Source organism: Phaenicophaeus curvirostris, chromosome 19, assembly GCF_032191515.1.
Source record: "Phaenicophaeus curvirostris isolate KB17595 chromosome 19, BPBGC_Pcur_1.0, whole genome shotgun sequence".
Lineage (NCBI taxonomy): Eukaryota > Metazoa > Chordata > Aves > Cuculiformes > Cuculidae > Phaenicophaeus > Phaenicophaeus curvirostris.
Window position 1 is genome coordinate 13846054 of NC_091410.1, and position 272408 is coordinate 14118461.

The 272408-nt window shown below is 50.7% G+C and overlaps 7 protein-coding genes across 34 annotated transcripts; 2 read left to right on the top strand and 5 right to left on the bottom strand.

Annotated features, from left to right (window-relative positions):
• The first annotated feature begins 7165 nt into the window (after positions 1-7165).
• On the top strand, positions 7166-13881 carry LOC138728940 (ankyrin repeat domain-containing protein 40-like). 2 transcript variants are annotated; one of them, XM_069872691.1, is made up of 5 exons: positions 7166-7289; positions 8486-8634; positions 10138-10578; positions 11041-11216; positions 11915-13881. In XM_069872691.1, exons 1-5 carry the CDS (start codon positions 7171-7173, stop codon positions 12056-12058), a joined length of 1029 nt encoding a protein of 342 aa, XP_069728792.1. In that variant the 5' UTR covers positions 7166-7170; the 3' UTR covers positions 12059-13881. The 2 variants fall into 2 exon arrangements, with proteins under 2 accessions (XP_069728792.1, XP_069728791.1); XM_069872690.1 differs by having other exon boundaries at positions 10135-10578; positions 11915-13879.
• A 384-nt stretch (positions 13882-14265) lies between these two features.
• LUC7L3 (LUC7 like 3 pre-mRNA splicing factor) lies at positions 14266-32395 on the bottom strand. Of its 6 annotated transcripts, XM_069872675.1 has the most exons (12): positions 32181-32395; positions 26105-26171; positions 25067-25106; positions 24698-24842; positions 23979-24053; positions 23784-23888; positions 22722-22883; positions 21973-22256; positions 21242-21402; positions 16259-16399; positions 16048-16153; positions 14266-14714 (listed from the first exon to the last, which is right to left on the bottom strand). In XM_069872675.1, the coding sequence occupies exons 1-12, from the start codon at positions 32277-32279 to the stop codon at positions 14702-14704; spliced, it is 1398 nt and encodes a 465-aa protein (XP_069728776.1). In that variant the 5' UTR covers positions 32280-32395; the 3' UTR covers positions 14266-14701. The 6 variants fall into 6 exon arrangements, 5 of the variants coding, with proteins under 5 accessions (XP_069728776.1, XP_069728775.1, XP_069728778.1 ...); XR_011338795.1 differs by having other exon boundaries at positions 16048-16399; positions 32181-32392; XM_069872674.1 differs by having other exon boundaries at positions 14266-16153; positions 32181-32394.
• A 1673-nt stretch (positions 32396-34068) lies between these two features.
• Positions 34069-41060, top strand: ANKRD40 (ankyrin repeat domain 40). Its single transcript, XM_069872688.1, has 5 exons — positions 34069-34233; positions 35797-35945; positions 37206-37679; positions 38522-38703; positions 39933-41060. The coding sequence occupies exons 1-5, from the start codon at positions 34076-34078 to the stop codon at positions 40071-40073; spliced, it is 1104 nt and encodes a 367-aa protein (XP_069728789.1). The 5' UTR covers positions 34069-34075; the 3' UTR covers positions 40074-41060.
• Positions 41061-41354: 294 nt separating this feature from the next.
• ABCC3 (ATP binding cassette subfamily C member 3) lies at positions 41355-86369 on the bottom strand. The gene is made up of 31 exons (XM_069872708.1): positions 86298-86369; positions 73659-73835; positions 73384-73509; positions 72431-72568; positions 70616-70741; positions 69659-69720; positions 68380-68511; positions 64953-65171; positions 62121-62298; positions 61698-61859; positions 60517-60609; positions 58992-59195; positions 57668-57811; positions 56910-56997; positions 55915-55981; positions 54152-54278; positions 53650-53826; positions 52061-52228; positions 50812-50995; positions 50119-50224; positions 49115-49268; positions 47585-47792; positions 46249-46559; positions 45599-45798; positions 45373-45499; positions 44939-45040; positions 44362-44508; positions 43311-43469; positions 42776-42942; positions 42302-42496; positions 41355-41786 (listed from the first exon to the last, which is right to left on the bottom strand). Exons 1-31 carry the CDS (start codon positions 86325-86327, stop codon positions 41678-41680), a joined length of 4587 nt encoding a protein of 1528 aa, XP_069728809.1. The 5' UTR covers positions 86328-86369; the 3' UTR covers positions 41355-41677.
• Positions 86370-97432: 11063 nt separating this feature from the next.
• CACNA1G (calcium voltage-gated channel subunit alpha1 G) lies at positions 97433-233324 on the bottom strand. Of its 21 annotated transcripts, none has more exons than XM_069872794.1 (41): positions 233078-233324; positions 191430-191541; positions 190804-190937; positions 182676-182773; positions 181236-181395; positions 179607-179898; positions 179007-179099; positions 176607-177417; positions 176474-176518; positions 174510-174874; positions 159375-159526; positions 158648-158833; positions 157448-157562; positions 156570-156725; positions 152216-152284; positions 151356-151382; positions 149414-149507; positions 148676-148860; positions 148081-148527; positions 142334-142434; positions 140746-140869; positions 137861-137929; positions 136827-137011; positions 132439-132565; positions 129067-129192; positions 128363-128452; positions 127454-127667; positions 124985-125035; positions 119327-119478; positions 118218-118327; positions 116771-116904; positions 115508-115578; positions 115150-115228; positions 114951-115072; positions 114444-114788; positions 112070-112210; positions 108713-108847; positions 105505-105694; positions 102701-102870; positions 98998-99048; positions 97433-98841 (listed from the first exon to the last, which is right to left on the bottom strand). In XM_069872794.1, the coding sequence occupies exons 1-41, from the start codon at positions 233317-233319 to the stop codon at positions 98194-98196; spliced, it is 7218 nt and encodes a 2405-aa protein (XP_069728895.1). In that variant the 5' UTR covers positions 233320-233324; the 3' UTR covers positions 97433-98193. The 21 variants fall into 21 exon arrangements, with proteins under 21 accessions (XP_069728895.1, XP_069728894.1, XP_069728880.1 ...); XM_069872793.1 differs by having other exon boundaries at positions 97433-98844; XM_069872779.1 differs by having other exon boundaries at positions 97433-99048; positions 127475-127667.
• Positions 233325-248768: 15444 nt separating this feature from the next.
• SPATA20 (spermatogenesis associated 20) lies at positions 248769-259396 on the bottom strand. The gene is made up of 16 exons (XM_069872647.1): positions 259335-259396; positions 257838-257975; positions 257569-257633; positions 257044-257198; positions 256419-256562; positions 255968-256169; positions 255758-255888; positions 255571-255675; positions 255052-255126; positions 254638-254850; positions 254264-254456; positions 253251-253419; positions 252644-252852; positions 252335-252534; positions 252138-252218; positions 248769-249035 (listed from the first exon to the last, which is right to left on the bottom strand). The coding sequence occupies exons 1-16, from the start codon at positions 259364-259366 to the stop codon at positions 248865-248867; spliced, it is 2283 nt and encodes a 760-aa protein (XP_069728748.1). The 5' UTR covers positions 259367-259396; the 3' UTR covers positions 248769-248864.
• An 885-nt stretch (positions 259397-260281) lies between these two features.
• On the bottom strand, positions 260282-270103 carry EPN3 (epsin 3). Of its 2 annotated transcripts, XM_069872657.1 has the most exons (10): positions 270091-270103; positions 267058-267713; positions 266567-266685; positions 264887-264970; positions 264502-264609; positions 264339-264423; positions 263141-263449; positions 262254-262358; positions 261640-261861; positions 260282-260755 (listed from the first exon to the last, which is right to left on the bottom strand). In XM_069872657.1, the coding sequence occupies exons 2-10, from the start codon at positions 267626-267628 to the stop codon at positions 260445-260447; spliced, it is 1914 nt and encodes a 637-aa protein (XP_069728758.1). In that variant the 5' UTR covers positions 267629-267713; positions 270091-270103; the 3' UTR covers positions 260282-260444. The 2 variants fall into 2 exon arrangements, with proteins under 2 accessions (XP_069728758.1, XP_069728759.1); XM_069872658.1 differs by lacking the exon at positions 264887-264970.
• Positions 270104-272408: the final 2305 nt, after the last annotated feature.

Sequence of the window (272408 nt, forward strand, 5' to 3'; positions counted from 1 at the left end):
AGAGATTCACGTGGTTTAATCGTTACAATTTTCCTGTGCCTCCAGGGCCCACACATTGGGCTCATTGAGTTATCTAACCAATTGCTAGGATTGTGGTTTAATGACAGACGCAGCAGGCTGCCTTTGAGCAGGGAGGTACAAAGGAACTGGAGCATCGTTAGAGCCGAGTGTTTCAAACACGCTCAGTAATGGCCTGATTTTTCTGCAATTGAAGTCGATGGTAAATATTCTCTGACTTCAAAGGGGAGCGGGGTGAGGTTACAGCCAAATACTCTTGGAAATCCCACCCAGCGCTTGATTTTTCTTGACCTGAAGGCCAGTTCAGTCAGCTCTGCTTCCACAAAGGAGCTTTCAGGAGTTCTGTAAAAGCCAACAGAGTGATTTTAGCCCTGGGTTCACATGGTAGCAGCATGTGAATTGCAGCAGACGTAGAGGACAGTTCAGCTCTCCCAGGTTCTGATCTCTCTTCTGCAGATGTCCGGCTGGCATCGCTCTTGCTCTCTCCTCACTGACTGTGGGAAAGTTGAAGGCAATGGGATGTTCTTCCCTAATTAGGTACAGTTTGGTGGGTGAATTCCTGCAGTGGGCCAGGAGGATTTGGGGTACCCTCACAAAACATTCGGCTTTGCTGTGCGTCAGCTGTGAGAACGAGGTGTTCTGTGGGCCTGGAAATGCTTTACATCATCTCTGCAACCCATGGCATGAGCTGTGACTTTTTCTCTTCCCATCACAGAGAAAATGGCTTTGAATTCCTTTCTCTTTTGTGTTTCTTCTTTTGTAATTTTATAGACTTTTTTTGTGTTTCCATAACACTGTAGTTACAAAGCTCTGCAGGGTGGGAAATCAGACATTTCCATACATTTCCATGAAGAAATTCCCTTTTAAAATTAATTAGATTTGTCGATATGGAATTGCTCTCTACTCGTTATCTAATTGTTCCTGTCTCTGTCACTGACTTATTCCATGAACCTGGGCTTCCTCTGTGCCACAGCTTCCACCTCTCTGAAGGGGAACACAAAGCTCACAACTGGGTCAAGTGACATCAGTTTGTCTTTTCAATCCCTACTTCTTGCTGTTGCCACAGAAGTGATGTGTGAGCGTGAGGTGTGATTTGCTGCAACCCCAAAACTGCCTGAAAGAAAACGAATGCAAAATTTGCACCTACAACTATTTCTTTGCGTGTGTAATGCTGCAGCTTAATCACAACCCTTCCTCGCTGACGCACACTCATACACGGTTTTTTTACCTTTGCCATGGCTAGAAACCCAACGCTGTCACTTTCAGAACACACTTGGTTTGTACTTTCTCAGCTCCTTCCCAGTTTCTTTGAGGAATCTGGCATACCAACACAGCCATAGAAAACCAGGTTAGTGCACAGTAGAGGCTTTCATGGCCACTAATCTTGATGACAAATTTATCTGAACAAGCACTTCTTGTGTCACCAATATATATTATGTAAAACCTTGTGACTTTGATTATGCGTCTATAATACAGATTAGTCTGTTTGGGTGTTTGGTGCTGACCTCCAATAAGCTCCTAAAGTATTAGCAAGAATTCGCAAGTGACAGGCAGGCAGAGGTGCTGTTCTGCCTAATCCCATTCTCAAAACTCTTGACTATATGTGTGAACAGTTTCTGTTGCTTTCCTTAAGGCACCAGGTTATTTCTTTCTCTGCCCCCTCCCAACTGCCTTTGTCCTTCTCTCTGCTGCTTTGATGTACCAAAAATGTTGAAAGATTAAGCTAACCTTATGGATTAGAGCCAGGAAGACAGCAAGAACAAATTTAGAATAGGAGGCAGAGAATGTACCAGCTGGGAGGTGATGCTGTCAATCTCCATGGAGACCTCTTACAGCTTTGCTAATGACTCTGTTGAATTGTATAGTGTCTGCTTGAAAGCTCATCCAAGTCAACAGAGAGTTTGTAATTGACTGGCCATGTCTCAGGGCCATGAAAAGTGCACAGTGCACAGTCCCTCAGCGTAACCACATATGATTTGCATTTGTGGCTTTCTCCTCGATCATAGAATCTGAGGATGGTTTCAGCTGGAAAAAACCTTTAGGATCATTGAGTCCAACCATCAATCCAGATGTGCTAAGTCTCGTACTAGACCATGTCCCCAAGTACAGCTTCTACTCGTCTTTCAAACCCCTCCAGGGATGAGGCCTCAGCCACCTCCCTAGGCAGCCCCTGCGAGTGCTTGACAACCCTTTCAGTAAAGAAATGCCTCCTGATATCCAACCTAAATCTCCCCTGGTGCATCTTGAGGACATTTCCTTTCATCCTGTCACTGGCTACCAGAGACCAATCCCCACCTCACTACAACCTCCTTTTAGGTAGTTGTAGAGATGAGGTCTCCCCTCAGTCTCTTTTTTTGAAGGCCAAAACACAGCCTAAGGACAATCCAGCCACCTTGATCTGGTCTCCTGCATGGGGCCAGCTTCTTCTAAAGAAAACAGTACTGTTGCAGAAGCAAACGTAGACCTTGTCTTAGCAAAGCAGTTTTTATCTTAGGAATGCAGGTGAACCATCTCTGTCATCTTGTTAACAGCACGAGCACGTTCCACACGAGTCAGCTTCTGCAGGAGATGAACTGGGACAAGACCCACAAAAGCCTTTTGGCTCTGAGTGCCTAGATAGGACATGGTCCTACGCAGGAGTCAGATGACTGCATACATTTGCTCCATGTGTCCCAGATAAGCTTGTTTCATGGCTTGGGAGAGCAAAGAGAGGGAGTACAGACATGGGAAGAGAGGAACGTAGCCAGAGGTCTGGAGAAAAAGCAAAGGTGTCTCCTTGGCTGCTCAGGTTTTTGGGTTAGGACATCTCTTAGCTCAGAGGGGACTGGGCTCATGCCTGGGGACCTCCCCACAACCACAACATAAGGAACAACACCCTCACGGGGAGAAGTTTGGCTCCACAGCACTGCAGCTCAGGCTTGCCGTTGCTTGAAGCCAAACTGGCTTTAGGCACTAATCCACTGAACAATTTCCAGTTGTTATCAAAATCTATTGGACTTCTTAATCAGTCCCTGAGCTGATGCACCACCCCCTTCACGTTCAAGTTCTCTGACTTGTTTGTTCAGAAGTTATTTACTTGTCCTACAAATAGGAACAATGTTAAATTAACAAATGAAAAAAAACTGGCTGTGCACCATGCCTGATTTCTAAAGGGATTTGGCTGCCTGAGCAGTTCCTCCCCCTGCAGACAGCCATTCCCTCACATATCCATGCCATTTTCCAACCCCCCCAATACCAAATTTCACTCTGTGCTGCAGCCGTGTGCATGTGTGTGTGTGGTGCCACCTGAAAAATCTCTTTCTTAGGCATCCAGCTTCCCCTTGAACCCTGTGGGATGCTGGGCAGGGCTGAGAAGTCCACGGGAAAACTGGTTGCACTGCGATTCAGAGATGCTCCAGATGACTAAGATCCATCCTAAATCCCAGCCCTCTGTTGTTGCTCAGCAATTTGGTGAAAAAAGCCATGATTTAAGGTCAAAAGAAAGGTGATAGGTGAGTTCCCGGCAACTTTGCAATTCATGGGAAGGATTTCTGTATCTTCAGAAGCTGAAGGAAGGGCCCCAGCCACTTTGCCTCAGGAGCTCATCTTCCTGACAGCAGAGGGTTGCAAATTATTGGGTTCAAAGCTGATTCGCTTTGGCTCCTTTGACAGTAAGCAGAACACAATAGGCAGCTCCAGAGGCTGATTTATCCATGCTATTCTTAGGCACCTGCCCTGGGATGAGATTAATCAGCCTCTGGGCTGCATGTGCTCTTCCCACGGGCACGAAGCGAGCGTTGGGTGCCGCAGCTTCAGGCTTGATAACATGGAGCTTTGAATTTAACCTCATTCACCTACAAACTCGCACAGGGACTTCCGTGGGGCCAGCACAAAAACTGGTGTGACAGAAACTGCTTCTTCTGTGTGACTTTGACTTCTCCCTCTCAAACCATCTTCTCTGCATGCAAGCACTCAAAGTCCCAGAGTAAGCAGCGTGAATTATTTTCAGTCTGGGTGAATATTTGGCTTGACTTTTAATTCATTCCAGCTTTACTTTCCACCACTCCTACCATTTCCCTGAACCTCAACACCGTATTGGCTTTAAATCTCTCTCTTTCTGTGTACACACGTTAAGTATAATGCTTAAGGTTTCCCTTAATCTTATTCCCAAATCTTATTCCTAATACCCTTAAAACAGAGTGCAGGGTTGGTTGAAATTGCCAGAAACATTATTTTGGTGGGCTGGATAGGGACAGGGTGTTTCATATATGAACTGTATCACTATGTAACTGGGAATTAAGCCTTTAAAAAGATGTTTAATAATAACTTTAAAGGACTGAGAACTCAGTTAAAGGAGTCGGGGAATAAAACCTGAAGTGCAAAGGGAGTGAAAAATTCATCAGCCTTAAAAAAAAAAAGGAACAAAGACTAGACTGGCCACGGTTTCTCCAAAAAAGGAGAAAAGAACCAATTCAGGGGTTCAGTCACAGTTGGAAACTTGCAGAATGACAGATTATTAAAACTAAACCAATAAAATCTGGGAAACTTGCTCTGAGGACAAAGAATGGCCCAACTCTCCCTTGTGGTTACTCCAAGCAGCAGCAGGATGTCCAGGCATGTAACAGCTGAGAGATGGCTCTGTGCTGCCAGTAGTGCTCCCATCGAAGAGAAGAGGGTGGCCAGGAAGGCAAGGGAGGTTGTCCTCCTCCCACTCTGCTCTGACCTAGGGAGGCCCCATCTGGAATCCTGTGTCTAGTTCTGGGCTCCCCAGCTCAGGAAAGACAAGGAACGACTAGAGAGAGTCCAGTAGAGGCCACAGAGATGATGAAAGGACAGGAGCATCCCTCTTAGGAGCAAAACCTGAGAGACCTGGCTCTGTTCAGCCCAAAGAAGAGAAGGCTGAGAGAGGATCCCATTAATATCTGATGGGCAGGAGGGAGGTGGGGGCCAGGTGCTGCGCAGTGGTGCCCAGGGACAGGACAAGGGGCATCAGGCACAAATTGGAGCATGGGAAGTTCCACCTGAACATGAGGAAAACTTTCCTGTACAGCTGCCCAGGGAGGTGTGGAGTCTCCTTCTCTGGAGAGATCCAACCCTGCCTGGACGTGCTCCTGTGCAACCAGCCAGAGGTGACTTTTCTTTAGCAGAGGGTTGGACTGGATGAGCTCCAGAGGGTCTTGCCAACCCCCACCATGCTGGGGTTCTGGGTGTCAATAAACGGGGAGGGAGGCAATGAGTGAGAGGGGTCTGAGGCTCCACAGAGCAGGGAGGTCATGGAGGCAGCAGGGAGTTTTGAGTCAGGGGAACTTGCTGTTAATCCTCTTCTACACATTCTTTCTTGTGGGAGGAAATCTTAAGGACTCTGGGGAGAAGTACGTTGTGTAACCAAGCAATGGTGAGGCCGAGCTGCATTTAACGGGGCTTGGCACAGACGCCACAGAGTAGGCTACTCATCACGAGAGAGCGTGAGAGAGACCATCTCAGTGCATCGCCTGCCGCCTCCGAGTCCTTAAAAGCCCCGGCGTGGCCTTGGGAGAGGAGCTCAAAGAGAGGGGGGAAAAGGGAGAAAAAAGAAAAAAAAAGCTCCACAACTCTAAAGAAATGAGCTCCCTTTGCGGGGCTCCCCTGTGGTTGTCGTTGAAACATTGCATAATGTCCCTTTGCAGAGCTTTGGAATCCGCAGGATCAAAGCCATATGGAGACACTATGGATGTGCCCAGACAAATTTAAAGGCATTTTGCAATTCTAGCAAGACGTGCAAAGCCACACTTGGGGCTCCTCTTGCTGTTCCAGCGTGACATCTAGTGGCACAGAGCAGCTTTTCCGAGGACCAAGGGCTTGTGCTGCTGTTTGTAGGACTGCTCCTGCGCTCCTTTTCCCCATCGTCTGAGACAGGCCCCGTACAGCTTTGGAAATGTCCCATCCCTGGAGGGGCTCAAGGCCCCCTGATCCAGTGGGAGGTGTCCCTGCCCATGGCAGGGGTGGGACTGAGTGGCCTTCGACCCAAACCATTCCACGATTCTATGATTTTCCAATTTAGCCTGTGGGATTTTTACAGAATTAGTATGTTGTGTTTTATTAGTATGTTGTGTTTTAAAGTTTTCACTGTGTGGAAGGGAGCGTTCTGCTTCCTGGAGCCTATCACCACATCTCCACATTTGTGTGCCTTGTCTTTGTTTTACAATTTCCTGCCATGGATGATGAAAATAGCTAAAAGGGGTCATGGGTTAAAAACTGTGATCATTTAAGACAGAGGTGGGTTCAAGCAAAAAGCTTCAGGTGACAGCAGCTGAAGACCTTCAAGGTCTCTTAGGTCTGAATTTGCAGTTGTCGCTGATTGTGATTAGAAGAATTAAAGATAAATGTTGTTTTCACTGTTCTGAAGTTCATAATAACATTATGAGTCCTTGAAAAGTAATAGAATATGCATAAGATTTCTGATAAAGTTTATACGCATGCACGTAAGTAGGAAATATCTTCAGTCCCAGCTCTTGTCTCGCTGCACCTGATTGATGGAGATCATTGCCTCGCGTTGCCCAGGACTGATCAAGGATGCTCACTTTCCAAGACTCCAAACTAAGTCTTAGAGAGTTTATTTGCTGGCATTTTCAGTGTCACTCCGACAGCACATTTTCTTTCAAACAGCATTTTCTATCTCCTGTCCCAGCTCTCCTCTCCACGCACATCACGGATGGAGGTCGCTCCCTGGTGCTTTCACCATTTTCAGTGTCAGTCTGATCCGTGCCGAGCAGAGGTCTTTTCTATATTCACCTGTTCGCCGCCATTCCCCACCTCAAATGCAAGGTGAGGCGGAGCCGGAGCCAGCTCCAAATTAGCAGGAGATTTGTCTGTTGGGGAGTTCAGGAGAGCACTGCAGCCAGTCCTGGGAAATTAACAGAACATGCTTAATTGGGGGGAATGCATTTTGTGTGGCCGCCCATCACCGCCGGCGAGCGCTCCCTGGCGTTGCCCAGGCTCCATTAAAGGCTGCTCGCTCGCCAAGACTCCAAATCGCGTATTACAGAGTTTATTTTCCCTCATTTTCCGTGTTTCCCAGCCGCTTCTCCCCCGCCGCCCCGCTCTGAGGCGGCCGCGCCCCCGCACCCCCCACAAGATGGCGGCGGAGCTCTCGGAGCGGCTGCGCGCGCGCCCGCCTCCCTCCCCCCCTCCAAGATGGCGGCGGAGCTGGCGGAGCGGCTGCGGGAGGCGGCGGCGCTGGGCGATGGGCGCGAGGTGCGGCGGCTGCTGCGGGACGGAGCCGGCGTCAACGCCCGCAACGAGATCGACGGGTGGTGAGAGGGGAGGGGAGGGGAGAGGAGAGCAGGGGGCGGCGGGGGCCGCGGGGGAGGGCGCTTCCCACCCAGCCCGAGCGCGGGGCTGCGGCGGCTCCGGGGAGGGAAGCGTGAACTGGGGGCTCGAACCGCCTTAATGCAAAGCGTTTTCATTCAAAAGGTTTTCATTCGAAGCGTTTCGCGGGGGCCTCGGGCGGCCTGAGGCAGTGGGAGGTGTCGGGGTGGGACTGGAGGGGCTTGGAGCTCCCTCAGACCCCTCAGACCTCAGAGCAAACCCGTGTGTCATTCTGTGATGGTACCAGAGGGCTGGGGAGGGGCTCTTGATGAGGGAGAGCAGGGGTGGGATGAGAGGAATGGTTCTCAGCTGAAAGAGGGAAGATGAAGGTGAGTTCTTAGGCAGGAATGTTCTTGTCTGAGGCGGGGAGAGGCACCAGGCTGCCCAGAGCAGGGGTGGCTGCCCCTTCCCTGGTGTTCAAGGGAGGTTGGATGGAGCTTGGAGCCCCCAGTCCGTGGGAGGTGTCCCTGCCCGTGGCAGGGGTGGCACTGGATGGGCTCTGAGGTCCCTCCTAACCCAACCATTCCACGGTTCTATGGGGCGTCTGCCCAGGGAAGCTGCTCTGGGACTGCAGCTCACCAGCTTCTTTGCTTTCCTGGTGACAAAAAAGGAAATGTTGATCCCAGGAGGCTTTGAGATTTGCGGCTAAAGAGGATCACAACAAAGGCTGCCATCCTCCATCCGCCTGTCACGGTTTGCGCAAGGAGCTCTTCCAAAGTTCCTCCTGTGCTCTTAGGGGAGTCTGGTCCCGCTGTGGCAAGGCAGAGGAGGTCCTGTCCCCACAGAACTTCTGTAATGTAGATTGAGATGAGCTCATGGGAAGAAATGTTTTGCTGTGAGGATGGGGAGGCCCTGGCCCAGGTTGTGCAGAGAAGTCAGGGCTGCCCCATCCCTATGGGGGTTCAAGGCCAGGCTGGATGGGGCTGGGAGCCCCTGATCCATGGGAGGGGTCCCTGCCTGTGGCAGGAGTGGGACTGGATGGGCTGTGAGGTCCCTTCCAACCCAACCCAATCCGTGATTCTGTGATAACTTTAAAGAAGGAAAGTTTATTCCCAGTAATTGTCATTCTCAATGCGAAGTAGGACGGGCGCATGTGGGCAATGGCTCTGACAGCTCAACCTCTCTGCTTCCCTCCCCACAGGACCTCTCTGCACTGGGCCTGTAAGCGGAACCATGCTGGAGTGGTGGCCTGCCTGCTGGAGGCCGGGGCAGATAAGCACATCCTCACTGCTAAGGGAGAGCTGGCTGCGCAGTTAACTTCAAAACCAGACATCCGGAAGATCTTGGGAGGTACCGTTCCCGTCTTAGAAGTCATCTAGAATTCTTGGTCGAAAGACTAAAGCATTTTAGTGCTTTGATCTGAGGCAGTAGGTGGGCAAAGTTTTGGCTAGGATGATTGTTTCTTGTTAGAGAGCTCCAATTTATAACTGTAATTCATACTTGGGCTGAGACTTGGGGGTTTCAGGAAGGAAGGCCTTTTATTTTTGGGTCATAAGGAAATTGAAGAGCTGTGCACTGTGGGAAATGTGCTGCTGCAGGTCTGTGTGCTCTCACTGAGCGGGAGCTGGTGTGCAGGCTGCAAGAGGAGGCTGTCACAATTTGTACCATTTGACTTGTCTGACCACAAGAAACCTTCTAAGTGCACTCAGAACAACTGCAGCATTTCAGAAGTTAAGCTTCGTGAGCATTTTGTTACGCTGTCACTTGCAGCATGATGAATTTCTGCCCCATAATTCTGTTTTACACTTTTCGTAAGCACAACAAACCTTATTAGGTGTATGCAGCACCCCTAGAACGCTGCCTGTGCCTCTTTCCATCACACCCGGGTACTGTGCTGCGGATGAAAATGCCAAGTGCTTCACCTTTGGAAATGTTCTGTTCTATCTTCCCCTAATTGCACTTGAATTGCTCTCTGCAGTGCTATTGCACTTACATTAAGAGAGCACTGTTTTCTTAAAGGGAGTTGCAGTTAAATCGCGGTTACAGGTCGCAGCTGAAGGAGTGGCAGGTTCTTTGCATGAGCATTTCTGTTTTCTTCTGGGCAGGGTTCTGACCTCTCAGCCTTCATTCATGGCAAATGCCTTGTGTTCTGTTTTTAACACCTAAACTGCCAAGTGTGCATGAATGAACTCTGTTCACAGCTGCCTTATTTTTCTATCTGTTAAGCTTTCATGTGTTTCCTGGGAAATAAACACCTGTCGCTTATATTCTCCTAAAGGGTTTTACTGCGGGAGCGCAGAGCTATTGAGCAGATCCTTCTGAACAGCTTTGACACTAGCATTAATGTCCTGTAATCCTCAGTCAGGTGGGAACGGCATTTACTGCAGTACTTTGAAGCAAGAGAAGAGCTGGCTTGGCTATTAGTTACCTACCTGAAGAAATACTCAGTTTGATTTGTTGACATGGGTCATAATAAAGTATTTACAGCCATGTTATTAAAAAGCATTATAAAACGAGATTTAGCGAAGAACTATTGGTCATACAGCTCCTTCCAAAGCGCTGGGACAACACTGCAAGGACTGATCTGTCTTTCAGCAGTTCTTTCTTTCCCACTTTGCTTGTGAAAAACACAATATGCTGTACAAATCTGTAGCTTTTTCTTCCATTTGACAGCTATTTGCCTTTCAGGGGTTACATGTTTACAATACGTTTATTGCCATCCTTTGATTGCCTTAGAATGTGATTAAGATACAGCAGGAAAACTGTATTCAAAATGAGGAGGATCTATCCAATAACATGGTGGGGTTTTTCTCTCTCCATCCCCTGCCCCCAATTTCTGAACTTCATTAGTAGAGGAAGAAACTGAATGTCAAGGAGTGAAGGATTTAAACTTGCCAGTTGTTGGGAGCTACTCTGAAGAAAGCGTTCCGGACAGCTTGGCAGAGTCCCAGCATGAAAGTGCTTCCACCTCTTCTTCCCAGGGTGAAAATAGCCCTTGTTCATCGACCCCTCCGGCTGAGAGCACCCGCACCCCCCCGTCGGGCAGCAGCAAAGAGGATTTGCCTGCACCAGAGGCTGCGGAGCTGCCACCCGCCCCGGCCGTCACTGTCCCAGGAGGCACCGAGCCTGCAGCGCAGAACGGCCCCGCGGTGCAGCCGCCCTGGCCTCCCCGCAGAGCTCGCTCCTCGCCGGTTGTGCCCAGACAGCCCGTACCTCTGCGACTGGACGGCCCCGCGCCCGCCCCAGCCTTCCAGCCCTTCTTCCTTACGGGAACTTTCCCATGTAACATGCAAGGTAATGGAATGCGGTTTCTCACCCTTCTCTCCATCCCGCCTTCAGGCTCACGTGGAGTTGAGGCAGAGGCGTTGAATTCTTTGGCCCAAAGCTTCCCAAAAGAACTAGTTTTTTTCTGCTCTAAGTAAACCAAGTGTCGTGCTGTATTTTAAACACAGCGATGCTTTGCTGCTCCAAGCACCATCAATATTCAAGTTATGCCGTGTTTTATGCGGTACCAAACATATCTCTGGGAGATACAGCTTGACTTTGTGCCTGGATTAATATTTTTACAGTGTAATGATGGCTCCCTGTGTATTTCTGTTCCAACGGAGCTTCATTAACCACATAGCTAATAGATATTGTATTATAAAACCCGCGTTCAAAAGATAATGGTACATACTTCCGTGCTAGGTTTTGCTTGGGGTTTTTGGAAAAAAACCAACCCCAACCAACCTATTTTAATCCTTTTTTTCCACTCAGAACTTGTGCTCAAGGTGAGAGTCCAGAACCTGAGAGACACCGACTTCATCGAAATTGAGCTGGACAGACAGGAACTGACCTACCAAGACCTGCTCAGAGTGAGCTGCTGTGAACTGGGCGTCAATCCAGAGCAAGTGGAGAAGATCAGAAAATTACCCAATACCCTTGTAAGAAAGGTAAGAACTGAAACCAGGGATTCATTTAATTGACTTTGCAGGCAGCAGAAGTGTTTTTATAAAAAGGTCAGCAAAACACGGCCTTGTGTTTAAAAATCAAAACTTAGTTAAGCTCACAAATTCAAAAGGATTTGGGGCTTTTCTTAGACTTTCATCCTAACTCATCCTATTCCTGTTAAAATAGGCTGCATATTTCAGCTCCTGAAGTGCGTGGAGCTGTTACAGCTTGGCTTTAACTGCACCAGAGTGCACCAGTGTGCTCTGAACACACCTGCTGGGTGCTGCTTCGCTGTCTGCTTGCCTAGAACAAAGGGTGAGGGGAAAACCCACCAACTGGCCTGTGAATAATTTCAAGCTGTGCCGATAGCAACTGAATGTGCTCTCCTGATACAAAAATACCTGCAGAGGGAATGCATTTGGTCATAACTCTGAGTTCAGTGACGTGCACACGCAGTCAAATCATAAGGAGGTTCAGGGAGCCAAAAAGTATGGTTCAAAGAGACAAAAAACCCAAATGTGCTTTCAAAGAGAATGGGAGAAAGAGCTAGTGGGACTTTTGTGTCTGTGTTTATTCCTGTGCTTGGGTGCGACCTCTCTGGAATTTTAGTTTTTCCTTCCTGCAGCCATCATTATGGATATTTACAAGAAAGACCAGGTATCTTTATATCTAACACGTAGTTTGGTCTGCTCTTTGAAAGGACAAGGATGTCGCTAGGCTTCAGGACTTCCAGGAGCTGGAGTTAGTGCTTGTGAGAAGCGACAGCTCCCCCTTCAGAAGCGCCGCAGCGACGGGGACCGACAGGCCGTGCTACAACAGCAGAGCAGCAAAACTGACCTACTGACTGCTCACACCTTGGGTATGAAAGCTGCAGGCTGCTGCTGCCTTTGCAGGCAGCGAATTCAGTTTGTGTAAAACCTTAAGTTATTGTTAGGGTTACTATTTTAACTAATAGCTTATCTTTTATATTTAATATCCCCTTTCCTTTTATTTTTTTACTCGATACTGTATTCAGATAAGGGATACCTCATTTGTCTACTAAAATCACAGGGCTTCCAGGGTGTTCCAGTGAAGTTTGTTGGTAGCGTTAGAGAGCAGGAAAGACTTAATTGAAACATATGTTGAGTCTTCCCACTCTTTTACCAATTAAGGCTCATGGAAAAGACAGGAAATTGTGTGTGCGCGTATATGTATTTTTTTAATTTCCTAATTAAGTTAAACGTCAGGGTATTTGGCTGCTCTCTAAAACATCAAACTTGCACATCCTCAATCACAGAATGGTTTGGGTTGAAGGGACCTTCACAGCCCATCCCGCTGGATCAGGGGCTCCAAGCCCCAACCTCCCTTGAACCCCTCCAGGGATGGAGCAGCCACCCCTGCTCTGGGCAACCTGGGCTGGTGCCTCCCTGCCCTCAAAGGAGAAAACATTTCTCCCTAAGATCTCATCTAAACCTCTCCTCTCTCAGTTTTTAATCTCTTTCCTCTTCACAAAGGCTTCCCAAGATGCCTTTTTTGCCTCCTGGTGATAGAAATATTTAATGCTTTAAGTGACAGAATTTTCCCCAGGCTGAAAACAAGCAGAGTAAGAGCATCCACGTTTCAATGTGTGTTTGTTTCCCATAGGAGAATATATTGCTCCTCCTCCATAAAAAAATATGACAGCCTCGCTTAATTAGGGAGTGTCTGAGTCACAAAGCAAGTTAAGTGTCCTTCCAAAAGCAAGCTCATGTGTTTCAGGAGCTTGGGCAGGGGACCACAAACACAGTCCATGGTTTTATTTATTAATTTTCCCAGGGATGTGTTTAGGCTTAAAATTCTTGCTGAGTGCATTCAGTCATTCTCCTTCCTCCCTTTCTCTATCTTGTCACTCCCAACTCTGCCAGCTCCCTGTTCCCCGTCCTGGCCCCTCTTTCTCCGTGAGCTGGGTGACGCCAAAGCTCAGTTCAGCTCCTGGTAAGCTCAAGGCTAAGACACACTATGAAGTAAGATTTCCAAACTGTGGCTCCCACTTTGATTTTCTTGCAGGACAGGAAAGGAGCTTCTGTTTTAACAGTTATGTGTTTATCATTCCAGCATAGCTCAGATTACGTGCAATTACTGTTTGAAAGACAGTAGCAGCTAAATGGCTCTAAATTACAAGTACCTAACTACTCAGTCCCTTTGTGTAGGAGACTGGTGTGCAGGCTGCCTCCACCAGCCCCTGAGCAGCCACCTAGAGGAGCAGCAGATTTAAAAAGCTTTATTTGCTCTAGTTTCCACAGAGTAACTGACTAAAGACTAAAACTTTAATCGTAGTAACTGACTCTATGCATTCAGAGAACTATTTTTGTATGTATGTTCTATGCAGTTTGATAAACTAAGGCACAGCAGTTCTGTTAACAGGGTCTGTTGGGGTCTTTCCCTCTGAAGGATAACCTGTTGCTAAGACAACTAAAACAAAGTTTACAAAACTTACTGTTCTTCCAAGGACAATTTTTGTTTGCACTAAACTTGTACTGGACTGACATTGCTACTCCTCAATATTAAAGTATCAGTTGTTTCAGGTACCTTTGCTGTCTTTCTTTCCCAGGGGGCGGGGGGCATGCGTGGCACACCAGAGCGTGCAGTTCCAACACAACCCAGAGAAACTGTAAGGGGCCAGAGCTTTTTTAACACCTAATAAAAGACCACGAGGCTGCTACAACCAGTACAGAGAAAGCACAGAGGAGGTGCTTACTTAAATGAGCTGCTTGCTTTTTGCATTCCTAGAAAATCTGATGGCATTTCTCTTGGGCCTGATGGGCCATCTCAGCAGTGGCGTCTTTATAACGCTGTAAAAGTCCAGCTGCTTTATAAAGGCCACATCATTATTGTGATATTTCTGCACTTTCTTAGCCAGCTGCTGGAAAAGCGATCTGGAAATGAAATGCTAACTGCTGGCACCAAAGAGAACCAACCCACAAACACCACAGAATAACTAAGCACCCAAATTAATGGGCATGAAGACATGAGTAGATTTATTAGGAAAGAAACTTATTTAATATTAAACGTTCAAGGACAGAGACAATCAAATTTGTAACAGAAATTCAAAGATACTTTATTTCCATTTCTCGTATATCAAGAAGCTAGGAATAGCTTAGTTGTAAAAATGGGATTTGTTTTAGTTCGATTCACACAAATACTAAACATTTATCTTGTGTTTTAAAGTCCAAGAATGAAAACTTGCAATTAAACACTGAGCAAGCCATGTGTTCAGGTTATGTTGGTTTCTTATCTTAAAAAGTCTTAAAAGAAAAAAAGGATACAGGACTTATATTTTCAGTAGCATATGTGCTATTATCAACACATCTCTGAACTCTGGGAGGAAACACCAGTCCTGAATTAAATTTTATAAAAAAAAAATTTTCTAACTCAACTTTATATTTTTCTACGCCACTACAGCTTTCTTTCACCTCATTTTAAAGCAGATCTTCAGGTTAAGCTGTCTTCCGCGGTCTTCGCAGACTCTTCAGGTAGGAGTCCTATAATGCAAAATGTTGGGAAAGCAGACAGTTAGCCAGCAGTACGAGCACTGCGTTCACCACTCCTACACCTCGGCCCAGTTGTTAGCTGTCATCTTAACTCTACAAACCATTCACATTGAACACGACTGGCTTTAGAAGCAATAACGTAGCATTAACGGTTTAATAACCAACATTTAGAGTTCCTATCATAGATAATGGAACTGCAATAACAATTTCTGTTGCAAGCAGCTCATTTATCAGCTGTCCTCTCCACTCACTGTTAGTTCCTTATTTCAGGTAAACAACTAAAGACCTTCTGTGAGAATAAGAGAGCTACGTCAAGAATGGCGGAAAACCTCAAGTTTTCCTTTTAACACAGTATTTCTACTTCCGATTGTTTAGCTCTTTCATTGCCAACAAACAGCTTTTCAGCAAACATTCCCGCCATGAGCACTGCAATCGTTTGGTGGCATCTGTGCATTCACATTTGCCTTAGGGCTGCTCTCAGCCATTCCATTTCTCTGTACTCTGGCTGGCTGCAAATTCTCCTACGCAGTAGGAAATATTAAACACATACCTCTTAAAGACTCGCATTGCATTGAAAGTAACAAGGCGGTTATTATGTAGTGTTTATTGCATTTTAAACGCTTTAAAGATATCTAATTCTGGGCAGCACTGCATCCCTACACACAGTTGAAAGAAAATTCCATTCTGTTAACATCAGATTAACAGTAGTCACACAATACACAAAAAAGTCCTTTTCACTATCTCGAAAATCAAAAACACAACAGTAAGCTTAAAGATTACAGGCAACAGCATTCAAACATGGATGTGGGTAGAGAAAGGAGTACCTGGCATGAGTACCTGCTTAGTTTGACTGAATCCTTGATTTTTAATTTGGCTTTTCATGGGCCGCTCACAACACCAACGCTGTGTGAGGTATGGTAGTCAGCTGCAATAATTCATAAACCCTACACTTCCATCAATCCAATGCTACTGGCTCTCGAGTTACAGAACAAACTGCATTAGAATGCAAGGCAATAAAGCAAAAAAACTAGAAACATCCTTGACAAAGAAATACTAGCAGTTTATATAAAAACAAAATAGTCCAACATGTGCCTCAAATATTAAATATTAAAGCAAAAGTTTCTGCTGTACCAACACAATCTGGACTTAAATACAAAAACAGTGCAACTTTTTTTTTTTTTTTTTAAAAAACGATAACAAAATCCCTAAAAATAAAAAAGGATCATTCATTTGTCTATGGTGGCTATATTACAAATAGGTCCCAAAGAGGCACACTAATGGGGGCACGAGTCTGCTACAAAAGAGCTGAGACAAAACAATGTACCTCAAAATGTTTTGCAGGACTACACTGTCCTTTCCTTCAGAAGGTGCTTTAGTATGTCTTCTTACTTGGCTTAGCTCCATCTTCATCTGTGCATACTTACGCTGCACTGTTAAACAGTAACAAAAAGCCCTAATCAAAGTTTGAAATAATGCACTTACCTCTGTCTGATCTGAGGTCATATCAGATCAGTTTTAATTGGACTGAGTGTCACCTTCAGATTTAATGTCTTCACTGGTCCCATTGACCTCATTCTTAGTATCACTCTCCTTCGAGTCTGTATTTGTGTCTTCACTCTGTTTTTCTCGACTACTGGACTTCACACTACTTTTTTTATCATCAGATCCCCTCTTTTCTGCCATGAAAGAAGACATTGACCATGGATTTCAAAGTAAAAACAAACATTGCACATGTGAGATACATACTGCATACAAAACAGGACAGTTACTTTCTGTGGCAATAACAGTAACACTTGGTTATCAAATTAAGCTGGAACAGAGAGGGAACAAAAGGGGTCAGAGGGGACAGCAGAGGGCGGGAAGAGAGAAGAGACAGAGCTCCTAACAGAGGCAGCTGCTCAGTTCTCTGCCAAAATACACAGGCTGGGGCTAACGAGGCAGTCAAGAAGTTAGGCCAATGTGTAATTTCAATGTACGGCTTCCTTACTTATCAGGGACTCCGTCCCAAAGGTTTAATTCACGATGTGTGGGGCCACCTATGGTTCACAATTCTTATTAAATATTGTCATTGAAAACAGACTCCAGAAAGAGCGATGGGATAACACGTTGCTGCGGTTATCAAACACATCAATGCTTGCAATTAAAAAACCAGCAACCCCAAACAAGCAAACACTTGGGGAAACCAAGAAGATTAAGCACTGCTGGCTCTGAGGGTGGGGGCCACAGTGACAATCAAATTACTGTACGGAATGTCACCAAAGCTGCATGCTCGGCAGAATTGTCAATCCTCGATTTTACACAACCAGCAGTCATTTATAATCCACTCCTTCAAAAAGCCTGGGGAGACAACGTGGAAGATAAAAAGCAGCAAAGGGACAGCAAGGTGGGAAGGACCCTCCACTCCTCACGAGTTGGAAAGGTGACTGGAGTTTGCTGACAAACTCATCTTTTCCCTCAGTAAATCTTAAATGAAGGAAGGAAGCCAGAAATAAAAATATTTCCATGGGAAGAAAACCATTCCCCGTCAGAGCTGCATGCCTCATCCATAAATTCAGTATTTACAAATTTAACAAAAATATCAATTCTTTCTGTATTATTTCACACCAGATCATTCAACCTTTGATCAGTAAGGACACTTTGGAGAGCAAAAAAGAAATAATCCAAAAAACCAACCTCTCTGATGTCATCACACAGAACAACATTCACGCTCTTTTTTCTGATTATTCCCTGCTATCCGGGCAATTAAATAAATAATATAAATATGTACATATATCCCCAAGACAGGAGCAAACAGATCCAATACCCTGAAAAAGCTATTTTAAACAATGTTATCATCTAGACTGGCACAACACACTTCTGTATTCCACAAGACAAAGCAGAAATTATGCTTTAAAGAGAAGCAACATCCCAACTTCTTTGTTTTAAAACAGGCCACCAAAGGGAGGGGTAGAGCCCCACACAGAAACGAGGGCAACTGCCTAATGAATGCTACCCCTGAGGTTTCGTCTGCAGCAGCACATCCAGCGCACGGTGCCTGGGGAAAGCACGCAGCGATGTCAAAGCTAACTTCAGGACTAACCATTTGGTACCTGTCTGCCCTCGGTTTGGCAACTCCGCAGGTAGATTGCACTCTAACTAACCTTGTTAAAAAGTCTTCTTTTTGAGTCTTAAAGGTATCTCCGATGCACCCGTAGATCCACTGAGGAATAGTAGTCTTGTTTCCCCGCAGAGGACTAGTAGTCAGCCCAATAATCTTATCTTCTGTCCTATGTAGATATGGTAGATCTTAATAGCCCTATGGATGTGCAGTGTGCAGGGGGGTGATCTGGCTTGTTTCTTTCTTGGATTTGGTCAGGAAAAGTAATTTTCTTTAAGATTAAAATTTGCTATTAAACTGTGTTAGGAAAGATGAGACTCTTCTAAAAACTTTAAAAACAAGACAGTTTTACCATAGCAAACCTTCAGTTTGCCAGGCAGAACCGAGAAAGTGTATTCAACAAATAGCGCAACAACTGAACTTCTTTCTGCTCCAGGAGTACCTGCAAGTGGTTACGTTCCTCCACTGCATTTCCAATCAGTAAAGTTTCTTTCATTAAAAGCACACACAATTAGCTTGCTGTTGCAACTCTGTATATCATTCCAGCTGTGATCGATTAGGTACAATCACACATTGACTTTGCTTCCCAATTTGACACATGCACATTTTTCTGACTGAGTTCATTGTGCAACCGAGATGAATTTTGTGAGAATTCTTACCAAGGTAACGTGAACGGTTTTAGTGTTCAGAGAATGCAAAAATCAGTCAAACACAATACCCAGTATTACTGAGGATGTGGGTGTTCTGACATTTACTGAGGTTTAATCACTAACACCAAAACACAATCACAGGTATTAGTATTTTGATACAAATAGATGAATCCCAGTTAAGTAAGTTAAGGTGCTCTGGAGGCCCATCCCAGAATTAACACTACCCCCCCCGCCTCGTAAAATTAAGCTACTGGCACAACAGGTCTCTGCCTTTTCTGAAATAAAACTCAAAACACTTATCTCCTCTATTCTGCAGTTGGTTTACATGAACAGCGGTTGTGTCCAGCTAAGCCTTAGCTCAAGAGAACCCAGCAGGTGTTTATGGCTGGCAGGCTCCCTCCTTTAGCAAATGCATCCCTGCTCCTGAAACTTGAGTTAGAAGTTAAGGGTCTCCATTTCTACATATACTATTTTTCCTCACAGTCTTGAAAGGTCACTGTATTCCACAGTATTTCAGTGAATAAGAAACCAGGAGTTCTGAATTTCTGAAGTACGGTGCTAATATGAAGTGTAAAGGTAGGCAAGCCTTGGGCCACTGTGCCTGGCTTCTTCCCTGTGACGATTCATGTTTATAAAGCAGTTTGAGATTTCAGGACAAAAGGCACTACTGTGAGGAGTTACAGCCAGGCTTTTGCTGCTTGTTTTTATAATGATGGACACAATCGAATTCTGAGGCAAATACTCCCAATGGAGCAGCATAAGTTAAGACTTAACTTCTACCTGACTACTTTTTGTGCAAGCAGCAGAGCAGACTGCCAGCCACATGCTTCAGTACGTGACGCCCAAAGCTGCCTGCTCAGCCCGTGCCACACTGCAAACGTGAGGCTGTAATGCTGTTTACAGCTTCATCATACAAATCCAATGCTAGTTTGTTCAATACTACAGGTTTGGGGGTTTCCCCTTCTTTTTTTATTAAGCATTTTCCCAAAGAAGGGAACACAAACATCTCCAGCATTACAGTCCTGCTCTAAGGCCTACTGGTGTTTCTATAAATGTTATGATTACATAGGCAAAAAAAGTAAATTATTTTCCCAGGTGGAATTTTCATCACAGCTCATAGCATCACCTCACTGTTCTCACTGCTGGAGGAAGAAAGCAGCAAGCAGCAAATGAAACAGCCAGCAAGGAAATCAGTCAAGTTAAAACTAAAAACATCGAGGTGCTGCAGGAAGTTCATTAGCTCCTCTGTTTATGGAAGGATTGAGGAAAGAGCCGAAAAGCCACTGAGCTCAAAACCAGACCAAATTTGAAAGAATAAGAACACATTTATATGCATTGTTACACACAGAACACTAAATGAGACATTCTTGACTTAGTATCAGAAATCTGTTCATTAAGGAGGAAAAAAATGCACAGTATCAGGTAGGAATAAAGTAATAAAAGGACAGATAGAGGCTGCAGTACTGAACAAGTTGAAACACTGTGTGCCAGTCCCCCTGCCAAAGAGCGAGCAGCAAAACCTCGCTTGTTTATAGGGGGTAAGGCAAAAAGAGAGGAGAATCAATACTGGAGATGTACCACAGTATAAACCAGAAAAATTCAAATGGGCCAAGGAAGTCGGGCAAGAAAAATATACGAAGCATTACCAGCAATTCGGGAACTAATCTGCTGGATAAATAGGGAGAAGACAAGGTAGAACAAAGAGGCCTATGCAATCCAGGAACATGCACGTAGCACCCTGCATTCCGGAGAACCTCAGAGGTACCTTAGGAACACAACACTGTTGTGTCCATTACTGGCAGTCAGCTCTAACTATGGAGCGGCTGTTCCAGACGGGACATGAGTCAGCACCCCAGAGCCAGCAGGTTAAGCCAGGAGTCAGTATTACATTCCTCCAGAAGTGCCAAGACTTTTAAAGGGGAAAATTTAACACTAACAGCCAGTTAATACCGTTTCAGAAAATGTGGATATGTGTAGTGTTCTCTCCGTAACTCTTTTGAATCCTAAAGGCAAAGCTTCCGAACAGCAGCCTTTGACAAAGCAGTGAGTCACCATGTACATGGCAGGTACTGCTATAAAAGCATTCCAAGGACTCACACAGCATTCCCTTGAGACTCACCTGAACACTGACAGAGCAAATCTCTCTTCATTTAAATCACACCATCACCACCACCAAAATCAATAGGGGAAAGGGAGGAGGGAAGAGCATGAGACTAGGGAGAGGGCGTGAAGCTGTAATTTAAAGCCTTACAGAAATCCTGCGAGACTGATCTTGGATTGCATTCATAGATAAGAAAAAAACTTAAAGCACAGTTAAAGGAAAATAAAGGAAATAGGATTGCATAGAGAAGTGATAGATGGTACAGGTGAAAAAGCAGCTACTGATGTCCCACAGAACTGTACTGGCAAAGGGCAACTGCAGTAGGTAGGAACAGAAGATATTCACTCATGTTTTTTTAAAGGTAAACAGGTCTTAAAATACATCAAAATCCTCCCATACTTAATTTACAGACAAAGTAGTAAGCTTTTAATAACTACTGTAACAGAAGAGGTGGACCTTGGGGTGTACGTATGCACACACGTGTATTAACAGTAAATGGAACCAACAAAATGCTTTAAATCTGTTAACAGCAACATCTACAGATTATAAACCAGCTCTGATGGGATGCTAGGAACTTCCAGTCACTCTCTGAAAGATTTAAGACCTCTGAGGCTTTAAGGAAAGGTTGCTTTCAGAATTTGATGCAAACTCGGTCTTCACACAAACGTACCTTTTTCTTTCGACTTCCTGTCTTGTTCTCTCTCTCTGCTTTTGCTTCTGTGCTTGTAGGATTTCCGATCCCGGCTTTTTGATCGTCTCCTGTCCCTACTGCGAGACCTATGTTTCCTTTCTGATCTGTCGTGACTCCTGCTTCTTCTTCGGTCACGACTCCTTAACATTCAGAGAAAATGACAAAAATGTACATGTCAGCCAGTATTTTGCTGCTTCAATACACTGAATATTTCCAGAAGACAGACATTTAAAACAAGCCTTAGCATAGTGTATATAAATATTTCTAAATATATAATATATAAATATTTATAAATATATAAATAATATATAAATATGAGACCTGGCCTCACGTTGCCTTCTTCAGTTACTCAAACATTCAACCACGGAGCTTAAAAATATCCACTACTATGAATTAAAAAGCAATTTATGGAATAAACAAAACAAGACCCTGTTCTTTGTGAGCATCTGTCTACTCAAAGCTCCCTCCTAAGACCACTTCCACCACAATGGTGTCATCTGCTTCCCAAAATGGAGAGAAAACAGTGCACATGCAGCAAAATTTGTTTATCCTCAGAACCAGCGAAGCATGACTTCACTTAGGAACAAGAACAGCGATGCTAACAAATCAGTGATAGGACCCAGGCTGACAGATCGAGATTTTTATGTTTTGAAAAGTATTTTACATGAAAACACACACACGGACACGGGCAGAGGTGCACACCCACCAACCTGCTTCGCCTTCTTTCTCTGCTTCTTGACCTTTTGTGGTCTCGCGAACGGCTGCACCTTCTGTCAGATGTTCTGCTCGAGTGTCTGCTCCGTGAACGACTCCTTTTACGTCTCTCTCTATCACGAGCCCTCTCTTTTTCCTTTTCTTCTTCTTCACGTCGTCTCTTCCTTTCCCGCTCCTCTCTTTCCCGCTCCCTCTCTTTCTCTCTCTCTTCTCGTTCTTGTTTCTCTTTTTTTAACCTCTCATCACGGTCAGGTTCTTCTGTTCTTTTTCGTAACTTTTCCTTCAAAAGAAGTTCGCTAGATTAAATGAAAGCTCCTCAAGACAAATCATTCCATCTAACTGAGTTCATACATTCTGAGAATGCAGAAGCTTAAGCTTTTCAAATATTTCAGGGCTTTTTTCCCCACAGGATGGCTGACATAGAAACCCTTTCTAAAACTCCAGAAATGGAAATCCTTTGTCTTGCAGAACTTTTCTGCTCGTCATTCTCACAAGAACAGAGGTCACACGACATTCTTTTACAAAGGCCATACAAAATCCCCACCTGAATTTACATCTTTGCTTACATCTGGTGTAACTACGTATGACAAAGAATGCCAGTGCAAGTACAGCACTAAACACGCAGCGGAATTAATTTTTATACACCATCTTCAGAGTATATGACCCCCTGGAGAAACTGGACAGCCTTTTGTTTACCACAGGAAGCCTCCAAGCACTTTGTTACGTTAACTGGAGAGATGCTTACTTTTAAATCTTCTACAGTAGCTTTTATTTTGGCATAACCCATGTGCTGCTTTCCCATCAAGTGGTCATCTACCCTGGACTGTGCATCTCCTACAATTAAAAATGCTCCACAAACTTCACAAACTTCCATTTGCTTTTCTTGGGCTGCGAAGCTCTCAATAGTCTGCAAAAGAAAAATATTCAGTAAAGCAAAAGATGATTTTTATCCAGAAACCAGTGCAGTGAAGAGGTTTAGAATAACCATGACATAAGGTTCAAGGAATGACAAGGCTAAAACTTTCCACGAAGAAACACAAAGAAGGAATGCTGGGCTTCTATATAATAGGATGGTGGTGAATTTAATTCGCTGTTGCATACAAGAAATACACTGGAATTTCAACATAAAACAGATAATTGCTGTGCAATGTTCATGCATTCACGTTCATCCATACTATGGATACAAACAATATTGCCTCCAACACGCATGAACTTCTAGAAATAAAACAGGGATGACGCTTTTGAGAGTATTATTAAACACTGCAATAGAATGCTTAAACACAATCTCCTTTTTGATGAGAGCAACTTGCTACTTGACATATTACCTCTGGCTTCTGTAGCTTTCAGAGCTAGGTGCCTGTCTCTGGTCACAGCCCTAACACAAGGGCTTTTTTGTGACACAGACTCAGTGAAATAATAACTAAGCCCTGACTACAGTAGGATGCAAGCTCTCCTCCAAGAGTGCTGTGTAAATATGCTCACCATTTGTGCACATGAAACCCACTCCCAAACTACAAAGAATCACATAATGGTTTGGGTTGGAAGGGACCTCACGGCCAATCCAGTTCCAACACCTCCAGCCAGATCGGATTCTCAAGGCTCCATCCAACCTGGCCTTGAACACCTCCAGGGTAAACAACACACATGCTAAATAACACACTGGGTTAACACACTGACATGTGATGTTATCGTCTAAGGATTCTGCGCAGAGCTCACATGCCTTCAGCGCTAGGACGAGGTTATTAAGAATGCACGGTTGCACCCAAGTTTGAAGTAAATCTGACAGAACTACAGCCACATTACTTACTGAAGTAGTAGATCTCAGCAATTCTCTCTCTTCCTTTAACTGTTCAACAAGTTTCATCATTCCTTGCGCCTCTTCCACCTTTCCCTCTGAACCCAGTTCTTCAATCTAAAGGACAATTTAAAAATTCTACTGTAATTTTTGATCAAGTAGCAGAAGCAAGAGCTCTCTCCTACTGAGGGTAAAAAAAAACCTCACCTGCTGTAGAAGTACATCAATTTTGTCAGTTAACACCTGAATCTTCTCTTCGTTTTTGCCAGTAGGTCCCGCTCCCTGCCAAAGAGTGCAAGTGGATTGTTTGGTTTTACTTAAAAATAACACAAATGTCTGTCTTCTCATATTCCAGAGACACTTCAGGAATAACCTCCTCCTGCTCCTCTCCCATGAAGACCTACTAACAACAGCCTACTCTAACATAAAACCCTCCTCAACACAGCTCACTCCACTCCTGCTGAGCGAAGCAAGTTCTAGTCACGCTAATTCCTCCTAAACCAACAAAAACGTTCAAGGCCCTGGCCCATAAAAACTAAGACATCTGAACTCAAAGTTCTAAATTTAAACTCTGGAACTGAAAGGCAGCTATTACATATCTTTGTAGACACCCAAATTTGACTTCAAATTTGTTACTTTTCAGTAACAGCTGCCTAGTACACAGCTTGGAACTGAGAAAGAAAGACAACACTTGGCAGGATCGGCGTTCCAGGGTGGAGAACAGATACTGATTCTGAGGAAACAGAGACGGGGAGAACAGTGAGGGACTCTTGAGCAGCCACTCACCTTGTCCCTTACAGCTAGATGCGACCTACAGGCTAACAGGTGAAGAGACTTATCTAATGGGATTCCTCTGGAGAACAACATATTTTACCCAAAGAGACAAGGTAAAGAGAACATGCCCAAAATGATCCTTCCAGACTTACCCCAGAAGACTGTTGGTTCTGTGACAGCGCCAAACGAGCATGGCCTCTTCGAATCCTGCGCTCTACCTCTGCAAGTAAGCTCTGTAAGTAGCGCAAGAAGTCTCTTTCATAGCCTACTTTCATAAACCGAGAGCTCTTCTCATACCTGGGAAAATATTTTAAGAATGAAAGCTTACGTCACCCCATAATACATGAAAAATAAATAAGCCTGCAGTGGTATAAGTTCTTGCTCAAGGTAAGAGAATATCATACATGTAAATGTTGTGTAAATCAAAAAGCAATTAGTTTTTCATGGTTGGGTTGCTTTTAAAAAACATCAAGCACACTATAAATACTGTTTGCATTTAACAGATCAACCAACATACTTACTGTTTACGTAGATTTTCATCATGAATTTTTTCACAAGGACCTAAAAAGACCACAGAAAAAGTAAAAGTTTGCGGTCTTGAAAGCTGTATTCACCCTCCATCAGCATTTTTTTGTGCACCGTGATAGAATAGGGCTATGAGCACTTCTCAGGGACTTTTGTGCCTGCTTTTCTGCTTTCCTTACTTGGAGTTTTACAGACATAGTAAAGAAGAGCACTGACACTGTTTAGTAATTATAAAGCCAAAGAAGATTCTGAATGACACAGCCTTCATATAGAACAGAATTTCCAGATCAAGTTCTATGTATGTAAAACTACACGATCAAAATAATACCTTAAACACCTGGGGTCTTAAACAAAAACAAAACTACAACCTCCAAACAAACCAAACAGGAAAAATTACGTATGAAAGATAATTTCAGCAAGCACTTTCTAAGCTCCAGGCAGCATTCTTTGCAGTGAAGAACTGGCTACTAAAACCGGTTGATCTTACAGAGTAAAATGAGGACGTGTGGCCTGAGTCCATGAAGACAGTTACATTGAAAGGCCCAGCCTGTCACATTTTCAATGGACCTGGAAAGTAATGCAAGACCAGCAGCCTGTTTTTCCTAGTTACCATCCCTAAACTACATGTCGTCCCCACACCGTTGCTGGAAAGCTACTGGTTATACAGAGAGGGCCTTCAGCAATGCCTGTTACAGTAAATGAGACTCTACAGGAAAGAAGCTCAAAAACACACACTCACACAAAATCAAGTTAAAACCCTGCTGAGGCAGAGTAAGTCAAATTAGCAGCCAACAATTCAGGGGAAAACCCCTTCCCACCCAATCAATTTAGCTTACACTGTAAGAGAAAAAAATATAAAAAAATAAAGTTTTTTCACTTATAGAAGTAGGATATGGAATAAATATTGCTTTTAACATATTATACCACTTAAAAAGCGTTCTGACCAAGCATTAAATGATTAAAATGTAGTTTGCAAACCAAAGTTCAATTGTAATTACATAGAAGTGAATAAAAATTACAAGGCTTAGACTTACCTAAATCAGAACGGGTATTTGTAAATAATTCAGCGGGGCAAAAGCCACAAAGGTAGTATTTACAAACCTGGCAGAGGAGAAAGAAGAAACAGGCATAATTTTTTCCTCGTGAACTGGCAATTTTAGGTATACGCTCCTATTTCCTAAAATACAGTGTAAAAACCCCTTTGCACACTGAAAAAATTCTGTGTATTTTACACACACATTCCCACTATCCTTGTGCTACCTGGCAGCAGAAAGTGCTGCAAGGTGCATCTTAATGACAAAACACCCAAACCCTGACAGTAACCACGGCAATGATGGGATCTCTTAATTTTACTGCTAGATATTCAAGAGTGCAGGAAAAGGGTCACCTATTTGTAAATACGATGCAGTATTTGATAGTTATAAAGGAATTAAATCAGACTGGACTAATAAAAGCTACTGCCAAATTCCTGAACCGTGAAAACCTATGAGGGTGTGGATGTCTGCAACGGAACCATGGAAGCAAATTCCTTTTAGCTTGTCTGTAATAGCTTTGTGTTCAGCCTCCATCTCTTCAGTGCTCCTGGCTCAGAGAACAGAGGCCATCAGCGTTCTAAGCTCAGATACTGCCTCAAGGATTCTGATCTCCATTCAAAGACTTAAGAACACACATGGTAACTATCCCAAAGCTTCCCCATTCCAATGCTTTTGAAAATCCCCACTTTCAGAACAACATGCAGAGACACTGTGCATCTTTTAAGGCAGACACAGACGGCATTCATTCTAACCTGGCTTCCTGCCAACTAAAAAAGGGTTTGTTTTGTTTTGATGTAGCCTATTTTTACATTAGCAAGTCAGGTTCTTTTTGATAACAGAAAAATACCATCAGGAAGTTAGGAAAAAGCCAATCCAATAGCCAAGCCCGTAAATACTTAAGATACGACAAGATAAAACCAGCTTTTGTTAGAAAGACTATTCACCTGTACCCACGAGCGTGGGCTTAGCTGGTCAAGTTGGTCAGTTCTCGAAGTTCATACACAGAAATATCTCCCATCTGTCCATCACAACAGCCAAAAAGATACAATCAGAAATACTTGCACCCGTAATTTCATAAGCAATCTTAAGTAATTAATTCTTCAACGGATCTTTCCCCTTCACATGACTAGCACTAACTGAAGTGTCAATCCAAAACTAGCCTGGATGTTCCTCTAATATCACCTTTGTGTTACATCAGTTTCTAATATTCAGCAAATCTAATAACTGCTACTGCGTGTTACAGGCTAGGTCTGATCTCTCACACACGAAGACTTGTGAAATGTTATTACCTAAGATGCATTGTGAAGTATGTTAACAAGTTGAGGTGAGGAGAAAGACCTCAAAGCTACCTCAGACCAACACCTCCCTAAAAGTCTGTGACATCAGTTGATCAAATTAGATCAGTCTGACTTATCATTCCATGCTAACAGCCAGACTACAAATCAGACTATCGGAGTTACATGTTGGCCTGACTGCTTTGCAGATCACACAGAAAAACAACCAAGCTTTCCACTAACAAGCCACTGACAGGAAAAACACGCACACAAAATTATGTAACTCTAATACTTCTCCCAGGACTGAGGCTAGGACACTATGGCACTGATCTGAAGACACTTATCAAGAACAGTGAAGAAAACACCACTCGAAATCATAAACATTCTTCTTCTCAGGAAGCAAGGAGAAAGTTATTAGACAAAATTTGTTTTCAGAATCTGTTCTCTTCCCTTAAAGCAGCAATACCCCTTGTTTTGATTTCAAGCTGTTTCAAGGGAGCAGTTTCTGGGATAAACTCCCGTACAGGTCAATAGAAATGTAATTTCTCTCTACCTTCTCTTTCACATTCTCATCCTCACATCCAAGTTCTAGGGTCAGTGAAAAGGCACGTCCAGCGAAGTTTCAGGGATGGATTAGACAACTTCCTACCACACAGCACACTAAGAGTGGTCTGACTGGATTACACTATAAAAAGAATTGTAGAAACTCTTCTAACACTTAAAAAACTATACAAACTGGCCTGTAACAGTTCTGAAACAACTGTCAACAAAAGGAGCAAGAGAAAAGTTTTTAGAGGCAGAAGAATGATGAAGGAAAAGGAAAACAACACAACACCACAAATTATTAAAGTGATTTTATAAAGCAGCAATGCTAGGGAAAAAGTCTCCTCTTACAAGCCGATGGTTACAGCCAAAAACTGTAGCGACCAGTATTAAAATAAGCAGTTTAAACATGCGTCACAGGTTGTACTAATTATTTATATATTAAAAAACCCAACAACAAACCCCACATTGAAAAGCTGCCGTACGTTTCTCCTAACTAGCTCTGGATGCTGTGGTACCTAGTTAATTCCTTAACATTCTCTCCTAAGAGGCAGCCTGCAGAGAAACACTGAGTGGTTCAGACTCGTGTGTCTGCAGCAATTTTCTCGCTCTCTCATACCTAGTTCATTATGATCTTCAACTGATTTTGCTTCAACAGAAAAACTACTTAAGCAAATCTTGCAGCTGCCCCAAAAGGTATCGCTCTGGCTCAGCATCACGGTGTGGCACACACGCCTCGACAGGCTGGAGGTGCCAATCACCTACCTGCACTCACCGTGATCCATGATGAATTAGAACAGAAAGGGCCAAGAAATGGCTGAGGCATCACAGAGCCATTAAAGGACTGAACGGAGGTGATTTGCTTCAAATGGCACTAACTCCTCCACAGTTTATCCAAGCACTGCACTCAGCACAGTCAGGAGCTACAGGGAAATGCATTCGCTAGTCGCAAAAATGGAGCTACAAGCAATTCAGTACAGATATTTACCTATGCAGGTAACAAGCACTTGCTCCTTACTGCCAAATTACTCCAATGGCTCTGCTACCAAGAAGGTGGAACAGAAAGGAATATTACTGTCAATCTATTACAGCAAGATTAGCAGCTAAAACACTACAACAAATACAGACAAATACTTGGAACATCTCACTTCTTCATCTCAAGTTCACTAATCCCTGAAATCTCTTGAAGGTGGGAAAGCAGTATCCTTCGCCACAGAGCTGACAGGAATGGCCACCTCTTCTGGAGCCTGTGAAGCAAGTCAAAGCTTTTCTAAACAAACTATTGACAGCTCTGTATCATTCTTGCAAACCAATTTACGTCTCTGCCATGAAAAAACAATGTAACACATCATAAATAGCCAATATCATCAAATCATATTTTAAATACAAAACCTGCATTTTGAGAAACTGCATTCTAATCAGAGAACTGCTCACTGCCATTTGTCCATCACAGCTCTCCACCCCTTCACACCATCTGAACACACTTGCAGGAACTGTCACAATCTCAAAGCGCTTCATGAAGCGCAGGCAGTCAGTGCTGGGCTTGCTTGTGCTACAGAACAGGCTCAAAACTCTTGTGCAATTACTTCCACATGAACTTGTTCTGTATGAGTAGAATATTAGAGCGAGAACATGTGAATCAATGAAGTTATTGTTCCAGATATATACTCTGTCTATGGATGTGACAGTGAGCAGAAAAACTAAAATATACGATACTAATAATCTCCTCCACAAAACCCAGAAAGCCTTTATGGCAGAACTAGAACTGATCATCTAAGGAAACACCACAGTACAGAATATACAGCAAGCGGGATGCCAGTCCTTTGAGATTAAAGCCTTTAGTCATGTCCAAGAACCTGAGCTCTATAAAAGGCCTTACAATACACAATCAACGTGTTCCATTAGAACTGCAAGCTCCCAGCTATCACACACTCTGCTCCCGCACCTTCAGAACGAGCTACTTCTATGCTGTACTTCACTGCATCTTCCAAATATTTTTTTACATCCTCTGGATGCAAGCTACAACTCAAAAGAAAAATAGAGATGAGCTTATTTTGATAATCTCCCAAATCTAAACCTGCTGAACCACGACACAAAATTCTAAACTTCGGTAACAGTACAACATGCTTACACTGAAAAGCTACGTATTCACCTATATCTAATTTTAGAAGAGGTGACATTAGCATATATACTTCATCTAAAAAGCAACCCAGCAGCCACACAGACGAATTAATGTTACTGTTTGAACTTATCTGCACTTCCTGTCTTTTAAAACAAATCAGCATTGCAAATTTAATCTTTACGTGGCGCAATAAGTTTAACTGAAACATTGTATTTGTTTTACGAACTCATCAGCAGACTACAGTAATCTATGAAAACATTCTTTTCGGAGAGGCTGCATTTAATTACAGTCCCATAAACTTAATAAACAAAAGCAGGAGCAGCTCCTGCAAGACTGAAGGCTCAACCCTAAGCCTGTGTATTTCCCACTGCCCTCAGGAACAGGGCTGCTCTCCGCTTCCTCAATTGTCGAAGGGGGACCAGGAAGAAGAGACAAGGCCCTGAGACCCAAAACTGAACAACAACTCAGAGACAGATGCGGTCAATCTCTTTGGCCCAAAACTGAAAAAAATCCTTTTTGAAGATGAAGAAAGTTCACTGAATGTGATTAAAGAGAATGAATCACCTCCCAACCTTTCTCACCTTAAGAAATAAACAAAAGCAATCCCATTATCTGTTTGCTCTGCACAAACCATTTGCTCTGCATCAAGCCATTTACTTTCTACTTCAGAAAACTAACAACTCCAACTTCGAGTTGGGAAGCAGCAGAAAAGAAGTAATGAATACCTAACTGAGTAATGGTTTTTGATTAATAAGAGAAACATAGAAAGATATTAAGAAGGACTTGAAAACTTCCTCAACTCACTAATTCTCCCTGACATGCACAGCCTATAAGCAGTACTTTTCAAGAGGGAGGAAAGTTCCTTGTACTTCTAGAGTCTAAGACAAGACAAGTATTTGTCCTTATCTCACGCAAGGAGATAAGCCAAAACATGCATCAGCCGTCTTTAAAATAACATAACTCTTGCTTGAAAACGTTAAATTCCCACCTCTATGATTCAGATGCAATGTAGGACAGTAAGTGTTTCTTCCTCCTCCCAATTTAACAACATCCCAAAAAATGCTAAGGAAGGGAGGGAGGAATTAAATGTGTTTTGGAGCTTAAACCACAAAAATCCCTGTCACACAGGTAATAAATGAACTATTGTAACTGTAGCACTTTTTTAAACATATACTGCAATTAAGAAAATGTATCGTAAATGAAGAAAAAAGTTATTTCAGGGGTGTTCATCTCTCCCAAAGAAGCAGCTACAGAACTTTGTAACTACCGCTGATCTTTTGTGAAACAACTTACAACTACAACGGATGCCACTAAAAGCCATCAATCATTAATTCTACTGGGACACGACCCTGCCCACTGCAGGGCAGTTGAAACTGGATAATCTTTAAGGTCCCTTCCAACCCAAACTATTCTATGATTCTATGATTAGAGCTCAACCGTAGCTAGAAAAAAACTCCAATCCATAATAACAACAATGATCTTGTTCGAGCTACTTATTGCAGAAAATTAGTGAACCGCCACAGTAACAAAATATAGAAGCACTACAAAACACCGCCACCGTTTACGTTACACGCCCCCCCTCGAAGCTGCAGAACTCCTTTGAATTAGAAAGCAAAGGAAGAATCGAACTTTTCTTAGCAAAATCCTCAGTTTCTAAAGTCTTACAGCTCTTCCTTGTGCTGCAGCCTCCTAAGCCAGTGCCTGCACACTCCTGTTCCCTTCCCCAACGCCACACTCGGGAACAGATCCAGGGACACTTGTTTTCCAAACTACTAACATCTGTCTCGGCTGCCTCCGCACAAGCCAGCGGGCTTCTATTCAGTAAAGCAGGATGACACACACACGCGCGTGCTGTGATTCCTTCTCCCCACGGGAGGGCTCGGCCACCACAGCCCCTGCTCCCCTTTATGGACTCTGCGTGGACACCACCGCCGGAACCCAAACACTCTCAGCTCCCAGCTCGCAAAACGCCTCGCAGAGCCTGGTTACGGCGAATCCTCCTCCCTCCCCGCCGGTTCCGGGGTGGCCCGGGCCCAGCCCCGCCGCTGTGGGCCCTTTGCCGCCACGGCCAAAACCCGGCCCTGCCAGGGGAGAGGGAGGGAAGGAGGGAGGGGAGAGGCGGCCCCGCCGCACTCACGCTCTCATGGTCCCACCGCACGTTGCTGCGCTTCTCATCCGGGGCCAGGTTTCTATCCCGGCCCATGAGCTCATCGAGGAGCTGGGCGGCCGATATCATCGTGTCCTCTGTGGCCGGGTGCCCCCCGCCTCCCCTCGCCGAACGCCGCCGCTTTCTCCTCCCCAACCACCCGCGCCGCCGGGACTGACAGAGACAAAATGGCGGCGCGGGCTCGCGCCTGCCCACAATGCCCCGCGCGCGCGGGGCTCGCCCCTACCCGCCATGCACCGCGGCCGCCGCCGCAGGGACTGGCAGAGGGGAAAACGCGGCGCGGCTCGCGCTGCCCACAATGCACCGCGCGCGCCTCGCCGCCGCCGGGGTTGGGCGCAGACAAAATGGCGGCGGCCGCGCCCCTTGCTCTGAGAGAGGGGAGCCCGCACCCTCCGCCCCGCCCGCGGGGAAAGGAATCCGCGCAAAAATCATAAAAGCGCAAGAAGCAGACCCTCCCCCCAGTTCGCTGTGGAGAAAGGAGACCCTTCTCCCCGTTCATTACGGGAAAAGCAGGTGCTTTTCGCCCCTATTTGTTATGGGGAAAAGCAGGTGCTTTACTCAGTTTGTTGTGGGGGAAAAAAAGAAAGACACTTTTCCCCAAAAAATTTGTTATAGAAAAGCAGCCCCTTTCCTCAATTTGTTATGGTAAAAGCAGACAATTTGCCCCCCAGTTTGTTACAGAAAAAGGAAAGACCTTCCCTGATTTGTTAGGAAATGGGAGATGCTCGCTATTTTTTTAGGGAAAAGAACACACTTTCCTCGATTTGTACAGAAAAAGGAGATGCTTTCCAAAATTTGCTAGGAAAAAAGGTGACACAAAGGAAGGAATAAATCATTACGTTAAGTGAATGGATTAGCTTAAGTGATAATAACAGGGATAATAAGAATCAAATCTTGGCTGGCGTTGATTATTGAGTTTGGCTTTTTCACAGCATCACTTTTGTCAGTTTGTTTGGAAAAAGGAGACATTTCAACAATTTGTTATAGAAAAAGGAGACACTTTCCCCTGTAATTTTTTGAAGAAGACAACATCATGTGTTCAGTATGATCCGTCTCTGCTGCCATCACCTGTTCGTGGTCTTTTCCTGTCTCAAATGCGAGCTCCAGCAGAAAACTGGAGCCAAGAGATCTGACTGTTGTGGACTTCATATTAACATTAAAATCAGTCATTGGATAGTAATAGAATATGCATAAGATTTCTGGGAAAATTTATAAGCAAGTAAGTGGGAAATACGTCCCAGCTCCTGTCTCATTACACATAATTGATGAAGATCACTACCTTGTGTTGCCCAGGCTGGATTAAAGGATGCTTGCTTTCTAAAACTCAAAATTAGTCTTACAGGGTTTATTTCACAGAATCACAGAATAACCGGGTTGGAAGAGACCCACCGGATCATCGAGTCCAACCATTCCCATCAAACACTAACCCATGTCCCTTAGCACCTCGTCCACCCGTCCCTTAAACCCCTCCAGGGAAGGGGACTCAACCCCCTCCCTGGGCAGCCTGTTCCAGTGCCCAATGACCCTTTCTGTGAAGAATTTTTTCCTAATGTCCAGCCTGACCCTCCCCTGGTGGAGCTTGAGGCCATTCCCTCTCGTCCTGTCCCTGTCCTACTTGCTGGCATATGGTTGGACTCGATGACCCAGCGGGTCTTTTCCAACCTAGCGATTCTACGATTCTATGATTTTCGGTATCCATCTCAAATGCAAGGTCAGGCAGAGAGCTGGGGCCAGCTCCAAATTAGCAAGAATTTTTGACTTTTGATTTCCCGGCTTCGAGGGTTTCGAGCGGGTTTCGCTGAGGACTCGGGAGCGGCCCCGAGCGCGCCCGGAACGCGAAGCGCGGGCCCGCGTTGTCACCGCGAATGGCGTCCCCCGCGGCGGGCGGGATGGTGGCGGCGCGCGCGGAGCGGGAGCGGCAGGAGCGGCTGCGGGAGGCGGCGGCGCGGGGCGACGCGGAGGAGGTGCGGCGGCTGGCGGAGCGCGGCGTCAGCCTCAACGCCCGCAACGACGTCAACGGCTGGTGAGGAGCGGGCCGCCCCGCTAAGGGGCCCGCTGTTCGCTCCTGCGGCGGTCCCAGTGTTTGCTCCTGCTGGGATCCCAGTGTTCGCTCCTGCTGGGATCCCAGTGTTCGCTCCTGCTGGGATCCCAGTGTTTGCTCCTGCTGGGATCCTATGTTTGCTCTGGCTCAGTTCCTATGTTTGCTCCTGCTGCAACCCCAATGTTCAGTCCTGCTGGGATCCCAGTGTTTTCTCCCGCTGTGATCCTATGTTTGCTCCTGCTGGGATCCCAGTCTTCGCTTCTGCTGGGATCCCAGTCTTCGCTCCTGCTGGGATCCCAGTCTTCACTCCTGCTGGGATCCCAGTGTTTGCTCCTGCTGTGATCCTATGTTTGCTCCTGCTGGGATCCCAGTGTTTGCTCCTGCTGGGATCCTATGTTTGCTCCTGCTGGGATCCCAGTGTTTGCTCCTGCTGGGATCCTATGTTTGCTCCTGCTGGGATCCCAGTGTTTGCTCCCGCTGTAATACCCACGTTTGCTTCTGTGGGGATGTCCCTGTTTGCTCCTGTTGCAATCCAAATGTTTGCTCCTGCTGCTATCTCCCTCTTTGCTTCCATTGGGATGTATCTGTTTACTCCTGTTGTGATCCCCAAACTTTACTTCTTGCTGGGATCCTGTGTTTGCTCCTGCTGGGATCCCATATTTGCTTCTGTGCGGACATCCCTGTGTGCTCCTGTTGCAATCTCCAAAGTTTGCTCCTGCTGCAAATCCCATCTTTGCTCCTGCTGCAATATCTGTGTTGCTTCTGTGAGGATGTCCCTGTTTGCTCCTGCTGGGAATCCGTAGTGTTTGCTCTTGCTGCGCTCTCCCTGTTGGCTCCTGCTGGGATCCCAGTGTTTGCTCTTGCCGCAGGGGCAGACACTACACTCCTGCTGGGATCCTGGGGGGTTGCTCCAGCTCCGGGTCGCTGCACTGTTGCTTTATGGAGCTGCTGTTTTGGGGAGGGGGATGCTGGCAGCCAGAGACAGCAGGGGCGGTCTGACCACAAACCTCCGCTTGCCAGCACTGGTTCTGTCAGGGAAAAGAACTCTGCTTGAAAAAGCTGTGCTGACAGTATTTTAAACTTCATTTACTTTCCAAACAGTGCAAGTCGTGATGCCGACAGCATTAATGAATGAGTGAAAATAGCATCATAGGGATGTATCCCTGTTAGCTCACATTTACAGACATATTTTAAGTACAAATTATTCTTTCGAAAATTAAAATAGCATACACAAGCCTTCTTTCTATATGTATTTTTCCAGAAAAGTTAGCAGCCTAATAAAGGACAAATGGAAAAGATCTTGAACTTTAACAAAACTGCTGCGGTAACCCGGTGTGGAGAGCATGATAGTCAGGGGAAGCTCCATCACCAGGTGTCACTGCAGGCTCCAAAACCAGTGTAAACTTCCAAGGAGGACTGCAATTAAAACCTCTTTTATTTTAGACACGCATTAGCTCTTCTTCCTCTCATAGGCAGCAAGAATGAGTGGAAATTAGTCTGCTGTAATTTAGTATTTCAAACAGCATTAACATTTTTCTTACACAGGACTTGTTTGCACTGGGCGTGTAAGCGGAACCATGCGCCCGTGGTGGCTTACCTGCTGCGCGCCGGCGCTGACAAGGACATCCTCACGAAGAAGGGAGAAAGCCCAGCTCAGTTAACGTCAAAGAGAGAGATAAGGAAGATGTTGGGAGGTAAAGCTGCCGCCTCTGTGGTTGGGTTGTCAAAGACTCTGTTCTGATTGTTATTTTGCATCTGAATATACCGTGTTCGGATTTTAGGCATACCTATGACTTGATTTCTAGAGTGTTTGCTTGGTAAGAAATCAAAGTTGAAAAAAGAGGATTGCCAATGAATTCTATACCCAGCCAGCCAAAGTGTTTTTCTAAACACCAAAATATTAGAAAACCTGTATTTTGAAGCATGTGACAGTTGTGAGGGGCTCATGATCAGGGAGTACAGGGATAGGACAAGGGGCAGCGGTTTTCGGCTGAAAGAATGGAGATTGAGATATCAGAAAGAAATGTTTCCCTGGAGGGGTTCGAGGCCAGGTTGGATGTGGTTTGAACATCCCTGATCCATGGGAGGTGTCCCTGCCCGTGGCAGGGGTGGGACTGGATGGGCTTTGAGACCCCTTTCAACCCAAACCATTCCCTGATTCTATGCCACGAGTAAATCCGTGCCAAGTAGACGCAGCTTCCGATTTTCAAAATGGCAGCAGGAGAATAATCTCTCAGATATGTCTGAAACCCTTACGTGAGCAACACCTGCTTTTGCCAATGGAGCTCAGACACTGCTGAATAAATCACAAATTACCCACCCAGAGGACATTAAAGGGCAGGGGTAGAGCATTTTTATTGTGTTTTGTCACTGTTGGAACAGTCAGCTTCCTTGCTAGAGGTGATAAGTAGTCTGAAATGTGGTCGATGGACAACCTCTTTCCTGCCCTTTGTATTCCCTGGTCTGTTTTGGTTTTCATTCTTGTCTCCCAGCTGTTGCATTGGTAACGTTTCAGCTCTCCCAGCACGGCATGTTCTTTTCTCTTTATCCTCTGCCTTAGTATGGAACAACACCTTACCCTTTGTCATCGCCTTTTCCATTATGGAGACGATAGTGTTACACCACAGGGACCATGTCATAACGTGCTGGCTGTGGATTAAAACAAACCAAACCAAAGCAGAAGTGTCGCAGTGCTTAGAAGGAAATAGCACCCCTAGAATTACCGGAATCAGACTCTGCTTTTGTGTTTACAACATCTGAGCACGGTTCTGTTTGCCGTAGGAAAAAAAGTGTAGTGCTTCTTGATTCAGCTTTTATCCTGTGATATTTGATCTTTTAACCCTCAACTCCCCTCAAGGAACAGCAAGAAAAAAAAAAATCCTGCAGTGAAATAGCAAAAGTTTCTTTTTTTCTGTCAAATCAATCTGGAGGATGTTGCTTTGTTTGTTTTACAGTGGAAGATGATGAACTCCCAGAGTTAAAGACAGATTCAGATCTGCCAATCATCCCTAACTACCTGGCTAACCCGCCTTTCCCTTATATCTACAACACCGCGAGTGACAGTATTGCAGAGCCCTCCCTGAACGGGAGCATCCCACACTTGGAGCCACAAGATCCCGACTCTTCACGCGTACCTGAGGTGGAGCCTCACGCACGGACGCTGTTCCAGGATGCGAGCGCTGCTCCGGAGGCGGCAGCTAGCGGGGACACGCTGCCCCAGCCCCGAGGCTGCACGGCCCCAGCACGCTCCCAACCCGCGCTTCCGAGAGCTCCGCTGTACCAGGGGCCTGTGTCGTGGAGCACCAGCCCCTCCTCGCCAGCTGGATCCACTCCGGCCGTACCTCAGCCGGAGAACGGCCCCCGTGTGGGGCCTGTGCCAGCCTTTCAGCCGGTTTTCTTCACTGGAGCTTTTCCGATTAATATGCAAGGTAACAGTAAAGTCTCTGCTCTCTCTGTCCTAGAACGCCTGTCGCCTTGGATGGTGCAAACAGCCATCGGGGTTACGCGTTCACCACACTCACTGAGATCCTTCAAGTTCCATGCTTGGGTGTTCAGGAAACATTTGAAGGGATTGAGAGGCAGATCCTCTGCTTCTGCTGGAGCTGCTGTTCGAGCAGCGGTGAAAACATTCTCTCTTTGTCTCAAATGTGATAAAAGCAAAGAGACACCAGGGCAATCTAATGCTCTAAATGGCACAGATAAACAGTGTGAGTACACCGTCTGTGAGCTCAAGAGGAAGCCTCGTGAGGCAGACCCGAGCCTTGAGGTGAACTCTTTTACGATCAGCCTTTTCTGCAGGTAAATACTGCCAGCCCAAAGAGGAAAATAGGGAATTTCAGTGTCAGTTCAGAGTTTAATTCTCAAAATTAAAGCTGTTCTGATGCCACCAGTTAACAAGGAGAAGTTAACTGATAGCCAGAGGAATCAAAACGCAATAAAAGCCATTTTGAATTCCTCAGGACACTGATGACCAGTACAGTTGTCTGCTTTTAAGCCAGCTGTAACCCAGTAAGATGAGTATTCGTGCAAGTCCATGCACACACACACTGCATTAGATTTCTAATGATCTTTTCACATAGGTTGATGAAAATCAATTAATGAAAATTGTGGTCATACAAGTCACGTTGTTTGCTTTCTGAGGATTCTTGGGTTGTTAAAAGTGATAAAACAATGTTAATAGAACATAGAAATATTTAGAAGTTAGTATAGAAAGATTCTTGCCAGTTCCTTTATACATATGCCTATTAATGTACCTTTTTATTTCTAATAGAACTGGTGCTTAAAGTTAGAATACAAAACCCTAATCTGAGAGAAAATGACTTCATTGAAATCGAGCTGGACAGACAAGAGCTGACCTATAAGGAGCTGCTCCGGGTGAGCTGCCGGGAGCTGGGGGTGAACCCTGAGCACGTCCAGAAAATCAGAAAATTACCAAACACGATGTTAAGAAAGGTAAGAATTTTGAAGTGCTGTAACTTCTAAAAAAGATCATTGTGTTACCATTAGAAAGGGATCAGTTGGTGGTCACCTGCATAGCCCTTCTTGCAGAAATACTCCAACAACCCCTCCCAAAACCAGAAAACCTCCCTCCAAATTCCAGCACTCAGCACTTGTTTGGTTTGTTCAGTAAAAAGGTTCCCGAGTTTCTTGATCATTTCGTTTCATAAAAATTTGGTGTTGAGACCAATTAATACCTGCTCTCTCTACTCCATTCCTACGTTCTGTGCAGTAGCACACGCTGTGACCTGTCACTGGTGCTCAGGAGGGCTCAGTAAGGACTGGATGTGGTCCTTTCAGGAAGCAGGAAGGCGTTTCAGAATTATTTGCAGTGCAGGTCTCTGAACGTCATTGTCTTTCCACTTCATTGGGATTTACCTGCACGGTGACAGCAAACGGACCCACTGACCTGCTTCACTGATTCCCTGCTGACCTTTCTTTCACTCCCAAATCCATTGTTGGCCCCAGTCACGGAGCTGAGCTGATTAACAGCAGATTAACAGCATCACTGCAGTGCATCTCCACTGACCGGGAGATGCTGTTTGTTAGATATAAAATGAAAAACAAGAACATGAACCATTCTGCCCCTTGCCAGCTTTAGTGGTTGTCGACAGGACAGTTTTTGTCCCCAGCTCTCATCGCCTCAGGCTCTCTGGTGGGACTGCGGGACACTTACTGCTCTGTGAGGTGACATAAAGCTCGTGTGGGCTGATGCTGTTCAGCAGAGCGTGGGTGCAGAGGGGATCTCCACTCAAGCCCTGTGGGAGGGAACCTTTCCTGGGCCTGGGGAGCCTGGGTGAGCCAGCCCCGCTGGAGCTGGGCTGCTGCAGCCACAGGCAGCGCCTCCTTGGGCAGAGGCGGCAATCAATTCACGAGCTTCTAAGAATTCACGGGGGTAAAGAGTGGGGGTGGCGTGCAGAAGCTCCTTACAGGTGTCATTCACTAATCCCTCACACGCACTGTCAGTGCTGCCTTCCTTCTAAAAACAGACTCGGTGAGCAGCTCAACAAGATCCCAGAATAAGTATAGGATGTAACAGGACGTCTGCGTCCCAGTTTGCTGTACAATTGTCACATCTAGGATGAATACCTACCTTGTGTCAGCATGAGCCCGTTATTGTAACTTACCTCTGCGAAACCGAGCAGACGGTTTGTCACCTAACAACTTCTTGTGTTTATTTAAAGGACAAAGATGTTGCAAGGCTGCAAGATTTCCAAGAACTGGAGCTTGTTCTAGCAGTAAGCGACAAAAACTCCCTGTTCAGAGTCCCGGCACTTTCTGAACAGAGCGGTTATAACAAGAAGGCATCAGAACTGACGTACTAATCGTTTAAACAAAAGATTGATATCTCTTATTTAAAATTACATTTGAAATGCAGTATCTACAAGGGCTAAGGATGGTCATCTATTTTGTTAACCTTGAGATAGACTAAGGCTGTTATGCACAGTTAGAGCCTCTGGTTAATCGAAGAGTAACGAATCTGATATGGAAGTGGCTCAATGCCAAGGAATTATCAGTAGAACTGTTAATGCCACACTTCTCCTTACGAAAATCATGAAATACTGTAGAGTCATCAGCTCTCAGGGAAAGACTTACCTTAAACTGTTGCAATCATTTGTTTGCTGTAACATAGCAGAGGTACTGAAGCTAAAGAACCTGCCTCGAAACGCAGTTAATATTTGTACCGAGTTCTGTACCATTAACGCTTACTTTTTAGATTGTGTATTTTAAGTCGTGTCTTATGTAAAAGGAAGAAAACCAGAAGGGTTTAAATCTGTGGAAGAAGCACAAAAATGTCTAGTTTAAATACTACCAAGTGACTTACTCCCTGTGATTTCATAATCCCTGTTTACACTTTTTCCCTATTTCTCAGGTTGAAAATGAAGTGATAGTACTGATCCAAATCATAAACATGCTCTCAACCAAAATCCCTTTGATTGTCGTCTGTCGCTACGATGTACTGACGTGTGCAATCTAAAATACTATTTTTGTTACTGTATTGATAACAAATTGCTCCAATGCTGCTTTAATTTCCCGTTGTAAAGCACAAAAATTGTAATTTTTATTTCCTTTTATCTCTACATTCCTGAGAAAAATCGCGTCTTGAAACTTCATAGTTGCCTGTGTAAAAAGAAACCAGTGAAACACCCAGGGTTTTCTGGGCCGATATTCAATCAGGAGGTTCCTATGCAATGTATCTGCTCTTTTTTTTTTTGCAATGACCTGTGTTTACTCATGTTGCTTCCAGAAAAATAGCTTTTTCTGTTCCTGTTACTTAAAATTCAGAATTAAGACTACTTTGCTATGAAATTCTGAAATAAATAAATTGAAAAGTACTTAAGAGCTGGGTTTTATCTCATTCTTTAGGATTTTAGTATTTACTCATCATCTGCATTTGAGGAAGAGTTCGGTGCTGGTAGCCAGGCTGTAACCACGAGAGATGCAAGAGGGAAACAGAGCTCACAAACTGAAATTCTGTTGGAACCACTTGGAGATGACACATTAATAGTCTCTTTTTCAGCTGAGTCACTGCCTAACTGGGCCCGTCTCCACTTCAAAAGCAATGACTCCTTATGCAGGAAACACAGAACAGGTGTATTTTGTACCATTTGTATAATTTACTAATTGTAAACCCCAATACAGTACACGTTGCCCTGTGATACATACATTTCCTTGGCAGAATGTTTGGCATTCTTTGGTGGGGGAATTAAAAAGCACATAATAAAATATTTCATGTGTATAGAAAATATTTAAAAATATAAAATTCACTTTCTGGTCCTTGTAATTGTAAAATCCTTTGCTCATGTATCACAAGTTCAGTCTACTACAAAGACTACTCTGTAAATTCCAGTACATTCACAGGTCACTTCTGTGGCAAGTCAGTAATATTTAAAAAAACAACCCAAGCTAAAACCCCAGGGGGTTCTTTTCATGCCAGTCCGGCGTCTTTGGCCATGCTGTAGAAAATGCCCTTTGCTGCTATAAGGCTGGCAGGTGTGTCGAACTCAGCTATGGTTCCGCTGTCCAGAACAAGAATCCTGTGCAAAACAAAAGGTTGGGGAAGGATTTGTCAGAGAATTCCCCACAAGAGCTGGGATATCCCTGTGGATCGCAAAGCAAATCCCACTCTCATCTTTTCCTTGCCTTTTTTGCTCAATACTTTTCACACGCTGAGCACAACAGATGATAAACCATCTCCCCGAGCTGATGTTTGATTTAAAAAGGAACAGGACAGTCGCTCCCTCCCAGGGGGAACCGGGAAAATGAAGCGAACTGTCACACTGGGAGTTCTGGAATTGAAAATACAGGCTCACAAAGCCAAGGGGACCTTGGAGCAGCTTCCAGTGCTGAAAGGGGCTCCAGGAAAGAGCCAAAAGAAGCAGAGCTGGGTCTGGATATTCGAGGATTATAAGGCTTCAACCTTGCCTCTTTCATACTACCTGATAAGAGCATCATTAACTACCCAGGGACAAACCAGACCCTTCGAGGCGCTGCTCCCCATTCCCAGGAAACCGGCAAGCCCTCCCTCCACGCACCCGTAGGAGACTTTTACCTCGTGTAGTCCATGATGGTGTTCAGCCTGTGTGCTATGGTCAGCACCGTGCAGCCTTCAAACTGCGTCCTGATTGTCATCTGGATGAGATCGTCTGTCTCGAGATCAATCGCTGCCGTCGCTTCGTCGAGGATCAGGATTCTCGTCTTGCGGAGCAGAGCCCTCGCCAGGCAGACGAGTTGCCTTTGGCCGACGCTGCAAGCAGAGACGGGGCTTTCACAAACGAGGCTGCATATTCCTAACACCCTGTCATCCTGGGGCTTCCTTCTTTACTGGTGAGATGGGATTTTGGTTTGGGAGACATTCTTCCCAGTAGCAAAGAACCAGAACAAATATTTTAGCTTTAGCGGTTTCCTTGAAGCAGGACGAGGTGGCTCAATCCTTTCAGACCCTGCAGCGTCAGCCCGTGCTCAGGCGTTACCGTTACAGCTGAATGAAAATTCAGCCTGTTTTTCAGGTTCAAACATTCCTTACCTGAGGTTTTCTCCACCTTCCGAGCACTCGTAGTCCAGCATGGACGGCTGACTGCTGACAAACCTCTTCAGATGCGACAGCTCAAGAGCCTTCCATATTTCCTCATCAGAATACTTATTAAATGGATCCAGGTTCATCCTCAGCGTTCCAGAAAAGAGAACAGGATCCTGGATATAAAAGCAATTTCCATTAGGTAAGTGCTTTAGCTGATATAAGGCAAAAGTTACTGCTTTGAAGTCTCCTTGCACTACAAGCAGGGCCACCTCCCTGCCCCATGCACTCTGAAAATACACTACATTACAGACACTTAAAACTCAGGTTCTGGCTGTTAAGATGGTGTATCCGAAATCCTGTTTTATCACCCAGCATCACCTGATAAGGTGGCAGGAGAAGGCCACTTAAAGTATAAATAGTTTGCTTTTCCAAAGCAATTTTCTGAGTGTAACAAAGCATTTTCCTCTGTGAATAAACCATTATTTACGGTTTGCCAAGCTGTCAGAGCTCCTCCCTGCATGGTGACACACAAAACCAGTACCTGAGGAATAATTGTTAGCCTCGATCGAAGGTCATGGAGACCAATCTCTGCAATGTTCACACCATCAATTTTAATTTCTCCTTTTACAGCTTCCAGGATCCTAAAGAGACAGAGCGTCATGGAGGACTTTCCCGCTCCGGTTCTGCCAACAATTCCAATCTACAATAAATCGCAGGTTTAACAACAAAGCACACGGTTAAAACCAAAGCAAAACCCAACGAGAAACCCAAGCAAACCTCCAAGATTCCTCTTAGAGGTTTGACACCAGATTTTAATCTAAGGATGAATGCAACCACCCTTCCAAGAAACCCCGTGTCACACACTGCGATGTACGGATCCCCATCCCCATGACTGGGATGATGCTGCATATAAACACGCAGGCCACCCCGCAAAACTTTGGAGGAGCAGCTGAAGTACCCACGCTAGGAATCAAATTGCTCAAGGGAAGGAATAAAGGCTTTTCAGAGGGCAATTCGGCACATGTATCTCCATCCCAAAGGTGGTTGGCATCCCTGTGCTTCACGTAAGGATAACTCTTCTCCTTTAAGAGCAGCCTGTTAAGCAGAGGACTTTCCCATGCTGACTGTCCTGCCACCAGCATCCAAACCCCAGCACTTTCAATCGAAGCATGAAGAAGTGAATCTCCCAGAACAAAGACAATTTCCCAGTTAAGGAAGCAAAGAACATCATTTCCTCCCATGCCAAAAATTTCCTAGGGAAAGCCAGAGGGTGGAGAAAGCTGGGATTCCTTCTCCCATCTGCAGTGCTTCAGGAGAGCGGTCCTGTCACTGAATTCTCGCCACTTGTACTGCTGCCTCCTCCCTGGTGGCTTGGAAAGTCCAGACTTTTGGACTGGAAAAGTCCACGCGACCAGTCCGACTGCTCCCAGCCCGAAGGACGCAGGCACACCAGCAGCTGGCTCCTGCAATCCCAGCTGGAGTTGGTCTCCACCACCACGGCAAATGTCTTTGTGTCCCCCGACCACGACTCCGTGGTTGTCAGCGGAGCCCCAGAGCAAAGCTCTAGCACAGACACACAGCTGGAGTCTCACCTTCTCTCCGCCGTGCACTTGGAGGTTTAGACCCTTCAGCACCAGATCCAGGCCCTTCCTGTACCTCACCGAGTAATCCACAAACTCCAGCTCACCCTGGGACGGCCAGTCTTCTGGAGGACTCTTGCCCTCAATGGTCCAGGGAGCCTAAGGAAAACAGGAGGCAGAAATGTAAGAAAAATATAATCCAAACTCAGATACAAACGTTAACATTTGTGAGTTACTAGAAATACATCTGCAAAATCAAATCTCCGCTATCAAATACATTTACAATAACAGGAGGAAAAGCACAGGTTCCTAAGCATCTGCTCAGTTTGGTCTCTCCTCGCTCTGCTGTACTAAAGCCACTCACAGTGGCAGAAAATGAGATATTAAGCACAGATTGCATGATGGCAGCAACAACTTGGAGCTGCGATAGCATAAATTACAGTTCAGAGTGTGACGTTTGTTCAGGTTAAGCGGTGACACTCTCCGAGCAGGAACTGTCTCTCCAGAGCCTCAAGAAAGACCATGTAAATGTGGGCATTAAAATTTCGCCACGGCTGTTAGCGAGCACCCTTGACGCTTGGCGGCTGACCTCTGTTTCGGTTTCTGAATACTCCTTTATTCTCTCTACAGCCACGATGTTAGTTTCAAGTTCAGAAGTCATTCGGACCATCCAATTCAGAGACAAGGTCACCTTGGAGCAGACAGGGAACAAAATATCACCCGCAGAGGAACACAAGATTTCATAACAACAACAAAACCAGGCACTGCTATTAAGACATCGATTCACATTAATATTATAAGTGAAATAATTACCTTTGCAGTGACATTAACACAGTTACTGGGACAAGAAGTCTACAGATAATCAGGTGCTCATGTGAAGAAGCACATGCCCAACAAACACGCCCCATTGCTCATTTTTATTATTGCTTTATTAACTTCAGCTTTACCGAGCACTTAAATTATTGCCGATACATCCACACCATCTACAAAAAAATGCAATAAACGGAAAGCTCTGATACAAACCTGTAACGCATACAATACTGACAGTCCCACCGAGCCAGGATTCAGGCTGTTTCTACCAATCACGGCAAACAGGGCAGCAAAAAGGACGATGCAGTTCCCCACAAACTCAACGCGAATGCCCAGCCACCTGGCAACAAGGCAGATGGAAGCAGAGCGGTGAGGGGGTCGCCCAGACCAGTTCTGCAAACAGAGGATGTGGAAACAACAAGATATGTCCCCTTTTTACCTGTTTGATACTATGTTCGGATAGTAACTCTTCTGGTTTTCATCCGTTTTCAGATCACTCATGTCCACGAAGGCCTTCACCCTTCTATAAGCCCTGATGACGCTGGCTCCTGACACCGTTTCTGAGAAGTGGGAGTAGATGGGAGATCTGCTCACGGACTCCAGGCGCTTCAGCTGCCGGGAGGTGGCTACGTAGAACCGCTGCCGGTTTGTGGAGAAAACAGAAGGGTTCATGAAATCCTCTATCTTTTAATTAGTGCTGAAGAAATTTCAAGATTAAGGGTTTAAAGGAGATGCTACTGATGCGCTTCAACCCTTTAAACTATTCCCTAGAATTAAGAATTTCACGGAAGTTATCTTTGCTTCATCCCACAGCACAGTATTATTTAGAGGGGCTCCAGGATATATATGTCAAACAAATACACGCTTCAACACATCAGAGTGCACGGCAGCTCCATTGCTTGCAGTTGGCTTGTTTGTTAATGCTTAAAAATAAAAAAGGTTACGCCTATTTATTTCATGCCCACATCTCACACGTAGTTACTTCAGATATTTAATTTTCCCACCAAATTCACATTGTTTTTCCTAAAAGGAAACATGGACTGTGGAATGGGAGTCATCACAATGGTAGGCAGATATTTTTCCAGTTACCTGAACGAAGAAGTACAGAATTGCAAGTGGAATGATAACCACAGTGAAGAGCGGAGTGCTGGCGATAATTACGATCATTGTCGATAAAGAGGTGAAGAACGTTCCGAGGAACATCAAGATGGTGGATGGGAGGACTTCATCGATCGCATAGATGTCCTTTGAGAAGCGGTTGATGATGCGGCCGGTGGGAGTGGTGTCGTAGAAGGACTGCGGGCTGTGGAATTTGTTCTCCAGCAGAGCAGCGTGGAGCGTCCGGGCTGCACTGATGCCTCCCATGGCCAAGGTGAAGGAGGAGATGAGCACTATGAGGCCTGATAGGGGAAGAGACGAGGTTAGCCAGTGAACACGATGGTCCCAATTTGCAGCTCTTTGACCCCCAGCAGTCTCTGTTGTGCTAGAGGCCTTTTTTCTTCTCCTGTATTCCCTGCCCATCCTTCTCTTGCTGTGCACATCAGCACTACGGCACTGCGGTCACTGCGGCCCAGGGCACGGGAACATGTCCTGCACGATTACACCATGCTGTCCACAGCAGACAGATGCACATGGAATCATGGAATTATTAAGGGTGGAAAAGATCTCTAAGTTCATTCAGTCCAACCATCAGCCCAACACCACTGGTCCTATTAAAATGTGTCCCAAAGTGCCTCATCTACACAGTCTGGCAGACTGCCCCGCTGCCCTGGGCAACCTCTGCCAGGGCTTCACCGCGCTGTCAGTATGGAATTTTTCCTAACATCCAATCTAAACTTCCCCTGACGCAACTTGAGTCCATTTCCTCTTGTCCCATCACTTGTTACTCGGGAGAAAAGACTGACCCCCAACCTCTCCACAACCTCCTTTCTGTGGACAAGCAATAAGGTCTCCCCTCAGTCTCCTCTCCTCCAGACTAAACAGACCCAGGGCCCTCAGCTGCTCCCAGAACCCCTGGTCTCCAGACCCTTTCCCAGCTCTGTTGCCCTTCTCTGGACAAGCTCCACACCCTCAACATCCTACTTGTACAACCAGCCTCCCTCTGCTTTCCGCAAGTCTCCACGAAATCCAAATGCTACGTCTCCCCAACACTTCGGGCTCTTCTGCACCTCAGTTCCCACACTTTCTCCCCATCTTACCTCTCTCAAGGTTCCACATCTCCTGTCCAACCCTCTCCAAGGGCTTCACAACAAAATTAAAAGTGTTGGGCTGAGCTCAGACTTCACAGCTCTAGGTTACGTTCCATCCCTTGTTTGGGATAAGATTTCGGAGAGCAATTTTGAGGCACCAGCAAGTGTTGCCATGGCTTTCCCACCTAATTCCTCTTTCCTAACCATTGAGACATGATGGTTTTATCTGCTCTCACCTTGCAAGAAGCCCAAGGCAGCGTAGACTCCGATGCGCATGGCCGTGTTGTGCTGAGTCCCATTCACCACCGGGTCGTTGGTCCAGTCGCTGAGCCACACGTTGGCCCCGATAGCAGCGGCGTTTTGGCAGCAGTAGAGGAAACAGATCACTAAAGAAACGGCAGGGCCGACAGCCTTCATGTACTGCCAGAACACCGACAGCTTCACCTGCAAAAAGCACACACCAAAGCTGGTCTCTACAGCTTCCACTACGGGCGCAGACAGAAGAAGATAAAGGATGAGAAAAGAAGATAAAGCAGAGGAACTAGTAAATTCAAAACTGCCCTGGCTCAAACACACCACAGAAAACAGCCCAGCTGCCCCAGCTCCAGGCTGAAGTGATGACTCTCAAAACAAGTTTGAAAATTCTCTTTTCCTCCAATCTGTGGAATCATGTTTTATTAGTTTTGTGGGTTCTTAGTTTTTAAGAGCACGCTAGAGGGGGGAAGAAAAGCTGATCAAATAGCAGCAAAGGATGCGGAAGAAGAACAGGAGCCAAAACTTTCAAGCAAAAGCAGCAACTTGGCAGGCATATCCAGCTCCAGACTACTTTAAATCGAATATGCTTCCATTTAGGTGTCTTTTCAGCAGCTCAAATGAAGTACCAAACACCAGTGAGCTACTGCACCCCTACAGGGCCGTCAGCAGATGATGCTTCTGGGGAAAAGCCACGATGTTACCTCTAGGGTAGCACAAAAAGGCAGGAAGCAGAGAAACAGAGACTCAGGACAAAACTCAGTCAAAAAAAGCATAAGAAGGAACAAGTGTTGTTGATTAGGGACTCTGAAAGCTGAAGTAATCCACAGAAGCAGTTAATTACATCTGCGCCATGGACTGCATACATCAGACTAAACAGGACACATGGAACCTTCAGAAGTGACGGGAAGGGGCTTCATTTAACAAAATCTCTCTGCTCCTATTCAATTCGCTGCTCCTTTCTTTTACTTTTGTATTCTCATCTGCTCTTTTTCTCTCTCTCTCTCCTCTTTTTCCCTGATCCCTTTCCACTCCCTGGCTCTGCTCAGGGCGAGTACAGCTCCTTTTGTCCCTCTCACCATAAAGCCCCCTCGAAGACAGGGTGTCACGTATCCCTTGGCATGGATCCGCTGGCACGCAGCGGCCAGCTGGCTCGCCCAGCCTGTGCTGTGCTCCAGCAAACAGCCAGCGCTGCAGCTGGACTTGAACGCAGCCAAACAGCTCAAAGACCGACAGTGCTGAAAGCTCCGCAGCGCAAAGCCAGGGCAGACGGAGTGCAGGGCTGCGCAGGATCAGGTGACTCTGGCAGGAGCTGGAAGGGATTTCTAGTTTTCTTTTCTCCCCTAAGCACGCAGCCCTTGCCAGGTGCAGAAACCTCTGCCAAAACCCCCCATCACAACGATCAGTGGCCACCCGATTAGTGCTGAAAGCCGTGATTTACACAACACGTTGAACAGAGCTGGATCAAATGTAGAAACAAAAGTTCTTTTTTCAAAGAGAAAATCAAACCATACCGTTCCCGTTTCAGCGGTTTCAGCCTGAATAAGTTTCTCGTTTGGGTTTTTTCTTGGCAGAGGAGGCTCTGCTGGCTTCTTTTCACAGACTCTTCGCTTCGTTGACATTTTGTTGGGACATTCTCCTCCCTCAGAAGATATGACACTGAGTTGCCTAGTCAAAACACAAGAGTCATTAGGAGGAGCAGGGCATATTGTGGCAGTGCTGAGGCAAGGGATGCAGTAGGTTGGACTTAATCCCAGCTTTTCCGCTGAGTTCCCATGCCAGCCTTGCTCACAGCTATGGGTGATTGTTCCACTCCTCTGAATGTTCAGTGATGCCAGAAATAGAGCTAACAAAGGCCGTGGAAGGCCTTCAGAGGCTTCACGGCCAGACAGGTATTTCCAAGATAACCCCTGAGCTGCTCTGTTTTTACATCCACAGTAACTGGACAGCATCTATGGGTATTATTATGAAAACTCCTACAATTTCCGAGATTCCCAGTGGGAAGGTGCAATGCAAAGGGTTTATTTATCCTGCGGCTGGTACCAGGTCAGTGTTGTCGGGGTGAACGCACGCAGTGGTGTTACCCGAGGACCAGAGCACAGCTTTAAGGAATTGGCTCAGTTCCCATAAAAAGGAGGATTGCAGAAAGGAATGTTTGATCTTCTCTGCGTGATCTTTCACATTTATTTCCAAAAGGACACTAAATGTAATCAGAGGAAATGTTTTGCTGTGAGGGTGGGGAGACCCTGGCCCAGCCTGCCCGGAGCAGGAGTGGCTGCCCCATCCCTGGAGGGGTTCAAGGCCAGGCTGGATGGGGCTTGGAGCCCCTGATCCAGTGGAAGGTGTCCCTGCCCATGGCAGGGGTGGAACTGGGTGATCTTTAAAGTCCCTTCCAACCCAAACTATTCTACAATTCTATAAGAGGAAATTAAGGGAGCTAAAGCCCAGACTGAGAGGCAGGGTGTGATTAACATTTTTCAGATGCGTTTCTGTAAACACAAGAGGACCTCACATTTACCTAAGAAACTGCTTGCGGACCTCGCTGGTCACTGGTTCATTATCTGCCAAATCAGTGTGGATGCTGAGGGTGTCTTCAGCTAGCAGGACTTCTTCCTCCTCCAGCACTGCAAGACAAGATCACATCTCAGATTTTCTGCCAAATCAAGTAGAAAGCACAGAAAAATGCAGCTATGTAAGCAAGAGTCATGAAAAGCAAAACCACAGCAGGAAAACCATAGGGCGTGAACTCCTCCAATCCCTCCCTGTATAATTTACCCAAACACTTTAATCTGGTATCATTTTATCAGTATCAAACCAGGCTGAAAAGTAACCCAAGATTCGCACTCCGCTATATATAAAACCCAACATAAAAAGAGAGAGAAATCCAACTCAGGGTAGCCCTTTTGATAACAAGCCCGGTTGTTCCTGGCTATTCCATTTCCCTCCTGAGCTCGACCTTGCTAGTCGTAACATAAATTCCCAACTTTAAAACAATTTTTAACAGGAAAATTGCTTTTTTCTAGGACAAAGCACATGAAGTGCTGAAAGACATCTGTGAACACATTTCTCAATAATGCAGACCTGGCTACAGACAACAGTTAGTGCAGAAAGGCAAGCGCCCGGCTGTCTCAAAGCAGCAGGGATCACTTCATACAAAGAAAATATCTGGCTGACAGAAAAAGACACATTTTAGGAACATGCAATACTGTACTTGTTAGTTCATCCTCTTCAATATCTTCATCCAGGGCGTAGTTTCGCAGGAATTCAGCAAAGGCCTTGTTCTGTTTCAGAAGCTCTTGGTAAGATCCCATTTCGGAGATTTTGCCGTCTACCAGGACCACAATACGATCCACCTGAGGCAGGAAGCTGATGCCGTGGGTCACCAGGATTCGGGTCTGGGGAGGGAAACAGAGACAAAACCTACGTCTCTCAGTTGTCACTGTGGGGCTGACACTACTCAGTGAGCCAAATACTACCACGTTTTTGGGACAGGGAGCAAGTTATCACACCAAGGTGAAGCAAACTGCACTTGCTGGCCAAATTAGCTTGGAGATATATACAGGAACTTACTATGATAGAAACATGGAATGGGTTGGAAGAAACCTCTCAGAATCACTCAGATTCAAGCCCCTGCCATGGGCAGGGACACCTCCCACTGGATCAGGTTGCTCAAAGCGCCATCCAACCTTTCCTTGAACCCCTCCAGGGATGGGGCATCCACCACTGCTCTGGGCAACCTGGGCCAGGGCCTCCCCACCCTCATTGTGAGGAATTTCTTCCCAATGTCCCATCTAAACCTTCCCTCTTACAATTTAAAGCCATTCCCACTTGTCCTATCACTCCATGCCCTTGTAAAAATCCCCTCCCCAGCTGCCCTGTAGCCCCTTTAAGTACTGAAAGGTCACTATAAGGTCTCTGCAGAGCCTCCTGCACACTGATAAAACCACAGAGGGAAGTAAACCAACTGAATTCTCATCCCCCAGTTCCTTTCCGCTGATTATCTTTGCAACCCTTCCCTTTTGAGCTCTGAGACAGTCTGAGAAGATCATACCAGGAACAGAAGGAGAAGGAAAGATACTGCAATTTGGCTGCAGGCTGCCAAAGACCTCTGTAAAATCAGAAAGCTGCTACAACTTCCTCATGCGCTGCCTTCGAGTAACAACAAGCAATGCTAAGCTGACAACCTTTACAAGTTTCTGCAAACATGTTTTTGGAGATCTCCTAATAAGGATTTTAAAAGACAGCCCAGGTTTCTGCCTTTACATGTTCTGACTACAACACATCACTCCTGGGCACGTCTAAACCACAGCAGAGCCTGTGCTGTGGGGAAAAGGTGTCCACGCTGCCAACTAAACCCAGAAATCCAGGAATGATTCAGCACTCAGGCCTCCGAGCTGAAACAGCTTTGCTGTTACCCTGAGTTTGTGTGCATTTTTAAGCGGATCTAAATGCCAGCTTACTTTTCCTTTGAGGATCCCATCTGGACCAATGACTTTGTCAAAGATGTGCTTCGCAACGTGTGAGTCCACGGCCGAGAGAGGATCATCCAACAGGTAAATGTCGGAGTTGCTGTACACCGCACGAGCCAGGCTCACTCGCTGCCTCTGGCCACCTGAGAGGTTGATGCCCTGAGGGGAGAGAGGAGAGAACAAAACATGTCACACAACTCCGTTCAAACAACAGCTTTGACTTTTTATGGCTCTCACCCAGTCAGACACATGGATGCTAAATTGAAACATGAGCTGCTCAACAGAATAACTCACTCCAAGTCAGAGATGGGAACAGAACGCCTCTAAATCTGTTTGTTCACTGCCAAACTTCCACTCACCCAGCAATCTGGAGACAGAATTAAGCCTCTTGCCTAATAAGCTTCTAAAGGGAGCTGTTATAACACAAAACTATAAAAAGGAAGATCATCAACCAGGATGTAAAATGCAAATATTCAAAGCGGGGCTGCGGCACCTGGAACATATTCCACACCTCTCATCTTACATACAAATCCACATCTCCACCCTGCTCCATGATATCCATCTCAAATTCAGTGGCCTATGAAAAAAAGTCCTTTGTTGGTAATCACAGATGTAGAAGTTTCTCATTAAAATGCGGTGTTAAGGGATGATCATATCACGTTTTCACTTGACACACACCATATGCTCCCTCCCTTTTCATCCCTATAGGAAAAGGAAGGACTCTAAGTATTGTGAACAGAGACACCTTTACCATTGGACGATGAACGGAGGATGTTTTGTCCTTCTAGGGGGACACGTACAGTTACTCATCACAGTACAAACACATGCTTGAAGTTAGGAACCAGTTTAAGTCCAGCTGCCTTCCAGAGAACCACCCCGCACATTTCAGTGTTGATTCAGCCAACTGTATCCTGGGATGCATCAAAAGCAGTGTGGCCAGCAGGTCAAGAGAGGTGATTCTTCCTCTCTATTCCTTTCTCATGAGACCCCACCTACAGTATAGCGTCCAGTTCTGGAATCCTCAACTTGGAATGAGTCCAGAGGAGGCTACAAAGATAATGAAAGGGCTGGACAACCTCTGCTACGAGGACAGGCTGAGAGTGTTTGGGTTGTTCAGTGTGGGGAAGAGAAGGCTCTAGGGAAATCTTAGAGCAGCTTCCAGTATCTGAAGGAGGCTACAAGAAAGCTGCACAGGGACTTTTCACAAGGGTATGGAGTGATAGGACGAAGGGGAAGCATTTTAAATTGGAAGAGAAAAGATTTAGATTAGACATTGGGAAGAAATTCTTCACGATAAGGGTGGAGAAGCCCTGGCCCAGGTTGCCCAGAGAAGTCACGGGTGACCCCATCCCTGGAGGCCTTCAAGGCAGGTTGGACGGGGCCTTGAGCAACCTGATCCATGGCAGGGGGTTGGAACTGGATGGGCTCTGAGGTCCCTTCCAACCCAACCCATTCTATGATCGTAGGAGGGATGCTATTGTAAAGATGAAACCAAGCTAACTGCTGACTTTACAGCAGCCTCTCTTTCTCAGAACAGGAATTGCCAATCAGGTCTAACTCGGGGGGAAAAAGAAAAATACCTTCTCTCCGATCTCAGTCTGATCTCCTCCTGGCAGCACTTCCAGGTCAGTCTTTAAAGCACAGGCCTCCAGGACATTTTGGTATTTTTGTTCATTAGGAGCTTGGCCAAATAAAACGTTATCTTTCAGCGTGGCATTCTGGATCCAGGCTTGTTGAGGCACATACGCGACAGAACCCTTGAACAAGGAGGGAGAAAGGAAACCTCTGACTCGTAACCAGCAGCAATTCACACTTAGCTCTGATTAACTCTTGCAGCACACAGATACAGTCACATTATACATATATGTGTGCTAATGTTGATGTAGAATTGATAGGATCAAGAGAGTGCTTTTAAGTAAAACACAACTGAACAGGTATGGCCAAAACTCACATGAACACGCAGAGCAGCTGGCACAGGAGCAAAGAGAAGTCCCTCTCCACCCTGACATATGTTATAAGCAACTACAGGCACAAGCAGCACATTTCCTACCATCGTTAAAGGGCATCATAAATGATACTAACCTTCACCGCCACTTCTCCTTCCAGCTTCTCCATCTCACCCAGGAGAGCAGACACCAGAGAAGACTTCCCACAGCCAACATGGCCAACAATGGCAACCAAAGCACCGCTGGGGACCAACAGATTTATACTGTGGAGGAAACAGGCTGGAAATTAATTAAACATTAGTTTACTAAAGACCTTACGGGTCTTTAAACCAGGGCTGAAACACACAGTGACAAACCAGCCTGACCTCAGCTTGACTGGATATAGAAAGCATAACTTGGTCACTGGTCTTCTTCTCCCTTTCTTGTGTACAATCAACTGTAACCAAAACTGTAGAAGTAAATGGAAACCCAGCATTAATCTATCTTGTTGGCTGTTAAACCAGTAGGATTGACATTAAGCCTCCTAGGACCCTCTGCTGTGTGGTATCAGTCCATCAGCAAGGCAAAACAGGGTTAATAAGAGTTGTGAAAGCCGGTGATCTTCCACAAGGCTTTTGGTTTCTGATTTAAAACCAAAAGCAATTGTACGGCAGTAGTGAGTGAACATATCCCAGCTAAAGATGTTCAAACCACTCTACTACCATATTCCAGCACTAGTAAATAGGGTTCACAACAACACAAGACAAACAACACTTTCCCAATTAAAATCCTTTCCTGTTTTCCCCACAATGTCCTTAAAGGCGCTGCTTTAGGGGCTGCCTTCGGAGATGAACTGATTTGGAAATGACTAATGGACACGAGTCTCTCTGCCATCAAATTAAAGTGCCTTTCACTAATGAAACTTCTGTTTGCACTGATCTCCATGCAGAACTAGGCTCTATTTCTCATGCAGATTCCAACCAAACAGGCAGCTGATGTTTTGAACACTGCGGAGGGTTTGTTGTTTGTTTTCAAAGCAGGAAAACTCAAAAGCACTCCTTTTTTTTTAAGTTATTCTTTCCCTCCAGCTGAGTTTCGCCTTGCTGCTATTTTAGGAAGCTGCTGGGTAATTTTTCGGCCCAGGCTGCTGGCAATTTGAGCTGGAGATAGCTGTTTCTTTCAAAATAAACCCCAGAACACTGAAGTCAACCTGACTGCAGATTTGTTTTGTCTGAAACGGACTGGCTGCTTTGCACTCTAAGCCTCTCGCTCACAGGTTACCCATGATAACCTGTTAACGTGCTCCACTAGCGCAGCAGCACGAGCTCCTTGGGCTGCAGTTTCTAAGAATACTTAGCAGGTTTCTGTGATTTTGATCTGACAACAAGGTGTAACGTCAGGAAGTACATGCTTCCAGGCCAATTTGTTTGTATCCATTCAAACCAGCTAAAGAGCAAAACATGCACCCCCACAGCCCAGGAACGGCTCATCTGAAGCCACAGGGACAAGTTGGCCACGAGGCTCTCAAAAGAGCAGAGCACTGTTGGCATGTCCAAGCCCAGACATCTCCAACGTCCTCATAATCCATCAGATCAATGTGACCTGTCCAATGCTTCAGTTAAAAGAAGTCTATTTAAGAACTCTACGTAGCCTTTCTGTCCTGTAACAGGTAACTATTTTATGCGAGTTGCTGTGGAGTAAAAGCCTGACAGCACTCATCTGTAAAGCCTAAATACTACAAGGCATGAAGATTAGCCTGATGCATTAAAGGCAGAAGAGATGTGCATATGGGATATGTGGAAACCCCCTTTTCCAGAGCAAGCCCTCAGGTGTTATTAGCCATCTTTCCAACAGAGCTCCCAGGAGCCAGACCCAGGCAGCAGGTAAATGCTGTATTGCAACCGCGTAGAGAGATCTTACTCTTTCAAAGTCGGCTTCAGCTCCTTTCCCCAGCTGAACGTTGCGTTTCTGACACTGATGGCGTTGCCTGCATGACAGAAACACAATAGAGAGGCAGGAAATGTTACACAGAACAGTATGGCCGAGAGAGTGACAGATAGAGGAGTCTTTATTTATGGTGTTTCACTTACACCATAGTTCCCTTTTCTACTGGCATGGAAGCACAGTCTCATGACTGTGGGTCACATGATGGGCTTTTTCAGAATGAAAATAATTGTTTGGAGCTCAAACTCCGTGAGCTCACAGCCCTGTGGATACGCAACGCTGCCCTGTTTCACCTGCAGGGCCCAGCATGTGCTGCTCAGAATCCCCAGGCAACTCTTAGCACAACTTGAGTGGAGAAACCATTTTCAAGTTAGCAGGAGACCACTTCATGCTGCTGACTCTGATGTATCAGATTAAACTTGCCTCTGTGCAGCTTTCTGCTTGCCACACTAACAAGTTACAGATCCAACAGTGAGGGATGAGGGCCACACAGCCATCCCTCCTCCTCCTCTGCCTGCGGGGTCACACACAAGAGAAGTTTCACACCACAGTATCGCCAAAGCGCAACACATGAGAAAACGCAGCTTTTGAGACCACCTGGCTTGCTTGTTTGTTTCGGGACACTGTTTCCAAAAGAAGAAATCAAACGTGTTTGTAGTGTTCCTGGACATTTGGGCAGTGTGAAAGCTTTGAGCTGTCCCTGGGCGGTGGGTGCAATCATCACCCAGTGCTGTCAGCACCCAACGCATCGCAGATGTAAACTGAGGCCCTAGAACTCAGCTCAAATATAGCCAGAAGCTTTTGTAATTCCCACACAGCCTGAACAACACACACACTCTTTTCAAAGCACCAGCTTCTCTATTTTATAAAACTAAGATTATTGTTTTCTTTTTTCATAACTCAACCAGTCCAGAACAAATACAAGGCATTTACTGCATTAGCATAGTTTAAAAAGCCACTGATGTCTTTACCTGGTGCAAGTGCTTTCGTTTCCACGCAATTTGGATCAAGTTCATCGTGGCTCAGGAACTGCTGGATTCTCTTCAGTGAAACACTTGTCTAAGAAAAGAGAGTGGCGTTATTTTATCATTCTTTCAATGAAGACTTAATGCTCTTACTACTGAAAGAAAAAGCACACAGAATGGCTTAAGCTTTCACCCTATGGGCTTCCCGAGCAGTGACTCATTCCTTCCCTGCCTTCAGTCTGATGCTGAAATTCAAGCTTTTAAATGTGATATTTCTCAGCTCAAGCTAAGTTTATGTGAGTGAAGCACAATCCACACAGAAAAGCTCCCCCAGAAGATGCCAGGCTTCCCAATACAGAGCAGCGGTAGAGAAAGTCTATCAGAAAGCAAACCAGCTCACAGGCAGATGTGAAAAGTCTCTACGTTCCAGAAATAGGGACACGTAGTGATAGGATGACAGGGAATGGCTTTAAATTGGAAGGGGGAAGATTTAGATCAGACATTAGGAAGAAATTCTTCATGACAAGGGTGGGGAGGCCCTGGCCCAGGCTGCCCAGAGCAGGGGTGGCTGCCCCATCCCTGGAGGGGTTCAAGGCCAGGCTGGATGGGGCTTGGAGCCCCTGATCCAGGGGAGGTGTCCCTGCTCATGACAGGGGTGGGACTGGATGGGCTTTGAGGTCCCTTCCAGCCTGAACCATTCTATGATTCTATGACATCTGGAGTTCTTTTTATTCAAAACACCTTACACACCAGATCCTCCTTACCTGTGCAATGTTGCTAATGACTTGTGGGAGCATATTGAGGGGAAACTTCAAGATATTAAACAAGGAGAGGGAGACAAAAGCCTTTTCTGCATCTAGGATATTCCTCTCGTCCGAGACATACACAGCAAACGTTGTCAATGCCACCTGAAAGCCACAGAGCAAGTTTAGTGCGAGATGTATGGAGCAGTTTGACATTTTGAACAGCAGTCAAGCCTGGTAGGCATCTTTGAAATAAAAGCATCAACAACAAAACTGGGCAAATTCTCTGCTTCTGACCTTATCAACATTCTTCAGGAATGACAAGTTATACAAACCAGTTGATACAAAAAAGGGCACATGGAATAAAATAGCTTTCAGATTACTAACTGCTGTGGTTAGTTGAACTAGGAGATGCAAGAGGTGAACTACAGAACCAGGGTAAATAGAAACGAGAAGCTGTTATCTGGCTGTGGTTCAGCTGCATTTCCAACTCCACCCAACCAGATTTTCCCTTTGCAAACAGCAGGCTAAGCCTCACAGACCCACAGGAAAGGGAGGAAAACCCAAGTTATTTGCTGGTTCACTCTGTGTCAGGGACCATCCTATGCAGTAAAGTAACGGTGAGCAGAAACGGAAACGTGTATTTAAGAGTGCATTAACTTTAAGGGAACATGGAAAAGGCAGGATCTTGAGGTGGCTCAGCAGGGCTGGGCCTTTGATCTCCACAACCGTTGGCAAGAAGTAGTCTTGACAAAGCACTTATCTGAATGTCTTTATTCACCAAAACCAAACCCCTTTCTGCAGAAGGGATCACAGAGCAATGAGGTGGAAAACACAAGGAAAAAGAAAATTGAGGAAAAGAATTTCAGGAATGATGATGTATCATTTGGGCTTTATTGTTTATATTAAACCAATCCTTTTTACGTTGTAGTATAACTTAACAGCTTGCTCTCCCATCAGAGCAGGCAGAGCACTGTGACACAAAAGGGAGGGACGAGACATTCAGGAATACATTGTCCTGATTGACTCAATTAAAATTTTTTTTGCTATTCAACAACATTGCTGAGATTTCAAATTCCAGTTTAAATTTGTTACAGGGACTACTTTGAAGTGGGTGGAAATTCTCCCAAGACAGCTTCCACTAGTGGGCTTTATCAAGAAATACTTTAATACCGATTAACCAAAAGGCTCTAGAGAACAGGGAACTTTGCTCCAAAGAATGTGAGTACTTTTTCTACAAGTATTTACATTTTATCCCTATGTACACCTAGCGAGCAGGGAACCTCATACTTATCCTTCAAGGATGTATTTCTACAGCTTAGAAAGTAATGCAAATTTCACTTGCCAGGAACGGTGCGCTGATCCACGTAAAGGTGGACAAAGAATGGAGATAAGCAGATTTCTTCAAAACTTGCAGCTCATTCTTCCGTATCTCCAACACTTTGTCTGAAAACGACGGTTCCCACGCGTACAGCTTCAGCACCTTTATGCCTCCCAGAATCTCGTTCATTAATTTAATGCGGGCATCTTTATGTCGCATTTGTTCCACCTAGATTGTGAGTAAACACAAGAGACAGCATCACAGGCATGACTAGAAGAGAACGTCCAACATGTTGTCTCACAGCTGTGAGGTCCCGGGGCTACTGCTGAAGAGGATGCAAGAGGCAATTAGAGAAAGCCAGACTGCTATCAGTGAGCGCCCCGTGCAAGGCTCTACTTCCAAAGAGACCAGAAATCAAATAAACGGCTGAAAAGCAGCATATAAAAGCTTTCCGCTCATCTTCACTGTTAGGGGTTACATTTTCAAAATCACCTTAAAGAAAGATTCAAGCACTTCACAAAAAATACTGCCCTGCTTCTTCCTTTGATTTCCTCAGGTTTCTGTCCTGATATGCACAGCTGTGTGGCTCAGGGCATCCCTTGAGAACTGTGGTTACTCTTAGTTTATTTTTTCTCCTGTACACTGGAATACAGTGCTTCATTCAGTTACTTTAAAAAAAACAAATGCCAAACCTTGCTCAGCTGTACTCACAGCATGAAAAACTGCCTTCACACCCCCTCAAAGTCGAGCATCTTATGGGCAAGGGAGCAAAGGAATGTTAATACCGATATGTCAGCATCCAAGAGATTGAATGGGAAGTCTGGATGTTTCTTTAAGGCACGTCCTAATACCACTCTGTTCCTAAGGCTGCGCTTAAATGTCATAATTTATATTTGTTTTCCAACTCTTACCTTTTTTACAGTAACAGCTTGATTTTTTTTCACACCTGCCAAACATCCCCTGATCGGCTGCACAGCACAAGCCACCGGCTAGATTCTTCTAGCACAAAGCCAGAGGGCACTATGATATTGTTTTTTCAGCTTGCCTTAACTAGAGATGACTTACACTACAAAGAAAGGAATAAAGGATCCTTTTACCTAAGGACAATAATTCAAATTTAGCCCAGCTCAGTAGCAGTGCAAGTCAACACTGTTAGCATAAAACCCAAGCTGTCAGATCTTAGTTCCCATCTCTGAAAGCAGCCATTCCCAGCTTAAAGAACATAATTTGCTTGCCCTTTCTCGAGACACTCCAAGAAGAAGCTACCAGGCCAAAGGATACGGAGTCAAAGAACCTTCTTGCTAATCCCAGAAGCTGCTCCAGCAGCATAAATAGCTCAACACCACATCTTACCCTTAAAAAGCATTCAATTCACAATGGAAAAGCTATCTGAGAGGATACACTTATTAAATAGATCAAGACAATCCTACTCGTAAGCAAATTAGTGCAAATGGCAGCTCAGTAATGGCCAAGGCAACCACTGATGCCTTCACTTCTCGCAGCACAGCTGCCAATTCAGATACCGTCCCGTTCTCTGCTGGCTCCTTACCTGCAATGCTCTGGTTTTTATTGCTATCGCAGCGTTCAGTGGGATAAGTAAAACCATCACGGCAAGTCCTGCCAGTACGGAAGGCCCTAAAGTCTTGATAGAAAGAGAAAAGGTGAGTTGTTGTTGTATTCAAGTACACACAAAACCAACAGTAGGAGACAGAAACAGAAATGAATGTTTTACATAGAGAAGTGGAACTCCTCTCAGTGAAATGTTCCAATTCCATAGAATAACTATGAGGAGAAGACAGAAAAATATGGCAGCATCCACCTCGAATTATTATTACAGTGGCACTGGCGATAGCAGAGCTCGCTGAGATTTACCTGTTATGGTTCCCAGTGGGAGGGGGAGGCAAGTTCAAACTCAGGCAAACACAGCGCTACTGAGCCAAGGCAGAAAGGGAACAAACAAGCCCCACAGAAAGAGTCATCCCATTGACTTCTCACTGATCTAGGGAACTGTAACTACTGAATTAATGCAGTTCCCTCAATCTGATACAAAGCGCACAAACTGCCAGCTACCAGAGCTCAGCTCACCAGTGAGCAGTAACTCACAGAGCTGCTGCAACCCACTGGCTTTCATGTCTAAGCCAACGCGGTTATGTTGGTGCTACTGTTTTATGCAGTAAAACAGATTAATTGCACAGAAACATTTTAGGAATGAAAGGCAGTGCTCAAAGTGAACCTGGAGTAAATCAGAAACAACCTCACTACAGCAAGGAAAAACTATAGTTATTTCAGGTGAGATTTGTTTCATGTTAACTTGCACAAAACTTCTTTATATGGCAAGATATAATCTTTAGTCTTGACTTAGATATCCAATGACCAGGTTTTTTGGGGTTTTTGTTTGGTTTGGTTTTTAAGCCATTTCTCTCAAGCTCTCATTTGTATCAACTGCTGGGAACACAGATGAGTCCACGACTGATGCTGTCAAAGCATGGAAAGGACAGAGGAGACATAAAGGCTCTCTTTTGCTTCAAACACCTTATCTTGCCTATCAGATGAACAAAATAATTAAGAGACTAATTGATTGTATACTTCGGTATAAACTATTTTACAACAAGACAGAATAGCAAGTTTCTAAAAAGCCATGGTGAGTCAAATCAACAAAAGAATAAAAGAAGTTTGTACATCATTGAGACGAACTCTGGAAAAAAAAATAAAATGTGACAATGTCCGTACCTCCCAGAGAAAGTACAAAGCCAGAAATATCTGGAGTGGTGCTGACCACAGCATGTTCAGGAAAGTCATCAGGTCCATGAGACGCTGGGCATCCACTGACATCAAGTTGACAATTTCTCCAAGAGTAGAAGAGCGTTTTGCCGAGTTTGTGATGACCAAAGACTGAGAAACCAGAGAGATTCAGTGGATTCACAATCTTGATATGTCCGATAACCTCCCAGTACACCCACATTAAGCTGCTCATTGCTAGAAACTCCATAAAGCATGATAGAGGTACTGCTAAAAACTCCCCAAAACACCAATCTCTTCTACTCCAGGAGGCTGTCCTTCTCCCATGACTGCTCTTCCCTGAGTATCTGAGAACTGAGGCCTTTGCTTAGCTACACAATGGTTTTCCAGCCCATAAAATGCTTCCAGTCTTACCTTTCGGTATATCACTCCAGTGATCCCAGTTCTCAGCCTCATCCCAGTAACAAAGCAGTACTGGAAATGCTGGTGGAGCATGAGCGTCTGTAGCATGGCACAGATAAACATCAAAGCTGCAATCAAAAACCCCCACCAGGCTGGGGCATCTTTGTTCTTAATGAAGCCAATTAATACACTGTTTTTCAGAAGATTAGGGAAGGAAAAGGAAAAGAAACAAAAATAAAAACCATGCAGCAAGTTTAATGGGACACAACGCGGCCTCTCTCAGCTACGGCATCCGGCCACATCCTCCCACTAACCGCAAAAAGCAAACAGCTCTCCAGGACGCAAGCTGAGTTAGGGCTTCAGTCAAACCACACTGCAAAGATACAAGAGCAGAACCTTGGGCTTTGCCAGTGAAGAAGCCCATGTGAAAATAGGAGCCTGTGGAAAATGAAATATGAGGAGAAACTCTAGGTTTCCCCCGGGCCCCAGCATTTAAACACATGGCTCCCTGTCTGACCTCTCCGAGGCAGCCCCCAGGGCAGGAGGTGAATGATGGGATGCAGCAGAGCAGCGCAGGAAAGCAGGCAGAACCGGCTCCTTACCCAAATCCTTTCCAGGCAGCCCAAGTGCTTCTGCCTGGGGTGTTTTCCCACAAAAAAAAAAAAAAAAAAGATGCTAAGACATCCTTCCGGATGGATGCATAAAAAGTTCTTCACTCCTACTCGCTCAGTCAAACAGTACCAACAAACTGGCCAGATCATCTTTTATTAATAACCCATTTCTCACCACGCGCGGCTGCTCTCCCTACGCTGTCACACAGCAAACACACAGAACAACATATGGTGAAGTCCAGGGTTCTCAAAACCCACATCTCTGATCAGCTACTGACCTACAGGAAAGCTGGGAGAGGCTCTGGATCAGCGAGTGCAGGGATAGGATAAGAGGGAACAGTTCTCAGCTGGGAGAGGGGAGATTGGGATGAGATGTTGGGAAGAAATGTTTTGCAGGGAGGGTGGGGAGACCCTGGCCCAGAGCAGGGGTGGCTGCCCCATCCCTGGAGGGGTTCAAGGCCAGGCTGGATGGGGCTGGGAGCCCCTGATCCAGGGGAGGTGTCCCTGCCCATGGCAGGGGTGGAACTGGATGGGCTGTGAGGTCCCTTCCAGCCTGAACCATTCCATGATTCTATGACCAGAGTATGGAATTGTCAAAATACGGGAAGAACAGAGATTTGACTCCACAGTTCAAATAACCAGCAGGGGGAAAATACCCCTAGAAACTAAAAATCAGGCCCCAAAGCTTTGCACCAGAAGCATGAGGTTGCTACATCTTTTTTCTTCCAGTCCAGAGAGATCTCCCTTCTACACTGCACCAGCTGCCCATGCTGTAGGTGGACAGCTTCAGGAAAACCTCCTCCTCGTATTCCCAGAATGGGATTCAGCAATCTTTTTAGAGACATCAGACTATCTTGCAAGCCAGCTGCCAGTCAGCCATGGCTTTTTCATCTTCTCTTACCACTAGCAGTGCATTTTCCAAGACTGCAGGAATTTAGACTTGAGAAGAAATTCCCAATTGCTGCGTTGAGATCACCGACAACTTTCTCCAGGAATTTATGCAAATTTGAGCCATTCCCAGAATAGACTATACTTAATGTGTTCTCAGCAGGAAGCCAGCTGCCTCCTCTTCCAGGGATTCTGGAGAAAGACAGGCTGCAAGCTATTAAATGCCACTGTACTGGGCTGGACCTTCTTTTTAGCAAATTTCTGGGTATGTCACAAACCACCCACAGAACAACGTGATCTCAGACTGAAGCTGCACCCTGGTGTTATTTTAAGACCCCTACAAGAGCAGAGGCCTCTCCTCCCCTTCCCCACAGCCATCTGTGGCCCCCATCGACACTCCATTCCTCTCTCATGTATTAACAGGACTGGTATTCCCACTGCTACTTCTTCTTAATTAATGATTATCTGGTGTAATTCTCACTCTAAGAATAATACTAACAGAGAAAAAAATGCGGGGATCGTGCCAATTCCTTTATAGATCAGCCTGAGCAACTGGTGCCCCTGGAGATGGGAGGTACAGGTGTTCCTCGTGCAGAGAGTCTGAGCACACCCCACTTCGGTCAAGATCATAGAATCGTGGAATCAGGGAGTAGTTTGGGCTGGAAGGGACCTCACAGCCCATCCAGCTCCACCTCCTGCCATCAGCAGGGACACCTCCCCCTGGATCCAGTTGCTCAAAGCCCCATCCAACCTGGCCCACTCTCTCTTTACTTTTCTTTGGTGGAACCATAGGTTTCTTTCACATAGAGATATACTGCAACTGTGCCTCACACACATTGCTGTGCACAGCCGAGAACACAAGAAACGGCCCCAAATCTTTCCCAGGTGACAGCAGTATGGCCAAAGCACCACATACTTGAGCATCACACTCCGTTTGTGTATCAGCCATGCTACAGCTGTGGCCACCAACACACCTGGGGATCAGCCGTGCAGAGACTGCTGGATCCAGCGAGCAGCGCTTCGCTTTGATTTCACAAATAATCCTTTCGAAACAGGGCGGAATTGCTTTTGACGGCTGCACGGAGCAGCGGGTAATTTGTAATTCCAAGCTGTCTATTGGTGATGGGCAATTAATGAATCTTGGATTTCAGTGAAGCTTGCCCAATTTCTAGCATAGTCCGCAATAAAGAACTCCTGTCTTGTGGCATTTCAGTGGGAAGGTGGGGAGCACACACACACGCAGCACCATGACAGGAACTAGCTATGAGCTGCAAAAACAAATACTCCGTGCCAAAGCCTCCTCCATAGGGATCACACGTAAAAACCACTCACACGGTAAACCAACCTTAACAGCTTAGGGTTGACAAAAGAAAGGAGGTCTTGTATCAGCTTGAAGAAGGAGCCAATTAAGAAGTACGGCCCAAAGGTCCTCAACAAAGCTTTGAGAAAGGAAGGCTTCCTGATGGGCTTTTTGTCTCTGATCAGAACTTCTGCCTCCTCTGGACCATCACCAACGTGATTCAGCATGTGGTTAGATTTCTTCATGTATGTCACATCTTCCTTCCTAGGGGAAGGAAACAAGCCATTAGAGACAATGAGAATGTCATTGCCCTATGTGTACAGCATTTTACTCAGATGACAATTTAAGCATTTAAACCCCATGCGGCTGTATCTCTTTCTTAATTTGTCGCTCTCTTCACCTGCAAAACAAGCCAAGGAAAGTGACCTCTTCACAAAGCTCTTCAAGACTGACTGATGCAAACAGACCCACTCACTTTGTGTTGCTCTCTGGGGCCCTGGGTGGGTTTTCTAGGCATCTCCGGGGTTTAGGTGCCTGAATTCCGTTGCCCATCAATACAGACCAGCTACTTCGGGAAATTATTTCCTCCATGATTTTTTCTCAAAGAACAGCCTGGCAGCTTTTCCACCAGCAAATACCAAATTGCCGCTGTTTCTTGGGGGCTATGGGACTGAGAGAACAATTTCCTGACTGTCTGCCAGGAAGGTTAACTCCAGGTGGAGCAGGGAGGAGGAAATTAGTCTGGGCCACATAAGCTTTGTGAGAAGGGATAGATGGAGGAGAGACTATACAAACAGTGAAGACTTAGAAGGAGGCATTTGAAAAACAACTTGTAAGTGCGACCAAGTGAGGTTGGATTTATGGTTCTTCATAAAGAGCGTGCAGATTTTTTGGAGCCGGCTGGCTGCAGAGTCAAATAATTCCGACAGCCTGTGAGAGTTCAAACTGATCGCTGTGGTTAACAGAAACCCGCTCACATCCTTCCAAACAAAGGCATGTGCAAAGCCCAGTTTCTTTGCAATAAAGTCTGGGGGCAGGGGGAGAACCTAAAACCAGACAATTTGGGTTTTTCTTCCCCAGACAGAACAAACAGTGTTGTCTTTGTCCCTTCAGATCAAATCTGGGGATTTTATGAGCAAAGGCTTGTTTTTCTGGCAACCAGGCTGTTAAACTCATCGAAGGATTTGAAGAAACAAGACTACTTGCCTCTGGCTTTGTGCTATTAAAAATGTTTATTACAGTGAGCTAACAGCAGCAAAATGGTTCTCTCACAGCAAAGAGTCCCAAAGGGACAACATGCACTTCCAGTGTTTACACCGGGGAGCCAGGTGAGGCCAGGTTCTCAGCAGCGTCTGGGACTGCTCACACCCAGGGTTTCATCCAGACAAAAAGCATGAGCCTGGTTTCCTTTTCTTACAGCAGGGCAGGTGATAGATGCTGACTGTCCCGTGGGAAATCACAGAGCTTTCTCAGCCAGGAGGACAAGGCCCTGCATCTTCAATTTGTCCTCACAAGCACTGTCTCTAAAATAAGAAGCTAACTACATGTGAGGCAAAACACTCTTCTCTTTCTCAGATAGCAGCTAAGCAAGTAGAGACTTTAGCCACGCAAGCAAAGAAAAGAAAGGAAAAATACTCTTCACGTGCTTGATTATCTATCACAACTCAAATCCACCCTCATGTCTCCTGTAACTCATTAGTAGCACGTGAATTATTAGCAATTATTTAACAATAATTCACAAGACAGCTGTGAAGCAAAACGTAAAGGAGGTCTTGTAGGTTTAGGAACAATAGAAATTTGATAATCATTACCATAAAATAAGTTTAAAGCTTTAGCTATGCCAGAGTTGCAACTGATTACATTCCTTAAATAAAATTACTACCCCATATACTGCAAATATTTTCGATGCTTTCAACACATGTAAAACTAGACAGAGCATTTTTAACGGCATAAAAGCTTGCTTGAAGCAGATTTAATGGGAAAAGTTAAAGGAAAAAGAAGTATTCATAAGGCTCCCAAGCAACTACCACCGATGTTGTTTGGCATTAAGCAATTAAGAATACCCACTTAGAATTGAAGAATAAGCAGAGCCACAAAACTTTTAGAGTTATGTGATACCCAGCGATCTGGAGCACAGCGATATGCTTTGGTTTTGCTCTTTTCACCATCTTAGAACCATTAATACAAGTGCCACAGAGTTTTACCTGAGCTAAAAGCAAGCCAGAATTAAAGGTTAAATTCATTGCCAAGTGGCCTCAGTCTGTACGAATCATTTCCAAATTGCAATGAATCCCTTGACAAAACTCCAGGCACAGTTTCTGGTTTCCTAGCAAAAGCTTTCCTGGACCCTCAGCACAATGGCTGTGCTCTTACTCTAGAAAAGCCTCAGGGAGTAAGATTTATGTCTGTGCAAAAAAGATCAGAACCCAGACAACGCACATTATTCCACGCCATAAAAGCAGAGACATTGAGAAAACAGAAAAGCCCCAAAGTAAAAGCAGAGAGCCTGTGCGCACAGTGCTGGTGAGCACTGGAAACCTGACCAGTCTCAGCCCTGGAGTCACCACATCATATTCAGCCCTGCCAAGGGCCTTGCAACTCACTCCTAATGTTATCACGTAATAGGGTCTTTCCAACTTGGCAAGGATACGCACAGAACAGAGGAAAGGGAGGAAAGCCTCCACATGGAGAAGAAATCTCTACAATGAAAGGAAACTGAAGTGCAGGCCTCCTCCTGATGGATAGTTTTCATCTGAAATGCACTATTATCATATCTATTTGTTTGGAAACATTTTGGACACTAACCAGCAGCCGAAGGAAATACAGTCACACAATAGATAATGTCTTCAGATTAGAGTAGGCCAGAACACGCAACAAGGAGGATATCCTCTCCAGCATGGATGTAACAGCATGCAAAGTATGACCTGCATCCCAGTTCCACTAGAGACAACGAGAATTTTGCTGTGGACTTTTCGGCAAGAGGAATAGGGGCTCAGCTCTTGAAGTGGGATCTCTCTGCCCCTTCTGCCTTTCACATGTTTTTAGTTTCATACCTTTACTGCTAGGAGGTGAAGAGCTGCTCATTGCTACGAGCTCAAACATAGCCTCAGGCCAAAAAAAATTCATGATGGGGATGGCAAGGAATTCCTTTTCGTGCCTAGAAGTTGCGCTCTAACACAGCTAGGAGGGTTGCAGTTATAGGGTAGACATCTAACAGTGAAGAAAACTGTTAATTTTCTACAATTCAATCAACTCAATCCCTTCTGCTTACACATCTCCAGCCCCTCTCCACGTGGGAAATGGCACTGTCTGTCCAGCGAGGGTTTGGGCACCTAGCAAAAAAGCAGTGGTGGTACACAAACCCCAGAGGGCTCCTGATTGCCTCTGCCTAGACATTTTCAGGGGTGAGCAGCTTATTAACGTGAAAAGAACTCAGATCAATCTCTGCTTGCAGACTGGTTTGTATACTTACTGTTTGCACTCTGCTTTTTCTTTGTCCCACTCTTTACTTAGCTGCTGTACAATTTTTTTTGAAGTATCATCTTCATTCAGTGACCACAAATCCTTCTCTTCGAGGGGCCTTTTGTAGCCAAGGATTGCCATGCTGCGAAAAACAATCCAACTCAGTTTGGCTAGAAGTATTTAAAGCAGTGCTGGTAACTCTGGGAGTATTGGGCTGAAAGCAAGAAGATCCCTCTCTGCAGAAAGGGTAATAACTACACCTTCATCTTCCTTTGCTCCCGATATTAATGTTTGTAATTAAGGGAAGGACACTATGGAGTTTTGATTACATGGTGCTTTATTGAAAACATCACTTCAAAATAAAGGACAATAAAACCCAACTACCAGAATCACCTCAATGAAACTGTGGCGTTAAATGCAAACGGGGAAGCTTTAGAAGTGAAAATAACCAAATCTGTCTGGAATAAGCATCAGAGGTGCACACAGCGCAAAGGTGACACTCACTGAAGTTAAAGGAAAATCAGCTTTTTCTGAAAACTCAACTGGGAGAGGAATTTAGTCAAGACATACAAACACCAGGTTGCCAAGAATCTCGATGGGGAAGCTGAACAATCAAAACACTGAAGTTTGGAAAGATCTCACCCTCTTGCTAAAAAATTTCACAGGGCTGTTGCCAGGGCAATAAAGACACATGGCTGGAAGAACGAAGGCCTCCACACCTTCAATCTCTATGGAAAATCTGGCTCCTAACCTGACTTTTGACAGCTGTTCTACTTTTTTATCACGGAGCAGTAGAGAGTTCAATCTCACATTTAGACCGTTAACACATGCCTTTTGACACAGTATCAACTGCCGATAATCACTCGTACACAGAACCCAGTTTACTTTCCCTCTTGCACGGACAATCTCCTTATAAAAAAGCATTCACCCATGAACCTCAAGAGGAAACAAAATGCATCCTCAGATGGGTGAAAGGCTGCCACAACTGATCCTGTCTTACATCTCAGCTGAGGTTATAGTCCAGCGTGTGGCAAGCACAGCCAGGTTGTACCCCTGGTTCCTCACACCACAATCATTGCCACAGCTCTTCAGAGAAGAGGTTTGGGCAGTAAAAGCGCTATAAAAGTTGCTTCTTAAAAGGCAAACGCTACAAGTGCTGACACCACTGTGGATGACAGAATCCAGCATCCACTGCTTAAAGAGGAAAAAGCTCTGTGCCGCTAACGGTACAACACATCACGAGGGAGTGGTGCTGCCAGCCGTCCAACAGCCTGAAAAGAGAAGCTCACCTTGTAAACCACCAAAACGTCAACCTCGACAGGAAGCCCGACGTTAACTCTGGACGTGGATTCTAGGCGGTGGGGGGGGAAACAAGATAAATAAATAAATAAAGACATTTACCATTATTTTAATAGAAGACAGTCTATTTTGATCAAATTTTATATATGATTTAACAACCTGATCCAGTGCGAGGTGTCCCTGCCCATGGCAGGTGGGTTGGAACTGCTGATGCTTAAGGTCCCTTCCAACCCAAACTTTACTTTGATAATCTGATACTACGTGTATGTACCTATGCCTCAATGAGGCATAAAATTGATTCCTTTCATTTCACGTCATGCAGAACTCCTTTTATCTTTAAAAACTGCTTCATTACCGACTTTAAATCACACTTGAAGAGAGTGAAATGTCATTCTATAGTTTCTGAAACGTTCATTTTAAGAAATGAACTCAACTTCTCTCTCAGCTTGGTTCAAACACAAATCCAATTATAGAGACCATTTTATGAACTGGAGAAGATTTAACCCGTGACATCGCTAATATCTCCTGTTATTAATGTTTTTCCATATCTATTCTCAACACATATAGAACTCATTTATTAAGACAACGCTTATAGACTTCAGCTAACTCTAAATGAATAGGAAGCAAGTAGACCAGCTCCACAAAAACCACTCTAAAAATAATTAATATTACACTTCACTGTTCATAAATGTAATTTAAAGTGCCGTGAAGGATCAGGGAGAGCTGCTCTCACTGCATAGCTTCCAGCCGTTCCTGATGGCACACGTAATGCAAAAAGTCTTCAAACCCCGATGTTACTCCCCATAGCCAGCACTTTGTAAGAGGGTCACGAACTACTGCAATCTCAACAACATCCGAAGCTGTTTGCAATGACAAGTGCTCTGAGTGGCACTCTAAGAACATGATCTAGACTGTAAAATGCAAATAAAGCAACATAAAATACTTACAGGATCTGTACTAACAGGGGAAAAAAATGGAGGCTTTTCTTTAAAACATGAAAGGATCAACTCAATGATTATCAAAGCAAAGTAGATGTAAAATGTGGTAGACCTGAACCTTTCATTTACATGGTCCTGGAGGGAAGAAGAAACACAGTAAATGACTGTTTTATTGTACTTCCCAACCCCCCAACACCGACACCATGTTTCTCCCTCTCCTTCTCTGACTTTTTCACAGCTTCTTTTGCCAATTCCTTTCTTCCTCCACAGTTGGATACTGCAAAGTAGTTCCTAGCAGGAATTATCTTACAAGTGTATGCATGTACTCTGTAAAGTGCCTAAGTGCAAGCTTATCTCCAAGCTTTTCATTACATTATGTCAAGTTCAAAGTGCTTATACATCTTCACTGCATGCAGACACCCTCTGGAGGCAAGGCTACACGACATCCTTTTAAATTACCTCCAGGGGTTCTTGAAAGATCACGTCTTAAGCACAGGAATTGTCAACCCAGATCAGAGAACATCCATTCACTTTAGTATCTAGTCAGTGACAGATAAATACTGTCAGTGCTAAATACTTTCAGAATCTGCAAAAAAACCACTGTATTGCATAATAACGGTTCCATCTGCTCTAGAGAGATTTCCTTTCCTACTCACAGGAGTCTGCAGTTGACTTAAAACTTCCTGCTGTGAAGCTATGCTCCTTATTCAGCTCTTTCCTACCCTAATGGAGTTGTGAATGTTCTCATAGTTCACTTCAAATGTTTAAACCTCAAATGCAAGAAAAAGAATACTTTGTCCTCAGCAGCTGCAAGAGAAGAAATGTTCCCATATCTGTTTAAAGGCTCCATATCCATAATTTTAAGTTGATTAAGGACTCGAACATTGATAGTCCAATATTTGTGCTTATTCATCACTACTACAGGTCTCCAATTGACTTGAAGTGGTGCTTGAAAGGGTCTCGCCAGGACTGCAGCTACTTTCTGAAGAAGCTCTGCACAGGCTGTCATTTCAAGTTTAATTCAATCTGCATTGGGATATTTACAACAGCCTGGTACAGCAAAATCCTTGCAAAAGGAAAATGCTGTGAATAGCTACAAAATATTAAGTATGAAAAAAAGAAATCACAAAAGAGAATCAGCCCTGATTTCACTGAGGGAAAGCAATCACCTTAATGTTTTTCAAGCGCTCTTTTTGATGATCTAACCACTGAAGCAATCTGCTTCACCCTACTTAGGGAAATTTGGTTCTGTGGGAAAACCTGCTGTGTTTTCAAACAGGAATTACAGCAGCCAAGGTTTCTTCCCTCTCCCTTCAACTTTCTGTTCTCTATTTACAGCCACAGTTGGTGTCAAACCACCATCCTCAGCACATCGGGCACTGACCAAAGAAAGCCTATGGAGCTGAATAATGTCGCCAAGCTGCCTCAGCTAAGAAGGAACGTGACACATTAAAATGTGTCATCTCTAATTACTGTCCATCCCTATTTAAGCAGGGCAGGGATGGGGCTGCAAGAGGGAAAAGGGAAAGGTAAAAAAAGAGAAAGAAAAGAGTGTGTTCTCCTCTATCCAGCATTGGTACAGCCTCACATGACTGTCAGGTTTCCAGGATAGCCCTGGGCTAAGCAAAATCTGCTTTTTGCCATTGCATGAGAAATACCTTCAAGTTAAACAAGTCTGAGTCAAGGCAACAGAACCAAACCTCTCTTTGTCCCTGGCATAAGATGGGCTTGGTGCTGGCTCCAAACTGGGTGATTCATTCCCTTTGCAGAGAGATTAATGCTACGTTTCCCGGTCTCCAGGTGCTGACAAGGATGGCAGGTTACCTGGGCTGCTGTAGTCATGATCTTCGAGCGGAGAGGCACCACGGCACAGAGCACCGACAAAAACCAGAAGATAATGAGCACTCCAGAGGATTGAACTCCTCGCAGCCTTTCGTATTGAATAAGCAATGTGGCCAGCAGCTGTGAGAGTAAACACAGGAACTCACGACCAGAGCCCCGTCCCTCTGCTCCCCTCATTCACACTCCCAGTTGGCAGCTATCGCAGCCACACTGACAACAGCACCTCGTGGAAATAAAGCTCTGTCATAACTTCACAGAACCCAAAGGCAAAACCTCCTCTAAGGGAAGCAGCAAACAGGTTTATGAAATAATTTATTTTTGCTGTTTGCAGAGCCTCATCTCCAGAATGAGGCCGGGTACAATTAAGTATTAGCTATTAACATTTTAACCAAATGTAAGAGCTGCCATTTCTCCAGCCCGGATGGACGATGGTGACTTGTCTAGAAAACAGGATTTGAAAAGAAGTCTAACCAAACTTAATGAGCAAATTTTACTGTTGCATTTTTTCACACAACAGCCACAAAAGCCTGCTTGTCATCCTAAGGAAAGCAAATGCTGTTTCTGTTTAATGAAGAACACCTGCCAGATAAGATTCATGTTTTTACAGAGTCCCGTACAACACCAAACAATGCACGTGCTCTATCCTATCTCCCTGCTCAGGCAAAGTCACACCCAAATTCTCTCCACACCTGGACCGCAAGCCTGGAGAAACAGATGAGAGCAAGGTGGGAGAGGCAGAACAATCTCTCCGTTATGAAGACTTTAATTTACACAGCTGAATCTACACTTTTCAGTAAGCAAAATTTGCTTCAGAAATACAAGTGCTAATAATTCAGTTAAAGGAGGACAGGGCAAGGCCACAAATATAAAGGAACCCTTTTCCTCCGCTGTCTAAGAAGGAGATACAGGTATAGCAAACAGAAACAGCTACAAACCATAGTGATGCCAACGATCAGTGGAGTTACAAAATAGACTGGTGGAGGTGTTTCATTTTTCAGGAGCTTGTGGAAGGAGCTGAAGAGATCTGCCCAGCTCACGCACCACAGCAAGACCCCAAAGAGCTGAAAGCAAACACAAACAGCAGTTGGTAAACTCAGTTCTGGGGCAGTCAGAGGGACAGCAGAACCCTTATGATCCACAGATTCCCACCAACAATGCTAACAAACCCAACACTGCACCCTACTCATGGAGCACTGCAAAGAGATCTTACCGTCTTGAACCTGCTCAACACGGAAAGCACGATGTACCCTCTTTTGTGATGCTTTAGGTAGAGAAGATAAAAGGGCAATGCAGTCCATAGGTAGATGCTAGGGATCCACGCTAGGACGGTATTCTGGAAACATGGTGTCAGGTCTGGATTATCAGTGTGTATTGAAAGATTTGAATCCTGGAAGAAAAAGATGAGACATTTATTAATCGAGAGGCAGAAACTATCCATTGGAACATCTGCTTGAAGAAACAATTTGTGCAACTGGTACCTAAGCACGTGGATGCACCACGTGCACACACGCAGACACAAAAATACAAACTAAAATAGAAATTTCAGCTTAATTAAGAGGAACTTGGTTTTAACCAAACCTACTGGAAACTCACAACTTGCACTTTGCCATCTGATGTGTCATCTTCAACGTGGTAGATAAACAGTTACTTGCAGGAAATGTAATATTGCATTGTCGTGTTATCATTAACAAGCAGATGATAACACTGAGATATCCGAGGTTCAAACGTGCCTTATCTCCACAGTGGAATCAGCTACTTGTACATAATTATTTTGGGGTATGAACTCTCAGTAGAAGTATTTTTCAGTTAAACTGAGCTTAACTCTCCCCATGCCTTATCAATGACTGACTGACTAGTCTGAATATAAATTCTTCACCAGTATTTCCAGTCCTGCTTTTGTTTACCAATACAGAAGACCGAATTCTGAAAGGAATGGTTGATTTTAGGAGAACTGAAGAGCCACAACCTGCTGACAACCTTTCAGTTTCAGAGATGATCTGTCGGGAGGGACAGGCATCGCTCCATCCCCATGTGCAGGAGTGAGCTCCGAAGCGCAACGAAACAACAAAGCCAGGGCAGGTTGTAGGGTGGTTTGGCTGAACTGGGACAAGTTTTTCACTCCAGACATCAGCTTTGGCACAAATTGGGGGGTGGCACAAATCCATGAGCTGCACAATGGAACTGCACCTTTTAACACGGCAGAGTTGGTGCCCCTCTGGCTGAGAAACGGCTCTTCTGGAGGCACCCGAGCACCCGGCGTGGGCTGCAGGAATAAAACGTTCCCATTTACCTGAACAGGTCTGTCCAGACCTAGGGGAAACTTCAGCCACAAATCCACAACATGGGGACAATTACACTGCAATCCAAACACGAGATCAAAACCAAACCACACTCCAGCCTCACACTCAAACTCTCTCTGTTTTCTCCAGCGAGCAAGTCCCTGGCACCAGAAAGGATGATCATGTTGAAAGACCACTCATTTTTTGCTCATCATCAAAACACTTCAGCATCTCTAACAGGATAAGCTCCCTCACCAGCTACATTGCCTGGGGCAGGAGATGCCCTCTTGGAGTTTGGAGCTGAAGGGCTCTTTAGTTCCAAAGCAGGAGCTTATGTATCATCATTTATTCAACAAAATACTCATTTCCTCTTGAAATTACATGTGGTTTAACAATGTCTTGAGCGTGTTTGCAATTGTGCTTGCTGGAAAAAAATCCTGGAAAAGGAAAGCCAAGGAAGAATAGCAATAACTGGGCACAGAATAAAACAAAGATTCTGTTTAAGGGGAAAGTTATTGAGTGAGGGAGAAAAAAAAAAGCACTTTTAATTTAAATCTTTCCTACGAGACTAAAAAGTCCAGAAATGGCTGTCTGACGGCAACCCAGAAACTGCCTCAGATGTCCATTAACTTCAGCCTGAACACAAGTGGACTATTGTGTCCAAGACACAGACTGTGTGGCTGCCAAACCATTTAAAGGTTTTCATTAACTCTTATTTAAACAAGGCAAAGGACTTGCATTTCGGAATATATAAATACAGCTGGCCTGAAAACAAAAATCCTGTCCTAAAAAAACATGTAAAAGTTTGAGATTCGGCTGAATTATCCCCGAGAATAAAAGTGGAGCCTTTCCAAAAGTATGTGAAAGTACAAGAAGCAGCAGCCACTCAATGGCCAACAAGAGCCTGGGGCTTCCACCGCACATGGGAAAGGGGGTGGGGGCTGTAGGAGAAACTTCCATCCAAGGTGACAGGTCTGCCTACTGCCAATCTTGGGCATGTTTTCCCAGGTCCAATTCCAGCCTGGACCAGATAGACAAGCTTCCCTGGCACAGATCTGTTTCTGTAAGAAGCTTCCCTTTCAGTGAATTGGTGTTCTTCAAAATCACATCCTCGAACACAATGAGAGCGGTTCCTGTTAGAAGACACAGCATCAAAAACCTTTAAGTAGTGTCATTCCATGAAGATTACTTGCCTCTGGACCACAGTGGACTAATGAAGCCATGCTGCTTGCCATGTTCCAGGGACTCTGCTAGGAATTATTATTTTTATTACTCTTAAATCTGGGAATCTGACTTTTTCGTTTCTTACCACATTGCCTACCAAGCTGGATCTGCTTTCATGGAGCTGGCAGTTCCCGTTATCACTGTATAAATCCCCCCACTGACAGCGTAATTCCAACCTTCACTCTAGCCCTAAAGAATTAATTTTGAGTCAGAGTCAATTCAATCTACCCTGACCAAGCCAACGTTGTTAAATATTGCTAAATCTCCTCCAGTTCAGCAGTGACATTATGGAACTCCACCCTAAAGAACAAACACAAGACGCAACAGCTGGAGGGACACACCAGCAACTTGACTCCAATCTTTAGGGCGCCTGCTTTAATCTGGCTTTGCCTTTCCATACCCTGAACTCTGTCCCGCGAAGCAGAGCAAGTTCAAATATTTCTTGTGTCCCATCCTGATTGAGGATGAACATACCCAGCTTGACCTGCCTCGGGTTCAAGGTTTTTTTGGGACCTGCTGTTGAAAGACGTCTAACATGCTGATGCTGGATAGCACACACGTTCCTCAGCTCATTGCTCTGCGTTTTCCCAAGAGCTGCTCAACTTCCTCTGTAGATCACAGCTCTGTCTCAGGGTTCCCTTCAGTAAAAGCCTGCTGAAATCACTGCAGGCCTGGGCAGCTGGTTCCAATGCTTCACCGCCCTTTCAGTAAGGAATTTTTCTGCTGATATCCAAACAAAACCTCCTCTGGCACAACTTGAGGCCATTTCCTCTCCTCCTATCACTTGTTACCTTGGAGAAGAGACCAAAACCCACCTCACCACAATCTCCTTTCTGGGAGGAGCAAAGAGCAATGAGGTCTCCCCTCAGCCTCCTCTTCTCCAGACCAAACAATCCCAGTTCCCTCAGACACTCCTTGGAAGACTTGTGCTCCAGACCCTCACCAGTTTCCTTGACCATCTCTGGACATGCTCCAGCCTCTCAATCCTAACAGCCGGCACACCCAACATCGCCCTCAGATCACTTCTCCACAAGCAACCAAGTTTTAAGGGCAGTAACCTCTGTTCTTGCCCTAATCCAGAGTCCCACTGTTCTCCATGGCTCCTCCAGACTGCCAGGAGCTCTGTGGCAACCATCTGTAAGCAGCAGAATTTCCTTGGATGCCATATCACAGATCAAGTCGGAGGCTCTGCTACTGAGTCACAGCACTGCAGAATTACCAGCCTGCCATACCAAACTCCCTGGGCACACAATTTACTTAATCCTGTAATAATACTTAAATGCAATGCCGACATCCACGGGAAAAGAGATTAGAGGTGCTCGTTACAGCTTCACAGCAGGCAAAGCGCCCCCGGAGACGAAAACTTACAAATGAGCGGGGATTTCTGTTGATCATTTCAGATTATCACTGACATTGCCCCTTGCAGCAGCTTTCAGCCGTACCCATCGCTCCCGTCACAGCCTTTGGACCGACACAGCCCATCTGTGCAGCAGGACTCACATCCAGATGAGCAGTTAAAATTGCTCAGACGATCATCATTTAAGGGAAGGGAACAGATGATCGTCATTTAAAGGAAGGTATTAAAGAGGGGAAGCCCAAAGCAACATTAAATCTGCTCTAGTTCTTAGCTCTAGAAAAGAACGCTGCTATGGGAAACACCATCCTTAAAACTGCTAATGTCTTTAAAGGAAATAAAAGTTCAATGCAACCTATCTCAGGGTTGTTGCATATCATCCGTACAGCTGTCAGAAAAGAGGGACAAACAGAAAGCCTAAAGCTAGGCTGAAAAGTAGGAAGGTGAAGGCCATCGCGTTGACGTCATTCACACTCTGCCCAAGGTTAATACATGCCCTATCGCTGATTCCGCGTCAGTTATCACCAGCTGGCACGTTATTCAAGATTAAAAATCAAATTGGAAAGCCGACCAGGAAGGTACACGTGAAGAGTAAAAGATAGGGAAGCAAATAACCGAAAGGAGCAGCGCTTCCCTGCAGTAAATAAAAACAGGATCGGTATCTCTTGCAGAAGAAATTGTTTGTGAGAACTTAAATATAGAGGAGAATCTTCCTGTCCTTTTGCCCCTTGATCTGGTAAATACTCTGCCAGGGAGTTTCGCTTGCACAGCCTGGCAAAAAAAAAGGAATCCTGTACATTTCCAAAGGCACAATTTCACCCTTACGCACAGAAGCAGTAACACACTTCATTAACTCAGCAACTGCTACACAACTCAATTCCTTCATACGATTACAGGAACAACCTTTCGTGTTGGCTTTTCACCTCCTAAGGGAGGTAACAACACTCTCCGCTGTAGAACCACAGCAACACTGCTTGAAACAAAGGTGAGGTTGAGAGGGTGTAGGCATTCGTAGTGCTATGAACCACAATTAATAACCAGAAACAGAGCTTTTCTGTTTAAGAAGCACACAGCAACAGTTACCTGCAGTAGCAAAGGGCACCATGCAGGATGCTGAACCTTCTTTTCCAGCAGCAGAAGGACCTTTAGTGGCTTATTTTAACAAAATGAATAGGCCTGGCACAAGTTCGTAGCCTACATGAACCAGTTTGTGTTTGTGGAGTAACCAGTCCCAGGTTTCTGCCTGAGCAGGAGTTTCAGGACACAAACGGTACCAACCACACAATGCACTTAAGAACTGGACCAGATATTCGAAAATCAAGGTACAGGCTTTGTTAAGGGTGCTAGACAAAACAATAAGTTTCTCTTTCTTCTTCTTTTAGTTTTTGATTTAAAAGTAGAGGTTCAGAGCCTCTCTGCCATCATGAACAAAAATGAGGCAGGATGAAAACAAAATAGGTCTGTATTCCACCACAGTCATGAGCCCCTGGGAGATGTGGCTTTAGAGAAGCATCTAGCCTCAGAGTGAGAGACAAAAGGACAAGCTGACCACAGGAAATATCTGCATCTAAGGGAGCATACACCTAAAGTAAAAGTAAAATCCATCTATTTCAGCTGATTTAGTAGCAGTCTGTCTTCTTGCTTGGCGAGAAGGGCATTTATTGACTCAGAGAGGAAGGCGTAGTGCAGCCACAGAGGTACAAATGCTCATAAATCAAAAGCAGGATTAAGAGGAAAAGGAAACAGGATCATTCTTCCAGCAGAAGAAAGTCCCCGACTGACTCTGAGAACCGATCAAAGCTTTATATTGCTTTAGAGAAAACTTCCTCTTAATTGCATCAAAGGCCTTTCTACAGCCTTGTGCAAGTACAAATAAAGGAGCAGGTTGCTGTATTCCAGCCCAGCGTAACGATGGGTGTGGGGGAATATCCTTAGTCTGAGCCATCCCGTCTCCTTTCAGTTGAAAGGAACACAGTAAATCCAAGGTTCATAATGAATGTAGCTCAATTAAGAAGCAGTAGGAACAGCTGAAACAGCTGCAAACAAGGTGGCCCCTGCTTTATTTTCTCTCTCCCCTCCCCACCCCAACTCCTCCACTTCAACCTAGCCCATCCAGCTGGGCTGATGTACAATAATAATAAAAGGGATTGTCACAAATTGTTGTTCATGTGGCTCTGCCTGCCTAGCGGGAGCTGGAACCGACAAATCGACTGCAGTGATAATGAGACCTTAGTGTCTGGTCAAGGCTGCCTTTAACATAGAGTGTGGTGGGGCTGGACACAAAGATGACGCTCCGTCTCAAGCACCCGAGGTTGGTCACGCTCTTCAGCTACAGGGATGCTCATTAGGGAGCACCAAGAAGTCAAACGCAGCGGTGAGACAGACCCTGGGTGCTAACAAGCTTTAATGCCAAGATTAAGCCCGGTTTATTGCTCACAGAAGTGACCTAAGCTCACCCAACACAGACAAGCGTTACAGTCAGCTACACTCTTGGAGTTAATTTGCAGGAACCATGCTCAGCTCTCAGTCATCACAGCTACTTGTTTCAGTTCTTTGTACCCAGAAAAGAATGAACTCTGCAGGCTGGCCCTAAACCAGGGCAGCTGTTTCAAAAAGAAAAAGGTATTCCTGTACCCTCAGAAAGCTTTGGAGAGGAAAAAGAAATTATTCCTTCTGAAACTAAACGGCACTGATGTTTGAAACAACTCCTGTGATATCATTTTTCTTCTCCCGCTCCTTCATTTCTTATTCTGTTCCACTTCCAAGCTTTATGACATCAGCACGTGACATTACTGTAAAGGATCTGAGGTTTACTACACCCGCTGCCATGCGATTAGTGCTGGGACAAGGTGCCAGCTCGCCCAGCACAGGATTCAAGCTGGTGGCTCTACAAAACCCTGAACGCGTTCCCAGGAAGCTCTCTGGCCGCTTGCCACCACACTCTCCTCCGGCTCAGCCAAGTAACGTGCGGCTGGAGAACAGCCCATCCTATTCACACCAGGATCAGGAGACAAATGGAGCATTAGCTTACTGGAAAAATCAAAGGTCCCATTTAATAGGTTTCTCAAATTAAATTTAAACAGTAATAGTCTCTTCATTTTAATACAGAAAAGGAAAGGAGTCTATCTCCAGAGGCACGGCAATCTGCCTGCCCATCTCCCACAAAGTCACAGTGCACCTGGGCAAAAGGAAAGAAGTGTCTCCTCCCTTTGGGTGCTTTTTTTTCTTTAAAAATTCTTTTTCCTGCAATTCCAGAATTGGGAATTCCAGAAGAGACCATGCTGGCCAGGCGTTGGAGGTGACAGTTTTCTCAGCTGTCCCCATTCTCCTGCACCGAGGAAGGTACCGTTTGTATGACCATCAGCGTGTTGGTTTGAAGGAAATGGCACTGATTGCTTTCCTTGAAAAAGAAGAACAATCACATTCACATATTCTACTGAAACTAATGTCATATTGTCATGAGCTTCATTAATTGACACCATCTTTGAAGGACACCATAAATCCTTGATATTGGCAGGTTTCACTGGTATTAAGTTTTGCTCACAACTCTCAAACTTTGTCTTCCCCAAACAGATTCAAGTACAGTCTGTTACACTGTTTGCACACAGATGAATGATAAAAGGTGCTGGATAATACTCCAGATCGCATGATAAATATTTATACTGCTTTTGACATTGAGAATCTGAGGCCCAAATCCTTCAACAAGTGCTTCAATTCAGCTCAATTCAAGAATCTTATAATCCTTGGAGAATTTGAGCTTGAGTCCTTAATTGCTTTTAAGTTCAGGATGTTACCAACACAGCACATCTTCGAGATAACCTGATTTCACAGACCTCACATCTGAGGAAACTATTAAAGTTACCTGTTTGGATCTCCTACCTAACACGAGACTGAACATAGATACCCACGGTCTGTGAAGAGATTTGTACAAGTGGGACTCAGTCATCTGAAGCTGGATGTGATTAACAAAGATTATGTGGAGATCTTATCACATTTAACTACCCTAAACACTGAACGTTCTGTGTTTATCACGGTGTGGCAGAGGGGGGAACCAATAGATAAAGAACAGCCAGGATGGAGCATATCATCTACTGCAGAATCCCTCCTTTGCAATGATGCGCTACTGCCTTTCGCTCCACTATTCCTCTGCTGGAACTCATTTAGTCAAAAAAAATCACAGAATCAGGGAATGGTTTGGGTTAGAAGGACCTTAAAGCCCATCCAGGCCCACCCCTGCCACGGGCAGGGACATGTCCCACTGGATCAGGGGACTCAGTCCCATTCAACCTGGCCTTGAACACCTTCAGGGATGGGGTATCCATAACTTCTCTGGGCAACCTGGGCCAGGGCCTCCCCACCCTCACAAAAATATAATGGAATAATTGAAATTTCATGTTTTATTATTAATTTAGGGCCAAATCACATAAGTTATGGGTTTGGGTTTTTTTAAAATAAACTCGTATAGATGTTACAAGAAGCACACTGTTTGTCAACATCCTTGAAAGAAACATTTCTTCCTTACCAAAGATGCTAAGTCATCTTAAGCTAAAAAAAAAATTATGCATGATAGATGACAAAGCAAAAAGGAAAATTACGCAGAGGGGAGAGCGGTGGCACTATGAGCCAGCAGAGAAGGAAGTGGCTTTTCTAGAGCAGCACGACTTTTAGTCCACCTGCCAATATCTCGAAGAATGACTCAAGGCGAAGGAATTTCCGCAACCCTAAAGGTTAAATGGGGGCTTGTATGAGACTGTCTAAAAGACAAGACTGAGGTATTTTTTACTTCTGAGAGTTGCAGCAACTTCCTGCTGAGTTACTCAAGAGCCTCGGATGAAGGAGCCAGCACTCCATGTGGGATGAAAAAAAAAAAGATCTCTGTCAGGATACCAAGGCACAGGGTAGGCAAGGAAACTGAGCTCTGTGGGCTGAGCAGGAGCAAAAGGAACAAGCCTGGATCTCAACCGTAACCAACCAGAGGAACCATTCATGTTTTCCTACAGCAAAGTAGAGTGATAGCTCATCACTATCTGCTTCCCAAGCAGGGAGATTGTGGGTCACATTAACTGGCACAACTATCCAGCACACTATCACACAATAAATATGTGACACAATAAAGAGGAGGTAATTATGGGCAATAGTCAATACCACACCTAAGCACTGCCTTGTGTGGGTATGAGCGATCCCATTTATCTCCTCCCAAAAGTCATTTAGCACGGGAACACTGCTGGGAGACACTAACGATTACCTCTGGATTTTCCACTGAAGCGGACAGTATGTTCTGAGTGTTGAGATGAAAAGATTGCTCCTACCGCATTTCGAAAAAGTCATGTTCCAGTCATTCCCCTCTCTTTAAAATACCCTGGGTTTGTGTTAGCAATTGCTGCTTGCGTGTTCAACAGGTAATGCAGCAGCTGGAAGCCAGAAACTTTTATAGATTTCTAAAGTGATCTACGATGTTTCCTTTAACTTCTCATTTCTAAGATGGGTTGAACAGGAAATTATTTTGCTGTGTGGAACCTAAGAAACCCCAGCCCACTGCCATTTCCAGCAAAATTCCCCACTCTGCACCAGGGTGAAGATTTGAAATTAAAACACTTTTGACAAGCCAAAAAAATCCACAATAGATCAATCCTCAGTTCAAGCTGATATATTGCAATGTAAACATTTTCATGAGCTAAGACTGAACTGTTTTGTTTTGATTCTGCTCTCCTTTTAACAGGAAAGTATTGTAGCTGGTTTAAATTCCAAAACAAAGAACTGTTTAAATTGGACCAGCGTGTTTCCTTTCGCTCTAAATGGTTTTAAATCTGACACTCGAATGTCATTCAGCTTCCCAAAATATCTGGATTTTCTTTGACAAAATAGGGGGAATGAACCCAAGTTCACAAGCTATGTGTATTAATACTGGTTCACATTTTATCAAGTTCTTGATCTGAATTGCAAAACCGCAGAGTATTCCTTTGCATGCACAGGCCAGCAGCTGCCTTCTACCCTCCTCTGCCTCCTTCACATGGACAACAGCCTGAGAACCTCGATTTTTGTGGACATATACCAAAAAGAAGCCTCAACCTATGTTTTCCCACAGAATAGCATATTTGCACAGCAAATCCTTCCATGGTGACTTGTCACCTACATGGTCATCACTTAAATATCTCATAGAATCATAGAATGGGTTGGGTTGGAAGGGACCTCCAAGCCCATCCAGTCCCACCCCTGCCCTGGGCAGGGACACCTCCCATGGATCAGGGGCTCCAAGCCCCATCCAACCTGGCCTTGAACATCTCCAGGGATGGGGCAGCCACCCCTGCTCTGGGCAACGTGGACCAGGGCCTCCCCACCCACAACATGAAGAATTTCTCCCTGATGTCTAAAATAAACCTTCCCCCTTCTAATTTAAAGCCATTCCCCCTCATCCTGTCACTACAGGTCTTTGTAAAAAGTCCCTCCCCAGCTTTCCTGGAGCTCCTTCCACTACTGGAAGCTGCTCTAAGGTCTCCCTGGAGCTTTCGCTGTCCACACTCCTGTTGACAGAGAAAACACCACCAGCTACCAAAACAGAGAATGAGACTCTCATTCACAGAGTCCAACCTGCTGGTCACTTGGTCACATATTCCCTTTCACACAGTTATCGAATGCCATTTTTAAAAACAATTAGCCAGATAGAAGGATGTTCTGAACCTAAAGGACTCTGAACCATTTTGAACAGACAAAGCAGGTCTACACTGATTGAACATTTTCCCATTTGCTTAAGGAAAGTTGCTCTTTTTTCCAGTCAGTCCCCTTTGATTCTCTAGAAATATTTTATGTTGAAGCATAATGATGCAGTAATTACACAAAAAAGAAGTTTCTGGAGAGCCTTGTCACACATTCCTGACATCTTCCTTCACAGACTCAGACAGAAAACACACTCCTCTCCCCATCCAAACTACTCTGTTTCAGAGCAACCGAAATTAATCGCATTCAAACTATTACCTTGCCAAGGCTGAAGGTATATTTGTAAATTATTATTTATACTTTGCTAAGCATATTTAGATCCCTTCATCATTTATGTTGTAAAGAAGTGTTTATTAATTAAAATCCCTTCCCTGGATTACCTTTATATTACTTCCTGTGAATTTATATTTGAAAAGCTATGACAATATTAAAACCAGGAGAGACAACCTGAACGTAGCACAGATACAGGACCACAAAGAGCATTGTGCTCCAGTGTGGCAGGACTGCACGACGTAGCAAGTGATGCCTTTATTTCATGTTTAAAACCAGCAAAACCACCCGAACATTTTATATTAATGTATCAACAAACTGTTATCAAAGCTCTGGCTATGAAGCATAGTTGCACAACACGCCTTCCTGGAGAAGCAAAGCCACACTTCTCGAGGCAGTCTATAAACTCACAAGCAGTGTTGATCTGTTTGTGCTTGCTCCTCTTCTCTAAAGTCTTTATAGTAGAAAGAAGAGGTGAAAATACTTGTTTGAGCAAGCTAGTCTGCCAACTGTTGTGGCAGAGAGCGTGTAGAGTGCTTGGAAATTAAATCCAAACCTGAACAAAGAAAGGTAACCAAGGCTTAGGAGCCCAAGTCCTCTTTTAAAAGTAATGTTGAAACAGATTTTTAATGATAGTTAAGTGAAGATGCAGCCCAACATTATGCCCTCACAGCCAATTGCTTGTGTTGCGCTTTAAGAGCTTTCTAGCAGTGCATCATCTTCAGATACTCCTTTTCATTCCTGCTAGTTTTTCTTAGAAAAAATGCCCCTTGCACTGAATCAATGTAAGAGAAGGGCACAGCAGAAACTGCGATGGACTGGAGTGCAGTCCTAGATTTACCACACATGCCAAAATCTCTGCGGCTTCGTACTGTCCAGAGCACCTGCCTGCACAGCAGAGGGAGGAGAGCAGCACGCGGCACCTTGGGGAAATCCTGCACCCAGCACTCGTCACAGTCAGCAGTTACACACAGGACCACGGCAGCAATTCCCAAACTTTTCTGCTTTACGAACCCAGTCCCTGCTGCAATCAGCCTTCCCAAGAGGCTCCAAAGACCAACATAAGTCATTGCAAAACTCTGAGGCTTTTGACCACCCTTGACTGTCTCAAACTCACTGCTCTTGAGCAGCGCCAAAGCACTTGATGGGGGAAACCTCCCCGCTCAACAGTGATGAACAACATCAGCAGCAACATTAGAACAGGACCCTGGAAAGGGGGGAACAGCCATGCCCGCTGCCTCGAGGCCCAGAGGCCGACTAGGGACCACGGCGGTGGGGAGAGCTGCAGGCAGCACCACATCTCCCGCAGGATTACAGGAGCTGTGGCACGGCTGGGGGGCTCGGGGGCTCCCTTGGGGCCTTGGCTCTGCTCTGGAGATGCCAAATTCCGAACCAGAGGGGTGCCATGGGCCCTGCCCCTGCTCCAGCTCCAGCTCCCCTGCCTCCTGCTCCGTGCTCCCCTGCTTCTGCCCCTGCCCATACTCCCTGCTCCTTGCTCCCCTGCCCATGCTTCTGCCTCTCTGCCCCTTCCCCGGGCTCCTACCGCTGTCCCTGCTCCTACCCTTGCCCACGCTCCACACCTGCCCCTCTGCTCCTGCCCCCCAGCTCCTGCTTTGCTCCCCTGCTCTCTGCCTGCAGCCCCTGCCCCTCTCCTCCCTCTGCCCCTCTGCTCCAGCCCTCCTGCTCCCACCCCCCAACCCCTGCCCCTGTGCCTCTGAATCCCCCAGCTCATGTCCCCCTGCCCCTTTGCTCCGGACCCCCAGCTCCCTCTGCCCCCGAGCCCCTGCCCTTCAGCTCCCCGGCTCCTCTCCCTCTCCCCCAGCCCCTGCCGCTCTTGTCCCCCTGCTCCCTCTGCCTCTGCTCCCTCTGTCCCCGAGCCCCTACCCTTCAGCCCCCCAGCTCCTCTCCCTCAGCTCCCTCTGCCCCCAGCTCCCTCTGCCCCCCCAGCTCCTCTGCCCCGGCTCCAGCCCTCCAGCCCCGCAGCTGCTGTCCCGCAGCCCCCGCTCACCCAGAAGCGGGACCCGCAGAGCCGCTCCATGGCCGCGGGGCGCCGGCAGCCCGGGCTCGGCGCGGGGCGGGGCGGGGGGCCGGGACCGCCCCGGGCAGCGCCCACCGGGCCTCGGGGAGGGCAGGGGAGGGCAGGGAGGGGAGGGGAAGGGAGCTCGCAGCCCGCCCCAGCCCTGCCGGGGCCCGGGACACCTGCCGGGGGCTCCGAGCGCCCCCAGGGCCGGGGCGGCCGCCTCAGCACCCGGTGCCTCTCCCCGCCCCGGGGGAGAGCGCTGCTCCCCAAGATCTCATCCCAGCCTCCCCTCTTTCAGCTCAAACCCGTCCCCCTCGCCCTCCTATCCCCGCCCTCCCTGATCAAGAGCCCCTCCCCGGCTTTCCTGTATCACCTCAGACACGCGGAATGGTTGGAGTTTAAATGGCTTTAATGCTACTGCTTTGAGTCCCGGTTCCCACTGAGTGTGGCTATAACTGGGAATAACATTTCCTTCTTTAAAGTTATCATAGGCTCATGGAACAGTTTGGGTTGGAGCGGACCTTAGAATTCATGCTGGTTGCTTGTGCTGTGGATGTAGGATTAAACCACCGCTATGGATCTATTTTCAAAAGCTTCCAGTCAGTAAGTTCCACATCTGTATCATAGAATCACAGAATAACCAGGTTGGAAGAGACCCACCGGATCATCCAGTCCAACCATTCCTATCAAACACTAACCCATGTCCCTTAGCACCTCGTCCACCCGTCCCTTAAACCCCTCCAGGGAAGGTGACTCAACCCCCTCCCTGGGCAGCCTCTGCCAGTGCCCAATGACCCTTTCTGTGAAGAGTTTTTATCTAATGTCCAGCCTGACCCTCCCCTGGCGGAGCTTGAGGCCATTCCCTCTCGTCCTGTCCCCTGTCCCTTGGGAGAAGAGCCCAGCTCCCTCCTCTCCACAACCTCCTTTCAGGTAGTTGTAGAGAGCAATGAGGTCTCCCCTCAGCCTCCTCTTCTCCAGGCTAAACACCCCCAGCTCTCTCAGCCGCTCCTCTTGTTCAACAGCCCCTTCACCAGCTTTGTTGCTCTTCTCTGGACTCGCTCCAGAGCCTCAACATCCTTCTTGTGGTGAGGGGCCCAGAACTGAACACAGGATTCGAGGAGCGGTCTCACCGGTGCCGAGTATAGAGGGAGAATGTAATGTATGTAACTAAGAGCTTTTGTAGCGTAGCACCTTGGACACAATCTGGATCTCACCTGCCGGTGATGCAGGAGCTCTGTTTGCTTTCCTTTCGGGCAGGACTCCTACAGCATTATTGACCTTCCAGCACCTGCTGTTTGTCCACCCACCTGCTGCCGCATCTGGTTCAACAACATCACCTCACGCAACACACTCTGCTGCCCCAGGGCTACCTGAATATTGTAAGAGTGTGAGTTGCCGTCCTTGCTGCAAGGTGAAGAACCAGCAGGCAGAAAGCTGTAGTCAAAAATGTTCACCAGAAGGCAAAAGAGAAATGAGAAGCACGGTATAGCTGCATCCCTAAAACTTTTCATCCCTAAAGAAAAACATCCTGCTAATCCTATATTGAGACCACTGAAGACACTAAGGGTGATACCCACTTAGAGTACCCCCAGAGAAAGCCGTGTGCTGAGAATTTGAGACATTTACTCTAATCTCACTAAAGGTCCGAAGTCCTTATCAGCGTGGGGAGATAAGATCTTGCCCAAAATAAAGTTCTAGGGTGATTGCCTCCAAGATGTGAAACCTCAGCCTGATCCAGGATAATCAGCACAATCACATTGCAACCCTCAAGGAAATCCTAGAGGAGCCCCAGCCAACTGGGTAAACGAGATCTCCTCCCCTGCAACCACCTCTAGCAGCAGCTGCTCCAAAAGAAAAACTGATGATCAGATCTCTCTTGACACATGAATGTGAATCTCTTGTTTCTTGTGCTGAGGAGCAGAAGTTGGTGCAGTTTGAGAACACGCCTAAATGAAGACTGGCACCTCATGAACAGCTATCGTAGCTGTGCGTGCAGGAGGGCAAAGGTTTATTTTATTGGCACGCTGCACAGTTCCGCTGATATGTGCAGTGTGAATTACTCCTAATTAAATTATTCACTTTAGTGGAATTGCTCTCCTGTATCTGTGGAGGAAGGTCCTGTGGGAGGGTGTCTCCCTGTATCTCACAAGACTCTAAAGCAGGAGCCCTGAACGGTTTTGCCTCTTGTTTCACGTTCCTAACTCATGGTGGGCAGCTTCTGCCTTCAGTAGCAGGCCAGGCCACCAAGCAGGGATGGCACTAACGAGCGGGTGCCAGTAGAGTGCCAGCTCCTGCTTCATGTCCCACCACAAGCGTGAGGAAAGCCACACGAGGCAGCCAGCCTGGCCCCACAGCAGATCCTGCCAACCTGCACTGACTTCGTGGTGTAATTACTGACTTCCAGGTGCTGTCTGGCAAAACAGACTGGCAGGCGGGAATAAAGGGAATATTAAGGTCTCCGACAGACAGGATGGGAGGGGAAGCCAAAAAGCTCCTGGGCAGGGCCATGGTAAAACATTCTGCTGACCCTGGAGCAAAGCAGAGCCTGGAGGACTATCTCAGCCAGCTCACTGTGCTCCCGTTCCTTTCTGATGATGGGAGGGAAGACAGATGTGCCCAGAATATGTCATTACTCCCAAATGCAGGGTGGCTGTGCAGGAAAACTAAATGGCATCTTTGATGTGAATGTCAAGGAGGTCATAAACTCACCTTTTCCCACTGGACGTTCATTCCAGAGAGTGGCAAGATCTGACCTAGGTTCATTTAACAACATACACGCTCTTTTCTCTGCTGGCTGTACAGAACAAGACTTTTCACCTGCTAACACACAGAGCAGGTCAAGTCAGTGCAATTGTGAAGTACCTGCAAGGCACACCCAGAGCCAAGCTACCAACTAGAGTGATTGGCTGGGACAGGACAGGACAGAGCGCGAGGGAGAAGCTGTTTGTATAAGCACAGTGCCAGCTACGAGGCAGGCTTCTCTTCAAATCACACCTCACGCTACTTTGCAAAGCACTAAAAAGCAAAACGAAGCGAGACTAACTCCTGAAGAAACCCATGTAAGGGACATGAAGCGTTGAGGGATGGGAAGGGCACGTGCAGCTCTGAAAGTCACAGTTTTATGGTTAGATGACTATAAATATCACCTTCTTTCTTCTGCTTGGAACAGCTGGGGCTCAGCTTCTTTGCTGGGACCCACAGAGGTGTCACTTTTCACAGATGGTAAGAAAAAGAGACTGCCAAGGCAGCATTCCCAGCAAGGCTCTACACATTTACTGCCTAAGAAACGGGATGGCGCCTTGTTTTAACACATGAAAGATACGAACTGGTAACAAACTCTGCTTAAAGTCAACACAGCATGAGTAGCAACAGCTTTGGGGTTTCTTCTTCTCAGATGGTCAATGGAGCTGCATTTAGTGTCCATCTTTCACCTTGCAGCAAGGGGTTTAACTTTCATTTCCTCATTTCTGGAAATCACAATGAGCACTTTGGAAGCCCGTGATAAACCAGATGAGGCAGCAGGCTGGGAATTTGCAACCCCAATTTTTACTCACGGCTCTGCTCTTGGGCATGTATCAGCTGTGTGGCTTTGTAGGCAAGGGGTGGAAGGCAAGATGCCCTTGGCTGGAAGACCAGAGGCGGCAATTCCCTGGAAAGCCAGCACGGGGAGGTTGGGAGCATTTGGCCTGAAGCTGCATTGGAAAGTCATTCCGTTTGCTGTGAGGTGAGGTGCGGTCCACCCAGTGCAGCGAGGCTCTGTGAAAGGAGAATACAGCGTACGTATGACTCCTCCAGGGCATCATGTGCAATACCATCTTCTCCTGTTTCTAGTGTTCTTGTGTTCATAGTGAGAGTGATGAGCAGGAGAAGCTAAACATGAGAAAAACTGCCTAGATCATCCCAAAGTGATCCCAGAGCTGCTCCAGCAGTGACTAGCCAAACTTGGAATGCACCGCGTGCCTCTCACCTGCTAGATAATTCCACAAACGTGCCCTAAAGCGCCTAAAAAGGTTGGTGAAACCCATAGCAGGTGGAATGCGCCCCAGCTTGTGGGCGGTTTAGCAGCAGAAGGACCTCAGTGTGAAGGACAAACAGACACAGACAAGCAGCACGTGGCACCTGGGTTTCTGGGGCTCAGATCCAAACTCACCTACTTCAGCTCCTGATACAATTGCCTCAGCCCTCCCTACCAAACCAGCCACCCCACCAGTCCCTCCAAGAGTAAATGGGATGGAGCCATTCAGGGTTTCACTGCAAAATGGGCGCACAAAATTCATGATGTTTGCAGGGCTCTTGGTCCTGCTTTATTTGTCACCAGCTCTTGGCCACGCTCTGCTGGTGGCACCCGTCAGCGTGGTTCTGGTGTCAGCACAGCACATGCTGTCCACTGCGGTATTTTCGCTTTGTGGAATGACTCCAATATTAACTTCTTCCCCCAGAACAGCTGGATTCTACTTTCTGTTTCCGTAAAATGATTGTTAGCACAGTAAGTAATTAAGTGGTTTAACCATCCTTTTCATTTCCCAGCTGGAGCTGCAGGGGTCTTCGGTTGCATTATTGAAAGTATTAAATAGATGTGGAAAGATAATCTATTCAGGCTTGCCAATTATAGCATCTGCTGGCTCGAGCAATAATAGAAAATGCCAGAGTATGTTGCAGGATTATAAAGTGTGCTGTAAACATATTGGAAGTATCAAACACAACACGTAAAAAACACCTTCCATCAGCCTCAAATGCAAAATTGCCAGCGAGGCAATGGCTGTTGCTTGATGACCATGGCAAACCAAACAGAACCAGCAGGAACGGGGACCTCGCATACAAACATCCCGGCTAAACCACTTCATGGCATTGCCATCTAGTGACAAACGCCGTGCCCGAGCAGCCTCCCAGCACCTCCGCACACGCCATGTGAGATGCCACAAGGCCTGCTCCATGATTATCCTCCTCCCACGCTGAGCCAAGCGGAGGTTCACCGCCGCGTTCACGCTCATGGGTTGTGGATGCATCGTCGGTGCCGTGTGTGAGCGCGCAGCCAGAGCAGGGCTGGCACGGACGGGCATGCCGGGTATTTTACACCCGCTCAGCACACCACAGACGCACGTGCAGGGGCAGAGCAGCCTCTCGGGTGCTGCCACAGCCTCTGGGATGCTCCCAGACGGAGCTGTTGTCCTCCTGGGTGGGCTGTTGTCTCCCAGAGCTCTGCACAACCCCAGGCTGTGCAGCAAGGAGAGGCGATGCCAGCGGGTTGGGATGCAGCTCTGCCAGCGCCGGGCAGCACGTGGCTCTGCTGGGAGGCTGCAGCGGCTGTGGGTGCTCCCAAAGCTGGGAAAACACCCTTCCTCTCCTCCTACCATAGGAACGGGCTTTTAAACACTCAGTGGTTGAAAATCCCAGCAAAAATAAACCCCTTTTTTCTGTTGTTTTTTTTTTTTTTTCCTGACACACCAAACTAGGACACAAAGAACTTCGCGAGGGGGTCAAAACGGCTCCTCGGGATGCTCCGTGTGAACCGTCCCGGTGCCCGGGAGCCGGGCTGGGGGTCACCCGGGGCTGGGTCAGGGGGTAGGTGGCCAGGGCCCACCGGGTGGCCCCGGACAGGGCCCGGTGGCCCGGGACGGCTCCGTGCCCCCACTAGATGGTAGCAAAGCCCCGCGGACAGGAGCCCCGCAGGCTCGGGTTTCCCTGCCCCGGGGCCGCAGCCCCTCGCCCACCCAGGGCAACTCCCCCCAGGGCTCTGGGCCTCCAAAACTGCCCTGAACCCCCCCACCCCCCCCCCCCCCCCCCCGCGGGGCCTGCACCCCCAGACACTGATCGTGGCGGCTCCTTCGCTGGAGGCCCCAGAGGGAGCCCGGCACAGAGCTTTAAATAGCTTCTTCCTACCTTATTTTTGGGGGGTGTTCTAGTGCAGGCCACGTCTGAGACTTGTTGGCAACATCTCCAGTTGCAGCTCTCGAACAGCTGAAATACAGAAGGCACAAAAAAGACACTCCTCTTCTTCACGCAGGGCTTTGCAGAGCTCCAGCAAGAGATGCGCTGTATGCACAGATGTTCTGATGGGGCACAGCCCAGTTCACCTCACTATCACAACTGAGCCAAAACCAAACTAAATTTGAAGTGTTATTCCCCTGGATGCAGCTACCATTGCATGGCATGCTTTGGGGCAGAAGGGACCTCGAAGTCCATCCAGTCCTACCCCTGCCCTGGGCAGGGACACCTCCCCTGGATCAGGGGCTCCGAGCCCCATTCAGCCTGGCCTTGAACCCCCCCAGGGATGGGGCAGCCACCCCTGCTCTGGGCAGCCTGGGCCAGGGCCTCCCCACCCTCACAGCAAAACATTCCTCCCTAAAAACCTCATCTCAATCTTCCCCCTTTCAGCTGAAAACCAATCCCCTCATCCTGTCCCTGCCCTCCCTCATCAAGAGCCCCTCCCCAGCTTTCCCGGAGCCCCTTTCAGTCCTGGTAGCTGCTCTAAAGTCTCCCTGGAGCCTTCTGCAGGCTGAACAACCCCAACTCTCTCAGCCTGTCCTCGTCCAGGAGGTGCTCCAGCCCTCAGATCATCCCCGTGGCCTCTGGACTCACGACAACAAAGACAACAACCTAGTTTCATGTGGCATCCTAACTGCCAAACAGAACAACAAAGGGCCATGCCCAGGCTCTGGCAAGCTGGGGTCGCACATCCAGCCTGGGTGGGAGCATTTTAAAAAACCACAAGCTAAACCCAGCAAAAGAGCTTAATACAGAAACATTCACAATGCAGAGTAAAAAACAATCCCCCTGTTAAGTCCCTCCACAACCCAGCATCACCAATAGAGGCTTTGTCGTGTCCTGAATCACCACAGGGCTAAACTCACCTGTGTGCAGAGAGGTGGGAAGTGCTTGAACCTGTGATCGGCTCGGCTTTCCTGGCTCAGCCCAGCTTAGCTTAATGCCGCGTGGATTCTCCAGCCTGGGAGAGGTGGGGAGGCACTTCAGTGGTCCCAGCCAGGTGGGGTTGGCCCCACAGCCTCCACAACATGGATATATTATGGAGCTCACCTCTGGAGTCCTGCTCTGCGTGGATTTGTGGGGGATTCTGCACAGATCCACGTTTTCTCTCTGTTTACGGGCTAAATTCCTTCCTGCTGTTTTCTACTCAGAGACAAATATGAGAGGGTCTTTATCAAAATACCCTGTAGACAACACAGCCACTCTGGGTATCAGCTTAGGGTCCCTCCTGCAGCAGAGCGATCAAGTCATTCAAGGCAAAGCGAGCAATGGGGCTGCAGCCCAGAGGAGTTAGGACCTAAATAGCTCATTCACTTAAGACCCCTGAAGAGTTTAGGTTTAAATGCTTCTGGTGGTACCTAAGGAGCACCTGGAGGCTGAGCTGATGCTGCCCTGCAACCTGCAGTCCACAGCTCCTAGGATGGTTCCATCCCCATGACCTCCTCTGCAAGGAGTGATGGAGAAGAGGCTGCTGTCCTTCAGGCTGGAACTGCTAAAGTGGATGCGTGGAAAAGCTCAGCATCTTCCTCTTCACAGTGACATGTTTTCGTGGATCTTGGTAGAACAGCCCACCCTGGGCGATGTGCGGGGCCAGAGGCGCTCGCGGTGTCAAACTGAATCCCTTCACAACGGCCCGACGACTTGCAATCTTCCTTTCAACTTCTGCTCTCCAATACCTGCTCCGACTGTCTGTAATTAAAATGTGACCAAAGACTCCACCGCTCTGAACGATACAGATCAGCCTCAGCAACAACAACAAAAGGGAAAGGCACAGATGTTTTCTTTTCAAAAGCTTTTAATAGGACACATTTGTTTTTGTCATTTGTAAAGATTTACACTCATTTTTTGTCTTTTTTCTTTTATTAAAAAGGAACATTTTAACCCAATTTCCCCCATGAATACCACCTTTTGTTGCCCTGACCAAAAGACCTCATTTTGGCCTATATACCTGGTACAGTATAACAATATATTACCTATTAAATACAAAGTTCTATAATATACACTAGGTCGTTACGGACATTGCAATGGTACTGTGCCTACTCTAGTCACCTTGTGTATAGTGTACATGGGTTATTAGAGCTGAGGGGCAGAAAAGGGCAGACTAGGGCATTGCCTAATTTACAACGGTAACGCTTTTGGGGGTGTTTTTATTTTTCCTTTTTTTCACCTTGAACACACCTTGTGCTGAGTGCAATCCACACAAGTCAGTAATAGTGTTTTCTTTGCCTTCCTCCAAAATATCTACAGTATGAACAGCCTGTAACTGTGCTAGGAAAAGTCAGTTCTGCGTGCAAGGGGTTGGAATGGAATTTACATTTTTCCAGACACATCTGCAATCTCTTATTTTTCCCCCATGTGTCAAACTCACAAGAGCAGAACATCCACCTGGATACAGTAAATTCGCAGTAGTAAAGTGCTGGTGTGCTTGAGTGTACTGGAGAGCCATGCGACTACGTCACCATCGAGAGGGGCTGGGGCTTGGGGGTAGATATTTTGGGTGGATACAGCTCTCGATCAATAATAGCACTGCGATATCGTAGAACTTGAGCTTAGCTGCTTAAATCTAAATGCAACCTGGATGCAGGCGCTGAAACTAGGCTCTACGGGTTGTAGCACAGCAGGTCTGGCGCCAGGTTTAGGAAAAGGAACTGGTAGAGAAGAGCTGCTTCTGTTCCCAAGATGCTACGCAGAGTTTTTAACAATTTCTCTATAGATTGCTACAAAAATATAAAAAATTCTATCAACATAACCATTCTACAGAATTTCTGTGGATTTTTGTACATTTTGCTTAAAAAAAGTCAAATTCTATAAAACCCCCCCAAACGGTATTTAAAATCAGCTGAAGATTATTGCACACGCTGCAGAACATCTGTATTTGTTTGTCAAAAGGGCATCTAGAAAAAACTCAGCCAGTCTAGAAAACAAACTATTTTACATGGATTTCTCTTCCTGAATGCATCACTGTAAAGTATTTTTTTATTGATGAGTCCTTACTAAGTATTCACGTGTGATGTAAACTCTTTGCCACTTCCACAAACCTTATCGGGGGCAAAACCCCAAGTATTGAAACTAGAAGAGCCCTCGGGCTTTCAGCATCGGGAATTTCGCGTTGGAGCAACATCACATCAACTTGTTGTGCCACGGTTTCAAGCTGAAACTTTGCATGGTTTTTCGGTACAGAAGGAACTGTATGAACACTTTCATTCCAGCTAAACAAACACGCTCCTCATCATTAAGGAATCAGGGTCGGCAATTTTAGTTGCCGAGCTATTTTCCCAAATTACTTAGACCGTGTGAAAGGCAAAGCTAAGGCTCATTATGAGTGTAAAACCAACAAGGGATTACAAATATTTCTCAGGCTTAATACACTGTAATTTTATTATTTCCTTAAATACGATCTTGGGGAGAAACTGATGAAAGGTTTGTTTGAAATCACTGCTTTAAGCGGGCTCAGCTCCGGATTTGGCCCGGCATATCAAAGAGAGTGGGCTCCGTATGGGCCCGCGTTGAGGAAGGGGGGAAAATGTCCCAGCCAAGAATTAATCGAACTGCAGTACATACTGCAGAATGTTAATCCTCCTGCTTCAACTACACTGATTGCCTGACTTCCTGCTGAAAGCCCTTACATTTCTCCAGGACATGTAAATCAATAGGAATTGTTTATGGAGTAAACGTCCTCAAGTGAAAATAAAGGAGCTTAAGACCTCGCTCGGGCTCTCAGGTATAAACAGCATCTTCTTGTATGTCTCCTTGAAGCTAATGCAGGCACATGTAGTTGTAACAGCCTAATCTCTGCGTGGATAAAAGGCTGTACATCAACATGTTGTAGTGATTTGGAAAGATCAGTAGTTCTCAAAAAGTTACAAACTCCTGCCTGACAGAATTAGCACAAATCCTCCTCTCGCCTGCGCTGGTTTAAAGACTCGAGCCAGCAAAGCCTTATCGAGTTTCAAACCTGCGCTATTTAAACCTGAGCAGTTCTAAGCCTCTGCTATTCACACATTTCAAACCACGTCTGCAGAGTCTGTCTTGGCCTACATCTTCATGTGATTTCACGGGAGCTGAGGGAAGGTCTTAAGTGGTTTCCATCAGCCTTTTGGAAGAGCGGGAGGTGTCGGACTGGACCAGCCCCTTGCGGCTTTCAGGCTGTGGGTCCAGTTTTACCAATTGCTTTATGCAAAGGGTGTTAGCACAGAAATAAATAATTAATTTCTGAGATGATGACATTAAGGACATTATATAAAGACACGAATTCCATTTTTATCTACTTTGTACCACGATGTTGCTGCTTAAGGCTTCTGATAGATTGGAAATAAAATTACAGCCAGGGTCATGCAAATTAACTCCAGCAGTGACAGCAAAACCCCGCCTCTGTAAACTGAAAATCAACAGTTATTTCAGTACCTACAAATGCTCTTACATCTATTCTGTGAAATAACTTGCAGTGGGCCTTGATTCTGTTGAACACATAGAATCATTGGGTTGGAAGGGGCCTCAAAGCCCATCCAGTTCCAACCCTGAACACTTCCCATGGATCAGGTTGCTGAGAGCCCCATCCAACCTGGCCTTGAACCCCTCCAGGGATGGGGCAGCCACCCCTGCTCTGGGCAACCTGGGCCAGGACCTCTCCACCCCCACGGAAAAACATTTCTTCCTCATATCTCATCTCAATCTCCCCTCTTTCAGCTGAAAACTGTTCTTCCTTGTCCTATCTCTGCACTCCCTAAAGCATAACCATATGATCTTCATTTTTAAGAATTTCTTCAATACGATCGACCTCAAGGCGGTTTAAGCCAGAGCTTAACTTTAAACACATGCCTGCGCGCACTGCTGCGCCGTGTCTGCACTGAATTCACCTGCTGCAATCTGAACCACAGCCTTGCTCTCCTTTCCGCACGGCACAGAAAGGAGGAGCTCCAAGAACCGTGGGCTTAGAGGGGCAACGCTCAGCGAGAGATACCGGAAAAACATCTCAGAAGTGACCACAAGTTTTTCTTGCTTCAGTTTCCCAAGCACAGAATCACAGAATGGTTTGAGTTGGAAAGGACCTCATCCAGTTACATCCCTCCTGCCTTGGGCAGGGACACCTCCCACTGCATCAGGGGAGGCACGTATGGAAATTATCCACTGACGTGAGCAGTGGGTGATCTGTACCATCCTTTCATGATTCGGTGCTGTGTGTGGTTAAGGGGTTCTACATTCACCATCTCCAGGCGACTACCAGCACGTTGTGCCCTCCTGGCGTTGTGCACCTGCTTCTATGCTGGATATTGATTTTATGTAAGATTGGAGTATTGTTTTGTTAAAGCACCACCACTGCATTCTATACTACCCAAACAATCTTTTTTTTTTTTTTTCTCAAAATATCATTGAAGTCCAAGGGGAGAAATAAATTACATTAAATAATCTGTATTTACTGCTGACTGTGGGATACATTTCCTCTGTAATGCACTAATTGGCTACATTTTGTGCTTTGCAAAACAAAATGAAACCCGAACAAAACAAAACAAAAAAAGAGAAGGGATTAAATATATATTTTTTTAGGTTAAAATATTCATAAAAACCAACTTTACCTCAGAAATATTCTGAGACACATAAAATAGAAGAAAATTAAACGCATCTTTAGTCACAAAATGTACTACATCCCGCAATACTAGAGTCAATTAATTTAATAAAATATAATATACATATAGATTCTGCACATTGTATTGCTTTTACCTAAGCAGAACATATGCTTAAGTAAGCGTGATATAGGTTAACCACTCTTTTAACCAGCTGGTTCTTTAATCTTTCTTTGGAAATTTTTTACCCAGTGCCATTTTGGAATACAGAGTTTTTTTAAATTGTTTTTTCTCTTACATGAAAGGAAGAAAACATTTGGCACCAACAGAAAAGTAACTCACGGGTCCGTTTCCGTTTGATCAAAGGAAAAGCTAGGAAGTGTCAACAAGTCTTTCTTTGGGGTAGGAGATGTTGACATACTGTCTGGAAGCAATGAATCCCCTATATCCATCGAATCCTTGGACTCACAAGACGGAGCACGCCGTCTCAAGCAGATGTCTCCACTGGCGGGCGAGATGCTGTGAGGTCCTCTGGGCAGTAAACTCTGTCCATCGGGTGGATCTATAGATATACATGGAGGGCTCAGTTTTTTCTTCTGCCGCGTTCCTTGCAAGCCTTCCATTTCACTTACCACCTGACTTATGAAGCCAGAAGAGCTAGATGTGGAATGGTGCTGAGGGCTGTTTTCCATGGAACAAATCTCTATGGAATGTCTCCTTTGATCATCCAACCACGAGGGAGGTTTTTTTAGAAGACCCTGGGTGTCTACACTGTGGTATTTCTTTAGGTCCTTCAATGTAACGTTGCCGGTATTGCCTATGTTCCTCTTAGGAGTGAGAGGCTGAGTCTCCAAACAGGCACTCGAGGCTGTACAAGTTTCTGAAGTGAAAGGCTCTGAGGAGCTGTTTATCTCGGATACTTCTTGGTCCATGGAATCTCCAGGTGTCTCCTGATAGGAGCCTGCGCAAGCACACGATGCTGGTGCCTGCTTTGAAATATTATACTGGTTGTGGGAAAGCTGCTGCGTATGAACACTCGCCCGGCTCCATGCAGCCAACTCTTGCGCTTCTGAGGGCGTCAGAGCCACTGATGACTCCTCTTTGGGCACAGCGGGGACATTGGGGTCAGGGAGTTCACTCACCTCGGTGTGGAGATTCTCCGTGCTATCCAAAGAGTCGTTCCTTATAGCCATCTGGATCGGAGCGCAGAGGGATCAGGGAGGAGGGGAGTTGTCAGATGAGAGAGAGACCAAACCAAGGTTAGTACAAGCAAGGCACAGGGTTTACAGGGCACTCAACTGTCCTGAGATCCTTCAGCGCAGACCCACCAACTCTTCTAGTGACCTGTGCTGTGGGTTCTGGCCGTTCCCATGCTTCAGCAACCTGTGATTTTGTCCCTGTGCAAGTGACAGCAGGATTTGGCCCTCTGTTTTTCATGCCTGTTTAGCTTTCTCCTCTAAGGATGGAGGGCTGCAAACCCAGAATGTCCCCACCTAAACTCAGACATAATCTTGTTCTGCAGAGGATGAGAGTCTACAGCAAAGACTTTATAATTTTATCAGCCCAAGCATGAGAGGGAAGATGTGCAAGCGAGCCTGTATATTCCCTTCTCTAGCTCAGGTGATGTTGAGGGCATGAAGAAGGATCCCCAGAGCCAGCAATGCCGGAGCAACCATGCTCTGTGCCAGCATCAGGGCTACAGCCTGTCCCTGGCGTTGGTCCCCGGGCTGGAGCCACGACTCTGCACCATCTTACAGCCAGAGAGCTGGAAAAGCTGGACTAATAATAATCTATAATTATTTCAATTCATTATGATGCTTGAGTTCAGGCTTCCTAAGGCACATTTTGCCTTGGCTGTCTGGAGCCGTATGCAGCATCAGTGCCTGCTGGCAGAGAGACCCTACGGCGTGTTTGAAAGGCTTTGTCTTTTCACTGCACCGCATCCCTTGTCAAAAGGGTTTATAAATCAGCCACGTTAACTGGCCCTTAAAGGCAGAGTCTCCGTTTGAGAAGGCTCTTAAATGATCTTAGAGACTAAAAACTTCACAGAGAAATTTGGAGGAGCTGCATGCAGCTGGTCTCAGGCCTTTCAAGAAGCGTAAGGAGATGAAATTCCTCATGCTAAGGAATGCTTTCGTGACGAATCGCCCCAAAATGATCTTAGAATTTTTATATGAATTGCCCCGCAAGGATCGTTCGAGCCAAATGGTGCTCGATTCTGCAATTCAGGCAGCGCTCTCATCAGCTGCAGTGCGCACACGTGTGCGCAGGAACACGCGAGTCTGTTGCTGCATCTGCACCCTGGGCTCCCTTTGTTGTCTGTGAGAGCCAAGAGAACATTCAATACAGAAAATGACTTGGTCCAACGCCGGTGAATCCTTTCTAATTAAAACTTTACAGCATAACACTGGCAAGTAACCACAGTCCAGAGCGCGGCTAATTCTGGACTCTCAATGCCAATAGTTTGAGTGAATGTTTGGGAGAAGAAATCACGGTCATACCCTGAGAAGAGACACAGACCACCAGAAAAGTAGAATAAGGAAGCAAAAAGTAATTGTTATCATTACTTTTGCTTGTGCACCAACCTGTGTTGCATACAACGACAGTGGCAGTCACCACCGGCTCACTCTTTCCCTACGACACAGGCATCTTTGGTAGTTGTTAATAGTAATAGTACAAATGTTTTACTGCTTAGTTTCAAAGCAAAAGGTTCCTCTGCCATCCCACAGGACATACGCCTGGAGCTGCCACAGCTTGGTGCGGCCTCACCTCGGACACCCAGTCCTGGGACCAGAAAATCAATATAGTTTTAATTTCAGGTAGAATTCCCTGGAGGAAAGCGTTTGCAATGCACTGCCGAGGAGTGTATTCCCCAGCAGGGAATGTTCTCTCAAAGCATCCGATCCACTCATCTTCATCTGTAACTGCATCGCTAATTGTCAAACTTTCTGGAGTCTACACGTTACTGCGGGGACCGTGCCCACTGCCCGGCTCTCTGGAGGGAAAGGGAGGTTAAACACACGGGTTTTACTGGTGGAGGAGAGTGCACGGACCAGGTATGTGGTGGACAAGATTTATCTATGCACAAATTCAGGATGGGAGATGGGACGAGGGGGAAGGGAAAGGAAAGAAAGAAAAGAAAGAAAAGAAAACAAATCAGAATTACATGCAATCTGTGTAACAATAAGGAAAAATAGGTAGTGCAAACCAAAATGCTTTGCTAGTTTGGGCTGTGATGTGCTAGTAACAAATTAGTGGTGGCAATAAAAGGAGCTGAGCAGAGTGTGCTTGAGCAAGCAGAAGCATGGGGGGTGTAAAGGGAATTTGGCCTCTTTAAGGACTAAGTTTCATGGTGTTTGGCCATCTAGATCGCAATTAACAGGAACAGCAATAGCGCCCGCTGGCCAGAACAGCCTAACTGCTCCCATCAGCCTCGTTGGGAGATGCTACTCGGGAGCGTGTCCAGGGCAACATCTTACTAACCTTCAGAGGGACCTTCCCGACGCGGGGACCATACCTACTCCCTGTCCCAAAGCTTTGTTCTTTCTGCAATGTCACCCCAAGAGCAGAGAGGGAAGGAGGGGGATGCATTAACTTGAACATACAAAAAGGTTTTGAAAGAAAAGCCCTCAAAGATATGAATAAAATTAGGCTGAGGACGATGGCTAACATGGTAATTTATTCAAGATAGATCAGTTCAAAAGGATGGGGCTGTTATTCATTAGAAAGCAAGTGAGAGTGGCTATGAACTGGAATCATGACATCAATTAGTTCCCCCATTAGCGGTGATTGGGGTAGCTGGCCAGCCCCCTGCAAACGAATACACGCTAGGAATTTCTTATGTCAATTTAGCATTACAGACTAATGTAATTGTTAACCTTGGTACTTCACGTTCGTTCTTAGAGCTTAATGAATCAACTGTCTAATTTGTCAATGTTGATTAAAAGATGAAAGAAATGGGAATATTTTCATGCAGGAAAGAAATTGCTTTGGGAAAGAAACGAGCTGATCTATTTTGTGTGAAGAAAATCAGGCACGGAACTAGAGCAGAAAGCAGAGCTTGGGAACCAGGCCTGCCGCTGGCCCCGGGCCGGCTGCACAATGGAAGGTGCTTAAAAATGAGAGAGTGAAGCACAAGTTTAAGTACTTTACTAAAAAAGATAAATTTAAACTTATGCTTCCAATCAAACAGACTGGAATATCTGATTGGATCTCTCAGATCTTCAGTTGAATCGAGATTTAAATCGATGCCAGGCAACAACCAGAGATAAAACCAATTGCAAAATGAAATGTGTTCTGGTCCGCGTATACCGGAACTTTCCAAAAGCACACAAGAGATTAAAAAGAATCTTAATTTTCAGGTTTCACTGTAAAGCCAGTCTCCTTTCCATTGTGGTTTGGCCTAGGACGTATATCCAGTTCCCTTTCAACAGTTTTGCCCTTTCGAGAAGCCAGAGGAAGGGTGGCCTGGACGGACCCTGCAGTCCCAGCGTCCTTGCAAGCACTGAGAAAATCACAGCAGTTAAGAATTAGTTCCTTAACCCCAACGAGCCCCGGGGGAGCATTTGGCTGCATTTATGAAGAGGACTAAAAAAAATAAAGTGCTAACAATGTGGAGAACGTTTAGGCACGGTGCCAAAGGAGATGATACTCATCATGCACATTCCTTGGAGACTCCTAGATGGCTCTTAGATCAAAATGCATCAACCTTTCTGTTATTTCTGTAGGAGAATTACAGATCTCCAGAGGTTTTGCTGCAAGTCCCGCCTTGAATTTAAAGCATGGTTAACCTGGAAACACGACAGCGTGAAACCTCAGCAGGTTCTCAATCGTCCGGCTGCTTACCTGCCTGCGGAGCAGCCTCTCGGCAGAAGGAGAGTGCGCCTGCTGCGAAACCCGAGGTTTGCTCACCCTCCCCAAATGCTCGTGAGCTCTTAGGTGGTGAAAATGGTCTTTTGGAATCTGCAGGAGGGAGCTGGTGTCTGCTGGCTGTGACTGCACCGAGGCCTTTGAACCTTGCAAGAGAGAGGAGAGACAGAAACGTGACACCTTCATCCAGGGATTGCACCCTTGCCTCAAGGACCCATCTGAGAGAACGGCCCCTTTTCACCTTGGACAGGACAGGCATGCCAAAACCACTGAATCCAGCAACTAGCTCTCCACGATTGGGAAAAACCTCCCATCTACTAATAAATTATTCCAAAATTGTCTATTATTTCATTTTTCTTGGCATACTGATATGAGAGCTCCTGTTAAGAACAGAAGATTAGGAACAAGAAGCTCATCTGGACCATTTCTACATCCCTGTTTTAGGGCCAATGACTTTGCAGGCAGCCACACGTCTCGGCACTGCAAGGAGCCGAGACTTTGAAGGACTCTAGAAATGGATGTCTCCACACCTGAGCACGTAGACTGACTGCTGGGACCTCAAAACCAGCACGCGTGCTGGATAAGAAGCAAAAGGGAATGGCCCTTGGAGGCTTTCAAGGCTAGCTTTACAAAGCATCCTAGGAGATGGAAACACATCCTCTCCTGCCTCTTGCTGTCCCATTGTGGTTGCTGGTTACTTCTTCACAAAGGTCTAAAACTCTGTGTGTTCCCCCCACCCCCGGGCTCAACATTTTTCAAAACAATTCATTTAACCTGGACCGCATCCCAGAGAATCTCATTTGTCCTGGAACCTTTCCCAGAACAACAGCCCCATTACGAAGGAGTATTCAAACAAATACCTCCTGCAAGTGCCAGTGTTTCTGACAACAAAACCTTTCTCAGCTTGAAATATTATGGCTTAGTTGGGTTGATTTATTAGAGGCGCCTGGCACCTTTTGCTGTCTTTTGCACTTTACAATATTACAAACTGTGAACAGGTAGGGGTGACCTCTCCCACCCTGCGAAGCAGTGACGTTGGAGGTGGAAGAGGACAATGATGCTTATGCCAAGATCCGGGCACCTTCCCCACCTCTGAGCACTTTGTCCTGTTTAAGAACAATTGGAATTTCACCAGCAGGAGAAAAACACAAAAGGTTTAATTGCTTAATGTGGTTATGAATAAGACATCAGCTCTGCCTTTCCAAAATACCTCTCCTACAGCTCAACGGAACTGTTTTTCCTGTGGATTTACAAGGGTGCAAAGCTTGCTCTGCCCCTAGCCAGGGTTGTCAGACAGAGCTGCTCAGTCCTCCAAGGTGGGAGCTGGGAATTGCAGTCTTGAAGCAAGAAGAAACTTGGGAATTACCCACTTTTTGGTCAAGTTGAGGTAGTTTTTGGTCAAGACAGGACAAATGCATCTGAATTGATCCAAGGGCTGGAGCATCTCCCATACAAGGACATCCCTGGAAACATTCAAGGCCAGGTTGGATGAGGCTCTGAGCAACCTAATCTGGTTAAAGATGCCCCTGCTTCTGCAGCGGGGCTGAACTGGGTGACCTGTAAAGGACCCTTCCAACCCAAACCATCCTGTGATTCTAAGAATTTAGGTTCAAAGATGCAGCCCTGGAAACTCCCTCTGCAGCAAATGGGATTCTTCGGTATGGCCAGGGATTGTATACCCCAGGAATTTCTCAGCTGTTAAAGAGAGACACAAATTCTGGCTCAGCTGAAGATAATGGGAGTTTTGCTATTGATTCAGTGGGATTTGACCAGGATTTTAGCTGAACCTTCTGCATTTTGTGCAAACAGGCTCTTCGAAGGAGAGCTCTTGACCTTGAAAAGTTTGTATTATGGTAGCGGTTTCTCACAACTCCAGATTCATCTTCCTCTGTTGGGTCCGCATTTTTCTTCTGCTGTTCAACAGTCGCTATTCATCCAAATTCTTATTACTATGCAAATTTCAACATCTTATTTCTAATCTGCTCAAATCTCCTACCATCCTGAGCAGTGCTGAAATGATGTTCTGCTTAGAGGCTTCCAAATGACAATGCTTGTAAAAACTCCTCTGTCTTATCTGTGACAAATGTCTAAAATGATGGCACGTGGAGAATAATTAAACCCAGTTACATTTGCTCAGCAGCAGCAGGTAACCCCTAGTGGACAGAGTAAATGAGAGCATGTCGATAAGCATCGGGAGCAGCTGTGAGTACAGGTAAAGAGGTGCAGGTAGAGAGAGAGCCCTCGCTATCTGCAATCTGCTGTACCTAAGAATATCTCTGGATTGAGCTCTAAGGCACTTATCCCAACCACGCACACCAGGAAGGACAGCTCTACGCTCCCTCATTTTCCCATTCATCTCACACTGAGATCTCTCTCAGTTCAGCACATTTATGTTCATTTTACAGGCACTTAGAGACACCATTTCCCCTTCTTTCACAGATGTTCCCATACAGAGCTTTCAAAACCTGCTAGAACAGGTACTACTGCAAAAAAACCCCACACATAAGAACATATATTTCTGCTGGCGTTTTTTTCTCCAGGGCCATAGCTAGTTCAGGTGAGAGGAATGGAGCTGGAGGGGTTCAAGGCCAGGTTGGATGGGGCTTGGAGCCCCTGATCCATGGGATGGGACTGGATGGGCTTTGAGGTCCCTTCCAACTCAAACCATTCCATGATGAAATGAATGACAATTTGCTGCCTCCTATTGAACAGCTCAGAAAATCCCAGCTATTTATTGCTACATTGGAAAATCCCACTCCTGCCCCAGCCGACAGACGTACCCGACTGGGATTTGTGATGCGCCGGGTTCCTCTCAGCCAGGGAGGCCGGGCAGGGGCTGGAGTACGGCGGCTGGAACATGTAGCTGTCGTTTGGCAAGGAGTGGGTGCGCCCCACCGAAGGTTTCCTCACGCTCAGCAAGTCCTTGCTGGGAGACAGGGTCAGCACGTCGTCTCTGGAGCGGAGATCAGCCTACGGGGAAAAAACAAGTGAGGAAGAGGAAGAAGTCACAGGGTGGGAAGAGGAGAAGAGCCCAGAAAGGCTAGCGACAGCCACTGCGATCGGAATGGCACGATGGGCATGCACATCGTCAGAACGTACACGTTGCACGAATGGATCTACCAGGAAGCTACACCCCTCGGTTTGTCGTGTCAAGAAACTGTCACACAGAATGAACCACAAAAACAGAGGAAGCAACACCGCAGGGATAAACCATGACTATTTCAGGGGTATGCAAAGAAGGCATCATGCCTCAAGGCCAGCAAAGGTCACACGCTCCACATAACTGATCCTCTGCAATAACAGCAAAGCTCTCCCTACGCACCCTCCTCTGCCACTCAGACTGTGGCCAAGGTGAGCAGCTTCTTCTAACAATAAAAACCACAAATACAAAAAGTAGTTTACAGAAAATATTCCCTATTCTGGCTCCCAGCACAGTTTTATTGCTACTTCTTCTCACATAATGAAGAACTAAACCCATTTTATTGAGAGGGATATCTAAACCTCCTGCTGCAGGGCTAAAGCCATTCCCTAATTAGAAGGGATCGAATGCAAGCGAGAGTTATTGTGTAGATGTTGACTGTGGAGCTTTTACAGCCAAACAGCATCTTGGAATGGGCAGCACCAGAGGCAAAATCAAATGAGGTGGATTCAGGTCTGACTTCATATGGAAAAACCTCCATCCCAGTGTTATTGGGTGTTGGACTGTACTAGAAAAAAAAGAAGCAAAGTCAACTTCCTGGGATATTTCTAACAAAAGAGTTATTTAATCTTTAAAAGGTTTCTATTGAAAAACACAGAAATAAGGTGTGACACTGGATTCCGATAGAATATATTGCTGGTCACCTTTTGAAAAGTTTAAATCCTATTTTCTGACAAGTACAGAAAATGTCAGTACATTTCAGGTTTTCTGAAATCATCACCGAGATGTTTTTTTCCCAGTTTTATCCCTCAGTCATAAATCCAAAATTTCACAACAGCATTTCATTTGCGCGGAAAACATGATGGGATTAAAAGGAATTTACAAAAAGAAGAAAAAAAGGAAGAAATAAGAAGAAAAGGAGGGGGGGAAAAAGATCGCTGTTGTAAATTTAACGAAGGAACCGGATCTGCACTGTCATGCAGCATTAGTTTCACTCCTCAGGAACCTGCCAATTTGGATACAGCCTGGATACAGCAGAGATAACCGAGACTGCAGTCTCCTGACAGAGCTCGGGGAGGAGAGCGAAACCTGCGCTGGCAAAGCTGAGGCTTTGAGGTTTGGTAAGCTCTGTTCCTCCTGGCCCTGCCTTCCCCTTCCGAGCAGGATGTCTGTGCTCTTTAGCTTTCATATTATTTAACTTAAAGCAAAAAAGATGTCCTGAAACCTGAGATTTCAAATTCAAAACCATTTGGATATGGACATGAGAATTTGGAGTCAGGATCCCATCCAAACCCAACCTTTAAGGAACCTTTAGGTGTGTTGACAGGCTCCAATACCACATTGGGCTCCTTTCCACCTTCTGATCACCTCCAGGGAAATCTTGTGAGGGAACTTCAGGAAAATCATTTAAAAAGGCTGCAAAACACTCTCCGAGTGCAGCCCCCAAAGAGAGCAGCAGGAGCACGTGACTTTGTGCTTCAGTGGTAGTCGTGAAAAACATGTTGTTTGGGCTTGACTGAAAATCCAATCAGAGTTTTCCACGAACTTAAAAAAAAAAAATCCCAACCCAAATCTATTTTGAGTCAAACAAAACATTCAGAGACGTTTTCCAACTAAATCTGCGTTTAAATGAAGCAGAAAAATATTGCATTTTGAAAACATTTCAGTGCACGCTCGCAGGTTTTCAGGAGTTTGGGAAACTCTTTTGCCCAAAAGGCTTTGTTGATCCTGACACAAATTCACAAAATGCTTTGTTCAACCTGGATTTGCTTTTGTTTTTTTGGAGAAACCCCATCTCTCTTGGCTTAAGACCACCTCCCTCGAGTTTTGCTGTGCTCTCAGACAGGTCTGTCCGATCTGATTCAAAACCAGAAGGGCTCTCTCCTCGGGCCAGCTCTCCACACTGACTAATTCTGAAACAAAACATCCCATACAAAACATTAAACGGGGTTCATGAAACCTTTTGCACGTGATGCCATGAAGCATGATGGGAAATATTGTCACGGTTTAAGAGATGTTTCCCAACTAAGTGCTAACTAGGATGAGAATCGACTAGAATGGCAGAAAATCGATCAACAACACAAACACCCAAAGGCAGGTACATGGACAACAACAAAGAAAACAAGGATGACCCAAAAATGTTGGAAGAGGAGTCATGTCTGTTGTACAGCAGAAAAAAAGCACTTGACTGCTACACAGCTAAAAATGTCTAATGTTTCAAAGAGGAGATGGTTAAGGCAGGGTTCAAAATACTGTTTTTTTCATTCCAAAAGACATAAAGTAGTCCAAACTTTTTTTTTGTTTGTTTTCTCCAGCACGGTGACGGCAAGTAAGAAGTCACCAAGCAAGCGGCGTCGTGGAGAGATCTCCCTCTGATGTTTGTACAATAAACAGCTTGGCACCAATCCTGCAAAAAGCCCTGTGATGCCTGTGTTCATAAAGACAAAAATCCTCTACAAGCCGAAGGGTTGTGAATGACCTCTCAGCAGAGGACACGTGAGTCATCGGCTCAGGAGCGTCTCTTCCAGGCAGCATCACTGATTGGTTTCAGATGAGGAGGAAATTTCAACCTTGACGCTTTCCAAAGCATTTTTTTACTTGTAGAAAACACTTTGTCGTTACATAAGATGCCAAAGAAAATTAGAAATTGATACTTGTTCCTTGCAAGAGGCCAAATTCATGGACAGGAGTGATAACAACCCAGGACCTAATGGCATTAAGGACAACGTCCTGTTCAGGGGAAGGGTTTGGAAAATTGTATGGAAAATGCCATTAGGCAGGAGTAGAAAGGCAGAGGCAGTATTTCGAACCCTGTAAACATCAGACTATACAGCGACCAGTGTATGTACATTGCTTTCCAGAGCATTAAGTAAGTGTGTGTTAGTATCATCAGGGAAAGAGTCATCCGTCAGAGCTAAGGACCAGGACTTTTCAGAGAGAATATCTGACGTCAGAGACAGAGCCTCCATCTCAGCTAGAGGGATCTAAAGGGAGAGATGATTAAACATAAGAAACCAGGACACAAAGCTTTAGGAAAAGAAAAAAAAATAAAAAGAATTATCATAATCTAAATACTTCCAGAGACTAAAGCAACCCCCCTGCAGTGGGAGATGCTACGTCATGCACATTGTTACTGTTATGGAACAGTAACGGAGCAAAATATAACACAGAAATATTTTTAAAAAGCGCAGGACATTCATACTTCAATGCTTACAGAGAGCTGGGAGGGAGATTAAAACTAATGCTAGCTTTGTATTTTGTTGTTCTGTATGGATGAAGAAGTAACATCGCTTTCTTACTGAAGATATTTATCCTCTTGGCTATGATCAAATACAAGAGACTTCAAGCTCTCCTGACTGCTCTGAAGTTCCTACCCGATAACCCTCCCGTTTCCATCACCTCTACACTAAGCACCAATAACCTTCCCACCAAAAGCACAGCCTGGGTCTTCCAGCCCCAAACACCATCACTGCCCCGGCCAGCAGCTCTGGGCAAAGCCGAGCTGGGAGTGCACAGACACGTCCCTGCTGAGGGCATTCAAGGAACTGAGAGAAATCGCTATTGTGATAGCGATGAAGCTCTCTCGGTAAGAAACGTGAAATGTCCCTTCAGCTTTTTGAGAGAAAGGGGAAAAGCAGGAGTGCAGCATCACCCCCAGCGCAGCATCCCTGCTGCCAGGCACCCCAGGAGGGAGATTTGCCCTGAAAAGAAGGCTCAACCCTCCCCGAATCCCCACTTGGGGTGGTGTCTGGAGCTCCTGGCAGTGGCAGAGTGTTTCACTGGGTGACCTACAGCCCTGGCTCACGCTGGCATGGGCCACCAGGGCTGGATATGTCCCAGGTGCTTCCTTTTGATTTCTCACTGGGCATTTCTCTTTTTTCCTATCCTCTACACTTGATAAGTCTTTCAACAGCAACATGCCTTCCAGAAGAAACCACAGAACCCCCGATCTGTTGCACTTAAGGTTTCAGACGGCTGGATTTTCTCACTCTTCGAAACGGCATCAGTGGGGTGAAACAAACCCAGTGATGAGTGAACCTTGAGAGGCTCAAAACTTCAGTGGAGATAAGGAAGAGGGTCGGGCTCCTCTCATCTAACCCTGCGTTTGATATCTCCTCTCACACCATCGTCTGCTGGCAACGGATGAGAGAGATGCTTTGGACAAGCTCTAGATTTCATACGAGGCTCCCCAAAAAAGCATCGCTGCAAAGGTTGCCAACACGAGGACGGTGCCAACAGGGACTGATTCCACCCACTGCCTGGAGCCCAAGCCCATGGGGAAAGGCTGTGCTGGAGCACGGTGAACACCAGCAGCTCCTGCCTGGTGAGCTTCTCCGTTGGGAGATACAGTTAATCAGGTTGCTTTCAGCAAGTCCCAGTGCTGCTCTAAATTCCTGACTTGCCTGAGAAGATGACAAATGGTGTGAACAGAGAAGCCAAAATGTAAACAAAACATCACCCCCTTGTCAGCCTCCCCCCTCCCAGAATCGAGCTTGAAGCCGTCAAAACATTTCGTTGGAAACATTCAACTGATTGATACGGGTTTTAATTACAGCGGGGGGAAATCAAATAGCTTAAATTTTAAAAGAAAAAGCCATTGCAGGCTGGAACGTTATATTTTTTCATTACAAAAAATGTCAAAACAAACCCATTTTGTTTTTGCTGCAGCAGCACTTTCTGGTGAAAAATGTTGTGACAAAAAAATCTCTAACCAGCTCTCAATGAGTTCCACGCTGACCCCCTGCCTTCCCCACCAAAGCTACCATCTCTATTCTCCAGCAATCGTAGAGGCAACCGCTTCCTCCGGCTTCGCAGACCTCAGGCTGGAAGGCAACACGCAGCACTCGGAGGCAGACAGGTTATCCCACTATATAAAGATCTGCAGTAGAATTTTATCTTACCTAAGCTCGTTCCTTCCCTCTAATGAACCCCCGAGTTGGATAATTTAGAGTGTCAGTGAGCTCATAAATAAGCACACTGATTTAACAAGAAAACTTCTGCTATTTTTAGCTGGAACGGGGGGGGGGAAATAGATCAAGAAATATGGAATTTGTTCAATTCCAACTGCAGGAAAAAATAGGCATGCTTGAATTATTATTATTATGGTCACTGCTGTGATTTAGGGAAAATATTTGCCCTAAAGAATAACACGCTTGAGAAAGTAGGAATTTTATTCTAAGCAGTAAATGAACTAATTTTAAACAAATATTACAGCCCTTGTTGGAGAAAGTGCTGGAGCACACGATTACTGAACTGCATCATTAAGGGCTGCCTCGCCTTCTCAATTCGGCTTAGATCAGAGACGAGGATCTGGTTTACGATGACCCACTTGCAAGAAGCCTCTTTAGGAAAATCCCTTGAAACTGGATTTTCCTGCTGCGTAAGTAGGCACAAAACACAGAGACCATTTCATGATTCCCACCAGCTTGGGTTCGGCTCTGGGAAAATCTCCCAGCGAGGTCCCAGCATCGCTGCGGGTCCCCGGGGAGGAGCAAGGAGCCAAATACACCAACCCCACTGAAGGATGGAGATGGGATTATGGACATTTTTCCCTATGACACTTGTGAACAGTAAATCCCAATGAAAAATTCCTTACTGTGTTGAAGAGGTTGAATTCTCCCTCTTGAATTTACACAATCACAGAATGCTTTAGGTTGGAAGGGACCCTTACAGGTCATCCAATCCATCCCCCTTGCAGCAGCAGGGACTTCTTTAACCAGATCAGGTTGCTCCAAGCCCCATCCAGCCTGGCCTTGAACCCCTCCAGGGATGGGGCAGCCACCCCTGCTCTGGGCAACCTGGGCCAGGGCCTCCCCACCCTCACAGAAAAACATTTCTACCTACAATCTTATCTCAATCTCCCTTCTTTCAGCTCAAAACCGTTCCTCTAGTCCTGTCCCTGCCCCACCTGATCCAGAGTCCCTCCCCAGCTCTCCTGGAGCTCCTTTCAGTCCTGGAAGCTGCTCTAAGGTCTCCCCAGAGCCTTCTCTTCTCCAGGCTGAACAACTCCAACTCTCTCAGCCTGCTCTGCATTGATATATAACATCATAAACTGAGACATTATCTCAAAACCCACAGAAAAAGCCCAAATGTTTATGCTTCAAAATCCCTGCGACTGAATTACATAAGGAACTTTAATTCTTTATTAAAGATCCCAGGCAAATAGAGTTTGGATGGAGACTTTGCAGGAAATTAGGAATATTAACCTGGTTCTCAGAGTTGTAATATTCGGGAGCTGGGAGGGCATAATGATGGCACACAGAGCCTGACAGGTTGTCCATCAGCTTCAGCTCTCCTTCCAGAGACTCCTGGATCAGCATGGATATGGTATCAAACAAGTGCCTTTCCTAGGAGGGGTGGTGCGTAGCATGCAGAAAGGTAGAACAAGCCAAAAAGATTGGAAAAAAGGGAGGGACAGGAACAGAGAGAAAAAAGAACATAAAAAAGTGTATAAAACCCAACAAACCAAAGGGGAAAAGAAACAGAACAGAACGGGGGGAGATGGAAACATTCAGGGAGAGAAGCAGGAACAGAAACAACAGGACAGGAGAGGTGAGGCAGGAGAGGAGAGAGAACAGTGCAGTAATATCATGGTGAGCAGTGACAGCGTTCTCAGACATCACTAGAGACAGGGACCGCTCAGCGCCCTCCTGGGGGACAATCCTCACTCTCAGCAAACAGCTCCTGGGATGTGAACTGTGTAACGGGGCCAGGAGAGCAGCATCCTGGTGCTCAGCACCAAGACCTTCTGCAGGACACAGCTGCTGTAAGGGTCCTATACCCACTGCCTGCATTTCTGAGCGAGAAGACCTAATATTTGACACCTAAATCTGTACCCAGGGGTCATATAAATTAAACTAACCTGACCCAAAGAGAAGATGAGCATCCTGTCCGTGAAAGCTGCAGGTGCTCGGGATGGACACGCGTCAGATCACAAATTCACATGACAGGCACGGGCTGAGGTGTCTCAGTTGTCCTGGACAACTTCAAACCAGCCGGCCACAGCCCAGACAATGGGAAGTTGTACGGAGTAGGGTCCGGCTTTCACAGGCATGGGAGCAATTGGAGGGTTGCGCCTTTCCTGTAGGGAATGCCTACTACATACGATGAGATGAGGACCATCAAACAGAAATCCCCAGGAATGGGCAAGCAAAAGAGCATGCTGACCACACGTCCTTGCAGGGCCATGTCCTGGGAGTTGTATTCCTCTGCTGTCGTGCTCAAGCATCAGATTTTTGGGCGAAGATTTTGGCTGGGAGAATAAATAGTCAGAAAAAAATCTCCCAGAGATTTTTGAGGCCTCTGTTGGAGTGAAAGAGCAAGACACACACTGGAGATTACAACCAGAATAAGCCCTTTCCAAAGCCACCTTCAAAGAGGACAGGTTTAGGAGACTGAAGAGCTGAGGGTCTCCTCCTCACTGGTCCATCTTGCAGCTTCTCTTCCTGCCAGTGTGAGCACTGACACAGGACAGCAGCGCTGAGGACAGATTGCCAGCACTCTAACACGTCCAACAGCTGGGACGTGTTTCTTCCTAGAGGACGTAATGAGTCTGGATTTCCCCAAGTCACTCCGAGCTCCTTTGTCCTGTGCCAAAGAGCAGCTTTGGACTCCATCTCAGACATCAGTGACTCCTAACGGCACCAGAAATTTCCAGTAGCTTAGGAACCGAGGCAAAGCTTAAGAAGGGATTTACTCTTTTTCACCCTTGGATCGAAGATCATAAATTAGTTCTTCATGCATTTGAATGCTCATTAGTCCACCCCAGGCAGAGGCCAAGATATGCTGTTGTGAAATCATGATGTAATAACAGCTAATGAGGTCTGTGTGGAGTTTAACCCAATTTGCAATCAGCTAAGACTAAAAAAAGGCTGGAGCATTTTTCTTGTATAATTCCAGTTCGGTTCCCTCCCAAAGGACCCGTCTGGGTCTTGACCTCACCTCTCTCATTCCTCAAACTGAATCTTCATCCAGAAACTGTGCTTGAGAGAGACTCGTAGCAGCTACCACGTTACGGGCCTGCACTGGCACCGCTCCTGCTGGTGGGAGCTCTGCCACCAGTCCTGGTGAGCTCAGGCTTGAGTCCCCTCTGGATTATTCTATTGTTAAAATTGTCTTTTCTTACAAACTTGACTGCGGGGATGGGTTTTCAATTGAGGTAACATAAACCAAGTTTACTACTTAAGCAAAGATTACCCAAGTTTTATTCCTCTTTTACATCGTGGCTCAGTCTGCGTTAGAAAAGCAGACATAGCGCTCATGACTTTGCCATCAAGAAGGGCCAAACTCTGGATCAGAGAAAACTTGGAGCTAGCTCTGAATTTGGTGGCTTGGGCACACGTCCAGGATAAATTGCAAAGCTCTCTCCCTCCAAACAGATGTGTCAACGTGGCCTGGAGACCTGCTAGGGTCTCTTCCCTGGAGCACCAATTCCCATCACACACCAGTCAGTCAGCAGACAGCGAGGAATACAAGCCCAGGACGTATGGTGCACCCACTCCTGCATTACCCACTCGTGCACGTCTTCCCTTAGCAAATACACAGGACAAGCCCTCTTCACCCTCCAACTGAGATTCTCACCATAGGGTAAACTAACGAGAGCTGAGAATCCACCTTGATTTGCATGGGGTTGGTACATCCTCGAGGGCTCTCGGGTCTCTCTCCACCAGCGCTGCCTGTCCACACAAAGATGTCCGAGGGGCTGTGTTGGCCAGGAGTGATTGTCTTCATTTCCATCTCCAGTTCTGCTTCGAGCTCTGCCTCCTCCTTAGCCTCCTTGTTGCTCTCCTCCAAATGCTTCATGAGCACGGCAATCACCACGTTCACAAGGACAAACTGGGCCGTCAGCACGAAGGAGACAAAGTAGATGGGTGAAATGACGGTGTTGTAGCAGGTGGACTCCTGGTCACAGTCTCGCAGCGTGTCCTGGAAACAGAGGGGTAAATGGTGAAGGGATGTGAAGAGGTTCCAGCGTGGACCTTGGTCTCGTCATGGGGCTGCAATGGCTTCTCCTTTCACAAAGAGAACTGAGAAGATTGGGCAAATTTCTAATTTGGGCAAATTTCTAATTTTCTACGAGTCTCTCACCTTCATTATCCCGTTCCAGTTGTCTCCCGTGGATACTCGGAAGAGAGTCAGAAAGGCCATCCCAAAGTTTCTGAAGGTGGCGTGCCGTCCCAGCCCCTCGCAGGGGTGCGTGTCGTCACACTCTGTGGGACCAAGCACACCCATCAGACCCCTGCTCGTGCCCCGCTCCCACCCCTCCCACCAGCACGGGAAGACTCACCGAGGTCTCCAAACAGCTCCACTCCAAGAGCTGCAAATATGAAAAACAACAACATGAAGAGAAGACCCAGATTCCCCACCTGGAAAGAGAAAAAGAAACGGGGGGAAAAAAAAACACAAAAGAAGAACATTCATTGATTTTTTTGTTCCAGACCTGTTTCTTGCTGTATTCTTTAATCCAAAACTTAAATTGCTTCAGGGGAAAAATGACCTCAATGTGAGGACTGTATCTCAGACTGTGCTTCGGAAGGGAAATGTGTTTCTCTAATGACAGTAAAGATAAAATGATTAGCATTCCTCTGCAATAGGAAATTAGCTCTGGGCCAGAGGAGATGGGGTTCGATACGGCAGTGGGTTACCTGCGGCAGCGCTTGCATCACGGTGTCCAGCAGGGCTCTCATCCCTACAGCCATCTTCAGCAACTTCAACACTGCGGGAAACACGTTCGTAATATGGTAACGGCAGCGTTAGCACCGAGCCCCGAACTCGGCCCCTCTCCCAGGGGCCACAGATGATAGAGAAATATGAAATGTGTTGGAAAGTGTTCTCCATTAGCTGCTAGAGTCCCTGGCGGTTTTACATCGCGCCTGGTTGCTTGGATACTATTAAAACCCATGAATAGCAGCATCACCTATCCTGAGACTTGTAGCAAGCATCATCGTTCTGCCTGGCTTTTTCTTTCTTTTCCTTTCCCAATTTCATCTGTGTCGGACCCACCTCCTTCTCCCTCTGCTCACGGTGAGCACTTACTTTCCCAGCTCTGGGGCTACTTTCCCACTTCCACAGGCTACCCACTGCCATACGTGATTCACCGAGGAGCTGACTTACACATCTCTTCCAGAAGGTTGCATTTCCAATTGGAAACCACGTGGATTTTAAATTCTAAAAGGGATCCAATGCACAGGAAAATCGCTTCCCCCCCACCATCCTTGAGACACGGCAGCATTTCATTTCTCCTCTGGTTCCTTCTTTGCTCAGAGAAGGGCTGCAATTACACCCCAGAGCACAACCCTGCTCTTCAGGAGGGCCTGGGGGTACTTCAGTAAGGACCTGAGCCCTCACATTTCACATTTTCATCATTTGGCCCCAAGACCTCCCTGTTCTGAAAAACCAGGTCCTGAAGAATCTGGCTTCTCAACTCGGGTACGTGGCGCTACAAGTCTGAGGGGACAGATGGATGCAGAGTGACGAGGATGCTTTGTCACCAAGTGGTGAGATGTAAAGTCCCGTGGGAAATTACATTTATTAGATGCTTGTCTTTTAAAGCCAGTGTACTCAGGCTTGCGCTCTCTAATCCCTGTTAGAGACGACTTTGATTTGACTGGCGTATTTTTCCCAGGTAGGTCTCTGGGAGTTACAGTCACAGCTTTCACAGCTTTATTTCTAAGCTCTCAGCCTTCAAGACCTCTTAAGACAGAAACACATGGTCCTGCTGGCTCAGCTTTCTGGCTCCTCACAAGTATTTTCCCTCATTGTTCTCTCCTTTGTTTACAGCCTATTGATGCCAGAACTATGCACATCGTGATGGGGATGTGCCCCAGGACCCTTTCCCAACGCTTAACTCTCTCAGAGAGGGGACCCTGCACCTCAAACTCAAGCCAGTTCTGCTTTATTCGTCTCACCTCGAGCAATCCTGAGAACTCTCATGATTCGGATAATAGTGGGGTTAATTGGTAGCGAAGCGTTCACCTCGATCTCTTCCAAAGTGATGCCCATGATAGACAGCAGCACGATTGCCAGATCTAATTGGTTCCATCTGGAGACAACACAAAATGAAGTTTAACATCTACTAAGAAGCTGGCAAGGGGAGGAAGCTTGTTTCACACGAATTCCAGTAGTTTCAACGGTTCTAGCGCTCAAATGAATCTGCAGCATTTTTCTGCGGGTATTATACAAAAGCAGTTATGTTATGAAATCACTGTAACTAATGCATCTCGTTAGAAAATCAGCCAGTTCCAAAGATAGAGGGGGAAGAGAAACAAAAGCTGGGCAGCTTTCTACGCCGAGGCTGCAGGCCTCAGGGGAGACGCTGCGGTGTCTGTGCAGGCACGGCCAGACGCGACACTCGCGGACCTCAGCGTGAGATCTGCCCTAGAAAGAAATGGACCCCACATCTCATCCTTGCCACAAAGTCACGCCGGGTGAGGAAAAGACCCCCAGGATTTATGCCAGGTTAGAGACGAGGTGTGGAACCATCCACCAGCTGCTGAAGGGCTTGGGTCAAGTCCTGGTTAGTGCCACTAACCAGGAGGAGGCAAATATGGGAGGAGAAATAAATCACCAAAGACATAAAATCTGTCATTCTCCCAAGTAACAAGTGATGGGACAAAGAGGAAATGGCCTTAAGTTGCACTAGGGGAGGTTTAGATTGGAGATTAGGAAAAATACCTTTACTGAAAGAGTGGTGAAGCCCAGGGCAGTGGAGGAGTCTCCATCCCTGAAGGAGCTCAGAAAGCTTGTAGCCGTGGTGCTTCAGGACATGGTTTACTAAGCATGTTGGCATTTTGTGTTGATGGTTGGACTTGGTGATCTTACTGGGTTTTTCCAACCTTAACAATTCCATGATTCTATGTATTTGTGAGGTAAAAGAGCGAAAATCTAGGAAAAGCAGCGATGTCTCATTCCCAAACTACAGACAAAAGGCTCCAACCGTGGGCTTTCTCTGATAACAAACATTCCAGAGAAATGCATAAAGAGAGGTCCTTCTTCTCTTCCATTTCCACTCAGGACCAGATTCTCTCTCTTGACATAAATTTTGTCACTTCACCAGGTTCTCTTGGTTATTTGGACACACAAACAGTGTGAATAAAGAACCAGCTGCTTGATGTGAGACTCGCTCCCATCTTGTCTACCCTCAAGGGCCAAAGTGGTGCAATCACACTCCTTGGCAAACATGTTCCTTTCTCCAAGTCCCACCCCAAGCGCTCACGTACCCTGGTTTCAATCAGTCACACCAAAATGAGTTCACACAGGTCAGACTGACACCAGTGGGGTCCAGTACACCAAATCTGGACAGATGGTTCCAGAAACCTGCTGCTGGCCCCGCGGTCAAGATGGAGCTTTTGTTACCTGTCTTGGAAGAAGCGACGAAACCCGAAGGCGATAAGCTTGAAAACAGACTCCAGGACAAAGATAACAGTGAAGATGTAATTGCAGATCTTCAGGGCTTCATCAAGAACCTGGGATGTGGACATAATACTGGAGTTAGATGTTGAGGGGCTTTCAAACTTGCCCTCCTCTTCTTCTATCAGTTACTCATTCCCAAACCACAGACAAAAGGCTCCAACTGTGGGTTCTCTGATGACAAACGTCCCAGAGAATAGTCCCAGGGGACTTCAGAGAGCACCCAGACTGCTACCCCAGCTGATGTCACTCACAGGAGGGGCTGACACAGCCCCAAGGCACAACGCCCCCCCAGCAGTAACACAGCCCCAGCGGGGATTGCTCGGGTGAGCAGCAAGAGCTGCTGCATTTGCAGGTGTCAGCAGCACAAAACCCTTCGTGCTCTCAGCAGAAAGCTGAATTCCATCCCACTTGCTCGTTTGTGCTCTGCCGCAAGAGCCTTGTGCTGGCTGGGACCGCGCAAGCGCCGGCCAAATGGCTTCTTTGTGATAGCCCATCATTTACTCCTCACCTTGAGCTGTTGGCAAGGAGCAGGAGAGAGGGACGGCACGCCAGCAGGAGCCAGTGCCGCCGGTTTTCCTCTGCCCCCCCTTCCCTCTGCAGATGTCACAGTCTGGTCATTAACCACGGGAGCCTCCCGGCTGGGCCAGCTCCTGCGCAGGCAGCATTAAACCATGGCAGAGATTCCTGCAACCCCAAACCCCTCTTGGAAGGAGCGTTGTGGGAGCAGCATCCTGCCTGGCCTCTTAAGTACCACCCATCAGAGGGGATGGCAAGAGCTGTGCGGCAGCCCAAAGGAACCTGCTCCCATCCTCACTCTCACAGCAGCCCAAGTGCACCTGACTGGAAGGGAGAGGCGCAACGGGATCCAGACACTAAAAGCCATAATTCGAGCTGGAAGTAAGATAAAGGATAGGTACACGCTCCATGGGGCAAAGAGACAAGTTGGGCGTGGTGAGTGGGGGCTGGAGGTCTAACAGCAAAGCTGCTTTTAACTCTGCCCACCACGGCTGAGCATCTTCCCCCACGCTCGTCCCCCATCTCCGTCCCGGTACCTTCGGCTGCTGGTAGTGCTCCATGGCCATGGTGATCACGTTGAGGCTGATCACTCCGGTGATGAACAAATCCAGGTAGTGGCTGGTGCACATCTGGTGGATCAGGAGGCGGAAGCGGGAGTAATCCGAATAGTAGGGCTTGCACTGTGCTTCTGCAGCGGGGAGGAGGAGAGCGGAGAGGCACGTCAAGTCATTTCTCTGCGTCTTTCTGAAGTCAACGCACCCTCACTTTCCAACTCCAAAGATGATAAATTCCAGACTGATTACAGCAACATGCTGTCTTTTATTTATTTTTTTTTCTTTTTTTCTTGCTGGCATTTTACCCTTTTTAATACAAAACAAGTCTCCTGTCATCATCCTGTTAAACAGCTTCAGCGGGACACGCGCTATACTCAGCCTTATGGCATCAGGGATGAGGTGAGCTGGGACCATTGTGCTGCTAAAGAATGGTTCCCCCGTAGGGAAATTTAAATTAAAGTTAAATTAAAACAACAATTTTTGTTTCTGCTGATCTTAAAAGTCCCCAAGGTACATGAAAGCCAAATTTGCCATCAGATATTAGGGACAAATTTTAGTAACAATGGCTTGAAAATACAGGCCAGAGCATCAAAAGTGGTCTATGAAAGAGAAGTAATTCAGTTGTATTACGTTCTTTGTGATAAACTGTGGAGAGAACAAAATTCAACACTTTGGCTGTCAGAGCCCTGAGAAATGGTCCAGAAAAATACCAAGGAAAACTGATCAGTCAGCCTTAGCGATTAGAAAATAATGATCCCCCGTTTAGACAAGATTATCAAAGTACAGATTTCCCTGTTCCACTTGCTCCCGTGTGCAGGTGCCTCAGGGGTGACACATGCTCTTTAGGAGATAAACTCATTTACTCACCTAATCTCTAATGAGGAAATGCCAAGGCTGAGTATATAATTCAGTACAATTTTCAAGGAGGCATTATAATGCAGATCGAAATGGAAAGGACTGTCTTGAATATGTCAGAGTGTAATATTGCTCTCATAATTAGATGATCAACTGGTTATGAAAATTATTGAGCTGTAAGAATTACACGGCTTGATATTTAGTGCTGCTGAGCAAATGTACAGTTTGATACGTGACTCCCAGCAAAAAGTTGGGCAGAACGAAGCCAAGAAGCACAGGTTTGGGTTGCCCTCAGGGAAAACTAATTTTAGAAGACTAAATTTTGCCTGGAAATAAAATTCACTTTGTCAATAGCCAACGACGCTGTGATCAAACCCATAGATTGAATGGTTTTGTGCGCTCCCTGCTTTGGAACAGGATCCTGAAAAAGCAGAGTTTTGGTTTTTCCATAGAGACAGCCCTTTCCCTTCAGCCCAGGAACTGGAGAGACAAACCACTTGGCAGGTTTATTCTGTAGGGGTTTGGAATGTCCAAAGTTCTGCTTCAGTGTCATCAAAGGAAAGGCAGCATTAATATTCCTTTTCTGATCCCAGTGGGCTTTAGGTGAGCCACACCTGAGCGCTACAGCGCGATACCGATGAAAAGGTCTACAAAATGAATTTTCATGCTGAATCTATCGAACGCTTACAAAGAAGCAGACTTGTAGCTGCTGACTCACTCACAGGACTTCGTCAGATATCTCTGAATCTGCATAAATCTCCATAAAGCCAAGATATCTCGATCACATTATGCTAAATTATGAGCAGCAAATTAACTAAAATGTTTGAATACAATTAGGTTAGGAATAGGACCTATTTTTATGAACCAACTAATCACCTCGGAAAGAAACACCATCGTAACTGGATCACTTATTTCTCCTACATTTATGTATAATTCACATTCAAAAAGAAAAACGTCAATGTTTCTGCCTTTCCTTGCAGTGGATTTACTTATGAATAATTACACTGGAATTGAAATTTTCCTGAGCTGTGACTGACAGGTAATTCCAAATCCTACAGAACAGCACCAACGCCGTTAGAACAGAGAGAGGATTTAGAGAGAGGTGGTACGATGTCTCCTGTGCAGGGCTCCTGCACCCGGATTAGCCAGCGCATGACCTTATAAGCAGGGTTGCTAATTGTTCACACATCTGCTCAGGCTTCTCCTGCTTCCATCCCTCCTCTCCCCAGCTCCTCTCCGCCTTCCCCGGGTTCCCACAGCTTGGAACATCCGCAGTTCCAAACATCTCCAGATGTTGCTCTTGCTTGCAGCCTTTAAGAATTACCAGCAGTAAAGGTTTCATCCTTCCCCATTAACGCTGCCAAGGGACCAGTCAACCCAGTTTATGAGTCATGTCGCTGCTCGTCACCCACCGCCGCATGCTGGCCGTGCAAGTTAGTGCCGTGCCGATACCACCGCGAGGTGAACCACAACCAAGCAGCATGCTGTCCGACGGCTGGAGATAAATAACTACTGTGTCTAGGTGGGCAGGGGACTTTCTGAGCAGATAAAGCTCTTTTCTTATTCAACAAATACCATTTATTGAACCCGACCCACGCAGTTGTGGAGGAGTTGGGTGGTCGCTCCTGTCCAATCACCCACCGCAAAGCCCGTGCCCCCTATCACACAGTATCACTTCTAATTAGTGCAGTAAAGATCTAAACAATACCAACATCTTGGGAAATACAGACATCTGTTAAACTCCAGGTGGTGAACTTCACAACTAACACAACACCACATTACTGTACTGTTACAATGCACTGTGTCAAGAACAACAAGAGCTCTGGGTTAGTCTCGGTTATTACTGGAGAGGTTAACTTGGCTTCCCGGCACACATGGCGTTAAAGAAAAGAGGAGGAGAGCAAACAAACAAAAGAAGAATCTGCAGGATGAAAATGTGAGAAGATGGGGAAATACAGCAAAAGCCCACCACGAGACACCAGGCTTTCACACAGGGTGTAAATCCAGCTGCTTCACCGTGGCTGGAGGCCAGGAGTCGGGGAGAGGGAGGGATACCTCGAATTTAGCTATTGCTAAGGAGAAAATCAGCTCAGACAGCGGAGCCCGAGCAACCTCCTCTTAACTCGGGAAGGATGGAGGCTTGCAGCTGGCTGAGAGCAGGATTGGGAGAGTCCCAGGTTGGGGGACACTTGGCTTTAGCTTATCATGTTTACAGGCTCTCAAATCACCTTGTTTCCCAAGCAGACATTCCCTACTCCTCTTGGCATCATCCTGTGGGACAAACATTTCCTATTCTTAATCCTGCTCTACCTTCTCCCAGGCCAGGTGCCCTCCAGCGATCACAGGCTGGGGCACCAAACCCTGTGCTCCTGTCATAGATTCACCAGGATACAAAAGATCTCCGAGACCATCGAGTCCAACCATACCTATCTGCCACTAAACCATATCTTTAAGTACCTCTCTATTCGTCATTTAAATACCTCTAGGGATGGAATAGCTCTAGAGATGGAATACCTCTAGGGATGTCCACCCTGCACCTGTAGGATGTGACCTGTGGAGTGACACCAGTGACCAGCAAAGCTCCCAGCGGCTGCTGGGGCTCGGTCAGTCGCTGCAGGAGATGGGGCTGGGGCCGCTTTCTTCCCATGAATTGCATTTTCCTGGCGTGGGGAGAACAGCTCGGAACCGGCTGTGTCACCCGGCGCGGGGCTCTCTCCCAATATAGCCCTGTCAAGAGAGAAATTGCCACTTTCCCCGAGGTGGCTTTTGAGCCCGAGGCGCGTGGGCACGGGAAATTGGAATTTTCAAGAGTGGGACAATTCCATTACCGTCTCCTCCAGCTTCTTCCTTCTCGTATAATAAAGGAATTAACTACTTTGCAGGACTGAGTCTATCTGGAAGCCAGCAGCAAACCAGTGAGAAATGAGCCTGTGACGCAGCTGGATTTACAAACTGTAACAAGAATATTATTAGGTTAAAAAATAGTTTGCACTGAAGGAACTTTTTTTTTTTTTACTGAAACAGAGTGCTTTACTTGGCTTTTATTGTACGGAATGGATTTATTTAAAAAAAAAAAAGGCAAAATGGAAAATGACAAATTATTTCCACTGAGAAGATTCCAGTTGTGATAGAATGTAGACTCGAAAAAAAACAAAAGGGAAAAATCAAATTATAATATCTCAGTGAGCACCAGGCAGCAGCACGCACACACACACACACGCGCACACCGCTCCGGGTCATTGTCACTGAAAGAGAAAAGAAACCTCTGTGAGTGCAGATGTGTGGAACCTCTGGGGTCACGGCTCCTGATTTTGGATTGAACAACGACCTGAGAATCGCGCGCTTTCTAAAGCCAAACTCTGAGCCTTTCTGAGTCTGCACTGGGCAAGGGAGAGGTTGGGAGTGAGTTCAGTGCCTAAAAATGAAATAAAATAAACCAGCGTGGCCGTAGCTCTGTTGGGCCGGGAGGGGAGTCCCAGCAGAGCCCAAAGGCAGCGGCAACACCCGCCTCGCGCTGCCCACCTGGGACAGGAGCCGATCGAGAGCAGCAGGAAGAAAGGCGAAGAAATAGAAATATCAGGAACGGCAACGGGAAAGGAGATTGGGGATTTATCAAAGCATGTTGTGATGATTTCCAACAAGGCCTTAGGAACGGAGGAACTCGGTCTCCCCGAGTGATTCTCCGCAGTGAAAGCCGAGAGCCCTTATCTTGCAATCCTCATTTAAACTAAACTCCCTGTGGTTTGTGAGGGGGGTGGAGCCCTGCTCCCACCTTAAGCCACAGAAGCTTGTTCACAGGTGAGAGTTTTAATGGCAGACTATTTCTGTTGAAAATTACAGCTGTATTTGCTTCTATGTTGTGGCCTCTTTCATAATTCAGGCTAATATTCTTAAGTTATGAATTAAACAAAATCCTTGCCAGATCAAAGCTTCTTCTAAAAATAAGAAGAGTAAGGGATAGATCTGCAGCCCTGAGCATCGTCCTGGCGAGAGGGGATGGGAAAGGGAGCGGTAAGCGAGCAGTGGCCAGGTCCAACCTCAACCTCCAGCAGAGCCCAGCCCAGCTGGTCCATCTCCTCCAGGACCTGGGGAGGCTTTGAGGTGGCATTTTTATTTCTTTGAATTCACAAGATGCCTCATGGATCGAGTGGCTCTCAATCCATATGAAGAATTTACCAGCTTGGCAGCACAACAACTAAACCCCAAGTCCATGCTGAGGGTTGGCGTGGGGTTGATCTCTCTGTTAAAGCACCGAGGCTCTGCTCCATACTGAATTTTACCCTGCTGAAAGGATACCGTGCCTCCCTGAGGCACAGCATTCATGGAGCAGTGAGCAAGGGCTGGAAAAATAATGGAATAACCTCCGTCTGCAGGACTGCCTGCCTTCCAGAGACTCCTGAGTTGGTGGTTGAAAAGCTACAGTAAACAATAAAGGACTCATTTCACAGTCCAGTCATTATTCTCTAAGAAAAACCAAAAACAAAAAAAAAAGGAGGAAAAAAAAAAAGCCATGAGAAGTCTGACAGTGCCTTAATGAAAACCAGAAAAACAGAAAACCTGAAGAACATAACATGGTCAATGGGTAAATTAAGGGTTTGCGAGTGTCAGTGCTGAGCCGGGCCCGCGGCCCTGCCGCTCAGGATGGTTTGCGTGTGCCATGAAGGAAGCAAACGAGCTTTGCACCACACAGGGGGTTTAGTGGGATGCCTCACAGCAGCGGTGGCCAGCCGTTAGTGACACAGCACTGCCATTCACGTGGGACGAGACGTGCCGACTTCCCAGTACCTTGCACCGCACTGGCTGAGCTCTCCATTAAAACATCATCCAGCATTAGATCTAAAAGAACGAAACGGCGTTAATCACCCGGCACGACACACAGCAAGGCTTCCCGTCCCCTTCAGAGGTCCCTGCGGCTCTCGGGATCTCTGTTGCCTCTACTGGGAATGCTTCCTCGAGGGCTCCTCTCCCTGTGCCTCGTGGAGGGTGGGCTCATCGCAAAGATGAAAGGGCTCTTGTGCTTCTCCCACACACATGGGTGGAAGCCCAAGAACACCCTGGCTTGATGAAGATGAAGGAGAAGACGTTTCTGAAGGGTGGACTTTATACTTGAGGTAGGGCATGTATCCTGCTGGGCCAGGACACCTTACAGTGACCACTCCTGCACCTGCCTGCACCTCACCGAGCTGGGATCCCACACACTCTCCTGGTTTTCAGATGCATTTGGAGAGTCAGTGACCAAAACTGACCCTGCACCCAGTTAGATGGCTGCATCTGTCTACATCTGACATCCCTAGGCTGGTTTGGGCATCTGGGGGCACTCAGGAAACTCAGCTCAAAAAGCCCTGAGGCAGTCGCTGGAAAATCAAAGCCCTACACTTGGTATCATCCGCAAGTTCCCACCACGCACGACGAAGCTCAGGAATGACATCTGCCGTCTCCGAGGGCAAAGCTGGACACGGTCAATTAAAACCAACATTTCACTGAATGTGAATGGGGAAAACTGTTCTGAAGCGACTTGGAGGGCTTCATACTTTGCTCTTGAAAGGTTTTTATGGCGGATGAATACTCAGCAATATTTGATCCTCAGTAAAATAGCTGTTTATTGCCTCTTTAATTAGGCATTTCATAGGACTGAATGAATAACTATGTCTCCAAGGATGGTTTGTGATTCCTCCCGGCTGGGAAATTGCCCAGACTTACGTCTTTTCTTCATCTAGTTCCTCCAGCATTATAAATAAGGTCATTAATAATAACTAAACATCTATTTTTCTTCTACAGAAATGTCTGCTTTCCAAAGCTGTGACTTTAAATACGGAACTTTCTATCCAGCCTTTAAAAGCATTTTCTAGCTCTACGCCCTGAGATGGTGTTTGGGAACTTGGACTGACCAAAAGAGCTTTCTAGACATTTCCTTGATGGGAAAAACAAACCCAAATTCTTTCCATCTGTATCCCACTGAACTGAGAACTGTCTATTGTGTCCTCACTACTCCTGCATCTTTCAGCTGCCCACGGAGGAAGCCAGGCTCTTGGCATAACCCAAAGTTTGATGTCCAGAGGCTGGTGTGATATGTCCTAATGGTTACAAAACCTGTGAAGCTTGTGGGACTTAAAGACATGACCAAAGGGAAGCCCTGGGTGACCTGAGAGAGGCTGAGACACCATGGTGGTACAGGGTTGCATGACCAAGCCCATCACAGCTATCAAACACCTCTTAAAACAATTAAACAGACTTAATATTACCAGCTTTTGGAAGAAGCGCCTGATCAGACAGCCTCTTAAACAGTACTGACGTCTGTCAAAGATAGAGAAGAGATGTGAAAAGGGACACGGAGAGAGCAGCAGGCGGACTGACCAGGGAGGGAAAGCGTCAGGCCATGGACACAGAGGGCAACGGAGAAAGTTCAGTCAGAAGAGAGAGCATGCAAGACAAGTACCTCTGACCTGTGGACTCCAGCTGAGTTATTTCTTAGTTATTCAACCAAACCAAAAGGGGAAAAAAAGGACTAAAGGACAAATGTTAGGTTGGAGACTCTGGACAGAGCGGAGGTCTGGCCTCCCTTCACCTGTAAAGCCTTCTCTGGGCAGGGCTGCAAGCTCGCACATCCAGTCTGGAGTTTGGTTCAATTTGCATCAGTGCTGTTTGTCTAGTTGGTTACTCTCCTCAACTGCTTTTTTTTTCTCTCTAATCTGTATTTCTCAAGCAAATGCATTGATATGTTTCTCTAAGGAGTTTTTAAGCATTACTCGAATGAGATGGCTCCATTATTTTATTACACTCTTGAATAGCAGTGGTGCTACTGTGCCAATAAATAAACCTGCTTGATAAATGGGACAGGTAACATCACTGTGGCATTACAAGGCTGTAATAAACCAAATAGTGAATCCAGTTATCAGCAACAGTGGTCATGACTCAGAAGATTTATGATGCCATCCAGCACTGCTGATCTTTGCAGTTGTCACTATTTGTGTAACACTGAGCTCTGCTATCCAAGAAGCTCCAGGTCTGATTACTATTATATTTTAATTTAAAGAACCTCTGATGGAAAGGTCATCGTAAATCATGCAGCCATTAAAAAGGCTTCCATGGCTCCTTGCTCAGCCTAAAACAACACTATTTCCTTCATGCAAATTTTATAGCTGGACATGCTTTTGGGGGAAGAATGATCACCAGACGCGAGGCAGGGAAGAGAGGGAGGAGGGGATCGTGTGGAAGGCCAAGCAGGACTCAGAAAGATGTGGAAAGACTACCGACCAGCCATCTGTTTCTCCTTACTCCTTCTCTTTTTCTCCAGCCGGCGGAGCCTCTTCTCTTCCCGCCTCTTGGCTTCTTCCTCCTCCTGGTGCTGCCGACACTTGTGGAAGTTCTCCACCACCACCCCCACGAACATGTTGAGGACGAAGAAGGCCACGATCAGCAGGAAGGAGATGAAGTAGAGGAGCATCCATGGGTTGTAGTTCATAACTGGCTGCAAAGTGAAGGAAAGTAGATGTCAACTGAACCTCAAACAAAAAAGGGAGTGAATTGATGCAGCTGCCACATCTACAAACCCATGGGTGCCCCTCTATGTGCTCTGCTATTCCTGAAAATTAGAGACCCCTGAGACACTTTAACAAAACACAAAGCACGTTGTGGACAGAAGAATCATCTCTGTTCAGACAGTAGCATCCTTTACAGCTATTTTAAGCCTGTCACTGAAAAACTGTACTTACACAAGAGCTTCTTCCCTGGAGGTGTTCAAAAAATGTGTGGTTGTGGCATTTTGGGACACGGTTTTTGCAGGCACCGTGCGGTTGGGCTGATGGTTGGACTGAATGAACTGCGAGGTCTTTTCCAACCTTTATGATTCCATGAGTCTATGATTCTTTTCTCCTGAAACGTCCAAAATGCTTAAAAAGCCAAACCATCACTCTTTGATAGGTGTGGTTCTCCTAGCACTAGTTACAGCTGTCACGCTCCAAAAGCTGTAAGGAAAAGGTTAGGTCCAAATCCAGACTTTTCACTTGACTCCTTGTCACGTCGCAGGACTTGGATTAAGTGCCTCCCTCAATCCCAACCTCATGACCCCATTTGACTGTGGAAGTCAGCAGCACTTTGCAAAACAAGACCCAAAACATGTGACCTTTGACAAGTCATTTGTCACAGCTCTGCTAGAGCACATACCTGCTGGTCAACTCCCACGGCATCTAAGCCATCGTACATGATATCCACCCACCCGTCCTTGGAGGCCAGAACAAAGAGAGACATCAGGGCCTAGAAATACGTGGGGAAAAAAGTTAGACATGGTTGCACTAAAGCTCTTTTACTTGTAATGTTTTACTCCTCCTTGCCCTTTCCTGTCTGAGGATTATCATTACCTGTCTGATAATGGGACACTTTGATGCCCAAGGTTTCTCCTGACAGCAAAAACCCATCAATGTCAGTGCCTGGTTCAGCGACGAGCACTAATTCGGAAACCACAAAGCTGAAGACAAAAGGCAGCTTCATTTCCACCCTCGAGGTCTCTGCTGCTCCCAACTAATTAGCCCTTACCATGCTGCTAAAATAAGGCTGTGTTGCAGAGATGGTTGAAAGTGTCCGGCTCTATTAGACAAGCCCTTCTGCAAGATATATTTGGTTTGTTATGTAGCAGTGAAGCAATTAAGTACTCCACAAAGCCACATGTGCTTGTTCTGCTCTGAAAAGAAGTGTATGCCTGCCTGGAAACACCACCTTTGGGATTTACAGAGACAGAATGCTGTGTATGTGAACTGAATATTTACTGTGACTGGTAGTGCCCTGTAAGAAAATCCCACGGGATAATAATGCACAGGTTTTATGTCAAGGAGGTAAAGGAGCAAAGAAGCAGATTACCATTCCATTAATACCTGGCCGAGATTATCAAAATTATACTTGTGCCGGACCCATTTGTAGCTTGCTTCTGTGCAATCCGATTTATTTGTGATGTTTCTGGTGTCCTCCCCCTGGCAGACAAAAAACTTGCCTTTGAAAAGCTGCAAAACACAAAGAAGAGAGAAAAGGTAAGGATTTCTCTGCAGGTGATGGGCATTTCTCCTGGGGTTCTCTGCACAGCCCACACCAACCGGACGAGTTAAGGGAAATGGCCTCATTTGCACTGGTTATTAAGCGTGAGCAGCCTGTACGATATGCATCTAATGAGCAGACGCACGATTTCACATCGTTTGGGACACCCACCTCGTGCATTAGGTTGTCTGGTTCAGTGATCCGAGACTGGCTTAAAGACCTTTGCTTCTGGGTTGCCAGCTGAAGTGTAGCCCCTGGCTAATAGCCCAGACCGGCTAATGGCTTCATAGGACACACGGAACGGCTCCGGCAACTCCAGCCCAGTTAACGATGCCGACTTCAAGAGTCACCGACAAATTAAATGTAATGGGGGTTCTCTGTCAGCAGAGAAAAGGTGACACTGTATGGCACGGCGATGGAGCTCTGCTCTTAGAGGTCACAAGGGGACATGTCGGAGAGGAGCCGAGCTGCTGCGAGCAACGTTGGGCTCTTGCTGAATCAAGGCTGCTGTCAGTCCAGCTCCGTCTCTGGTGCTGAACGCTCTTCTCCAGCCATCATGAGGCTCTGCAGCCCGCACAGGGGTTGCTGAAATTATTCCTTGTGCAGAGCTTAAGGAGTCAAGTCCAACTGGTGCTGGGTACCTGGATCCTGAGCTTATTTCCTTTTGTGTAAGCCAGGAGAGACACAGATCCTAAGGAGTCAGCTCCTGATTTACACCTGCATGAGTAACATGAGCCTTCACAGGCTTAATTCTCAACCTGGTGCTTCCTGTGCACAGAACAAAGAGTGGCAGGGGATGATTACTGCTTCAGACAGGGTGATTGATGCTGGCAGGATGGATGTTATCAAAGCCCGGGAGAGATCCAACAAATCTGGTTTTATTTGCTGACAGAAGCTATTGACATTACTGGTTTGGGGGGAAATGGCAACCTGCTCTCCAGGCTCCTTAAAACACCACCTGGGCGTACAGAGAAAAGATGCTGATGGGCTTTGATCTGTTGTTCAAGACAAATATCAGCAGAAATAACAGCGAACAAGACAAACCCACGCATTACTCCATGGGTTTCCCTCAGAAATCAACAGCAGAAGGATGTTCTCCAGGCATGCAAAATTAATCACTACGCAACACAGTCATAAAACTTCTGGATGCAAGAAGAGAAGCGTTCCCTGATCTTCCCATGGAGAAACACTATCCGTGGGTAAGGCAGGCTGGGGAGATACAGCCTTCACAGAGAGAAGTTTTAATTAAGCAGGAAGGTAAACAACTGTTTTTAATATACTGTCTATAAACACAACTTCTCCAGGAGCTGGACTGTAACGCCGCTCAGACGGGAGCAGTAATGCAGCTACTGACGGGATTGGAAATACAAAATCCATTTGCAAAGTCCTGATCCCCATCAGGGCTTTGGATTTTCACAGAATCATAGAATTACTTGGTTGGAAAAGCCCTTTGAGATAATTGAGTCCAACCATACCTGTCCACTACTAAACCATCCCTGAGCAATTCATCTATTCGTCTTTTAAACACTTCCAGGGACGGGGACTCCACCACCTCCCTGAGCAGCCGTTCCAGTGCCTGAAAATCCTTTTGGTGAAGAAATTATTCCAGATGTCCAATCTGAACCTGCCCTGGCGCAACTTGAGGCCATTCCCTCTCGTCCTGTCTCCTGTCATCTGGGAGAAGAGACCAACCCCCACCTCGCTACAACCTGCTCTCAGGCAGTTGTAGACAGTGACAAGGTCTCCCCTCAGCCTCCGCTTCTCCAGGCTAAACAACCCTGGGTCCCTCAGCTGCCTCTCATTTTAGCAGTTCTGAAAGTGAAAGGGCCAGTGTTTCCTATTGCACTTGTTTTATTTATTTATTCTGTCTTATTAATGACTTGCTAAAAGGAGATGCCATTAGAAACACGAACGCCTCGATTCTAAGAGCACTAAACCCCCCCAGTTTGATCTCCAGTTTATATTTACCCCAGAGAACCAACTGTAACTTTGAGAGAACATCTTTTTATAGAAAATAGCTGTGGCCCTCATTTTACACCTAATTAGACATCAATATTAACAGAGAATTTTGCATCCTGAATACAGGATCAGCCTCGCTTATGTCTCCCGCTTAAGCACATCAATAGTCATGACAATTTAATGTAAGGCTGCAAGTCACTGGGGAAAGCAATCACAATTAGCAGGGAGGAAATTCAAAGGGCACGCTGCAAGTTTTCTTGGTTGGCATAAATCTCCCCGTGCCCGAGTTTGATATTGTTTTATGGGATATGCTTAGTTTTATAGATCTGTTTAGTATAACGGATGGATGCTGTTGTGCTGTAATGTTAAGCCAATCTAGCTGCTGAGGTGGTTATGGATGGCATGAGTTTCCTTTCTGTTTATTCTCAATGCTGTATTTATTATTTAAACAGTATATTAGTATAAAATATTATATCAGACACCTTTCCAAAACAACGCCAAACCCAGCTGCTTCCCAAAGCTGGTGGTGATGGATCAGATAAACTTCAGAAAGAAATAAGTATTATGTCAGAATATTTATATGAAACAATCGCTTCTGCTCAGGTAACGAGAAACCGATTGCATCAGGAATGGCCACTTCCCCGCTGAGGGTTCCTGCGCTCCGGGGAGAGAGGCTGTTCCCAGCAGGGCTGGCAGGAAGCAGACTCAGAAATTGCTATTTCTGCAACATTTCAGTTACACACTGTCAGAATCTGAGTGAATCTCCAGGTCGAGGTCCCTCTGGAGTTTACAAACCAACCCCTTCAGCTTCGAGAGCTGCTATCTCCCCATTGGTTTATACCTAAAAGAACAGTGGAGGGGAGATGTTCCTACGTTATTTCCCAGATGGAACAGGAATGGGATTTAAGAGTTTCCCTGAGCAGAGTTTTTCTGGTGATGCACATCATGCCTCAAGCCCGACCCTTCTGTGGTGAGACCAGGGGAAGAAAGTGGATAAATATCTTGATCCACACCCCGCTGGAGGCAAAAGTCCTTGTGTAGGGCAGGGACGAAGCCAGCCCATTCTGTGCCTTTGAGGGGGTCACCACGATGGCTTTTGTGTCACTGTACAACAGGGAAGCTTCAACAAAGCTCAACACATCAAGCCAAGATGTGGAAATCAGGAATAATTGTGTCTTGAGAGAGATACCCAGCTGGGGGGTGATGTGGGGCTTGTGATGCTTTCAGATTAGGTGTGAGGCTTTCAGGAGACTCACCTGAACTCCCAGGATCCCAAAGATTATGAAAAAGGCACAGCAGATGACTACGATGTTTCCAATGGGCTTCAGGGACGACATGAGAGTCTCCACCACCAGCTTCAGTCCTTGGGCTCGGCTAATGACTCTGTAGGGGCATTTAAGCACAAAAGCTACGTTAGTCCTGTTTAGTCCTGCCTCCTATCAAGAGAGATGTGGAGAAAACAGCATTAGGGAATATTTTTAGAATGGTAAATAACTCAAACGTCATGATGGAAAAAGCATTTCTAGAACGCTGACCTGTGAGAGCATGGAGGTGTCTGAGGGAAGAAAGGGTCTCTGCCTACACATACAGCTCTGCATAAAAGAAGGACAGGGAGACTATATATGAGAAGCCAGGCAGAAAAGTCACTGCAGAAGGACCTAGGAAAGGAAGGTACACAGGCTTATCCATATTTTTCAAACTGGGAATGATGGTTTTAATCTAACCTGAAGACCAGTGGCCTAAACTACTGGAGCATCCTTAAATTTTGGGGAACAAGGAAGAAATTTAGTCTTCAGAGTCTAAAGGTAATAATTTTCTCCAACATTTATTAAGAAAGCCTATTCTAGAAATAATAAAGTGATTTCCCTTGTGAGATACTATTTGGTATCCAGCAGAGAGAGAAAATAGGAGGTTACCTGTCTGACTTTGCAAAGTCATGCATGTTGAGGGAAAAAAGGGGGATGAGAAACTGCAGCGTTTGGCTGCTTTCAGAGTTCTGATTAACCAGGGAATCCTCAGATGAGCATGCACGAGGGTAAAAAGCTGCCACCAGTTTAGCTCCGTGTCGGTGCTGTTTCCAGCCCTACAGGGAGAGAAGACTGAAAAGATTTTGAAAAATAATAGTTCTTACTAATGAAGACCTTCAGACACTGGAGCTGCCTCAAACTATGGGCCTGATGCAGCATCGAGGCAAGTCTGTGCGAAGCCTCCTGCTGCTCTCCTGAGAGGCTGATAACTCCCGAAGAAGTCCCAGTGACATCCTCAGCACTTCCAGATTATTAGTGTCAGCTCCAATATCTCAACACGCACCATTCCCGCGCCTCATCAATATTGCCCAAGGTCCTGCTGGTCTCGGGCTTGTAAATTTATTTTATCTGACCCACCACTCCTGCAATTTATTGCTGAGGGATCTGGCTGATTTGGAGCCCTCTGGGCATGCCAGAGCTGTAAACTCGCCGAGGCTGCGCTCAGGACAATTCCAGCCTGCATTAGGGCGTATGACAAACGGGGAAATTGAAATGAGACCATTTTTTGCCATTTTTCAGTGTGAAGAAATGTTAATCCCTCGAGCTCCTCCCTGTTCTGCTGGTCTCAGCACTCCCAGTGCTGTTAAACCCCTGGTGTGAGACACTGGGAACCCGCTGCCAGCCCCACCCCAGCCGGCTCACAGCGACTCATTTTAAGGCTGCTCGGCTGATCAGAGCTCTAGGAAGAGGCAGCACTTAGATGAAGTAGCAGATCAATGTTAATGAAGACCTTCCTCCACGGATTAAAAAAGAATTAGCAAAGGTGATAATATGATAGATCGAAGAGAGGCTGTGAAATTACTATTTTATACTGCAATGGTATGAAAAGTGAATAATTTATCCGCCTGCTTTGGAAGTCAAAGCCCAGGCTCTGCAGAGCAAACCAGCACCGAGGTCCACCCACATTAATTCTAAATACATTTCCAGTTTTGATTGCTCTCGTATCTTAAGCTACGGCACTTGATCCCAACAACAGCAGGTTGAACGCATTAGGAAGGAATGTTATTGTATAAGCAATCCCTCTACTGGCTGAAACATCAGAGGGTCATGGAAACATCTTTAAATGTCACTCCTTCACAAATACGTTTTTGGAACTGTTCTCATCAAGCTGGGCTTGGATCCTCATGGATTCAATTTGAAGGCTGATAATCAATCATGCAATCAAAAGCACACGATTGGCACACACATTTTTTTAATGCCTGCGTGAAAGGCACGAGCACACATGGGTTCGTGCACCGTGTAAAGCAATGGGGTTGCTTTCACAGGAGAAAATAAGAGACAGAATGAAGATCTTTTGCAAGAAGAACCCCTTCAGATCATCAACCAGGAAAGCTGACGCAGAGGTGACGAGGGCTGTCCTTCAGGAGACACGCATGCCATGACTTGACCTCTCACTGAGGGTGACCCCCCCGCAGCCCTGTCCCTGAGCGCCCACGCAAAGCAAGGCCAGAAGGAGCTGGGTTAGTGCCTCTGAAAGGGAACACAACACTCACTTTGCTCTCTGTCCTATGTCTTCCTGGGAAGGAACAACATTGGCTCAGTCTCCACAGGGGACTTCACCAGGACATGGGGACTGGAGCTACGGTGAGCAAAGACCTCGGATCACCTGTCCCAGCTGTTGTCCCACGTTGACCCAGCTGGACACGGCAGGCAGATCCCCGAGCCACGCGGCACAGCCCGCGGCAAAGGCAGAGAGGGCAGCTGCGGGCAGCGGTGCGCGCAGGGCAGCCCAGATGTGCATCGCGGAGGCAGATGGGTTTCCACATACGGAGATTTATGACTTACTGAAAAGCCCCTGGTTTGATGGCTGCTTTTTCATTTCCTACAAATCTAATTACAGGGGAATAGAACTGATTGTGACCATATTTAGGGAACGGGCTTGCTGCTGTACACTTCCTTTGTAGTAGAAAGCAGCATGTTAGCTGAAAACATCCGTGCGCTCTCTTGAGAAAATATATCAAATGCCAACAGGAGCGGAAGAGCAATGGAAGAGCCCAATCCTGCACGTGCTCCAGATGGCAGGCGTTCCTCCAGCCTGCAGTTACTCAGTGGACTGTTCCCCACAACTGCAGCCTACTTGTGCACATAGGTGACTGCAGAGAAAGCCTCGAGTAAATGAACAACCAGGTCCTGGTCAGGCAGACCCATAGACCCACAAAGACGCAGACAGGACTTTTACTGCGTTAAGCTAGATGACTCTAGTAGAGCTCAGCACAACCCAAGCCTCTTCCTTTAGACCTGATTTAACCACACACCCTCAAAAGAGAAACTTGCATTCCACAGTCCAGGGACAGGAAATCAATCCTCCTTTTACCCAGAGCTACCCAGACTCTTTTGTAGGTTTTCTTAATACAGGTCAAAAATCAAACAAAACAGAAGAGCAGAGCAGATGTACCAAACCAGCTACCTGGCAGAAACTGCCCCCAGAAACTACAGTTGACATGGAGATGCCGGGAGATGCATGAAGAGACTAAAGTCTTAATTGGAGCCAGTAGGAAGACAGCCTAGTAGCATGGTCAGGGAGCTGAACCGCCCCGATGGCTCTATTTGTCTGGATACAAATGATTAAAAGCAGCTCACATCCCAAAACTCACCAGGCACAAGACACACACAGCCCGGTATAATGGAATGCCTTTCGTAGCTGTGGAAAATATCTGAAAGATATACGTATAGGCACAGCTATTGTTATTTAGGCTTCGTATTTGCACAGGGGTAGTAAAACAACATCTTCTGTCAGAAAGCAGGGTCCTATTTTTCTGTCCTGAAAGTGAAAATCCCGACTCAAAGCGAACCTTTTATGAAGGAAGCAGCAGTAAGATATGACAGGCACACAAAGATGCTTTGAGCGGGAAGGTTTATTAGCTGCTGCATAACAAGAGCAGCAGAAATGGTATTAAAGAGGGACTGCATTTAGCATGGAGAGAAACCTTCATGCCTTGGGGCTCAGGACAAAATAGATAGATGCCTGCTGGGAAGAGGTTGGTTCTTGGACAGGTTCTTGTTAGAAGGTGCCTGCCCCGGCATGTGGGACACCTCTGCTGCCAGGGACGGGGACCAAGTTAGCAGGACAACTGCTTTTAATCTCATCTGGGCAACTTTCAAACTAAATGTCTCTGTAAAATTAATGGGGAACTGTGGGGAAAAAACACAATTTCTTTGCATTCTAGGTTAAGCAACACTTTAGTTTCTTCTTCCTTAAAAATGGTCTCCCACCTGCTACTAATTCCCTTCTTTGTTGCAAAAGCCATTGACTGCCTGAAGAAAAAGGGAGGGAAGAAGCTGTTAAGCTGCAATTTACACAGAGCAAATGAGAGCACAAATAGCAGGGGATGTGTGTTTTAATGAGCAAAAGAGGCATTGATCAGTTTACTACTGCTCTTGGGGCCCGGTCCCAAAACACAGCAAGCGTCCAGAGCTCCTTGCGGCTCTGCGGGACCCACGGACACTCGGCGTCTGCAGAGTAGCAGGAGCCTGGGCACAACGGTGGCAACAGACGCCGTGCCCTTGGCTCACTTGCCCCTTCTCTTGCACGAATGCTGCTGCTCGCAGGAGCGGCTCAGCTTCCCCTCGGCCACACACCCCCTCCGCTCTTTTAGGTTTCCTCATCCTCTGCTTACCTTAGGGGCCGCAGCGTTCTCAGCAGTCTCAGAACTCTTAGCATCCCCAGGATTTTTGTGCCGCTGTCTGACACCATCGAGACCAGGATGTCGATGACGGAGATGAGAACCAGCACCCCATCCAACACGTTCCAGCTGCTTTTCAAGTAGGCTTTCTCCCCAAAACACAAGCCTAGTGCCACCACCTGCCCAGACACCAAGTTGCAACAAATTATGACCATTGCATCCAATCTTTCTTCCAGTTAGCAACCTGCTGAGAACGCATTATTTACAGATACAAGTCTGTGAGTCTATTTGCTTCCCAGTATAGAGCCTTGATTAGACAAATCAGCGTTATATTGCAAGAACTGTAAAAATACCTCTGCAGAAACACCTCAGATAGTCCCTTACAGCTCATGTATTTTTAACGCAGCTAAATCTACCTGCACAAAACTCTTCCTTCTGGCATAAAAAGTTTGACTGTAATTTATTCTTACAGACAGCTGGAATAAAGGTACAGAGCGGCTGACCCGCAGCAATCATTTACAAGCTTTGCAAATAAAGAAACTCGAGAAACTTTACAAAGAAAGAGCAATTGTTCTGTGAGATGATTATGAATTACACAAGAGAGATTTACAGCAATGGGTTTTTGAGCCTCCTGCCTCAAATCCAGCAAAGTGTTTCAACGTGCTTAAGTCTCCCCCTCCTCAGGAAAGCATATAGCTGCTTAGGTTGTTGAGGACAATTGGTTGCTGAAGACAATGGGACTTACATGCATGGTTGAAGTTAAGTATGTGCTCAAGAGCTTTGCTGAATAGGAAAGGATTGCTGAATTGAAGCATCCCATTGCTCATATAATGGTGTAAATCAAGAGCAACTTCTGTAAAATTGTTCTGATGTAAAACGTGCTCAGAATAAGGCATGCGGTGGGAATTTGAATACGACTCAGAAGAGGAACCTCGCTTATAACTGGTAGACCGAGGGGTTTTGCCATTCCACCACAATAAAATATCATTAATACCACACAGGCACACTTATGCTCCGGCTTCATTTACCTTAACTGTCATCTCAGTCAGGAAGATAACTGTAAAGATGTAGTTGGAGAGCGTTAGGAAAATCCGTTCCTACAAAAAAAGAAAACGAGAGACAACATTTTAATTCCTGCTCTCTGCAGCTGTGCTTCTCCCTGTGCATATCTGTGTGGCTGCTAACTCTTCTCCAGCTTCTGCGCTGAAACAACTCGGCCTGTTTGCTCTGAATGGGGGGGAAGTCCAAATGTCTAGGGCCTTACGCCCGGGGTGGTTGAGCTTGGCCGGCGCCCGGGGCGGTGTCAGCACCATGGACAGGGGCGGCCCCAGGCCCCACGTGCGGTGACAGGGACATCTCGGTCACTGGAGCATCCCTGGCAAACCCCACCTGCCCCTCACCTGGGGGCATCACCGAGATCCCAATTCTAGCAATTAAATCAATATTAGTGTGGCTGCGGGACCCATGGGCCACCGAAGCGCAGCTGGCATGAGTTGTCACAGCTCTACCAAAGCCAGTGAAGTTCTGGGGGTTTACGCCAGCGGAGACCTGACCCCAGAAAAGGTCGATTCGCTTGCCCAAAGCCACCGGCTAGACCTGGGCGTGAAGCCCAATAGCCTCATCTCCCAGTCCCCTGCGCTACCCACCAGACCACGCAATCCTCACTGCCACTGCTCAGCAATAGCAGTGGGTGATTACAGATGAGACCATGGACTGACTCCCTGTCTCTAGGTTAGTAGCAACCTTTCTTTTTAATGATGATCATTAAAGAAATTACACTTTTCCCTAATCCCCAAACAAGCTCTGATTGCCTGTACCGAGAAATGGACAGCAAAAAGTGGAGATTGGAGGAAAGATGATGCGTGTGTGTGTACGCATGTGTGCATACAATTGAACCAGCCCCAGTTCTGCTAATAACAATTTGGGATTTATTTCTGTCGCTCCCCACAGAGCAGTCCTGAAAGAGATGCAGATCTCTCGCTCAAAATGAGATGCAATTTAAACAAGATAAAACACCTTGGCAACTCTCTCGCTTGCCAAATCATGATTTACTGAAAGTGACTCAGGAACCACAGAGTAGCTTGTTTCCATACTGGGTCCATAATTAATTAGGTCCTAGACCTGCACTGTGATTGCATGAGCTGTGATAGGAAACATCTCTAGCCGTTAGCTGACTGCCACACAAAAGGCGGCTGTAGAGGGGCAGGCAGCGTGCAGGAGAAAGAGGGTAGGGACCTGCTTGTGGAGCTGGAGATAAAACAGCAATAGCATGGAGGACAGACTGAGGATATTACATTCCTCTCTGGCAAGCGCGTGGCTCTTTTGAAGGATAATCTCCCTGGCCCATGTTGCGCACTCTGCAACGGGAAGCGTGTGTTGGCTAGCAACAACATCCCCTGTTCTGATAAGGCAACTGAAACTGGGACAGCGAAAGAGAACTGGCTTGAAGCAGTTAAGAAAATATACTTTGCTTCCCTGCGCTGTGTAATTATTTTATACAATTCAAGCTAAACTAACTCTCTTGGTTTCCAGATGACAGCTCCATTAGCACAGGAAGGGTCTGCACCCTCCTCCTGGCTCCCTTTCTCCCTGCCCCACCGCTCAGCATCCACATTCTCCTCGCTGCTGCTCCCAGACTGGTGTCCGACTCAGCTCCAGCCCTGGGTGACTCATTTTGGTTCCCCTGGTTATAACCTGATGCTGATGAACCTCACAGCTGCCCCTGCCTCTTTTCCTTTCTGCCCTCTTTCAATGGCCGGGGACATCACAGCTCATCTTCCTTCTCTCATACACGAAGAACTGGGTTTTTTAATCCCACTCTTTGCTGTGGTCTCCTCTGATTCAGGCATATCGCCCCGTTTCCTTCGTTTCTATGCCACTACAGTTCCTTTTGGAGCCAGCCACGGTGAATGGTGACTCCTGGAAGACACGGCAAGGGGCTCCCAAGAAGCATTTAGGATTTCAAGGGACACTGCCCCATTTGGGGAACGGCAGGGTGATTTCCTCCTGCTAGAGCAAATCCCTTCTCTTGTTGCAACTGCGAGTTGGTGCACCACAACTGTGGGATAACCAAAAGAAAACAAATGGATTTAGGGGAGGGGCCACTGGGCAAACTATTACAGCGAGCAGGACTACTAGGGAAAGCTTAAAATAGCCACGGAGCAGCCAAGACTCCAGTTTTAAGGTCTTATATCGAAGATCCACAAAAATGAACAGCCTGACACGCCTACATCAACAAAACAGGTTTCTATATGATTGCGATATGAGCAGTGCTTCGCAACACATCAGCGAGAGCCCCGCGTACCTCTCAGCCCCAACCTGTGCTAAAGGAAAAGAGCAAGAGGAATATCCTGCCCCTCCCCATTGATGGATGTTGGTGCTGTGAGGGTGTGGTTTGAGAAATCCTTGCACAGTCTACTAAAACAAAGCGGTTGGGGGAAACTGGCATCACCGTGCACGCATCAATTCAGTTGTGTCACAACAAAGCTGATACACAAAGGGGAGAGAAGAGTATGAAATGAACAGCTTCCCCCATTCCCTTCACACCACACATACGTGCCCGTGGAGAACAGATGGAAGAAGCGAACATTGTGTGGAGACAGGAAAAGTGTTTGAAGGTTCATCCGAGAAGGAAAGCGAGACAGATGTCATGCTTATGTCATGTGTTAAAACCTTGATCGTACTTGCAGAAATGGGATATTCACTATATTGCAGGCCACGAGCTCTGCTCTTGTACTTTAAAAGGATGCTGGGTAGGGAGCAGGAGAGCTGCTGTATGTAATTCAAAGGATACGCAAGGGCTGTTGGTAGTTTCCCATTTGGAAAAGAGAAAGAAAGGGCAGAGCAATGGGGTCCAAACCACAAGCGTTGGCCGAACAAGGAGTGCAGGAAAAGGTTAACCTCAGAAACTCACAGCACTGTGAGGCTCGATTTTGGGTCGTTCCATGGCAATGGTAATGCAGTTCAGGAAAATGATCACCAAGACGATATGATCAAACATCTTGTGTGTGATGATTTTATTGCACATCAGACGGAATCTGCCGAGAAAGAAGACAAAAAAAAAAAAGAAAAGAAAAAGAGGACGCGCAGACCAGCTATTAATGCTCGAGTGGATGGGGAGAAACGCAGCAGTTCAATGCGTGGCAGGGGAAAAGCAGATGAGCTACAGTCTCCAAATCCCCTCCCTGGCAGAGCCTCACGCTGCTGGCAGATCGGGGCAGGAATAGAACAGGATCTGAGCTACAGAACTGGGCTACAGAATTTCAAGCCCTGGCAATGTTCTTAGGGGACTTTGGGTCACTTGGAATGGAGCAGCTGCTTCCACAACTCAGACGTGCACACAAGTTTGGATCCAACCCCTTACCTGGTCTGTAGTGCTCAGGTTTAGCTTAAATAAAGGAATAAAATACTCCCAGCAAGCCTGTAAGGGTTGAGCGCACATGGAACAAAGGGACAGAAGCCATTTATTGTGACAGATGGCTGTACACTGACCCGGGATTTATAATACCGTATTACATTTCCCAAAGTCTGTTTCTGAAAATCTCTCTAATCTTTGTATGAATGAACTCAAACGCTGCCCAGGGCCCCCCGGCTCAACCACAGGGAACCCTCGCTGAGCACGGGGGCTTGTCCAGAGGAACATGCAGGAGAGCCCAGAGCCAGCTGGGCTCTGGGAAGGGCAGAGCTGGGGGCCTCCAGGCGAGGAGAGGCTGTTATCTGGGGATTGCTGGGACAGGGAGGAAAGGAAGTGGGAGGACAGAGAAGTCCTGGCAGGTTTGGGAGGTCAAGGAGTATCCTTTGTTGTGTTCTAAGTGCACGCTGTGGGCAAATTCAGATTGATCTGCTCAGTGCAGCACCTTGCCCCTTGCTTCAAACTCCCCGTGCTCCATCAAGGGGAAAACTTGCAGAGCACTGGCATCACTGACAAAGCAAACAATGAACTTTTAGAGCTGTAGCCATGCTCTGGGCTTTCGGTGCCTACAGGTAGCTGCTATGCCAGGGCCGTGCCCTCCCCGGGGCAGCTCTCTGCAGCCAACAGCTATTTACTATGTGACCCCGATGTAATAGCGGAGCAGGAAAAAGAAGGCTCTGGGGAAACCCAGGAGCAGCTTCCAGGACTGAAAGGGGCTCCAGGAAAGCTGGGGAGGGGCTCTGGATCAGGGAGGGCAGGGAGAGGATGAGGAGGAATGGTTTTCAGCTGAAAGAGGGGAGATTGGGATGAAATCTTGGGAAGAAATGTTTTGCTGTGAGGCTGGGGAGACCCTGGCCCAGGCTGCCCCATCCCTGGAGGGGTTCAAGGCCAGGCTGGATGGGGCTCAGAGCCCCTGATCCATGGGAGGGGTCCCTGCCCATGGCAGGGGTGGGACTGGATGGGCTTTGAGGTCCCTTCCCACCCAAACCATTCCATCTCTAAGACAGAGACCCGTCAGGGACACGCGGGCAGAGCGAGCCACCATACAGAGGGCACCCACACCAGCACAGCTCAAGCACAGCTGCCTTACCTTGAGTGAGGAGCGAAGATGTATATGGACCAGGAGTCCCTCTCTCTGCAGCAGGCAGGGAGACGTGCCCGTACCCACGCCTTCATGCGGTCCCTTTTGCTCTAGGAGGGAAACGTATGGCAGAAACATAGTGGGAGGAAAACACAGAGAGAACTGTTAAAACAATAAACCCTCCACGCTTCCAAGTGAAGGACTCGGGGCAGTTTTTCACTGAACACATATTTCCAAGCACTCAGTAAATCTGAAATGAAATCATCTTCCCAAAACCGACCCTGCTGAGCAGAGGAAAGAGCTCTGTCAGCTCAGCAAGGGCTGTGCTGGCCCTCTGAGCTCCCACGGTTTGCTCTCACTCCATCCTCTGCACAATAACTGGAGCTGGCACGCAGTTAGCCAAGAGGACCACTACAGTAAATAAAATCCTGTTCCCACAGAACTGATAACCCGCTCTGTTCAGCCCGAGTCCCTCCAGATACTCATCAGATGTTTGCCAGACTCTTCTAAGGTTTTTGTCCTTTTTTTTCTGGTGTTTGGGGTTTTTTTAAGTACATATAATGCTTATGCCAGAGGTTAGAGAGGGAGGAGAGGGAGGGATCCCTGCTGCTTGCTGAGCCAAGCCCTGTGTCCGTGGACCACTGGAAAGCTGAAGAAATCATTTGAGGACCTGAGTTTTGGTCTGGAAATGCAATGTTGAGCATCTGCCTCTCATTCAGCATGAACAGATGAGATGGGAGATTATAAAGCCAGACGGGAACACTGTGGCCAGCCTGACCTTCTGCATGAACACGGGCCATCCGACTCCCACAAATTAATTCCTACTTGAAACCACAGTGCATGCTCGGCCACACATACTTAGGTTTCAGATCGCCTGCAAGGTTGTTTAAGGCCAGGAGGGCAGATTGCAAAAGCCTTGGCCAACAGGTCAACTAAAGACATGAAAAACTGGACGCTGAGGGGAAGCCTCATCCCAGCTGCAACAGCCTCTGGAATGTTGCCTTCTCATCCTTGGATCTTTTGCAAAGAGAACCTTTGCTTAGGGATATGATTTAGTAGTGGACAGGTGTGGTTGGATTTGATGATCTCAAAGGTCTTTTCCAACATAGCGATACTATTCTATGATTGTAAGGAGAAGTGAGAACCTTTAATCCAATCGGCATTGCAGTGCTAACACCTTGAGCACAGACAGCCAGCAGAAGCCAGACAAACATCTCTCCCACCACACCACGGTTATCACCACCCTTCCAAATCAAAGCACCAGAAGATAAATCCACAGACCGGTGTATGTAACGTCACCGCAGTGCTTTGCGTTGACAGATAAATAAAAATGAATCCTTGCTCTTTCATTACCCTTATTTCTCTGCTGCCACCTGGGCTTGGATGTGGAAACTTGGCTGCCGGGCTCTTTGAAGCTTCCTTCTGGCAGATGCTCAGAGCTATGAGCATGCAGAGGGGTGCAAAGCACAGCACAGGAATCGCCACTTGCACCCAGGAGCACCCAGACCCCAGGGCTGAGGCATATTTATTTATTTAATCCTGGGAACAGGGAGGGGGAACTCATTTGGAGCCAAACTGTTCACAAATGGAGGTACTCTGGGCTGTAAAAATGGGATTTGTTAGGGTAATTGAGTGGAATAGCTGACGTGCTTTCTGTTCCTATATGCACTCAGCCAGGGGCCTCATTAGCGATGGCTAATAGCTGGTGTAGTGTCCATTTTAATGAAAGCACTCAGCGACAACCCGAACCCTTCAGAAAACGAAAACCACCTTGTAGAAGTAACATAAAAAGTCTGAACACTAAAAAAAAAAACAACCCCTCTCCTTCAGCTGTCCATCCTTCCCTCCCATCCTACACAAGCACAGCCCACGCCAGGGCACACCACGAGATTTTGGCTGTTTTCACATCCTTTCTCCAACTCCAGACAAGGGGTTGGAACAACTCCCTTCTCTCTGAACTGTATTTAATAGAGCATGCATCCTTGAGGTTGTGTTATCCCTCCGAGCAGCCTAGTTAGTTTAATTATCCATAGATTTAACAAAGGCAAGTAAATGGATAAAACTCAGGTGTCTGCTCGAAGGTGCGGTGAGAGCAGCGATTGCAGCCCCAGCCTCTGGACACGGAGCGATAGCTGCGACTCGGTCCGGTTGGTTTTGCGGGCTGGAAGGTTTCCAGAAGTGTCTTTTATTCAAAACAGTTCTGGTATTTATCATGGGGATTCGTAGTGAATGGTAATGCGTCAGCAGCACAGAATGCTTCTTTATATCCCTTTTGTCCAATTTTAATGCCAAAGATATTTTGGGGTTTGGCTAATTGTTGCAGCTTGCAGTTCATGGGCTAAATCAGATAACAAAGACAAAAAGTGGTCTTCTATCCTGCTTCTCTATTCATTGGATTAGGGTGAGGGTGAGCACCAGGGCTCGGCGGGGCTGGCTCAGCCAGGCTTCTCCGTACGGGGCCAAGAACATCCACAGAGATCTAAAGTCAAAGGAACTGCTCCAGTGCAACAGCGCAGTTCAGTTAATTTGAGCCAAATATAAGATATTTGTGAAATAAACCCCGAGCCTTTCCAGCCTAAGTCCCATCAAACTCTTTCTCCGCGAGGTCCAGACACTCATGGGCTGCTTACAATCAGGCTGATTGCTGCTCAAGCCTGCATTATGCTCAACGCCACCGATCAATTACGCGGTTTAAATCAGATCTATTTGTTCATAAAACACACGTGGACAGGGTGAATAAAGATGCTGCGGGGAGAAGAAAACTACACTTTAATTTAGTTGCCAGGGATTTAAGCAACATCGCCCGGGGTGATCCCGGCCAAGGTCCCCCCGGCACGCAGGCAGGAGCCGCGCACGGTGGGATGCGGCTCAGCACGAGGCAGCGATGGGGACCCTGTCCCACCAGGGCCCCCGATCCCACAGCGAGCAGAGCTGCTGATAAATAGCTCCATTTCTTTTTTTTTAGGACTTTCAGATATTAATGTACTTCTGAGGGCAGGATGAAAGGCAGTTGGCTTTAAAAGATGACTGATGCGCTCCTCCGAGTCAGGGAAAGGCTTAAATTTATAAAAGATTTATTAAAAGGATGGAGGAGAACTGCAGAAAAACACTCTACAAGCAGCACAGGATCTCCAGGAAAGCTGGAAGCTGCACAGAGGCGCTCAGGACCTCATTAATTAATGTTAAATACGCAGTGGGGGCAGGCTGAGGTGGTTTGGGGAGTGGCTGGACCACACTCCACAGGAAAAAAGTGCAACAGGCACCGGGAAAGGACCTGCAATCACACCGAGGGGTTTGCCCCCTGGCAGGATAGGACGCATTTGGATGCGGATTCTGCTCTAAGGACTCAGTAAGTTGGGGGTTTCTCCCATTTTCCAAGGTAGGAAAGCACCCGAAAGCATCCAAAATCCAGCAGATGTGAAGAACATCAGAGAACTCGGAGCAGATCGCTCATCTCGGTGCCAGCCACATGGACCCAATGGAGCAGTAGATCCCTCGCTCTGGGAAGTTTCTCCCTGTCTGCATCCAGGCAGTGAATCCTGCCCCCTGCTCCTGTACTTCTTGGGAGAAGAGCCACCAGAGGCTGGATCCTGGCTGCTCAGAGGGATGTAAATTCAGAATAAAGTCATTGAAGGCAGCAGAGTGGCACTAATATAACGGGAGCCTGGGAGATCCAAACGAAGCCTTTGCGCTCCCTTTCATTCCTGCGCAGAGGCAATCAAACCCAGCCAGGAGCGATGGGAAGCTTCGTTGCAGAAGGGCAGATTTCGGATTACTTTGATCTGAATAACAGTCCAAGTTCTTTTCTTCTTTGGTTGGTGAGGGAGTTCTGAATTTTATTTTTCCAATTTAAAAAAAAAAAAAAAAAGAAAGACTTTTTTTTCCTGACTCTGTCAAGGCTAATTTGGGGGCAAAGCATCCCCCGAGTGCCAGGAGGGAGTCGCAAAGGGAAGCTCCGCAACCTGGGGACTCGCTCCACTAATCTAAGCAATATTTTCCGATCCATCTGATTTGGTGATTTGTAGCGAAGCCGTATTTCGGAGCAGGGGGGAAGGCGCTGCGGATGCTCCAGGTGCTGTGGGGCTGTACTGTGACCCGGAGGGGTGTGATTTATTTACCCTATCTGGCTTATTCTTTCCCTAGGGATTTGCCTCTGACCACATCATGGAAGAGGATTGAGGGACATTGGGTCTAACCAGACACTAAAATAATTGGCTTCTGATCTGGCGGAAGGAAAGGAAGGGACCTGCGCGGTGCCCCATCCCTGGAGGGGTTCAAGGCCAGGTTGGATGGGGCTTGGAGCCTCTGATCAAGTGGGAGGTGTCCCTGCCCCTGGCAGGGGTGGGACTGGATGGGCTTTGAGGTCCCTTGCAATCCAAGTCATTCTACGTTCAGACCAGCTGAGCTGGAAAAAGCAGCAGATGTTGGAGCATGAAAACAAATCCCTAGCTAGCTAGTGATAAAGAGCACGCTTACTTGATCAGTTTTAATAGCAGTTTCCTCCAAAATAATTACTGCTCCTTTTCTTAAAAATTCAATTTATTTTATGGAGGTTAAGAACCAGGTTAAGACAATTGGTAAAAATCCCAGGCTGAAGATCCATGCTGGAGATGTAATGGGATAATGGCTTTTTCTAAAGGCGATTCTCAGCTGAGTGACTCCATTCTACCAGCACTAACTCTAATTTCTCCTCCTGTTCCTTCTCTGGAGTCACCGCTGCCTTTCTCATCCCTTCACAAGCTCCAAATTCCATTTTCATACAACAAACTTGGTGAAATACAGTAAAATCACGTCCAAAAGCTCAGCGCCACCTTGGTTACCATCACACGGCTGTGCCCAAAACGCACCCGCTCTGCAGACAGAAACCGAGTTGCCCCTGGGGACGACATATCTGACCACCCACCACATTCCGAAGCATGAGAACAAGGTAAAGCAAAACAAAGAGACCTGGGAAGGGCAGAAAGCATCCTAAACCCCCCCAAAACTGTCCCAAGGACAACCTGATGAGGCAGTTCCAATGTCCTGCCACCAGCTCAAGCACCTCTCTGCCAGCCACACAAAAAACTTTGGAAAAGCAGCCAAATTCCTTTTATTCCCTTCAAATACAAACACGTGGGGGAAAAAAAAAGCAGGGACACTCGTCCCTTCCCTGCGCTTCCAGCACTTTTCTTCCTAAACAGCACTTTTCAGGCCAGTAAGACACACATGTACTGGCCCAATACCTCTTCCTATTGAATTAATGTAAAGCCTTTGAAGTTATTATCGCCCCTAAGGGACTCGCAACGCCACGGGAATGGGAAGGGAGGGCCAACCCCTGCCCCTCCCTGGCCCATGGATTTCAACAGAAATGGTCTACTGCTGGGAGGGGGGAGGGCAGAAAGCTGAACAACTCTTGGAGAGCAGGGGGAGTTACTTGTTTTTATAAAAAAGAAAGAAAAAAAGGAAAAATAAACCCAGAAAAGCATAGATTTCCAAGAGCTTAGCCTTCACTCTGCACCTTTTACTCCAGTAAACCTAGGGAGTTTTGCTCTGATCTTTTGATGATGAGCTGCCTGACAGAGCACTGAAATACTTAACACAAAACCAATCATCCTACTTCTGGTGGCATTCAGACCCCAGCGACCTTCTGGTGTGCCCTGTGGTGCCTCAGTCTAGTCAGGTGGTGATGGTGAGACTCTACCCTTGCAAGGGGCCACTGCTCTTCCCCCACTTTCACAAGTAAAAAAAGCCCAAACGAGTGTTTGGCACGTCCTTACCATGTTGCCTTCATCATCACAGTCATCGCAGTCGGGTTGGGGGTCATCCAGGCGGAGCTGGTGCAGCAGCAGACCTGGAGAGGTCTTCCCGTTGCAGTCGTGGTGCTCGGAGGCGGAGGTCCGGCTGCTGTGCATGCTGCTGGTCCGGTACAGGGAAGGCACCTGCAGGGTATCCTGGAGGTCGAAGGAGCCTTTTGTTTCCAGTGACTCCATGCGATGAGGCAAAGAGCCGTTGAAGCTGCCAGCCCGGCTGGAATGCTCCTCATCCGAGCTCTCTCCTTCGTCCGAGCTCTCCTTCCCTTCTCCAGAGAGAAGGGACCTGCGCTCGCCGCTCTGCCCCCGACGCTTGAGGCTGGGCGCGCGGCCGATGCTGTTCCAGCTAGAGCGGCGGCTGTTCCAGCTGCTGCTGGCGCTCCAGGGGCTGTGCGGGGAGCTGCGGGCGCTGGGCTGCGGGAGGGAAGGGACAGGGAGAGCATCAGTCCCACGCCACCCACCCCACGCCAGGCTGCGGCTGTGCCAGCTGGGGTGGGTGGACAGACAGCCCTGTAAGCCGGACAGACAGGTGCTGAGTGTCTGCAGGAGGTGACGTGCGTACCGGAGACTTGAGCTCGTAGGCGCCGGGGTCCACGGAGATGCCGCTGGCCCGGCGGGACTCAAAGCCTTGTGCTGCGTCCCCGAACACAGCGCTCTTGGGCATGGGCATCGGCGTGGCAGCTGTGTGTATGATGAGCGGTGGGGTCAGGCTCTTCTTCAGCTCCGGGTGGTCACTCAGGGCCATCACTGGAAGACACAAGTGGGTTTGAGTTGTCACACCTCAAGGGGCACCTCTACAACCCGCTCTCAGGCAGGCAAAGCAGCTGCGTGGGGCTGGCTCTCCTCCTGCCATCAGGATGGGGGCCAAAAAGCCCTTCTGGAGACCCGAGAGCCTGTCCTGCAGCCTGGCAGGGGAACACGGGGATGGAATTCATGAAAGGGATCAGCTGCCAATGGGAGAGGAGAGCAGATGCAAGATCATGTGCCCGTGGAAGAGGAGAGCAGATGCAGGCTGGCTGGGGCTGCCCCTCAACCCTCCAACACCCACCAACTCCAACCCTGGCAACCTCCTTGCCCACGCTGGGCTCCCTCCATCCTCCTCCACAGCTCCTCGGCTGCATCCCTACAAAGTCAGCCCAAAATCCCAGACCTCAGGCTTGGTGGGGAGATTACAGCTCAAACACCATCACGTGTCTCTGCACCATCCTCTCGAGGAGGCCTTTTTCCTTCAGGACACGCTGCTTTCACAGCAAAGCGAGGTCTCTGTGCAAGAGTCTGTCCTTCTGCGGTTGTTACTCACAGGCTGGGTTCGACAAGTTCTTCTTAAGTACACCTTCCTCTTCCAGGCTGCGGGGGAAGAGATCCCCCTCGGAATCGGACTTGGAAGCATCACCCTGGAGTAAAACAGAGGACTTCAGCAAGGAGAGCAAAAGGCCACGATGCATGGACACCCCTCTGAAAAAACAGATTCCCGTCTCCAAAGCCACACCTACAGGTCCACGGAATTTGGTACCACGATGCAACATCACCTTTCACAACATGACGCATGCACATATTTATACCACAGACTAATTAACCTCCTACCAGGAAGACAGACTGCCTCTGGCTCCAAACGTGGTCCCAGAAAGGGATCAGAAAAAAACCCTATAGCTTAATTTTTGCTGCTGGAATTGCACACTGGGCAAATATTAGGGAAGGACAGATAGCTGAGTAGCAATTTGGGGACAAAAATTGACTCTACTTATCTCTCTTAATTTATACGCTATGGCTTAAAACTCCCTGCGTGGGGGTCTTTCTAGTGATGCTTCAACGAAACAATCCAGGGTTCAGAAGGGCACAAGGAACCTCAACTTTCCAACGCAGCTAATGGGCACATGTCGATGGATGCCCCACCAGCACAAAGAGGATCCAAGCGGCAGAACCTGCTAACGACCACCTTCTGTGGTTGGTCCTTTCCCAGCTGCAACACGCAAGAGAAGCAGAACTTTCAGGGGTTCACATTGTATGGTTTTGGGGACCTAAATTCTGCTGCATTTGGAATGTTGGAGGTTGAGCGTGAGCTGCCCATCTGACTGTCCTCAGGAGGAGAGAAAAGAGGTTTTACCATTGCTCACAGCGTGGTGCCCAGGCTCTCGTTCGCTCTCACAGTACGGATGCGATTGGGGATGCCCCCCGATTCTGTCCATTGGCACTGCAGAAAGGCACTTAGGGTGTGGTATATTCGGGATACACCCAAGGGGCAATGGTGCTCGCCAGATGATGCCCATCCAAACGAGGAGGATTGATGGCTGAAACCACTGCTCTGGCAAAGGGCACCAAGCCCCGGCACGATGTACGTCAGGAGGGAGGAGAGGTGGGAGAGGAGGGAGGATGCTGGGATGAGAGAAGCCAAGCAGACCCTCACTTCAGCTGGGAAAAGCCCAGGAGACCCAGAAAACCCCAGCAAGGCTAAGCTTTGCCCCAGGAGCTCTGGCCAACACTGTGGAGGTTTGGTGCTCGGGTACCTGTTGGTTGTAAAAACCCAGAGGGACCCCAGTGTGCGATGGGAGGAGAAGATGGCATCAGACACAAGGTCCAGTGCCCTGCGCCCCTTTGTTAGGGCTCATCTTTCTGGGGTTTTGCCTAATACCCCCCATGGAGTCACTAAAGAGTTAAGGGTTTTTTTTCCAGGCAGACTGGACACTCTCAGACACATTTTTTTTAAGGCAAAAGAGAGTGTGATGTGAAGTGTTGGCTCAAAACTTCTCCTTCTGAGGAGCCAGGACTTCTGAGCTATTCAGGGAAGCTCATCCTGCAGGATGCAGACCAGGAAGCTCAGGAATGCACCTTGCAAGGGGGAGCAGTGAACTCAGGCTGGCCTCAACTTTGCTGGAGTCCAAATCGTGTCTCCGTAAGCTGGCTCCAGGTACGCTCCTCGCGGAGGCTCCCGGCTCAGCCCGTCAGTCAGCCTGCCAGGAATTACTCATTCTCCCTACTGGGTTATTAAAAAGGAATAAATAACAGGAAAAAATTGATGCGATTTGTATTCCTGGAGTGCTCTTTAACAGCCCAAAGGAAAGTTTTAGGGTACACGCTGAGATGCATGCCAAGCTGGAAAAGCAGAGCTACGTGGGGACTCCCCACCCCCTCCCCAGCACCAAACCCCACGTCTGGAGGGAAGGAAGCATCTCCTCTGAAACACCACGTGCCGGACTCAGTACGGTGCAGACAAGCATCTCGCAGCCGCGGCTGCTGCCCGTTACCTGTTCTTGCACTCCCAGTTTGCCTTTCTGGATAGAAAAGGGGTTACGAGAGAACAGGGAGTTAAAATCCTTTTGGGAAATGAGGGTACACCAAGACGGACCAGACTGAGCAAGGGCTAAACCAGCCTGAACCGAGGGGAGCGACACGCTGGGTCATGATAGGAAAGGGCTTTTGTGCTGAAGGAAAAGCTGAACTTCTCAGAAGGGACAGAAAGGGAAGGGAGGGGTAAAGAGAAAGCGAGGTCGGCAGAAGAATCAGGTTTGGAGCCTGCTGCACCTTGGAGATCCACAGCTTCCTCAGACCTGAATGGGGATCGTTTCACCTCCTGACCTGTGCTGTAACGTGGCATCTCGCTGACGATCCCATCCTGGAACGTGCCACAGCACAGCTGCCACCGTCCTACCCTGTCCTGCCACGCACAGGCCCTTCCCCCAGCATGTGTCCACAAAGAGCCTTGATTCCAGGTCCCTTCGCTCCCGGGCACCCTCCTCTGCCTGCGCGATGGAGAGGGTGCTTGGCAGGCGTGCCCAGCAGTCAGCATCACCATCTGCACCCCTAGGAGGTCCCTGGGAGGTGACCGTGCCGTGGAGGGGCTGTGACAGGACAGGCATCCAGAAAGGGGTCAGCAAAAGCCACCCTGAAGCACCCACCGCAATTTATTTGGCTTCCCCAGAGAAGGAAGGGACTTAAAACCAAGGCTGACTCGACAATGAGGACGACAAAAAGGAAATCAAACCCAAGCCCACCCCCAAACCAACCCCAAAAGGATGACAGCTACTGTGATGAGAACAGCACCGCGGCGTGTCACCAGGCACCACGAGAGAGACAAGCAGAGCGCCGGGGCGTGCTGCGTACGTACCCCCGACGAGTCGACAGGCAGCTGAATACAGCTTAACTGCCCACTCGCGTCTTCTCGCTTGGACATCTCCTGAAGGAGAAACGGGGGGAGGGAGGAGGGGGGGAAGGAGGGGTTCAATTTTCACAGTTTCAACAGCAGGGCTGACAGGGGAATCAAACAACACACGAGAGAAGGCAGGAAGGAGAGGGGGGTAAGGGCAGCGCGCGGCGGAGCTGGGTGGCAGCACCCACTCCACGCAGCACAGGGAAGGGGTGGAAGATCTTGGATGGAGCCAAGCCCTTGGAAGGAAACAGCCTTACCTTTAAATTAAGTGTTTCAAACAGAGCTTGCTTTAGCTCCTGAGTGATAACTGCACTAATGAAACGCCAGCTAATTATTGAAAACATGATTTTTTATTTTTTTTTTGCAGCTGCATATCAAGATCTTTATATATTGGGCCTTCATCAAGCAGCAACTAAAGCTTTTAATGAATGGTTGGCTAACACAATATCAGCCCTCGTACAGCCAGGTGAAATACCTAATTGAAAGAAAGCCACCAGAGCCCACCTTGAGTTCAGATCCCTCCTCACTGCCTCGACCTTCAGTGGAGACACCCGTTTGGGTGCCCAGATGTGGAAAGGGCTGCAGGCCGGGGAGCACAGTCCCATCCTGAGGGGCTTTGCCACACGAGTGGCCCCAGCGCCTCTTCACAGCCCCAGCAGTCAGCCTTTCCCTACCCACTCAGAAAGCACATGCCGTTCTTCACCTGGTTGCATCTCTTCTTCCTCAGGAATGGCTCTCCCACTGCTCCTCAACACATTTCTGTGCCTGGTCCCATGCTGCTGGGATGCAGGAGGCTTTGTGCCATGGTTGGAGGGCACAGGTTGTCCCACCAGGTTGATATCTTGCCCGTGGGGCAACGAATCTTTCCTCCAGTTGCTACATGGGATACAACAGTGATCCCACTCTAGGCTGGGACGAAGACCTTAAGGCTGATCAGCTCTGGGATCTGGATGGGCCAGTGTCTGGCTAGTGATGTAGTAGACACTTAATTTAAAGACTTTGTTATAAACAGAGAGAGACATGGGAAAACTATTGAAAGAGAAAACATGGAAACACTTTTCCTTCACATGGATAATCTCATTGAAATAAGGGATGCAACAAAAATGCCATCCAGAAATCCCTATGGAGGGAGAAGCGACCACTCCCTCCGGTTGAGGTCTGGAAGAAATCGAAATCCTAATTTCTCCAAAGTCTGATGCTGCAGCCAGGGAGCAGGTGATTTCCTTCTACACAGAGCAGGGTGGAGGTGCAAGAGGAGGGTGCTGGGAATGAAGGGTGGCACAAAGGAGGGGAAGGACCAAACCCACAAGCGAGGACAGCTGGGGACAAAGGGACATGAAACCAGGAGAAATACCAATGGAAGAACACTCTTTGGATACACAATCAGGCGGGACCCTTTGGGAGAGGAGCTTTCTGCCTGACAAAGAGGAGTCATTGCTTGCTTCAGAGAGATGTCCCCAGAGCAGGGACCTGAGAGGTCAGGCAGCGATTCCAAATTAGCAGCTCGATCAAATGGAGTCCCCCGCTCACCTTCCCCGCACCAGCGCGAGGCTCGAGTTAAACCACAGAACGCGTGGTCAAAAATAACCACGTTGCATCGAGTCCTGCGGGTGCTTCTTGCAAGAGGGAAGCAGGTTCCCGAATTAAAAGAAAGAAGGGGGGTGGGAAAGAAACAAAACTCAATCCTGCGAAATATATTGCTCTGTATTTAAAGTTTGGAACAGGTCCTTTTTGTTTCTCGATTGCTTATATACATCAGCTGCCTAGCAACGGGGGCTGCAAAGCCCTGCACTAAAATTAACGAGGTGCTTGCAGATTGAGGAAAGGCACTCAAGGACCAGGGAGATAAAGGCAGCAGCCCTGGGATTGTGTTTCAGCCCAGAAATCTGAAGGAGAATGGAAAAAAAACCCTACCCAACTCCGAAGAAGGGTCAAGTGCAATGGCAGGAGGGAGACACTGGGGTTTGTTTACAGTGAGAGATGATCTCTCTATTAATTCTGCTTAGGAGAGGATCCTTTGTGTGCTGGCTAGCAAAAACCAGAAGGAGATCTGTTTGCAAAGCTGAGTAAACACAAACCAGCCAGGCTAGACCTGGCTCCTGACCTCCAGCAGACATTTGCATCCCACCTGCAGCAGAAGACTTGGGTTAAGCTGAGGGATCTCTTGATTCCATTGCAATTTAGTGGAGGAAATTGGAGAACTCTTAATAATAAGGATATGAGAGGCAGATTATTAATAAAAAGCCATCATCAAAGCCTGAGATATAAAATAGCACTGTAATCAGTCACAAATTATAGAAATCTGGTGCAAGATCATTGGAATGGCCATGACTGGCAGAATCAGCCAGAGAGCATTTGATCTTCAGAGGCTGCGCTGGGTCCTGGTCTCCACACTCACTTCTTGATACCAGCATGAGCATCACTGGCTTTGGGCTGTCTTGGCGCTTTCCCGAATCAGAAGTTACTCCCTGATTTGTGCTGTTAAGGTTTGTTTGGGTTCTTGACTCTGCAGTTCAAGCCCATCTGCAGCTTACACAGAAATCCTGGAGCTGGCTTGAACCAGGAGGAGAATCATAGAATCATTTAGGGTGGAAAAAAACCCTGTAAGATCTTCGAGCCCAACCCTAAAGCTAACACCGCCAAGTCTACCACCACATCACATCCCCACGTGCCACAAAGAAGTGGGGACGGGAGATGAGGCAGCTGCAAAAACCAGCTGGAAGCCAACCAGAGGGGATGCTGCAGGCGGTTCCCCTGGCTCGGGGGAAGGCAGACCCTCCAGGACACGAGTATCGGAATAAAATCAGTGCATTAAGCTCGGGTGTGGATTTACAGGGAGTTCTGCCATGGCACCAGCTGGCTGCAAAGCGAGCGCGGGATAAACTGCTGCCCAGGGAAGGAGGCGCGTGGCGGCTGGGGGCGCGGGAGCATGCCGGCGGGCAAGGACAGCGAGGCTCTGGCATGAAAACCCAGGCTGAGCCAAGGATCAGCGGTGTCAGCCTCCCTCGAGGAGCAGGAGCTGGAGAAGGGGCTGCTGCACTGAAAGGCTGTGTCCTTTCCTGCGGGAAGCGGGTGATCTCCCACTTCGGTGACCTTCAGAGAATCAATCTGCTAGGCTGAGCAGACAAAGGTTTGGTTTCGAAGCCGTCATCACAAGCAGCCAAGGAGCTTTTTACCTCTTCTCACTCGGGCAAGGGAACACTGTGCTACCCGGGAGGACCTGGCAGTGACCTTCCCTTTGGCTGAGTGGTGAGGGGGCACTCACAGACACAAACAGCTACAACAACGACCATTAAATAAAAGCACCACATGGAGAGAAATGATACAAAAACTAGAAAACATTTCTTCCTGTATCTCCTCATACATCTCCGTTAATTTAACTCTAAGCCGTGCTCTGAAACTAAGAGCAGAACCGGTTCTGTGCACAGTGGGTAGGATGTTACGATACCCAAGCAACAAATCTTAAATAATATTTAGTCACCCCAGAATGCTCATAAAAAGCAGAGACAGTGTGTAAAAGCACAGCCTGTACAAGCAGACTCCAGGGAGCAGTTTGAGGTTCTATTTACCTCCCCAGGCACCTGGGCATGGCTGTAAAGATCCCCTCTCCCTCACTCATGCCCTTGGACAATTTTTGCAGAGAGTGGGTAGGCACTGCAGGTCCCCCACTCCGGGGACGAGGTGACACGCTCACTTGCTCTGAGCTGGACGCTTGGAAGGCAGTAGGGTGAAAAAAAGATTGAGTTTGAACTCAAAGTGCCCCCCCGCTCTTCCGTGAAAGCCTCCAGCAACCCAAGATGTCTCGTAGAAGCTCCCAGGCAGAGGAAGCAGACGGCAGAGACCAGAAATCATCTTTAAAATGTGCAAAGCATCACTGGGCTGGAAACAGGAAGAGCTCCGTGAACGCACACCATCAAAAAAGCATAATTGTGTCACTAATCTCTTGCCAGCCTGCCTAAGTTTTCAGGAGGGGCTTTTAATCTGGCTGACAAACACGATGAGAAGTGTTTCAAAGCCACTGTCAGAGCAGCCATCCCATCCGCAGTGCCTGACTCACTGCTCAATTCCCACTCCTGCATTAATGCTAACAATGCTTTTCATTTAAGCCCTTCGTTTGGAGGACTTGGCTGCATTAAATTGCACCGTGGTGAAGAAAATGAAGAAAGGAAAAAGAAAACAGAAAGAAGCCCTAGTCTTCTTCCCTCACTTTTTTCACGTCCCACTCTCGCTGTTCATCTCAGAAATGAAATTCCAGGATCTGGAGAGCCTGAAACTTTAGAAGGAAGCAAAAGCACGAGCGCGAGGACATTACCTCTGTTTGGAAACCCTCTACCAGGATGGCCACCAGCAGGTTGAAGAGAACATAATTCCCAAACGTCATGAGAGCGATGAAGTAGAGAGCAGCCCATGAGGAGGTCGATGCCATCCCGTTGTAAAGGACCTTGTTCCAGTCTTCCTGAGTCAGGATCTGCAGAGGAAGGGTAGCAGGATAATGGAAATACCAGAACTTGCTGGTTTGCCCAGGCCTGACTGGGTTCTGTGGTCTGGATGGGCCAAAGAAGCACACAGCTTTGGGGTATCCACCATAGCTGGACACAGCTCCTCACAGGAGGACAAATCTGGCCCATCCCACCTTCTCAGCCAAAGAAGAGACAGAACACCAAAGCTGCTGTGACTCCCATGCTACCAGTAAGGACCCTGCCCAAACCCCTCCGACTCCCACCTGCACCAAGGGGTACGTTCAACCACAACTTTGTGTGTTTGGATCTTCCCTTTGATCAGCCACAACAGCTAAAAGACCTCCATAAACGCCACAGCTACGGAGTTCAGAGCTGCTAGAACAAAACTCTTCATGTATCAATTATGGCCATAAATTGCATTCTGGTTTTTGTCAAAATATTGCTCCAAATGGTCCTGATCTCCTCCTCTCCACCTCTACCTTCTGCCCTTACTTTCACCGACCCAGCACTTGCTCAATCCAAGAGCCTCCCACCTCGACAGCCCCTTCGCATTAACTTTCTCCATTACTCTTGAAAATGGTCTGAAACCACCTGTATTTCCTCCCTTGGGCGTCTGGGTCCTCCCCCTTCCACAGCAAGGAGCTTCCCCAGGCTGTCAGATGCTTTGGGAAACCACCCCAGCCCCCGCGCCCCAAACCCCACACGAGCTGTGGCATTTGCCGCTGTGTACCTGGAACACGGTGACGATGGCCCAGAGCAAGGAGTCAAAGTTCTTCCTGTCGGGCAGCGTGTCGCCGTCTCGCTCTGAAGCAAATTTGCAGCCAAAGAGGTGCATCCCCAGGATGCTGCACGGGAGGGACAGCAGGAGCTCAGCAGGAGGACCACAGCACAAACCAGCCAGCACCCAGCAGGGCCACCTCCTGCTTGCACCCAGGCAAGTCTTTTTATTTTAAAAGATGAATAATTCATTCACTGAAAAACATGCCTCAAGATCAGGCAAATCAGTTACGAATTTGGGTCAGATCTGTCCAAAAGTTTCAACCAAGAAGTACGCCCGCTCCTTGTTTTCCCTCTGCTTTGTTTTCTTTAAGTCAAAAAAATGGGTTTCAACATTTTCTAAACAAAATGTTTTGACTTTCTGTTTTGCAATGACACATTCTCAGCAAAATACACTTCAATTGAATTAGGAAGACACAAAGGATTGCTGCGAAATGCCCGAATGAGGCAGATCAGGGGACCCAAATCAGCTTTTTCAATTCTGACAAGAAAACAGAGTACCCTTCTGTTTAGACTGATAGGGAACAAACAATTTGTTTTCCCCTGCTCTCTGTAGGTAGCCTGAACAAGCAAATTATTTACAGCTCTGCTGAGCACCACAGCTGCAAATGCTGGAGTGAAACCTCGCACTGGGAGAAGGGACGTTATTCCATGGAAGAGACTGGCTGTCTTCAGACCTTCCCAGTGCCTGGACTGCTGGAACATCAGTTGGTGGCTACAAGGAGACAGGCTCTTCTCAAAATCTAGACCGAACTTCAAGAATTCAACGCCACGCCAAATCTATTTCTAACATTTCCACTTCTCAGCAAAGGCACAAGCTCCACCACGACTGACTTTATTTTAGGAACATCATCTTCTCCTTGGCAATATTTTTAGCACCGGGCTTTCTGCTAGTCAGCAAGTAATGGGACTGCTGTCTTGGGGTGATGTCAAGGAATCATCCAGATGAAAGATTTTCCTTGTAAATCATCTTGCAAAGACAGATGTCTCATTTGGCCTGAGTTAAGAGAATTTAGTCAGGGCAGCAAGCCACAGCGATGCCGTTCCTGAGACATTTCTTTTCAGCCGTGTCCTGGTGCGGACTCACTTTCTCACCTCCCCATGGGATCCCACCTGAAAACACATCTCTGGACAGGGAAATGGAAGTGCTTACCTAAAGATGAAGATGAAGAGCATCAGCAACATGCAGAACGTGGCCACGTTGTCCATGGTCTTCATGAGGACGACGAGCTGGCGCTGGAGGGCTGGCATGAAGCGGACCAGCTTCAAAACACGCATGAGCCGAAAGGTCCGCAGGACTGAGAGCCCCCCACCTTGCTGGCCCACTATCTCCCACACGCTGAGAGAGAAAAGAGAAAGGTCATTGCAGGGTGAGAAGGCAAATATTAACACAAAGGCATGGAGGAGAAGAAGCAAAAGGAGGGTGAAATTCAGAGAGAAGAGGGATGGAAAGTGGGTGGAGACAACACTAATAGCCCTGGTGAGCTGCACGCTACCCAGGCTTGCAAAGAGCAGAGCCCCAAAAATCTGCCTGCAAATCAGCAGCTGCAGCTGCACAGGCAATCACAGCCCTTGAAGGCACCAAAAAAAAAGACAGGTACTTAATTGGGCATTGGTTTTACCATTTGGGTCCGAGATTTTCCCAGGAGATTGAGACTGATAGCTTTCTGCTTGGGCCTCTCTCTAAAATGACCATAAAATAACTCAGATACATGTATTAGCAATTGTGGGCATTAACTGTGTAGCAATTGTGCAATAATTTACAGCAGAGAAGTATGAAGTGTCATAGGAAGGTATTTATGTCCACTCACCACTACTTCCCGTTTAATTAAATGGGCAAATGAAGGCAAACATGCACAACGAATGCTCTCAGTTTGTACCTAATCACCACGATGATCCCATCAAAGATGTTGTATGGATTCTTAATGTAGCCAAAAGGACCATAAACGAGGACTTTCAGCAGCATCTCCAGGGCAAAGAGGCTTGTGAAGACGATGTTGCTGATCTCCAGGGCGTTGGTGAGCTCCTCCGGCTGGGAAAGAGGAGGAAAGGGACACGGTCAGCAGCCCAGCTCCATTTGTCAGGCACATCCCAAATGACACCTGGAAATACAAGCGCCAGTGCCACAAGTGTAGGAACATCGATGCTAACGGCGTAGCGAGAAAATGGTAATGGCTTGCTCAAAGCCCAGGAGAGAGAAGAAAAATACTATCGGAGTATTTAAGGTTTATGCACCCGCTGTAAATTGAGCATGTAAATCTAGCCACGGCCTTCGCGTTAATCACAGCTTTAGCACCACCTCAGGAGGTTTATGGAGAAGTGGCCTTAACGCTTTCACATCCTCCAAAACAATTTTCCTTATGCAGAAGGGGAAGTTGGACTCTTTGCTCACACGAACATCCTTTTTATAGAGCATCACCAAAAGATTTAAGCTAAGATTTTTCAGGTGCCTTAACCAGAGTGGCTCAAACCCTCTGCTATCAGGAGGCACCAAATGCTGCTGAGGAAGGGCCCAATCTCAGTATTCCTGACTGACAATCTAAAAATAGAGGTATGAAAAAGCCTTAACAAACAGAATTCCAGTCATCTTGGCCCTCAATTAATACCTTTCGTGTTTGCCTAGCACATTTCACAGAGGGTTCCCAACAATGCCTGCAGGCACCCAGCACTGTGCTTTCCCTGCCGAGTGGGCGGGCATTATTGGAAAACATATGGCAGAAGACAAAAACCGGTGGTGTAGTCTGTTTAGGATCAGTCGGTAGCAAAGGCAGGAGCCGAATCTGCAGTACCAGATCCCTTCTCCCCATTTAACCCCAACACTCAGCCGCAACTGCGTGTTTCTACTTAGAGGCTTCATTAAAACCGGGAGCCGACGTCCTGCTGGCAGGTGGCCGCGGGGCCGTGTCGGCAACGCTGAGATGTCCCGCAGGGCAGTGGGCTGGCACAGTTCACAAAACACCTTACACGCAGCGGGTCCTGGATTCCTCTTAGGGATAGTTTGGCACTTAACTCCCTCAAATACTTCTCTAAATCCCCACATGTAACCACCCGTGGCTTTAGATGCCTGAGCCCCGTGGTGGGTTATGGCCAGATGTGCAAGTTTGCTGCAGCTACACCATAAGCAGAAGCCAATGCGCAATGTGCGGCGTTGACTGCTCCTACTGCTTCCATCAAACACCTTCACGGCTGGTCAAAAAACTTCCTGCAACACACAGGAGCTGCCACAGCACAGCACACGCTGCGGCACATGCTGGAGAGTTTGATATGAGAGGACACAACCCAAACCAACGCCGCGTCGGCCAGGAGAGGGGATGGCTCAGGAGCAGCGTCAACACTTGACCAACTGCATTTCAGAGCCCTAAGAAACTACAGCAATCAAAGGCTTCACGCTGGCAAATAAATAGATCACAGACCATCCTGAGTTGGAAAGGATTCACAAGGATCATCCAACTCCTGCCCCTGCAAAGGACACCCCAACATTCATCCTGTGTGTCAGAGGACATCGGCCAAATGCTTTTGAAATATTGTCAGGCTTGGGGCCGTGCCTGCTTCCCTGGGCAACTGGTCCAGTGCCCCATCACCCTCTGTGGGAAGAACCTTCTCCTGCTGTTCAACCTAAACCTCCCCTGGCAGAGGAGAAAAAAGGGAATGTTGAACACCTGCAACATCTCAACCATCCTCACTGCAGCACAGATCCTTCACCTAGAGTTTACCAAACACTGGACGTACAGCCCAAATCACCTCCAGGCTGATCTAGAGCTAAAATACAAAATCTCCGGTTTCGGATATTAAACGGAGCCCTGCTCTAAAATCCCATCCCTGTGGGAGCCCTCAGACACAAAGTAATAAATAGGCCGAGAACTTGTATGTCAAGCTGCACCTCAGGACAATTTCAAAGAGCTGAAAGTCTACATTAGTCACAAAAAAAATGCCAACTCATTCACGAGAGCCCTGGTGCCGAGGCAAGCTGTGCTGCTATCATTACCGCAACAATGCTGCTGGAAAAGAACCGCGTTCCTGGAAGCTTTCCTTCTCATCCATCAGCCCCGCTCACCTGGGCCCCAGAGGCTGTTTCCACCCTCTGTTCCCCACCTCTGTGACCACGCTGCCAAATCTAACCTGCCCCACAGGCAAAACCTGGTTAAGTCCCTTGATGTGTGAGACCCAGCAGCTCTCCCGAGCCATGGCATCCGGACCCGGCAGGGGCTGACACGGAAAACCCAACCAGCCCCTGCAGGAAGGTTGTTTAATAACGTGCATTAATGAAACCTTGCACTTCTCGAGCACCTTCTGGTTGGAGATGGCATTGGGATGTATAAATTGGGATGGGAGAGGCCGGCAGGACACAGCGAGGTGATGTGGGGAGTCACGGGGGAGGAGAGCGTATACTGCAACTCTTTCAGGACCCTCAGGACCCACTGGAAGGGCCATGACCCCCCCAGCCCACAAAACGTCCCCCCTCAGTCCTCCTGGCTGAGGAGAGCCCCAAACACCCCTGGCACAGGAAGGCTCTAGGTGCTCCCTGTGCAGCACGGTGATGCTCAGCACCTCCAGCTGTGCTAGATCCATCCCTCAGCCCCCCACTTTCATCCCAAAAAAGCTGCCTCCCCCCAGGTCCTCCTCCTTTTCCTTTTCCCTCGCAGGATGCAAGTTTTAATATTTGCGATGCTGCGCGCCCATAACAAGAACAAAAAGTAGGATCTCCTGAATCAGAGGTGAGAATTAAGATCCAAAAATCTGAGATTAATGGCCAAAATGGTTTGAAAGAAGAAAGGGAAGCTCTCCTTTCACCCAGCCGGGAGAAGAGGATGGTCTCCAGAGTGAGCCTCTGCTGGAAGCACACCAGCTGGAACCAAGGAGCTCTTCTGCTTTGGGAAGCAACGCATCCCTAAATGGTTGAGGTGGGGCAATAGGAACAACTCGGAGGATTTTTGCAGCTGGCTCTGGAGTGCTCTCCCCTGAGCCCCTCGCTCCCTCTTGGCGGGCCCCTAGGGCAGCTTTGAGCCCCTGCAGCAGCTCCAAGTCCCTTCAAGGGATGCGTCGCCGCAGCCAGCCCGTGGGACACCCACTCGGACTCCTGCCAGGGCCACCACCGGGACACAGGGATAACAACAGAGACAGGCTGAGAGCGTGATCCTGCCTGAGGGGATCGCAGCCGGGCGGTGGGGATTCAGATGCTTCAGAGAATGCCAGCTACAGGATTTCTCCACAGCTCTAGATAATAAGTCTGTTTATAAGATACTTCTGCTCTAGAGAAATAACAAACGCGTCTGAGACCTCCTTCCTTTGACATCACTACAACACAGCAGGGAAGTGGTTTTTCTCTCCTCTGGGAGGTGAAGTTGTCACCCCATCCCAAACACACACAGCTTAGGAACCTGTGAACTGAAACACTTTGGTGCCCAGACTTCTGAAAATTCTCCCCTCCGTTTCAATCCCTGTTCCTTCATCCACTTGCTCTGTACTGTAAATCAACTGAAATTAAAAACATAAATAAAAGTCAGATTGAAGAAGAACGTGGAACATTTTGTTCCCCATATGCCCAAATAAACGCTTCAAATCTCAGACAATGTAACTCAATAATTTTTATTTAAGCCAACTCACTAAAACTGCTCCCTTCCTGTGAGCGGCTTCAAGTCTGATAAAGTGACCTTTTCTAACAAAAACCCTCTAATCAAAACCCTACTGGCCAGCTCTGGACAGAATGTACCTGGAGAGTCACTGACTCCTGCCACAACACCAGCTCCACGCGTCCTCGCCAGGCGTGGAGGAAAAGAGACAATAAAACCAAGCAGGATTCCCCTCCGAGGGCCACACCAGGGCAGCCAGGGAGGGCAGCATCCTTCCTTTGACTAAAAAATACAGCTGGAAAACAAACCCCTGCAGGACCCACCCTGAAAAGGGCATTTTGCAGGGAGGCAGAGCCCAAAGAGCAGAGCTGGGGGCTTCTTTGCAGCACGGAGCCTCCTGCTCACAGCACATCTGCTATAGCCTCAGCCTCGCCATTAAAAAAAAGAGCCTGCTAATTCTCTCATCAGTAGCAGCAGTGACTAATTAAAGGAAAGCATCCCATGATTAAAGAGAGTGAGATGCAAGCGCGATTCAGCTGTGGCACGAAACACCAGCTCTCCCAGCTGAGTCTTTGGTAAATATTGGATTTTGTTTCCAGGATACCTCACCTTGTTGGACACACAGACGTGATGTCCTGGATAAATCATTCCCTGTTAGCTCTCTGTTTGCGTAGTGTCGATCTGTTGATGTACCAAACAGCACATCGAGGAGCTCTGGCAGCACATAAAATCGGAGCAGACAGCGCAGCATCTCTCATAAACACCACACGGCAAAGGAAGGCGGCGGGAGGAGGTGAGCCAGGGGCAACCCTGCCAGGCAGGGTGCAAACCACGGCCGTGAGGAGGGGATGCTCCAAGGACCACCAGGCAGGGCACCGACACAGGGGCAGGAAGAGGCAAGGGATGATGTCTCCAGGTACCAAATGTTGCCTTCAGGGGTATCTCAGAGCAGGAGGAGGCAAGGGAAGATGCCTCCAGGTACCTAATGTTGCCTCAAGGGGTACTTCGGAGCTGGGCTAGCACCTTGCCCTTTTCTCAGCATTCAGAAACAGGCTGTAATGCTTTTATTTTGTTTTGGTTTTCTTTTTTTTATACTGAGCAGAAGCTCACAAGTGGGGTTTCTGACAGCACGAGGGACGTGCTCCATTTCCATCTGGAAGGGGACAGTGGCACACTCTACTCCTCCCTGGGCACAAAGCTCCTAAGTGTCTGCTGACTGGTTGGACTCGATGATCCTGTGGGTCTTTTCCAACCTGGTGATTCTGAGCAAGCAGGGCTGAGGGCAACGCACAGGGACGAGGGTGAGGACAGGGCCTGGGGTCATTAAAAGCACAAGCCCCGAGGGCTGCGTTCCCCGGTTCCTAAAGACAAGCCCCGTTGTGTGATGAAGTGCCAACAAGTGACCTGGCAGATGGTGCACGGGGCTCACAAGGCTTCTGCTCCTGCCTTCCTCCAGCCGTGACCCATATAAGGCACGGCACAGGCTCTCCATCACCGTCAGATGGGCACCCGGTGCTGCGGGCACGGCTGGCACAGATAAACCCATCCCCGTTTCATAGAATCATGGAATGGGTGGGGTTGGGAAGGACCTTAAAGCCCATCCAGTTCCACCCCTGCCATGGGCAGGAACACCTCCCACTGGGCCTCAAAGCCCCATCCAGCCTGGCCCTGAACACCTCCAGGGATGGGGCAACCTGGGCCAGGGCCTCCTCACCCTCACAGGGAAACATTTCTCCCTGAAACCTCATGTCATTCTCCCCTCTTTCAGTTCAAAACCATTCCCCCTCATCCTATCCCTGCCCTCCCTGATCAACAGCCCCTCCCCAGCTTTCCTGGAGCCCCTTTCAGTGCTGGAAGCTGCTTCAAGGTCTCCTTAGACCTTTCTCTTCTCCAGGCTGAACCACCCCAACTCTCCCAGCCTGCCCTCATCTAGGAGGTGCTCCAGCCCTCAGAGATCTCCATGGCCAGCCCCTGTTCCCAGGGTTGTCAGCACAAGAAGAGCAGAAGCACCCTGGGTTCCTTCCTCTCTACCTCACCAACAATAAAATGAAACAGGGAAACCACCGTGTCCTGCCACAGCCCAGAGGGAGGGCTGGGTGACAGGCCAGGAGACAGATCCCTCCTGATCCCAAGGGCTCTGCTTCCGCGAGCGGATCCAGACGACCATGAAAACTTCTAACCCATTCAAATGGCTGCAGAATAAACCCCTTCTGAAACCATTACCATGGCAACTAAGGAAAAATAACACAGAAAGAAAATACCAACCTCAGCTCTTTCACAGGAAATACCAACAGCGTTTTACTGACTCATCACTTGCGGATTTTTAATATATATACACATGAAAAAAATCAAACAGGTCAGACAAAGAGGCTATTTTCAACCTGACACCACTCCATTAAGCTCCTCTCCCCGCTCTGCGTGCAGACACACGCACCAGATCTGCCTTAAAACAGCAGCCGGACCACGAGTCCTGGGGCAAAATGCAAGAAATGCTAATGAACGGAAGAAACTATTAATTAACAAAATGAGGTGCCCTTGCTTTGCCCTTTCCCATGCTCAGTTTCCCATCATTCAGAGCTCATGACCCTGTCCTCAGTCAGGAACAAGCCTTCTCCATGCCCAGCCCTCATGGCACCCGCTCTGCTTCCCCTGCCTTGGGGCACCCACTGAGCCACAGCATCCAAAAAACCACATCGGTTCCCTTCGGCGAATACAGCTCCTCTACTCCAGATCCGCTTGCTACTTTATAAATAGAAGCTCAATCCACACATACTTTCAGTGATGACATTCATTGTCTTCGGGGCCCCTTAAAAGGCATCGGGTTTATTCGTTGTCTCAGGTCCAGCAGCGCGAACCTGAGCTCTGCTTAATCAGAGCCCGATAGGCTTTCTCGACACATCCTCTGCCAAACCGGTTAAAGAAAACACTTGGAAAGTAGCAGGATTGCAGCGGTTTTAGAATCATGGAACCATGGAATGGTTTGGGATGGAAGGCACCTCAAAGGCCATCCAGTTCCACCCCCATCTGCCAGGGGCAGGGACACCTCCCACTGCATCAGAGGGCTCAAAATCCCATATAACCTGGCCTTGAACCCCTCCAGGGATGGGGCAGCCACCCCTGATCTGGGCAACCTGGGCCAGGGCCTCCCCACCCTCACAGCAAGATCTCACCTCAATCTCCCCTCTTGCAGCTCAAAACCATTCCCTCTCATCCTATCCTTCCACCCCGTGACCAAGAGCCCCTCCCCAGCTTTCCTAGAGCCTCTTTCAGCACTGGAAGCTGCTCTCAGGTCTCTCTGCAGCCTTCTCTTCCCCAGGCTGAACAACCCCAACTCTCTCAGCCTGGCCTCATAAGAGCTGTTCTCCAGCCTCTTCACCATTCCAGGCACTCAGCTCCTTGCTTCTGCAGGTGTGGGGTGGCAAGGGATATTTGTTAGCTGGAACGTGGAAGAACTGGTGGAAAGAGAGGAGATTACTGGTGGTGGTAGAAGGTGAGTCCTTTCTGCACAGACAGCTCTGATTTCTCTGAAATGAAAGCTGCTTTCCTCCCTTTCTTACAGCATTACTTGCCGCGGCATGAAATATCAGCCTCCATTCAGCCCGTAATAAAATCCTCCTTTCCCATGTGGTGATGGGATAAAACTGGACTTCTTTGCTTGTCTGTCAAAGTCATTCCCTTCTAATACATTTCTCTAAATCCTGAACTTCCCAGCAGCCCATCTTCAGCCCAGTGAGCACACTGCCCTCTCCTTGTCTCCAGCCCCAGGAGGAGCAGAGCAAAACCATTCTGTGCTGTGCCCTCATGCACCTCTGCCTCCTGTCCACCCCAAGCCCAGGGTGAAAACAAGGGGATGAGTGCTGAGCATGATGGAGAACCTCACCAACCAACCCTGAAGGACCTGCCATGAACTATCGCTGCCCAGCACCACAAACAGGACCCGCAGACCATGTTCTCCACGGCCAAGCCCTGGGGCTGGGCTCTCTCTACCAGGACGCACAGCAGATCTGCTTGCCTGAACTCCTTATCTCTCTCAGCTTGAGATTTCTGGATTAATATTATCCCAGAAAATGCAAGAAAAACATGAACTGGCTCATCCCTCTGCCCAGGTTTCGAAGGAGCTTAAGCTGAACAAAAGCTGCATTTCCACTTGGTCACACCTTGTAAGTACTTGAGATTTAAAGCCCTATATTTCTAGTTAATCTAAACCAAGTTTGAAACTTATCTCCCCATTAGTACTTGAGAAGGTGCCAGGGGAGGGAGGAAATCAAAAGAGAGAAAGAAAAAGGCTGTGTCGGTACGGCTCCCGCACAGATCTGCTGAACCCAGGTTTCTGATGCTGGGAACGTTATCTCTAATGCTGACAGGCGTCCAGGGGGAAAAGCCAGTCCTTTCCTAACATCAGCAAAAACCCAATTATAACAAAGAGCTGAAATCCAGCAGAGATGAGGGAAAAAGCACCCGGTTCCTGTCTCTGCTCCCACTGGGGGTTGAGATGGGTGGGAAAAGGCTCTGAGAGGACAGAGAGAGGACAGAGGTGGCAGCAGGGCAGAGTCATGGGCACCAACAGCATCAGGATCAACCTCTACCAGGATAATCGGGGAAAGATGGACTGATCCTTGGAAATCACCAGCCATCAGGAGCGCTTACAGATGAAAGCTTACGCTGGTGCAAGCTGAGGATGCTCCAGAAGATCCAGCTGAGTTTGCTGGCTCCTACCCAAGGGGAGCAACCACAATAATCAAAGAAGCAGCAGAGAGAAACGCCCAGCTCTCTGCAGAGAGCAGTGATCTTTCATCCACGCAGGGATGAAGTGAGTTTTGAAAGCACGCATCATATTCCCATTTCACTGAGCCGTAGTCTCTTCTCAATGCTGCCTGAGCAGAGATAACACGAGGCTACGGATGGCAGCTGAAACAACGGCTGTAATGATAGGATCTGAGGCAGCCCCGGTATTTCCAGCCTCTGAACTAAATTAACAGGAAAGGACTGACACTTAGGGCTCCTCATCCAGGGAGCTGAAGAAAACTTCAGTAGATGTCAAGGAATCCACACAGGCTCATCCCTAAAGCATGCGTAGAATTGAATTATCTGATAAAACCCCATATGCTTTCCAGTCGAATGAAATCTCATTTAATTTTCAAATCATTCAGTCTCAGAACTAGGATGAAGTCTGCTTTATAGGCCCAGACGATCTCTTTTAATGACTACGAGGGCCGTGGCACCTCTGCATTTGCATGGCACTCTGGAAGAGCCTTGTGAGCGAGTCAATTAAAACACACAAGTTCTGACAAGACCTCATAAACCCTTCAAATCGTTGAGAAGCGGAAGAACCCCCGAGGTCCATAAAAAGAATTACCCCCAATAAGAAACGCAGAGCTGGTTTTTGAAGTCGGTGATCCCAGTGATTAACAGCTCTGATGACTTCCATTAGTGTCGACTCCTTCAGTCTCCAACAACAGACTGTTAATAAGAGCAATTTCTGCTCGAGCAGGAGCTAATTGAATACGGCACGTGCAAATCTATAGGGCACCTCGTTTTCCTACCGTGGGACTGCCCCGTGCAGCTGGGGCGCTGAGAAGTCGACGCTAGCTACAAGCCCTGTGCTGGGCAACGCCAGCAGATGCCGAGGGAGGGGAAGCCTCGCTGCACTGCCAAAGCTTTGATCGCTTGGCTAAGAGTCGCTGGCACGGGGCTGGAGAGATGTGTAACGGAGTTAAATAGAGACGCGGGATCAAGTGGAAGTGGGGATATCTTGAGGAAGAGAAGACGGTTCGTGACTGCAGGACCTCGAGAGCTCCCAGGAAGAGCCCAGGGCAGGTGGAGGCTGGCCAGGGAAAGGCTGCGTCATTGATTTATGGGGATGCATTCACATGCCAAGTGCCCTCCCAGACCAAAGCCTAACAAATCTGCTTCATGCAGGGAAGCATCAAATTAAAAACCTCCCCACAAAGAGAAGTCAGGCTGTGCTGTGAAGGCCACAGTTGGTGTAAAGCAGCCAGGGTGCAAGGTTCAGGGGGTACAGCAGAGTTTTGCGCTGCAGAGAGCTCCCCGTGCAGCACCCGCTGCTGCCTGGCTGGGGGACGGGTCTTGGAGTCCCTGCGCTCACAGAAATCAGTCCAAGAGAGGTGCAAGAGAGATCAAAACATTTTACAAAATCAAAGGGATCTCTTTCTTCCTGACATAAATCCACACACATGAAAGGAGCCAAAATTGAGATGTACTGGATCAACCTGATGGGGAGCTGCAGAGGTCAGAGCAGACAGGGTGTCACCCACAGCCACTCTGCAGTCAGACAGGGGCGAGCTGGGCAGCAGCACCCTGCAAGCTGCAGCACGTTCCCAGATCCTCCACAGCCTCCTTGGGAGGCAAATGAGCACTTGGGATTTCAAAGGAGCAGCCTACATGTCCATGACAAATCTGCCGCTGCCCTATAGCACTCCTGCAGCCAGCAGCAAAATGTTCAACTTAGCTTAGAACTGGTGGAGATTAGGATGCTCCCGACCACCAAGTCCCAAAGACAAAGTGCTTCTGATCCCCGAGACACCCTTATGACTAAGGCAGTGCTCACAAATGGACCTAGACCTGCTGTCCTCCAGCTTGCCCACAACTTTGGACACTAACATAGACCCCCAGCATCCTGAGACCACAAGCTGCCAGATCCCCACTGCCCAATTCTGTTACATCACATCTCCATGGAGCAATCAAATTTTCTTCCCGCATGGAGAAATCAATCAGTGGTGTCATGACAGCTAATAATTCTCAGTTACCTTCTTCCCCGCACACTGATTCCAGCAGAAGCAGAAGTACATCAATACTATTTGGGTGACTATTATTAATGCTTGAACCTGGAGCCTAATGGTTCCTCCACGCTGGCAGGTTCTCTAATGCTGCTGCAGTTATTGACCCTCCACCTCCCCTCTCGATCATCCTGGATACATGAAAATTTCCCATCCTCTGACGCCGATCAAGATGACTCCCATGTTCTCCAGCCTCGGCTGTTTACATAAACAGACACTTTAATGCATTCTACCAGCAAGCTTTGGCACAGATGGTTGATATTTCCATGCTGCAGCGGCTATTAGATCGTAATGTCACCAGTGACAACTTTACATCATCTGTATCGTGCACACTCTGAACTCTGCAGTGGGATGCACTAGGAATTCACCCTGAGGTACCACCATGGGCTTAGGCTGCTCCTGCCTTCTGCAGATGGAATTTGCACCCCTTGGTGAGGTTTCAGGGAGAAATGTTTCCCTGTGAGGGTGGAGAGGCCCTGGCCCAGGCTGCCCAGAGCAGGGGTGGCTGCCCCATCCCTGGAGGGGTTCAAGGCCAGGTTGGATGGGGCTTGGAGCCCCTGATCCATGGGAGGGGTCCCTGCCCACAGCAGGGGTGGGACTGGATGGGCTTTGAGGTCCCTTCCAACCCAACCCATTCCATGATTCATTTTATGATTCTACAGGTCAGAACCAATTTCCTCTTCCTTCCTTTAGGGACACCAAAGCTTTGGACTAATCTAGATCCAAGTCCCCGCGAACTCCTGCCATGGAATTGAACCCACTGCAGCTTGGAGGGGGCCAGTACAGGATTCTCCAGCCCCTTTCTTGTTATGTTAACAATGGTAAAACACCGCAGAGACGGCGGCTGAAATTCAAGCTCTATTTAAACAAATGGACATGTAGGCTACAGTTCATTCAACGTGAGTTCAGACAAGGAAAATCGCAACAGCCAGGCAGCTCAATGCAAACCAGATTTTAAAAACAAAAACAAAACCCCAAAGCCCTTCCTTCAAGGAAGCCCTTGCCGAATTCTTTCCCCTGCTGAGGAGTCCAACATCACGCCTTGTACTAAAGCCTTTGCGCTTCACTCCAAGGAAGGATTTGGAGGAGGGGAAAAAAAAAAAGCCAAAGCAGCACATTATGGAACAGAGTCTGGCTCACGGCCAGGGCTGGGGGGAAGCAGCACAGGCATCCTCTGGTTTAGCAGCACATTTTACTCTGCTCTATGGCAGAACAAGCTTTTGCAAAGCCCCAGTCGTTTGAACCCGCAGAGCTGCGGAGTCTCAGCCTCCCTAAGGCGAATCAGTCAATTGGTTCAACAGTGTATTTAAAATCCCCCAGAGCCTCCCTTTAAATCACCTTTATATCCCTCTACCCAAGGCTAATAGTTTCTACCTGCGTTTTGCTTCATCTCCATAGAAAAACAAGCTCTTTAGCAGTCACATTAATAATCCGCAGCAATCTGCTTGTCATTTCCCTGATGGAAAATTTCACACGGCTGCCCAGCAGCCACGGCACCTCAAACCACTCCGCCTCCCTCCCACTGAACCCAGCGCTCCAGAGAGGAGAGAGTCAGGGCTGGAGGGGTGAGGAGGGTGGGCAGAAAGGCAGAGGGAAGCCTGGTCAGGAGCACCTACAGCTCATACACGTGCAAGGACCACGTGGAAGCAACCTGAGGTTGAGAAAGTCGGGTCAGAAGGAGCTTAGAGGAAAGGTAGCTCCCAGCCATGCAATGGAAAACTCTTCGTTGATAATGACTTTGCAGCAGAAGGTGGTCTGTGAAGAGGAGCTGTGGGACAGAAGGTTCTAGATGAACCCCGGGGACACAAACTACCTTTTCTACGTGCATCCAGTCCCCCTGGCCATGAGTGCTCAGTCAGGCCAGGTTGCCTGATGGGCAAATGCAAGCAAACAGCAAGAGGTGAGGCCTGTGTTTCCAACACACACACGATTTCCACTCATTTATCCTTCAAATTATTGCACTCATCCTAAATATCCCAGCCTGGCCTTCTCTGGTTGCCAAGTCTGTTAAGCAAGTCACTGAAAGACTGTTTTGGTCTTCTAGACATCTCCTGTGGAGGAAAGCCGGTCTCTCCAGGATGCCCAAGGTGAGATACAAAGCCTCCAGAGGAGCGTACTTCTCTCTCCTGGCTTCAACCTCAGCTGACGAGCTCTCATTTTGAAGTCCAGGATGCTCCGGTGGTCCCAGAGCTGCTGAATCCCACCCAACACTGTTAGAGCCAGATGGGAGGGCAGAAGCCTTTCTCCTCCCAGAGCAACCACCAGTCCTCCTCTCACACGGTAGCTGCTCGTATGTCCTCTCCCCTCCGGCACGGTGCTGGTAGACACCACAAGGCTTTTGACATGGCACCATAAACCACGTCCTGAAAGTATTTATCCTAATATAGCCCAGCACGCCCAGGGTGGCCCCCTGTGAAAAGCTACGAGGTAAACATTCATTAAATAAGCTGAGAGCTTAATATAGAAAGTCACGGAGTCAAGTGCTCTTCAAGCCCCTTCTCTTCTTTGCAAACAACCAGCCAATGAAGATGAATTTTGCAAGGTTGATCACACGCACTTTTAGGAAAGGCTCTTCTAAAAGATAAAAAATCACACGTTTCAGTGTTTATAACCTCTGCGGAAAGGCCGGGTCCAGCATTTCTCCCCTCTAATTCCTGCTCTCATAACTGTCAGATTATGAAACAGCAGACTATAAGCCTCCCGTGTCTACAGAAAAACACCTCTGCTCTCTGCCACCGCTTTGAGCAGATGAACTAATAAAAACAAGCTCCGCTTTTCACTCCAAACGCCTGGAAGAAAGGAATCTGGAACAGTAGTAGCTTCAAAATTCTGTCAAAGAAAGCAACCACCCACCGCGTCTGGAGTCCCCCCACGCTTATCAGCTCCCTTCACCCTGTTACCAGAAAACCACCACAAAAATCTGCCTCTTCTCTCCCAGCTGCCTGCGGGGACGCACCGGGGCAGAGGCCACCCCCCTGCTGCCCTGTTTTCCCCAGCACAAAGAATTAAGAAGCTGTGCTGCCTTCAGGGTCTTTGATGATGGGAGCTTGCTCAGCCACCCATCCCTGGTGGGTTGGGCCCCTGGGAGAATCGTGGAATCATTAAGGTTGGAAAAGACCTCTAAGATCAAGTCCAACTGTCAGCCCAACCGCCCTGTACCTCCTAAACTCCGTCCCCAAGTGCCACAGCTCCTCTGGCCACCCCATGGCTGATCCAAGCCAGGATGCTGGTGGCCTTCTTGGCTACCTGGGCCACTGCTGGCTCATGTTCAGCCACGTGCACACGTGGTGGGAGCCTGCACCAGCATCTCCCAAAGATGCTCCTGAGGAAGGGCTTTGACAACCCGCCCCTCGGACAGCTGCAGCAAAGACACAGTGGATCCGCTTTCACCCTTCAGCCAGAGGAGGAAGATAACGGTTTATTGGTTTCCTGAGCCACCTCCCTCAAGGCTCTTATGAGATGATCTTCCCGGTGTTATTAAGTAAAGGTGGAATCATTCAAACCTCCCCGCAGAGCTCCCACCAAGGGCAGCGGATGAAGGTGAAACCTGCAGGACTTCAGAGAGCATCATCTTTTAATGTGTACTGAAAACAGCGGTGAGCCAGCCAGACTGTGTTAGGACGTCAGGGAGAAGGTGCTGGCTGGAAGGGACACATTTAGCACACCCGTGTCACCCTGGTATTCGGTCTCTGAGGCATTAATGCCACAGGAGGACACAGAAACGTGAACCCAGTCTGCAGCCACCACTGTTGCCACTGAGAGCGGTGGGAGAAACACTTCTGCATGCGACAGCGAGCAGCTCTGCAAATCCAAAACGTGCCAGAGAAAAGGAAACAGCTGCGCCTCGAGATGCAAGGGAGCTCCAGGAAAGGTTAGCGCTGGGAGGGGAGAATGCCGACATCCCAGGAGAAGCACCGTGCAGCTGGGAGCCCTTGAGCACTGGAGGGGGTTACAGCAAGGTTGCACAACATCTCAGCATCCTCACTCACAAATTCTTCACCCCAAATCCAAACAAAGTGTGCACCTGCAGCACCAAGGGATCCCACGCCTGCAGCAGGACCGAGAGCACCACACCAGCCCCAAAACCTGCCAGACCATCTAAAAAGCCTCTCTAGAAGCAAAGCCCCTGTCATCCTTATGGAGACATTTCAGGAGGAATGTGGCAACTCCTTTTCTTAATGACTCTACACAGGGAAACGCTCTGCTAGGTGACAAGTGTGCGAGAGGCTGGAGCAGAGGCAGCCTCTTGCCTGCAAGGAGTCAGATAATCGAGTGAAGGAATAGCCAGCGATGAGTTTATTTTGGACTCAGCCCGCTGTATCGTTCACCGGGGAGGCAAAGGCATTTGTTACCTCCTCTCCAGGGACTGCAAATTCAATAGACTTCCCTGCCTACAGCTGCATCGACCCTGGAGCAGAGCATCCCTGGTGGGGCCAGGATGCAGGCACTCACGCAGCCCAGCACCAGCCAGGGTGATCGCTGCCTGCAAGCTGGAAGCATGCTCAGAGGAGAAAAATCAGCCTTACTTTATCCTAGGACCCTTCTTGATGCACCCCAAGGCCTTTCATCCCAAACCATCCTGATGGCAGCCACAGTCAGACAAGCCGCACGCTCCCGCATCCCCGGGAGCTGCCAGGACAGCGCTCACCTGCTCGTGGTACTCGATCCCCATGCTGAGGGTGTTGATGAGAATGGCCACCATGATCCCACGGCCAAAATATTTGCTGTCCACGATCTTGCGGAAGGTCTCGCACACCACGTGCCAGAACGCCAGCACGCGGCTCACTTTCCTGGCACGGGCTCTGCCTCGCTGCGGGTCCCGCTGGTCGCTGTAGTGGGCGTCCTGCGTGAACTCATAGACCCCCTCGCTGTCCGAGTCGGCCGTCTCGTTGTCTGTCAGCTCGCCCTCGCTCGCCAGCACCTTGAGGCAGTAAGGGCAACTCTCGGGGTTGCAGGAGCCGCCGTCCAGCTTCGTGCAGGGGCTGGAGATCTTGCAGGAGCTTTGGCAGGGACCTAGAACAGCAGACGGGCAGGACCAGGGTAACCTGTCAGCCGGGATGGGTTGGTACCACACCACTGCCCCTGACACGACAGCATTCCCCAAGGGGACAAGGGCTCCTGCTGAGTTAAGGAGCCCTAGGTGAAACCCAAGTGACTTCTCCCCAGTTCCAAAGCCCTCTTTGCTGCCCCCAGGCAGACAGTGCCACCAGTCCAGGACCCCCAGCCCCACCTCCTTCTGCCTCTGGCCGTTACAGCTGGGAGAAAGCAATCAGTTCCCCTGGCCCTAGCAGGCTCCAAGCCATAATTATCAGGAGCACCTCTGGCAGCAACCTCCTTTCCGCCTCCTGCTGTTCACTGATGCTCCAAAATCACCAGCTTCCCTGTCCGCTCGCTGCCCCCAGCACAGCTCCCAGCTGCCAGGTGGCTCCTGGGTGACAATGCCAGCGGGATATTCCCCAAAATGCCACCAGGCAGCTGCCAGGGCAGAGCCTATCTGCAAAGAACACACCCGCACGCAGCAGCGTGGATAAAAACCCAGCGCTAAATCATCCCAGAGCCCGGCTCTGCGGATTCTGTCTCCAGGCAGCTCCGGGCTGGGGGCAGGACTTGGTCTCTCCCCTGCACAGGTCAGTGCCACCGCAGCGGGCTGGAAAGGGCACTGATTGCCTGGGAAAACCTGGCCAGAAACACTTCTTGGAGGCTGAGAGGCGTTGGACCAGACTGGCCTGAGCTCCCAAACCTCAGGGTGAGGAGGGAGGAAGAGCATCTTGCGGTGAAGGCACGAACACCCCAATGCAGTCACTGCATTTGGTGTCTGGCTCTGTATTGGGCTTCCTGATTTTTAACACTTGCCCTCTGCAACTGCCACTGTGCAAAGCAGACACTTGAGCTCCCGAGCCTCGTGTTCCACAAGGAGCAGAGATATTCAGAGCTCAATGGACGTTCTAGGACTCAGCTCTGCAAGCTGCCCATCCCCAAGCTCTGCAGTAAGTGGGGGCAATGCAGACACCTCCAATCCTTGTGTTTCAGCAAGCAAGGCATGTGCCCATTTGGAAGTGGCCAAGCTGGGCTCCAGCTCTGCTCGGTGTCACTGGGCTCAGTTTCATCTGATTTGGGGACTGCAGGGGCCTGGGGAGGGTTCTCCGTAACTGCAGAATAAATTGGTTTGACTGGGAGGAGATGGGGATGGGAAAGATGATGGGCTCCTTGAAAACATTCATCTCCCTTGGATTTTTTCAGCTCTGAAGTCTGAGTGGTTGTAACCTCTCTCTTGGTCGTAGAATCATAGAATAGTTTGGGTTGGAAGGGACTTAAAAGATGATCCAGTTCCAACCCCGCTGCCATGGATCAGGCTGCCCAAGGCCCATCCAACCCATCCTTGAACACCTCCAGGGATGGGGCAGCCACGGCTTCCCTGGGAAACCTGTTCCAGGGCCTCCCCACTCTCATAGTGAAGAAATTCCTCCTTATGTCTAGTCTAAATCTGCCCCTCTCCAATTTATACCCACTGCCCCCCGTCCTATCACTAGAAGCCTCTGTGAGCAGTCCCTCCCCAGCCTTCTCGTAGCTATAAGATGCATTAGGGTAGGTAGAAGATTCACAGTGGCTCACCTGGAAAGCCATCGCCTTTCTCTGTAACATGGACTGAAAAGAACCCTGCAGGGATTCAGAAAGAGGAAGAAATGAGGTCACAGCACACATTTCTGCAAAGCAACCCCAGCCTGACGCCCAGCCCCGGGCTCACCCGTGCTCTGCGTCTCCAGCAGCTTGTGCATGGTGCTGTACGGCCCGGGAGGGATGTTGAGGCTCGTCAAGGTGCTGCTCCCGGCCCCGACTGCCGCCTCCCCCAGGCTCTTCTCCATCAGGATCTCATGAGAGGTACTGGGGTGCACTGTGGGGTACACCTTGCCGCCCACGATGTTCTTGGGGATCCCCTCAGGGCTCGGCAGGCCAAGACCTGGCTGCGGAAGGGATGACCGGCAGCGCACCGGCTCGAAGTGGCAGTCGGCGTGGTAGATGCTGTGCACGGACTCGGTGTTGCTGGGAGAGGCGCTGGGGGTCCCGTGGGGGTTCGATGCTGACGGGGGGAGCATCAGCCGGTTGGTCCCATTGTGGAGCGAGCTGGTCTCCACGTCGCTGATCTCTGGGCTGGCGCGGGGCGCTCGGAGGTTCCCGTTGCCCAGGTGGTAGTGGTGGTGGTGGTGGTGATGGTGGTGGATGAGATGGTGCACAGAGGACCTCTTCCTGCTCCGGCGCTTCCTGGCACGCCGGTCAGCCCCTGCCTTGCTCGTGGGGCTGGGGAGAAAGCCCATCCTCACGCCTGCCACCCGGTAGACCTCGACGAGCTGCTTGCTGCCTTTACGGGCGATGTAAACCAGGTACTTGAGGAGCTCGTCGTAGCAGCTGCCCGGTTCCGAGAAGCTGGCGAGGGTGCTGGCGTTGGACAGGTAGCGCACCCGCTGCTCCTTCATCAGCTGGCTCTCGCGCTGCTTCGTCTCCGAGAACTGCGTTGCGATCACTACCAGGCAGAGGTTGATCATGAAGAAGGAGCCCACCTGAAGGGACAGGAGCCATCAGCCACGGTGGAGTAGCCATACCCACCCCCCAGCTCCCCCAGCACAAGGAGCAGGGGGCAAACCCCCACTGGCCCCATCCCACGTGTCAGGGACCGCCAGGCAGGACCGAGGAGGGGCTGAGCCCCCCGGGGACTCCCACGCCACCGCTCCACGGAGGACGTCAGAGATCAAAGCCAAGAGAAGATTATTTTGACAAAAAGCATTTGCTCTTTTGAGACGGGGTTTTTCTCCCTCCGCACACAGCGGTTGTAATTATCACAATTAGTGGCATTACGATGAACGCGCTGAGCTCTGCCGATAGGAGTGTTTTTTCTGGCAGCGTGTGGGCAGCTTGCGAGCAGATCCCTTTCCTCTGCTAACGGGATTTGCGGGTGACTGTTACGCAAGGGCATCAGCAATCTGTACCCACAGCCTGGAGATTTGCTTTCCAACCAGGGTTTCACGAGGTTCTGCCTTCTGCAGAGCGCAGCTTGGATCGCAGAGAATTACTGACGTGCTAACTGGTATCACACACCATGAACGGTACTCGCACGGCATCTGGAAAAGTACTGCTTGCCCTTCCTTTCTGTTGTTTTGGGGATGCTGAGAGCAAGGGATTGTTTCTTTTCTGGGGGAAGCTAATAGATGCACCAGAAAAAACATCGTGGACTAAACGACCTCCTACCTTCTCATCAGGGTTTGAGTCCTGGTTTGAGGAGGAGCAGAAATCCCCACAATGGCCTAATGGAAGGCGTGCAGCTATTTTTCTGGATTTAGTCCAATTAGAGAGGAAGAAAGAGACTCATCTCACTTATCTCAGATACATCTGAGTGAGGCACCTAATGATCCTTCAGAGTCAAGAGAGAAATAGGCACATCAAGTCTTCAATGCATCTAATTTATTTTGGATGTCTACCTTCAGAGGAGATGAATCACTCTCTTAAAGCACCTATTTTTCTCCCTTGACGATAAAGGGAGTCTAGACAACGAGCTCAACCACTCACGGAAGACAATCCTGCTTGCACAGACAAAGCCCATCATGGAGCCCACCCCACAGAAGGTCTTTGTTGGCTCCCTTGTGGGTGGTCTCAGATGATGCTGTGCAGTGTGGGTGGGCTGTGGGCAGTAATCTTTTCCCTCCTTTCTTCATGTTCTTTCTGAAGTTTGGGACTGTTTTCCTGGAATGTCCCCTCTGCACCAACAACCCAGCCAGCTGGGTTCTTTGATATGGGGGGATTTCTGGGCAGCCTCCTCCTCTTCCAGAGCTCAAGAGCTGACGAAGGATAATTAGCCTATTTTAAACTTAAATTCAAGGTGACAACAAAGGGAGAGGACCTTGGAGCACAAGGTAAGAAGCAGCAGAAACAGCAGCAACAGAAGCCCATCAGCCATAGCTGAGTATTTTTCTTTCATGTTTGTAGAAGATGCAGCTGCAAGGCAACACCATTTTGAAGCTGCACACCTTCCAGCAGGCTGGTTCCTACCTCAGCCCTTATATGCACTGTATTATCTGCCCTGTTCCCCTGGGTGACTTCACGCTGCCCTCTCCAAATGCCAGGAGATGCCCTCTGCTCCCCTAAGGCCACTCACAATGATCAGGAGGATGAAGTAGATGAAGTTGTAGAAGGAGTGCGCATCCATGACAAAGTACATGATGTCCACCCAGCCTTCCAGTGTGATGACCTGGTGGAGACAGGAAGGGAAAACAAACCCATCAAGGCTCAGTTACAACATCAAGTGCACAAGAAACTCTTCTCCTGGCTGGGCCACTTCTGGCACCCCACTGGGTGCAGTGGAAGACACGGAGGAGCCAACTCCTGCTCCCACCAATGCCCATAGCCGTGTGCCACCTTCCCATGCTGAATCCCAGCCCTTCTCTTCTAGCTGGACCTAAAGCCCACTGCTGCATTTTGCAGAGGGAAGAGCAGTCTCTAGGCTCTGCTCCACATCAGGATGCTCTCCTTGCACATACACACAGTTTGGAGGCTCAAGTTTTGTTCACGCATGTGAGATGGAAGCATCTTTGAAGAAGGTATCAAATTGTATCTCTGACATTTTGATCACTCACGCATGATTGTTTAGGTACTTGTGAGTGCAAAATAGCCTCCAGGAACGGGATTACGCAGCCCCTGGAAACACATGGGGAGGCACAACTGGTTGTTCCTGTGACAGTTAGACCACAGGACTCACCTGAAATATCGCGATCCAGGCGTAGCCGATGTTATCGAAGTTGATGGCTCCCTTGAAGGGATTGTGCTCCCCAGCAGAGCAGTTGGTGTAATACTGGTTCCAGTTGACACAGGACGTGTTGGTGGTGTCATTGTAGGAATAATAATCCAAGGTGCACTCGAGACCCTCCTCCCTCCGTGTTGGGATGCTCCGGCAGTAGCGCATCCCATTCTCCCGGGGCTGGGAGCAGATGAAGGGGTTCTCATCTTCATTCTCCGTCTGGTAGTATCGCTCCAAATCCACCGTGTAGGGGCTGAAAGGGTCCAGACAGGGCTGGGGTTTGCACATGGACTGCAGGCAATCTGGCAGGGTTACAACTTAGCAGCAAAGTCTGACATCTTTTATTCTGCATCTTAAAGCTTTTGGTTAAAAGGGAATCATCTTGCACTTTCTGCAGCCCCAGTGGGTGAGAGAAGGTCCCTAATTGGGTTTTGGGAAACTGAAGCAGTGCACTCAGCCACTCAGTAACTCCAGTGGCGTTAGTCCATCTGGAAGTGCTCTGGCTTTGACTTTAGGGGACTAGGAGCAGGATTCAGCCCAGCAGGGCTTCTCTGAAATGTCTTTGCTGCACTAAGATGGAAATCAGTCAGCTTAAGCTCCTGTATCTCCTGTCCTCCTGGAGATGCTATGAATGGCTTGGGGAGACTCCATGTACAAGGACCTCCCAAGCTTCCTAAAAACCAGAGGCAGGGCCTCCATCTGCATTCAGCCCACAGATAAGCTCTAAATTCCCTCTGAGGGTGGCCTTACCACAGCAAACCAGGCCAAAAAACTCTTCAGGGAGATGAAACAACTCATGGCCAGCCAGAAACCGGCTTCTTGCTCGGCACAAAGCTATCTCCTTAATGCTGCCAGGGCTCCCACTAAAGCTTGCAAAGATATTTTTAAGCCTAGTTCAGCCCGGTTAATTCCTGCAGAATTGCCTTTAATACCCTGCAAAGCTTATCTAAACCCTGGAATTCTGGCTCAATTAAACAGCACCCAAACCTGTGGCTCTATTGGATTTACTCGGTGGTGAAGGAGTCCCTTCTCGGCTCTGCTGCCTTTTACTTAACAGGGACATGTCCTGGTAACGACTCTCCCAACTGCCCTTTGAGGGCACAGCCTGCAGGAGGGGGGCAGGTGGGTAGGAGATGCCTGGGAGAGGATAAAAGGTGCATCATGTATTGTAGCTCCATCAGCTTTCCCTGGGGTTTAGGTGGGACTACAACTGCTGTTCCAACAAACACCACCAGCTGCTGAAGAGGATTCCAACTTCAAAGTCTCATCTCATACAGAAAAGGTCACATGTTGATGATATGCTTAATTTCAGAAGCCTGAACTCATTTCTTGGGGATTTTTGGAGGCTCTTATCAATGAGAGGTTCCCAGGGGCCAGCTGAGGGTTAAGGACAGCACTGCAGGACTCGAGTGGCAAACCGGCACAGCTCGCTCTGTGCCAGCGTGCAGCCCTGGGCAAGAGGTGTGGTGGCATTTAGGAGCAGGGAACATTTACAGAAGACCAGGGCTTTTATCCTGGAGGACAGCCCTGTCTCCTGGAGGGATGGACTCGCCCAAGCTGGAGAGAGATTTCTGCTGCCTGCGCACTCACATGCTGAAGTTCTCAGGGAGGAAGCAGCGGTTCCTGAGCAAACCTGCCCACAGCTGGACTCCCACGATGCCAAAGATGAAGAAGACAAAGAAGCAGAGGAGGAGGACGTTCCCCAGCATGGGCAGCGTGTCCAGAAGAAGCGTCACTAGGATGCGCATACCTGAGGCAAAGAGGAAGCAGTCAGAGAAGAGGAAAAGTCCACAACGAATTATTCCAGCTGTGTCCTCCTGGCCTTGTCCCTTCCATCCATGCCTTTCCTTCCACTGCTCTTATCATCCACACATGGCTTGCAAACACCTGCAGCTCCCCTGTACCTCTGGTTTCCCACCAAAGCCCCTGGGATGCCTCTCTTCATCCACACCCTGCTCCTGGGCACACAACCTACCTTCCCTTCTCCTCTCCTTTCACTCCCCATCTCAAGTCCTCTTCTCCTGAAGTCTTCTAGCAATTATATGTCTCCTTTCTTCCCTAAGAGCAAACCCTTGCTCAGTCATATTTCTTTCTCTCCTCGGTATATATTAAAATTCCCTTCCTTCCCTAATTCCCCTCATCTACCCTAAATCCCCTCTCTTCCTCAAAATACAGGACTCTCTCTGGCAGTTAATTCTCCCAAGTTCAGGAACAGCCAGTTCTGTAACAAAGACAAATTGATGGTGACTTCAACTTGACATTTACACACAAAAAAATTGATCTCATCTGACGTCTCTGTAATATTGTGCTCATCTCTCGCTCTCCTCCTTTCCCCATCTTCTGCATTCTCTCACTCGCTTGTATCGATTTGCATTTAAAGAAAGCTTTACTGTTGCACCCTTTACTTTGATACTTCAAGACGACTTTTTTTTCCTCTCTTCCTCGTGCCGTCACTTCTTCTATCGGGGTTTTTCTTCTCCCCCTCTACTGGGGAGCAATCACCTTGCGTCAACTCCTAATTAACTGAAGTGACTTTCAGTGGTTACTGCATTTATCATCATACAACCCTCTGTTTTTTCTTTTCCCACCTTATATTTCTATCCCATCCTAACTACGTTGTGGAGAGGCCAAGATAAATTACCCCGGGATTTCAAAACACATTAAGTGAATTACATCCCCAGTTAGACAGTGGCGGATAAATTCAGTCATCCATCAGGTCAGCAGCGGGGACAAAAAACCCCACTGCAAACAGGATTCTGAAGCTACCGCAATGATTCAAACAGCAGCAGTGAAGTCAGATTAAGTTCAAGAGTCAGAAAAATAAATAGGAGGCCGGGCACCTCCAGCATCAGCAGGGAGAACCAGAGCTGATGAGCTCTCCTCGAGGCTTAGGGCCAGTTCAGACAGAGAAGCTCTGACCGATGCTGGATTCAACATCCAGGCTCGGAGGGTCTCTGCGTTTGCTCTTCCACCGTTGGGTACAGATATAAAGAAGCTGCACCAGCTGGGAAGGGTAAGGATGCGACTTACTGGGGACCCGGTTGATGGCCCTGAGCGGCCGCAGGACGCGGACAGTGCGCACGGCCGAGAAGCTGACGTTCTGCAGGTCCAGCGAGTACTCCAGCATCCTGGAACGATACAAACGGAGGGGAGCATCAAGGATCTTCTGGAGAAATGTTAGATTATCAAACATTATAAATCAAACATTATATGCCAGCTGCTCACAGAGGGACTCGTTACTGCATCTCTCCCATCAGGAAAGTTTGCCAGAGGAATTAATTAAGGGTTGTTTGCGTATCAGAATAAAGTCAATGAGCAAGAACGTGATACAGCAGCTCCCACAGCCACAGATTTTCTCCCTCCCTCATGGGCTTTGGTTATTGTTTTTGCACAGGTCCAGGGCAGGAGCTTCTGAAAGTCCCTGCTTAATCCAGGAGGGGAATTTCCAGACACAGCCCTGTTTTTAAGAACAGTTCTACAGACACCGAGCTATGTTAGCTCTACCCACCAGAGACCATGAGCAGATGGGATGCAGGTGGACAGGCAAGTGCACAAAGCAAAATTGATGACACACAGATAACAAAAAGGGGCAAACGTGGAGCAAGGAACCTCCCAGTGCTCCAACACTGCACCCGATGGGGTTATTTCACAGCTCAGGACACTGAGGTGTGACCTTCACATGACTTAGTCTGGGGATGCACTTGGACTGCTCCAAGTCCCTGAGTCCCTCTCCCAGCACCACCTCGTTCTGCTCACGGCACCTTTACTCAATCACAGCAGGGCCATCAGTCTCACCACCACCACGACTTTGCTCTCCAGCAGCAGGAAAACACAAAAGCTCTGCCCAAAAGCATTCCTGAAGAGGCAGAGCCAGGCAAAGGCAAGGAAGAAGAGCACGAGGCTTCCCACACAGCCAAGGCTCCCATTGCCACAGGCAACCACAGGATATTAATCTCTTCCAAAAATGATCAAGTTCCACCTCAAAGCTAGCTGGGTGGTTCCCTCCTTCCAACTTTGACAGCTAGAAGCCTAACTTCCAGTAGGAATTTATCCAGGGTAAGCTCATATCCATTTGTTCTTATGGCAGCAACGTCTTTTAAGGAGCTTCTAGAGCTGTTTTTTGTCCCTGGTGTTTACCCACCTGCTGTACTTACAGAGGACAAATCACATCTCCTCTCAGCCTTGATTTTGCAAGGCCAAACAAACCAAGCTCTTGAAGCTCCCTCTGGCAGACAGGCTCTCCACTTCCCAGCCACAACCTTCCTCCACACCTGACCCAGCCTCAATTCATCTTACCTGATAAAACACAATTTCTGGAGGAGGCTTTGTCCACATCCATTCTCCTCCCACCTGGCCATCAGCAGAACCCAGGCTGGAGATGACTCTCTAGCCCCCAAACACACGGCTCCACATCTAGTGTAATGATGCTTTATCCCATTTCTCTTGACAGGCTTTAATGAGGATGATGACGATCAAATCACATCCAAGATCAAAATAACCTCGAAGCGTTCCTCTGCATTTAGCCGACACCTACAGCCGCGAGACAGTCCCAGAATACAAATGTTGGGCAGACATGTGTGGATGCTACAAGTTTGTTCTCATCCTCCAGCGGGGAAGGAAGGCAGCATGTCCACCAAAGCCCCCGTGGCCCTAGTGACCAAAGCCAGCCCCTTCCGCAGTGCACGGGACTCAGCGCTCAGTGAGCTTGAGCTGCAGTAAGGAGAGGGGCAACAACTTCCTTGGACTTTAATGCTTCTCAGCTTTCACTCACCATTTGAAAATCAGATTTGTGTACAGTTTGCAGGATTCGGGTAAAAAGCTCTTGTCAAACACAAAGCTTTTTTTTCATCCATTATTAAAGCCGAGGCTGATAGCAAAATTCAGAGCAGCATATGGTTCTTCACACCAAGACAAATCATTTTCTGATTAATGACAGCTCTAGACTCACTTCCCAAGATGTGCGTGCTCATAATCTGCAAAAGCTGTGCTGTAAAACGCATTTAGATTTCACATATTAAAGAATAATTACAATGAGAGATTTAAAACCCCAACCAAACAACAACCCGGTAGCCCGAGCAAACACTTGAACACTGAGACCAAGATGTTCTCCTCCCGCTGCCACCACCGGCGTTACAGCCCTGCAAGCTCAGCCCCAGGGTACAGGATCCACACTTTGCTGATAACCAACAACTCAAGAGCCTTGAGAGGACCCAGGGTTGGGGAAAACAATGTGGGTAAAAATCAGCCACTAAAGAGCAAGTCCGAGGAGAATCCCACCACCTCCCAGCTCAAAGGTCACTTCACAAGGTGAGGAGATGCATGGGAGGAATCAATCCACATCCCTGGCACGGGAAGATGCCCAGGGAGAGCAAATGTCAGGATGTCACCGACTGGCGAGGTGACAGGTACATTTACCAGCATATATAACATTTACGCATTGAAAACCTGCAGCATAAAAAGCCCCTGATGAATCTTCAGCTCAAATGTCATTTCTGTTCAAACGGAAAAGCGTGACGCCTGTCAGCGCTTCTGCCACGGACTCGGCTGCCCGGCCGAGCTCAAGGCTCGGAAAAGAACTCAGCGTTAACTGGGAAGGATTCACAGCAAATGCTGAGACTCATCAGAGCCATCAGCAGCCCCCGATCGCTGCAGTTGTTCAGAAGGAAAGCGGAAATAGTTAGGGCTTTCTAAGAATAAAAGCGGAGCATCTGCAAAGGCAGCCGCACCACGGTCTGGGGGTGGGATGCGGAGAGAGAGCCGAGGCACCTCCGGCAAACACGCTTCTGAGAAGGAAAACTCCTGGGACTGAGCAGACAGAGGCACAAGGGATGGCTGAGGATGGACCAAACATCACGAACTCCCTCCTGTTCTGCCTGGAGACAGCGAGACTTGGAGAGCGCGAGGGTTTCTTTCAGATAAAATCCAAAGCATTGGGAAGGACTTTGGAAGCGCAGGGCCAGGGGAAGGGCTCACAGAAGTGATGCTCAAGATGGGTTGAAGGGGCTCTCCTCACCCAGTGAGACTCTAATAAAGCACAGAAACTGTGGCAAAGCCCTTCCCACACCCAGCCAGCATCACCACTCCGACCCATCCCTGGGATCACTCACAAAGCAGCGTGGAACCCATCAGAGTTCACGCTGAGGGTGCTTTGTAAGGAAAACTTGGGCTCTCCCCTCTCACGTCTGGGTGCTGGGGGGGCTGTACAGCCAGGGGACACCACCAGGGTGGCACAAGGATCCTGTACCGATCCTCAGGAGCTGCCCACCCCTCTGCTCGCCCAGACACAGCTGCCGCTCGCTGCCAGCGAGAGATAGACTCAGATTTATTCAGCATTAACGGGTTCCCAAAACTGGGCACATAGACATCCTTTATCTACAAAGCACAGCAATCAGTGGATGATATTAAGCCATCAGTGCTGGAAAAGACAAAGGGAAATTATTTAGGCAGCGTTGTGTCTTCAGAAAGCTGGAATGAAATTTCCTCCCGGCCGTCGCTCTGCTCGGCTTTTGCTCAGGCGCTGCTTTCAAGCCTCCCAAGTCTCACCGCATTCGTGGGTGTTGCTTAATCTTAAAAATATTCATTTTAATCAAGCTGAATGGAATAGAAGTAGCAGCATGCAGGGGAGCATGAGCCCTGCAGCCTGCAGCCACACAGAGGCACCGTGTGTCCCAGGCAGGACACTTGACTAATTAGGCTTTGAAAGCAGCAGCAAGTTCAGCACAAGAATTGAAAGAAAATAAAACATCCACTTAAAAAAAAAAAAAAAAGTCCTAACATTTCAAAAGACAAAGCTTTTTGCAGGTGGGTTTGAGTCAGCTCAGCTGCAAGGCGTGCTGCTGAGGGGTTTCTTTAACCCAGCAGGTTTCTGTGAGCCGAGGATGTGCCTTGCTTGGGATGCTCTGCTTTCAAGGCTGCGGCAAGGCAGCACGGAGCAAGAATCATAGAACGGTTTGGGTTGAAAGGCACCTTAAAGACAATCTCACTCCAATCCCCTGCCATGGCAGGGACACCTCCCATGGATCAGGGGCTCCAAGCCACATCCAACCTGGCCTTGAACCCCTCCAGGGATTGGGCAGCCACCCCTGCTCTGGGCAGCCTGGGCCAGGGCCTCCCCACCCTCACAGCAAACATTCCTGCCTAAGATCTCATCTCAGTCTCCCCTCATCCTGTCCCTGCACTCCCTGATCAAGAAACCATCGCTCAGAGCAAAAAGCACCTAATTCAGCATCAGCCGGGACGCAGGAGGGCACCAGGAGGGGGTTCCCAGCTTCCAGGACACCTGCACCCACCCCAGAAAGCACTGGAAAGGGGCAGCTCCTGGGAGAGGCTTTGGTGTGACTTTCACTGGAGCTCAAAGGGGCTCTGAGTGATTGCACATTGGGTAATTGCGTGTGCAAATCAGCCGCTTACACGGGCAATTACCCCACGGCGCTCACCGTGCCCGGGCAGAGCAGAGGGCACCGCGCAGCCACATCTCCCAGGTTCTGTTCCTTGCTGGGATCAATACAGCTGGCAGAAAGGATGAAAAAGCAACACTCATGCCTGCCTCTGTTATTTTATTATTTAATTTTTAAAGGATAATGGGACTAACGCATGGGGAAAGAGAAGCCTTTGCCTGCAGGTGTGGCAGGAGAGGCAGGGAGCCCTACAGGCAGCCCCATGCCAGCGCTTTCTTCCCTGTGTCTGGCCCTAGGAGCTGGAACAGCACCTTGCTCGTCCCCACACAGCTAAAACGCTCTGCAGAAGAGCCCTGCCTGCCCGTGCAGGGAGCTGGCACCGCACAGCGAAGCCCACATGCTGGGAGCTTCACCCAACGCACCCAGCAGGGACCTGGCTCTGGCTGACAGCCACGGGATCACCGCTCCCCGCAGAGACCTGCCTGGCAGCATCCCCCGTATCCCAACTTCTGAGCTAAAGAGCTTTGCAGAGACCATCCGGGTTTACGCAGAGCAGGGATGGAGTGGGGGATGAACGCAGCAAGGCTTCCCGCAGCCTATTTCATCCCTGAAATTCAGTACTCAACCGGGAGGGAGCAAGACATCCTTAAGAGCTGTTTATGAAGGCTTCAGCGGAGCAAACTCTTTAACGCAGCCTTCAACAGAAGGAGAACAAATGATAACAAACACTCAAAGTGTTCAGGAAGCGAAGAGAAAAAGAACCGGTGTCTCTCTTTCTGGCTGCCAACATCTCCAGCCCCAGCTCAGTTCAAACAGTAAGCAAAATATTCCAGAAGTGTTTAACTTTCCTACAAAAGCTTTTAAGAGGCAACGCAAAGCACGCCCAGGACTCTGCAGGCTCGGCCAAACAACTGACTGAGCCTGGAGTAAGAACAGACCAGCACAGCTCAAACACGGGGTGATGCACAGCCCTGCTCGGAGAGCAGCAGAAACAAAGCACCGACCCAGCGTCCAGCTCGCCCCCGTGCCTGGAGAAGGCAGAGAGGAACCCTGCAAGCTCTAACAGCACTAAATTACCTCCTGATTTAAAACCTTTCTCCTGAGAAAACCATTAATCATGGGGGTTTGGGGTTTTTTTTCTGATGGAGAGAAGTCCTTCTCTGACCAAAGACAAAATAAGGTGATGTCCTGCGAGCCGGTGGGACTGCAGCAGAGCAGCTGGGGCTAGCTCCAGCTGAGGAGCAGCCAGATCTCAAACCCCAGCTACCCTCTTCCCACAGAAGGATTGGAGAAGCTGGAGCGGGTGCTGGGTCCTGAAGCAGCCAGGGAGAGGGCAAGTCAGGGCTCATCTCTACCCCCCCAGCTCCATTTCACCAGCCTGAGCCTCAGCCAGCGCTAAACGATAAACACTTCTGCACATCTTTGATGTAAACAAGCGTTCATCCTCGATACATCCGCGCCTTACGCTGCGAGAGGTCAAAATTGTATTGAATCATCTTTAGAGCGAGAGAGCTGGCTCGCAACACCCGTTAACCTTCAAGTGTTCTCTTTAAAGCGAGCTCCCCACATCCTCTCCTTTAAAATAACACAACATAATTATGCCATTCATCACTTTTTTTTCCTTCCCTTTCCCCACGCAACTCCGTAACCTACAGCCAGAGCCGTGCTTCGCTGAGCTGAGTTTTGATCCTACAGTGCTGTTCTCCTCTCCAGCAAGTTTTTCTGTAATTACAGAGATGTGTTGCAGACATTACACACACTACAATTAGCACTAATTGCATTACATTGTCACAAAGAAGTCATTTACTCTCCGTGAGCTCATGAGATCGGTCTGGACAGTTTAACGGAGCTGAGAAGGACTTAACGGCACGTACGACAGCGGCCAGCGGCGCGGCACCCGAGTGGCTCTCCCAGCCCTTGGCAAGCAGGAGATTTGGGGTAAAAACACACAAAAAAAAGGTTTCTCTGCAATCTCAACCTCTGTTAGGTCCAGGAACACAAAGAATTAGGTACTCCATGTTTTAGAAGGTTGGTTGGGAGGCCTCTCCTAGACCTGTTAGGGAAGAGTTCTATGAGAGGTGTACCGACCCACGGGAGCACAGAGCACATCCCACGTGCGCCCAGCACACCACACCTTCCCCACTCAACACCCTACAGACACAGTTTGCTGGTTCTCCTCTCCCCTTGTCATCACTTTCTTCAGCCCATAAGCAGGGAAGTAGCAGGGAAAGCAAGACACCGGGAGCTTCCAAGGAGCCCACGCTGCCCTGCTGCTCCCCTGCTCCCAAGGGCGCACGGAAACAGGGAGGCAGAAGCAGAGCTGCTCTCTTGAGGTCACCAGGGCCATGTGGAAACATCAGTCTGTGGGTCTCTTTCCCTGCCATTTCACTGGGGAACCTGGCTGAAGCCCTTATCCAAGACCTACACAAAAATGTGATGCGCTTTATCAAGTATTTGGCAAACACAGCGGGTCTTGCTTGGGTCTGGGTCTTCACTACACTTAATTCTACTATAAGAAATAACAAAGAAGAAATAAAGAATACACAGGGTAGCTTTGGCAGGCTCCAACCCTTGGCTGTGCTGCTGATGTTTACCACTCCACCAGAAACAGCCAGACCCAGCGTCCCACCTTGTCCAACATCCCATCTCTTCAGGAGGAAACTTTGAGCCCTCTCTTAACCCAAGGAGCAAGAGGCTGGTACAGTGGTAAAGCACAAGGTTCTGGCCTCCTGCAGACGACAGGTTCATGGAGACAGTTACAGCTCTTAGCCTTTCTGCCCCCCACCTCTGCCTCCAGCCTAGGTACACATTTTGGCCTCTACAGCACTCGTGAAAATGAGTTTCCCAGACCAAGGATGTGCTGGGACACTTGGCTCCTCCTTACTGGTTTTACTGGGCTGCTGCTTTGGTTCTCCCAGTTGCCTGGCAGACGTGTGCCGTGACCCTGAGAGGGTCTGGATGGACCATAAACAAAACCCACCAACAGGTTGTCCTTTCCTGGGCACCTTGACCCGACGCCGGGGAAACAGTGAAGCTGGGAGGGTCCCCTGCTCCCTTCCAGGAAAATCCAGTAAATGAGATCCCAGCTTTATCAAAAGAGGAAGGGAAAAAAAAAAACCCACACTGTTTTCCCAAAGGTCTTTGGGCACTTGGAGTGGGGAGGAGAGGAAAGGGCCGGCAAGCGATTCGTGTGTCAAAGAAACTCAGTGTGCTGGCCAAGAGCCAGGGACTTTTCATGTGGATTTCGAGCCTCTGCCAGGAGACTCTCGGGTGCTGGAAGAGCCTTTAATTCAAACCAGGTGACTCTGAAAGGAAAACACTCAAAAAGGCACACTTGGTCGCCTTCCCTCACAAAGAAAAAGTACAGCAACGAGAGCAATCACGCACATTTCAGTGAACTCTCCCTCCTGGCGTGCCGCTCCATGCTTGCAACCGCCCACTTCACCACCACCTCACCTGATGGAAACCAAAGGCACCAGCAGGGCTGGACGGAGGAGAGGACCAACTCCTGTGGTGAGGAGCCCCAGGGCCCAGGCTGGTCAAAACCCAAACAGCTCTTATCACCCTGCTCAGCAAGATGAGCATCAACTGTCCCATGAGAGGACCAGAAGGACCCCACGTGGGCAGGATGGACAATGCCAAAGACAAAGCCCAGCAAACTGCAAACCAGCTGCTTCCCCCAAACCCTACGCTGGCCAAGTGATGCCACAAACAACAACAGAGACGCCTGGGGAGAGGGGGACCTGCCATGGGGGGCTTACCCTGCGATGACAATGAAGAAGTCCAGGCGGTTCCATGTGTCTCCCAAATAGCATTTCTTCCCAAAAATCCCCAGTGCGATCATCTTGACGATCATTTCCACAGCGAAGAAGGCAAAGATGAAATCATCAAAGCTCTGCAAAAGAAAGGAAGGGAAGAGGGATGCTCCAGCATCACTGCGCGCTCGCACCGAGGGAGGGAATTGGAGACTAGAGCCCAACAAAGACTTCTCTTGCTCTACCAGGGACTAAAAGCCCTGGGCAGAGGCGGCGCTGAGAGCAGCCCCTTGTCTTCCCCCAGCCAAGACTGGCCAACAGAACCCATGCTGCTGGGATAAAGGGACAAGTGTATTTTAGGCTCTAAGTTCATCAGAAACTCAATGGTTAACCCTCCCCAAGCACTTCAAGCAAGGCTTGGCAACACTGAGGTCAGCACAGCCGGCCGGGGCTTTGCCTGATGACACCACATGTTCATATCTGAGAACCAACATCAGCATTTTTTTATGTGCTGGCAGGATCCGGACACCCCAGGGCACCAGGTCACCTCCGCTGCACCTCGTTCCTTCCCACTCCCCATCGCCCCGGGGCCACCGCGAAGCCAAAAGCAGCGGCCGAGCCGCAGGCCGTACCTGGAGGATCCTGCAGCGCGGGGAGTCACAGGCGATGTCCTCGCAGGGGTGGAACATGCCCAGCGTCACGCAGTTGAGCAAGATGACGAGCATGCTCACTCTCTCGAACCACCTGCACGGGGCCCCGTCAAGGAAGCGACGGACCCAGATGAGCAGCCACGACTGAACGAGGGAATGGGGTGGGCTGGAAGGGACCTCACAGCCCATCCAGTTCCAGCCCCTCTGCCACAAGCAGGGCCACCTCCCACTGGATCAGGGGCTCCCAGCCCCATCCAGCCTGGCCTTGAACCCCTCCAGGGATGGGGCAGCCACCCCTGGGATGGGTAACCTGGGCCAGGGCCTCCCCATCCATCACAGCAAAACCTTTCCCCCTAAGATCTCATCTCAATCTCCCCTCTCTCAGCTCAAAACCATTCCCCTCATCCTATCCCTGTGCTCTCTGATCAAGACCCCCTCCCCAGCTTTCCTGGAGCCCCTTTCCATACTAGAAGCTGCTCTAAGGTCTCCCCACAGCCTTTTCTCCAGGCTGAACAACTCCAACTGTCTCAGCCTGTCCGCATACGCGAGGTGCTCCAGCCCTCGATCATCTCAGTGGCCTCCTCAGAGCCAGAAGGGCTGATGGTGTCTTTACAGCAAGGTGCACGCCAGCATCTCCAGGTTGGACTCCGTCTGGTTTTGCATGGAAAGCCTGAGTGCTCTTTAGATCCCGCCAGCGCGTTCTCCCCACGCAGACATCAGCGGCTACAGCTAATGCACAAACTGCTATAAAACAGAAGTTTTATGGCAAGAGTACCGAGTACTGATGTGATGGATTAAAAAATTAAATTACAAGAACGATATCAACTTTTAGGGGAAAAAGAGCCCCTACACCATTAATTTCCTCTCCTGGCATTTTGCAGAAAAGCACTTTAACACCATTACAATTTTCTATTAACCATGTCACAGCTTATCCCAGGAGCGTTCCCCTGGAGTCACTGCTTGAACTTTTCATTCCCAGTCCAAATTAAGACTGTCAAAACCATTAACCGACTGCCTAAAAGCCTTAAGCCCGCGAGGGCCAGCAGAGCCCATCCCCTACCCCTCTGCTGCCTCTTGGAGCGGCTTTAAAGAGCCGAGCTGCCGGGACACCCTTCAGATCCTGTTATTTTGGGGGCAAAATAAAGTGCAGCAAACTTTCACGGGAACAGTTCAAACCTGCTGCCCCACTGCTGCATCTTCCCAGGGTGCTTCCAGGCAGCTCCCAGCCACGCGGAGCACAGAGATGGGAAATCAGGAGCTGGTGTGATGCCGTGCTGGGGAGATCTTCCAGCCCAGCATGGAAAACACTCCATCGCCTGCCAAATCCTGCCGGCAGCGGGGCCGCGCTCCCGCCTGGGCGCAGGCAGCAGCTCCCAGACTCCAGGATAAGAGCATGGACCTTGTCAGACAAGAGCTTTCGCTGCAAGGCGGTAGCGGGTGGTGTTTGGAAACGCGTGCTGTAGCGTTATCCGGCTGGGGAAGAAGAAGGTGAGGATGAATCAGCTGGTGCCTCCCCACCGTGCCGGAGCTGGCAGCTTCGGCTACCCATCCTGGGCAAATTCCTGGGAAATCACATGGGGCTGAGTCACTTGGTTCAGCAATCTGGGTCTTTTAATCAGAAGAAATGTTTACAAGATAATGGGATAGACGTTCCAACTGTCAGGTTGGGGCTATAGGCTGGAATATTTGGCCTAAATATAGTCCTGGGGGGCAGCTGGAGGAGGGGGCAGCATCCACATGGGATCTGCAGGAATTCCCAGCTTGTGGGGCTGGAAAACATCCTTCTGCAGAGCCATCCGTGGCCATGGCTCTGGTATTGAGGAGCTGCAAAGCTCTTGAGAACATAAAGAACTGAAAAATGACCCTGCAAGATCCCCAGTGGGTGACAGAACGAGCTCGTGTCTGCAAGGGCTGGGGGGATGTTCAGCAGGGAAGGGAGGAGGCTCAGGAGCAGCCTGCTTGGTAGGGTCGAAGCCTGCAGAGGTGGTGTGGTACAGCCCAGAAAGAACTGGAATGGCTCAACATGACACCTAACCCGAAGATCTCATCACCCTGAACAGGATGGGTTTGCAGGGTCCACCCTGACAGTGGGCACAGACACCAGGCAGATAAAACAACTGCCAGGAGCTGGACAGGCCCAAACAGGTGCTTCTGGTGGGAAAATAATGGGTGGATTTAGTGAAATGAGCTTATTAGCAAGGCACAACCCTGCGCATATAAAGGGACAAGCAAGGCTGGTAGCTAACCTTATCTCTCTCTTTTTTCCTTTCTTTCCTCCTTGGCTGAGTACCTCATAACCAAATAAACAGCGGCATGTAACCTTGTTTGAGTCTTAATTCTGTGTCTGAGTATCCAAGCTAAACGCCTGTCTTTACAACGTGCATCAGATGGATGGATGCTTCCCCAGACAGACAAAGCTCCACGGTGGTGAAGAGCCTGCACTGGGTCTGGTCCTCCTCCACAGGGTCCATCTCAGCTGGGCAGAGGACCCCAGTGATGCTTTTGCCACTGCAGACGGCTGCTTGGTGCCAGCTGGGGACCACAAGCCCCTGAGCGAGCTGAGATGGGCCCACAATCACAATGTGCATCTGCTTGGAGCCACTGATCTCACCTCCACCCTTCTCCAAGACCTAGAGGAGCTCTAACGCCCACCCAGGGCAGCCGAGCAGACCCAAGCTCATCGCAGCTACGTGCCAAAGGGAGACGCAGGGGCTGCAATGGGAGAAACAGCAGGGGATGGCACTGAGGACACCTTCCCATTCCTCCTCCGGCACACCACAGATAGCAAAGCTCATTACCGTGTTGGTACAAGTGATTAACTGAAGGCAGAGGGTAGTCACAAGAGTGCAGCCACCCCAGGACATCACAACCTGCTGCAGATGGGGGCGAGATGGGGATCAGCCAACACCCCACATCACGTCCCCAGCCCTCCCATCCAAGTCCCCTCCAGGATCAAACAACCCACAGGCAGAAAAACAGCCTGGGGAGGGGGGGGCACCCAGAGAATGGGAGGGGATTGTATTTGCTGACAACAGATTTTTTTCCCCAGCAGCCCCACTTCTCAGCACATCCCTCCCTCAAGCAAACACATCCTAGTCCAATATAAAACTTCACCCTGATTAAATATTCCCGGGCTGGGGACCGCAGCGGTGCCCAGGGCGGTGTTAATGTGCAGCGGAGAGAGATCAGAAGGTTGGGGGGGGCTTATTTTTTTTTGCCTGTTTCTTTTTTTTCCAGCTGAATGAAACTTCAAGCTCTTTCTTCTGCTAATGGGATTTTCAGAGGCACACAAAGTGCTGATGGCTACGGCTTTGTACAGACCCTCCTTTGAGCAGAGAGGCTGACAAAGGGAAACTCTTCAATTAGCAAAAGCAGAAGGGGCTTTATCAAATCACAGAATCATAGAATAACCAGGTTGGAAGAGACCCACCGGATCATCGAGTCCAACCATAATGCTGCTTGCTGCTGCTGTGTGGGCAGCAAGGGGGCAAAGGGGCTTTGGGGGGCACCGCAGAGCCAGCACGGGTCCTACCAGCAGCGAAGGTGAGGAGGAGGAGGCAAACGCTGAGCCCACAGCCCACGCTGCGTGAGAGAAATAGTTATCATAGACTTATAGACTCAGGAAATGGTTTGGATGAAGCTTTGAGCCCCCAGATCCAGTGGGAGGTGTCCCTGCCTATGGCAAGGGCTGGAACTGCATGGACTTCGAGGTCCCTTCCAACCCAAACCATTCCAGAATTCTATGATTTTTATCATCCACCTGGTCAGGACAGACAGCCAAAATGCTCACAGATGCTTTTGAGCCCGTTTCTGGCACGCGGGAATATCCAGCAACGTTTCTGTTGTAACCTGATTCATTAAAATCCATAAGATAAAGAGCACCAAACCCAGGCAAATATCCAGAAGCCACTCACCTGCTCAGAACAGGAGCCTCTGTGCAGGGCAAGAGCCCTCAGCCCTTTCCCACCACGAGCCATCCCTGTGCTACCTGCCCGCACTCGGTAGAGCCTGACCTTCATAATTAAAAGGCAAGAGCCCCAGATTCAATTAGCCAGCGCTACTCAGCTTAATCTAATCAAAAGAGAAGGATATTGCATTATACTTGTGATGATTCGGTTGCAGAAGTTTGGATCAAATTCACGAGCAAGTGAATTAAACAGGAAGCTGTTGCTCGAGGGCAGCAGCAACCAAGAGGATGACAAGCACGATGCTCAGGCCATCAGCAGGCTGACATCTCTCTGCTGAGCCAGAGCCCTTGATCAGGGAGGGCAGGGATATGATGAGGGGAATGGTTTTCAGCTGAAAGAGGGGAGATTGAGATGAGATATCAGAGAGAAACGTTTTGCTGTGAGGGTGGGGAGGCCCTGGAACAGGCTGCCCAGAGCAGGGGTGGCTGCCCCATCCCTGGAGGGGTTCAAGGCCAGGCTGGATGGGGCTTGGAGCCCCTGATCCATGGGAGGTGTCCCTGCCCATGGCAGGGGTGGGACCGAATGGGCTTTGAGGTCCCTTCTAACCCAAACCACTCCATGACCTCTCTCTTCTCTCTGGCTCCTTCCTTCGCCCTCTCCTCCAGCTCTCCCTGAGCAGCCCCAGTGCTCCAGCAAAACAGCAGCTCCAAGACAACATTCTGCTGTCATCACTGGGAGATGAGGCAGGACCCCCAAAACCACAGTCAGCATGATGGGGAGCAGGGCTCTGCTGGCAAGGTGGCACAAATGCAGCACTGGGGGCTTCGAGTTCCCATTCTGCACTAAATCCCCACTGCAGAAACGCATCAAACTGCCTGGATCCGGGCAGGCAACACCTCAGTGCTGCTCTGCCGCTTGTTTTCTGGGGCAAGAAGTTGTTTGGACCCACAGGCCACGGCCACGATCAAGTCCCCCATCACCACCCACAGTCATTTCTCCCGCGCCAGGCAAAGCTTCGCTCGCGGGACAGCGCCGGGTTTGACAAACGTGCTGAAAGCAACAGTGAGGGCTGGAAAATTTTGTGCAAATGTGATGTGAAAACTGGGTTGAAATGACAGCCTTCCCCTGCAGTGTCACCGAGTCCCACCAGCTTAGGAGTGACACCGGGATAAGCTGCAGACGTTAATGAGAGCAGAGTTTTAGGCTTCATTCATATCATCAATTCCAGAAATAGCCCCTTTGACAGGAGCATAATGGGACTTCCAGGGTCTGGCCTTTGGGGGGGTGGGCGAAGGCAGGGACTGAAATCCTAAAACATTAATTCAGGCCGTTCGCAAGGGAAGTTAAAAGTTCTCGGAATTAATCTGCCTCACAGATGGAAATAATAACCCCTTCCCAGCTTCACCTCCGGCTGCACCACGCCAACGGGAGAAGCTCTTAATGTGCTGCCCAGTTGAAAGGTTACAGCATTTCCATCACAACCCTGGGCGTTTCAATGGACTTTTTTTTTTGTCTACCATATTCCTTCAATTCCTTCCCTACTGTATTTCCTCTCGGGGAGACCTAAGAGCAGCTTCTAGCACTGAAAGAGGCTGCAGGAAGGCTGCGGAGGGGCTCTTGATCAAGGAGGATGGGGATGGGATGAGGGGGAATGGTTTTAACATGAAAGAGGGGAGATTGAGAGGAGATCTGGGGGAGAAATGTTTTGCTGTGAGGGTGGGGAGGCCCTGGCTCAGGTTTTCCAGAGCAGGGGTGGCTGCCCCATCCCTGGAGGGGTTCAAGGGAGTCTGGATGAGGCTTGGAGCCCCTGATCCAGCAGAAGCCCTGGTGCAATCCTGCCACGGTCTCCTACCCCGCGGGTTTTCCCTCCCAGATGCTTTTCCCTCGAGGGAGCACAGCAGCAGGATGACACAGGGAAGATGCGGTGGGTTTCCAGCCCTTCCACACTGACACCAGCTGCTTTATCCTGGCAGGATGGGTAACCCACGGCGGGCACCGCAGCGCTGGGCACACAGCGTGGGTTCCATGCATGCGGTGCTGTGCGTGCCACCTGCCCCAAAATCTACTGGGATTGGTGCCAGGCGAGCCCGATGGCCAGGGAATTCCTGGAAAGCAAAGCTGAGAAGCGCTGCCCTGGTGGGGCTGCAGCAAAGGGGCTTAAATATTCTAGAATTGCTCAGAGCACCTTGATGTACCCAGCACCTGCCCCATAGCGGGGCACCTGGCAGCTCAAGGACCGCACCGAGCTCGGCACAGCCCAGGCTGTAGGCTCCGAGCCGGGAAAAAACCATGCAGGGAGCATCCCTGCCTCGTCGCTGCTCTGCAGCTCTGCGAAACCGCCTGCCTTGCAGCGCAGCCAGACCCAGGAGGTTATTTTAATTCATGCAGCTTCACAATTAAACCTGAGAAACCAAAACAGGGCGATTATTCATGCCAGTGTTTGTGGAAATTTCATCTCTAATTTATTTCCCCTTGCAGATGTTGGAGGGGATGTGCTGGCGGCTGCCACCAAAGAGCCGCACTCTTCTCCCTTCCCAGCAGGGCTGCGGCCACACGATGGTCCCCAAAGGCCCCATAACTGCGACTGTAAAGCTCAAAAGTAGAGGGAAAAGGGCATTTGGGGGAGTAACTGTCTTAATCATCTCCTCCTTTTTCTCTCAAACCTTTCAAAGCGGCTCAGTGGCTGCAGGCAGGAGATGCAGCCGCCTCTCCAGGGGCAGCGGGATTTGCTCAGCAGCGCAGAGGAGCCCTGCTCAGCCGCCCAGGTGATGAAGCAAAGAACGATGCTGCGTTTAGAGGGGATGAAGCTTGATAAAAAAAGATGTTCTGTCAAAAAAATAAAACCTGACAAGGTTCTTATTTGCTTTCCTGTTTCAGAATTGTTTCCCCACAACCTTTTAGATTTGTACTTCAAGGGGTTTTTTTCCAGCAACCAGGGTGGTTTAAAATCTTATTGCTTAAAAAGAGAAAAATAAAGATAAAAAATCCTGCTAGCTGAGTGCCTTGCATAATCTCCAAACTTCAGGAGCTGGAGCTTTTAAGAAAAGCCCTACATATTGCTTGCAATTAACTCCTGAACTGGGAGCCGGGAGGGCTTGGCTGTGGGCACCTGGACCCTGGGACCAGCACGGGAAGGATGCATGCTGTAAGAAATTAAATAAAATGTCAAGCAAGAGCAATTCAGGCTGAATTTATTCTGCCTTCCCATCCCAGCCCTTCCCTTCCTCCTCACACCTATCTCGGCATCACAGAGCAGAGACCAAGAACGTCCTCGTCCTCGCCCCAGGGCGAGCAGGGTGGGCTGGGACCCCGACCCTCACTGCCCTGCACCACCCAAAGGGAAGAGCAGCGGGGCAGGAATGAAGTCTCGCTGGCCCAGACCAAGCCCAGCAGAATTAGAGACTCATAGAATCATTAAGATTGGAAAAGACCTCCAAGACCATCAAGTCCAACCATCAGCACAACAGCGACATGCCCACTAAACCACGTCCCAGAGCTCCCCATCTACGTGATTTTTGAACACCTTCAGGCACCGAGATTCCACCGCTTCCCCCGTTCTCCCTCCACCTCCACTCCTGTCTCTGGTTTAGCACCTTCTCATGACATCGAGGCGGCTGGGGAAGGGCTCTCCTCCCACTCGCCCCATCAAAGCCGGGCTGCGGTGGTGGGAACGCACCCTGGTGCCCACAGCCCTGTCCTCCTCCTGGCTCCCAGCTCAGCCTCCACACCAGCCACCGCCTCCCACGACGGAGCCCCAGGGATGCGCTCCCTCCCCGCAGCACACGCAGGGCATTAGCGACGATGTGAGCAGTAAAATCCTTCCTAATGGACTCCTCCCCTGCAGGAGGGACCCAGGGTCACCAGTTAAAATGCACTAAATGTGCAAAGCCACCGCTGGTGCTCAATAATATATTTAAAGACCATTTCTCCCACCACGCCTTATGAAGCGCACAGTGAAGAGACACTTAACCCACAAATATATATATATATTTCTAAACTTGCTTGCTCTACACTGTCCCTTAATAGCACCTGCTTTTAAAGCTTGGTAGAGCAGCAGAGCTGGCTGCTCACCCACCAGGACGTCCCCACTGCACCCCGTGGTGCCACCCATAGATTCGTTAAGGTTGGAAAAGACCTCTAAGATCATCCAGTCCAACCATCAACACAAGACCAACACGTCTACTAAACCGCAACCAAGTGCCACATCTACACATGTTTCGAACCCCTCCAGGGATGGAGACTCCCCCATGGCCCTGGGCAGCCTCTGCCAGGGCTTCATCACTCTGTAAGTGAAAAATTGTTCCTAATATCCCATCTAAACCTCCCCTGGTGCAACTTGAGGCCATTTCCTCTTATCTCATCACTTGCTACTTGAAAAAAGAGCCCAGCACCAAACTCGCCACAACCTCATTTCAGGGAGTTGCCGACAGCAATAAATTAAACCCAGGTAAATGCTGCAACATGGGCAGATGAGATTTCCCCACTCACTCAGGCACAAAAGCACCTCATGCAGAGTTCCAGAGACTGTGTCTCACTACAAGACTCGGGATAGTTGGGATACTATGAAGTTCCCACCATCCCTGATGGGCTTGCTGCATTACTCAAGACAAAACCCGTTACGCAAGGCTTCCTAAACAAGTTGCAGCAAAATCTTTGTAACATCCTACACCGACACAGAGTTGGGATATGTCACATATTTGTCTTATTTTGTTCCTTCTTTGTCCTTTTTTTAGTCGCCTTCTACTTTTTTCCCCCTTGGAAGTACACTGGTTCCCATGGAAACAGTGATGTTATGGGTATGGACAGAGCTTCAGTGACGTCCACAAGTTCAGTATAAAAGCGGATTTATGTAACAGTTGGTGAAATGAAGGAATTGAAGAGCAGGCTCAGCACAGCCACACATGTGGCATCGGTGCTGCCGTGCCGGGGATGTTGCGCTGCTCAGGCGGGTTCACACCAAAGCAGGATAGAACGAGAGGGCAGGGCAGAGAGAAGGAGATGCCAGACATGTGGGAAGGTGGATGAGGATGAAACTTGCCCTAAGCAGATATATGTGTAAAAATGTTTTTCATCCATACTTATTTATATATTGATACTCGTATATTTCCTTGGAGAGCATCTCTCACCCTTTGCTGCCGGAGCAGATGGGGGATGAGGGTACCAACCCCAGGAAGAGAAAACCTTCTCCCATCACTTGCTCGAGAGCTCCATCCTCACTGCTGCCCCAGACCCAGCAGGATGGAGCCAACCAAGCAGCGATTCCACCCTGGAGCTGGGAGGCAGCGCCTGCCTCCTCGGCCAGGGAAGGAGGTCCCCTCTAAGCCACACGACCCCCAACGGGGAAGAGCAGCATCTCCAGGAGGCCCCTGCAGGCTTCAAAGCCTCAGCAAAACAGACACATATCCTCTTTTTCACAAGCCTGTGATTTAAATCCCTTCCTAGGGCAGCGCACAGATAGAAGGGATGTCTCTCCTCCTTCTCTATTGGACCCTGAGGAAGAAGCCCTAACAGCTTCCAACACGAGACATTGCTGTGCCCAGAGACACAGCCACCCCAACCCCCTCTCCTCGCAGAGACTCCGCTGGCAGGCTCGGCACCGCACTGAGCCAACCCCCCAAATCAATGCATTAATAAAGCCAGGGAAAGGACAAGCTGATTACAGCCCCGCTCCATCCCGGGGACACGCTGGGGAGAACAAGCCTGTGCTAATTGTGTTGGCAGCTCCTCCGGTTCCCTTCCGATCCCTGACACGCTCCGGGAAGCCTCGACAGGCTTTCTGCTCCTGCCACCGCTGCGGTAACTCCCCTTGGCCAGGAAAACTCTGCGCCCATCCCCGCAGAGCCAAAATGTTGGAAATTTTGTTGGAAAAGACCTTTGAGATGGAGGTTCAACCGTGCCTGTCCACACCCCTGAGCACTTCATCCACCTGTCTTTTAAACACCTCCAGAGATGGGGACTCCATCACCTCCCTGGGCAGCCTCTGCCAGTGCTGAGAACCCTTCGGTGAAGGAATTTTTCCTGATATCCAGTTTGAACGTGCCTTGGCACATCTTGAGGCTGTTCCCTCTCATCTTATCTCCTGTCACTTGGGAGAAGAGCCCAGCACCCAGCTCACCACAACCTCCCTGCAGGTAGTTGTAGACAGTGATGAGGTCTCCCCTCAGCCTCCTCTTCTCCAGGCGCAAGAGCCCCAGGTCCCTCAGCTGCCTCACCAATCCCTTCCCCAGCTCCATTCCCCTTGGTGGAGACACTCCAAGCGTTCCCTGTGAGCATCAGCACCCTGCCCAGCACCAGCCAGCCCAGCTCTGCCCCCTCCGCACCCCCATCCCTTGCAACCACTCTGTCCCTGCTCCATCCACATCCCGCTGGGGGATGCAGCCCCCACCGAGCACCAGCCTGAGCTTGAACCCAATCCCAGCCTATTAAAAATACACAAAGTGAGCGCATGAAAGATTTATCCAGGGCAGAGGATGTCAGCAGCTGCAGCCAGGAGCGCAGGAGACGGAATTGCTCTGCAGGGTCAACAGCCGACACTGATTAATTCAGTGCTTCCCCAATCGCCCGGAGCGGGCAGCAGGAAGGCTCTGAGACGCAGTAACCGAGCAGGGACCACAAACCCCAGTGAGCGTGGGGAGAGGCAGCAATCGCAGCCCGTCCAGGCATTTGCTGCAGCTGCAGGTCGGGCAGAGGCGAGGGAATTCCCTCTGCTGACCGAGGGCCACAGGAAACCTCGGAAGAAAGAGCCGTTGGTAAGGTGTTGGGATGCGAGCAAGCTAAAATCAGCTCCTTCTCCATCAGAGATGCCCGACTGGTTTCTACTCCCAACCCCTCGCACAGCCTGTGCCCACCCACAGGCACCTGGACAAGGGATGCCCACAGGTGGGATCTGAGAGATGGGGAAATCGGGGCTCGGGGCAGGAGGGAGGCACTGGAGCAACCTCCCTGCACCAGCAGAGCATCCTACCTCCCGGCACAGCCCGTGCCCCGCAGACACCGCAGGTTCCAGATCCAGCACTAAGATCTCCAGCCATGCGAGCAGGCATGAGGGCATTTCAAAACACCCTTCCACCCCTCCGCTTCCACCGAGCAGGGAAACGTGTCCACCACGCCAAGGCAAATACCTTCCAACACCTCTAGGGAAGCTCAGATTCTGGGCTTTGCCCAGCTGGGGCTCGGCAGAGGAGAAAGGGGGAGTCGGGGCAGATGGGGCAGTGCGATTCCTGGCTGCACCGGCTCCAGGAGAAGCCAAAAGCATCCAGCTCTCCACACCTGCTGCCGCTGGGCCCTTCTTCCCAGCCAGTGTCTGAATTCCAGAAGGGTACAAGCTCAAAGCCCCTGAAGAAACCTGGCCAAACCCTTGCAAAGAGCAAGGATGATGAATCCAAGGACAAACCCAGCATCATTTGAACCCTATGGACTGAGAGAGGACAGAAGGGCTGGAGGGACCGGTGTTGCCATTTCTGAAGGATGCAAACAGCTTAACACCAGTTAAAGGAGAGTTGGGGACCGCAAAGCCCTGTCCCCAGGCCTTCTTCCTTCCCCTCCACTGGTGCCACTGTCCTGCCCTGGGGACATCAGCCAGGAGGGTTCTCAAGAGCATCACCACAACGATAAGGAAGGTGCTAATCTCCTTTGAGGGAAACCCTCTCCAGGTGCCGGTGGGAGCTGCGGCGATCACCAGAGAACCCAGCCCTTCCCTCCTCATGATTTCCATCAGCCAGCACTGGGTAGAACTTCCCATGCAAAGCTTTGCTGAAGAAACAACTTCAGGGTGACTCAAACTACCCATAAATTTGTGTTTATGTTTTCTTACCTGGCTTCAAGTTGGCGAAAAAAACAAATATTAAAGAAATTATGTTTACGAAGCCTGAACTCAATGGTGATTTTCCAACTGGCCTACTTCAATGTTTCACTTAGAAATGGAGCCAACGTTTCCTTTCTAAAAAAAAATATCACCATAAACCACAATATTTTGTTTCAGATTAACTACTTAATTAGACAGGAACCATCTTACACACTTCAGATTTTAAAGCCTACAATAAAAAAAAAAAAGAAGAAAACCAGTGGATTTCAGTGCAAGCAATTCAGACTGGATGATCTTAGAGGTCTTTTCCAACCTCAACGATGCTCTGATTCTATAACAAGGATGAGCACTAAGGTCATTTTGCAGGTGGAGATAGGGAGGTCGAGGCCACCCCAGCCTCCAACCTGCTGCTTCTCCTTGTGAACGCGGGGAGGGAGCCGCCGGCTGGTGACAGCAGTGGGTGATGCTCAACCAGAGCGTCCCTGGGTGATGCTCGAGCCCCACGCTGCGCCTGTGTGCCTGACTCAGTTCTTGAGGTGTCTACGCTTGTCTACATGAGCTGAAACATCTTGAAGCCGCGTCAAAATACCGCAGTGACTAAATGTGACTAAAAGCCATCGCAGGCGCAGGGTTTATGTGGAACAAGCTGCTCTCCCCAGGGCAGAGCCACGGTGGGGAGAGGGAGCTGGAGCGAGCTGGGAAGCCCAGGAGAGGCTTGGTCCCAACACCTGCCCACGCACTTGGTCTGCACTAAGTCTGAGATGGAGAGGAGATCAAATGTTTTGCTAGGAGGGCGGGGAGGCCCTGGAACAGGTTGCCCAGAGCAGGGGTGGCTGCCCCATCCCTGGAGGGGTTCAAGGCCAGGTTGGATGGGGCTTGGAGCCCCTGATCCATGGGAGGTGTCCCTGCCCAGGGCAGGGGTGGGACTGGATGGGCTTTGAGATCCCTTCCAACCCAAAGCGTTCCATGATTCTATCATCTATAATCTCTCCAAAACCTCCATGAAAAATGCACTGAAGCCCCTAGCGTCCCGATCTCAGCCACCCCCTCTCCTGGCAAAGAACTATGGGTTCAAGGGGCAAAATTCACCTGCAAGTCTTACCAGGCAGGAGAGAGGACGTGGTACCAAGCCAGCCCTCTGGTTTGGCACACCAGACACACGATGGCCATTCCTATGATCCAGCTCTGGACTCAGACTGCCGACTCCTTTTTAATTTGGGGGTTTTATGCCCCCCTCTCTGGATGTGACTCATCCATAGGCGGCATCTCCAGCCAGTGCCCTGCTCCTGATGAGCTGCTATTGATTGACTCCATGTGCAGACAAGCTTATTGGGGGAATAAGGGCGCCTTGTTCCTGTTCCAGGATCCGCGTGCCTCCACACACGGAATTAATTAAGAGCAAGCTCCATGTGGAGGCAAGCCCTCGTCAAGCATCTAACGAAGGCACGCAGCCCACCGGCCCCAGCACCTCCCGTGTCCTCCACCTGCGGGCCTGGGTGATGCTCGATGGATGCGAATGGAGTGATGAGGCTGGGGTACTGGCCCCGGGGACAGACCCTGCAACCCAGCACCATCCCCCTGGACACAAAACAAGCCCCCCAAAGCCTTAGAAAGGGCAGCTCCTCCCAGGCAGCCCCGCGCTCCGGCAGGAGGCTGTAATGGGAGCAAAGCGTGCTTTAAAAATTAATGTGGAACAAAAGAATTTCCACAAAATAAAAAGTGCAGTTTCTTTTCCATTAATAACATATTACAAGCCTCGCTGAAGAGGCTGCTGGCTCCGGCTCTTGCCCTTCGCTGTCCTGTCTCCCTCTCCATCGCAGCCCCCCCAGCCCCTCCTGCTCCCCCCGTGCTTTTCACAGTGGCAAAAGGTCTCAAAAATGGCTCAAACTTCCCCATCTCAGCCCATCGTTGGTAACTCTCCCTCTCTCTGATCCCGTGTGATTTCATCAGCTGCCCTCTAATGCAAAATGGATGTTCTAATTCTAACTAATAAAGTGAAAAGCAAGAAAGAAGCCGAAAATAAAGCCATCAGGCACGGGACTGAGCTGTGTTTGTCTTCTTCCTAATTCCATTATTGCTTTGAAATGAGCTCCAGATATTACTGCTCCCTCATTAACGGCTGCTCTGAACCCCGGAGACTGGGCCCTAATGAATCCCACAGCCAGAAAAAGGGGTTTTTAACCACAACAGCAGCAACGTGGGCAGAAATGCGGATTAGAGCATCTCACGGTGCTAATATTTATCTTTTCTCCAAGTCTGCAAGGAGACAAGAGACTGAGAGGAGGTGCAGAAGCGCGTGCATGCACAGAGCGGGACACGGATGCTTTCAGGCACTCACAATCCATTTACACCTCATAAAATTCTCATTGCTTTTGCCTGGAACAAGTGCAGTGACCGCACCAACCCCTTATTAAACACGCCAGAATGTTCTGCGGCAGCCGGAGTGCCACAGCCCCGGCACGGGCAGCGCGGTTCCAGCACCTACGGGAGCGCTCGAGGCTCGGGAGGCAAGCACTTGCCTGCAACCAGTGGGGCCAAACACCAAGATTGATGGTGCAGGAGATGTTGGGGTGGTTTGGTCTCATCTGCATCACTGCAAGGTGCAACCAAATCGAGTCCCGCGGAGCTCGGCCCTTCCTGCATCACCAACCAACGCCCTCAGATAGAATCTTGCAGGTTGGAAAGGACCCACCGGATCATCGAGTCCAACCATTCCCATCCATCACTAACCCATGTCCCTCAGCACCTCGTCCACCCGTCCCTTAAACCCCTCCAGGGAAGGTGACTCAACCCCCTCCCTGGGCAGCCTCTGCCAGTGCCCAATGACCCTTTCTGTGAAAATGTGAGATGTCCCCACACTTCTTACTGAGCAAAGAACCGAAGGAAAACAACCCTGGGGCCTCTCAGTGGGAATTTTCAAGAAGGAAAGTCCAGGGAAACCCCCCTGGCACGGAGCTCCGAGCAGCACCCAGGCTCTGCCCATAGCAGGAGGAAGGAGAGAAGGAGCCTGGAGCTGCGAGGCTTCTCTGCCCACATCCCTGCGAGCTGAGGAGGGGACAGAGAAGAGCTCAGCACTTTGATTCCTCACGCACACCCCGTGCTGAGGGGCTGGGGGCTCCCGGCAGCCCCCCAGCCCCGTGCCGGCTCCGACCCCGCTGCCTTTGGCTGCAAACAGTTGCTCCAACCACGCTCAAATGCTCCGGGGACGCCAAGCGCTGCCAGCAAATACATTAGCGAGAGCAAAGCAGCTGGGGGGGAAGGAGAAATGCTTTGTGCATCTTGCCAGGCATCTTTTCTCCTGCCTTCGCTCTCGGCAACTGTAAATAAGGAGGACTGAGCCGGATTAGAGGGGACCGTCCCCATCAAGGGGACTTCTGCGCATCCCAATTCATTTTCTCCTGATCTGGCCTCTCCCATCCCATCTGTGCTGCAGCCGCGATTCCTGCCACCTCGAGTGCCAGCAGGCGCGTTCTGGGCATCCCGGGGAGGTGACATCTCTAAATGACAACAGAGCAAAACCAGAGGGGTTTCCCAGCACAAGAGCCGCCCGCGAGGGGAATCGCGCTCTCCAAGCACCAGGAGGGCCAGGCAGCCTGGCTGCTCGGCTCCACAGGGATGGCTCCTGCTCCCTGGCGATGCCCACAGTCCTGCAGCACGAGGGAAGGTGTCACAGACCGACCAAAACCATGAGGGAGCAAAAAAACGAGGCACAGGGCTTCTGGGCAGCAGCCTGGGGTGCCTTTTTGGCTACCCAGCTCCCACTCCTGCTGTGGGAAAATACTGACCCAGCACGCTGCCCGCACCACAGCATCGCGGGACGCTGCTGACACCAACACCGCACGATGCCAGCGGGAATCGGAGGATTCACCCCATCCCATCACCCTAGAAGCTCCATCATAAAGATAGAGGAATTATGAGCATCGTCCAGGCCTGGACATGCTACTTCAGAGGGAGGTGATTTCACAGAAGGACAAGCCAGGCACAAAACCAAAATACCACAAGGTCTGGCATGTGAAAAAGAAGCTGTAGGTGCCAGGATTGGGACCAAGGAAACAGTTATTGCAATTCTTGCTCATCCAACTTTGCAGACAGGCCCTCAACACAGACAGAGGCAGGTTGTATCATATCCACATAATTAAAATTATCATTTGTTCTTGCCCAGAGCAGATGAACACAAGTGATCTCTGGTCCCTACCAGGAGGTAAACCACCAAGACACCTATTTTGTCCCCACCTTACATCACCACCCTGAAACAGAAGCAGGTGTCACACCATCTCCTCGTGGGTCCCCACTGCCCCTGCAAGCTCCAGAGCTTGGGGAAGGAGCTCCCCAGCCCAGGCAGGTGAAGAGGGTTCCACCTCCCAGTGAGACCCACCAGCCCACGTCTGTTCCAGCTTGTTTGGCTTTAGGATCCCAGCCAAGCCCACCTAATCCAAAGCTCGACTTCTGCAAGCGCTTCACCACTTATTCCCGGTGAGGTTGACCCTGCGGACCCAGCAGACTGCTCAGCCGAGCAAGTGAGATGGAGCTTTCCCTTTCAAGGGATTTTGCTTTCTACTTGGGCAGCAGGAGCAGCAGCTTCAGCCTCAGCACCCGCTACCAAGGAAGATGGTCCATGTGTGCCAAAAGCATCCTGGCACAGACTCCCAAGAACCCACACGTGGCTCGGCTGCGTGGGTCCACACAGGTGCTTCCCTTACCTCAGCTTCCTCTTTTCCTTCACCAACTGCACTATTTATTACCAAAAAAAATTATTACAGAAGCTGGGGTGCAACAACGGGGCTGAAAAGCCTGTATCTGCTCTGCTCTCCAGATCCAAGCCCCAGTGCTACCAAGGGCATTAAGCCCACCTGGCTCAAACGCTGCTGCCCCAAACAGAAACTCCTTACTTTTCATTTCAAAGGAATTCAGATCAATTCCTCCCTGGAGGAGTTCAAGGCCAGGCTGGATGGGGCTTGGAGCCCCTGATCCATGGGAGGTGTCCCTGCCCATGGCAGGGGTGGGACTGGATGGACTTTAAGGTCCCTTCCAACCCAACCCATTCCATGATTCTATGAATTCCCTCTCATTCACTTCATCGCCTGCTCCTAGACCATAGCAAGGCGCTCAGTGGCAGCACCAAATTAAGGCTCCCTGTCCACACCCCTCCACCTCTGCAGACCCACAGAGCCAGCTCGATTCCAGGTTTTACTCTGGAGACTTGACCAGCGCTCTATTAAAACCAGGCCATTTATTTAGGCTCTTCGATCTGGACTTCAAAGGGCTAAAATTAGCCGGGAAAGTTGCACTTTTCTGCCTTTCTCATCCCATGCCTCAGTTTCTAAAACCAGGGAAGGGAAGAACAATTATTTCTCTCCAACCCTTTCGAAAGCACTTGGAGATCTTGGGCTGACAGCGCGATTCGGTACAGGCGTATTCATTATTCTTCCCCTCCACGAAGCAGTGTTAAATCTTTCTCCATATAAAGTCATTTTCTAAATTAGGTAAAGACAGTGAGTTTTGCACTGAGCACATGTGGATATTTTTATAAAATGTTTAAAACTTCTAGTCTGACTTTCCCTTCCCTTGAAGGGCAACACACTGAATTAAGCCCTTCGGTGACCCCGTTTCATTTCACCCTCGAGGACTTCTTCGGAAGATTTTGCCAAGAAGTAACGTTAGCGAGTTCGCTTCAACACAGATAACGAACAGCAAAGTTTGGGTTCCCAGGCTGCTCAGGTTTAGCAGGAAGAGAGGGGCCAGGGATGCTCGGGGACGGTCCCCGAAGGGTTTCACACATTGCTCCTACTACCCAGAACAAGACAGGCGAGTCCACACGAATCCTACAGGAACTGATGTCACAGATGGAGCCTCCAGCTCGTCTCCAGTTTCCATCCCTGCCTCGTTTTGCTCAGCTAGAAATGCTACCAGCACAACCCTTGGCTCTGCTCCCCAAAATGTGAACCATAACAGAAGAACCAGGGGGCGGGGGGGGGAGTCCACAGCTGCTCCCCAGGCAGGTGGGAGGAGGCTTTCTGGGTGCTCCTGCACCTTCCCAGGGTCCAGAGCTGCGGACAAGCATCCTCCTGCAGAGGATACGACTCTACATCAGAGCAGGGGTGGCTGCCCCATCCCTGGAGGGGTTCAAGGCCAGGCTGGATGGGGCTTGGAGCCCCTGATCCAGTGGGAGGTGTCCCTGCCCATGGCAGGAGTGGGACTGGATGGGCTGTGAGGTCCCTTCCAGCCCAAACCATTCCCTGATTCTACAATCATGGAAATAAAACATGATCGGGTCCCAGGAAAAGGGTGAAAAGCCAGGAGGACAGAAATGAAAAGGAGGAGGTGGCACTGGTCCTGCTGGGTGCCAGCTTCGAGCGCTCAGGGTCGCCCGCTGGCTTCCCTGGAGCTGCAGAGCCACAAGCCCAGAGCGCGGATGGTCCTGATTCCAGAGAGCAAACGCGGGAAAGGTCACCCCTGCTCAGGCCCAGCCAGCTTGATCAAAGCCACCGCTGTGTCAACAGGGAACAGGTTTGAGCAGAACCAAAAAAAGACAACGACGAGGAAAAACGTGCCTGCGTGGCAATTTGTGATGGTTCGGTGTCTCAGCCATAGCGGGCTGGAAGAGGAGGTTATAAGGGATGCTGCACCACCCAAAGCTTTGGGTTTTTGGACAGCAAAGCAGCACAGGGAGAGCCAAAGGGGCAAAGCTGCCATGCCAGGAACGCACTCAGCAGAGCCCAGCCCGGCTCCCAAGAGCTGAGCATGGGGAGCATCCTCCTCCCACCCTACACCTCATCTGTCCTGGGGAGCCGAACGCCACAGGATCCCTCCCAGGAGGCTTTGAAGGGGCTCTGGGAGCAGAGTCATCGCCGCCAGATGTGCCTGCCAGCAGCAGAGATGCTGGGAGTGGGAACCCCTCTGACCCCTGGCAGGGGAACAAACACCACAACAGTAAAAGCAGCTGAGGGGGATGCACAGGAGCCGCAACCGGGCGCTCCTCCCTCCTCGCAGCCACCAGGACCCTGGAGCAGAGCCCCGCTCTGCCTCACTCCGCTCGCTCCTGCAGCGCCCGCTTGGCACCACACAGTTTTCAAAGCTTCCCACGGTGCCTCCAGGAGCAGGGACGGTCCCTGCAGCCACCAAAGAGGACCCAGCGCACTGGGACGAAGGGACTCGCAGCACCCAGGGGACGCGGCACAGGGACAGAGGATGACCAGCACTGGCTCTGGCATCCAAACACAGAAGCGAAAATTTCTTATCCTCTGAAAAAAAAGCTCCCTGCACTGAAATTTCTGTTATTTTTAACCTTGCTGCTGCATTATAAATATCCACCGGGTCCAGCGCTTGCCTCCCAAGCCGGCCACTGCGGGTCCGGGCTCCAGCTGGGGCAAACTTTATGGTTTTGCTTTTCTGAGAGCAGATCTGAAGCCTTGGAGAGGAGCCAGAGAAAGGTCTGACCCGCAGGGAGAGGCCGAGGGAACCAGAGCCGCTCAACGGAGCTGCAGGAGTGGGAGGCGCTGGGACCATCCCTGGCCGGAGGGGAAGGGGTCGCTGGGAATCAGCCACGCGTGGGTGGGAGAGCAGGGCTGGAAGGGGAATGGTTTTCAGCTGAAAGAGGGAAGATTGAGATGAGATATCAGGGAGAAAAGTTCTCCCGTGAGGGTGGGGAGGCCCTGGCCCAGGCTGCCCAGAGCAGGGGTGGCTGCCCCACCCCTGGAGGGGTTCAAGGGAGGCTGGATGGGGCTTGGAGCCCCTGATCCAGGGGAGGTGTCCCTGCCCATGGCAGGGGCTGTAGCTGGATGGGCTTTGAGGTCTTTTCCAACTCAAACCATTGCACGATTCTATAGGGTAAACACAAGAGACGCTCGTGCCTGAAGACACTCACATCCACACCAGGGGATACGCGAAGGGGACAGTGTCTTCCCCAGCACATGCAACACGTGTGCAGCAGCCCCTGCCCTGCAGCACTGGCTCCTACAGCCATTTCCCTCGCTCCTATCCCTGCAGCAAAGGCCACTCCAGCATCCCGGACAATCTGCAAGGAGGAGATTAAAGCCACAGTGCTCAGCAGATGCACACAGCAGAAGGATGAAAAAAACCTACCTTGAGAAGAGCTTTTATTCCAGCTGCTGCAAGGCACGAAGCCAGCCTGGCTCCACAGGGCTCCCAGCACGCTCCCCGCTGTGCCGTGGCTGCATCCCACCCAGTCCAGGAGGTCTCTGTGCACGGAGGCCAGGGAGCAGCAGGCTCTCTGTTAGCAGCCTGGAACCTTCTCCGAGTGGAAGGTTCCCCAAAGCACTGGGAATTTTGGCACCGAGCTGTTTACTTTCTGCACTACTGCAGATTTCACTTGTGGTTCCAAGGAATTCAGGCACAATTAGAGCCACTGCCGCTCATCCGCCGGAGCCCAGGGTGGCAGCGCTGGGACCCGCTGCCCCGCCAGCTGGGGAAGCCACCTGCCCTCAAACCTAAACAGAGAGAACGGGCTCTGCCCTGCACCCCCTCTTCGCACAGAGGCGATGGCCAAGGCCAAGAGCTGCTTGAGGGAGATGGGCTCCCACAGCTCCTCCAGGAATGACAACTCCAGGAGCCATCCTGGCAGAGGGAGCAATATCCACTCCCTCCAGAGCCTTCCTTGCAGTGAGAAGATTTGGATCTGAAGAGGTGCTGTTGAACAACACCCCCATCCCATCCCATCCTCCTCCAGCGCAGATCCCACAGGCCCTAGACCCATCAGCTCCCAACACCCCTGTCTGATTAACTGTCTATAAAGGATAAGTGGGAACAAACTGGAAGGAGGAGTCACCAAATCTTGACTGTTAACTATCCAGTCCTGTGTGCCAGGTGAGAGTGCCCATACAGGACTCAGCAAACAGCTCAGTTGCTTTGTTCCCAGTTCACATCAGGTTTTCCCCTCCTCCAGTAGCTTTCTCTTCCACGCTCCCTGGCCTAGGGATGCTTCTGGAGGAGACAGGACAGCTTATGCTTCCTGCAGGATGGAGGAGGCTGCACTTCTCTATAGGAACTGGTGCTTTTTGCATGTATTTTTAAGGACGGACCCCAGACTGAGGACTGGGAGACGAGCAACCGCTACCAAAACCTGAACAGCACAACGTGCACCACCAGGCTCTCTCCATCACCTCCGCTCCCCCCTGCTTCCCACGGGATCCTTGTGGATCCTGCGGGGATGGCAGCGGTGAGAAAAATCAGGGATCGGCTGCAGAAAACAAATTCGGAATTAAAAAACCCCTGCAGCTGCTAGGGGCAAAGCCCTGGTTCTCAGAGCTGCAGCTCACCCCGCCGGGGGTCAGCAAACCCCGGAGCGAGCTACGTGGCCAAATCAAAGGCAGGCGCCGTCGGAGCGATCCAAGCAACACACGCAAACGGACTATTTGCAAATAAACAGAGCGAGCCCGAGCTCACCAGCGGAAACGGCAGGGGAAGGAATGCTCTCCAGTTTAGGAAGGTTGGGATCTGCTGGGAGGCAGGCTGAGGAAGGAATGCAGTGATGTCTATCCAGCTAATAAATTAGCGAGGTGGATTATTCAGGATGAATTATTTGCCCCGCTCTCCATCCCTGTGAGGAGTTCAAGGCCAGGCTGGATGGGGCTTGGAGCCCCTGATCCAGGGGAGGTGTCCCTGCCCATGGCGGGGGTGCGACTGGATGGGCTGTGAGGTCCCTTCCAACCCAAACCATCCATGATTCTGTTTGCTCGACATGTGAGCAAATTCCCCTCAAGACGCCGTGGTCCTGCTGCATCAAAACTGTGCGAGGGGAAGCTCAAGCGCATACTCAGAGACGTGGGGAGCGTGGCCACGGCCAGCGAGTCTTCCCACACCCTGCTCCCAGCTCGGCCGGGTTTCTTTCCCTTTTTAATGAGCTGTGGCTCCCAGGGAGCGGTTTCCTGGGCAGCGACGTGACCCTGCTCCCCCGAGAACCAGGGCCATCGCTGGGATTCATTCTCAGGATTATAAAACCTCGCAGCCACCCCCGAGCTGGGCTTTCCTTCCACGGGCTGTGCTGGGAACCCAGCGATGAAGAGCAGGAGCTGCTCATGGAAGAGCCCAGCGTCCCACCAGCATTCACCCAGTGGTGATGGAGAAGAGGAGGAAGGAGATGGTGACGCCCTGTGCTCCCAGCACAGCAGCAAAGGGAAACGTGACCACAGCAGAGGTCACCCCGGCTCTGGGGGTGCAGGCAGGAATCACAGAATCCCTAGGTTGGAAAAGACCCACTGGATCATCGAGTCCAACCATTCCCATCAATCACTAACCCATGTCCCTCAGCACCTCATCCACCCGTCCCTTAAACCCCTCCAGGGAAGGCGACTCAACCTCCTCCCTGGGCAGCCTGTTCCAGTGCCTGGAGCAGCAGGAGGGTCCCAAAGCCACGGCAGAAGGTGGAGCAGGAACAACTGCAATGTCCAGCGAGGATGCAGAGCCCACATACCGCCGCTGACCCCAACGCACAGCCTCCCCAGCCCTGCAGGGCTGAGTTTGGCCATAACTAAAACCCCCAGCAGGTCACCCCGGCAGACCACAAGCCAACCCCATGGTTACTAGAAACCACGAGGCATTAAAACCCCCAACCAAAGCAGCAGCTCGGCGCTCAGGGATGCGCTAGGGTGGCCAGCCAAGAGGATGCAGCAGGACCAAGCCAAGACCAGCATTTTCAAACAAGTCACCAACTGCAAAGGAGCCACCAGCTCCAGGCTGAGCCCCCAGCAAACCCCGAGCTGGGACCAGGGCAGGAGCCCGTCCGGCCGCCGCGGGGTCTGGCTGGGGAGAGCGGGGGCTGCACGGTGCCATAAACTGAGTCCGGGTTTAAGAGGCCCCAGGGAGCGGGGAGGCTGCTACGTTACCAAATCCCCATCCATCCGGGGAAACAGCAGGTGCTGAGGAAGAGCGGCTGCCAAGACCCGGTATTTATATACATATATCTGTATTTTAAGAAGTAAAACACAAAACTTATCTGCGTGAGCAAGAGGAAGGTCGGGAGTGGTGGGAGAGAAGCCAGAGAGCTGCGGGTTCCCAATACTCATTTCACATTATCCGCTGGGGATCACACTCCCCACTGCAACACCTCTGCTACTACTGGGGAAACTGAGGCAGGACAGGCCTTTGGGATTCCCCGAACCCCCTGTGATCCCAAAGCCCCAGGAGCTGCCACAGCAAGGATGGAACCCTTGAGATGCCCACCCTGAACACCACAGGCACACAGGGAGGCGTTCCGGGGGGGACTGCTCAAAGGATGCCCTGCAGAGGGACCAGCCAGCAGAGCCAGCACCCCATAAATCTGCTTTCATAGGGCTCTCCCAGCTGAGCTGCGGGGACCCCGGGGGGGGCTGCAGCAGCAGGATGGGGGACACGGAGCCACCCAGCGCCCACAGCAGCGGGATCACAGGGCTGGCTCAGCCCCAAAGGGACGACCCCAGGGATGTCCCCCCTCCCTGCCACCACCCCCAGGCAGGAGCTGTGGGGCTCAGCACTGCCCCTCGGAGCCGCTGGGATCCACACGGAGGTAGATCAGGACCGTGAGCCTCTGGGTGAGAGAGGGGCTCGCGGGGCGCATCCTCCCTGGGGTGGCAGCTGGGAGCAGCTCCCAGCACCGGCTGCTTTCCAGGGAGGAAGAGGAGAGCTGGGGCTTGGGAAGGAGTGCGTGCATGGAGGGAACAGTCTGAGAAAGCCAACCCGCTGCCAATTGTGTCAAGTTGCGCAATGCTCAAAATGTCACCGCGGGTTCTTCTTTTGTTCCCCTTGGCCCCGAGTGGGAAAGCAGGGTCAGACCCCCTGCCAACGGGGCCTCCCCACCCTCTTGTTTCATTTCTAGCAAAGCCAAAGGCTCTCGGGTTTCCCGGCAGCGTCCCCGGCTCAGCCGCCGGGTGCCAATGGTGCATTTCAGTAAGAGAGGGCTCGGGCCAAGGGGAACGTGTCTGGCTCTTGGGGTCACTGCCGAAAGGAGCCGTCGCCTCTGGCCGGCTGCGGAGCACGGCACGCTGCGATCCCTCCTTGCCCTGCCTCCCTCCTCCCTTCAAAATAAACAATTGGACTTTTTTCCTCCTTCCAGGCAACAGTGCTCAGCCACTCCGTGTTCTTTCAGCGGGCGAGCAGCAGCTTGGGCAACGCAGCCAGCGATGCCGGGACAGCAGCCGCCTCACCCAGCACCCACCCAAGGCAGTGGCGATGCTGGTGATGCCCCAGGGGTCCCCAACAGCAGCAGCGTGTGCGTAAGGTGCTGCCTTGTCCCCATCCCCACCACAGACCCCCCATTAAAGAGAAACCCAAAGCTGGGGGCAGCACAGCGCAGCCCCAGCCCCGTTATCCACACGGCAGCCCTCCTCGGAAGGCAAACCTAGGGAAAACCGCCTGCCAGCTTCATTAGAAGGGAGAGAGGCAAGCGGCTGCAAACCGGAGAGGAACCTCATTAGAGGTTATGCAACAATTTCTTAATCAAGCGAGGCTGCTCCGCAGAGCGCAGCCAGCGCAGCCGCTCGGGGTTTGGCCGGCACCCGCTCTTGGCCGCGGCTGCCCAGGCTCCGGTTGCAGGCGGGGTGGGTGCAGGCAGCCCTTGCCAGCTCCTGTCTGATGGCACGCGGGGACGTAATGCGAAGTGACAGTGTTTACTCTCTACTTTCCACAAACATGCGTGTGTCGGGTCCCCCCAGCCCGCCCGGCGCCAGCCGCCCCAACCCAGCACCCGCACCTCCCCATTCACAGAGGATGCTGAACCAAAAACTCTCCCGCAGCAAAGTGATGCCGGCAAGCGGGGAATTTGACACCCAGCACCGTGGCAGAGGATGCCGAGCCCAAAACCTCTTCTAGAGCAAGGTGATGCCAACAAGCATGGAACATGATGCCCAGCACCGTGGCAGAGGACACTGAACCAAAAACCTCTCCTAGAGCAAAGTGATGCCAACAAGCATGGAACATGATGCCCAGCACCGTGGCAGAGGATGCTGAGCCCAAAACCTCTCCTAGAGCAAAGTGATGCCGGCAAGCAGGGAATGTGACGCCCAGCACTGTGGCAGAGGACACTGAACCAAAAGCCTCTCCAGCAGCAGCAAAGTGATGCCGACACACAGGGAGTGCAGCACTCGGCACCGTGCAAGCGATTCCCTCGGCAGGGAACCAGCCTCGGTAATTTTAGCAAATGCCAGTTTGCTCAGCCACCCGCAACACCTCCGGTGCCAGGCTGAGAGCTCCGCGCTCGCCCCAGCTTCGCCTTGGGCAGCGTGGGCCAGCCAGGAGGAGTGAGGAGCTCCCAGCACTGCCAGCTCGCCCGGCTGTCCTGGCAGCTGGAGTCGTGGGAGCACACCAGAAATCGCTAGAACAGCACAAAAACATAAATTACGCTCCCCATCCGCGGCTCGGGATGGGGCTGGAGGCGAAGCTGCTGTTTCTAAACGCGCTGGGTTGGTGCTGGGCTCACCCAGCCCCTCCGCCAGCTCAAAGGGAAACGACAGCCAAGGGCAGGGACTGAAACGGCAAGAGAGCGCGTGCACCTCTGAGCCGTGCCCGACTCCCAGGGACCCAGCTGGAGCCCAGTTCAACCAGCACTTGAGCCCTGACATCCCTCCAGCGCCAGCAGCCTGTCCAGAGTGGTACAGGAGGGGCACATCCTGCACCAGTCCCGCTACCGAACAGCCTCACAGCCTGCAGCATCCTCACCCTCCTGCGCTGGATGTGGGCTCTGCTGGTGGCAAGGGAGGAGGAAGAGGAGGAAGCTCCTGCCAAATGCTCCTGGCCAGCATCCATGCTTTTTTCCTACTTTTTTTTTTTCAACAATCAAAATCCACCTATTTCACGGCGGTGAGGTATTTCAAGGCACGCTCGTTAGCACCTGCTGCAAGCATCCCCGAGAGCAGCACTCATTCATCCTGTCTGCCCACGCACCCTCGGCAGCGACAGCGGGAGGGGAGGGTCCCCAGGATCTGTGTCACCCCGCATGGTGCCGGCACAGGGACACTCGCACCAGCCTCCTGCCCCCCGTGCCAGGCGACGGGAGACGCGATGGGAAGGACACCTGTATCCTGCCCAGTCGGACAGTAACTCCTCGCAGAGACCCGACACGCTCATCTCCCCCATCACACCTGAGCAGGGCAGGATCAGGCCCCGTGGGACCTGCCAACGGCGTTTTCCCCTTCCACCTCCTCCAGCCCAGCTGCAGCGCGGGGCTGTGGGAGGTGGGAACGAGGCAGCGAAAGGTATCAAACGCGGCACCAACCCCAGCCATAAATAATCTCCTGCGCGCAGCCAGGTTTGGCAGCCTTTCCCCCACCTTCCTTGGGAGCGTCCTGGATTTCTAACCTGGAAACAGAGCGAGACCGTGGAAATAGCAGCCACTTTCCCCCGTCTGCTGAAAGGATGGGGATGAAAAGCAGCAAGTCGCAGCCTCACCCAGCTCCATGGGCATCACCGGCCTTGGTGTAGGGATCCTACGACCCACAGGGGCACAAATTGTGGCCTCTCCATCCCTTTCCCACCCCATGAAAACCTGATCTCATGATTAAGACGCAGGCTTGCCAAAAAGATCCTGCCTCGCGTTGCTTTTCCTGTATGCCCAGAGGCAAATCATCTCATCTGCCATATGCATCAGCTCAGCGTAGAAAATTTGTGGAATAATAACAACAAGGAGGTTTTTCCTCCTCCCTGCCATGCGCTCTGATGTCTGCGGGGAGCACAGGCTCCCCGGGACGGCATCGGCTGCCTGCACCCAGCACGGCCGCACCCATGGGTGCCACATCAACCATCCCTCGCGCTGCTCTGTCTGTGGGAGATAGTCCAGCCAAAAAGACCGTGGCAGCCCTCCCCACGTCCCCCCAGGGTATCCAACACTAACGCGATAATCTCCTCTCCCCACGCACACACGCGTTTTCTTGGAAGAGCAATAAAGAAAAAGAAAAATGTGAGTCTGGGAATGGCAGACGGTCAATAAGCAGCTGCCCCAGCCAGGCTTGGGTGGCCAAAAGGCACGGGGAAGGATACCCGCGGCGCTGGGAGAGCCAAGGGGATGGATGCGCTCCGCTTTAACACCACCAGCACAGGGAAACCACCCCAGTTTAATCCACTTTGGCTTGAAAAATTGGGTGGTGGAAACATAGTGGGTTGGGATGATGGTTTTAGGGGGATAAGTGGATTTTTGGCAGGTTCCTGCAGGGCTGGAGGCAGAAGGAGCTGCCCGGCCCAGGCTCTCGCAGGCACGTCCTCACCAGTGACCCCCGACCTCAGCCCACAGCATCCTCAGAGCCACAAACACCAAAACTGCTGCCAGCACCACGATCACTGCCGAGCAGCACCTCACCCCGAACAGGCTCTCAGCAAAAGCATCCTGGGTGCTGCGTGCACATGAATCCTCAGTGAGGATGTATTAGTTCAGTCACGCAGACCTATTGATTCAGGACCATTAATTGGTCTTCATTGTTCAAATACTGACCTCAAATAGAGCCATCTCTCCCTTTCCCCCCTTCTGCTGGATCCTTCCCCTGGGCTCTGCTAGTTTAAATACCAGAATACCTACCCTGGCCTTGGGGAGACTCTGCGTTAACTGTACGTTTGTATCTAATTTATAGCCAGGCTCCTCACAGCCTTAATGAGCATCCCTCTAACGAGGAGTGGGGGGGAAAGGACACCTACTGCAGGGCTGTTTGCTGCCAGGCTCGGAGCCTCGCAGCCACTGGGGAGGATTTGGAGAGGACTGTGCCAGCTCCGAGCTCCCAGGTTGAACAAATCCCACTCTCAGGCGATGCCCAGCTGGAGCGCAGGCACAGCCTTTCCCCACGGAATTATCCCGTGCTTATCCCAAAAGAGGAGCACAGCTCCATCCTGCCCTCCAGCCCCCCACGAGCCAGGAATGCAACAGCCCTTGAAGATGCTTTAATTCTCATTATTTCCTTCCGCTGATTTCCTACCCGTGGCATCCCAAGCCAAAGCCCACGAGAGAAAACAGCCAGGATTTCAGATGCAATTAAAACCTCGCTGAGCTGGCTGCAGCCGTTAGCCCTGAGCCTCACGCACGTGGCGGGACGAACCCACCCCATCACCGGGGAGCCAGAGGGGAAACTCCTGCCTGATGCTGACACGAGGGTCCCTGCCAAAGCCCACGACTGGGGCTGATCCTCATCCCAGAAGCATCACACGCTTGCCAGGGTATGAGGCCCAAGAAGCCAAGTAGTTGGAGATTTTACCCTGGGATCTTCATCCCAGCGTCAAAACCACTTTGGAAACAGCAAGCTGACCTCATGAGATCTTTGGAAGAAATTCTTCACCGTAAGGGTAGGGAGGCCCTGGCTGCGCCATCCCACAAAACTGGGTATTTTGCTCTCCCTTGCCAGCCAACCCAGCAGAACCTGAAAGAAAAAGACACCTCAAAGGTAACTAAACTCTCCCAATTTGCAACCAAAACAGCCAGGTGGGTAAAGAAGGAGCAGGGAAAGTATCCCCTGGCCCCATGCTCTGCCCCCACCAGCGTGGGGACATCCCACCAGGCTACACTACAAGCTGATTCCCATGAAGCTCCTGGGGTCCTGCAGCCCCTGAGCCCACCGGGTCTCACTCCAGCCCCTCCCCTCCTCATAGAGGAAAGTTCACCTCAGGATAAACCCCATTGCCACCCCCTAGAGCAAAGATTTAACGCAGCGATGCTAAAAAACTACCCGGCCCGTTTCCATGGGTACGTGAGGCACATGTTGCTATGTGATGTGCGGCCCGTTACCATGGAGACAGCAGGGATGTCACCACACAGGGCTTATTAGTTGCCATGGCTATTAAAAGGCACTTGTCCTCTGGGGACCAAGAAGGACCAGGGCCACCAGTTTCCCCTGCACTTCTCTCTGGGACGGCATCAGCTCCCCGGGAGCCTGGTGCGAATCCAGCCACGCAGATCCCCAGCAGCAGGCAGGTCCCCAAGGCCAGGGTGATGGGCACCTCCGAGCTAAGATCAAGAAGGAGCCCAGCTCCACAGTTTCCCATGGAGAGCAGCATCAACCCCGAGACCATCGCACACCCTAGCCTTGCCCATAACAGAGCAGAGCATCCCAGCAACATCAGTTCATGGGGCTAGAAGTGACAGAGAGACTCTAACCCCCATCAGCAAGGCAGGGAGGAGGCATCTTTGTCCCACGTTGGAGATGACTGCATGACCAGAACCACGCATCACCAGGCAGAAACACAACAGGACTCAGCCCTTATAGAAAAGGCAGCACTGCAAAATATTAAATAGAGGAGCATCGTCCACACCCGCTCCTAGCAGCTCCCAACCAGGGCTTCACACCCCGGCTCCAATCCCAGCCCTGAACCCGCTGCTTCAGCTTCTCTCTACCTGCATTCCAGAAGGAGAAAGAGATGCAAAAAAAGTCCTGGCAGCTATTTTTATTTCCCCAACCCTCCCGAAAACCCCAAGCCCCCTGTGCGACCAAGACCATGTCCAAACTCATCTCCATCCCATCAAAACCCACTTCCCAACAAGCTCAAAGCAAGGTTTTATACAGCCATATAAACCCCTATGGAAAATACTTACATGCTTTATTAAATAAATTAAAGGTATTATTTTCTCATCGCTTTGTTCAATTTTTGAGGAAGGATATAATTTTTCATTTAACTCCATTGGACAAAAAAAGAACACCCCGCAACTGAAAACCTATGGAAAGGTGTAGTGGAGAATTAGATTCCTCCTACACAATACTATAGGATGATTTAAATATCACATATAGCAATATAGCATGTTACTAAATTGTATGGTATCTTTCTAGAAAGACCTACAGTACAGGATTCTAAAAATTCCTCCTCAACCCTATTATGTTTCAATTTAGCCCAGCTGGTTTCCTTCCCATTTCATGCTGCAAGACTTTCCCTCAAAGGTTAAGGGTTTTAATTGCGCCTTGAAATGCTGCTGCGATCACGCTCTGAGAGCAGCTCCAAACTCCTCCGGATGGAACGGACCCACGGGGGACCCCCAGCCTTGGGGGGGATGGAGGGAATGGGGCGACCCCGCTCTCTCCCACATCAAACCCTCCTGTTGTTGGCAGAGGGACCCGGCCAGGGCGCAGCTCACGCCATCCCCTTGGCTACAGCGGCACAAGGAAACTCCATATTTCCATTTAACCGGTCTCAGCCCTCTCCCAGCACTCACCACACCAAATATTAGGGGGTGCAAATGGTTCTCGGTGCCCCAGCACTGCGCACCCGTCCCCCCTCTGCAAGGAAAAAGAAAGGGTTAGGCATAAGAGTTGCCTTTAGCTGTTGCCATAGAGACTCTGCAGCTCGGCACAGAAACCCCAAATCTTCTCGAAAAAAGAAAGAATTTAAGATTTTAATCAGCAAGACCGCACGGGAGGCCAGGAGAATCAGTGCACATCCTTGCCTTAACTGCCTCAGCCTTAAGACGCGTTCACCTCTCATTTAACAGCATCCTAGGAGCCACCCAGGAGCGGGGATGGAAAGAGAGGAAGGAAAGCAATGAAAACCCAGCCACTTTCGAGTATTTTCTCTCCCCATTGAAGCAGCTTCTCACTGCCCAGGCCGAGCTCTGGACCAACAACCCCCCAGCCAAGCTGTTTGTGTTCCCGTTCCCTTCATCCGCTGCCAGAGAAAGGAAATAAAACTCAACAATACGAGCGAGGCAAAATATTCCCTGGGCTTGCCAGTTCAGCTCCCATAAACCTCACCTCGCGGCCGCTGCAGCGGGGGAGGAAAAAGGAGAAGAGAATCCCACTTTCTAGCACCACAAGAGGTTTCTGTGACCGTCTCCAAATGGCTCTCGCCTGCCGCATCCGCCACATTCACTCCTGACCCGACTTCCCCCGCGACCGCAAATCAAACACCGGGGGATAAACTCACTGCTCTGGCATTTGTGCCGCTTGGCAGAGCCTCGGCGCTGGCCGTGGCCTCCAGCTAAGACAAACAGTGCCGGGAGCCGGCACGCCGAGGTGGCCGAGGAGCTGATTTTACCACTTTTTAAGACTCATGGTGAGTTTGGGAGGGGATGGAACCCGCCAGCGGCTCAGGGCTGGGGCAGCGGTTGCACCAGGCGGTTCGATGCTGGGATAACCAAAGCCATCGTGCTGGGGAAGAGCCGCCGGTGCCAAGGGGTGTTGTGTTTCATGCCTGAGGCTATGGAGTTTGAGGGATACCAAAACAAGAAACTTCAAAACCGAGCAGGGTTGGCCCAGGGAATATTGTTGTATGAGCTCAGCCTCTTCGGAGCAATGGAAAAAATCACGCGCTGACCCCGAAGGGACGGCGAGAGGACTCGGTGCGCGGGGGCCGAGCAGAGATGCGCCACCAGCATCCACCCGAGAGGCTCAAAGAGGAGCAGGGAGGGATGCAGGCACCCGTGGTAGCACCCTGCAGGAGCCCCAAACACATCCCAGTACCCCAAACTGCTCCTCAGCCCTGACCCCAGTGACAGTCACCCCCACAAGCCGTAGAGCTAAGCTCACCAAGAACTCCTACCACCACTGAGTCCCCATCTGCTCAGCTCTCCGCCAGCCCCTCACATTTACCTGCTGCAGATGCCCACCAGGATGAAGGTTTATTTGTTTTCTGCTAACCTCATCCTTCCCAGCTCCCCCACAACACCACCAGCTCCTCCAGAAACCAGGAGCTGAAGTCAGGACCTGGCTGGCAAGGATGGAGATGGTGTGGATGGGGAATTACAAGCTAAAAGAGTCACTCCAGCACCAGCTCATCTTTAGAAATGAGAACGCAGCCAAGCACTGAGATACAAGGTTGAGGCAGAGGGTACCCATCTCCTGTCCCCAGGTGCAGGCTATGGACCGCTCCAAATAGGATTCACCAAACACAGGGAAGGGCTCACAAGCACCCAGCGCTGCCAGGACCCCCAGACCCTGCCTTGAGCAGCTCCATCCCCCTCCTTGAGCAGCTCCATCCCCCTCCTTGAGCAGCTCCTCTCCTGCTTTCTCTCTCTCAGTGCCTGTGTGTGGGTGTATTTGGAAACGAGATCTTTCCAGCTGAACTGCAAAATGAAATGCAGAGATCACAACTCCTCGAATAGCTTCATCGCGCGCACACACACACACATCCCAGCCTCCCTCCTGCCCCCAATGCAAAGCCCAGGTAATAGTAAAAAAGAAAAAAAGAGGTGGGAAAAAAAAAATCAAGGTATTTGGCAGATGAAAGGAGGGAATTGGGGGAAGGGGAGGAGGGACAGCAAAGCGCCTTCAGCGCATCCTTTCGTCCCCCAGTTCAGCCTTGCAGCCTGACCGCCACTTGCCCAACCCTCGGCGCTCCCGGAGCTGAGACAACCCAGTTTCATGGGGCTACAAGAAAAGAGAAAACAAAAACCAGCAAAAAAGCCAAGCCCGAACCCCAGCTGCGAGGTTTGAACATCCGCTGCTGGAGGAGCCAGAGTCCATTTACTGAGATGAAGGCAGCAGCGTCTCCACCCTGGCTGCGGGTACCCCATGCTGCCCTTGGGCTCCTCCGCTGTTTTCCAGCCTCGTAAAAGCCAGGATTCCCCTGTGCTGCTGCCACGAGCGGTTTCTGAACAAGGGGCTTGGATTTGCCCTCGGCAGGGGAAATCGCTCCCACGGGAGCTGGACGTCAGTAGTCAGAGCTGGAGGGGAGAGGCAGAGCCGGAGAAGGGGACAGGACGTGCTCCTTCCTACGGGCTGTCAGGATGAAATGGAGCATCCCAATGAAACTCCTCACTGCAGCAAAGCCAGGGCTCAGAGCAAGGGAAAAACAGGGGTTGGGACTCAAAGCACCATTCACTCAGGCCAGGAATTTCTCTGCTAACACAGGCTGTGCTGGAGAAAGGGTCAACACACACTGCTGCAAGGAGAATCACACAGGCAGCGAGTTATCCCCTCCACAAAACCCAAGAGGTGGGAAGGAAACATCCACCTTAGCTAAAGGAAGGACAGACTGTAACTCAGCAGCCCAGGGATACCCTAATGCCAGCTCCAGCCTCACAAGGGGACCATGACAGGTCAGCCTGGCCCACAGCATCCCCACACCAAGCTGCTGTCCCACATATACGAGGATACAAAAGGTCCCAGACACAGAGAAGCTCACTCACCCAGGCACAGGGCATGCTGAGCCACGTAACGCCCCGTGCCAGCCCCTGGGCTCATCCAAGGGTCAGCATCGCCTCTGCTGGGTCACCAGAGCATCCCCACAGCATCAAGATACTGGTTGCCCAGAGCAGGGGTGGCTGCGCCATCCCTTGGAGGGGTTCAAGGCCAGGTTGGATGGGGCTCGGAGACCCTGATCCAGCAGGAGGTGGCCCTGCCCACGGCAGGAGTGGGACTGGATGAACTTTGAGGTCCCTTCCAGCCTAAACCATTCCATGATTCTATTATTGCTCCTCTCTCCAGGCTCACAGATGCCCAGCCTCCTTGCCCAGGGTAACTGAGGGGCACACTGAGACCCCTCACCTTATATCACTGAGGCATCCTCAGCCCCTAAACTGCCTCAGAGTTGCAAAATCCAAGAGGGAAAAAGGGAGTGGATGAGAGTACGAGACTCCAGCTGTGATCCATCCCAAACGTAAGCTGAGGAGCTTCACCCATGCATCTTCCCCAGCTCTCCATGCCCTCCAGCCCTGAGCCGGCTGGAGGATTCCAAACAATAAAAGCTATTTATGCAAGGCAGAGTCCTTCAAGATTTATGCCGTACACTCACGGTAAAGTGCAAACCCATTCCTCTGCACGTGGCTGAGTCCTTTGTTAGAGGAGTTTGGATTTTTGACCCCAAAAGTCAGGACGAGTCTCAGAAGGAGCATCAGAGATAGCCCTGTGCCATGACCCTGAGCAGATTATGGTCTCAGGGGTACATCCCAAGACATATTTATGGTCCTCCAAAGCCAGATAAGTCAATAACCACATACAGTAGCAGTTACAAGTCAGATATTAATTTAATTCCTCTCTTCCCTGTCTGCCTGAATAAGCATTAATTCACTGGAACATGAGGGCCCCGTTATTAATCATTCTTACTGGGGTTTCTGTTTTCTCCCATTAAGATAGAATCACTACAGCCAGGTTATCCAGACTCAATGATTCCCAAATTAAAGATCCTCTGCGTCCAACACAGGGACCACCAGCCCGGACCCAGGTTTCATCTATTAGCAGCCAACACCAACACGGAGGAGGCTGGTGGAAGCGCAGCCCATCAAACGCACTTGAAAGCCGCCTTCAACCCGCAGCAGAAGGTTTTACTTCTACAGACCCCGGGGCTGAGTGGGAGCAGAGATGTTTGCTCCCTGCAACCCAGCCCCAAGGAGCTGTGCCCCCCTCAAGGCAGCGCTCCCCACTCCCCAAACCCTCCGGAGACAGATTCCTCCCATGTCTAGTCTCAACCTAGAGCTAAAAATGAACCTTATTCATGATTAACATCCCTATTTGCATAGCATAGCTGGCAGCTTAACACCAAATAAATGTTTTGGCAGAGGGAATCGCAGGCATGGGGGCGAGCCCTGCCCTCCAGAATGGGGCTGCAGCCTCGCCATGGTTAAAGAGCACTTTCTAATTGAATTAACAAATCATTAACAAGTCCTGCTGGCCACCTGGGCAGAGGAGGGCTCTTCCTTGGGCTGCGCTGGCCACCAGCCCCTCAGGAGTCCGGAACGCCGGAGGAGTGAGAGCTAAACCTGACCCGATTAAGTTATGAATCACAGAAAATCCTAAAAGCATAACCCCCCCCCCGACCCAGGGCTGCCAAGGTGGGTGAATTCCCACAAATCCCCTCACCCAGCTCCACCAGCTGCGGGTTTGCCTCCAGCCCCAGGGTCAGGCAGCATCGCCAGGCTGGTTCAGTGGAGGCACCAGGGAAAATCATTTGGAAAAGACCCAAATTGGAGATAAATACGAGGGTGCTTTGCATCAGGAACCGTGTAAGTGTGGGGCTAGCGTATGGATTATAGTAAAACAATCCCCTCTGCTTTACAAGTTTGGCTGTGCCAAGCTCCCGGCTCTTGCCCATCACCTGCTTTAGATTTCATTCCCACTTTCAGCCCCCTCCCTGGGATTTCACTTCAGGCAGAAGGAGAGAGCAAGCAGGGTGGGCACAAGTGACATAAACCCCATCGAACCACATCCAGCCCCTTCCACCTAGGAAACACATCTAAAATCCCAACCCAAACCACATTTCAGGCACCGGAGCCAAACCAATAGATGGTTTCCATCGACTTGTGACTAACTGTTGAACTTCTGAAGGTTGAGTCATGGGCACGTCCCGATCCCACACACGCGCGCACAGCCCCACACGGGGCTCACCGGGACCTGCCCGGTCGTGCCGCACCCCGGGTGCGCGATGCTGCTCCTGGCACCCCGACAGCCCCTTCCCGTACGGCCGTAACCAACGCCGCGGCAGTCAGCGCAGAGAACGAGCCCCAGAGTTCCTCTCAGCAAATATTCAAGCTGAAATATGTGCTTTTTCCATCTGCTCGAAGCCTCTTTGCTGGGGCTTTGGTAGGAAGCAGATGTGAGAGCATCCCAAAGCACGGGCGGTCATTACTCACTCCGTTACATAAAACCATGAGAGTTTCCTTCTCTTTTTTTGTTTTATTTCTTCGCACCAGGCCAGATTCCTGGGTGAGAGGCCAAGGCTGGCAAAAGCCGAAGCCAAAGGAACCCAGGTTGGGGGAAACCTCCACACGCATCACCAACCAAAGGGAATATTTCCCATCTCGGTCGCTCAGCGGAGAGCCAAGGCGCCAGGGAAGGGAAAGCCACAAGCTGGCCTCGTAACAAACCCAGAAACACTTAGGCCTCCTAATTAACGAGGAAATTCAACCCCCTCCAAACCACAAGGAAGCTTCAAAGCTCTCCAACCTGACTCCGGATGCTCCTTCCCCAGTTCCCCGCGGATGGCCCCGCTCCCCTGGACCCTCCTCCCCATCCACCGCAGCCAACAAAGCCACCAGGGGCAAAGGCTCCCGGGGGCTCATCTTCCAAAGGAAAAGGATTCCATGATCCAAAGGAAAAAGCCATAAGGGAGATTCATTTCGGACGCAGGTTTTGCCCCCTTCCAGCAAAACAGCAGAAAAAGAAAAGAAGAACTGAGAGAGACCCGGGCAGGGAAATTGGAGCGGTCAAAACCTCGGTCTTTTCTGGATGGAAAAAAAAGTGAAACAGAGTTTAAAGTCAAAATGGGAAAGAAGCATTTTTCAGCACGATGCCAAAACATCTGCAGGAGGTGCTGGGGGAGAAGAAAGCAAAGAGTTTTCTATGCATCATAAAATCCTGGGCATTTCCAGAGCGGCTCCAACACTCGGCGCTACTGAACAGGGGAGAGAGCACAAAAGGCGACCAAGTCAAGAGCAGCGAGTGCGCACGGAGCAGCTTTGAGCCACCAGCCCAAGGCTGAGCAGCGGCTGGGGTGGTCTGGCCCCATCCTGGATCGTTGCCCACCCGGCTGAGCCCCCATCCCGGGCACGAGGGGCTGGGGGAGAGGCTGCAATCGCCTCCAGCCTGGGCTCCTGGCCCCAAATGGAAAGCAGGGTCGCCCCGCGTGGGAGCCGGTGTCCCGGATTTCCTACAAGGAGCCAGAGCTGAGCTGTCCCCAAGGAGAGCAGCGTCCCTGGGCAGGATGGGGCCACCCGGGGCTCCCCACGCCAGGATGACATAACCATGAACCGCATGAGGCCGAGCCTTTTGTCTGCGCCGCGAGAGAGGGAGGGAAAGCAAGAAAGGAAGAAAGAAAGGAAGAAAGAAAGAAAACTTCTGGAAGTCATTATGATTCCTCTGCTCCACAGTCTCCTTTTTGGCAGACAGCTTCCCTCTCCCCAGCCCTCCCCCCCTCCGCCAGCCCGCTTCAAAATGCCAGCCTATGATTTTTAAATAAGAAAAAGCTGTGCTGTGCTCCAGCGCTTGGATAAACTCCTACACAAACTTCCAGATGTGACACAACGGCCTGGAAGAGGGAATTCGCAGAAGAATCTCCTTAAAAAACACACTTACGCACAAGCAGGGAGCAAAGGGAGCGCCCAGCGGCCGGCATGGCCAGGCAGAGGATGGCTCCAGAGATCCTGGGGAGACGCAGAGCATCACCTGCATCAGGATCAAGTGGCTCCTGGATCTTCTGGGGAGGCAGCAAGGAGAGGGATGCTGGCCACTGCAACGTGAGGGATGTGAGCAAGGAGAGAGACGTCAACCACTGCAACACGAGGGACAAGAGCAGCGAGAGAGATACTGGCTACTGCACCCAGCTCCAGGAGGCCAACACCACCCACCACTCCTGCCCAGCTCCCCAAGGGTTTGGGACCAGCAGGGAAGATGTTTTGCAGTTATTTCTCCCCTGGCAAGAGAGAAATAAACACTCCACCTTCCAACTGCCCTTGGTAAAAGGTGATGGGTCCTGTTTCTTTCTGAGATCCTTTCACAGGAGCTGCAGGAGCCCAGGGAGCAGGATGCTCCACCCCGGCCAGAGCAGAGCAAGGGGCTGCAGGAGCCCCCCAGCCTGGCATCAGCTGAGGAAGTTTGGTTTCTCATCCTCCTCCCAGGAGCCAAAGAAGGGACATGGAATCAGCAGAGGCTCTGCTGCAGAGTTCCCTCTGCCCCGTGAGGAGCTGGAGGTGCTGGCTGGTGAATCAGGCCATGCCAGAGAAACAAGTTCAGGTGCCCTGGGACGGATCAGATGCAAGCAAAGCAGATGGATTCTGACTCCTTTGTGGGATTTTAAGATCAAAACAAGATCCCTTTCAGATCCAACCTCTCAAAACAAAACACTTCGCTTTGTTGAACCCAAAAGTGATGTTGAAACAGATGCACTGAACTTTAAAGGACACTGCGTGTGCTCTCCCCTCAAAATACACGATTCTGATAAAAAAAATTGTATTTTTAGCTCTGTGCTACAGTCAAAACCTTCAAACAGCAGCACCTGGCTCTCCCTGTGAGCTGGCACAGCTGAGGAGGGGCGAGGACCCCGAGCATCCGCTGAGGGGACAGGGGCTGGGCTCACCCCCTGCCCACGCCATCCCCAGGGAAGCACTTTGGGAGGCACCACAGAGGAGGCTCCTTGCTCCGGGGCAGCCGGACACACGGATGTGCCCCTCAAGGAGAGTAAAATCCAGAAAGGTTGATGTGCGAGGGCTGCCCACTGTCCCCAGCGGGACCATTCCTGCCTCCCACGATGCGCTGAGCTCCAACACGGCAGCTCCAGCTGTCCCGTGAGCCAGCCCAGCCCTCAGCTAGACCTTGGCACGAGGCCCCAAGGGCTCTGGGACGGCTCATAGTGGCCACTGGCCACCTGCACCCCTGCTGATTCCCAGCAGCTTCCCAGGATGGAGCCTTTGATCACCAACCTCTTGCACAGCGAGCGGCACGGTGCAAGGCAGCTGCTGGCAGAACCTCTGGGTTTCAGCGCAAACCAAAGGCAGAAGGCAGGGACGGTTGCTGTGACCAGACTGAGACGTTTTTCTTCCCTAAAGCCATTTTCAAAACCCAGATCTCAGGGACTGGAGCGGCCAGGCGAGACAGGAGCGCTCCTCCCAGTGCCACCCAACCCTTCCCAGCAAATGCATCCGCAGAGCTGCCCTTCACCCTTTGAAACAGCAGGAAAAGACAGGATTTCAACCAGTTTGGGGCCATCTCTACAGCAGGACACCTTTCAGCAGGTTCTGCAGCCCCCCCCCGGTGCCAGCGCGCGGCTCCCCAGCCAGAGCCAGAGACAGATTTCAGAGCTACAATAGAGATCACAGGCCCTTTCAGTTACCCTGCTATTTTCCTATTCAGAGCTCTTAACACTACGCAGTCGCATCCTCTCCGCTTTCTCCATCCCCACTCTTCAACTCTCAAGAAATAGCCTCGTTCCTTATCTCTGATGAGAGAAGCAGCCTGGCACAGACCTTGCGACAGCCTTTCATCCTCCCAGCCTTCACAGTGCTTTTATTTTATAAGTGAGTCAAGTAAGCACCTTCCCTCCTCTTCTCCCCCGGAGATACCTGCTTCTCCTCTCTCTCACAGACCAGGATGCCCTGCTTGCCACCGTGGCACTTCCCAGCCCCAAGCCCGTGAGTCCAGCACAGGGACCAGCGATCACCACCCATCCGTGTCCTCACTCCTTCCCTCTGCACCCCTTTATCCTCAGCTGGGGAAGAGCCTTCCATCTCGGAGCCAAGGAGGACACAGAGGTGGGAAACCAGACTCATCCCTGCCAGGTCTTCAGCTCACAGCACACCCGGCCCTGCCAGGTTTTCAAAACAAAGCTTTGCAGGACTGATTTTTAGGGTTTAAACCCCAATATTTCAGGCTCAGGAGTAGTTTTGGATCAGGACAAGCCTCTATCCCTACAGGAACACAAGAGTGGCACAGGTTTCCTGCTCCCTTCTCTAGACAGTAAGAAGCCTCCCTGGCCCAGGCAGAGGATGCTCTGAATTGATCCATTGCAGAAAATCCCATCTCCACAGGACTCAGCATCCTTGCTGGACTCAGAACACCCACTACTGCCCTTGCCCTAACCCCGCATCCCGGCCTCAGGTACCACAGTCACACAAGCTGCCTGGACAGGGGCAGAGAGCAGCATCCCGGGAGCTCCGGCTGCATCCCAGGGCAGGCGAGGAGCAGGATGGAGCAGCTCCAGCACCTCCTCCCTGCCAACAGCAAGGTTTATCAGCCAGGCTAGAGCACCACAAACCCGCCTCGCCCAGCCCCACATCACCACGGGCACCGCTCAGACGGAACCTCCCATCCAATCTCCGCGCAGCCCGCCAGCCTCACCCGCAGAAAGGGAAAAACCACCCGAGAGAGAGGCAGGAGCCAGCAAAAGCTCAAACCCCTCGTGGCCACAGAATTCACCAGCCACGTGAGCCCAAGCGCTGTCGCTCCTCTCCAGGGCAGCTGGTGGCAACCAAGACTTTCCAGCAATGCGATTGTACAGGTTCAGTACGGGGCTCAATTCCTGGAAGATGCCAGCCTGAGAGGGGCCACTTTACTGACCCACCACCCAAAAAAACCAATATATATAACAAAAAAAAAAGCAATAAAAGCAATAAATATAAACAAGCAGCGGGCTCAGCCCCAGCACTTGGGCTGCAGATGCTGGAGGGACGAGCAAGATGCTGCTGTGCTAAACAGCAGTGAGTGATGGGACACGGCGCAGATGCCGCTGCCTTCCTCTCATCTGCAGGCTGACCCGCTTCATTTGTGGGGTTTATTTTAAATAAACTCCCCCAATTCTGGGTCAGTGACCCTGAAAACAAACAGCTGTGTGCAGCCACACGACTCCGAGACCTGCGGCATCATCCCCCGTGGCTCCCGGCAAGCGCTTCTCTCTGGCAGTAAGGAGGGAAAAATTAGTGACAAGGAAAATCCCAGCTTGTGGGGCTGTATCTGTCACCCACCCCCTGCTCCCAGCCGCGCCTGCAGGTGCCTGCAGTACCACCAATTGTCCAAGGACAAAAGTTAATCTGCTTGTATTTGCAGCCACAGAGGAGAAAACACATTTCAAGCCATTACTGGGGTGGGGATTTTACTGAAAACAACTGAAAACATGCAGGTGTTAACACCTGCTTCAAACTAACCTCATTAGTGAGGGGAAAAATAGAAGAAAAACTTAAAAACATATTTAAAGCCGCAATCATAAAGAATATTAGCTGTCCTAGGCAATAAGGACATGCTGGCTCGCAGCCTGCCATTAATATTTCTTCCCCAAACAGAAGGCTTCCCAAAGTTGCGAGATCTCCGAGGATGCTCAAATAAACGCAGTTTGAAGGGCTGAGGTGGTGTGGAAGAGATTTGGAGGGGAAACTGCTGGGAGCGTTCAGGGCTGGGAAGAGAAATCTTGCTTTCCCCCCTCCTGGGGGACATTTTAGGGAAGAAGGCAGCCTGTTTATTGGATAAATTATTGCTGAAGCTCAAGTGAAACAATAACCCCGAGTCCAGCAGAGCCTCGCCACTCCTGGCGGGCACACGGACCTCAGCCCAGATGCGATTGCTAACGGTTCCCGGGAGCGGAGGAGGATTCACACAGGAGATTCTGGCCCTTCACGCCATGGAACACGTCCTCCCCGCCACCGCACAGCCTCTCCCTCGCCAGATGTGGGTCTGCTGCCCGTACACACTCGCCCGCCTTCCGTGCGGGCACACAACTTCCCCGGCAGCGGCTGCCTCTCCCACACCAGCCCCTGCTGGAAGCCACATCGCTTCGCTTCAGTTCATTTTGGGGTTTTTTTTTGTGCCTGCAAATAATAAATGGAACTGGAGTTCAGGGATGGTAAAACACTTGCGATGCTACAAACCGTGCGCTGGTTGCGACTCAACTCCAAGGGAGGTTTTAAAGGCACCGAGATCGTGGCGAGAAGCAATTTTTCTATTGTCTTTTCTCATTCTTTCCCATCCCCTCCTCTTTGGAAAGCTTAAACTTGACTAAAGCGGCTTGGACACCGCGCCGGAGCAGACAGGGAGTTTGGAAGGAGAGCAGATGCTCGTTGTGGGGTCGCAGCTCACTCCAGGACATGGTGTGCAGCCCATCTTGGGGACCGTGACCCCCCCACCTTGCCTGGACCCCTCGGGGACCGTGACCCCCACCTTGCCTGGACCCCCCCAAGCACGGAGCATCCCTCCAGAGATTCTGGAGAGCGGGTTCTCCAACTGCCCCCCGTGAATTATTTAGGGACCCTGCACCCAGGCAGCATCCGACACCCCCCGCATCCATCCCCATCCCCTCCCCGCTCCTCCAACCCCTCGGGGAAGGGCCGAGGGAGCCTAAACCGGGGATGCGGAGGAAGGAGGGTTGCGCGAGGAGGGACCCCGGGCTACCGCAGCCCCGCCCCGAGCATCGCGGCGGGGCGCCCGGGGAGCCCCTAAAACAGCTCGGAAAACTTCCCATCCCGGCACCGGGGAGGGGGTCGAGCATCCCCCGGGAGCCCCGGGGACGGAGGGTCCCCTGCCCCCCCTCCCTCTGCTTCTCCGGGGGGGCGGCTCGGGGCGGGGGGGGGGGTCCCCGCAGCTCTTACCTGGGCGCCGAGCACCTGCAAAGGATACGGGTTACAGACCAGGCGGAGGCACCAGCTCCGCGGGCGGCTCTCCTGGCTCAGGTAGAAGAAGACGACGGGGGCCAGAGCCGGGTAGGGCAGCGCCTCCCCCTCCGAGTCGCCGCTGCCCGCATCCCTCTCCCCCGGCTCCGGGCGCCCCCCGGCCCCGGACAGGTCGTTAAGGCGGATAAAAGTCTTGGCTCTGCCCGGCTCCGGCTCCTCCTCGGCCGCTCGCGGTCCATCCTCGTCCATCCTCCGGCCGGGGCGACGCGGAGGGGGCGCCTAGAGGGGCGCAGCCCTGCCGGGGGGCGGCTTCAGCGCCAGGGCGGCATGGCCGGGCCGCCCCCCTCGGGCTGCCCAGCTCCTCCTCGCCGTCCCTCCGGGGGGCCCCGAGGCGGCGGGGGCGCCGCTGCCTCCCCCTCCGACCCCCCCACCCCGACCCCCCCCCGCCCCGGAGCCGGGGATGCCGCCCGGAGCCCGGGGATGCTCCGCTCGGCGCCGCCGGAGCCCTCGCTCCAACTTCAAGCCCCGGCTCCTCCTTCCCCCCGCAGCCAATCGACAGGCGCCCCCGGCCCCTCCGAGCCCCCCCATTGGCCGCCGAGGGTGCCCGTCAGCGCCCGCACCCCCCCCCCCCCCTTCCCCCCATCTCCCCGACGGCGCTGGACGGGGCGCACCAGCCGGGAGCCGGAGCCCCGGGGGCAGCGACGGGGCTGGGGGGGGGCAGAGCCCGCATGGAGCCCCGGGAGCCGCGGGAGGGGGGGGAGATGGGGCACGGAGGGGGGAGGTGATGGGGGAGATAGTGAGGGGGCAAAGGGTGATGATGGGGCAAGGGAGGAGGGGGAGAGGATGGTGATGCTGATGGGGCAAGAGGGGGGGAGGAAGAGGCGATGATGGGGCCGGGGAGGGGAAATGATGGTGATGATGATGATGAAGGGGCGAGGGGGAGGAGAAGGAGACGATGGGGCAAGGGGGGAGGGGGAGAAGATGAAGAGAGTGCAAGGTGCGGAGATGATGATGGTGCAAGGGGCCAAGAGGAGAAAGAGATGGGGGAGGAGGAGGAGGAGGAAACGATGGGAAGGGGGAGATGATGATGATGGGGCGAGGGAGGAGGGGGAGAAGATGATGATGGGGAGAGGGGCGGAGATGGTGATGAAGGGTCGGGGTAGGGGAGAGATGATGGGGTAAGGGGCCAAGAGGAGAAGGAGTTGGGGGGGGGGGGGGAGGAGGAGGAAACGACGGGAAGAGGGAGATGATGATGGTGGGGTGAGGGAGGAGATGGTGATGAAGGGCCGAGGGTGCGGAGATGGTGATGAAGGGTCGGGGGGGGGGGGGAGGGGGGCGGGGGAGATGATGGGGTAAGGGGCCAAGAGGAGAAGGAGATGAAGGGGCGAAGGGGGGTCGGAGGAGAAGATGATGCTGATGGGGCGAGGGGAGATGAAGGGAGGGCGGCCGGTCCCCCGGTTCGACCGCGCGGCCGCAGCTCCCTCTGCCGGTTCGATCCTCGCCCGCGGCCGCCCCGACGGCGGCTCCTTTCCCGGGGGGTGGGCAGGGGGGGTCCCTACAGACCCCGCTCAGCCCCGCAGCCGGAGCCGAGGCGATGCTCCAGGTCTCTTGCCGCGTTAGAAAGCGCTTTCTCACCTTTCCCGGTAGCCCCACACGCTGTACATACGCGTACGTGCATATATATGTATATGAGCATCCCTTTAGCCAGAGCCCAAAAGCACCTGCCGGAGCGATAGGAAGATGCTCGTCTGACCCAAAATGCCTCCCCTGGGCCGGATCCTGCTGGCCTGGGAGGCGCTGGAGCTTGGATTCCCAGGCTGTGCGGCCCCAGACGCATCACAAGGCTGCTGGCAAAGCCTCAAGGCCGGCCGGGCTCTGCTGCAGAACCACGAGAGAGAGGAGATGCCAAGCCCGCAGCCCTCGGCCAGGAGACCCTCCCGCACGAGCAAGGGGACACGCGTGACGCCAGGCGAGCGGTGACCCCGCGACACGGCTGCAAGGATGGGGACTCATGATGCTTCCCCAGGTTTTAGCGGTTCTCCCCTCCGGACGCAGCGTCTGCATCCATGGGAAGGGCAAAGCGCAGCTGGGCTCTGGCCTCTCCCCACTCCACAGACGTTCCAACACGCCAGGACCTCGCTCGCTTCCAAAGCGAAGGCTCTGGGGGTGACACCAGCCTTGGTTCCCCCGGCAGATCCAGCCCAGGAGCCCGACAGCTCGGCTGCTGCACAAACACGGTTCCCGGCGAGGTCCACAAACACATTTGCATGTGCAAGGTGCAGCCTGAGATCAAGCAATTTCCTTGCTACATGTGTACAGCCCGGCCACAGCTGCTTTTGATCCGATTCCCTTTGTATCCCGATAATGTACAGAGCGCCTTTGTGCGCCGCTCTGTTTATTTAAATGGATTTGGAGCAAACATTTTTCTAAAAGCTGAAGCTTTGAGCCTTTAAGTGGGTTACCAGATTATATGCTGTCTCCATTTTAATTACATTTGGCTCGTTTTGTTCATTGCGTACGTTTTCAAGAATGATGCTCGCCGTGAGAATTGAAAGCGTTTTGCTTTAGAAGGTACCTGCCCTATAAAGGGAGCCGACATCACACACGGGGACAACGCAAACCTCCCCGGCTCAAAGAGCGCTCACCCCCCCTCCAACTAGGGCAGGGAGAGAAGAAAGAGGCTCAAATAGAGCCTCACACCCTCCAGGTTTAAAGGGAAGCGTCTGAATGGCAGGAGGATCAAGCCAGCACCAGTCTTGCAGGATTTTGGCATCCGCGTGCTACAGCAAACACAGATAAGGATGCTCTTGCCAGGGAAGAGCGTTCTTGGTGGTGGATCTTAGAGGGATGAGAGCGCAGAGCCTGTCACAGCCCAGCCAGGACGTTTGTCATCCCCCGGCTCAGCCGGCAGCGGAGCAGAGGGAGCACCCAGAGCTTTGCTGTCTCACCTCAGGCAGGCAGAGGGGTTAAACTGGGAGCCCCCAGCGCTGTCCCAGCCCAGGGCATCTCCCCACGGAGCCCTTCAACCCACCCAGGGTAGACCTGGAATTTGTCTTCCTCAAATACATGATGGGGTTCAGCTTAAACAGATCAGTCACGGAGAGGGAGCCCAGCTCCAGCCCGGAGCCTTGGCAAGGAGGACGGAAAGCAGCAGGAAGCGACCCTGGAGACCAGAGCGGCACATTTAGGGACTGGGGATGTAAATGAGGAGAAACTTCAATAGAGCCTGAGAAGCTAATGAGGTCACATTCACCTCACACCCACAGCCTCGGCCTCCTAATTAAACCCACGTTAGCACAGGAGAGCGGGTGTGAGGCAGGGACACCCAGGCGGTGGCAGGAGTTTTGGGGCTGGGGAGGTTTTGGAGGGGCGAGAGGAGGGGGCTCACGCACTGCAGTGTCCGTTCTGCCTCCAGCAGCATAATCGCACCCCAACTCACCCAAACGCCACCAGGGACAGGAGCTGCTTTTATCCCAGCACACCCCTCTCGCTCTCCTTCCCCCTCTTTTCCCATCTCGAAGTGTTCTGGGGGGAGCACAGCCCTACGTTCTCTCTTTCCAAGCGGTTCTTCTAGGAAAAGCACCCCTAGTAACGGAGCCTTAGCCGAGCCGACGCTCACCAGAGCGGCTCTGGGGTTTCAGTGGGATTTGAAGCCGGCTGGACGGGAGCCGCACGGAGCTGGGATGGGAGAACCCCACATCTGTAACCGCTTTAGCAGGAGGAGGATTGAATGCAGCCTCAGCACAGAGGCTCCGATCCGATGGGAACCAGTCGCTCTTCGTCTGGCTGTCGACATACGGCTGCAGTAGCTGAGGGTGATTTTAATAAGAGGGGATAATATTTCTATCAGTTCTGGGAGCGACGGATTGAACCCACGCAGGCAGCTGGCACGGGGCTGGGGATAAATGGCAACGAGATCCAAAGCTCTCCTCATGCCTTGGAACCAGAGAGAAAACACATTTGGGGTTGGATGTCACAGTTTGGGGGCAGATCGAGCCTCCCACAACCAATTCACAGACTCAAGTGCTGTCAAAGTGCACTTTGACCACAGCAAACCCGCTGTCCCTGCTTCCCCACCCCACAGAGGTGACAGCGGCTGCTGTGGGACCGGAGCCCTGGCTGTGCTTGGAGGCTCCTAGCTGCCCCACCACCCAATCCACCTCGTGGGAAGCGCCATTCACCCTTTCCAGCTGACACAGCTACAGCAGAGAGAACCCCCTTGCAGTCCCTGCTCCATCCTCAGTGTTCCCCTTGCTCATCCCAGCCCCACCAAGACGCTCCCTCAGCCAAAAGGGTGAATTAGCTTCTCGGGAGACAGCGAAGGACCTTGGAGGAGCAGGAGACCAGCCCTGCTCTGACACAGCACAACATACGGCTTAACCCTGCATGACCCCATCCAAACAGCTGCTTCTCCCTAGAGCTCATTTTCCTAATTCCCTTATTCATCACCCAGATGGTTTCTTGCCCTCCTCCATCATCCCAGCGGTGCCGTGACCTTCACCCTGAGCATCCCGGGATTCCCACCGTCTCCAGACCCCAGGGCTGGGGACAAGGAGCTGCAATGGAGAGGTTGGGAGAAGCCATCGCTTAACGAAACCAGCAGCTAGAGGCCACAAGCAGGGCCTCATCTTTTATTTCCCTCCTATTTAATGAATGTTTTTATTGTCTCTTTCAATCTTTATTAAGTGAAGAGCAAGACAAGTAGTTGGAAGGAAAATATACTACAACACAAAGCACAACCACCGTGCAGAAGGGACGCACGCTACCGGCACAACACACTCGCTGTGCAGAAAGGAATTAATAATTCAGGCTGGAGGATGCTTATTTTTGGCTGATGACCAGCACTTTCCCACATGATCAATGTTTGCACCTCGACTTTTTGGTGCACAATCAATCCACGCCTGAACACAGCCTGAGTTTTGGGAACTGCTACGTCTGCAAGAGCGGAGCCGCTCAGGGGCGGAGCGGCAGCACAGCTGATTTGGCAAAACTGGAGCCCAGCCTGGGTTCTGGGGGTTAGGATATAATTTATAGAACAAATATAATTTATAATACAAACATAATTTATCATAAAAATCCTATCTGCCCACCATCTTTAAAATAAATGTGTTTTCCTTAACAACAGCTGTTACACCAGAGAACGGCAAGAGGAGAGAAATCCTCCCTTTCAAGACTGTCCTGAGGGTTTTCGTGGCTGGATCTTGCCTCTGACTCTCAAAAGCAACAAAATCCCATCAGCCCCACAGAGCCAGCTCCCCAGATGGGGTGCGAGCAGCACCTTTGCTGTCGGAGGCTCCCACTCAGATTGAACCTTCAAATCTTGGCTGATGGGGAGAGACAAGAGGGAAAGGAGACGCTTGCTACAGAGCCCCGAATCCCTGAGCTCTGGGATGCTGGCAAGCAGCATGTGGTGCTGCTAAGCGTGCCCACCTTGGTCCCCAGCACTGCCTCCAGCATCCCAGCGAGCCCAGGAGGGCATCGCCACAGCTCAGGGTGGCCCCGGGAAGGAGGGATGCAAGAAGTCAGACAAGGGGAAGGGCAGAGCTCACACCAGGCAGAGAATGGGCTGCAGAGCTCAGTCCTGGGCTTGGCAGGGATCAGGGCACCAAATTCTTGCTCGCAGCACCGAGTTAGAAGGAAACTTTCTGGGCAACAAGAGCACAGCCACAGCCCGCTCCCCAGTGACTCTTTACTCAAGAAGAGCAGCGCTCAGCCCTCCATCCAGGGATTCACAGCAGCCAGAGGCTCCCAAGGGTGTCTCCACATCCCCCGCCCCAGCACAAAGTTCAAAACAGCAACGAGACGTCGCACCTTGGCTCTCACCAAAGGGCCAGATGAGGGGAAGGGCAGAGTCACACGAGCTCCCGGCTCACACCAGCAGAAGATGGGCTGCAGAGCTCAGCCCCAAGCTTGACAGGAATCAAGGCACTAAAACCTCGCTCACAACCGCACAAACCCACAAGAAAACCTTCTAGGCAACAACAGCACCCCGTCACCTCACCCCACAGCCCTCCCAAGCGACTGCTCCCTCAAGAGAAGCAAAGCCCAGCTCCCCATCCATGAGCTCACAGCAGCCAGAGGCTCCCAAGGGCATCTCCACCACCCCTGCCCCAGCACAATGTGCACAGCAGCAACAAGAGGTCTCAGCAGGACAATTTTGTTCAGGCCCTTACCTCAACACTCAGGAGCTCCAGCCAGAGGACACACCATCCCAAAACGGCAGCAGCACCTCTAGGGAAGCTCCTGAGCCCAAGAGCTGTTGGGAAAAGCAGGAGCTGAGAGGTGATGGGCACCAGCTGAGCGACCACTAATTGAAAACAGGTGGAGGCAGAAGGAGGAGAGGGTGCAGAGAGGTGGTCAGGTGTGAGCAAACCAGGTCTTGGTCCATATGAAAAGGATTAACCCAAATTTTCCCTAATAAAGGTATTTCCAGCCAGCTGCCCTGGTGCACAGTGGCCAAGCTGCAACAGCCCCGGCTGAGCCTTGTATCCAGGAGATCAAAGTCAGGCTGGGGTAGGAGGGAGAGCGAGGCTTCATCCTGGGGTCTGTGGAACTAGGGGAGATGCTCCAAGCCAGGGGGATGTTGGGGCACAAGGAAGATCTCGTGCTCTGCATCCCTCCAAGTGCAGCATGACTTTCACTAGAGCTGCCCCAGGCTGGTGGCTGTGGGCTGGGACAACTGGGATGGCTGGAAAGGGAGGGGGCTCTGCACCCACAGCCCAGGCTGCCCACAAGCCAGGGTCACCTCAGGTGCTTCTGGCCCGTCTGTACCCCCAAATTAACTCCTACACTGCTTAAACGCCTCTCAAGCATTATTCATATTCCAGCTCACCCCAAACACCCTCGAAGTGGAAAAGGCTTTTTCCCCACCCCCTTTCCATCTTTTTATTTTTTTAAGGCCTCTGCTGAGAAATCTTTGTAATTAATGACCCTTTAAAGTAAAATATAATTAAAAATAATGTGGAGCAGGCTGAAGCCTGCTGGCAGCCTGCGCCGCGGGCGGCTGATGGGGCTGGGGCGGCTGCGGGTGCTGGTGTGCAGGTCCCACGCATGATGCTCTGGTGGCCTCGTTCAGCCCTAAAGCAATTTTCTATATCCCACCCAGAGCACCAGGCTTCTCTGTCCCACCCGTGGGGACACCGGGGTGCTTTTCATCCTCATCATCCTGTGGGAGAAGGGGTGCAGGTGGCTCTGCCAAGAGGAGATGCTCAACACGAGGTGCTGGGGCAAGGGGGAGACCTGATTCCACCTGGCTGGTTGTGGGGCAGCGATGGGTTGGTTCATGCCCAGGGGAGCCTTCTTGGATAGAAAAGCCTGATTTTCACGCTTTTAGAAAGCCAGGGAGGGACAAACGGCTTGCTGAGTCCCTGCTGAAGCCTGCGTTCCCCGGGATCTGGAGGATCTAGAGTGGTGCAGAAGTGTGCAGATGAGGACTGGCTCATTTAAATTTAATGCTGATGGGGAGATCTTCCTCCTTTTTCCAGCAGAGAGCAGATGTTCTCATTTCATATAGGCAAGGTGTCTCTAAATCACTTCCCCAGCAGCGAGGTGGATGGTGATGTCATTGTTTATAGGTTCTTGGTTATTATTTCATAGACAAACCTGACATTTTCCCCTTTCAAAGATACATTGGGATGGATTATGGGTTTCTGCCACTGAAGATATCTTGGCATCAGCCTCCTTCCAAGACTGAGGCTGCTTTCCTTGTAGCACATAATCAAAACAGCACTCTGGATTTTCAGCAGCTTGCAACATCTTCATGACACACAGCGACCCAGGCAACAGAGGTGCTAGGGGTACCCGGGATGCTCTTAGCTGCTTCAACACTGTTTAGGCGAATTACCCAGCCCATCTGTGGCCTTTCTGGAGCCTAAATCATAACTACCTTAACAAATCTGCAGGGAACATCAGCAGCCTGCTCTTGGGGTTTTAACCCAGCTGGTGGCACCGCAGGCTGAGAGGGTCATAACTCGAATGGGGCAATAAAGAAGGAGTTTGGGGAGCCCAGGGGATGAGTACAGGACTGGAGATGGGAGGACAGCGCTGCAACACCCCATAAGACCAAGGGGAGCCCAGAGTCAGCCCTGTGCCACCACTCATGTCCCAGGACACCTCCCATGGATCAGGGGCTCCCAGCCCCATCCAACTGACCTTGAACCCCTCCAGGGATGGGGCAGCCACCCCTGCTCGGGGCAGCCTGGGCCAGGGCCTCCCCACCCTCACAGCAAAACATTTCTTCCCAAGATCTCATCTCAATCTCCCCTCTTTCAGCAAAGAGGAGTTAATGACATCAAACTGGTTTTGATTATATATTTTTTTAAGAGCTGGCTTCCCCCTGTCATTACCATTATATTGCATAACCAGGGAGAAATCTGAATGGAGCTAATGCCCGCGGAGCATGGTGCAGAATATTCATGTTCTGGGAACCAGAACGAGGCAAATGTGAATCTTTATTACCAGTGGAGGTTGTTAAATATTTATATTTTCTGTTTAAGACACGCTGCGACACATGAAACTCAATTAGAATATAACTAAAACCCGTGCTAAATTATAGATAAACAGCAACAAATGAAGGGGAACAGCCTGAGCTCCCCCGAGCACAGAGAGGGGACGAAGGTGGCAGGTCGTGGAGAAGAGGGCAGCCCCACCAACGGCCCCACAGCGATGACCAGCAAGTGAGAACTGGCACAGTGCTGGTTTTCCTCTGCAGGACTAATTTTTTTTTCCCTCAAACATCCTAAAGGAGACCCTCAGGGATGCAGGATGGATGCAAACCACCCTGCGCCTTCACACAGAGCAGCCCCAGCCTCCTCTCTGGTCCCGATGCACCACGAGGACCCCCGAGCCCCCCGCTCCTGGGCTGTGTTTACTTTAATATGAATGCATCTGGTAATAAAAACCACAATGAAAAGGCAAGACAGATGTTAAAGATGTTCTGTTTGAGGCCAAATGCTGCACTGGTGCTGTGCGATGGAAACAGCTGGAGATTTCTGTCCCTCAGCTTGCTGAAGCCAAGCTAAGGATGCGATCGGGGCAGAAAACGAGGGGCTTGAAAGGATTGTGGGGTTAATTCTGTAATTATTTGCTCTAGGAGATGCTTGTCATCGCCGGTGAGGCTGGGGAGCAGGGGAGGCCATGCGGACGTGGGCTTGAAGTGGCTGTTGCCGGGGCTGAGATCAAGCTGAGCCTTGGTGCGATATCCGCAGGGATATTGCTGTGGGCAGACAGACGGACAGGAAGACAGACAGACAGTGCTCCTGGCCCAGACAAGCGTCTTCTCCCTGACCCTGCAGCACCAAAACTCTCAGGATGCTGGGATTTCCCTCAGTGACCTTGCAGGAGCATCCCAGGAGCATCCCACAGGAGCATCCCTCGCTGTTGCCATGGTGACGCGGCTCAGGGGGAGCCTGGGGGCTGCGGGACCCCCACCCCAGCCCTTCCCTCCCCTTGGCTGCCCTGGGACCATCTCAGCCAGAGGGAAGCGCAGGATCAGTCGCAGCGATCAAAGCTGCTGCCCTTCATTAGCAGCGCTAATCAGGACCATCATTAATGCTTGATCGGGGGACCAGAGCAAAAGGACAGACGGACAGGGAGGTGGCATAGAGAGGGGACTGGCTGTCCCCTCTTCAAGCCCTTTGAGCGCAAAGATCCGTGTTTTGCCATCAGATGAAAACCACAGTTTATAGAGCAAAGAAACATACAAAGGTGGGGAAGGGAATTAAAGGTAAATTATGAGTTTGTTGGGTCTCATGAACAGAATCCCTTCCTCCTGCTGCTGACTCTGCTCCCTCAGAGCAGAGGGGTAGGTGTCCAGGGCCCCAGATCTCTCTAATTTGGGATGTGGTGGACATTTTAATGCACTGCTATAAATATTCATGGGCTGCCAGCTATGAAAAAGGACTCTGCCTCCCACCGCATCGCCCTGCCAGGAGGCAGCACGAGGAGACAGACCAAGCCCTCCCTGGTGGCCACAGGACTCAGAAACCCTGGGGGCCACTGGGATACCCCGATTTCACACCAGTGAGCACGCCTGGTTGGTGCACACCTTGCACGTGGCCCAAGCCAGCTTCTGGTTGAACCTCAAACCAGTTTCTCGCAGCCAGGACATCCCTGGTGAGCGCAGGGGCGAGAGTGCCAGCATGGGCCGTGGGCGGCTGTCAAACCCTGTGCTCAAATCCCACAGAGCTGGAGCTCGCGCCTGTCACGGCAGCCTCCAGTCTGCTGAGCTGCAAAAACCCGATGAAAGCCTTGTGCTGAGTTGCAGTTCTGCTTTGCTGGCGTGCATCACCCGAGGGATCACCTGCCACCGGCGCCCACGTCTCCACCTCATCCTCCCAGCACAGGCATCACCACTGCCCTGGCCCCAAAAGCATCATCCCAGAGGGATACATCACCCGTTCTCTGCATTTCTGAACACCTATTGATTCTTCTTTTATGTGCTTCCCCCCAACGCATCGATCCGATTCAGCCTCTGTAATTCAAACTGAATTAGCTGCCTTTAATCCGTGGATAATTGCAACGAGCCCGACTCTGCCTGTCCCAGATTCCCAGGGATGGAGAGGAGAACGCTGGGTCAGGCAGGGATATCCAGGTTCCTCAGTTGTGGGTGAAGCCCCCAAACAAGCCAGCAGGCACCAGCCCTGAGGAACCAGGGGAAGTGGCCACAGGGCAGTGATGCTGCAGCCAGAAACCCAGCTCCTATGGCCAGGGCTCCATCCTGCTATTCCAGCAGGAGATTTGGCCCCAAAGCCTGGGTATCACTACCCAAACACTGCATTCCCTGAGCCCTGTGGTTCCTGATGGGGGTTTCAGCCTTAGCCGATACCATAAAGCGTTGCTACATGCTCCTGCCAGGCTGCAGCACACATGGGGTTAACCCCAAATCCACCCAGCTGTGGAGCAGCCTGGAGCTGTGGATCAGAACCCAGATGAAAAGCAGAGACTGTTCCCTTTTGATTAGCAACCCCCAGAGCCCTCAGCATCTCTCCCCTTTAATTCAGAAGCTCACAAAGCGCCCAAGGCACCGGAGATGCCATCAGCACCTGAGCTGGGAGGCTGGCACAGCGCCCGGGGGACATCCCCATGCTGGAGGAGCCACTGGGGTCCTGGTCTCTCTGTGTGCTCCCAAAACCACCCTCCCACCTGCAAACCCACACCCTCCTCTGCCCTCTGTGAAGCTTTAATTTCAAGTTAACACTTAATTTCAATATAATGCAACAGTTCCCGCGGTCAGTAAATACCAAAATCATATTAAAGGAGGATTAATAGCCGTGTAACAGCCAAGTTTCTATTGCATAACCCATAATAAGCACCCTCCTGCCATGCTGTGGGGGCTGCAGGGCCACCAACCATCCCTTCCCATCCTTCTCAGAAGTGGCCAAGGGTAGCAGTCCCAGGGGGAATAGATGATAGGAATGGTTGGACTCGATGATCCGATGGGTCTTTTCCAACCTGGTGATTCTATGAGATCGCAGCTCCCAGGGAGGAAGGGGACATCTCCAAGGGTTGAAGTTGGTTGAAAACATCAGATCCACAGCAGCAGCTCCTGCTTGGAGGGGCTGAGCATCATGGGGGGGTCCAGGACAACTCACCGCAGCCAGTTCTCCGTGGGACAGTTCACAATGGGGACAAGTCTACCCCTAAGCCTGACTCAAACCGTAACCCTGAGCCTAACCTTAAGCCTAACCGTGACTCTAAGAGCTCCCTGTGGGCAGCTGCCCCATGGAGAGTTGTCCCCTTGTCATGGGGGGATGATGAGCCCCAAAAAGCCTCAGCGTGTGCTTGTGGCCATGGAGCACATGGTGGTTCTGGGAGAGGCCAAGCAGGGGTGGTGGGAGGTTTGGAGAGGAACAGCCAGGACACGTTTTAGTGGGAGGGGAACTGAAGCAGCAGCCAAGACAAATAGAGCCCCCCAAGCTCTTGCACCGCAGCCTGGCGCTGCCCCCAGCTCCCTGGCACCGGTCGGCACAGAAAATCAGTTTAAAAAGAAAAAAAAAAAGTACTTTTTGAGCAAGCGTTGGCCGGCTTCAGCTGCAAATTCACTTGTCAGGAACATTGGAATCGCTGGAGCTGGATGGCGTGAACATCTGCGTGCAGCAAGCGCCGGGGCGGGGGCTCGAGCTGCCTTGCCTGCCAGCCCCACGGATGCGCTGGGGATGCGGAGGAGGGCGGCTGCCACCCACCACGAGCCTCCCAGCCAGCACCCAGCACAAGGGGACCCCAGGGAGCCCCAAGTGCTGCGGGGATGAGGCTGATGCCCAGGGAACTCACCCTGCTGGCTCCACGGCTGCAGGTCCCCTTTGGGTGAACATGGAGGTAACTGGGCTGCACAGCACAAGAGGGGAACCGAGGAGCTCCCCACACCCCCTGCCCTCCTTACTCCTACCTGCCATTGGCTCCACTAACATTTTGGGGTGCAATAGGGCTTTCCCATTGCTTTCAGAGCAGCCACGGCCAGCGCTTCCCAACCTCCTCCTGCATCAGCCCCCAGCTACCCAAACTTGCCTGTTTATGCCCAAACCAACCCTGGGGGGGGGAGCCACTCAGGCAGGAGCAGATTGGGTGCTCAGGTGTCGGCTAATTGGGTGCTCAGGTGTTGGCTAATTGGGTGCTCAGGTGTTGGCTAATTGGCCACCCAAGCGCGGTGCGATGGCTGCTCAGGCGTGAACTGGTTGCGTGCCTGGGTGTGAACTGGGCACTCATGCCCCACGCACCCATGCGGGAACCAACCAGATGCAGAAACCTCATTATTTTCCCAATAAGCCTTCTCAGAGGGGCCAGAAACAGGGATGTCACAGCCCAGTGTGTGTCCCAGAGCGGGGACGGGCTCTGGAGCAGGGTGGGATGCGGGCTTGAGGATGCCCCTCTCCATCCTCCCTCTCCCTCTGATGCAACATCACAAATAAACAACATTCAAAGCCCTGTGTCCTCTTGATGTTGCGGTGACACCAACGGAGATAAAAGCTGAGAGCCTCAGCGCCGGCTTTGCTGGGGAAAATTAATTAGAGGGAAGGCCTCATTAGAGTATCAGGGTGGCTGGAAGGGGCACAACAGGTGTCAGCCTTCCAGGCTGCCTCAGGATGGGGTGCACAGCAGGCACCCACCCCGTAAGAATTAAACATAAAAAAGTTGAAAGGGTGTTTTTTCATTAAAAAAGGGGGGAAAACCTGCTTCCCCTCCTCTGCAGCCGCTGGGGCTCCCAGGCAAGCCCCAATCCCCAAGCAGGGTGATAACCCCCCTGTGCCCTCCAGAGCAGCCTGGTGGCAAACCCAAGTGTCCATGAGGGAAGGTTATTGACAGCATTTTGGGGTTGGTTTTGACAACTCTGCATCTGAGGAGAAGCTCAGGGGGGCATTGGATGGCACCTCCTGCCACCCCGAGCTTCCCCGCCGGCCGGGAAAGGAGGCCTGATGCTGCCCCGTGGTGAGTCCCCCGTGTCCAGTGCCAAAGGAAACATGGGAAAGGGTAAGATAAATGGGTATTGGGAAGTGACACAGGACCCTGGAGCAGCGAGACCTCGTTCCACCAGCCGTGGCTCCCGTTAACACCCCAGATAATGCAGGAAATCAACAGCGTTTGCAGCAAAACCATTGGGTTTGCAATAGGAAAGTAGAGAGGAAGGGAGCATCACCATTAACCGTGGCCAACGAGGAGCAGCACCCATGGGTGCCCCAGCACCCAGCCCTGCCAGGGGACACTCAGGGCACCAGCAAGGGGGTGTTTGCAATGGAACTCAAGAAAAAAGACCCCTTGGGAGGGCCATAAAACCCAAGGGCTGAAGAACTGTGATGTCTCCAGGGATGGGGCAGCCCATGGGGCTGCGCAGGACGGGGCCACTGGTTCCCGGCGGCGAGGAGGAGGCACCGGGAGGAGCAAGGTGCCACCACATCAGTTATTTATTACAGAAAACTTCCCTTCCTTTTCTAGTTTTTCCTTTGAGAGGTGAGCCCAATTCATCCTGACAGAGGTTCACAGCACAGCTCTGCCCAGCGGCTGCTTACAGAGACGCTCCGACAAGCAAGATGATGGGGGAGAAAGGCACCTTGTGCCTGTGCCACGGGGGCTGGTGGCACCAAGAGGAGCTCGGCACGGTGCCCCCAGTGCCACAGCAGCCTGGGGACGGCTGCCACACAGGAGCCTGGCTCCCCCAGTGCCTGCGATGTCCAGGCTTCCCTGGGGTGCTCAGCGCCGGCCCCGCTCTCCGAGGATGCTCTCCTGGCACAGACTCAGCACAGACGCGCTCCGAGGACGGGTGTCAAATCAATCCCTGCAGCAGAGATGCCAAGTTTAAAAAACACACACCAAAAAAAAAAAAACTCAAAAAAACCCGAGCAAAGCAGCCAGCCATCTGCCAAACCAGCAGTTTTCAGCTGGATTTCCAGAAACACTTCAGCTTTTAAATCCAGGAGAGGAGAGAATATAAACCCCCTCCTCTTCCACAAGCACAGAAAGCATTCACAAGATGAGGTGCAAGATTCCTCTCTGAGTTCAAAGGCTTTTCTCCTGGCCAGTTCCCCCAGATCCTGGCACAAGCCTCTGGAAAGCCGGTGGGCAGCGCGGCTCAGAGTCGCTTCGTGCCAGAGACCGGAGTGGGGGCTGTGGGGCTGGGGGAGCCCCTGGGTGGCAGAGCGATGCTGGAAGCACTGTACTTGCTTGTTTGGAGGAGGACAAGGGATGAGGAGGAGGAAAGGGAGTGTAAAGTTGATGCTGCAGCAAAGGGAGCTTGTGTGGTTGGAAACAACACCCCGTCTGTGCCGGGGTGGGTTACCTCTCCCCGCTCGGCACACAGGGATGCCAAGACCTGGCAGCACCAACCCCACGGCTGGTGTCTCAGAGGTGAGACCCTCAGACCTCGGCTTTGCTGGAAGAGATCAGAGCAAACACCTCCTTCCACAAACGCTGGCTGAAAGATGTTTTTAGGGGTTATTTCTTGGGCCGTCATTGAAACTTTCTGCGAGCAGAGGCAGGAGCCAGGCTGGGGAGCCGCAGCCCTAAGCATCCTGGCTGGCACCACCCAGCCTAGAGAAACAGCTCCAACCAACCCCCCCACTGCCCGCCCCTGCCTGATGCGCCCACAGGGATGCTCAGGACCAGCTCTCGGGGTCCCCAGCCCTGGCACCTGCCCCCCCCCCTCAGCCACCCCAGCTCCAGCGGAGCCCCCCACCTCGCCACAGGTCCCAGGGGATGCAGGCACTGACCTTTTACAGTAAAAACAAGACCCTGCAAAGCGCTTTCTCAAGCTGTACCAGGTCTCGGCACCCCCGGTAAAGCCAGCACGAGGCGCTGAGCTGTTTGGAAGCGCTTACGCTGGGTCTTGTGGCTCATTTTCACCAGCTGCGGGAATCAGCAGGTTTTTTGCATGCACCATATATTAACTTAATGTATGTCACAATCCACCCTGTAATGGAAAAACACCGCAGCTGTTGTAACCGGTAACACATTCAAAAGCACTCGAGTCCCAAGTTCTCCAGGTGCCTTTGACAACATTACCCCCAGTTGCCATAGGAACCCTAACAGTTTTCCCATCTGACTCCTCCATTAAGGCTGGGATTTAGATTTCGTTTTCCTCGGCGAGGAGCGAGCACGTGCGCAGGGGGAGATGCTGCTCCGGGTCTCGGGGCACCGGAGCCGTGGACGCTGGCCGAGCAGCGGGGCAGGCAGGGGAGGGCGCAGCCAAGAACCATCCAGGAGGCAGCGGATGCCCAGCGTGGCTTTATTACGGGTCTCTCCCTGCTGCCAGGCTGGCAGGACAGACCTGCCCCCTCGCCTTCCCGCAGGCGCAGGGGCCGAGGGGCTCACGGGCTGAGCATCCCCCGCAGCTCCTGGGCCGAGGTGACGGGCAGGGAGCAGGTGAAGTTGCTGCAGACGTAGGCGGTGGCTTTCCCATCCTTCCTCTCCAGGGACGCGAGGAAAGGCAACTGGCGGTAGAGGAACCCGGTGGTGTCTCCATCTGCCAGCATCAGCACCTGCCGGAGAAGGAGCCGGGAGAGCTGGGGAGCGCAGCCAGCGCCAGCTGGTCCTTCCCTGCCCGCCACCACGCCAAGCGCTCGAATGAAAATGGGGGGGACAGGGGACCGAGGGGACCCCGCCAGCCCTCTGCCACGTCCCCATCGTGTCTGTGCCCCAGGGAGCACGGCCCATACCTGCTCTGCCTCCCTTCTCCCCAGCAGCTGGGGACGGAGCAAGGGGCCAGCACGCACTGGGCTGGAGAGGGGCTGCCGGCGCCAGGCAGCAACCTGGGGACCCCGATACCCAGCACTGCCCCCCGTCCCACCCTAGCCCAGCTCCTCCTGCCCTCCAAACGCTTCCTAAGCCCCTCGGACACGGGCAAGCAGCGGGGCAGGGGCTCTTGGGCTGAAATGGAAGCACCAGCCAGGGGTGGAGATGGGGCTGCCACGATAATTAGCTTTTCAGAAAGGGAAAATGTTTGTAAAAGCCTCAGGGCTTGCAGGAGCTGGCAGGGAGCCCTGTGTCCACACAGTGCAGCCCCTTCCCAGGCCAAAGGCAGGAGGGATCCTGCTGCTGGAGCACACGGGTGCCCCTCGCGTCCCATCCCACAGCCGTCTCTCGCCCGCGCCCAGCCCTGCACGGTGCCCGCTGAGCACCAACATGCTCATCACGTACTGGGGCTACTCGTGCTGCTACCACCGTGCGACACTGACACCAAACACTGTCGCCTTGGCTCCCAGGGCCCGTTCCAGCTCCGAGCGGTGGCCACACGCCTCCCACCACGGCACCGCAGCCTCTGCCACCGAGGTCAGGAGCAAAGCCAGCACTGACACCCACCAGGGATGCCCGTGCAGCCTCCCCCGTGCTTGGCAAGGGCTGCCCTCACCCCTCATGTCCCCAGGGTGTCCCCACACCCTCAAACCCTTGCACTGGGGTCCCATCATGCCCCATCACCTGCTCTGCACCTGCCCTGACCCAGCTCTGGCTCAGCCACCTCCCTGCCTCCCTCCTGCCTGTGCCACCCTCCTCGCCTGTGTCTGGAATTAATTCCAGGAGTGATTAATTACCAATTCATGTCCAATCTGAAATTCATTATTCATTTTTCTCACAAGCTCCCCAAGGTCCTCTGGCGGGGCCAGGAGGAAGGCGAGTGGCAGGCAGCAGAGGAGATAATGGGATCCTTCCTAATTACCCTAAAGACCATTAAGAGGGCAGGGATCTGTACCAGGAGCAGGATCCAACCCCAACAGGGGAGCAGGCGCTAGGATCGCCCCTGGAGCCCTCGCACCCCACAGCCTGCGGCAAAAGGCTCCAGCGGTGCAGGGTCCCGCTGAACCCGCAACCTCAATGCCGTCGTATCAGCAGCATCTCATTACAGCAAGGAGTTCAATGTCGGATTTGTAAGGAATTAATTACTAGAACGACCTAATTAATTGTGTTCCTGCAGATGAGCCTGGCCCCCAGCACCCCGCTGGCACCCGAGGAGGGCGGTGGCAGGGGACACGGCCATGACGTTCGCCCAAAGCTGCTGCGTCCCTGGGGTGGGTGAGCACGGAATGCTCTGCCTGGGGCTGCTTCCCAGGGTGGGGAAGCTGGGGAGCAGCTGGAGCGGGGTGGGAAAAGGAGCAGCCTGGGAAGAGGGATGGCTGCAGGGCGAGCGCTTTGCCCTGTTCAAGACCCCGGAGTTGCCAGCTGCTTCTCCCCCTGGAGCCTGCGTGGGCGCAGGGCACCGACGGCTCAACCAGCTACACGAGTGGGAGCAGGTTGTTCGAAGCAGCGCTGGGCTCCCCGCTGCCACCGCAGCATTTCCCATCCCTGCAAAGTGGGTCACCGGTAATCCTTCAAAAGGAGAGTGGAAGAGCACGGGAGCAGCGGCCTCGCACGTGGCATGGGGACCAGACACCGTGGGGACGGCGCAGGGAGGGCCAGGAGCTGCGTCCCCAACCCATGCTCCTGAGCAGAAGTTGTGACCCTCCTCCAACAGCGGCGTTCAACACCACGGGGCACACCGGCAAAGGTCGGGGATGATACCCTCTGTGGGCTGAGCTAATGAATCCCTGCAAAGAATCCACGCTGACAGTCCAGCCCGTCCCAGTTCACCCCAGCCAGGGTTACAGAGCAGAACCAGTGCCTTGGCCCCAGCACCAGCTCCCCACGTATCACGCCACTGAGGGCCAGACCCTGGCACCAGGACCCCAGCAGGCAGGCAGGGAGGAATCCGTTCCAGAGGCTGAAACGCTGCATCTCCTCACCCCTAGCCCAGCCCCACTTCCCTTGGCTTGACAGCCAGCTCTGCCCAGGGCAGGAATTCTGCTGAACAAACGTGATGGGCACCAGCTGCTGTGCCACCCTCGCCCGCCAGCTCTGTGGTCAGCAAACAGCTCCGTCCCCGAGATATTTGGCTCCTCTGTGGGATGCACCGAGTGACGCAGCTCTAAGCAGGGCCATGGATGAGCAGAGCGAGGCGGTAACCCCGGCACGCAGCGACAACGCAGCTGGGGACAAAGCTTTTTGGAAAAGCCAGCCCCTGCCAGGCAGGGGGACCCGCAGGCGGAGCGAGGCACTGCCCTGGCACTTCCCAGGGCTGCAAGGGTGGCTCCAGGCACAAGGGGACCCAGCCCCTGGCTGAGTCTGCACTGGGTACGACACATCCACGCCCAGCGTGACACATCCGCACCAAACACGACACATCCATGCTGGATCTGAAGGTTTTCCCTCGGGAGAGCGGCGCCGGGGCTGCTGGGCTCGGGTTGAGAGCAGTGTAAGCAGCGAGCAGCAACAGCAGCCGCTCCCAGGGCTGGGTTGGCAGCGCCCTGTGCCGCAGCGAGGGCTGCGGGGGCTCAGCCGGAGGTTACGCAGAAAGGATAGGAATCTGGGTTCCCAGAGGGAGGCAGGGTGGAGGAGGAGGATGGATGCTACAACTGCAGTGGGAGGAAGGACAATTTTACCCCATCCCTGGAGGGGTTCAAGGCCAGGTTGGATGGGGCTTTGACCCCCTGATCCATGGGAGGTGTCCCTGCCCATGGCTGGGGTGGGACTGGATGGGCTGTGAGGTCCCTTCCAACCCAACCCACTCCACGATTCTATGAAGGCAGCGCAGGCAGGGCCGGCACCTCTACCTTGTTTGGGCTGAAGACGGAGTGCACGCAGCGCAGCATCTCCTTCGTGTCTTCTCCTTGGGGGTCCCCGCAGATCACGACCTGTCCAGGGAGAGCGTAGAGGCAGGAGGGAGGAAGCAGAGAGCTGTGACTGCAGCCACACCAGCACCGGGAACCCTCCCTGTGGCAGGTCCCGTAGGGGACCAAGGAGCCCATACCTGTTTGAGGGTGTGATGGAAGAGAGCAGTGGCCCGGGCCATCTCTGGCAGGCTTATCGGGATCTTCCGCAGCCTCTCCGAGAAGGCAGCCAAGATCTGCCCGGCTTTTTCCACCCACTCCGTACGGCCGGAGTAACAAGCCGCTCGGAGCAGGTTTGTGACGGTGACAGAGTTGGCGGTGGGCTCTGCTCCGTCTTGGTCTGCAGGGGACAACAGCTCCTCCATCAGCGCAGTGTCCCCCCACCCCACAGCTCGGTCCCCCAGACAGGCATCACCCCATGCGGAGCGTGGCCGCGTCCCCGAGCTCACCATCCTTCAGGCGCAGGAGCAGGGAGGGATCGCCAGCCTCGCTGGAGAAGTATGCAAAGCCACTGGGGTCCCAGAAGAGCTTGTCTTGCGTGTGCTGGAGCTCCAGGGCCCACTCCAGCCAGCCCTGCTCCAGCGAGGCTTCGTACAGGTCTAAGAGAGCCTGGATGACGAAGACGTAATCCTGCAGGAAGCCCTGGATGGGCACAGCGCTGCAGATGGGGAGGAAGCATCAGGGTCTCTGTGCTGGCCAGGTGGGGAATGCCCAGCAGAGCCCTGCCCAAGGAGATGCCACCTCAGAGTTCAGGCCAAGACACCAGCAGCAGCGCCAAGACACTGGAGCTCAACCCCAGGTTTCTGTGCAGCAGGGGAGGGCAGGGGAAGGCTCCTGACAGCTTTGAAGATGAGGAATGGAAAAGGATTTGACCCCAATTCCTCCTCGCTGGGTGGGGGGCACTAATCCACCCCAAACTGCACCAGAAGCAAACAGCCTCCCTCCCTCCGAGTTCAGCCCTGCCTAGAGGGGAGGAAGATGGGGACCACGAGGTGCCTGGGCAGCACCTATGGGGTGGCCCGCTGGTCTCTAGACCCTTTCTGTCCCACCGCTCACCTCTGCTCCACCGTGTTGTCCTTGCCCCGGTAGCAGCTCCGCAGCAGCCTCCCGCTGGCAGGGTTGAAAAGGTGTCTCTGCAGGAAGGCAGCTGCCTGCACAGCCCGGCTCACGTAGTCCTGCCTGCCCAGGGCCACCCCAGCCTGGGCAAAGCCCGAGATCATCAGCCCTGCACAGGCACAGACACCGGGACAAGGCGCTCAGGGTGAAGTTCATCCTCTCTGACGTCTGAGAAGGTCAGGGCTCAGTCAACTGCTCTTCTGCTCAGTTCAAACCACTCAGGAAGGCACTCACAGTGGCCAAAGTGAAAGACAGAGCACTGAGAGGCCAGCGAGAACTGAGCTTTTGCTTCTGGGCAGAAACAAGAAGAGCAGGGGTGGCTGCCCCATCCCTGGAGGGGTTCAAGGGAGGCTGGATGGGGCTTGGAGCCCCTGAGCCATGGGAGGTGTCCCTGCCCATGGCAGGGGTGGGACTGGGTGGGCTGTGAGGTCCCTTCCAACCCAAACCATTCCATGATTCTATGATTCTATAAGCAGAGTCATCCTGTTGGCAGGACATGGTTACTCCAGCTCATGCCGCCTCCAGACTCAGCTACCCAGGCATTTACTGCTGGGAGCAGTAGGACACATGGACAGATGGTGGACAGACAGACACAGAGCCGTGGTCCCCCTGTTCATGCAGCGGTGGAGATGAGTTCTGCACCCTGCCTGGGTCCCAAATCCATCCCCAGCTCAGCGCCCTTCCTCAGAGCCCAACCTGAGGGAGCTGGAAGGAGCCAGGCGAAGAGTTTTGCTGCTCTCTGCTGGCAACAGGGGAAGAAAACAAAACTGGGGTGATACCTCGACCCTTGGCAGGACTGGAGCCGCTTCCCCCAGGTGCTCCCACAGCCCCAGACCCCAGCTCAGCCACCTCCTCCCTGTCCAGTTCCAGCAGGACCCATTGCTAACCCCCCCCCCAGATCCTTCTGGCCCTGAGGAGGGGTCACACACCCCCGGAGCTGAGCCACCTCTCACCGTTCCACGCCGCCAGCATCTTGGTGTCCAGGTGTGGGCGCGGGCGCTGTGCCCGGGCTGCCGCCAGCCTGCTCCGGCCCTCCCGCAGCAGCACATCCAGCTGCCCCAGCTCCAGCCTGAAGCGCTGCGCCGTCAGCTCCGGGGAGCTCTGTGCAATGAGGACGTTCTTGCCCTTCAGCTCCTGGTGAGGGTCCTGGAAGGAGAACCCCGCTCTAGGAAAACCACCAGGCTGAGGAGGGTTTGGACCCTGCGTGCTTTGGGTACCTGTTCTGCCCTCCCACCATGCCCAGGGCTGCAGGACCCCCAGCGATGCTCCGGGTACCAGCTCCCCCATCGATATTCCCAGGACCAGGTAGGTCTTTGTTCTCCCCCACCTTCCTAGGGTCCACGTTGCCGGTCTCCTTCACTCCATAGTGGTGCATGAAGACATCTCCTAGGGTCGTCCCCTCTGCAGCCCCCTCGACAGGGTCAGGAAGGAGAGCTCGGATTTCCTCAGCTGCCCACACACAGAAAGCTCCTTCTCGCTTCTCTTCGGATGTGGTGGTCGGGTAGGAATCTGCATCTTCTGCGCTGTAGAAACCTCCTGCCTGGGAACAGAGCATCAGAGAGATCCTCCAGGCACCGGGACAGTCCTTTCCCCTCACTCCCCATCGTTGCTGGGCTGGCAGCATGGCCAGTGGCTCCTGGCAGGGCTCAGCTGGGAAGGGACAGAGGGAAAAGCAGCCCTGAGCCGCATCCCAGGGCAGGGTAAGCAGCTCCGTTCGGTCCAGCTCAGGGAACAACCCTACCTGGTCACTCAGGTCCCGCGAGACGTAGAGCAGGATGTCCTGGCCAACGTCGGCAAAGAATTCATCGCCCGAGATCTGCAGGAGGCACGGGGTGGATGTCAGTGTCACCAGGGGCAGAGGGAAGGTGAGAGACACAGCGAGAAGTAATAAGTGATTCTGATTAAAAGACACATTTGAATGGCCAGGGATTTAAAACGTAGGATGGATTCAGGGTAAGATGTCTGATAGAAACCCGTGGGCGCTGGAGAGCAGAGTTACGCCAAGCTCAGAGCAGCAGCACGTCTGCTGACTCCTGCAAAGCCCAGCCAGGATGTTCCCTCCCCAGCGCTCAAAGCCCTGGGGCTGCCCTGTCACAGCTTGGCACCACGGTCCTGTCCAGATGAAGCCCAGCGTGGGATCGCTCCACGTTCATGGGGTGAGCAACACCTTGGGGAACAGGCTTTGAAGCAGCTCCCCAAACGAAGCCAGCCCTCTGCGTGCCAAGTGAACCCTCCGTGCAGAGGGAACCTATGGCCATACCTGAAAGGCTCTGCTGTACGCAGCTGCCAGCTGGCCCTGGTCGTACAGCATCTTCTCGAAGTGAGGAACGTGCCAGTGCTGGTCAGTGGAGTAGCGGTGAAACCCCTGCAAGGACCAAGCAGACACGTCTCCAGCACACGTCTCCACCCCATGCCTCCTGCTTTTACCCCCAAGGCTGTCCTCGTACCTGACCGACATGGTCATGGATGCCCCCATGGGCCATCATCCTGAGGGTATGAAGAGCCATCTGCAGCGCCCGGCAACCTTCAGGAGTTGTTCTGTGCAGGGCCCAGTACGTGAAGAGGAAATTCAAATTCACTGAAAGACACGGAGAAAGCGTGAGGTGTGGGGTGGGCTCTGCCCCACGGCGGGGACCAGCAGCAGAGCCCGGACTGACCTGGGGTGGGGAACTTGGGGGATTTGGAAAAGCCCCCGTAGTCCTCATCATAGGAGTTGGAGAGCTGCTGGAAACACGTGGCCATGACCTCTTTGGAGGGTGGGGGTGAGTCCTGGCCCTGCACACAGATCTCAGACACATGCCGCAATGCTTCCAGGATCTTCTGGCTGTTCTCCAACAGGGCATCTTTGTTCTCCTTCCACTAGGACGCAGAGTAAGAAAATTAGTTCTTCCATAATTTCTCTTTCTACTCCCTGCATTGCTCCAGCCCAAACTGCACCTTCAGTCCTCTGTCCCCATCCCCAGAGCAGTTCCAACCCATCTCTAACCCAGAAAGAGCCTTGAGGTTCTCTGAGCCACTGTTTCTCATGACTCCATCTCCTAACCCAGCCACCCATCAAGCCCAGACCCACCTGTGCAGCTCCTCTGGCTGAGCACTCCTGCTCCGTACCTGCTCTGCAATCCGCAGCAGCACAGTCCGAAAGCCAACGCGATGAACTCCGTCCTCAGGAGGGAAGTATGTGCCCCCAGCAAAGGGCTTGAGGTCTGGAGTCAGCCAGACGCTCATCGGCCAGCCACCTCCACCGCTGGTGGCCTGAAAGGCAGGTCACAGAGGCACCGAGGTCACGCACGAGGCACCGAGGTCACGCACGAGGCACCGAGGTCACGCACGAGGCACCCCCTGCTCTGCTCTCCTTGCACACGCATCACTTGAGGGAAGACGCGTGCTTCTCTCCATCCTTGAGATGGTGCATGGCCCCATCCAGACCTCCCCACATACTGGTTCCTCTTGCCTGAGGAATCGCAATCACGGAATGCTTTGGGTTGGAATCTGCTCTAAGGTCTCCCCCCACAGCCTTCTCTTCACACAGAATCACACAGAATCACACACAGAATAACCAGGTTGGAAGAGACCCACCGGATCATCGAGTCCAACCGTTCTCCAGGCAGAGCAGAGAGGCAGAATCCCCTCTCTCTCACCTGCTGGTCCCACGGCTTTGGATGCAGCCCAGGACACCGTGAATCTCATCCTGAGAGAGTCAGAGCCTCCCAAGCCCTGCCCGTTGCCCCCTCACCTGCACAAAGGTCATGTACACTTTGTCCACATCTGGCCGCTCCTCACGATCCACTTTGATGCACACAAAGTTCTTGTTCATAATCTCCCCGATCTCCTCGTTCTTGAAGGATTCCTCCTCCATCACATGGCACCAGTGGCAGGTGGAGTATCCAACTGAAAAGAAGCCCAGGTGAGTGAGGAGAGGCTTCTGCAGGGAGCAGGACGCGTTATGAGGAGATGGCTCAGCGGTGGGACCTCCTGCCATGGGGAAAAGCTCCCCATGGAGAAGAGGCAGAGGAGAAAGGCCTCCTGCGAGCACGGAGGCTTGCAGGGACTCCTGGGCTCTCCAGCTCTTGCTCCTAAGAAGTGGGAAGGACTCTGGTAGCCAGAAGGATCTTGGATGCAGCCCATCTTCACAGAACGAGTGCCCAGAGTCCATCCCTACCCCCGCAGGCATTCACACACCAGCTCAGGACACAGCCTGGCTCATCCAATCGCCTCCTGAACAACACACAGCAACATAAAACATGCAGTTTCTGGTTACCTGACAGGAATATCAGCTTGTTTTCTTTCCTGGCTTTATCAAAGGCTTCCTGGCCCCAAGGGTACCTGTGGGGAGAAGACAAGAAAGGAGCTTCAGTGGTCCCCGCTGGCAGGATCCGTGGGATCCTCTGAGCTGCCCGAGAACCTGCTGTTGGTGGAGCGTGGTCAGGGCAGACAGGGACACGACTGGCTCAGGAGCGTGGACACTGTGAACCCCACAGGGAGTTCGGAAGAGGAGATGGACACGAGGAGAGCACCAGCCACTCTTACCAGTCCACAGGGTTGTGAGCGTGCTGCAGGAGGTACGGGGACTTCTCCTTAACGAGGCGGTTGGTGTGACCGGGGATGCTGGGGGGGGCGGCTGTCCCCCCCGTGGCCATGGTCAGGCTCCCCTTTAGAAACACGCACCTGCAACAGCAAACGGGCTCATCCTCGCCTTGCGCTGCCCTGGAGAGAGCCCCGACACCCCAGAACCCCAGAGCTGTGACACCCTAGAGCCCCAACACCCCATCCCAGAGCTGTGACACCCCAGAGCCCCAACACCCCATCCCAGAGCTGTGACACCCCAGAGCCCCAGAGCTGTGACACCCTAGAGCCCCGACAACCCATCCCAGAGCTGTGACACCCTAGAGCCCCAACACCCCATCCCAGAGCTGCGACACCCCAGAGCCCCGACACCCCATCCCAGAGCTGCGACACCCCAGAGCCCCGACACCCCATCCCAGAGCTGGGCTCAGATGCGCAGGGATGCAGGAGGGGGCCCAGGGATGCAGGAGGGGGTGCAGGGATGCAGGGATACAGGAGGGGATGCAGGAGGGGGTGCAGGGGTGCAGGGATGCAGGAGGGGACACAGGAGGGGGCGCAGGGATGCAGGGATGCAGGAGGGGACGCACGAGGGGGCGCAGGGATGCAGGAGGGGAGTTTTAAAGTCATGCAGGGGGTACAGGGAGGATTCAGGGGAATGCAGGAGGGATGTAGGGAGGATTTTGGAGGGATTCGGGGGGGTCCAGGAAAAATACGGGTGATTGCAGGATAAGTTGGGGGATGTGGGAAGTGCAGGGAGGACACGGGGGATACAGAAGGGGTGCAGGGAGGATTCGGGGGGGTTCGGGGTCACAGGGCGGATTTAGGGGAGATACAGGAAGGGTTGTGGTGATGCAGGGGTGGGTTCAGGGGCTGGTGGGAAGGGCGGGGAGGAGGAAGGGGCACAGGTGGGGTGCAGGGCGGTGCAGGGGGGCTCAGGGGCTGCAGTGTTAATCAGGCAGTGCAGGAGAGGCATGGGGGGGAGCTCAGGGGGTGCAGGAGGGGTATCAGGGGGTGCCCAGGATGCGCAGGGGAAGCTCGAGCTGGGCAGTAGAGGTATGCGGGGAGCTCAGGCGGTGCGGGGGGGGGGCTCGGGCGGTGCAGGGGGGGGGGTCAGGCAGTTGGGGGGGAGCTCGGGGGGGGCTCGGGCCGTGCAGACGGGGCTCGGGCGGTGCAGGGGGGAGCTCAGGCGGTGCGGGGGGGGCTCAGGCGATGCAAAGGGGGGTCGGGCGGTGCAGGGGGGAGCTCAGACGGTGCAGGGGGGAGCTCAGGCAGCTGGGGGGGAGCTCAGGCGGTGCGGGGGGGAGCTCGGGCAGTGCCGGGGGAGGCTCAGGCGGTGCAGGGGGGAGCTCAGGAGGTGCAAAGGGGGCTCAGGCGATGCCCAGAGGGGCTCAAGCGGTGCAGGGGGCGCTCGGGAAGGCGGAGCAGCCGCAGAGGCGCCCCCGGTGCCGCCCCCCCCGGTACCTGCGGGCCCGGCGCAGCAGCGCCCCGAGCATGGCGGGGGGGGCGGAGCTGCCGCTCCCCGTCACCGCTCCGGGGCCGCCCCCCACCCCCACCCCGGGCCGGTCCCACCCCCCCGGGCCGGTCCCACCCCCCAGTCCCGCCCCCCCCCCCGTTCAGCCGCACACCGGGTCGCTCAGAGCAGTTTATTGTCTCGCAGCAGCCGCGTCCCCCGCCCGGGGAGCACGGGGCGGGGGGGGGGGTCCCCATCTCCCCCAGCCTCTCCCCCAGCTCAGAGCCCCCCCCCCATCCGAGGGTCCCGTCCAGCTGTGGGAAAGGGTTTGGGGACCCTGCCTGCAGCTCCTTGGGGCGGGGGGGGGGGCACAAACCAGCCCGGGGAGCCCAGGAAAGGGGCACGGGGAGGGGGTCCCCATCTCCCCCAGCTTGTCTGCCCCAGGCTCAGAGCCCCCCCCCCCCCCCCCCGGCAGCAGGCGAGGAGCAGGGTGGCTCTGCCTGCAGGTCCCTGGGGCTGGGGGCAACAGCCAGCCAAGAGGGGACCCACAGGGAGGGGGGTCCCCGACTGCCCCCCAGCCCCAGCTCAGAGCCCCCCAGCAGCACACGAGGAGGTGGGAGCCCTTCCAGCAGCTCGGGGGGGGGCAGCAAGCAGGGTGGGTGCGAGGGGCAGGGGAGCACAGGGAGGGGGCTCCCCAGCTCCCCCAGCCCCTTGTAGCCCTGAGCTCGGAGCCCCCCACCCCGGGGTCCCATCCAGCAGCGAGCGAGGAGGTGGGGGCCCTGCTCGCAGCTCCTTGGGGCGCAGGGTGGGCGAGGGGCGACAGCCAGGGGAGCACAAACCAACCTGGAAGGGGGGATCCCGTCTCTTTCCCCCCCCCAGCTCCGAGCCCCCCATCCCCGAGTCCCCATCCTGCATCCCAAACCCGAGGGTCCCCCCGACATCTTGACCCGGCGGGTCCCCTCGCAACCTCTCGAGCACGTGGGGGGCTCATGCTGGCGTGGGGGGCGCCGTCCGTGCCGCTAACGAGCCGCTGCGCCCCCAAAAAGTCTTGGCGAGAGGAAAGGCCGGGGGGGTTTGTAACAGCCGGGGAGGGGCTGAGAGTCTCCGTGTGTCCCGAGGATTCAGAGGAAGGGGTTGAGCCCCCCCGGAGCGGCCGGCGGGGCCGGGGGGCCGCTCAGCGGCAGTAACGGCTGCGGCAGAGACTGGGGGGGCTCGGGGAAGGTGCCAGCCTGGGGGAAGGCGCTGGCAGAGGCGGGGAGGCCGGCGGGGACGCTGCTGAGGGGCATCGGCAGGGACGCGCTGTAGGTCATGGAGTTGGCGGGGAGGCCCGCGGGGAGGCCGGGCACCGGCGAGCTCGTCCGCATCTGGTTGAGCGTCGGCTTGGGCTGCTCCGCGAGGCTGAAGGGGTTGGTGGGGGACGGCGTGCTCAGGCCTGGCAACGAGGGTGAGACACATCAGGAATACAGGCCATAGGATCATGGAATCACAGAATAACCAGGTTGGAAGAGACCCACTGGATCATGGAGTCCAACCATTCCCATCAATCACTAACCCATGTCCCTCAGCGCCTCGTCCACCCGTGCCTTAAACCCCTCCAGGGAAGGTGAATCAACCCCCTCCCTGGGCAGCCTGTTCCAGTGCCCAATGACCCTTTCTGTGAAAAATTTTTTCCTAATGTCCAGCCTAAACCTCCCCTGGTGGAGCTTGAGGCCATTCCCTCTCGTCCTGTCCCCTGTCCCTTGGGAGAAGAGCCCAGCTCCCTCCTCTCCACAACCTCCTTTCAGGTAGTTGTAGAGAGCAATGAGGTCTCCCCTCAGCCTCCTCTTCTCCAGGCTAAACACCCCCAGGTGGAATGGTTTGGGTTGGAAGGGACCTCACAGCCCATCCAGTCCCACCCCTGCCATGAACAGAGACACCTCCCATGGATCAGGGGCTCCAAGCCCCATCCAGCCTGGCCTTGAACCCCTCCAGGGATGGGGCAGCCACCCCTGCTCTGGGCAGCCTGGGCCAGGGCCTCCCCACCCTCACGGCAAAACATTTCTCCCCAAAATCTCATCTCAATCTCCCCTCTTGCAGCTCAAAACCATTCCCCCTCTTCCCATCCCTGCCCTCCCTGATCCAGAGCCCCTCCCCAGCTTTCCTGGAGCCCCTTTCCATAAGGGATGCTGCTCCAAGGTCTCCCTGGAGCCTTCTCTTCTCCAGGCTGAACAACTCCTCCAGCCTGTCCTTGCCCGGGAGGTGCTCCAGCCACCCCCTCCCTTCCCTCACCCCGCTCTGCCCAGCCAGGGATGCTCCCGGCCACCAGCCTGTGCCTACCCGAGAGGAAGGGGTTGCGCGTCTTGGAGGCGGGTGCGGGCGCGACCAGGGAGTCCAGGTTGACCAGGGAGGAGGCGGCGGGGCCGAGGAAAGCCTCAGGGGTTTTACAGTCCTTGCGTTCCTTGCTGGATTCGGGCAGGGATTCGGCCAGGTTGGCGAGGTCGAAGCTCTTCGCCCCATCCTGCCTGGCGCTGGGGAACAGGTCATCGAAGGGGTCCGGCTCTGGGGTGGGAGGGAGATGAGCTGCGTGAGCCAGACAGGGGACACGGTGATGGCCTCCCCCCATCATTTGCGGTTGGACTCAATGGTCTGAAGGGTCTTTTCCAGCCAGAAGGTTCTATGGTTCTAGGATCGCTGCACAGGGCACACGTCGCACCCGCAGGGGCATGGGGAGCCCACAACAACCACCGTGGGAGGCGGCTGGGTTGGAGACGCGGGCGCACGCAGACACCGGAGCTGCCCCTTGGCCCAAGGGCAGCCCGAGCCCGCGGCGCGCACGGCTCCAGGCTGGGATGAGCCTTGGCCACGGCAGCGAGCAGCCCCGGTGCTACCAGCCGCCGCGGGCAGGGCTGTCGCGGTGCCCTCCTGCCCCCCGGCCCCTGCCCGGCGCTTACCCACAGGGCTGCTGGACTTGGCGGAGGAGGGCGGCTGCGAGGGCTCCTGCTCCAGCGGCTCAGCGGGCGGCTTTGCGAACGGGTCGAAAGCATCCCCCCCTGGAGCTGGGGGGAAGAGGTGAGACTCAAGGAGGGGAGCAAGCGGGGAGGTGAGAAGCGGCGGATGCACGCGCAGGAGAGAGGCAGGGGCTGCTGCCTGCAGGGAGACAGAGAGGAGGGCGTGCGGCAAGGGGACGCGGGGCTGGGGCTCGGGGGGCTGAGAGGAGCCAGACCAGCGCGGGGGACTCCAACCCAGGCAGCCCCCGCGTCCCTTCCCACCCCCGCTGGGGCAGGCAGAGGGGATGGAGCGTTCCCATGGACCTAACGGCCATCACCCCGAGCCAGACTCTGCTCTCCTCCCCAGGGGCCAAAGAGCACACGGGACCTCCAAGGAGCCAGAGGAAGCACCGAGGAGGAACCGAGAGTGGTGCTGAGCTCTGAAACATGGGCTGCTCCGTCAACCGCTTTGCAGAGCGGCACCTGCGAGCAGCAACCGCCCCATCCTGGTGGGACTCGTGGGGCTGGTGTCGGGGAGCAAAAAGGCATCACTCAGGGGACACCCCATCACCTCGTGGCTGAAGCAGCACGGTGCCTGCTGGCCAGTCCCACAGGAGGGCCCCGTTAATTAAATGAGCTTATTCCGTGCCGAGATAAAGCCTAGAAGTTCCTTGAAGCCTTCAGGATGGTGAGAGGCAAGTGAGGGAGGACAGGAGAGTGGGGAGGGGGTGTTTGCAGAGCTGGCTGGGAGAGGAAGGTGGGGAGCGCCTGGGATGCCCCTCGAGGATGGCGGCGATGGCCAACGCCGCCTGAAGTGCCGCCAAAGCCAAAGCACCGTGGGAGCCTCTTACCGGGGTGAGGAGGTGGCTCAGCCACAGCGGCCCAGGGGTCGGCGGCCGGCGTAGAACCAGGGGCCTGCGGTGGGGGCGATGCCGCCGTCGCCCAAGGGTCCGCAGGAGGGAATCCAGCGGCCACGGGCGCTTTCCCCCACGGGTCGGAGGCCACGGGGCTGGGTGCGAAGTCCCAGGGCCCGCCGGCGGTTTGCTGGGTCGGGGCGCTGGCCTGGGATTGGGGCTCCCCCCCGGCAGCCGGGACGGGGACCCAGGGGTCGGGCGCGCCGGCCCAGGCTGAGGCTGCCGGCTCCGCTTTGGGCTTCATGTCTGAAAGAAGAAGAATCATAGAATCATAGAATCATAGAATCATAGAATCACCAGGTTGGAAGAGACCCACCGGATCATCGAGTCCAACCATTCCTATCAAACACTAAACCATGTCCCTCAGCACCTCGTCCACCCGTCCCTTAAACCCCTCCAGGGAATGGGACTCAACCCCCTCCCTGGGCAGCCTCTGCCAGTGCCCAATGACCCTTTCTGGGAAAATTTTTTTCCTAATGTCCAGCCTAAACCTCCCCTGGCGGAGCTTGAGGCCATTCCCTCTCGTCCTGTCCCCTGTCCCTTGGGAGAAGAGCCCAGCTCCCTCCTCTCCACAACCTCCTTTCAGGTAGTTGTAGAGAGCAATGAGGTCTCCCCTCAGCCTCCTCTTCTCCAGGCTGAACACCCCCAGCTCTCTCAGCCGCTCCTCGTACGACCTGCTCTCCAGCCCCTCACCAGCTTTGTTGCTCTTCTCTGGACTCGCTCCAGAGCCTCAACATCCTTCTTGTGGTGAGGGGCCCAGAACTGAACACAGGATTCGAGGAGCGGTCTCACCAGTGCCGAGTACAGAGGGAGAATAACCTCCCTGGACCTGCTGGCCACGCCGTGTCTGATCCAAGCCAAGATGCCATTGGCCTTCTTGGCCACCTGGGCACACTGCTGGCTCATATTCAGTCGGCTGTCAACCAACATCCCCAGAAGAAGAAGAACACCCCCCAGAAGAAGAGAAGCTGTGGGAGACGGGAACGGGGCAGAGGGAGTGCCGGGTGCGCGATGGACTGGGCAGCGGAGGGAGATGCTGTTACTGTTGAGCTCCTGGGGGCTGGGGAGGGATGGAGGCAGGGGAAGAGGTTTCTGCCGCTGTCCCAAGCTTTGGCAGCCCACGAGTTGCCCTCACCTGGCATCTCCCACGGGTCGGCAGCCGGGTGGCTGGAGGGGGCCGGCGCCGGCCCAAATATATCCGCCAGCTCCAGGATGGAGGACTGCGAAGAGAAGGGGAATAGAGGTAAGGGAGGTGCAGGGCAGATCTGTGGGATCCATGCAGTCCCCCAGAGCCGTACCTGGCTTTTCTTCATCTTATCTTCCTCCTCCTCTTCCTCACCGCCCTGGGCAGGCTCCTCGGGCGCTCTCTGCAGCAGGGAGCTCTCTCCTTGCCAAGCCCTCACCTCCTGTGGGGACAAGGGACGGGGTCAGCTCCGCCGCCCCGCAGCCTGCACCTTCTTCAGGAGACACAACCGGGATAGGAGCTGCCACCGCATCCCCGAAAGGTCCCAGCATCCGAGCAGACGGCTCCTCTGGGGCCGAGCCCAGCGGGAGAGCGCTCAGCAGACAGACCCAGCGCAGCGGAAGCAAAGCGGGCGCCGGAGCAAGGCGGCATTTCAGGCTCCGGCGCCCCAGAGAGAAGCCCAAGAGCAAGGAGAGAGGAGCGCCTGGGGCTGCGGGTACCTTCTCGTGCTCCTCTTTGCTCAGCGCGAGCGCGAGCTGCAATTGCCTTTCTTCGTCTGTACTGGAAATTGGAGGAAGTGGCTTCTGCCAACAGAGGAAATCGGTGACATTTCAGCTTGCCCTCAGCTCGCAAGGCTGCTCAGCGGTCCCCGTCCTCACCATCGCCTCTCCTGCTGGCCCTGGCCTGCATGGCACCTCCGTGTCCATCCGGACGGCTTTGACCCCTAAGCACTCAGGCTCCCTGCGGCCACTGCCCAGCTCCTTCCCCTCACCCATCACCTGCTGCTCCGTCTACGCTGGGATGACCCTAAATCAGGCAGCCAGGATCTCCCCCCGGAGGGGTCTGGGGACTCGGTGCAGTGGGTGGAGGAGAGGGGATCAATTAGGTGATCAATTAGGTTCCTCCTCCGGATGAGGAGGAACATTTGCAACACCAACCAGCCTGGAGTCCAGGATTCTGCCCAGCCGCGCTCTGCTGGGGGAGAAGCACCCAGACCTGAGGCAGATTTTGGGTAGAGACTGTCCCTGTCCGGCCAGAGCAGCCCCGATTGCCACCCTGTGACGCTCACCCAGCAGCGTGGGACTGGTCGGAGTGGGACTGGGGGACCCCAGAGAGGGTGTGCACGCCTGTCCCAGCGTGTGTGAGCGTGCGCAGCCCAGATGGGCTCCAACAGACAGCTGGACTGGATCATCTTGGAGGTCTTTTCCAGCCTTAATGATTCCGTGATTCTATGAACAGCAACGCTTTCAAGAGCGCGTTCCGACAGCGCTCCTCGCAGCAGCGTGTGGAAGCTATAAATACTCCAATTCCAGGACAAAAATAGGGATACGCGCTCTGCTCTGTCTCCAGAAGAGCCTCCATCGGGCAGGGAAGACGGGCAGCAGCAAGCGCTGACTCCACAGCACGTTCCCCGGCTCCAGCAGGACGGAGCTCGCAGCGCCTGGTGCCAGCGCCGGGGAGATGGATGCCCCCAGCCCCTCGCTCACCGCATCCCTCTGGCTTTGCGTGCCCAGCCGTACCCGTGTGCTCCACACGGGCCGTACCAGCCTCAGCCAGTGCACTAATAAGTGCAAAAGGGGCAGCGGCCAGCAGAGAGGAGAGGGGACAGCCCTGCGGGAGGGCTCCTGGCTGCGGACAGCAGCTCACTCACTGCCTGTGTCCCTGCCGGGCTGCTCTGGGCGCTGTTTCCAGCCTGGTTTGAAGGGAGCAGCCAGTGGGAGGGAGCCCCCAGCCCCACAGAGCCCCCAGCCCAGGGCTCAGCCCTGGGGATGCTGCTGGCCCCGCATCACCACTCAAAACACAGCTCTGGACAAGGCATCGCTTCCTAAAACCTCCATGCGAAGGCAAGAGAAATGAGGGAGCTCAGACCAGAAGCCCTCGGTGGAAGAGGGCAGCCGGGTTTGGGGGTTCATGGTGAATCCAGAAGCCCTCCCCAAGTTCACCCTGGGATCTGGGAGGCTGCACGGGTCTCAGCCTGGTGCCATCCCCATCGGGACGAGGACAGGGAGCAGGGACAGCCCATGCCTCTACCTGCCCGGTGGTGATTTTGGATGCAGGTGCAGACACTGACCTCAGGTAGCCCCCCGAATCCTCCCTCCTCACAGGGAAATGAGCCCCCGTGGCCAGAGACGAGGCACAGGGCAGGGAGATGCACCCCAGGCTGGGCAGAGCCGCCCTACCTTCTCGGCCTCCTCCCGACTCATGGCCAGCGCGAGCTGCAGCTGCAGCTCCTCCTCGCCCGTCGTCTGGGGCCTCGCTTGTTCCAGGTCAGAGGCGAAGCGTGGGGACGAGGACGATGCTGGGAGACGAAAGAGGAAAAGCAGAAGGAGCAACATCAGGAGGGGGGTGTCTGGGGGCACATCAGCAGCCTCCTGCAGATCCCAACACTCATAGCTCCGCAGCGTGTGTTCCCCAAGGGACACAGCCCCAGATTTGAGCTCTTCACTAGGATCAAGCCACGGGTTTAGGGCTTGAGGGACCACCAGCTGCCACCACTATTGGGGTTCACCACCGGCCCAGCCAAACCTCAGCCCACGGTGCAGGACAGAGCTGAGCTTCACCACCCCCACAAGAGCTGGAGGGTGGCTGTGGGCACCAGGAAGGTGCAAACCGAGTGCAACGCCTGCTTCCACCCCGCTGCGAGCCCAAGCGAGCCGCCAGCCACACTCACAGTTGAAGGAGGAGGGTGAACCCCGCGTCCGGCTGTAGTCGTCGCCGTAGGGTGACGCGCGGCGGCCGTAGGAGGCCTGGTGGCTGCCGCTGCCCATGCCCTCGAGGGCCATGCGCTCCTTGGTCTGCAGCGCGTGCGCCCGCTCCTGCTTCAGCCGCTCCTCGTCCTTCAGCAGCGCCATCACCTGCTTCACCTTCTCTCGGATGTTGATGCCCTGGTCCTTGCCGTCACGGTCCACGTACTGGAAGTCCTTCAGCGTCTGGATGGTGTAGAGGTTCTCGCGGCACTGGTGGGTCACCTTCTCGGAGCCGGTTTTGATGAGGTAGTCCAGGAGGGTGAGGGCTTTGTAGACGTGACGCCAGTTCTTGCCGCTGTCGTTCAGCCGCCGCCAGATCATGCCCATGACCTCGGCGAAGGCCACCGTGTTGAAGGTGAGGTCGGCGATCTCCGACATCAGGGAGCTCGGGGGTCCCCATGGATCGTTGGAGGTGGCCTCCCGCACCTTGATCTCCGCCTCCGAGTAGTTGTGCACGATGTTTTTCACCTGCCGGCGCAGCGCCGAGGTCGTCATGGCTGCGCGGTGCCGGGGACCCGCCGGCCGTGGGCAGGAACCGTGGAGAAGGGACGGGTGCTCAGGGCCACGGCCTCACCAGTGCCTGCAGCAGGGACAGAGACCTCAGCGTCACCCCAGCCACCGAGACCCGTCCCCGGGCCCCTCAGCTGGCAACCAGGACATTCTCAAGGTAGAAGCATCCACCGTCGGGGCATCGGGCGCAGGTACGGGGCTGGCACTGCTCACTGACCCAGAGACACACAGGATGCAGGATGCTCAAGGGGAAAAAAAATCTCATAGCAAGCCAATACCCAGCACTGCGGAGCCGCCAAGAGATCTGGCTCCGGATTCAGCAGCATTTGGTGGAGATTTTCCCCTACACTTCTGCTTCTAAAAGTAACCACCTGAAAATGGCAGCTCCCTCCTCCAGATCCCAGCTGCCTCGGCCCCACCATCCCAGCAATGCTGCCTGCAAGGTCCCCAGCCCTCGCGCCAGCCAGGGCTCCCCTGCACCCCAGAGGCACTGTCTGCAGCCTTTTTAGCCCCGCTCACCCCGGCCATCACCCCAAGGCTCTCCGAGCTGCAAGAATGTGCAGTGCAAAACCCGAAACCTGCTGTGAGTCAGAACCTGCCGCGCTTTACCGGCGCTGGCAGCAGCTTGGGTGGGTTTTCCCAGCAAACTCAAACATTTTGTTTCCATGAGAGGCTGCGGGTACGGAAGCGTGTGCTGATGTGGGGCTGTGAATTCGAGGTGCTCTCCTCCAGCGCCAGGTCGGTGAGCAGGACGGATAACGCAGTCCCCGTCTCCAAAACCCCCTGAGCTGCCCGAGCCCTCTCTGTGCCCAGATCCGGGGCCAGCGCTGGCGTGGCCGGGAGCTGCCCTGGAACCTCCCTGGAGGGCAGCGCTCATCCTCAGGATGCGCTGCACCCACTGGGGATGCAGAATCCAATGAGTCAGTCTGGACCCATTGCAGCTCCATCCCCTACTCCGGACTGGTCCTAGTCCTCCCCTTCTCCCCACATGGTGAGAAGCCACCGTTTAGCCTCATTTTATCAGCGGGCTGAGCAAAGCCAGGAGGCAGAGGCTGCCTGGAGCTGCTCAGCAGGGCTGCACCGCAGGGCCAGGGAACCAGCCTGCTCCCAGAGCTCCCACTGCGGCTGCAACAAACCTCGCTGGCGGTTCATCCCATCCCGTAACACTCGCACGCAGGGGAAAATCTCTCCCGTGCAGCAGCGCCTGCAGACTGCGATTACTTGTTTCCATCCCAGCACCCACCTCGGGGTGCCGGTGCCTCCCCGGGCTGCAGCCTCTCCGGGCCGGGGATGCTGACGTGAGTCAGAGAGGAGCCTGGCACCGCCACGCTCGCGGGCGGACGGAGTTTCTCTCGAGACGCTGCCCCGTATCGATTCCCTTTCGCAATGCAGCCGCTCGCTGCGGCCTTTGGATCCCACTGGGAGAGCCCGGCGCACAGACGCCTTCGGGACAAGGGCAGCGACGCGGCAAAGTCCTCCAGGACTTGGCTCCACGCTCGGCTTTCCACCAACGCCCGGGCTGGAGATAAAAGTCGCATTTTCCAAAGGTGCCACCGGCCCAGCAAACGTTGGCAAACACCAGCAACCACCAGCAACTCCTCCTCCAGGGCAGGATGGTCCCTCCTGCCTCCAACGGTTCTCCTGGCAGGACAACCAGCGTGATGGGCTCCAGCATCACTCATCCCAGCCAGAGACCCAATTCCAGCTGGACTTGACCCACCATCCGCTGGCCTGGGAAGGCTGGTGGGAAGGGATGGGAAGCAGGGATGGGGTGAGATGAGTGTGGCCCTGGCTGGAGCGCGGCCAGCGGCGTTCGAGGCAGCGAGGTTTATCGAACACAATATTCTCCCCCCCTCCCCTCCCCGCTTCGGAATATAAAAGCAGTGAAACAGAAGCTGCGCGGGGAGATAAGGCGGCAGCGCCCGGCGGCTCATATGGAATTACTGCAGTGACCTTGAGCGAGAGGCTGCCAGGTGGGAGAAGGACACGGGGCATGGGGACAGGTCCCCATCGCCCCCCACTCAGTGCGGGGACTGCGGGGGGAGGCGGGGGGGGAAGGAGGAATAACCTGGAGAGGGAGCAGGAGGGAATGGGGAGGAAGGAGGAGAGGGGAGACGGGCCAGACGAGAGGAGGGAGAGGCGGAGGGGATTAAAGGCTGGCTGCATCCATCCCTAATCAGGTGCAGGGCCGGGAGAAGCAGAGCCATGGGGGGACAACATGGGAAAGGAGGCTCCTGGTAAGGAAAAGGAGGCTCCTGGCAAGGAAAAGGAGGCTCCCAGCAGGGAAAAAGAGGCTCCTGGCAAGGAAAAGGAGACTCCCGGCAGGGAAAGGGCTCCCAGCAGAGCCCTCGGCTCCGCACCCGCACCGCACAGCTCCAAGCCCGGCATCCCCCAGCGTCCAGAACCTTCTCCTTCCTCCCCCTCCTCCTCCCCGCAGCCCCGCTTACCTGCGCGGAGCGGTGGGAGCCGCGCTGGATGCGCCGAGTTGCCGGGCTGGCTGGGCAGGTCCCGGCGGCTCAGCCCGGCGTTAACCCCTTCGGAACAGCGAGCAGGAGGGCTCCCTGCCCCGTTCCCCCCTCCTCCGTCCTCCTCCCCGTCCTCGCCCCGCGGTCCGGGCGCGGGGATGCTGCGGAGCCCCTGCCCGCCGCATGCGGGAGGCGGGGATGCTGCGCGGCTCGGTCCCTGCCCCGCGCTGGCAGCCGCCCAGGCGCTGCTGCTGCGCTTCCCTGCCTGCTTTATTATTTTCCCCTCCTCGCTTTATTATTTTCCCCTCCTCCTTCCCTCCCCCCGTCGTTTTTAGACAGGAATCCGCGTTTTCCCCGGGCTCGGGAAGCGGCTCCCGGGGATGCCGACCCTCCCTGGTACCCAACTGCAGTTTGAGTGCGTTAACCTTTTTTTTTTTTTTTTTTCCTCTTTTGTGTCGGGATCTAAATCTGGAGCGGATTCTTGCCCTGCTCTGAGCAGCTCCCGGAGCCTGGCTGCGGGAGAGAGGGAGGCATCAGATGACATGACAAAATAAGTCATGTCTCTCGATCATCTCGCTGCCACCCCCTCCCTCCCGGCCTCTGCCTTCCATTTTCATCACTCACAGCCCTTCAGCTATCAGGGATATATATAATCATTTTAGTATCGCTGACATTTTCCATAATGGAAAGCATCTCTTGTGTGCTGAGACATTCGGGAGGGGGATCGCGCTGATGCTGAGATGGAGAGCAGGGACTCATCTTGCCCCGGGCCCTGGTGCGGAAGGGCTGGTGCCGTCCTGCTTTGCGTCACAGGGAGAAGGCAGCGGGGAGGGAGGCTTTGCAGACCTCCTCAGCCTGGCTTTCCCAACAGGCTCTGAATACGCAGTCATCCCTCTCCCAGCTGCAGCTTGGGAAAAGAGCATCTCCAGCATCCAAACCATCCTCCAGGTCAACCCAGAAAACATCCCAGTTCAGGCAGTGGGAGGTTATTCTTCTTGGTTGCCCAAAATCCCAGCCTTCCTCCGTTCCCAATGCTCCCATTTCACCTCTGCCCGATGGCTGAGGCAGCCAGCTTGCCCCTCTTTTCACAAAGAACCTCTCCGTGGGGACACGACACCTCGGCGCTGCAGGACAGCCGTGCAAATGTGGGGTTTGCGAGGTGCCCCACAACCCAGCAGGGCCCCAATGCTGACCTCCCTCAGCCCTGGCACAAGGTGGCTGCTCCCCCAGACCCTCTCTGCCACCGAGAAGCCTCTGGAAACGCCGTCGCCTTCTGCTTGCAGCATTTTCCTGGAATCCCCCTCCCTAACCTGAAGTCTTCAGGCCACGACTCACGTGATGGGGTTGTTATACAACTCCCAAGGCCAGGAAGGTCGCTCACCTCGGTTATTTAGCAAACACAACACAAATTATTAACAGCACTACAAATAGTGGCCACGTCTGGGAGAGGAGAAGCAATCTCTCCTCTCCAGGCTGCTGGGACTTGGCCTTCCAGGGACTGGAGCCGCCACACATCCTTCAGAGCGCAGGGCTGACCAGTCCCGAGGGGCTCTGCTTCTAAAGGTGTCTGTGGAAGCCAGCTCCGATTCCACTGCAGTTCCAGTCAAGTAACTTCCACAAATCAATGCAAAAGGGAGAAAAAAAAAAAAGAATCAGCTGGCTCAGAGAAAGCTGCAGCAGGCAGAGAGCAGAGCACTGCACTCGCTGGCCCAGCACATCCCTCCTGTGTGCTGCTGGTGCCGTGGCCCTTCAGAACGCTCTTGCTCAAGGCTGGAAGAGGCACTGGTGGTATTTATGACAAAAAAATTATTAACTGAGCGTTCACAGCTTTCAGGTTTGTTCTCCTTTGCAGACAGTCTTATGCCACCCTCCCTAGGCTACATGGTCCCACCCCTGCCACAGGCAGGGACACCTCCCATGGATCAGGGGCTCCAAGCCCCATCCAGCTGGCCTTGAACCCCTCCAGGGATGGGGCAGCCACCCCTGCTCTGGGCAGCCTGGACCAGGGCCTCCCCACCCTCACAGGAAAACATTTCTTCCCAAGATCTCATCTCAATCTCCCCTCTCTCAGCTTAAGATCTACCTGTTCTCATATTAACAAGTTTTCTTCTGAGCAGAGGTACACGTAGGCCTGGTTTTTACAGGCTGGACTGGAGACATGGCTCTTAAGACCAGGCTTTGCCATCTTGTAAGGTGTGGCTACAAATAACAGTATCCTTGCCTTTGAGACAATCACGTTGCCTCTGTAATGTGCAGACTCCCTCTCATCTAGGAACAGATGGCTTGAGCTGCTTGAGTTG

What these genes read in the sequence shown, in the direction of transcription:
- LOC138728940 (XM_069872690.1), top strand. Translation starts at nt 7,171, where the DNA reads ATGGCGGCGGAGCTGGCGGAGCGGCTGCGGGAGGCGGCGGCGCTGGGC. An exon ending in CATCCGGAAGATCTTGGGAG is followed by an intron (nt 8,635 to 10,134) that starts GTACCGTTCCCG and finishes GAACTTCATTAG; the next exon opens with TAGAGGAAGAAACTGAATGT. An exon ending in TTTCCCATGTAACATGCAAG is followed by an intron (nt 10,579 to 11,040) that starts GTAATGGAATGC and finishes TTTTCCACTCAG; the next exon opens with AACTTGTGCTCAAGGTGAGA.
- LUC7L3 (XM_069872674.1), bottom strand. Translation starts at nt 32,279, where the DNA reads ATGATATCGGCCGCCCAGCTCCTCGATGAGCTCATGGGCCGGGATAGA. An exon ending in TGCGGTGGGACCATGAGAGC is followed by an intron (nt 26,172 to 32,180) that starts GTGAGTGCGGCG and finishes CTCCTCTGCCAG; the next exon opens with GTTTGTAAATACTACCTTTG. An exon ending in GATGAAAATCTACGTAAACA is followed by an intron (nt 24,843 to 25,066) that starts GTAAGTATGTTG and finishes ATATTTTCCCAG; the next exon opens with GTATGAGAAGAGCTCTCGGT.
- ANKRD40 (XM_069872688.1), top strand. Translation starts at nt 34,076, where the DNA reads ATGGCGTCCCCCGCGGCGGGCGGGATGGTGGCGGCGCGCGCGGAGCGG. An exon ending in CGCAACGACGTCAACGGCTG is followed by an intron (nt 34,234 to 35,796) that starts GTGAGGAGCGGG and finishes TTTCTTACACAG; the next exon opens with GACTTGTTTGCACTGGGCGT. An exon ending in GATAAGGAAGATGTTGGGAG is followed by an intron (nt 35,946 to 37,205) that starts GTAAAGCTGCCG and finishes TTTGTTTTACAG; the next exon opens with TGGAAGATGATGAACTCCCA.
- ABCC3 (XM_069872708.1), bottom strand. Translation starts at nt 86,327, where the DNA reads ATGGAGCGGCTCTGCGGGTCCCGCTTCTGG. An exon ending in TGATCGTTGGCATCACTATG is followed by an intron (nt 72,569 to 73,383) that starts GTTTGTAGCTGT and finishes TTACTCTCACAG; the next exon opens with CTGCTGGCCACATTGCTTAT. An exon ending in ACCATCATGGACTACACGAG is followed by an intron (nt 41,787 to 42,301) that starts GTAAAAGTCTCC and finishes TGTTTTGCACAG; the next exon opens with GATTCTTGTTCTGGACAGCG.
- CACNA1G (XM_069872778.1), bottom strand. Translation starts at nt 233,319, where the DNA reads ATGGACGAGGATGGACCGCGAGCGGCCGAGGAGGAGCCGGAGCCGGGC. An exon ending in GGCCATCAACCGGGTCCCCA is followed by an intron (nt 181,396 to 182,675) that starts GTAAGTCGCATC and finishes TCTTTGCCTCAG; the next exon opens with GTATGCGCATCCTAGTGACG. An exon ending in TGACTGAGATGACAGTTAAG is followed by an intron (nt 137,012 to 137,860) that starts GTAAATGAAGCC and finishes GTGTCTGGGCAG; the next exon opens with GTGGTGGCACTAGGCTTGTG.
- SPATA20 (XM_069872647.1), bottom strand. Translation starts at nt 259,366, where the DNA reads ATGCTCGGGGCGCTGCTGCGCCGGGCCCGCAG. An exon ending in CAAGCTGATATTCCTGTCAG is followed by an intron (nt 257,199 to 257,568) that starts GTAACCAGAAAC and finishes GCTTCTTTTCAG; the next exon opens with TTGGATACTCCACCTGCCAC. An exon ending in GCTCCTGCGCCTGAAGGATG is followed by an intron (nt 252,535 to 252,643) that starts GTGAGCTCGGGG and finishes TGTCCCCTGCAG; the next exon opens with ACCAAGACGGAGCAGAGCCC.
- EPN3 (XM_069872657.1), bottom strand. Translation starts at nt 267,628, where the DNA reads ATGACGACCTCGGCGCTGCGCCGGCAGGTGAAAAACATCGTGCACAAC. An exon ending in TTCACCCTCCTCCTTCAACT is followed by an intron (nt 266,686 to 267,057) that starts GTGAGTGTGGCT and finishes TTCGTCTCCCAG; the next exon opens with CATCGTCCTCGTCCCCACGC. An exon ending in TGAGCCACCTCCTCACCCCG is followed by an intron (nt 262,359 to 263,140) that starts GTAAGAGGCTCC and finishes TCTTCCCCCCAG; the next exon opens with CTCCAGGGGGGGATGCTTTC.